We start from the raw sequence: 288358 nt of genomic DNA, 5'->3' as shown, positions 1-288358 counted from the left end.
GTTAAAGTTTGATTCTGTTTTCATGTTTAAAGATCATTAAAAACAACTTTTGTTTAAGTGACCATTTGTCGGGGCGAAAATCTATTGCTGCTGGGTTTTGGGGTCCTTTGGGCTTGCAACAACACAAAACATGGGTATCAGTCACTCTCCCTTGGTCATGCATGTGCACAGTCACAATTGCATCTCTTGGGCTCTCTTACATGGTCACATGATGAAGTCTTGCTACTTCACTCCGAACTAGCCCACCTGGAGAACAATGCATCATATGCCAGGTTGCTGTTCATTGACCTGCTCAGCGTTTAATATGATTATTCCCCAGAGGCTGCTGGAGAAACTCCTTGATGGGACTCAACACCCCTCTCTGTTACTGGATCGTGGGTTTCCTAATGGAAAGACCATAGTCTGTCGGGTCAATACCAGAATGTTGAGCACCATCACACTGAGCATTGGCACACCTCAAGACTGTGTGCTCAGCCCACTCCTGTTCACGCTACTGACCCACGATTGCATCGCCAGATCCAGCTCCAACAGTGTCATCAAGTTTGCAGATGACACAATAGTCGTCAGTCTCAAGAGCAACAATGATGATGAGTCACACTACAGAGAAGAGGTGGAAAATCTCGTGAAATGATGCAAGAGGAACAACCTGAGTCTCAATGTGGACAAGACAAAGGAGATGATCATGGACTTCAGGAGGTCCAAGAATGACCATCCTCCACAACACATCAACGACTTTGTAGTAGAGAGAGTGGAGAGGTCAAAGATCCTTGGAGTTCACTTAATTAGTGATTTATTGTGGACACTCAACTTCTCACTTGTCGCAACAGCGACTGCACTTCCTAAAAAGACTGAAGCGGGCAAGGCTACAGATCACCATTCTGCCAACTATCTATAGGTGCTATATCAAGAGTGTCCTGGTTGGGTGCATCACAGTGTGGTACGGTTGCTGCAGAGAAATGGATCAGAGATCAATCCACTAGGATCATAAGAGTGGCAGAGTGGTTCACAGGAGTATCTTTCCTTCCCCCATTGACGTGATCTATCCTGATCGTTGTCGGAAGAAGGAGCACAAAATCTTTGAGGACCCCTTCCTATCTGCACACAGCATCTTTCAGCGGCTCCAATTGGAGAAGAGATGCAGGAATATCAGAGCCAGCACCACCAGGCTGAGGAACAGCTTCTTCCCACGGGCAGTGAGAATTCTGAGCAACCAAAAGAACAATTCACACTGACCATCTGAGGCTCTCCTATGTACATAGCAATATTTATTTGTTTGTACAGATGAAATATTTGTCCTGCATATGTATTATTTGTCTGTATGTGTGTTGTGTCTGTGTATTTTGCGCCAAGGACTAGAGAACGCTGTTTTGTCAGGTTATACTTATACAATCAGATGACAATAGACTTGACATGTCCACATAAACTTTCTTGGTTGTGAGGCATTCTTTGCTTATCTCCGGGTTACAAACACTTTTTATTCGATACCCTTTAATTGGCTTAATGAGATCACTGACTGAAATCTCCATTTTCTTGAGTCCTTTTTCACTCATTTCAAATAAAATACTTGCTAATTTACCAGTCCAGATGAATAGTTGCAAACTAATTGTTCATTCATTTTCTCTCTTCTGGTCCCTCCAGATGTGTAGTCCATTGTATATCACTGCCTTTTTAAATCTAATATGTAGATTAACAAAGTTTTCTGGAACCCTGCCAGTTGCACATCCTATCAATGCTCCCTTTACTAAACTGATTCATCTATTGTGAATGTTCTTAGAATCTTATCCTGTAGTTATTTGGTTGGTAACTTCCCATAAAGATGCCAGAGTGATGTATATAATTCAATATCTGCACATTTCTACTTTAGGTTCAGAGAGCCTTGAGACAGAAATCTGAAATTGAACATCACCGCAATAAGATCAGACTCCGAGCTAAAAGAAAAGGACACTATGACTTCCCAATAATGGATGAAGTTGGTACCATTGACACAAAGGAACGGCGCAGAGTCTATCGTAGGGCACAGGTTCATATTGATAGAATCCTCGATCCCAGTGCTGATGGCTCATCTGCTCCTGTGGAACCGAGGAAAAGGTGAGCATAAAAGAACTCTGAATGTATTGTAAGTTCATCTTGAAAAGGAGCCTTTTCATTGTTAATAAATGCTTAAACAGACGAACGCCAATATAGTTACTATTTTAAAGTCTTCAGGTTTAGTAATGGGGAACACACTGTTGACCTGTACCTTATGCTAGCATTAAAATGGGACAAATTGGTTTCAGGTAACCGGGTAAGTTATCAATAAACAGAAAATTCTCATTGTGGGGTTCTTCAATAAAGCTATCTATAAAATCCATGAAAGAAAACTTTATGATTTACTTTCCATCTTTGTTCCACATTGGCAGATTAAGCATAGCCAAAAATATTGAAGTGATATGGATACCCAAAACTATCCACATGAAACCCTCTTTCTTTCCTGTACTCATCAATTGGCCAAACTCTCACCAAAGTTACGTTCAGCTCGCTAACTTACAGAGCCCTTCCTCTTCTCAAATTTACTCTTTCAGAATCTATTTATAGTCGAGTGAGAATCTTTATAATTTCCTGCTGAACATAAGGATCCATTAATTAACCTTCACATGGTTCATTCTCTTTGCACAAAAGAATGGCGTGATCCCAAATCGAGTTTTAAATGAGTCATTTGCTCTTATTCACTTAAGTTATCGTGGCAAAAGATCTCCACGGCAGAGACGAAGACATCAGGTGAATGGCAATATAATGGATGCCGAAAAGGATAGGCTGATAACCACAGACAGTGATGGGACCTACAAGAAGCCACCTGGAGTGAACAATGCAGCCTATGTTGTAAGCATGGATGAAACATAGTTATCTGCATCTTTTTTTCTGATGTCTTGTAGATAATTTTTCTCTCACTCTTATTAAATATATGAAATATTTCTAGATGAGTGGGCAAGGAAACTATTTTTGTTCCATCTTTTGCACCTTAAAATATTCCCCTTTGACAAGCTTTCTGATTGCTCCCCTATTTTCTTGTTTGCTGTTTAGTGATATGGAAGTAGACATTTTCCCACCAAGTCCATGCCAACCATCAAGCACCCATTTTCACCAATCTTACACAAGTCCTATTGTTCTCCTGCATTACCGCAAGTCCTTGCAGATTGTGGAACTCATCTAGGTATTAGGAACAGTTTTACAACAGCTAATCAATATCATGACTGATCCTGCAGCTCGTATACTTTCCTACCTGATCCCCATATCCCTCTGCAGTAAAACTCCAATAATCCATTATCCAGTAATTCAGTGATCTTCATTGTTGGGCATCTGCCTAAATGGATGATTTTCCCTCCACAGCCATGCTACTCTCTTTAAACTCACTAGGGTCCAATTCCCACACTCCATTCAAATCTCCTGGGCTCCAGTCCAATGCTCCTTTTAAATTCACTAGATTTAATTTTTTTCACTCTTTTAAACTCATCTGGTTCATTGAAAAAAAATACCATTCTATTCTGAGCATCTAAAAAGTATGAATTACGAATGTGAGAACATCAGCAGGAATAAAATCCAATAATCTTTTAACTGCCAGAATGACACCACCAAAGTCCCAAGGGTGTGTGATTATTTAAGTTATATTGTACTGCTTGTCCAAAAATCTATTAATCTTAATACCCATCCACAACCTTTGGGGGCAGTGAAAATTTTAGCCTTTTGATTTCTAATCAAAATCTAAACATCTGACCCCTTCTTTTGAGCCTTTTTACATTTTTTTTTTAATTTAGACACGCAGCCCAGTAACAAGTCCTTTCAGCCCATGAAGCCATGCTGCCCAAATGTAGCCAATTGACCTTGACCTATAACCCCCCCCCCCCGGGACGTTTTGGAGGATGGAAGGAAAATGGAGCTCCTGGAGGAAACCCACACCAACACAGGGAAAACGTGCAAATTCCTTACAGGCAGAGTGGGATTTGAACCCCCATCCTGATCACTGGTGCTGCCCTTTGCTGCATAGTTTGGATTCTCCAGGCTGAGAAAACTTTCTCTCAACCATTAGCCTCATAATCTTGTATGAATATATAAATCTTCAGTAAATATCAGTCAGTCCTCTTCATTCTCAATGTTCAGCTATCAGGAAACAGACCAATGAATATCTCCACAATACCTCTACTGTGGTATGGAAATTAAAATGACAAACAGAACTCCAAGTGAGATCCCACTAAAGACCAGAATAATTTTAGTTGTATGTTATTTTTATTCTGATTGCTTGGGGTAGGACCAAAACCCCACTTCCAAGTTGTGTGCTATATCTGGATACTTACTTTTTGAATCCCATGAACCGACACAACATTTACTCAGTTTTTTTCTCTATTCTGCTCCTCCTCCTTATTTGCTCACATCACATGGACTTTACTCCTCTGGTCCAGTCAATTAACCTGTCTATATCCCTTTACAGTATTCACTTTCCTACTTTCTGGACCACTTTAGGATGTTTTGGTTATTGTAGATGGGGTTCTTATGAAACATCAGAAAGCATCCAAGGATGCATCATGGGCCTTAACTTCAGTGTTATCATCTACTGGGGGCTTGTAGGTAAATTAAGATGGAAGCTCATGTCAAATCTCTCTGTCATTTTCTTGTGCCCATCACATTATCAAAAGATAAATGCACAGTTTTTTTTAATCAAATTTATATTTTGGAGAAACATTTTATTTAATATTTTATTGTTCTTTGCTGTCAAAGATGAGGTGGGTGGAGCTTATTTTGTTATTTGTTGCCTTAGTTTATCCAATCATTATTATACCTATTTGAATAGGATGTAAGATGACCACTTAAAGTGGATAATTTTTCCAACTATGTAATAGACTTTCTTGACTGCACAATCCTTGCTGGATCAAACTGTTGCTCAAGGAGGGAGGAATTGACTCAGTTATAAAGGATTTTAAAAACTGTCTAATTTTTAAGGAAACTAAATTACTGAATGAAATGTGGCCAGAATATTCTGGACCAACTTGCAGCAACTATCCCCTCTGTGGGAGTCCACCTCTGGTAATTTGCAAGCCTAAAGTTTGGGATTTATTGTTTTTCATTTTGCATCACCATTTGAATGCCTTCAATTTGGAGCTAGCAAAGAACTGGTCTGTCAATTCAAGCCTCACCTTGCTACTCTGTATCACAGTTCGTTGAAAGTAAATCACAAAAAAAAAGACACTGACCGTAAGCTTCTCCAGCATTTTGTATTTTTACCACAGCTTGTTGAAGCTTCAACTAGCCATGTAATTGGTCCAGCTTGCACATTTGTGAAGCAGTGAATTGAATCAAGTTCATTGATCAAGCCACCAATTAATTTTTCAACGTTATTTTTCTAAGATGGCACCCTTGATCATTCACAGAATTGTATAAGTTTTGATGCTGGGTTCTGAAAAGACTGTTTGAATAAAAGATCTAATGCTGGGTTGGAGTAAGAGGTTGGATTAACCATCCTTTCTCTCCTCCCCCCCCCCTCCCCCCCCTAACATTCCCAAAGAACAATTGACTTTCACATTATATCCTTTCATTGTCCCAACTCCAATTACCTAATTTTGATCTGGTTCTGTATTTTACAGTCGGACCCTGACCTGCCTCCGGAGCCTAGACCTCACTCTCCGAAATATACTCACCCTCCCCCTCCAGCTCCCCCACCGTATGTCCCACCACAGCCATCCATTGAAGAGGCGAGGCAGCAGATGTACTCTCTGCTGGATGATGCATTTGCTTTGGCAGCTCCAGGTAGTCCTGGAAAAGTCTTGTCAGCAGTGAGCCTTGGTCAGCCAGCCACCAGCACTCCTATCAGGGGAACCAAAGTTTCAGCTAACAACCACTGGACACCAGTGTATGAACAACCCCAGAGTCTCAGCAATCCATATGTCACGGTACGTAACCTGTAAATCATTGCACACGTGTTCAAACTTGTAAATGCTTTCATAATGCATGCAGTGTGCTGAAATCACACCAGTGACAAATTCATTTCTTCTCATCCAAAATTTTATTTTGACTTTACTAATTTTCATCCAAAATTTTGAAATATTAGAATGATGAAATGTAGCTAGCAATGATTAAGATGCCCTAATCTTAGGGAGATGACACTTAAGAATGTTTGGAGAAGTGTGGAACTGCCATATGATGGGTGCAGGAATGCGTACTCAATTGAAGTGAGATCCTGCTTAGAAGGATAGATTTCTGTTTAATTTTTCAAAGCAGGATTCAATCCAAATCACAGAACCATCAGTCCAGAATCTAAATACATCTTCCAATCCATAAGCCCATTAAAACTACAAATAGTCTGGTTTTTAAAGTCTCGAGACGGGCTTTTTCATTGCAGTGTTTCTTGATTGAGGTAATCCTCAGCATTTAGTTGCCCTCTGCTAGCCACTTGTACTTTTTCATTGATAGAACACATTACCATGCTGGTGTAAAAGAGCTTTTCCTTTTGGGTATTTATGCCTACTGCTCCACAAAAGAAATTTATTGATCAAAACTTTTGTGGCTTCTGTTAGACTTTTCCATGACTCCTAGAAGTGCTAAAATTTTAAAACTCTCTCTATCCATTGTTTTCAATGAATGGAGCCTCCGCCTCTTCATGCAGAGCCTATCTTGATGCCCATAAAACCATTCCCGACTAACTTTCTGTTGGTACTGATGTCTCGGAAAACAAGGTTGCAGATCCAAACCACTGCAGTTGTTGTTCTGTTCAGTTTCCCTGTGGTCATTCTATAAGAGCAGAGTGAAACATGCTAGGCTGCAGACGCTGTGATTGTAGTAAACACACTGAAATGCTGGAGGAACTCAGCTGGTCTTTCCAGCATCTATAGGAGACAAAGATATATTGCTGACGTTTCAGGCCTGAGCCCTTCTTCAGCCGAGTTCCTCCAGCATTTTACTCTATAAGAGCAGACAACAATTTGTTCCTGTGCATGAACCAACAATATTAAAAAGCTACTTGGAGCAGGCTTGGTTGACTTGTACTTTATTGGTCTCCATCAGATAATATTAAAATGATAATGGTGAAAAATCTGATGCTGGAATGGAAAGAAATGGAGAGGACTGATAAATAGTTAATTTCCATCCATCATTCATTAACTCTGTATGGTGTCATTACTTTTACCAGTTATCCTCATTTTCAAAAATTAGCTGCAGTATATATGAATGCTTTCAGTTGTTAAAATTCAGATCTGCCTTTTGGTCCATCAGAGATATGAAGACTCAGGATTGAATCAACCTTCAGCAGGCCACCTGCATTGGTAAGAAAATAACAAATGCACTTTCTCAGATAATAACAAGCAATGCGGAAGCGCACAAGTGAACTGATTTCATCTTTGGCTTTTGTTTTTTGGCTAAATAAAACTACATCCTTGAAGGAGAACAGTTGGAGAACATGGGTCTGGAAAGCTAGTTTACTATGAAAGGGAGAAAAACAAGCTGAGGATCTTCCAAGATACCTTAATTTTCCTGTTTCTTAATTTATTAAGAAATTAATTAAGTGATTAATGTTCTCCTATGTGGCAAATGATAAAGTAGAAGGTGACAGAAAATTTCAGCATGTTATTGCAGCATCAGAAGAAAGCAAATTTAATATTTCTTAAAGCTGAATGCAATTTATTATTTGTTATTTTCCTTTGGATGGTTCATTAGTGCTACTGTATGTTTCACAAAGACCATTAGAAGGAGCATTTCAAAAAGGTGTGTAGAACTTTTGTTCATCCATGAGGTTTTTCCTTTTATCATAATTGTGCACCCAGACTGTGCAAGCTTCTTGGGATGGAGGTGGTACTTTGGCTTGGTTATGAAGTGATCTTACAACAGCACAATAACAAGACATTTTGGCCCACGAGCCTGTGCCACCCAATTTACACTCACTTAACCTACCCCCCTCACCCCAGTACGTTTTGAACGGTGGGAGGAAACCAGATCCCCTGGAGAAAACCTATGCAGACATGGGGAGAATGTACAAACTCCTTACAGACAGTGCGGGATTCGAACCCCGGTCCCGATGCTGGCGTGGTAAAGGTGTTGCACTAACCACTATGCCAACCATGCCATCCAATTTTGAAACTGTTAACTGTAAGTTTACATTTAAGTTGTGTTAGTGGATGTTATGTATTTCCTTTCACCCCCTTCTAAAAATAATTTTAGGGTGGCACATTTGGCGTAGTGGATAGCGCAATGCGTTTACAGCGCCAGCGATTGGGACTGGATTGGGATTTGAATCCCATGCTGTCAGTAAGGAGTTTTTATGTTCTCCCCGTGACTGAGTGGGTTTTCCCCTGGGGCTCCGGTTTCCTCCCACTTCAAAATCATACCAGGAGTGTAGATTTAAGGGTATAAATTGAGTGGCACGGGCTCATGGGCCAAAATGACCTGTAACGGTGCTGTGTCTAAATTTAAATATGTAATACTAGCTGTGGGAGATTTCCTGCTGCTGGTATACAGACAGCATACATTGAGATCCCTCAAAAGCTTGTATTTATGTTAATGATCGAATTATGATATAAAGTTTAAGAGCCCAATTAAAACATATGCCATGCCTAAAGAGCATCATTCAGTCTCCTGTAACAAACGTGCTTACAGTCCCTTTGCTAGTAATGAGCGGCGTATATCTTTTAATCCCAGCAGTACTTTTATTTATTAAATATAAGCCTGTTTGCAACCTGAATCATATTTTTCATCCGGTGAGTCCCTGACTTGAGGCAATCCACGATTGCATGCTGGGAGAGCTGACAACTCATTCATCCAAAGAATTTAATCACACTATAAAACCTTTCAAGCTCATGAAAACAGCAGATACCCAAGTGGAATTTTCCAACTTTCGCTAAACAGTTCATGGTTTTGACCTCTGGTGTTTCCATTCCATGTTTAATGGCTCAGTGCATTGAAAGCTTCACTCAGCAAAAGAAGAATACTGTATTCTATTTCCATTCTTCCAACCTGAAACAAAATAACAAATGCTGAAAAATGTTTAAATGCTAAGTACCTTTTCCTAAAAACACAAAGGCAGCACATTTTAAATAATGCAATGTAATAATTTTCAAACTTTTGATTGCAAGATTAGAAAATACCTCTTCCGAAAGTCTCTGTTTTAATGTCCAAAAAGTAGCCCAATGATCAAAGTTAACAATTGAAGATGAAGAAGACCAACATGTTGCTGTGACCAAAAAAAAGTTACTCAGATTTTCTGTGTAGTGGCGTAAACAAGGACAGAATCTGCAACTGACTGCTTCAAAATATGCACAATATGGGGCCATTTCTAATTTGACACTTGAACATTTCATATGAATTTTGAATTCATGCAGTTTACACAGTGAAGTAAAATAACGTTGTATGTTTATGAGCTATCCACTTGAGTTGTCTAATTTACAAATCAGTGCAAATTATATAATATTTTAGTTCTGCCTCCCATTAGAATCCTGACCCTTTGCTTTATCAATAAAGCATTTGTGGTTTTGTAATGGAGAAAACTTTAACTCCTTTTCTATAATATTTTGCTTGTATGGTTACAAAATAAATGTTTCTAATTTCTTTCTTGTGATTGATCTAGCTCTGGATCTACGCGGCCAGTAGAAGAGATGAGACAAGAGCAATCCCAGCAGGAAATCCTCTATTCAAACAGACCCATGTATACTGAGGAATTTCAGATAAGACCTCCGGGAAACAATCCTGGTATGAATAGATAGTGTGTTGATGGTTTTATACTGATCCTAGTTGATCATATGGAATATTTAGGTCCCTATTTGCAGTTATAATTTCTGTTGTCTTTGCATCAATTAATGTGAACAGTTTGGATAAAAGTAATCCCTCAAATCTATATGCCTTAAAATTGCTCTCAAATCAAGATTGATATCCATTGCCCAATAGTTTCTGAGATCCCAATCAGATGGTAATTAGCATTTTATTTAGTTTAATTGTGCCTGGAAAAATAAAATAAAAATTGAAATAAAGTAATAATAAATATAGGAATCTAAATAACAATATCCCTTCATCATTATTGGAAATGATCTGGGTAATGCTCAGAATTAAAATGAAGTTGTATATACAACTATATCAAATTTTTTAACTTTAAGAAATCTTGTAATGTTTGGACCTTGCCTACATCTGGAGCTTGGAAGACTACAGATTTTAAATTACAAAAAGAACCTTGCACCATATGACTGTTCTTAATTACTAGTTTCTTCTTAATGAATAATTTACTTTTCAAACATTTTTTCATGACTTAGTTGCCCGGACTTTTATTTTTCTTGTGTCAGTCTTTGGTTTACCATGTTATGCTGGACCCAATTTAATGCAAAGCAGGAAGACTCATATCTGGACATGCTGGAGTCATTGTTTTTTTTTAAACTGCTTTTGAAGCCCAGCTATGAACCCAAAATTGATATGGTTGCCAAAATACGTTCATTCAGGAAGGTGCATCAGACGTGTGCCCACAGAGCTTTTTAGGCAGTGTAGGTGTTCACCCACCATGATTTAAATCAAAAGTTTTTTTTTTACACATTTTCTTCTGTACTATGCTTCTGTACTCTGTGGATTAGATGTTTGAGAGGTCTCTCCTTACTCCAAGACATTATGAACACCAAATGGTAAAAATAGATCTGGATGTTAGACTTGAATTATGGTGTGACACCTTTGATTTATGCTTGCAGAGTTGGTGTGCAATTATGTGGTCACAAACTACAAAACATGGAACCCATTGTGGCTTTAGTGCAAGTTCATGGAGTAGGGCTGCAGGATGAATATTCATAAGCTACGTGGGTATCTTAATACTGAGAGATTACCCAAGCGTTGCATTGGGATGATTCATTACGGGAAATAAGTATCCATATAATAATGGTCCTGAATGTTGTTAGTTTCATGACCCTTGGCAATGATGCATTGAGAAAATATCACAAATCCCCCTCCCCTCTGGTTTGGAGGTCTTGTCAGTGGGGGTAGAGATAGTTGACAAAAGCTTTGTAAACTAGTTTCCAATTATTCTCAGAATTTTATGGAAGGTAAAAAGCTATATTAATTGAGCAGTTTCTCAGATTTGCTGAAAGCATGCATTTGAATTTCCAGCCTGTTTCTCCTTTAATCTCTTGCCTCAGTATGCTTTTGGATACATCCAGTACCTCAATTAATGTAGCATAAGCCCAGTTAACATGATATACATACAGAAGATTTCCAATGATAACCAAAATCACATTTTTATTTTATAGTGCGAAGAGATGTGCAGCGCAGAAACCAAGTCTGCAACCCATCGCATCCATGCCTGCCTTTTTGCCCATCTTACACTAATACCATTTGCCTGCATTCATTTTGTGTCCTTTTATGTTACTGCCTATTTGAATCACTCTCAAAATGTCTCTTAAATGTCGTGATTGTTTCTGACTGCACCACTTCCTCTGACAGCGATTCTAATATCAGGTACATAAAAATAAGCTTCCCCCTTCAGAATCGAAATATATTGTCATGAACAAGTCATGAAATTCAGTGTTTTGCGGCAGCGTCACAGGGCAAACGTTCATATTATGAACCATCTTACAATAATAATATAAAAAATAAAAATAGTAGTGCACAAAAAGTAAGGAAATGTCTTTTGTTCATCATTCAGGAATCTGATGGCAGTGGGGAAGAAGCTGTACTTGTGCCGTCTTTAGGTCTCTGTACCTTTTCCCCCGATGGCAGCGGAATGAAGAGGGCCTGGCCTGGGTGGTGGGAATCTTTGAGGATAGAGGCTGCTTTTTTAAGACACTGCCTCAAGTAGATGTTCTTGATGGAGTGAAGTCTGGTGCCTGTGATGTCGCAGGACAAGATAACAACCCTCTGGAGTTTTTTTTTTGTCCTGAGAGTTGGCACCTCCATACCAGGCAGAATGCTCTCCTCGGTGACATACTGAATCTCCTCAGACACCTCACTAAGTATAGCTGCTGGCGAGCCTTCTTTATGATTGCATCAACATGGAGATTTCAGGACATATCCTCGGAGATGTTAGCACTCAGGAATTTGAAGTTCTTAACCCTCTCCACTACCAAGCCCTCGATGAGGACTGGATCATGTTCCCCTGACTTCCTCCTGAAGTCCACAGTAGTCTCCTTGGTTTTGTTGGCATTGCACGGAAGATTATTGTCATTACATCTTTAAATGAGCAGATCTATCTCCCTCCTGTACGCTTCCTCATTGCTGTTTATGATTCTGCCGACAACTGTGGTGTCATCAGAAAACTTGTAGATAGCTTTGGAATTGTGCCTGGTCACACAGTCATGGGTGTATAATGAGTAGATCAGTAGGCTAAGCACGCATCCTTAGGGTGTGCCTGTGTTGATGATCAGTGAGGAGGAAATGCTGTTTCCAATTCATAATGACTGTTATTCCAATGAGAAAGTCAAGGATCCATTTGCATTTGGGGGGAGGTTCAGAGGCCTAAAGTTTGTAGCTTCTTGACCAGCACTGAGGGAATAATGGTATTGAAGGCCATTAGTTTGATCAGATCCTTTCTTTTGCTGTTGAAACCAGTTCCCCACTCACACACCAATTTAAAACCTTAACTTGAGGACAAATCATATCCCTTTACATAACTATCTTGAAACTTACAGAATTATGGTCACAGTTTTTGAGTGTTCTTCCACTGACATTTATACCACCTGTCCAGTTTTGGTAAAAACAAAGTACTTACCCATCTCCAGCAGGACTTTCCGCTTATTATTTAAAAAAATTTACACACACAAACTTAATGAATAGTCTGAATCACAGGATTATTTTTGTTTGATCCATTGGAAGCAAAGCTACGAGAATTAGGTTCAACTTTATAATATAGAATCAAAAAGTTCTTTTCGTTAGACAATGAGGCTATGATGATTGTTCCCAAGTTCGGGTACAGCCATGAGATAAATGTTCGTCCATTTTATTTCGTACTTTGTTTTGTTTGCTGGCAGGCGCAATATTGGTGGAAGCACCTGGTATTATTTGGGAAGTTTATGAACTGCTTGAAGAACTTTGGGAGTTCAATTCTTCAGGGGATTTGGAATGTAGCAAATGTATGGATCTGCTTCTCGTTATATGCTGAAGTTATAATTACCTAATTAGTGTTGTTGCTACATTGTACTGGAATGAATTTGTAATGTGAATTTCCCCAACTGGTGTACTATACACACATCAGGATCCACAGTTTTTAGCATCCATAGAATCACCCATTAATCCCAACACAAATGTATTGCCAAAGGGTCAGTATTCGGGGTAGAAAGCAATTGTTAAAGGCAAATTCAGGGATGTTTCATTGTGGTTACAGTTAAATGCATTGGCTGTGTTCTCAATATACATGAAACAAAATTGCTGGAAATGTTCTTGCTTATCACGGTCCTTTTGGATCTTCAGGTGGAAGATCATGCACCATCTGTGGAGTGAAAACTGCTTCCTTCTTGTCGATCCGTATTTGTGGATTTCTGTACACCACATAGTCTAATACTTTTTCTGGAAATCTGTCTTTAAGGTTCTTAACTTTTTCCAAGTCCTGATAAAATGTGCCGATTATTCTGCTTAAAACATAACTTCCCTTTATCCAAGTAAGATGCCCTTTGAAACATCTAAGAGAAGCCAGGAAGCACCCCTTAGCAAATCCAAGTATTAATTTCTTAGAAATTAGTACATTAGTGAGTTCACTACAGAACCACCTGAAGAAAGTTATGTCAGAACAATCTTTTTAAAAAAGTATCAAAATATTTTGTTTCTGTGGAGGTGACCTTCTGTGAAACTGTAATAAATTGAATCCACGCAAGCTAGGATTGGATAAATATTTATAAGGCAAGCAGTTGATACCATCAATCCTTGAATCAGCAGTAACTTGACTTCGCTTGAAGCACTTCCTCTTGATTTTCAGTTAATGTATGAGAATTTCATGGGTGGTACAACAAGGTCACACCCCCACATTGCTGAACTCTCAACCTTTTCTGCATTTAATCATTTTATTTATTTTCTTGGGATGTGTTAACCATTTAACTATATTTAGTCTAAAGGAGTGAACTTTAGCCCTTTTGTTAAAATTTTACTTCAGAAAGTGGCCATTAGGATCAGCAAAATTTTACCTGTGTTTATGCACCACACAAACTCCCTTAAATCTCTTCATCTCATCCCATTGGGTTATCCTTCTAATGGTTTCATCTTTGTTCAGTTATCTAACATACCATTTAGCTTTGAGCTCCACTCACATGCTACCAAAAATTATGGAGAAACCACATGTTGCATCTCAACATATCACTGGAAGATTTAAGAACAAGATTAAAAACAAATTTAAAATAAGAGTAGACAGTTGGCCCCCTTGTGTCTGATCCTCCATGAAATAAGATTGTAGTTCTTTTTTTATTCACTCCACCCTTCAGTCCTTGCCTATATCCCTTGATACTTCAGTTTCTAAGTGTCTACTTCAACTCGATAGGGCGTTGAGCATTTTGTGGTAAATTAGATCAGCAGTGATCTTACTGAATGGTAAGAACGGAATTAAGGGGCAAAATAGATCTTTGTTTCTATTTCTTCTAGCTTTTCTCAAATACATTCAACAATGGCCTTGATTAGAGAATTCCAAACAATTATTGTCCTTCAGGTGAAAGCATTTCTCCACATCCCTGCCCTGCATGTTCAACCCTTTATTTTCAGACATGGTTCTTGCTGCCCCACTTAGAAGTTCATTCTAGGACAAGGAAAGGGGTCTGAACTTTCCCTAATGGTGGACAAAGCTCAAATATTTGGCCTACTGAGCCAAAGTTGTTAGTCTGTTGGCATTTTTAAGTAATAAATAAAACTTAATTTGGTTCCAATTTTATTTTTGCCACAGGAATTCATGTGTATCCAGTGTCTCAAAGTCGTGTAGATGGCAAAATAGGGTCACAACCCGGGCAGATACGTGTCGGAAGGCCTGGGCCACAAGGACACGTGGGCTGGACACCATATGGCACTGAGGATGGACTGTTGCCCACTGCTCACAGCAGAGAACCTGTAAGTCAGATATAGCATTGCATTTTGGAGTGTATTTTCTTTCAGAGAAGTTGGAACTGTCAAAGGTTTTGCAGTACAAAGCGTGGAAGACAGGAGGAGTGCTGCATTGGGGTCATGGAGGAAGCAATGGAAAGTATGGATTGTGAAGGTAGTGTTGCAGAGCTGGTGGGAGCAAATAGAAATAATCCTGAGGGAGTGTGAAGTAGGTGGAATTGCTACCGAACCAGTTAGATGGGGGAAGCACTGAGTTTATGCTCAAGTAATTATGTCAAGCAATATTATAGAGTGCAAATACAGATTGCACACTGTGTACTGAGGTATTTGACCTTACAATCACTAAACGTGTAGCTTCGAAGGTCAGAAGATGGTGTGAGTTCTGGAAATAATTTTGACGAGATTTTCACAATTGTCACTACTGATGGCACAGGAATACCAGTTGGACAAGAAACTGATGGAAGTAATCAGACAGCTGCAGGTTGTGATAGTAGGAGATTTTAACTTTCCATATATTGACTGTGACTCCCATACTGTAAAAGGGCTAGATGGCTTGGAGTTTGTCAAATATGTTAAGGAAAATTTTCTAAGTCATTATTTAGAGGTACCAACTAGAGAGAGTGCAATATTGGATCTCCTATTAGGGAACAAGGCTGGACAAATAACAGAAGTACGTGGAAGTAGGAGAACATTTTGGGTCCAATGATCATAATGCCATTCTTCTTTGGTTTGGCTTCGCGGATGAAGATTTATGGAGGGGGTAAAAAGTCCACGTCAGCTGCAGGCTCGTTTGTGGCTGACAAGTCCGATGTGGGACAGGCAGACACGATTGCAGCGGTTGCAGGGGAAAATTGGTTGGTTGGGGTTGGGTGTTGGGTTTTTCCTCCTTTGCCTTTTGTCAGTGAGGTAGGCTCTGCGGTCTTCTTCAAAGGAGGTTGCTGCCCGCCAAACTGTGAGGCGCCAAGATGCACGGTTTGAGGCGATATCAGCCCACTGGCGGTGGTCAATGCCATTAGTTTCAAGTTAAATATAGAGGAGGATAGTTGTGGGCCTCGGATTTAGATTCTAAATTGGAGAAAGGTCAATTTTGAGAAAATGAGAAAGGATCTAGAATGTGTTAATTGGGATGCGTTTTCCAGCAAGGACGTGTGAGGTAAGTGGAGGACCTTCAAAGGTGAAATTTGGAGTATACAGAGTTTGTCTGTTCCTGTTAGGATCAAAGGCAAGGTTAGAAGATTTAGGGAATCTTGGTTTTTGAGGGATATTGGGGATCTGGTTCGGAAGGTTTATAACAGGTATAGACAGCTTGGAGCAAATGAGGTACTAGAGAAGTATTGAAAAATGCAAGAAAGAAATCAAGAAGGCTAAAAGAAAACATGAGGTTGATTTAGCAGACAATGTGAAGGAAAATCCTAAATGTTTCTACAGGAATACTAAGAGCAAAAGGATAATAAGGGACAAAATTGGTCCCCTTGAACATCAGAGTGGTCGGCTTTGTATGGAGCCAAAAGAGATGGAAGAGATATTAAATGGTTATTTTTCATCAGTATTCACTCAGGAAAAGGGCACAGAGTTGTGGGAAGTAAGGAAAACAAGCAGTGAGGTCATGGAGCCTATACAGATTAAAGAGGAGGAAATACTTGCTGTCTTGTCAGCCCGAGGGCCTGACAAGATATTCATTCCGACCTTGAAGGAGGCTATTGTAAAAATTGCAGGGTTTTTGGCAGAAACATTTGAAATGTCCTTAGCCACTCGTGTGGTGCCAGAGGATTGGAAGGTAGCTCATGTTGTTCCGTTGTTTAATAAAGGCTCCAAAAGTAACCCTGGAAATTATAGGCAGGTGAGCCTGACATCAGTAGTAGGTAAATTGTTGGAAGGTGTTCTAAGAGATCAGATATACAATTATTTGGATAACCAGAGACTGGTTATTTATAGTCATTATGGTATGGTGCATGGTAGGTCGTGTTTAACTAATCCTATAGAGTTTTTCAAGGAGGTTACCAGGAATTGATGAAGGAAAGTCTGTGGATTTTGTCTACATGGACTTTAGTAAGGCCTTTGACAAGGTCCCACATAGGAGGTTAGTCAGGAAGGTTCTGTCACTAGGTATTCAGGATGAAGTAGTGAACTGGATTCGAAAATGGCTGGATGGGAGAACCAGAGAGTAGTGGTAGATGATTGCATCTCAGTTTGGAGGCCTGTGACTAGTGGTGTGCCTCAGGGATCGGTGCTGGGACCATTGTTGTTTGTCATCTATAACAATGGCCTGGATCATAATGTGGTAAATTAGATCAACAAGTTTGCAGATGACACTAGATTGGAGGTGTTGTGGACAGCGGAGAAGGTTTTTAAAATTTACAGAGGGATCTGGACCAGCTGGAAAAACGGGCTGAAAAATGGCAGATGGAATTTAATGCAGACAAGTAAGTGTGAGGTGTTGTATTTTGGAAGGACAAACCAAGAAAGGACATATACGGTAAATGGTAGAGCACTGTGGACTGTGGTAGAACAGAGGGATCTGGAAATACAGATACATAATTCCCTGAAAGTGGTGACACAGGTTGTAAAGAGCTTTTAGCACATTGGCCTTCATAAATCAAAGTAATGAGTACAGGTGTTGAGGTGTTATTTTAAATTTGTATAAGACATTGGTGAGGCCTAATTTGGAGAATTGTGTGCAGTTTTAGTCACCGAACTACAGGAAAGAGATCAGTAAGATAGAAAGAGTACAGAGAAAATTTACTAGGATATTGACTGGACTTCAGGAACTGAGTTACAGGAAAAGGTTAAACAGGTTAGGGCTTTATTCCCTGGAATGTAGTAGAATGAGGGGAGATTTGATCAAGATATTTAAAATTATGAGAGGGATAGAGTAAATGTAGATAGGCTTTTTCCACTGAGGCTAGGTGAGATATGATCCAGAGGACATGGGTTAAGGGTGAAATGGGATAAGTTTAGGGGGAACATGAAGGGGTACTTCTTCACACAGAGAGTGGTGGGAGTGTGGAATGAGCTCTCAGCTGATGTTGTGAATGCGGGCTCAATTTTAACATTTAAGAAGAATTTGGACAGGTACATGGAAGGGAGAGGTATGGGGGGCCATGGACTGGCTGCAGATCAGTGGGACTAGGTTAAAAAAATGGTTCAGCACAGACTAGAAGGGCCGAAGAGGCCTGTTTCTGTGCTGTACTGTTCTGTGGTTCTAAGAAAAAATGATATTGTAGGGGAGGGAAAACCAAGAAGTGATAAGGACGGTCAAATGATGTCAAAGAGACATATAGTTGGAAGAATGATATTGTTCAAAGTAATTACCTTAAAATTCAACAATTCCATGATGTTTCTGGGCTTCCAAGGCCCTGGGTATTGTACATTTTGTTCCACAGAGGGAGGGCCAGCAGCCAGCTGTAAACTCAGTTGAAGAGCTGGTGGAAGAAAGATTAATAGCTGTGCTGAGGTTGGAGCATACAGGAACACTTCAATGTGTTGAGGTAGCACAGTGGCATGAGATCATCTGGATTTGTGGTGAGGACCTTCAGTTCTTGTGCTGAGGTTGAGGATTAGTAGGGGCGGTGGCCAGGATTCTGCCTGTGCTGAAGTCAGAATGTGGAGTGGAGGGAACAGAAAATGCCTCTGATGAGGTTTATGGGTGGGTTTACATGAGGTGTGATGGGGGATTCAATGCCTCTGCTGAGATTGGAGGATGAAGTGATTAGGAATGGAGTTAGAACATGGTTACCAGAAGAATAAAAAACAAAACTTATTTTATCAGGCTTCAAATTCAGTATTGTGATTTATTGAATGAAATTGTTTATTGTCATGTGTACAAAACTACTGTAAAAACCTTCATTTTGCAAGCTGTCCAGGCAAGACAACTCATACACCAGGTCATGCAATAATAATAAAGAAATAATTTAGAGTGGTGTGGTTAGGACAGTGCTGTTACAACACCAGCGACCAGGGTTTGAATCTGACGCTATTTGTAAGGAGTCTGTAAATTTTCTCCATGTCTGTGTGGGTTTCCCCCGGGGGCTCCAGTTTCCTCTCACCCTTCAAAACGTGGGTTATAGGTCAATTGGGCATAATTTGGTAGCACGGGCTCATGGGCCAAAAAGACTTGTTACTGTGCTGTATTTCTAAATTTAACAATGAAAGGAGCGGTGATACCATACATCAAATAGTGTAAAGTATGGAGAAAACTACTGTTAAAAACAGTACAAAAGCCACCATCTTTTGACAGTAAAAAGATCCACTTCAGAGTCTGATAACAGCAGGAAAGCAACTGTATTTATACCTGGAAATTCATGTTTTTAAGTCTGATTCTTCTGCCTATTGAAAGAGGGGTGGAAAGTGTATAACAGGTGGGATGGATCCTTTAATATGTTGACATCTTTCCCAAGACAGCAGAAAGTATCAATAAAGTTGATGGAGGAGAGGTCAGTTTGGGGGATGGCTTGACTGCAATTTCTTGCAGTATTGCACAGAGCAGTTTTTGTGCCAAGCTGGTATCATCCACATCCAGAGACGATACTTTATACGAGCATCTGTAAGAGTTGATAAGAGACCTGAGGCACTTGGCAAATTTCCTCATTGTTCTAAGAAAGTTGAGTCTGCAACTTCTTGTTTGCAACATCGATATGATTGATCCACACCAGGTTATGGGTGATATTTACACCAAAGAACTTTAAGCTCTCCACCATCTGCACATCAGCACATTTGATTTAGTCAAGGACATGCTCCTCTCCATTTCCTGAGCTCAACAATCAGCTCCTTTTACTGTCAATTTTACTGACATTGAGGGAGAGGCTCTTCTCCTGATACAATGTCATTGGAAAGTCAATGCAGGTTTCTGGCAATCAGTGCAGGGTATTCCTGTGGCAGTTCCCATCAATAATACATATAGCATTTTGGATACTTGAAGGGGATGATCTAACTGGGCAAGCCACAGCAGTCAGGTGTCTGGCAGGGTGCCTGGCCTTGTGGCTTAGACGGGAAGGGAGTTAGAAAGGGAGAGCTGTAGTTAGGGGAGGTGATAAGAGGTTCTGAGTAAGGTAGGTGAGGTTTTAAATGAATACTTAGCTTCATTGTTCACAAGAGAGAGAGGAATCTTGGTTAATGTGAGGTCAATATAGAATAAGCTTATGTGCTTGAGCACGTTGAGGTGATGAAGCAGGAAGTGCTGCATCTTCTTAAAAACATTAGGAATGATAAATCCCCGTTACCAGACAAAATATTATCCCAGGTTGCTGTGGGAAGGGAGGGAAGAGATTGCTGGGGCATTGGCCACAGGCGAGGCACCAGAGGACTGGAGAAGGGCAAATGTGGTCCTGAGGCGGCCCATGGCCCACTCCACAGGTCGACACAGCAAACGATCATCAAACATGACAATCAGGTAGACAGCATGTGGGATGAGATGCCCGTTCCTGAGGCTGTAGCAATAGCGGTCGAATCAGCCAATCACAGCCAGCAGATCGCAGGGAGTCCAATCCGAGCCCACGCATCTGGGACAACCAACCAGCAGTAGGCCTCGCTCAAGCCACGCCCCGGTGGTGACATGACTAGCTGCCTATAAAAGACAGAACTGTAGACCAATAAAGTCAGTGTCGATTTCGCTCCCTTGGTGTGCGAGTCTTCTTCCTACCGTAAGCTATAACTAAAGTGACTCCACTACAGTGGTGACCCTAACTGGTCTTAACGGCACTTTGAACCCAGCAATGGAGGGACAGCCTGCAATCAATGCCATAGCGTTGAAGCTGTCGGGCTTCTGGATGTCACAACTACAGGTGTGGTTCCAGCAGGCCAAGCCGCAGTTCGCCATTTGCCAGATCTCCACAGACGACACGCGCTACTACCACAAGATCAGTGCCCTCGATCAAGACACCGCAGCCTGCATCATCGACTTCCTCCAGTCGCCTCTGGAGCAAGGGAAGTATGTGGCCATCAAGGAGCTATAAACCCATACTTTCGGGCTCTCAAAGCACAAGTATGCAGCCCGACTGCTGCACGTCGACGGTTTGGGGGATAGGGCCTCCTCCGCCCTCATGAGCAATATGCTTGCTTTCAATGATGGACACACCTCTTGCCTACTATTCCAGCAGATCTTTCTGGAGCAGCTGCCTGAAGACATCCGGCTGCTCATCGCAGAGGAAGACTTTTACAACCCCAGGAGGGTGGCTGCCCCAGCAGACGTGTTATGGGCAGTGAAGAGGGACTCCTGCATTTCACCCGAACAGGTGACAGCACCTCGTCAGCAACACCCTGCCAGGAAGCCCATCGACCGACCAATCACCTGATTGACGCACCCCATCAGTGAGCATTACTGTTTCTATCATTAACGGTGGGGTACCGACGCCCGTCAATGCTGCTCCCCCTGCATGTTCCAGGGAAACGCAAGGCTAGCCATCGTTGATGGCTATGACAAATGGCCAACTGCATAGCCTGCTACATATTCAAGACTCTGTGTCAGGCTGATGTTTCTTGGTAGACACTGGGGCACAGTACAGCGTCCTTCCCCGCCCAGTCTAGAAGGCCGCAGTGGCAAGATGGGGTGAGAGCTTCGACCACAAACGGCTCCAACATTCGGACATTTGGCACCTGTGCAATTCTCCTCCACTCTGGGGGCAGACAATTCACCTGGAAGTTTAGATGGTGGCCTTACAACCACTATTACTGGGTGCCGATTTCCTGAGAGCCAACTCACTACTGGTGGACATTAAGGGGCATTGGCTGGTACAAGCCCGGTCATTTCAGGCACTCTTGCTCAAGGGCACCGAACTTACTAACCCCCATCTACACTCAGTGAGTACCACTAACAACGAATTCACTCGAGTTTTAGTGGAGTTCCCCTCCATCACTATGCCCCATTTCAACTTGGCGGAACCCAAACACGGGATGAGACACCAAATTATTACAGAGGGCCCTCCCCTTCACACCAGGGCACGGTGTCTTCCCCCTGAGAAACACAACCTGGCTAGAGAAGAGTTTTAAAAGATGGAGGAACTCGGCATTATTCAGCGTTCCGAAAGCCCATGGGCAGCTGGAGGTTGGAGGCCGTGCGGAGACTACCGCTGCCTTAATGAAGCCACCATGCCCAACAGATATTCTGTGCCCCATATCCAGGACTTCACTACTAGTTTGCAAGGGGCACGGTTATTCTCTAAGGTGGACCTCATCAGGGGTTATCATGACATTCCCAAAACTTCTATCATAACCCCCTTTGGATTGTTCGAATTCCTCCACATGCTATTCGGTCTGAAAAATCTGGCTCTGACTTTCCAAAGGTTGATGGGCACTGTGGGCTTGGACCTGCACTTCGCTTTTGTCCATGTCGATGACATTTTAATAGCCAGCCATACCCGCACCGAGCACGCCACTCACTTAAGACTATTGTTCTCCAGGCTAAGTGAATTTGATTTAACTATCAAGCCAGCCAAGTGCCAATTTGACCAACAAACCATTGATTTCCTGGGCCATCGCATTGACCAACATGGAGCCAGGCCATTACCCACCAAAGTGAACACTATTCATTCCTTCCCTAGACCAACAACTGTGAAGGGATTGCAAGAGTTTGCAGGTATGGTCAATTTTTATCATTGTTTCATACCTACAGGGGCCCGCATTATGAGTTGCTATTTTCCCTCATGGCAGGGCCTAGTAAAGACATTCAGTGGATACAGGAGGCAACCAAGGCTTTCCAAGCAACCAAAGATGCCGTGGCCAAAGCCACCCTCCTTGTGTATCCTAGGACAGACACCCTGACCGCCCTCACAGTAGACCAGGTCACCAGAGCTCAAGTACAGTGCCTTTGATAGGGAGCTGTTAGCGTTATACCTGGCAATTTGGCATTTCCAATACTTCCTAGAGGGCAGGAAGTTCAGAATTTACACGGGTGTTTGAATCCCATGCTGTCTGTAAGGAGTTTGTACATTCTCCCCTTGTCAGCATGGATTTCCTCTGGGTGCTCCATTTTCCTTCCATCCTCCAAAATGTACCATGGATTGTAGGTCAGTTGGGTGTAATTGGGCAGCATGGGCTCGTGGACTGGAGAGGCCTGTTGTGGATGGAAAGAAAAAGTTTGAAAATCACTGTTTTAATCATATCTAATTGACTTGTTATGTACACGATTTCATAACTCCAAAGGAAATTGGACAATGGCAATTTTTCTCAAGTAAAATATTTCAGTAACAATTGGGTCTAGATTTTCAACCTTCCCTTCCCACTCACATCCCACCTTAAGTCATCCCTTACTCATCACAGAGCACCAATGCATAAGGAATACTTAAAGTGAGATGTAAGAGGAAAGAAAAAGGTTGAGAACCACTGATCTAAATTCTGGAACTTTCTATCCGGCAGAACTGTCAGAGTACCTTTTCACAACGAAAGATAATGACAGTTCAAAATTATGGCACCCAACCTCAGACCATAATGGGCAATAAATGTGGCACCCACGTCTCATAAATCAGAATCTTAATCATGCTGGTGTCAGAACATCATTCAAGAGGGTGAACCCTCTCAACGAGTCAGGCCCTGATGGTTGGATATTGAAAATCTTTGCCAATCAACTAGCTGGAGTGTACACAGACATTTTCAATCTCTCACTGCTTCAATTGGAGTTTTCCACCTCCTTCAAAACCTGCATCAATTAAAAACAGCAGGATGAGCTGCCTCAATGACTATCACCAACACTCACATCTACTGTAAAGAAATGCTTTGAGAGGTTGGTCATGGCCAGAATTAACTTGAACCTAAGCAAGAGCCTGGACTCACTGCAATTCACCTTCTGCCACAATCGCTCCACAGTAGATGCAATCTCACTGGCTCTCCCCTTCGCCATGGACCATCTGGACAATGGTAATACCTACTTCAGGCAGCTTTTCATTGAGTTCGCTCAGCATTCAGCACCATCATTCCCGCAGTACTGGTTAATAAGCGTCAAAACCTGGGCCCCCGTACCTCCCCCTACAACTGGATCCTTGACTTGCTTATCGGAAGACCATGGCAGAAAATTGAAAACATCTCCTCCTCACTGACAATCAACATCGGTTCACCTCAAAGATGTGTGCCTAACCCACTGCTCTACTCTCTCTACACCCATGAATGTGTGTGGCCAGACACAATTCAAATGCCATCTATATATTTGCCAATATCACCACGGTTGTTGGCAGAATCACAGATGCCAATGAGAAAGCATACAGGAGTGAAATAGATCTGCTAGTTGACTGGTGTCATACAACAACCTTGCACTTAACATCAGTAAAACAGAGGTTGTGGATTCAGGAAGAGGAAGTCAGGAGAACACAAAACAGGTCTCATTGAGGGGTCAGCAGTGGAGAGGGAAAGAAACTTCAGATTCCTGGGTGTCATCATCTCGGAAGACCTATCCTGGGTCCATCATGTCAATGCAATTATGAGGAAGTCAGGTGCTATATTTCCTTAGGAGTTTGAGGAGGTTTGGTATGTCACCAAACACTTGCAAATTTCTACAGGAGTACTGTAGAGAGCATTCTGACTGGTTGCCATTACTGATAGAATGTGCAGAACTGATCATGTCCAGCAATGAAGTGTTTCAAATCACATTGGGACTGCAAAGTATTTCCATTTTCCTGGAGGTTTGCCAGTGCTCACAGAATCCTTACCAGTCGAGTCTTATCCAATGTTTCTTCTAATTTTTTGTAGTGTGTGCAAAAATCTTAGGCTGTGCAATTATCTTTCCTGTGACAAAGTATGTGCGCACTCAATGCTTGTGCAAATGTAAACGTGAAAACTGTTTCAAGGTCATTTTGGCACTGCCTATCTCTTCATGGCTAATAAAACTGTAATGAAATACAAGTATGATTGCAATCAATGAAGTAACGTTTTTAGTTAAGATTTAGAGGGAACAGTAGTCTTGTCCAACAAGAGATAGTACTTTGGAATATAATCCAAGGAGGAAAAGCAGTTGGAATATGTGACAGTTGTAACAGTTTGTAAAAGTTGTGGATTTTTTGTAAGCTTGAGATGATTTTTACGGAACTGTCTACCTAATCACTTTTTTTTAAAAAAAAGGATGTTACTCCAATGTTTAGCATTTTACACATCTTCTCTTTTACAGCCAAGTACTCGAGGGCACCTGGAATATGTGTCTCCACTCTTCCAAATGCAGAGAACGTCCCTCCGTGATCCTTCAGCGCCGTCTTTGCACTTGGAGCATTGCAACGCTCACGAATCCAGAGAAGGTTTTCACTCCAGCTGCACTGAAGAGTTGGTGTCTGGCCAGTCCTCCACATCACTGATCAAAGCAATCCGCGAAGAGCTTCTCAGACTATCGCAAAAACAGTCACCATTTCAGAACCTCCACAGTTGATCTTAACAAGGAGGAGCTCTGCCCTATTTGCTTCCCATGGAAGCCACCTGGAAAAATCTGCAATTATGTTTCTGAAGAAGAGATACTAAATGGTAAAAAGTACCAGTGAAGTTTAAAAATGTTCAGCACAACTACCCATACATTTTGCTTTCAACTTGGTGCTTCCAAACAAAGCCTTCAGTTTACATCCTGTGAACTGAGACAGATGGGGATGGAAGTTGTCCAGCTCATTGCTGTAAAAACTTTGTGAATTTCATTCAAGAACATCACCAGCAAGCAAAAGGAAACATTCCATTTCTACCTTAGATGCTAACTTCTTTAACTTAGTTGCATCCCAGCACCACTTGCCGTCCCCATCCAAACAGGATTCTTGCAGCCCAACAAGCACTATTCTGTCTGAACTTCAATGATATGAGCACTGGGGGAAATAGAAGAGAATTGGAAAATGGAAAGGGACATGAGAGAGGGGCAGCGTCGAACAATGCAAAGAAAGGATGACGATGACACATGAAAAAAGGAAAAGCTTCAAAAGAAGGATGTGGAGTTGTGAACAGTTAGCCTTGGGTAGCTTTGTGATAGTCGTAAGTGTATAAAATGGGACTGATTTGGGCAAATGGGTCAATGAGGTTTTGATGATCAGGTTCTCCAGAGGAAAATTGCTTTTTAAATTGAAAGTTGAAGAGATGTAGTTTGGACACATTTTAATAAATTATCAGAATATGGGCAAAGATCAGCTGACATTGAAAATGGCCTGAAGCATGCAATAGTTTTTAAATGCTAAGGAAAATTATAATATGATACTGCATGCAAGGTATTTGGTTGGAGTGCATTTTATTGACAGAGTAAGACAGAAATTGTATTACACACTGCCTTTGGGGAAATTGCGCAGAAAACAACAGGTTTGTTTTACCTTTCAGAAGAAGAGAATTTCGTTGAATTTCATTTTAGGAGTCTTTAGAAATGGCACAACTGCATTGTTCTTAGATAAAATCAGCATTTTGTCCCATTTTGATACCACTACAAAAAAAAAGACTAAAAACTGAAGCATTGGTGATGTCTGTGACAAATGTAGAGCACCACTTGTCTTACTTGTTGTTATCAATGATCGTTTTCACCAGAAAAGAGAAAGAGGAAGTATACAAATTGGGTGAGTTAAAGACAGCATTTTGTGGATTCCAGCAGTCTTAAATTAATAATTTTCACTGGCTTTCCTTGAAAGCTGCAATTGACTTATTGAGATTTAACCATGTCAGGATTACGGATTTGCTTTGACTGCATACATCAGTTTCTGAGCTTTCTGAAGATGTTCCAGACTTCTGTCAGCATTTTGAAGATCAAATTCTGAAATTCATTCCATTTTCACATGGCCGTGCTCTTAAAATATATCGGTGCTGCAGGCCACAATATTGTGTTTTTTATCCTTTTAGTCAGTGTTCGGGTGGATTTGACTCATTTGTGGCCTTGTTGATGACCAGTATGAAAATGATGACAGTACATGAAATGGTAATAGTGGAATTAATAAGATTAATGCAAATCAACTGGATGAATTTAAATTATCGGTGGGCTTTCTGAGTTATCATTGATGATATCCTTTTCTTAGGTGATGTGAGTGATGACACACTCTTTTGTAACCAGTAAGTCCATTGCAACTGAATAACAGACAGGAAAAAAACCCCAGCTTTTTCATTTGTGCACAGAGTTCCATTAATGCACCTGTTTCACTTGTATGCTTTTTTTTAGAATAAGGTTTGGAATTTATTTGTGTTCTTGTTTTTTTTTATTTTTGTCTAAAGTGTTGGCAGGCCCAACAATGTTTTGAGTTGATGTTTTCTAGTTGTATTTATTTTGCATGTCTTTCTACTGATTGCTTTCCTGAAATGAAATATGGTGTACGTTACAATGTTTTTATCCTGCATGTTTCATACTGGTGTTAATTCAATGGAAATGTTTTATCTTGTTTATACTCTAAAATTCAATGTTACAGTGTCTTTGCAAAATCAAATACATTTATAAAGTATTCTTATTGGTCAAAGTTCCCATTTTAAGTACCAGTAACTACATGATAGATCATTGGAGATCACACAGTAAATTGTTCCAGCAACAACATAATAGGGAAAAAAAATCAAATAATGTCATATTAAGATAGAATAGAAAATCCAAATGCTTGACCAGTGTGTTCAAGTGAGCACTGTACTGAAACTGTACTCGTGAAAGATTAGCAAGGATTTTGTCACTATTTAATGATATGCCCATGTTGGTGAAAGCGTAATGATTTCCATAGTCCAATAGTTTAATGAGACATTTTAACAAAGGCTGTTGTGAGGGATCCAGGTCAGGAGCCATTTCTTGGTAAGTTGAAACCTTCAGCAGGTTGGGTAGGGGGAAAGAGAATTGGCAACACAGTTATGATTTGGTCTCAATTTTTCAAAAGCACCTCTTAAACAAGCATCTTAATGCATTTGTATTTTAATAAGCAATTATTTTGTGGACAGGTGTAATTATACACAGTGATCTAAATGACTGTTGCCCCGTCTACCAAGTATTTTATTAATTTTGAGATTTCTCAATGTAATTCCACACCTGCTTATAGATCTGATTACTGAATCGCATGGGCAGGCCAAAATTACCTTTAATTTGTCCATCAGCACCAAATGAATGCTTACTGTCAAAGCCAAGAGAATTCAGTTATAGCAGAGCTCCTCCTTGTTAAGATCAATGGAATCATTCTCTATGATCAGAAAATTTTCATGAAAATGCAAAGAATAATTTTAATACAGATTTCATTGAATAATCGATTATGTTACATGTAGCTTTTGGGTCTCTGTTGATAAATTTATGATCAGGGACCAGTGTGCAGTGATGTTTACTGTAATAGACCAGAATTTTCCAATTGTAAAACAGATTTTTGTTGCTTCCTCCCCCCCCCAACCAAATAAATGCATTGATCAAAGAAGGAGGGGACAATCCCTTGACACTCTGCTCTTAAGCATTTATGCAAATTAAAAACGTATAGATGTCAAGAGCGATCTTTCTTTCTGCCTGTCCCATCCTAGCTGATCTCAGCAATAAAAATATTAATCTCTGCTTCTGAGCTGGATGAACGTTCCGATTCTTACTGGCGATCCAGTGACACCTACTGGCAAAACACATATCAGGGCATGGAGTAAGAACCATTTGAATTTAACTATGATTCCTTCTGTGGTTGATTCATCTAACGACTGTCTGAAGCACTTACAGCATGATTGGGAAAGTTAAGTGCATCTGGGACTGTTCCGTTGTAAAAGAGAACGGTGACACTACCAGAGTTGCTGTTATGGTGCGAAATGAGGAGTGGAGATACAGTGCTGCTCAGCAGGGTCCTACCACCCATCCTAATGCAGCTTCCTGCAGGCTTTAAATGGCCAGTGGTGGGTTTTTTTAAAAATCCTGCAACCATAGGGTCTGTGCCCAGATGGGAGCACCTATGCTGAGCAGCATACCACGATGGGTTGCAGACTCCTGAGGCACAGGGCACCAGAAACTGGGAGAACCCCCCCCCCCCGCCAACCTCCCACCAATATTATAAAGGAGAAGCATAGGAGATGACCACAGCAACAGACCATCGAGGGGCTCAGCGACTGAAGGACCCTACAGGCTGTGGCATTTGGTGTCTTGTGGTTGAAGGACCCCCACTGGCTGTGGGCTACTGGAGATTGGCTTGTGGGAACCACAAGGATTCGAGACAATGCTGAGAGAAAGAAGGGCTCCCGAAGAGCCTCAGGCATTGATTGCTTTCTGATCATATCAGAGGTTTGGACCAGGAGCTCAACTTGCTAATGGATTAAACTAGAGTCTGTGTGGCGACAGAAGCTTTACAAGTGCTGGAGGCATATTCATGGACACTCAGTGTCTCTGAAGGAACTGTAGTTCTCTCTTTATTGTTAGGAGCTCTGGGAATGCTTATGGCTTTGTTTTCTGTATGGCAAAGTTGAAGTATATCATGTATATTATATTTTTAATATTACATTTAATTTAAAGGAACCTTTGAAAGTTCAGTGTGCTGAAGAGAAAAGGAACAAAAGTGAAGAAATTACAGTGGTAAATAGCAAGTGGCATTTACTCTCAGCAGATCCCCATTCATTCCATTGGCATTATGTGCAAGGGCACTTGATTGATTTTCATTGCACTGCTTAGATATAATTTCACATTGATTTAATAGGTGCCCAAATCTATAATCATAATGTTCCTAGTCTAATGATGCTGTGGTTTATATGACTACATTTGTGGTCAGCCTCTGAGTTTTTGTTTCACCCTACTACTTGATTCTACAATTGATGGATGGTAAATACAGGCAGATTCAGTATACAACCAAATTAGGGGAATGTATTGTGCAATATACCAGGTTTTCTGTTGCAGTTTGGTCTCTATTCCAGTTCCTCTATAAACATAGCTGCTGTAGAAGTGAGATTAATTTATCCTATTACTTGAACTTATAGAATTTCATATTTCTGTTGTTTCGTCTCAACAGAAAGGAATTTATGGCAAAGAAATAGGTCCAACTGGTTGTGGTGACGGTTCTTCTGCACTGTTCTTCTTCTCTTCAAAATCTTCTTCGACTAGTCCTGTTTACAGAACCGCCTATTGCTTTCTTTCTCATTTGCTTGTTTTTCATGAAGAGAGATTAATGCTCTTCACTTAAAACCTGTGTTAATTAGTTTCACAAAAATTTAGTTTCCCATTCCTCCTTGTTAATAATTCACAGAGATATTTGCTCTGCAGAGCTCAATTGTGTTGAATTAGAGGTGTAACCTCTCAGTTTTGATAGAGCATTGATGGCAATATCTCCCAGTAAAAATTCATCAGCATAATGTGTGAAAGCTGTGACTTGTAAGTAGGTGAAACACAAAACTAATGATAATGTCTGAGTCATTAAAATAAATAACATCTTCTGGCCCAAACTTCCATCACCATGCTGTTAAGAAACGAAATTACTAATGTTCCTGCTATCCTTTTAGTTGAAATTTCTCACCTAAGATTACTGAGCACACAGTGCAACTTCATAATGATAAAGTTTATTCAGTGTATTGAGAGATGTCACCAACTGTTAGAGCACAGAAGTCCATGGTGCATGCAAGTATGTTCATGGAACTATTCAGTCTTCTCTCTCACCCCCACTTCAATGTGCAAGCTGTTATTTGACAATTTATTTTCATTGGAGTCTGAAAGCAAAATCTTTTTAATTAGGTTTATGTTTTAAAGTATACTTTTAGGTTATATTCATGTTATTGTTTAACTTCCTGCTCAATGTTTTCCAAGACTAGTGAATCAGTTTTGTATAATGGTCAAATGCAGACTTCTGACTTTTGTACTTGATGCACCTGCCCCGATGTCATTGGACAAGAACAGGCCACCAGTCCCTTGAGTTTGCATCATGTTTTGAGTTCAAATCCAGCTCCAGAGGCCTGTGTGTAATTCATATGGTGTTGGAGGGGATAATGTTTTGACTTGGGGATCACTTTCATTTGAGTGGTAAAGCCAAGGTTCTGTGTTTGTGATTTAAGACGGTGAGAGCACAGGGCAAATCCATTATACTTGGGCTCCAATACTCTTCATGGGAAATTAATAATTGTATAAATTGTTGGTCCTTGAATGCAAGGTAATTGGGCATCTTGTTACTTTACCTGCATGTCTGAATCTGAACAATGACTGCATCTTTGTTTTGAGGGCTTCCTGAACCCCTGTGATGAGAGTAGAGGGGCAATTCCTGCACCGTATTCAGCTTTTGAATAGAACAAGAATCAGGAATGAGGAGGATGTCAGATGTGAAAGCCAATTAAAAAGTGAGGATACTCTTGTCCTCTCTCACCATAATACTCCATGTGGCAGATAAATTTATTCCTCCATTTTAAAAAAATGTATTGACTAATTAAAAAACTATCAACATAGATTTGTTAGGAGGATGTGTGAGTATATGACCAAAGCAAGTGGGAAAAAGCCATTTCAGCAGATAGGGGTCAATGCACCAAACCATGACAGCAGCACCCTTGTCTGCGGGTTTGATGGCGAGACTCGGATTGGTCCAGAGAGAGTGGAGGGCCAGGCATTCGATGTCAGGACTTGAAAGGAGAGAAATCAACCCTCCCACTGGCCATGACTCCAGAAATGATTGTGAAGAAATGGATAGGACATTTAAAAAAGGAGGCAAATAATGTATGGTTGATGTTGCTGGTTGGCATGGGAACTTAAATGTCATGTCTGGCAATGTTTGTGCATGTCTGCTGTCTGAACGGTGAGGTTTCTGATTTTTCTTCTTTGTGCAAATGACAAGGGATGGGAGTTAACTGAAACTGTTCAGCAATATCCAGTGGAAGCTTGGAGAGCATTGGTGCCATTTTAATTCATGAGCTGCAGAAGCCATGAGCCATGTGTAAAATCATGCCAGTGGTGGCTTCACTGAGTCTGAGGGGAGCAGGTTATAGCCCTGGACCTGTTCTACTATGTGCAATACTTTGGGCCCCATGAGCAGGAATTCCGGTGGAAAAGCCTTCAATGGCCCACTACACCCCACTTGGTTAAATTACCCTTCCATGCATTGGAGAAAGTCCAACCCTGTGATAACATAACAGGACCAAAAGATGCAGTAGGTCTTCTTTCCTGCACAGTACAAATCCCACAAAAGAAAACAAGCATACAAGACACGAGCTGGATCAACAGCAGCAAGACCAGAAAGCTCAAAGGAGCACTAAGGATAGGGACAATAAAGAGAAATATGACAATAAAAAGAAATATGACAATAAAGAGGTGACAGAAGCAAGAAGTGGAAATTGCTTATCAGATAATAAAATCTCCCTCCAGGGCAATGGGAGATATAGAAATGATATTTAACTTTAGAAGATGTTTTGTCAGTTCCAAACTCCAAGATCAATGTAATGTAGATCAATATAATCTGACAACCTTTATTAAGTTCTACTTCCAATGGATAGTCAGGCCACTTAATAACTGCAGTCAGCTCAACTAAAGGTTAAAGGAAGTCGTGGAGTGCCATCAGTTTTGTTCCTTTTTTCAAAGAGCTGCAGATTGCTGCTCTCCTCCTGTGCCTCCTGCCCGGTGATGTGCTTTTGTGTCCCAAGCCTCAGGCTGAGGTATATTTCTGTGGCTCATCAGGTCTTAGCTTTGCTACTTTATTCACACAGACAAGGATGAGGGTGAGGAACCAGAGACTCCAACCCACAGCCGCAGCAATCCAGCCGTATTCATCCATTCCAGTTTGACAGCACATTATTGTTTTTGCACAAAGATTCTTGCCATCCTGAAAATCTGTGGAGATATATAACTTTTATTTCAGTGAACTTCCTTTTAAAGTAGCCAAAACCATTTCATTTCAGCAAATTTCCTAAAAGGAGATTTTACAAAGACTCTCATAAACTTCTACAGATGTACCGAGGAGAGCATTCTGGCTGGTTGCATCACTGCCTGCTATGGAGGCACCAACTCTCAGGACAAGAATAAACTCCAGAGGGTTGTTAACTCGGCCTGCAACATAACATCACAGGCATCAGACTTCACTCCACTGAGGACATCTACATGAGGCGGTGTCTTAAAAAAGCAGCCTCTATCCTCAAAGACCCCCACCATCCAGGCCATGTCCTCTTCACTCTGCTGCCATTGGGGGAAAAGGTACAGGAGCCTAAAGACGGCACAAGTACAGCTTCTTCCCCACTGCCATCAGATTCCTGAATAATTCCTGCCTTTTCATGCACTATATTTGTTTATAGTAATGTTGTAAGATGGTTATAAAGTGAATGTTTGCACCATGACCCTGCTGCAAAACACTGAATTTCCTGACTTGTTCATGACTATAAATTCTAATTCTATAGCCTGAAAGTATGTGCAGGAGTTACAAACTTTGGGGAAATTATCAGCAGAAAGAATGAAATGAGGAGCCTGTGAAAACACCAAAGCATTTTGCATCTCTTACCTTACTTCATTGGTGTCCTTATTCTTAAACTCCCCTCATTTTATAGCTATTATCACTCCCTTCTTTGGCTTGGCTTCACGGATGAAGATTTATGGAGGGGTAAATGTCCACGTCAGCTGCAGGCTCGTTTGTGGCTGACAAGTCCGATGCGGGACAGGCAGACACGGTTGCAACGGTTGCAGGGGAAAATTGGTTGGTTGGGGTTGGGTGTTGGGTTTTTCCTCCTTTGTCTTTTGTCAGTGAGGTGGGCTCTGCGGTCTTCTTCAAAGGAGGTTGCTGCCCGCCAAACTGTGAGGCGCCAAGATGCACGGTTTGAGGCGAGATCAGCCCACTGGCGGTGGTCAATGTGGCAGGCACCAAGAGATTTCTTTAGGCAGTCCTTGTACCTCTTCTTTGGTGCACCTCTGACATGATGGCCAGTGGAGAGCTCGCCATATAACACGATCTTGGGGAGGCGATGGTCCTCCATTCTGGAGACGTGACCTACCCAGCACAGTTGGATCTTCAACATCGATGCTGTGGTCCTCTGCCATCTCGAGTACTTCGATGTTAGGGATAAAGTCGCTCCAATGAATGTTGAGGATGGAACGGAGACAACACTGGTGGAAGCGTTCTAGGAGCCGTAGGTGATGCCAGTAGAGGACCCATGATTCGGAGCCGAACAGGAGTGTGGGTATGACAACGGCTCTGTATACGCTTATCTTTGAGCGGTTTTTCAGTTGGTTGTTTTTCCAGACTCTTTTGTGTAGTCTTCCAAAGGCGCTATTTGCCTTGGCGAGTCTGTTGTTGATCCTTGCATCCGATGAAATGGTGCAGCCGAGATAGGTAAACTGGTTGACCCATAAACCCATCAACCATGATTTGCCTCACAATATTCCCTTTGTCCTTGCCTGTTCTCACAGCAGGTATCCAACCTGGTAGCATAACCTGATGTTGCCTGAAAGTTTATGCCATTTACAGTTTTTATTTTTAGCATCTGCAATATTTAATGTCCATTTCCTTGTTGGATTAATAAATTAACTCTGGAGTCATTCAACGTGCCTCAGGAACACCACTGAAAGGCCAGCTCTCTGCTTATGTAAAACTTAAGATGGCACTCATATGGCAGTAGTGATGTGCTGGAGTACTACCACTGTTGTTAGCAGGAACTTTAGGCTTGACCGCACTGGATTTGCAGTTCACATTTGGCTTGTGCGATAACCTGAACTTTAGATCATTAACAATGTTGTTTCAGGAGGAAAGCCAGGTAACAGAAGATATTTTGACTGAGGAAGCACAATACGCATTTGCCTGCTGTTCATTCTACAGGATAAGCGCCTTTTGGTAGCAGGAGGCATGTGGTACAATAGCTACAGAAAGTTCCAAGAACATGGTGTTTTAGGAGTGACTTTACAATGATACTATTATTAAAACTTGGCGGTGATTAAGTGGGTCAATAATGCTCGTGATGAATCATTTTAAAATCAGTAAATGTTGAGTTCATTTTTTTAAAAGTTTGTCATTTTGTAAAATGTATTGATTTATCACCCTCCCAAGATTGGCCTGCTTCTTGGGCAGGATCTTGTGCTGTTCCTCGTGTTCAACATTGTTCAGTCATCTGATGATGCAATGTTTCCAATGGGCAATTGAGTTCAAATACAATGCAGAAGATCAGGGACAGGGAAGGAGGCCGTGGCCTCTAGGGTTTAGGGACAAAGAAATTCAGAGGTCCCCTGGTTTTAGAAGCAGTATGACAGAAAGAGGCTTCATGTGAATTTTATCAAGAGGGGCCACATGGGACTGGTGCAGCAGGAGAACAGCCCCATTGAACAGGATTTGGAGACTCCATGATTAAGGGACAGCAGGAGAGATGTTGACCCCATGGATTACAGGCCAGTAGGGAAATAGGAGGCCAATGGGTTATGGAACAGGAAGGGAGATAAGGAGCCCCATGGGTTAAAGGACAGCAAGGATGTTAAAACTAGGTGTCATGGGGTAAAAGACAAAGAAGGAGGCCTGTGGATTTGGGGGCAGAAATAGTGGGATAGAACTCAAGGACTCAGAGCAGAATAGTATGCTGTGAGAATTGTGGCTGAGCAAGATATTTGCACTGGCATAGAATGAATCACCTCCATTGGCTCGGAGCCTGCACACTGCGACCTAACATCCAGCCTACTAGACACAAGGAGACCACAATCTGCTGATATTGGGCAACAGCAGGTGGGTGGACAAAGGATTTCGGACTTTGAGCTTTGTGTGGTCAGCCATGGTGGGAGCAGTAAACGGGGTGAGTGTTGTTGCGGTGATGGGGCCATTGGCCTTGGTCAGGATAAATGCAACTGACTGGCAGCAGGAGAATGAGGAAGGTCAGAATGGTGGAACAGGGGAATCAAGCAAAAGAAGAAAGAAAGCATGTAGGTGAATGAAAAGAGAGATGAGAGGCAGGGTACCAAGGGAGGCAGACAGTAGAGGGAGGATAGATTGAGGACTTGAGCAAGGAGAGGTCCAAGGAAGTAGTTCCAGGTGCACTTGTGTGTGCATGTCTGGTAGATGCCATGTATGTATGTCCACACATGTCTGCATGCAGAGCCTAACTTCGAATGGTCTTTGGCCTTGCTCTGTCAGGACCATGTGGTAGCTGGTTTGCAATGTTGACCAATATTAAAAGAACCCATGGACAGGTATCTTCCAGTCCACAGAAACAGAGTGGCAGCAAATGACCCCTGAAGGATTGCAAATAAGTTATACATAGTGCAGTTACTGTTGATGTTTAGTTAAAGGGAGGGCAAATTGTTTGATGTTTCAGTTTTGATGTGGATGACTGGCACTGTTGGATCTGATGTCTCATGGAAACTCCCTGCCTGCTTCTCTTTGATTTGGGTTTTTGGTGAATCACTGCATTTGAACCTTGACCAAAAGTGAAAGCCTTTGTAATTGTAATTACCTATCAAAAATCTTTATAACTTCATGGAAATAGCAAAGGTTATTCAGCCTTCGGCCAATATTGGGAATTGGATTATTATCCTGTTGTTTGTGGGATTTTCCTGTGATTAAGTTGGAAGTTGCATTTTCTACATTGCAATTGGTGAAGCGGAACTGAAATATTTATAACACGAGCCATTTCGCCTGTTGAATCCATGACACCTCTCAGCGGAGCAATTCCCCTTCACATCTGCAACCGTTCTCTCTTCAGTATCCATTTTAATTACCCCAGATTATTTTTTTCCCCATCATTAAGGGTTAACTGGCAGTAGCCATTTAACTTACCAGCACGTCTTTAAAATGTGGGAGGAAGCCATGTTGCCATGGGAGGAAATCTATGTAGTCACAGGGAAGACATGCAAACTCTGCCTGTGCAATGTCAGGATGGATTTCTGATCACTGCAACAATAAGGTAACAGCTCTAACTACTGCAGCCTTTTAGCTGTTAAATGATTTTCACTGAACAGTTGCAGCACAGAATGAGACCATTCCTCTGCTCTTTCCCTATATTTCCCTTTTAAAATATCTGCTGGCTGTCTGTTTCAGACTATAACAAGTGTCCAGATTTTAAAAAGAAATCCTTACTCCTACATGCCTAGCCCTTCTGCATTTTGCCCACACTTTAAATCACTGCTCTGCTGTCCTTGCATCCAGATTAATCGCAAAAGCTTTCTTCCATGTACAACTCTGCACTAACTTCATAACTGTATACTGAAATCATCTCTTGAGCAAAACAAAGATCCAATATAGCCCATGCTTTCACATGACATTGGGATATTTCAGTATTCTGTGGTGCATTTCAGTACATTATTAATCTAGTTGCTGAAATAGTTGTTCTCATCTTTTAAATTGTATTTTTCTTTAAGTGAGAAGTATATCATTTAATTGAATTTTTTGAGAAGAGCGGATGGAAAATCTTCCCTATGTAGGTTTAATAATGCAGTCAGAAATTTACTTGCAAAGAAAATGTTCACAATTTTATTTCTACATGCAGTAAATCTATTGATTAGTATTTTAAATCAATATATTCAGCCTCTAGACATACTCACATTGTTCACACCAGTCCATAGTATTTGACTTGCTTAAACTGTCAGGTGGGGCAGCAGCTTGTTCTGAGAAAGCAATAAGAATATTCAAGAAAGTAAAATGGCATCAGGAGTTCTTGCAGGTTGCATGACTCGATTCCTTACCTATTGCCCAAAGCAGGACCAATTGAGCAGGGGTTGTGAAACGACAGTTCAGTAAACTGAGATCCATGCTCTGAAGGAAATTGCTTCAGGTCTTTCTTTGGCCAGACCCTTTTTATTGTTCTGTGTTGAATAACATTCCATTTAAAAACCTAGGAGGAAAGAAACGTAATGTTCATTTTCCAGATTAGACACACCTCCACTCTGTCAAAGTAACCATTCCCTGTCCAACATTACATCAGAGTTAACAATGATTTGCAATCGAAGCAAGATGGCATAAATTGGGGAGTGAATTGAGATATTTCAGATTCATGGCACTGAAAGTCAAGTCGGGTGCCCTGTTGGAGTTTCTCATGTTCGATGATGCATTTCTATTTCTTTGACCCACAGAGAGAGATTAAGCAGTCTGGGCCCACACTCTCAAAAGTTTAGTAGAGCGAGAGGTGACTTCATTGAAACAAAACTCTCATGGGACTTGACAGGGAAGATGAGGGTTAGAATTTTAGATAGATGTTTAGAACAGCGGTCACAATCTTAACAGATAAAGTCAGACAGCCAGGATAACATTGTGAAGAAATGTTATTATCCCCAATCTCTATATTTCTCAGAGACCACATCTTTGGTTCCTCCCATGCCATATTAGTTCTCAACTAATAACTCATTCCTGTGACTAAAGAAGGAGATGCCTTAATTTAAATCTGCTGAGAGATAGTCATTGGCAATAAAATTATAAACAGTGGCTATTACAGCATCTTGCTTAATTGTTCTGCCAATGTCATCTACAGTGACGTACGTGCTTCCACAGAGGAGGAGTTAAGTACATAAAAAGGCCATTAGGTCTTAAGTTAGTAAACACTTCAATCCCATTCCCCTTTTATGGGTTCCCTGTTCTCCTTCAACTTATTCTACCTTTCACTTAGATTTTTGCCAACTAACCTACCAGCAGAATTTGGGGGATATAAGAAGAAACCAAACAGAAACCCAATGGCATTTTTACACACCAACTTCAGAATGATTCCAAAAAAAAAATCAGCATACTTACCTCCCGTGTGTCCTGATGTGGTCGTTTACACAGACACACTTTTACACAGCCTCCCGGTGTTGCGGAGTTTGTCAGAGGGGGGGAATGTCACGTTCATTAGGCCTGTTTCTTACGGAGTGGCTGCATTCATTTTGCACTGCAGCCACTTTGTAAAATGTGCAGGGGTCCCAGTGGAAAAGATTTACATAAAAAAATTAAATATTGAAATTTTTACACGGCCACCAGAGCAGAACATTTCCTGAAATGCTGCTCTTCAGCAGCTGTGTAAAAGTGCCTCGTGTGAAGTATATGCATACTCAACGTAGATGCCTGCTGGGGTCAAGATCAAACCCAGACCCATGGAGTTGTGAGGCAGCAACAGGAACTGTTTGATCTATTTTGAGACATTGTCTCGTGCAAGAATAGTACAATCTGCAAGTTCATACTTGCACTAATCCCTAGAAAGATTTGAGCTCTGGATGTGTTCAGTAAGTGGAAGGCATTCAAAGGCAAGTTTTTGAGAGTACAGAGTTTGTATGTTCCTGTCAGGATTAAAGGCAAGGTTAGCTGGCATAGGGAACCTTGGATTGTGAGGGATATTTGGATCTGGCTAAGAAGAAAAGAGAGGTATAGGCAATGAAGAACAAATTAGGTACTTGAGTATTTATAAAATGGAAGAAAAAAAAGAAAGAAATCAGGAAGGCTAGAAGAAGACATGAGGTTTTGGCAGGTAATGTGAAAGAAAATCCTAAGGTTTTCTATAGGTATATTAAGAGCAAAAGCATAGTAACGGACAAAATTGGTCCCCTTGAAGATTAGAGAGCAGCCGCGTATGAAGCCAGAAGAGATGGTTTTTTTTTTTGGCATCATTATTTACTCAGAAAATGGGAACAGTCTCGGAAAGTAATGAAAATAAGTAATGAGGTCATGGAAACTATACATATTAAAGAAGAGGAGGTGCTTGATGTCTTAAAGCAAATGAGGATGGGTAAATCCCCTGGGCCTTACAAGATATTCCCTCAGACCTGGCAAATTATATTTAAAATGTCCTTAGCCACGTGTGAGATGCCAGAAGATTGGAGGGCAGCTCATGTTGTTCCGCTGTTTAAAAGAGGCCCCTAAAGTAATTCAGGAAATTATAGGCTAGTGAGCCTGACATCAGTGGTAGGTGAATTATTGGAATGTGTTCCTAAGAGATATGATATACAATTAATTGGATAGCCAGGGATTGATTAAGGATAGTAATATATTTGTTCATGATAGGTCATGTTCAACCAATCTTAGTTTTTTGAGGAGGTTACGAGGAAAGTTGAAGGAAAGGCTGTGAATATTATCTATGTGGACATTAGTAACGCCTTTGACAAGGTCTTGTATGGCAGATTAACAGGAAGGCTAAGGAGCTCTGTATTCGTGGTAACCTGGATTTGACACTGGTTAGACAAGAGAAGGCAGAGAGTGGTAGAGGATGATTGCTTCTCACACTGGAGGCCTGTGACTGGTGGTGGGCCTCAGGGATCGGTGCTGGGACCATTGTTGTTTGTCATATATATCAATGATTTGGATGATAATATGGTAAATTGGACCAGCAAGTTTGCAGATGGCACTAATATTGGAGGCGTTGTGGACAGTGAGGAAGGCTTTCAAAACTTGGAGAGGGATCTGGACCATTTGGGAAGGACTAACCCAAGGTAGGACATTCACAGTAAATAATAGGGCAGTAAGGAGTGCGGTATCATTAAGACTGAAAGAGTGCAGAGAAGATTTAGTAGGATGTTGCCAGGACTTCAGGAACTGAGTTACAGGAAAAGCTTAAACAAGTTAGGACTTTATTCCCTGGAGTGTAGAAGAATGAGGGAGATTCAATAGAGGTTTACAAAATTATGAGAGGTATAGATACAGTCAATGTAAGCAGGCTTTTGTTCTGCTGAGGTCATGAGAGACAAACCAGAGGATATAGGTTGAAGGGGAACATTAAGTGGAATTCTTCACACACAGAGTGATGGGAGTGTGGATTAAGCTGCCAGGTGAATGTGGGCTCAATTTCCACGTTTAAAAATAATTTGTCTCGGAGGGCTGTCGTTTGGGTGCAGATGAGTGGCAGTTAGCAGAAAAATAGTTCAGCACAGACAAGAAGGGCCTGTTTTCTGCTGTGATGTTCTACAGGAGTGGCTGCATCCACTTTTCCCTTGGTGAGATGAAGTTCATCCCTGACTATTCTGTGACCCAAGCATTCTATTGATTTTGAAATCAGCCTGCATTTGTGCACTATGCCGTATGCTCAAAACGAAGTATTGAGGGGTTTTTCTCACCTCTCTGTCTGTTAAAGTGAGTCCAAGAGGAGAACACCATTCAAACAACACCCTACCCATTCAGTTCATCTCAAAATTTGGTTCATTACGCCCTGGAAAATTTGTGGAAGAGAAAAAACATCAAAAACCAGTTAATTGTGCTGAAAAATGTGTAACGATGGTTAAGTGTGACTTGGACTCTTCGTCGCACTCAGTTGGTTAGTTCTGGCATTTTCCTCAATCCTCTCCCACATTCTAAAGACGAGTCGAGTGTGGGCATGATCTCAGTTAGACAGTTCTCACGTGGGACTTTATTTTCTGTTAAAATATTGGTCCTTCGCATTGTATCAAACTGGCAGCCCTTCTCTTTCAGTTCAACTTTGCTGCATGTTTCCATGCACTGAACTGTCTGCAAAATGCAGCTGCGCAGCTGTCATTTTAAATCTGCCTCCACTCTGTAGATTATTAAATTCTGTCTATATTTCTTGTATCATCAGGGTACTTATGGTTATTAATAAAGCATCTTTTGTTTTCTGGAAGTAATTGGTGATTTTTATTTCCGGGAGCTTCTTATGCAATCTATCAGAATGTCCCCAGGAGGTGCTCCGGTCTTTACGAGATTAGATCCCAACCATGGAAGCAATGAGATCTTGCAGCCAAAACATCGATTCATAAGGTGCTGTGCCCCCCAATGATCACTGGATTGTAAACTTTTGTTTTTCTCTTCTGAATTCACCAATCAGTTCCTTGGTTTTGGTGACATTGAATATAAGGTTGGTGCACCATCCAGCCTTTTTCAATCTCTCTCCTGTACGCTGACTCATCTCCTTCCCTTATACAACCCACTACCATGGTATAATTGGCAAATTTGTAGATGGTGTTATTGTCGTACTGAACCACACGGTTGTAGATGCAAAGTGTGTAGAGCAGGAGGCTAAGAGCATAGCCCTATGATACTCTGGTACCGCTGGAAATTGTGGAGGAGATGTTCTTACCAATCTTCACTGATTGTGGTCTGGAGGTGAGGAAATCCAGGATCCAATTACTCTGTGGGGTGTTGAGTCCCAGGACTTTGCTGATCAGTTTCGAGGAGATGATGGTGTTAAATGTCAATTTAAAAAGCTTCCTGATGAATGCCTCTTTGCTATCAAGGGCTTTGTTTAGAGCTGGTGAGATGGGATTCGCCATAGACCTATTGTGACGATAGTTGAATTAGAACAGATCCAGGGAACAGATTGGCACAGATCTGGACCCTGGCTGTGCTTACACACCCTGCCTCCACTCTGGACTCTTACCCTATATACAGTGAAACCTCGTTAGAACGCGATTTGTTAATCTGCGGAACTGCTTATAACGCGGGTGTCTGTGGACCCCAAACATTGATTTTAAGATGCCAGGCGAACAGTGGCCAACAGCCACAAACTCAAAAATGGATTCTTGTGACTCATTTCCAAGTTGTGTCTGTTAATATGTGGAGTTTAAAGGTCTTATTATAGGGTTTGAGTCACAGTTTTCTGTTTCCCTGCTTCCTGAATCATGACATATACGCATCTGTTCCGCGACTCGGCTGTAACGCGGTATGAAATCTTGGACTCCAACTGCCGTATTCTAACAAAGTTTTACTGTACATGTGAATTGTCAATACCACATAAAAGTTGAACCCCCCCCCCCAATTTATGGCCAAAAAAAATTGGTATTTTCCATATATCACATGTAAAAGTCGATCTCCTCCCCCCCCCCCCCCCTATTTTTTGCCCTGGTTACCTGCCCATCTGAGCTCCTGATTTCTCCCACTAGTTGACATTCCAAACAGCTGAGTGAGTCAGATGCCAAACTACCAGAATTTTCAGGCAATTGGATGTCCATATGATCAGAGTTTTACTGCCATTGGAATTGAGTTATTCCCATTTGTAACTAGGCCACCCAGTTCCATTGTCCAAACAACCCTCTGTTCAGACTTAAAATTAAGAATGGGTATTTGGCCAAGGAAGAATTACAGTTTCAATTAAACAAGAAACAAATAATTTATCTCTTGGTTTTTAATCAATCAATGGGTGGAAGTAAATCATATGGCAATTCTTATCTTTATTAAATTCTTTCAATGCATTTTAGGAATTTTCCTCACGATCCATTCAGCAGCGCACACCTAGATTTTACTCCCTTCGTGAATTCTTCATGATCAAAATGACTATTGCTTAATGATTGTGTTGTGTAATGGGAAATTGCTGGGAATTCAGTGATTGCTGCACTCTGGAGATATTCAGAGTGCAATGTCAGTTGAGAGCAGACTTGCTGCCTCCCAACTCCAGCAACCTGAATTTGATCTTAACTTCCGGCATTTTCTGTGCAGAGCTTGTATGCTTGCTGTGTGATTGGAAGGGTTTTGTGCAGGTGTTTGGGTTTTCTCCCGCAGCATAGCGATATATGAGCTGGGAGATTAATTAGCCACTGTCAATGACCCCTCGGTAAAGAGATACAGGAGGATCAGAACAAGAAACATCAGATTGATGTGCTTCTTGGCGCCTCATAGTTCGGCGGGCAGCAACCTCCTTTGAAGAAGACCGCAGAGCCCACATCACTGACAAAAGACAAAGGAGGAAAAACCCAACACCCAACCCCAACCCACCAATTTTCCCTTGCAACCGCTGCAACCGTGTCTGCCTGTCCCGCATCAGACTTGTCAGTCACCAACGAGCCTGCAGCAGACGTGGACATTACCCCTCCATAAATCTTCATCCGCGAAGCCAAGCCAAAGAAGAGAACATCACTGGAGGGACGTCGAGCAGGCCGATGATGTCACAGGGCTGGACGTCCGCATCTTGGAGAGAGAGGCTTGGGACAAAGTGTGTAGGGTAAAATAAAACAGGCTACAAGTCCCACTCCAGGCTTAAGGTCATCTGAATCCAGGTGGAGCTTGGAGCCCCAGGCAGAAGGACAGGTGGTGGTGAAAGAATAAAACTGAAAGAGGTGAGCCAAGATGAAGGGTAGGCCTGAGCATGTAGAGGCTCCCCGATTGGGAGCGGCGGCACCTCCAACGGCGGCTTTCATGATAAAACCTCCAGAATCCTTAAACTTCCCAAAGCCACAGAAGTGGGAGAAGCAGATAAGAATATTCGATCGCTTCAGACTGGCAAGTAGTTGAGATAATTCCTCTGAAGCTAACTAATGCACTGGTATTCTGCATGGTGGGGGGTGGGGGGGGGCAAGACTGATGACGTGCTACGAGGCCTAGACTTAAAGGGAGTACAGCAGCAGCAGCACGATGCAGCACAGAGAGGATTCGATCATTATTTTGTGCCTAAGAAGAATGTAGTTTACGAAAAAGCGTGTCTGAACCCAACACGACAACTGAGAAGCAGCTTCTTCCCACAGGCTGAATGAAAATAAATAAAATGAGACAGCGGAATGAAAATAAATAAAATGAATGCAATAAAAAGACAAAGTAAGGAAGTGTCCGTGGTTCATGATTCATTCAGAAATCTGATAGCAGGGGGAAAAGGTGTCCTTGTGCCACTGAGTACTCGTCTTCACAGCTCCTGTCCCTTTTTTCCTAAAAGTAACAGAATGATCTCAACGGTGGAAGAGGGGACGAAGTTACTTTTAACTCAAAGGCTGCAACGAATCCATCAGCTCTGATCATTGCCATTGGAATTGGTTGATTTGTGAAGTATCGTGTGCTTCTTAAAGTGAAACATTAAGTACACGTTAAACAAATATTTGCACAGGCACCTTCGCTCGGTGGAAAACTTTCCAAGATTGGGCTCGTAAGCCACTCAAGAGTCCATAGGAACGAAGACCATCATCCTCGACCTTGAGGGATCGCCATGACAAGCAGAGTGATGAGATCATGACCTTGGTGGTGGAGGTCTTTGAGGATAGAGGCTGCTTTCTTAAGATTCCACCTCTTGTAGATGTCTTCGATAGAGTGAAGACTAGTGCTCATGAGTTAACAACCCTCTGGTTTTCAGCACAAGCATCTCCATACCAGGCAGTGATGCAAACAGACAGAAAGCTCTCCACAGTAAACGAAGTTTTCAAGTGTCTTCCACAACTCCTCACAGAGTATAGTCACTGGTGAGCCTTCTTTGTGATTGCATCAACATGGACAGAACCCTGGAGATGCTGACGCCCAGGAATTTGACCTTCTTGACCCTCACCACTGCTGAATCCCTCAATGAGGACTGGGGGCACGTTCCCCTGATTTCTTCCTGAAGTCCACAATAATCTTGGTTTTGCTAACGTTCAGTGCAAGGTTATTGGTGTGACATCACTCTACAAGCTGATCTATCTCCCTCCTCTATGCTTCCTTATTGCCATCTGTGATTTTTGCCTAAACAATAGATATTTAGGATAAGATTTCTGTAAATAGGTACTTGATAGTTGATGTGGTCTCACTGTGATGGAAGTCTTGTTTCCTTAGCTGTATCCTGGAGAGTCTAGGGTCATAGCTAAGAGTTTTGGGTAGTAAGAGCAGAGGCTAGCATTCAACTTGCCCAAGAAGATGGAGAATTGTGCTCTGTGGTATCTTCTGGAGAAGTGAAGATTTTATTTCCCTCTGGTTTAAGCTGGAGTAGAAAAGAATGATGGCTGCTTCCATTAAGCAACAGTATCAAGATGAGTCTGTCCTACCATTCTGATCTATAGCAATAACATGACGTTCAAGAGAATAGGGAAATAAGGCAACAAAAAATGTCAGAAGGTAGGTACACGTGATGATAAAGTTACAGCATCATCTGTATTCATCTGATATGTGTTCAAGACCTTGACTTGGAGACACCAGTTGGAATCCCAGCACATTGGCAGAGGAATTTGAATCCTAGTAATGAAAATTGTTGAGAAATTTTAACAAAGCTGCTCTCAGAGGTACTGAGCATGAATGTACTAAGTTGTCTCAAAGACCAATCTGATTCACTAATGTCTTCTATTTTCATCATTTTGACTGATGCTCCAGATCCCAGCAATGTGGTTTTTATTTTTATAATTTTTTTATTTTTCACTCTATAAACCATACTGACCAAAATACATACAGACATTTTTCTCTTGAATATATACAGTGTCATTTTCTCCCCTTTTTCCCGCCTCCCTTCCCTCCCTCCCTCACTCCCCTTCCCATTTATTCAAAGTTCAATCTATAAGGTACATTATACCCGTTAAACAATATAGTCTTCTCCTTCTGTCATTTTAGGGGGTGGAAGTCCATGGTAGGTTTTCTCTATCATATTTCATGTATGATTCCCATATTTGTTCAAATATTGTGATGTTATTTCTTAAATTATATGTTATTTTTTCTAATGGAATACATTTATTCATTTCTATGTACCATTGTTGTATTCTCAAGTTATCTTCTAATTTCCAGGTTGACATAATACATTTTTTTGATACAGCTAGGGCTATCATAATAAATCTTTTTTGTGCTCCATCCAAATCAAGTCCAAATTCTTTATTTCTTATATTACTTAGAAGGAAGATCTCTGGGTTTTTTGGTATATTTCTTTTTGTGATTTTATTCAATATCTGGTTTAGATTTTCCCAAAAATTTTTCACTTTCTCACATGTCCAAATTGCATGTATTGTTGTTCCTGTTTCCTTTTTACAGTGAAAACATCTGTCTGATACTGTTGGGTCCCATTTATTTAACTTTTGGGGTGTGATGTATAGCCTGCGTAACCAATTATATTGTATCATGCGTAACCTCATGTTCATTGTATTTCTCATAGTTCCGGAGCATAGCTTTTCCCATGTTTCATTCTTTATCTTTATGTTTAGATCTTGTTCCCATTTTTGTTTAGGTTTACAGTTTGTTTCCTCGTTCTCCTTTTCTTGCAGTTTGATGTACATGTTTGTTATAAATTTTTTAATTATTATTGTGTCTGTAATCACATATTCAAAATTGCTTCCTTCTGGTAACCTCAGACTGTTTCCCAATTTGTCCTTCAAGTAGGTTTTCAGTTGGTGGTATGCAAACCTTGTATCGTGAGTTATATTATATTTGTCCTTCATTTGTTCAAAAGATAATAATTTATTTCCCGAAAAACAATTTTCTATTCTTTTGATCCCTTTTCTCTCCCATTCTCTGAAGGAAAGATTATTTATTGTGAAAGGGATTAGTTGATTTTGTGTCAATATTAATTTTGGTAGTTGATAATTTATTTTATTCCTTTCTACGTGAATCTTCTTCCAAATGTTGAGCAGATGGTGCAATACTGGTGAATTCCTACGTTGCACCAATTTTTCATCCCACTTATAAAGTATATGTTCTGGTACCTTCTTCCCTATTTTATCTAGCTCTAATCTGGTCCAATCTGGTTTTTCCCTTGTTTGATACAAATCTGATAGGTATCTTAATTGTGCTGCTCTATAATAATTCTTAAAGTTTGGTAGTTGTAAGCCTCCTTGTTTGTACCATTCTGTTAATTTATCTAGTGCTATCCTCGGTTTCCCCCTTTTCCATAAGAATTTCCTGATTATTTTCTTTAGCTCCTTGAAGAATTTCTCTGTTAGGTGAATTGGTAATGATTGTAATAGGTATTGTATCCTTGGGAAGATGTTCATTTTAATACAGTTTATCCTTCCTATCAGTGTTAGTGGTAAGTCTTTCCAGTGCTCTAAGTCGTCTTGTAATTTTTTCATTTAATGGCTGATAATTTTGTTTATATAGATGGCCGAGATTATTATTTAGTTGTATACCTAGGTATCGAATTGCTTGTGTTTGCCATCTAAATGGTGATTCTTTCTTAAACTTTGTGAAATCTGCATTACTCATTGTCATTGCTTCACTTTTATTTGCGTTGATCTTGTACCCCAATACTTCTCCATATTCCTTCAATTTCTTATGTAATTCTTTTATTGATATTTCTGGTTCTGTTAAGTATATTATAATGTCATCTGCAAATAGACTGATTTTATATTCCTTCTCTTATTTTTATCCCTCATATTTTATTTTCTGTTCTTATCAGTTCTGCTAGTGGTTCTATAGCTAACACAAACAGTGAGGGAGATAGTGGACATCCCTGCCTTGTTGATCTGCTTAATTTAAATTGGTTTGATATATATCCATTTACTGTCACTTTCGCCAATGATCCCTTATATAATGCTTTAATCCAATTAATATATTTCTCTGGTAGGTTGAATTTTTGTAGTACTTTGAATAAATAATTCCATTCTACTCTGTCAAAGGCTTTCTCTGCATCTAAAGCAACCGCTACTATTGGAGTTTTGTTTCCTTGTACTGCATGGATTAAGTTAATGAATTTACAGATATTGTCCATTGTTCGTCTTTTTTTAATAAATCCAGTTTGGTCTAGTTTTACTATTTTTGGTACATAGTCAGCCAATCTGTTTGCTAATAGTTTAGCTATTATCTTATAATCTGTGTTAAGTAGAGATATTGGTCTATATGATGCTGGTGTTAGTGGATCTTTCCCCGTCTTTGGTATTACTGTAATTATTACTGTTTTGCATGAATCTGGTATGTTTTGTGTTTTTTCAATCTGGTTCATTACTTCCAGGAGAGGAGGAATTAATAAGTCTTTAAATGTTTTATAGAATTCTATTGGGAGTCCATCCTCTCCCGGTGTTTTATTGTTCAGTAGTTTTTTTTAATATCTCCTGTGTTTCTTCTATTTCAAATGGTTTTATTAATTTATTTTGCTCCTCTTTGTAATTTCGGTCGTTCAATTTTAGTTAGAAATCCATCTTCTTTCCCTTCGTTTTCAGTTTGATATAGTTGTTTTTCGAATTCCCTGAAGTTTTCGTTGATCTCCGTTGGGTTATATGTAATTTGTTTGTCCGTTTTCCTTGATGCCAATACCGTTCTTTTAGTTTGTTCTGTCTTAAGCTGCCACGCTAGTATTTTGTGCATTTTTTCTCCTAGCTCATAATATTTCTGTTTTGTGTTCATTATGTTCTTCTCCACCTTATATGTTTGTAGTTTCATATTTTATTTTCTTGTCTGTCAATTCTATTCTTTTAGTTGTATCTTCCTTTATTGCTAATTCTTTTTCCGTATTTGTTATTTCCCTTTCCAACTGTTCTATTTCTCGATTGTAGTCCTTCTTCATCTTAGCTACATAACTTATTATCTGTCCTCTGATGAACGCTTTCATTGTGTCCCATAGTATAAATTTATGTTTCACTGATTCCATATTTATTTCAAAATACATTTTAATTTGTTGCTTAATGAATTCTCTAAAACCCTGTCTTTTAAGAAACATGGAGTTTAATCTCCATCTATACATTCTTGGTGGGATGTCCTCTAGCTCTATTGCCAATAACAGGGGTGAGTGATTCGATAACAATCTAGCTTTATATTCCGTTTTCTTAACTCTTCCTTGAATGTGGGCTGATAACAGGAATAGGTCTATCCTTGAGTATGTTTTATGTCTACCTGAATAATATGAATATTCCTTTTCCTTTGGGTGTTGTTTCCTCCATATATCCAAAAGTTGCATTTCCTGCATCGATTTAATTATAGATTTGGTTACTTTGTTCTTTCTGTTAGTCTTTTTTCCAGTTTTATCCATGTTTAAGTCCAAATTAAGGTTAAAATCCCCTCCTATTAGTATATTCCCTTGTGTATCTGCGATCTTCAAAAAGATATCTTGCATAAATTTTTGATCTTCTTCATTAGGTGCGTATACATTGAGTAAATTCCAAAATTCTGAATATATCTGACATTTTATCATTACATACCTCCCTGCTGGATCTATTATTTCCTCCTCTATTTTGATTGGTACATTTTTATTGATTAATATAGCTACTCCTCAGGCTTTTGAATTATATGATGCTGCTGTTACATGTCCTATCCAATCTCTCTTTAATTTCTTGTGTTCCACTTCAGTTAGATGTGTTTCTTGCACGAATGCTATATCAATTTTTACTTTCTTCAGTAAATTTAACAGCTTCTTCCTTTTGATTTGATTATGTATTCCATTAATATTTAAAGTCATATAGTTCAACATGGCCATTTCATACTTTGTTTATCTTTCCTTTCCATTTCCTCATCACCACCTTCCCTTTCTTATCCATTTCTGCCTTCTTTTTTTGAACACATTGTAAGACAACATTTCTAAAACGTAAAATATTTCCACTATTCCCATATCTAAAATTCCTTTAACCCCAATAGTCCCTCCCCTCTCTGAGTTGCCCTTTGTCCCTTGACGGGCAACCATATCTTCCCTCTTCATTTGGATTTGCGAACCCGCTCGCAAGCGTCAACTGATTTCGCAGTGACTGTTATTCTTCCCCACCCAGCACCCCCCCAGAAAAGATTTTAATCTTCATATATAAAAAAGGTCACTCTCTTAATTCCTTCCTTACATACTTTCTTCCCTTTCTTTCTCTTCTTAGTTCTTACTTATACTTTATTCTTCTTTATATATAGTTTGTTGTCATTTTTGTTCGTGTTATATCTCTTCATCTCTCTGTCTGTTTTGTAGGTGTTCTGCAAATTTTCATGCTTTTTCCAGATCCGAGAACAGTTTGCTTTGCTGCCCCGGGATAACTATTTTAAGCACCGCTGGATATTTTAACATAAATTTATAACCTTTTTTCCATAGGGTCGTTTTTGCTGCGTTAAACTCCTTCCTCTTCTTTAGGAGTTCCAAACTTATGTCTGGATAGAAAAAAATTTTTTGACCTTTGTATTCCAGTGGTTTTTTTGTCTTCTCTTATTTTTTTCATTGCCTTCTCCAATATATTTTCTCTTGTCGTATATGTGGTTGAAGTTTAAAGAATCTCAACTCGGTTCAGGGGACTTTTCCACTAGTGGCATATCCATTGAATGAATGAAGACAATGGAAATTCTCACTTTGACTCCATGTGCCAAACAAAATCACAGATGTCAGCAGGATCGAAGGCATCTTAATTCCTGACTGCATTCCTCTTCCTGATCACAGCTAGAAATTAGGTCAGACTGTCCTCTGTCTCGGTGCAGGGTTGGAAACTGAATGGTGCTGGGCTCCATCTCAGAAATATTGATTGACCCTCATCTCATTTGTTGCTGAAACCTTGTCCACGAGTTTAAGTTTATTGTCATGTGTATGATTGGTATAGCAGTTAGCGCGATCCCGCGCTGCCTGTAAAGAACTTGTATGTTCTCCCGTGTCTGCGTGGGTTTTCCCCAGAGGCTACGGTTTCCTCCCACTGTTTGAAAGGCTCTGGGGATGTAGCTTAATTGGGGGCGGCATGGGCTCATGGCCAAAATGATCTGTTACCATGCTGTATGTCCAAATTTTAAACATTTTATATTTATCTTTAATGTATCAAGATGCCATGAAAAGCAATCCAGCTGGACATCTCATACATAGTACAGCAAGTAAGACAGTACAGAATTAGAGGGAGAGATCAGATGTTACTAAGTAAAGGCAACCCACTTCTACTCTTGTGAGGTTCATTCAGGAGCCTCAAGGAGCAGGAAGGAAACACCTTGAATCTTGTGCTGTGTTATCTCAGACATGTGAACCTGAAAGTAGCTGGGGGGCTAGTGGTGGTTACAGGTAAAGTTGTTGGCGGGAAGGGGTATATGTCTAATGGACTGAACTGCGCTCACAGCCTTGTAATTGTTACTGCAATTAATTAATCCAGTACCTCCCAACTGGCGATCCTCATTCCACCTTCTGTAAAATTGAGGTCGTTCTAAACCTCTGCTGCCCAGGTCTTAACGTATGCATCATCCTGTGCTGCTAACTTATGCTCATTCTCATACCTTCAAAGCTTTATCCTTCCTACCTCTGAAAAGTTCTCTATCTTTTTCAACCTTCCCTTGGTGCCCTCCCCTCCCAAAACCCCTGGATATCTTCCCATCCTTGTGTATATCACAGGTTAAATAAAATTCTGAAGACGACCAGCTTTTGTTGAGCAAGCAGATAAAAGCTGGAGGGGCTCAGGCAACATTCATGGAGAGAAAAGGCAGGTCTACCTTTAAGGTTGGGACCCCTTATCACAAGCCTGAAGTGGAAAGCAAATGTTGTTAGTGAGGTAGAAATGAGAATTGAGGGCAGCAGCGATAGTCAAGTTGGGAAGTAACGGGAATTACAGAAGGTGCTGAAATTTGAGTGGATATGAAGTAAACTAATGCACACAGTGAGAATAGAATGATTGAAGGGGCACTCTGTAAGGAGCACAAACGTGCTTTTACAGGTACATGATCCTTTAGGGGGTCAGTGTGTTCCAAATTTCGGATTTTTCTCGATTTCGGAAAGCGCACCCGAATTTTGCTGCCACCCCCTTCCAGTCGCCTGGCTGTCTCCCTCAACCACCAGTCCCTTGGCCGTCTGACCGCCTGCCCCAAGCACCAGCCACCCAGCCACCTCTCTCCCCACTTGCCGGATTTAGGAGCTTTCCGGATTTTAGATGTCCAGATAAACTATTGTATACCTGAATTAGCTTACAACTCACAGCCAGAATTTCCAATAGTCCAGGTAAATCTGAGGTAGGGCAGGAAAACAGGGTTTATATCAGGACTGACAGGGGCAGAGCCAAGGGGAGGAATCACCTGTATAATCTATTCATAGACAGTGAATTCCAGTTCACTGCATTCACCCCTTCCTTCAGAAAAGAACCTACGGGCGAAAACAGAGACCACCTTCAGAAACACAAAATTTTTACAATTATTTATAAGTTGAGCCTGTCTGGTGGCCTGGTCATTCTGGTCGAGCACCTTAGAACTGTTGGCCTTTGCTCTTCCAGAACTTCCAGTGCCTCCTGTGGTTCTTGGGTCGTGGGACTCAAAGGGGGACTTTGGGGTCCCGGATCCAATGGTAATTCCGTTGGAACCACATCATCCGGAGCCCTGCGTGGGGTATTTCGAGCTTCCAGACCTATTGTGGGTGTTGGGACCTCAGTTTCTGAAGGTGCTAGGTCTCTGATAGAGACCGTGTCCTCCCTGCCATCCGGGTGTGCCACATAGGCATTTGTATGCAGGAGGTGCACTTTTTCGACCAGCAAGTCTGTTTTGCTTCCCCTTACATGCTTTTTTAGCAGGCGTGGTCCTGGTGTCGTTAGCCATACTGGAAGAGTGATCCCTGATGTGGATTTCCTTGGGAATGCGAACATTAGTTTGTGAGGAGTTACATTGGTCGTGGTGCAGAGAAGCAATCTTATAGAGTGGATCATGGTGGGCAGAACTTCTTGCCAGCGCAAGTCTGGAAGGGCCAATTTTACAGCCTTCTGGACTAGTCATCCTGCTTGAGCCGATGCCTCTTGCGAGCAGGTACTGGTGTAGCTCTCCACTCATAAATGTTGAGCCCCAGTCACTATGAATATAGCTGGGTTACCCGAACATGGTGAAAATGGAGTGAAGGGCTCTGATGACTGTGGTGGTGGTGGTGACTGGACAGAGATAGCGAACGGAAAACGTGAGTACTCATCGATAACATTAAGAAAGGAAGGAAGGGGCCCTTTGAAATAGATGCTGAGTCGTTCGACAGGGAGGGAAGCTTTTATCAGGTCCACTTTGTTGGGGTAGCAGAAGTGCGGTTTGTACTCAGCGCAGACCTGGCATGACCCGGTCATCTCCCTGATGTCTTCATTAGAGAAGGGCAGGTTGGGTGCCTTGACGAATTAGGCCATATGGGTGATGCCCAGGTGGCAGAGCACCCCATGAAGTGACTGCAATTTCCTTGGAATAGGGCATCTGGAGGTTAATTGAGAATACCTGGTCTGCACACTATCTCAGTTATAGGTGGAGAGTTCGATCCTCCACCTCGCGATCTTGTCATTCTTTATTTTTCCCTTGTTTGTATTATTAAACATGAATGCTACAGATCACTGAACAGTGAGCAGAGTGAATTCCCTGCCAGCCAGGTAATGCCTCCAGTGCCTGATGGCCTCCACTATGACTTGAGCCTTCTTCTCCACAGATGGATTTCAGAGCTCATGGCCTTGCAGGATGTGGGAAAAGAAAGCTACCAGCCTGCCCACCTGATTAAGGGTCATGGCCAGAGCTATGTCGGAGGCATCACTCCACCTGGACTGGTGCGTTTTTGTTTACCGCATGCATGGTGGCTTTCGCAATGTAGCTACTGACATAGTTAAAAGCCACCTGGGCTTTGGCCGACAATTGGAAGAAGGTGGATTTTAAGAAGTGATAGACCTTGTCAGCATAATGAGGTACCCACTGGGCATAGTATGAGAAGAAGCCCAGACATCTCCTTAGCGCTTTCATGGTCTGTGGGATAGGGAGGTCTAAGATGGGGTGCATACACTTGGGGTCTGGGCCAACATTTTCCACCACATAACTTGGGATAGCTAGGTGTTTGATCCTGAACACACTTACTGGTATTGTACGTGAGGTTCAGGGATTTGGCTGTGTGGAGAAACATCTGGAGATTGGCATTGTGGTCCTCCAGGTTGTGTCCGCAAAGGTGACGTTGTCGAGATAGGAGAAGGTAGCCCTTGGTCCATACTTGTCTACCATTTTGTCCATCTGCCTCTGGAAGATCGAGACCCCATTCATAATACCCAAAGGGACCCCCAGAAACTGATAAAGCCATCCGTCTGCCTCGAATGGAGTGTAGGGATGGTCTTCAGAATGGATTGGTAACTGGTGATATGCAATTTTCAGGTTGATGGTTTAATAGACACAATACTGCACAATTTCATTCACCATGTCTGAGATTCGGGGGAGGGGATATGCATCCAGGAGTGTGAAGCAATTAATAGTTTGGCTACAGTCAATCAGATACAGGTATCTGCCTGGGCTTTTCTCCCCCTCTCACGACTACAACCTGGGCTCTCCTTGGCCTGATGATTTTTTTCCTTAAGCAGCCGCTGCGTTTCTGCTCGAATAAATTCCCCATCCCCTGCACTGTATCGCCTGCTCTTGGTGGCTATTGGTCCCTTCTCGGTTACACCTGTTTGAGCTATTTCGCTAGATCGAGGGTAGATCCTTCTTCCCCAATTCCAATAGTCGCTGCCTCACTCACTCCAGCTATGAGTGTATCTCAGATTTGGTGCTCTTCCCTCACCTTGGCTGAGACCACTTCATAGTGGGACTTTCTCATCAACGTCCATAGTTCCAGAACGTAGTCGTCCAGTGATTCACCCAGTTATTACCGATGTTGCAAGAGTCAGTGCCTCACCAGCACAACATTCTAGGGCATCGTAGTGGGCCTTTGTTGGCCGTCTCATACATCGCACAGTCCCTGATGACCGTGTATCCCTTGGAGCCAACTCGAGAGAGGAGAGCCGATCTCCGGAGGCCGTCGGAGTGGAAGACTTCTTGGGTGACCACTATATAGGACTGGAAGCACAACCAATAGGTGAATTCCTCCAGGGCCTCTGGGGTCACCTGGCTTCCATCCTGACTTCACAAGTAAGCTAATAAAATTATAACGTGATTGATAGTTCTCAGAGACTTGAGAGGAGTACAAAAGTGCTTTTATTAACTTACAACTAATGGCCGGTATCTGCAATAGTCCTTGGGTAAATCAGAGGTAAGGCGGGAAAACAGGGTTTATATCAGGACCGATGGGACAGAGCCCAGAGGAGGGGTTGGGTGTCCAATCTATTCATAGACAATAAATTCCAGTTCACTGCACATTGACTAAAGTATTAACATTTTTTGACCTGTGGAAATGAATGCCGTTCCTCCTGACTGCATTCAGCATTGATCCCAGTGAAGCATGATGAAGTGTCCTCCCCTTGCTCTATGGATCCATCTCAATGCTTCTCCCATCCTCTGCATTGGCATTAATTCTTCAAGCAGAGACAGTTTACCTCCTAAGAGTACACTAGCCTGCTGTGTGGGTTGGAAACTCGAAACCCAGATGTCACTACTGTGTATTCTCCTCCAAGTTGAAATAGGGGAACCTGACCACTGATAAAATTCACTTACTGTGGTGCGCTAAGGTAGCAGCAAACAAGCACAAAACTCGAAAGAATGTACCACAGGCTTTATTCCAGTAAAAGTCTGAACACCAGTTTATGCTTTGGTGGCTCCCCGTGTGACTGGCTCAGGAGGGGCCAACTCAGGACTATATTCAGGTCAGCTGATTGACAGCTGGCCAGGTGGAGTCAGCCCCTCAGGTGGTCTTCCTGCAGGTACAGAGATCGCCCCCTGCAGTAGGCTGGTGGTCATATCACCACATTTAAACATTCCCATCTCTACTTGGAAGTGACCTTCATATTAATATGTTTGGACCAATATTTTCAAGTAGAGTTTAAATCTCAAGGCCCTCAATATAAAGGGTGGAGAGTGAGGTTGGCACACTGCCACATTCATTAGTGTTGCTATCTTACTGTGGCAGCACCAAGTTCATGGTGTTATCTGTATGGTGTGTTCACATTTCCCCTGAGACAGCATAGATCAGGCATTCAGTTTCCCTCCCACATTCCAGAGATAGGGTGGAAACTAGAGTACCTGAAGTAGGTGGGTGAATCAGCCAATATAAATTACCCCTAGTGCTTGGCAAGTGGGAGTTGATGGATATATGAGAGAGAATAAATTATAGGGGTACAGGGGGACTGGGACTGAGACCAGATGTAGATTTACTGGGTCCAGTGGCCTCCAATGCCAGTGGTTCTCAACCTTTTTCTTTCCCCTCACATACCACTTTAAATAAGTTCTCTGTGATGAGTAAGGAATGGCTTAATTAACTTGTTATGTGAACGGTTTCATTATTTCAAAGGAAATGGACCAATGCCAATTTTTCTCAAGCAAAATATTTCAGTAACAATTGGGTCAAAAGCAGCGATTCTCAACCTTCCCTTCCCTCTCACATCCCACCTTAAGCAACCCCTTACTCATCACAGAGCACTGATGGCATAGGGGTTAATTAAGGTGGGATGTGAGTGGAAAGAAAAAGATTGAAAACCACTGTCCGATGTCATAAAAAGTACAATGGATAAAATGTTTGCATATAGATGGTGGAATATAGGGGTTTAGAAGGATTGACACTTCTCAAAGATGCATTCAAGAGGAAGCTGAAGACGAATGTAAGGGAGAAAGAAATGGCCACGGAGCAGAAATGCTCCTGAATAATCTCTTTCTAATCTGAAAATTATTTATGTTTAAATTAAATAAAGAAGTCTACAAAATGTCCATTTCCAACAAGCAGACAGAAATGGCCTGGATGTCGTGAATAATTCCTTTGAACAGGGGGTCTGAAATGCCGCAAGCTGGTGGCAAATTTATCATTCGGGTCGTTGCACAGTGCTGGAGGTGCGTAACCCTGGTCAGAAGACCTTCATTTAAATAGTTCTGACATGCACCCAAGTGAATAGAAAGCAGCTCGGTTCTCATAAGATACATTACTCTTCCAGAAATGCAGATGCTGACCCCGCTGTACTCACTGTTTTCGACTTGTAGCCTGGAACTCTGGCTTGGTGCCGTCAGATTTCTTCACAGTTGTTTTTCCATTCCTAATGGGAACGTCTTGTCTGCAAATTTCCCACATTGCAACACTGATTACATGGTTAAAGTAAGTAATTGGATGTTACTGGATATGAAATAATCCAACAGATTGTTAACTCAAAGTCTACCATATATGTTTAGGAATCTACATTGTTTAAAATTCCAAAAATAAAAATCTGAACTGAACATCACTGATCATTTTTCACAGCTCGTGCTCCCAGCAGCAATTCCCAGTTAGCTCTTGTACAATGTGGTTCACGTTGCAGGTGTAGTCTTAAACGGGCCTGGATTTTTATCCAGGATAGGCTTCTCTTGAAAGACTTGACGCCCATTGACTAGAATCATGATAAGCATGGATTTATTTTCAAAAGAAGGCTCCCTTGTTGGTCGGTTATCCCAGAGAGAGGGTTTCGAGACACCTCTCTGTGCACAGGATGGAGCAGTTAGCGCAATGCTGTTACAGCGCCAGCGATCGGGACCAGGATTCAAATCCTGCGCTGTCTGTAAAGAGTTTGTATGTTTTTCCCATGCTTGTGTTCCCCAGGGACTCTGCTTTCCTCCCACCATTTGAAATGTCAATTGGGTGGCACAGGCTAGTGGGCCAAAATAGCCTGTTACCATGCTGTATGTCTAATTTTAAATATATAAATTAAGTTGTACAGTTTATAAATTTTTGAGAATGGGATTTTGTTGACTGTAAATTTGTGGTTGGAGTTCTCTGCGTGACCTTGAATGCATTGATAAATCACTGGAGGAGACGCTGATCATTTCTTCCGCTGACGCATTCCATCTATTTCTGCAGTAACAATGCTAGTTGTTTATACCCTGGTGTTTGTCCAGTTCCAGCCCACTACCCCATCTCCTTGTGTTGATGCAGAGTGCGCTGGAAATTAAAAACAAATAATTAAATGCCAGAAGAACAAATAAATTACACAAACTCATTTTTATACCAATTCCTCAACATGTACTCCCATGTAATGCAGTTAGTCGTGCTTCAGATCAACCCAGCAGCAGGTTTTGCAAAGCAACATCCCACAATCAGACCAGTCAAGCTGTTTCTCGCAGCATGTGGTGGTGCGAGGTTTGACTGGGTTATCACGTATCCTGAAGACCAGCGCCTCCGGGTTCAAGAACAGTTTATTTCCAACTTCCTCTCAGTATTGGGCATGTGCGGTTTCCCCAACTTCTCACTCAGAATAAGCCGATGTATAATTTTCTTTCAACCCTTCTAGCTTCACACAACCCAAACTAAACTTATGATGTCCCAGTGCATATCTCCAGGCCTGTACAACCATTATCCCTCTATCCTACCATCAATAAAATCAGTGAGGATGAGATGAACAGACTATAAGAAAACATAGAGTCAAAGAACTATACAGGACAGAACAGGGCCTTCATCCCAACTTGTCCACACTGATCAGATTGGCATTCTGGGCTACTCCCACCGGCCTCCAATTGGTTCATATCCCTTTAAACTTTTCCTATCCATGTATCCACACAATTGTTCCTAGTATAGGGGATTTCAGGGGAATCAGTGAAGTTGGGAGTGGGTGTAGAACACATGAGAGACAGTTGGTTGCAGGGGAATAGTGAGGGATTGAGACTGATGAGTATGCTGAGAGATGAAAGGCCTACTGCAATGTACAATATAGAATATGGTAGTTGTAGTGCTGTCAATTGGACCCGACAGACCAGATCAAGATTAGTAGGCTTTAATCGCTATAAACTTACAGGCATATCTTACATGCTGTTGGTCCGATTGCTAGACAGTACTGAGGGAGGATATTGGGTAGCACTACCTTTATTAGGAATCCTGAAGGGGGAGGAGTTGCAGTATCAGGAGTGGGCCAACCAGTACAACACCTGTTATACAGTGTTCCACCACAGCAGTAGATGAACAACTTCTAACCATGTATATTTTGAGGGGAAAAGCTTGATAGAAGCAAGTTTGTGACTGAGTAAGCATTGGAGTAGGGAGGGTAAATGACAACTGTGATCCTCAGAAGGGTGTGGAAAATAGCAATATAGGCCCCCTCTGACGTTTGGAGAGTGGTCCAGGAAAAGATGATAAACAATGTAACAAATACCAAGTCCCAGCACGTGCTGCAGTCACGAAGCACCTCCCCATTAATGAAGTTCAACGTAGCTTTAGACGGAGCAGCAATGCACCGATTTCTGAGAACGTGCTAGTGGTCAGCTGTGTGCTGTAATCTTTGCCATGAGTGTCCTGGTGGAAGTTCTTGTACTGACTGCATCAGGGAACGTACTTTTGTATTACAATCCCTGTACTCTTTAATCTCATCACTCCTACCCTGAGGTCTCCCAACAAAGCATGGGAATGAGGAGAAATGTCCTCACAAGTCACAGTTGTCCTGGAGTAAATCAAGGTATTGTTTATGAATCGCCTGATGCTGTAAAGAGCAGCAGTGTGCCTTTCAGCCTGTTCCCTTACATAATGTTTGGTCAGTATCTGAACTTCATCCATCTATCCTGCTGCTACAATTAAAAAAAAAGAATGCTGGTAATATTCAGCAGGCCAGGCAGCAGCTGTGGAGAGAGACCATGACATTTTTGTAGAGTGCAGGGAGCCAGGACCTCTAGGGTTGCGATTTCAGGAGTGGTACCCATGCCGTGTGCTAGTGAGGCTAGAAATAGGAAGTTAATGCAGCTAAATAAGTGGCTAAAGGGATGGTGTGGGAGGGAGGGCTTTATGATTCCAGACAATTGGGCTCTGTTCCAGGGAAGGTGGGATCTGTTCTGATGAGACAGTTTGCACCTGAACTGGAGGAGGACTAACATCTTTGCGGGTAGGTTTGCTCGTGCTGCTCCAGGGGGTTTAGAGCAGATAAGTGGAGGAGGATAACGTTCATGCGAGGGCTGCATGTATCAAAAGTTTGTACATGATAGAAATGTTCTCAAGTATTTATTTCAATGAAAGGAGTATTGTTGGAAAGGCAGACAATCTTAGGGCATGGATTGGCACATGGGTTTACAACATTATTGCTATTAGTGAGTCTCATTTGCAGGAGGGGCAGGACTGGCAGCTCAATGTTCTGAGTTTCTGTTGTGATAGAAGGGGAGGGATGAAAGGAGGAGGAGTGGCATTGCTGGTGAGGGAAAATATCACAGGACAGCCCAGAGGGCTCGTCTACGGAGGCCATATGGGTGGTGCCAAAGAACAGGAAAGGTGTGATATAAACCACCCAATAGTCGAGAGAATTGGAGGAGCAAATCTGTAGAGAGATAGCAGACTGATGTAAGAAACAGAAAGTTGTGATAGTAGATTTTAACTTTCCACATATTGACATGTACTCCCATAGTTTAAAAGGGTTGGATGGCTTGGAATTGGTCAAATGTGTTCAGAAAAGTTTTCTAAGTCAATATTTTGAGGTACCAACAAGAGAGGATGCAGTACTTGATCTCCTTTTAGGGAACCAGACAGGACAAGTGACAGAAGTATGTGTAGGTGAACATTTTGGGTCCAGCGACCATAATCTCATTCATTTCAAGTTAATTATGAATCAGCTGAGATTTTAAATTCAAGAAAAGCCAATTTTGTGGAAATGAGAAAGGATCTGGGAAGAGTGGATTGGGATAAGTTGTTTTCAGGCAGGGATGTGTTCAGTAAGTGGAAGGTCTTCAAAGGGGAAATTTTGAGAGTGCAGAGTTTGCATGTTCCTGTCAGGATTAAAGGCAAAGTTAACAGGCACCGGGAGCCTTGGTTTTCACGGGATATTAGCAATCTGGATAAGAAGAAGAGAGAAATGTATAGCAGGTATCGGCAACAAAGAACAAATGAGGTACTAGAAGAGTATAGAAAATATAAGAAAATACTTAAGAAATAAATCAGGAAGGCAGAAAGAAGACATGAGGTTGCTTTGGCAGATATAGGGTGTGTGCCCTATATTGAGTAAAAGGATAATAAAGGACAAAAATGATCCCTTAGAACAGGGGTGTCAAACTCAAATTCACGGAGGGTCAAAATTAAAAACTTGGACTAAGTCGAGGGCCGAACTAAATATTTATTGAAAATTTTCAACAGCATCTGCATGTTTTCTCTTCTTTCAAAGTATGTAATGTTAATTTTTTTCTTATTAAAATATATGTTTAATAATAGTTTTGGATAAACTCTTTCCAGAAGCATTAACAAATGAGAAATAAAATATTCAATAAATAATATTTCTCTATAGAGGATTTGTCAAATGTTGCTAGTGTGCTGTCGAATAGTAAAATCTGAGGGCTATTGAGAATGTGGGAGAATAACATGATTCCTGAAACAATCAAATGGGTGACTGATTGTGGGCATGAATTTTAGCAGGGTTATTTGCCATGACCTTTTTCCATTGGTACAGATATCCTTTGATTTACACACTTTTCAAGTTTTATGCCTAATGAGCTTGTATCCAGGTGCAGGACCATTTTTAACCAGGAATATATTTATCACTGTGACATGAAACTATTGGAAGATCGTTTTATCCTGAGATTAAAGTTCATAATACTTACTCAGGCCTGTGTGCGGGAGGGCGGGGTTTGTGGGCGATTGGGTTGGACAACGACAGTGCGGGGGCATCGGCTCTCGCTGCAGGGTGGCATCTCGGCGGATCAGCGGCCCTGTCACCGTGAGTCGCGGATCGGCCTGCGGCAGGGAGGGGGAGTGGGCAACGGTCCTGGCGAGGTCAGGCCCGAGGCCTCCGGTTCCGGGCGCTGGGAAGCGGCCTTGGCTTCCCCTGACACCGGCCAGGCCCCAAAACCAGAGTCCACGGTGAGACCCTCCAACGTAAACAGAGGAGGTGGGGGCGATTAGCAGGCTGACGCCAATGCATTCTGGGATTTTTTGTATTACTGTGCATGCGCTATACTGGCGCGGCGGCCAGCGGGCCACCTCTAATACATTTTTAAAATGATCTTGCGGGCCAAATATAATTATATCGGCCCGCGGGCCAGAGTTTGACATGTGTGCCCTATGCCATCGGAACTCTGTAATTAGTAAGGGATTGCTTAAGGTGGGATGTGAGTGGGAAGGAAAGGGTGAGAATCACTGCTCTAGACCCAATTGTTACTGAAATATTTTGCTTGAGAAAAATTGTCATTGGCCCATTTCCTTTAGCGTTCTGAAACCGTGCACATGACGAGTCAATGAGGGATGATTAAAGCAGTGGTCTTCAAACTTTTTCTTCCCACCCACAGACCACCTTAAGCAATCCCTTACTAATCACAGAGCACCAATGGCACAGGGACGCGAGTGGAAAGGAAAAGGTTGAGAACTGTTGTATTGTGGTAACTCCACATCTAATTAGGTTAATTGTTAGGCAAGTGGTCAGAGAAGGACCCCACCCCCACCCCAAGAAAGGCTTAAATCACAGGAACAAAATAAGCTTCCGTCTTACACACAGTCCTGATGTGGAATGTGGGGTCGCAGCTCCACGTTCACCCGAGTTCAGGTGCTGTCTGTGTGGAGTTTGTACGCTCTCCCCTTGTCTTGGACCAACAGGTCGGTCGCCTGACGAAGGCACCCGAACCCCCCGTTGAAACGCCGGCGTCCGGGGCGGTGGAGGAATTGGCTGAGAAGAGCGCGTTGCTCCCACCCCCCTCCCATGGTTGGAGAGGGATTAAACTGCGATCTCACGGCGCCGGGCTCGTCTCCAACAAAAGGAGCGGGAGGCAGGGTCCGCCGCGCACGGAGCGAGGGGGAAGGCATCGGCAACGAGACGTTCGGTCCGGCGTCGCCGCTGAAGCGCAGACCCAGCGAGGATGGTCCCCAACTCCAGCCACGTCTGTGTGTCCGGGAGCCGGGTGGGCTGAGTGCGGTGCTCCGATCCCCGGGATTCGGGACTCTGAGATCCCTCCATACCTCCGGCGTCTTCATTTTCACCTTCAGTATGCATGCGCTATACTGGCGCGGCGGCCAGTGGGCCAACTCTAATATATATTTAATATGATCTTGCGGGCCAAATATAATTATATCGGCCCGCGGGCCAGAGTTTGACATGTGTGCCTTAGAAGAACAGAGTGGTCATCTATGTGTGGAGCCCCACAAGATGGGGGAGATCTTAAATAGTTTTTTTCCAACAGTATTTACTCAGGAAACTGGCAGAGTGTATAAGGAAGGAAGAGAAACAAGAAGTAGTGTCATGGAACATATAGAGATTAAAGAGGAGGAGGTTCTTGCTGCCTTTCAGCGAATAAAGGTAGGTAAATTCCACAGGCCTGGCATAATATCCCCTCAGACCTTGAGGGAAACTAGTTACAGGGGCCCTGGCAGAAATATTTAAAGTAGCTACAAGTGAGGTGCCGGAGGATTGGAGGGTAGCTCAAGTTGTTCCATTGTTTAAAAAAAGGCTCCAAACGTAAACCAGGAAATTACAGGCCAGTGACCCTAATGTCAGTAGTGGGTAAATTACTGGAGGGTGTTCTGAGAGATTGGATAAACAAGTATTTGGACAGTCAAAGGCTGATTAAAGATAGTCAGCACGGCTTTGTGCATGGTAGCTCATGTTTACTGAATCTTTTTGAGGAGGTTACCAAGAAAGTAGATGAAGGAAAGGCTGTGGATGTTGTCTACATGGACTTTGACAAGGTCCTACATAGGAGGTTAGTTCAGAAGGTTTAGACACTTGGTATCCATGGAGAGGTTGTAAACTGGATTTGAAATTGGATGAATGGGAGAAAACAAAGAGTAGTGGAGGATTATTGCTTCTCAGACTGGAAGCCTTTGACTAGTGGTGTGCCTCAGGGATGGGTGTTGGGACCATTGTTGTTTGTTGTCTATATCAATGATCTGGGAAATTTGATCAGCAGGTTTGCTGATGATACTAAGACTGGGGGCGTTGTGGACAGTGAGGAAGGCTTTCAAAGCTTGCGGAGGGCTCTGGACCAACTGGAAAAATGGGCCAGAAAATGGCAGGTGGAATTGAATGCAGACAAGTGTGAGATGTTGCATTTTGAAGGACAAACCAAGGTAGGACACACACACAGTAAATGGTAGGGCACTGAGGAGTGCAGAGGAACAAAGGGATCTAGGAATACAGATGCATAATTCGCTGAAAGTGGTGTCACAGGTAGGCAGGGTTGTGAAGAAAGCTTTTGGCATCTTGGCCTTCATAAATCAAAGTATTGAGTACAGGAGTTGAGATGCTATGGTGAGGCCAAATTTGGACTATTCTGTGTAGTTTTGGTTGCCAAACTACAGGCAGGATATCAGTAAGATAGAAAGAGTGCAGAGAAGATTTACTAGGAATGTTGCCGGGTCTTCGGGAGTTGAGTTACAAGGAAAGATTAAACAGAATTTTATCCTTGGAGCGTAGAAGAATGAGGGGAGATTTGATAGAGGTTTACAAAATTATGAGGAGTATGAACAGAAATGCGAGTCAGCTCTTTCCACAGATTAGGAGAGATAAATATGAGTGGATGTGGCCTCCTTACTCAGAGAGTGGTGGGAGTGTGGAACGAGCTGCCATCTGACATGGTAAATGTAGTGCTCATTCTTGAGTTGTAAGAATAAATTGGATAGTTACATGGATGGGAGAGGTCTGGAGGATTATGGACTGGGTGCAGGTCAGTGGGACTAGCAGAGTAAAATATCTCACAGACTACAAATGGCTGAATGGTCTGTTTTCTGTGCTGTATTGTTCTATGAGGCGCTCCATAAGCAGATAAGATTCCGTTCTCTTTCAGCTTCTGCTGTGCTACAGAAGGGTCAGTGAAGAAATTATTTGTGTTGGCAGAGTAATTTAAGATCCAATGGTTTTCGTCCTATTTAAATTTGTGCCGTGTCCACAACCAACTGAGTGAGATGAGCCCCAAGGAACTATAATATATTAAAACCTTTTCAGGTGTAAAGCAATCAGCATTGATCAACGTGCTTCTGGCAACTCAGCATCTGAGCTGTAAAACACAAGCATTTTTAAGAGAACTAGATTTGAAAATGTGCTAAAGTTAAATATCAATCACCCTCAAACTTTCAACGTGGAGATTCTAGGTATTAATTGCAGACCTGTTCTCATTACTTCCTGCTTCACTGCACCTCATGAAAATAGTATTGCAGGTTTACAGTTTTAACTAACAAAGTTAACACACTCACATAAATTCTGTTTTCAAAAAGGATTTAAAAATATAGAAAGGTGGATTGATACAGCATGGTCTTGGTGTCTCCAAGCAACCAATAAAGTTATTTATTTTGAATGTGTTGTAAATGTGGTGCAAGTTGTGATTCATGTTCCAGCAGCATCAATTTGTAAGAAATCCATTCCATAGTTGATAGCCTATATCATGATCAGATGGTTGTTGTTAATACCTTGACTTGGGGCTCAGGCCCGAGACATTGGTCATATATCTTTGGCTCCAAACGACACCGTAGGACCTGCTGTGTTTCTCCAGCACTTTAATGTATTACTAACAATCACAGCTTCTGCAGACTTTCTTGTTTCACCTCATGATCAGATAGCGACAGCTGGACAGAGTCTCCAAGAACATGGGAGGTCCTGCATGATACTCGGTACACCAGCTTAGGGCAGTGCACATAGCTTCAAAGCACAATGATAGAAAGTTAATGGCTTGAAACGCACTGAAGTTTTGCCGGCAGTCCAGTAGAGGACACCCGGCTCTTCGCAGCTCAACTCCACTCTGGCTTCTGCCTCTGCACGATGTAAGGCTGAAGTCAGAGACGAGGGGGTGCTACCAACCTGTTGCTCTGTGAGCCTGGGCAGAGCACAAAGGACCAGGGCTGAGAACCTGAATGCCTTCACACCCAGTTTTCAGCTTTACCTCTGATTGAGCTCAGTGACTGGGATTTTAAAAAATGAACGTAAGTGCTTTCCTTTTCTTTATTTTACTCAATGCTTTTAGTTTATATGTGTTCCTTAAATAGAGAGTCATTGTGGGATACAACACTGAAGCAGGCCTTACTGCCCACTGAGCCCACACTTTCATCAATCACCCATTTACCCAAATCCAACATTAATCCTGTTTTTTTTAACTACACCCGCATTCTCATTAACTACACCCCCCCCCCCACCCTCCCAGATCCTACCACCACACCACATACCACGAGCAACTTACTGTGGTCAAATAACTACCAACCCACACATTGAAGATGTGGGAGGAACCTCATGCTTACAGGGAGAACATGGAAGCTCCACACAGACAGTATCCCCATCAGGACTGAAAGCTGGGTCACTGGTGCTACGAGGCAGTGGTTCTACTAGTTGGGCCACTGCGCCACCACTTAAATTTTAAGTACACTACATAATTTATAAAATTATTTAATCATTTTAAACTGCTTTCAAATGTCTCTGATTATTAGAGGTTTTTGAAAAAGCCAATGGCCAAAATTGATTTGAATGGGTTTTGAGATCCCACTCACTACCCAGGGCATAGCTGGCACTGGTTGGCTGCACTGCTTAGTCGCATAGTCTCGAGCTAGTCTGCCCCATAAAGTGACAAAAGCCATACAAGGATGGAAACGTGATATTAAGCAGTGGACAGAAACAAGAAAAAAACAGCCCTATATATCAGTCTTAAATCTTTATCAAAGTTCTGAATACATCAAAATATATGAGATGTTAAGATTATGTAAAGGATCAGCGAGATCATGGACTGTGTGCGGCCTCTGTCGATCGTGGGGTCAACCATGAGTACTGCGCCTAAAGTGAAGCTGGACTGGCCTCCTCAGATCAAAAGCCAAGGCAGCATTGATATGGAGATCCATCTGTTGGCCCCCTCCGCCTACCCCTCTGCATGCCAATGACAGATCCACAGGAATGATGAAAGTTGATACAGTTTGGTGCCAGCAGCATCACGGAAGTTTCCGTACCAGTGCTGGGTACAGCAGTCAGCCACCTTCGGGACTCCGACTCCGGATTTTCCCTTGGGGTTTACTCCAAAGCCTTTCCCGTGAGAGGGTTTAGACACAAGGCAATGGAGGCTTGGAAATGGAGTTTTCCCTCTCCTCAATGAGTTACCATCCAAGGTTAATGAGCCCCATTTGCCCCAAGCAACTGGTTTCGAGACACCAGTGGCCCGCCTTTTCCTCTTCTCCTGTCGGTAAGAACAGCTCCGCTGGGCACAGGAATGATGCCACACGTGAAGGCCAGGAGTTGGACTCGGTTGTCAGAGGCAGTTTGAAGCGCACGCCATGAAGAGCATTTGTGTAACAGTGGGAGCTCATCCCCACCACCACCCTTCGGCTATAATGACCTTTAGAGCTAAATGCAGGCAAATAGGTCCATCGTTAAGTTAGGCGGAAGGGCCTGTTTCTATACTGTAGATTACAGTACTATACTGATTTAACTATGTTTTGTCTCCGCCGTGACTGCCAGATAAACCTGGTATTTTAGTTTTTGTTTAAGATTCTGGTATCATTAATTTTTCCTATTGTTGAAATAATTGCTAGCAGTGGACATTTTTTTTTACCTTGGTAGATGTCACAAAAGAACAAAGGAAACCTTCAGAATATTGGGCAACCACTTGGAAGGTGGTGATTAATAGATGTGTGAATATTAATACAAGCACAAAAGTCCAAGTTGACACTGCATTGAAGTACGGACATGGTACCACACTATTGGAGATCCCATTTATTTACTGAGACTTGGAGTGTCCCTCTCAGCTTGTTGTAAAATAATCCACAACACTCCCTGATGATGAGTAGGATGTTCAATGAATATTTATTCCCCAGCCAGCTACGCTATGTTTCAGGAGTATGTATTGATATCGGCCGCTGAGTTGCATCTTGCAGAAGTGATAACAATTCAAAAATACTTCATTGAGTGCAACACGCTTCAGTGGCTGCTGAGGTTGTGAAGGGCTCTCAGCAAATGTAAGTCTTTCTTGCCTTGAGATTGCTTTAAAGGGGGGTTGGTTATTGTGTGTGGTTACAAACTTCACAGGTAGGTGTGGCTGTTGATGTGAAAGCAAACTGGTCTGGCTGTGCAGTGACTGCTGTGGACCCATCTCTCTCACTCCCAACAGCACTGTGAACGATTTAGCGGTAGGCATCTCCAGCTGCTACTCCCTTCCCTCAGCCCACACATCAAACATTCCACATAGGATTTCTCGAAAGCCTTCAGATCTGTGGCTGCCTCATCTTCACTGGAGGTGAATTGGGGATCTTCTAAAGAACAGAAAAAGATTGTCCATTGCGTGAGTTAACATTTTTCTCTTGATTTTTAAAAAATTTGAAGCTCCTTCCGGCCCAAGAAAACTGTGCTGTCAATTACACATGTTAGGGGTTTCAGTTAACAGTTCTTTGAGTTTTTCAAACTTAGGTAAAATTATCATAAGTCTCTAAATGCTTTTTTTTATGGTAAAACCCCGCATTAGAGCCGTCTCAAGTACAAATAGAAGATGATTTTACCTTTTATGGTGACGACCTATAAGGCGGATCCTACGGTCCCTTTATGCAGAGCTGAGTTGGGAGCTGGCTTCCAGAGCTGAAGGACGCGGGGCGAGTGGTGCTGCAGTGCCGCCTGCCATCGTGACCTCAAACATACACGGCAAGAAGGGAAAGCGGCCGTTACTAAAAATGGTGATGGAAGAGCAGGTAAGAATGTTCGTTGGTGGAGATCTGTGCAAACAGTCTTAGGACTCGGGCAGATCTCCTGAACAACATAATAACCTCAACTAACCATATGGGTTTTTTAAAAATTCGCGCTCCTGGGTTGCGGGCTGATGGCGTCATCGCGACATCCCCTTTGAAGCCGCTATCAGTGGCATTCCTTTTATGGTCGACGTCACTCCACCTTTAAGTTTACCCCCCTCCCCCCCAAGGCAGATAGAAGCTGGAGCGTATTCCAGCAGTCCAGACGCAGCATGGTTTTAGAAAGGGAAAATCTTGTTTGACAAACTTGTTAGGATTCTTTGAGGATATAATGGGTGCGGTGGATAGAGGGGAACAGGTTGATGTTGTATATTTGGATTTCCAGAAAGCGTTTGATAAGGTGCCGCACAAGAGACTTAACAGTAAGTTACAGGAAAGTGGAGTCCGGGGAAATATATTGGCCTGGATTGAAAATTGGTTGTCTGACAGGAGGCAGAGAGTCGGGATAAATGGGAGTTTTTCAGGTTGGCAGAGAGTGGTAAATGTGGTGCTGCAGGGGTCAGTGTTAGGCCCACAACTGTTCATCATTTACATTGATGACTTGGAGGAGGGGACAAAATGTGGTGTAGCCAAGTTTGCGGATGACACCAAATTGAGTGGAAGAGCAAATTGTAATGAGGATGTGGAGAGTCTGCAGAGGGATATAGTTAAGCTGGATGAGTGGGCAAAGGTCTGGCAGATGGAGTACAATGTTAGTAAGTGTGAGGTTATCCACTTTGGCAAGAAAAAGAAAAGAGCTGAATATTATTTAAAGGGTGAAAATCTACAGCATGCTGTTGTGCAGAGGGACTTGGGAGTGCTTGTGCATGAATCGCAAAAAGTTAGGTTGGAGGTGCAGCAGGTTATTAAGAAGGCAAATGAAATGTTGGCCTTCATCGCTAGAGGAATTGAATTCAGGAGCAGGGAGGTAATGTTGCAACTGTATAAGGTACTGGTGAGACCTCACCTGGAGTACTGTGTCCAGTTCTGGTCTCCATATTTGAGGAAGGATATACTGGCTTTGGAGACGGTCCAGAGGAGGTTTACTAGGTTGATCCCTGGGATGAAGGGGTTGACTTATGATGAAAGATTAAATCATCTAGGATTGTATTCGCTCGAGTTCAGAAGAACGAGAGGAGATCTTATAGAAACATATAGGATTATGAAGGGTATGGATAGGATAGATGTAGGAAGGTTTTTTGAGCTGGCCGGGGAAACTAAAACGAGAGGACACAGTCTCAAGATTCGGGGGAGTAAATTTAGGACCGAGATGAGGAAAAATAGTTTTTCCCAGAGAGTAGTGAATGTTTGGAATTCTCTAACCAGGGAAGTGTTTGAGGCTGCCTCATTAAACATATTTAAAATTTGGTTAGATAAATTTTTACATGATAGAGGAATTAGGGGATATAGGGAGAAGGCAGGTAGGTGGAGTTAGGTCATAAATTGGATCAGCCATGATCGTATTGAATGGCGGAGCAGGCTCGATGGGCCATTTTTGGCCTTCTCCTGTTCCTACTTCCTATGTTCCTATCCATTTTGGACCTTTTATGGACCTAAGTGCAGCGATGGAAAGACAGAGAATCTCTGTCTTTACATTCACCTTTTTTTCTCAATAAAAGGGCCTTAAGTATTCAATGCCTAAGAGTTGGTTAAACTTTGCTTTCATAATATGTATGGCACTTCTATTGTTTCCATTTTGCACATTGAGAGAGGGTCCTGTTTCAGAAATAATGAGCTCATCTTGTATCTTCAAGCTAATTACATCTGAACGTAGCATGAGTGCAAAATGTATCACATCGGTGTGTCAGAGTCATGCAGGTTGTGGATGCCAGATGAAAGAATCTTGCATTAATGCCACTAATTACTTACAATATCAAGTAACCAAGAACTGAGAGTGTGCTGCATGTTGTATGTGTTCATGTTATAGCACAATTGTACATCTGGCCTGTCTGCGGTAGCCGGGAGTGATCTTGATTCAGCCACAACTTCCATCTAGCTCTGTGCAGACAATGGATTTGTTATCAGAAGTGGGTCCTGCTATAGTTGTCAGTAGGGGTAAAAAAACTATTTTGCATTCTGAATTTACAGCTAGTGAAATATAAATGATGGGAATTGAGAGAATGAAAATGGCACCAAATTGAGAATGAAGTCAACTCTTTACTCAGAGTGAAAGCCTTGTTATTGACAGAAAACAATTACCTTGGTGTATCAGAAAGCTCTAGAAGACTGTAAGTAATCCAAAACCGTATAGAGGCGTGGGAGTCCATTCTGCCAGCCCTTTGAAAGAGCTTCTGATTTGGCCCCATCCCCTGTTATTTTCCTGCAGGTTGCCAAATTCGACTTAACTATTGTTTTCAGAATTACTTTCAGATTAATAATTCACTGTGTGAAATAAGAATTCACGTCGTCTAGTGTTTGTTACCTTAAATCTAGATCTTCTAATTACCAATCAAGGAACAATTTCTCCTGACTTTATCAATGGGAAATCTCTGGGAAATCTCAGCTGAACCTTGTCCAAAATCTGAAGCCTTCACTCCTGGCTCTTGGTGCCTCTGCAGAACGTATGCTGAAGAGCAGCGGAACTGTCAACAATTGAACTTCGATAAAAACCGAAAAGGCTGGAAACACTCCGCAGACCAGAGCAGATCTGTGGAGGAGATGCAGAGTCAATGTTTCAGGTCCTTCGTCAGACCTGAAAAAGAGTCAAAAGAAGTTTGCAAAGCTTCAAGGGAAGGGTGGATCCCTCTGATAAGGGTAAATTTGAGATGACCATGGGGATACACTGTAAACAAGCTTATCTGGCCAGTGAGTGAATGGAAGCAGGTCGAGAATGAAAACAGAGATAAATTAACATAGAGAAAAGAATTTGGGAATTGTGTAATGGAGGGCAGCAATTTGTGCCTGGCAGCTCCAAGTGGGCCCAGTCCCATGTAGAGGGAAAAAGAAACAGGTTAAAATAGTTTTCAAGTTGAAATTAAGAGTTATTTTCTTAACACTGAAAACTGAAATTGTTACAAAATTTTATCCCAATTCACAAGGAGAAAAATGTTGGTTTTTAATGGTCAGGAATTGAACACCAACTCCAGCCAGAACAAATCACAAGTGATCTGGGTAGCACATTGCAGTTCTTGCAATGATTGTTCATAACCTTCCCAAATCCCTTCATGAAATTCAGAGACTGACTCAAGAGACCAGTAAATTGATCCAAAAGTGTTCTAATTTGCAGGTAAGATTTATTTCAATTGAAATTTCTTTTCAAATTTCAACTTTGATGCTCGTAGTTATGCGTCATTCAGTGTTTGGCTTACCTGCTCGTCATTAACTATTACATTTTGAAGGCAAAGTGGTGGTCCATTTCTGCACCTACCACCTGATTCTATGACTAGAGGCATGTTTCCCTCTTGTCCCCTCTTCACCTTCCACGGGGACCGCTCCCTCTGGGACTCCTTTGCCTACTTATCCCTCCTCACCATCGTCCCCTTGGGACCTACCCCTGTGACTGCAGAAGATGCTCCACTTGCAGGGGCGTACCTAAGGTACAGCACTTGCCCTGGACGCCACTTGAAAGGGGGGTGGTGGTACCACTGAGCAGTTTCTGCCCCCAGTGATCTCCTTCTCCACCCTGGGCCCCGCACCTCCCCCGATGACTAGGTGGCGCATTGAAGGAGGCGTGATTAGCGCCATAGACGGAGGGTCAATTCGCCTATACTGATTCCCGCCACCCCAAACCCAACATACAAAGAAAACACACCTCTTTCTTCTCTGCTTTATCCTTCTGTTCACTCTCAACTAATTAAAAGGCCAAAGCCAAATACAGCAGCGGTCACCAAGGCCAGCTGCAGCAGGACCTCCGCCACCATTTATTTTGATGCATGGAATTTAAAAGGTTGGACACCTCTGCCATAGGTGCTATTTTCTGTAGATATGCCCCTGTCCACTTGCATCCACACCTCCTCCCTCACCACCATTTGGGGCCCCAACAGACCTACCAAGTGAAGCAACATTTTACTGCAGAGGTCATCTACAGCATCCAGTACTCCTGTGGTGGTCTCCTCTACATCGGAGAGGTTGGACGCAGACTGGGAGATTGCTTTGTTGAGTCCCTCGGCTCTGCCTACTGCGTGGATCTCCCAGTGGCCACCCATTTCAATTCTCCATCCCGTTCTCTTGCTGACATGTCTGTCCATGGTCTCATGCACAGCCAGACTGAGACCAGCTGTGATTTGGAGGAACAGCACTTCATCTTCTGACTGGGTGCCCTCCATCTGGATGGCATTAATATCGAGTTCTCTGGCTCTTGTTAACCCCCTCCCCCAAATCTTCCCCCATCACCTTTCCCTATCTCTGACTCTCCATTCTGTCTCCTTTCGCACAAACAGGATAAATTCTTACCTCCTCCCTTATTGCATCCAATTAGTACCTTTTGTTGGTCTGGATTCATCCCCCATTGTTTGAATTCTGATACTTTCTGAGATTTTCTGCTTCTGGCTTTTTCTGCTTATTCCTTAAAGAAGGGCTCAGGCCTGAAACATCAGCAATATTTCCTTGTCTCTTATGAATGCTGAAAAGACCGACTGAGTTGCTCCAGCATTTGTGTTTTTTTTTAACTATAATCACAGCATCTGCAGCCTTTTCTGTTTCACTTTGAAACCTTCAAGTGCTTATTAATTTTCCCTCGATTGCTGCTTTTTTTAAACTATTACCTTCCACTGTTTTTAAACATTACTAGAAATATCCTTATAACCATATAACCACTTACAGCACAGAACAGGCCAGTTCTTGAACAAGAAAGTCACATTTCCCCTTATCTCAAATAAAACAGAAAGATTATCACAAATTCTTCACCCCCACTCTTCTTTGCAATCGGGGTTGGGGGGGAGGGGTGAATTCCTCTGAACTACAGGACTTATCGACACGAATTACACTAATTATTCTTTTCAGTACACCCTGTCAAGTGGTTTTACTCTACTACCTCAGCTTTTGGGGCAGCATGGTTGGTGTAGTGGTAAGCACAACGCTGTTATTAGCACCGGTGATGGGGACCGGGGTACGACTCCCACACTGTTTGTAAGGAGTTTGTACGTTCTGCCCATGTCTGCGTTGGTTTTCTCCGGGGGCTTTAGTTTCCTCCCACATTCAAAATGCAAGGGGGTGCAGGTTAATTTGGTTGTAAATTAAGCGGCACTGAAATGTCCTGTTACCATGCTGTATGCCTAAATTTTTAAAAAGTTAAAAATTCTGCTGATAGCTTTTAAGGGCCCTCTGATACAAATTTATCAATGAGTATTCTAGCTTTGCCCTGCAACTCGGGACATAAATTGCCCTTAGGTCAGCATGCAAGCCTGGATCCTAATCCATGAAAGCCTGGACCCTAATCCATGGAAGCCTGGACCCTAATCCATGGAAGCCTGGATCCTAATCCATGCAAGACTAGATCCTAATTCATGGAAGCCTGGACCCTAATCCATGCAAGCCTGGACCCTAATCCATGCAAGCCTGGACCCTAATCCATGCAAGCCTGGACCCTAATCCATGCAAGCCTGGACCCTAATCAATCACAATGAAGATCAGTGTCAATTAAGTTGTGTCATTGCCCAATTCTTTGGTCAATCATTATCGCTGCATTGATGTGCCTTGCCTCTGACAAACTTCCCATGGAAGGAGGGCTGATCTTCAGGACTAATTGAAAACTATTCATGCCATGGTAACTGCACCTGAATTTCAAGGGCCGTGCTACAGAATGCAGGTAACATTTGTGCTCAGAGGACAAGTTCCAAGTCACCATTCATGCTTTTGAAGGGATGGGACTTTCAGTCAACTGTCGCTTGACAAAGGCCATCAACCAACCTGCTCTCGTTGTTCAGCACTGCCCTCTAAAGATAATGTTTCACAGTCAGAACCTGGAAAACATGGATCATCCCATATCTAAGAGCTACCGGTCAACAAAGGCAGAAATCGATGATGAAACTCAGACAAAGCACCACCAAAGCCTTCAGTTAATTGAGGTAAATCGTGTTTGAAGATCAAAATCTCAGGCCAAACACAAAACTCAGAGTCTATCAGGCAGCATTGGTCTCCTTTATGCTTCGCTCGCCTGGTCTGCTTACAGCAGGCATCTCAAGTCACAAGAAAGATATGGTGCCTCTAGGCCAGGGGTGTCAAACTCAAATTCACGGAGGGCCAAAATTAAAAACTTGGACTAAGTCGAGGGCCGAACTAAATATTTATTGAAAATTTTCAACAACATCTGCATGTTTTCTCTTCTTTCAACATATGTAATGTTAAACTTTTTCTTATTAAAATAAATGTTTAATAATAGTTTGGGATAAACTCTTTCATTGTCATTGTCATTGGCCCATTTCCTTTAGATGTCTGAAACCGTGCACATGACGAGTCAATGAGGGATGATTAAAGCAGTGGTCTTCAAACTTTTTCTTTCCACCCACAGACCACCTTAAACAATCCCTTATTAATCACAGAGCACCAATGGCACAGGGACGCAGTGGAAAGAAAAAGGTTGAGAACTGTTGTATTGTGGTAACTCCACATCTGATTAGGTTAATTGTTAGGCAAGTGGTCAGAGAAGGACCCCCCCCCCACCCCAAGAAAGGCTTAAATCACAGGAACAAAATAAGCTTCCATCTCACTGCTCCCAATCTTACACACAGTCCTGATGTGGAATGTGGGGTCGCAGCTCCACGTTCACCCGAGTTCAGGTGCTGTCTGTGTGGAGTTTGTACGCTCTCCCCTTGTCTTGGACCAACAGGTCGGTTGCCTGACGAAGGCACCCAAACCCCCCGTTAAAACGCCGGCGTCCGGGGCGGTGGAGGAATTGGCTGAGAAGAGCGCATTGCTCCCACCCCCCTCCCATGGTTGGAGAGGGATTAAACTGTGATCTCACGGCGCCGGGCTCATCTCCAACAAAAGGAGCGGGAGGCAGGGTCCGCCACGCACGGATCGAGGGGGAGGCATTGCCAATGAGACGTTCGGTCCGGCGTCGCCGCTGAAGCGCAGACCCAGCGAGGATGGTCCCCAACTCCAGCCGCATCTGTGTGTCCGGGTGCCAGGCGGGCTTAGTGCGGCGCTCCGATCCCCGGGATTCGGGACTCTGAAATCCCTCCACACCTCCAGCGTCTTCATTTTCACCTTCAGTGTGCATGCGCTATACTGGCGCGGCGGCCAGCGCGCCAACTCTAATATATATTTAATATGATCTTGCGGGCCAAATATAATTATATCGCGGGCCAAATTTGGCCCGCGGGCCAGAGTTTGACATGTGTGCTCTAGGGTGTCCTCCAAATTTTCTGTAGGGATAAGCAAACCAACATAATTGTGGTCTCCCAATCCAGCATCTTGAGCACAGAGGCTGTAATTCCACTCAATCAGTTCCATTGGGCAGGTAACAGCACTGTCATGTCCAACTTCCGACTCACAAAGTAGATGCTCCTTTCCACACTCAGTCATGCAAAGAGGTTACCAAAGTGGACAGAGGAAAAGATTCAAAGATTTACCAACACCCCCTTGAAGTAACACCCTCACCGGCCCGTGATTGCTCAGAGTGGAGAAAAAAGATTTGGGATTGCACTGAAAACCCAAGACCTTGCTTCAGGAGCATGCAGAAACCCCACATGAAAGCAGAAGGGCGACACCTCCCAAACGACTTATTTACCAGCCCCCTCAGGAACCTCCTGGCCCATTTGTGAAAAGGGCTATATGCGGTTTTTACATTCATCTCATGAACTACCTTAAAATCCACAAAACTGGAGTCAAATCAAGTTATGAATGTGCTAGTTGCCTTTTACTTCCTATGGAGTCTGCGCGACCTGCTGAGTTTTTTCCGCACATTTGTCTCCAGCATCTGCAGACGTTCTTTCCACCCTCGGTGCCATGGAACTCCCCAAGGAGAAGATATCTTCCTGTTTAACCCTGGAGGTCCAATCTTGCCTCTTACGATCAGTTAAATGTTTAAATTCCAATAGAAGATGTGGGGTTCCCTTTTATGGCCACTGCCTCTTGTTCCTTTGAGAAGCAACCAGGTTCCTTGACCTATATCTTTCTTCCTCTAGGTGAATTTTAAGGATTGATGGTGAATGATCATACTGAGTACCGTTCATTTAGATGCAATGAGAAAATTGAGGATATGCTTCAGAAATTTGTTTGAAAATGTAAAATTATTGCAAGTATTTAGCTTCCCATAGTTTAAATTGTTTCCATTCTGAGCATCGCAAGAAAATGCATCTTATCCTGAATAGCATTATGAAAGGATAGTGGCATCTTCTTTCTAAAGCATTTTATTTTCACACCAGAGTGCAGCATTTTTTAAAAACTTGGCGAGAACTGAATCTATTCTGCTCTCTTCATAACGTAGCAGACCACAAGAGAGTCCATTAAGTTGGCAATTCACAAATCACTCTCGCTGACTGCCACATGTAACAGCATGCCTCTTAAATGTTCTGTTATTTTTCCTGAAAATTCTGCACCAAATACCTTCTCATTACTTTGTAAGCATACTCTATGAAGCACGATGGAAACCCCTCAGGTGCATTCCTGGGGTTAATAGCTGGAATTTTCCATACTGTACTTCCCAGGACACCTTCTCTCCAATCTCCAGAGATACAATCTGTTATGGTTGTAAACATATTTGATGTTTCCTGGACAGAATCCCAAACAAGGAGAGTGTTTGGAGTATAACCAAGAGTGGCACAGCTTCAGGCTATCTCTGCCTTCAGTCTGTCCTTCTGGCCAGTTCAATCAAACTAGACCCAGATGCAGGTAAAAGAGAGCATAATCTTTCACTGTGGAATGTTTCAGTGCACACTTGTTAGAAGCTACTTTGAACTGCTTTCACAAGGTTAAGTGTTTATAAGTGGGAGAGTCTAGGACCAGTGGGCACAGCCCACAGAATAAAAGGACGTCCCTTTAGAACAGATGAGAAATTTCTTCAGCCAAAGGGTGGTGAATCTATAGAATTTGTTGCCACAGACGGCTGTGGAGGTCAAGCCATTGGGAATATTTAAATAGGTTCTTGATTAAGATGGCTATCAAAGGTTTCAGTTTCAATAATGATAATGAGTTTACTGTCAAATACATTGTACAATATACAAATACACCAAAATTCTTACTTGTGGGAGATGAACAGAGGATGCAACAACACTATGGCCCGTCAAGTATATGCCAAAATATTATTCCGCCTCGTCCCATCGACCTTCACCCAGACCATAGCCCTCCCTCCCCACTTCATCTATGTATTCATGTACCCAGCTAAATTTCTCCTAAATAGTGAAATTGAAGCCCCACTTAATCCACACTTTCAGCACCCTCTGAATGAAGAAGTTCCCTCTGATATTCCCGTTAAACATTTCACCTTTCAACCTGAACCTGTCTCAACCTACCTCAGTGGAAAAAGCTGGTTTGCACTTACACTCTCTATGCCCTTAATAATTTTGTAAACTTCTATCAAATCTTCCCTCATTGTCCTATGCTCCAGGGATTAAAGTTCTAACCAATAAGACCATAAGACATAGGATCGGAAATAGGCTATTCAGCCCATCAAATCTGCCCCACCATTCAATCATGATCTGATCCATTTCCCCACTCAGCCGCACTGCTTGGCTTTCTCCCCATGACCTTTGAGGCCCTGGCTAATCAAGAACTTATCAATTTTTGCCTTATATACACCCAATGACTTGAGCTCCATGACTGATTGTGGCAACAAATTCCACAGATTTACATCCTCTGGCTAAAGATATTTCTCCTCCTCTCTGTTCTAAGGGGATACCCTTCAAATCTGAAGATGTGCCCACCTGTCCTAGACTCTTCCACCATGGGAAACAACTCTGACAACACCTTTCAACATTTAAAATGCTTTAATGAGATCTGCCCTCATTCTCCTAAATTTTTATGAGTACAGGCCAAGACATATCCAACATTCCTTATATGATAACCCTTACATTCCCAGAATCTACCTTTCCTTTTAACTCAACATCCTCGCAAATTCTCTCTGCACCCTTTCGATCTTTTTGATATCTTTCCGATAGGTGGGTCACCAAAACTGCACACAATTCTCCAAATTTTGCCCTCAATGTCATATATAATTTCAATATGACATCCCAACTCCTGTACTGAATTCTTTGATTTATATAGGACAAATGATCTCTTTTCAACCCTATTGACCTGTGTCGCCACATTCAAATAATTATGCATCTGTATTCCCAGATTCCTCTGTTGTTTAGCATGCCACAATTCCCTTTTTACCACACAAATGCCCTTCCAAAGCGCAACTTCACGTTTGTCTGCATTAAATTCCCCCTCCCATTTTGCAACCCGTTTTCTCAGCTTGTCCAGATCCTGCTGCAAGCTCTGAAAGCTTTCCTCATGGTCCACTACACCCCCAATCTTAGTGTCATCTTCATATTTACTGATCCAATTGATAACATTATTACCTGGATCGTTGATGACAACAACAATGGACCCAGCAGTGATCCATGTCACAAATCTCTAATCAGAAAGGCAATCATCTACTACCACCCTCTGAATTCTCCCACAAAGCCGATGTTTAATCCAATTTAGTACTTTATCCTGAATACTGAGTGATCAAACCTTCTTGACCAACCACCCATGCTTAACCTTGTCAAAGGCCTCACTAGAGTCCATGTAGATAACATCCACTGCCTTTCCTTCATCAACTTTCCTGGTAACCACATTGGGGAAAAAACTGATTAGTGAGACAAGGTACATAGCTTAAAAAAACTAAGGAAACAGCTACGGTAGTACAGTATGCTTCCAATTATCTGAAATGCTTGGGACCAGAACTTTTTCAGTTAAATCCATTTTTCGGATAACTGAATATTGGCTTTAAGCAGCCTAGTAACACCAACAGAATAGTTGTATCGGGTGTAGCCAATCACCTACACCTCCCCATCACCGATCCTGCCCAAGAGCCCGAGGTCCTTGCTCTTGCTACTGGCGCCAATCCCTGACACCACCCCACCACCGTCACCAGTGCTGCCCGATGCCTGAGATCCATGCTTCTGCCACTGGCGCCAATCCCTGACACCTCCCCACCACCGTTGCCAGTCCTGCCCAGGAGCCTGAGGTCCACACTCCTGCCACTGGCACCAATCCCTGACACCTCCCTACCACTGTCGCCAGTCCTGCCCGATGGCTGAGGTCCACGGTCCTGCCACTGGCTCCAATCCCTGACACCTCCCTACCACCATCGCCAATCCTGCCCGGGAGGCCACTCTCCTTCATGATGCTGGGACAGTGGCGAGCCAAGCAGCATTGTCGTCATGGGGGGGAGGGCTTTCACGGGCCATGCCTCCCCAAATGAGTTATTGTGCCCCCCCCACCCAGTCTGACACTGCCACCGCCACTCCCCTTGGTCCAATGTTGTCACCGCAACCACCCCTCCCACCAGTCCAACTCTGCCAAAATATCAGTACACCCCCCCCCACCCCACAATTACCCTTATGCCCTTCGATTAGATTATTCTGACGCTGACTCTGGAACCAAAGTCCAGTGGAGGATAAAGAAGAAATGGAAAGAAAGAGAGGAAGGAATTTCCTGAAACAAGGATAATCTCCCCATGCGCTGCCTGAGGCATTGACTTCTTCCAATCGCTCATTGATAGCTCAAAATTCCAGCCTGCTTCTCTAAGCCGGCATCCAGCCATTCAGCGTCTGTCTTCCCAGCTGGTTCTGAGCTCTGTTGTTACCAAAATGGCACCAACAGAGCATCAAGAGCTCCACATGGGCACATCGGGTGAATTTGTTTCAACGTGTGATATCATGTGGTCGCCAAAAGAAGTTTGGATAACAGACTTTTGGTCAACTGGTTTTCAGATAATTAGAAACATACTGTATACTTAATTAAATTAAAAAGAACAATAAATATAAAAAAGTAGATAATAAATATTCACAATTATCCTGGTGCAAAAAAAAGTGACTTGGAATAGCACTAACAGTCCTTCTGTGACATGATTAGTGTAATAAGGCGAGGTTCAAGATCCTGATACCCACCCATTAGATCAGTGGTTCTAAACCTTTTTCTTTCTGCTCGCATCCCACTTGAAGTATTCCCTATGCCATCGGTGCTCTGTGATTAGTAAGAGATTGCTTAAGGTGGGATGTGAGTGGGAAGGGAAGAATGAGAATCGCTGCTCTAGACCCAATTGGTACTGAAATATTTTGCTTGAGAAAAATTGTCATTGGCCCATTTCCTTTGGAGTTATGAAACCACGCACATAACGAGTCAATCAGGGACAATTAAAACAGTAGTTTTCAAACTTTTTCTTTCCACCCACATCCCACCTTAAGCAATCCCTTACTAATCACAGAGCACCTCTGGCACAGGGAATACTTCAAGTGGTATGTGAGCAGAAAGGTTCTTGAACCCAGAGGAGCTGGTTTGCAGACTTCTGCAGCTTCTGAAGGCAGCAGAGGAAAGAGGTTGTGACCAGGGTGATGATGTTAGCTACCCTTCAGGGAATGGCTATGATGGATATAGTAACCTGAATACGCCTGAGATGTTCTGATCTTGGAAGCTAAGCAGGCTCAGGCCTTGGAGGAGAGACCACCTGGGAACACCAGGTGCTGTAGGTTTCTGCAAGGGGCGCTGGACAAAGTGGCGACTCTCTGTCTGCCTCACGGTAGAAAGAAGTTAAAGAATTTCATGTATGTTAGATTCTAAATGTAGTATTACGTGATCATAATGGAAACTTTACCTTTACCTGGATGTGTGTTACCTTCTGGAGCCTTCCTAAGCAATTAGATTCCCAAACCAGTCTGTGATTCAGCCTGTCAGTGTCCTTTCCACATTGCACCCATAGCAGTTTGATGGAGTATTTAGCAACATGCCCAATCTCCTCAGGCAGTTTAGCAAGTTGAGGCATTGGTTTCCACAATGAGCTGACTCCAGTAGAGGGTTTCCTGAAATATGGATTCCTAGGAATTTGCAGGCTCTAACCCTCTCCACCCCTCTTCTATCAATGAAGAACATGTATAAGGACTCGTAGGTATGGGGAGAAGGCAGGAGAATGAGGCTGAGAGGAAAAATTCATCTGCCATGATTTGTATGGCGGAGCAGAGTCAATGGACTAAAGGTTTAATTTTGCTCGCTGGGACCTGCCACTATCTGTCTTTGTAAAACACGAAAGACGCTGTAATTGGAATAAAAACATGGAAGTTCTGGAGGAGCTCAGCAGGTCTTGCAATGCCCATGGGAGCAACAATATATGGAGGACGTTTCAGGCCTGAGCCCTTCTTCAAGGGTATGAATAAAAAAGCAGGAAGACACCTGAAAAAAGCTGGTGAGAAGTAAAGAAAAGCAGGGGAGGAGAACAGATAAAAGGTGTTAATGGGATATGATAGGAAGACAGGAGAGAGGAAAGGTGACAGGAGAGGAGGGTGCTAATGGAAACATTTCTGTTAGCCCTCCCCATCAATCCTTATGCCTCTGTGGTGCGCTGAGGTAGCAGCGAGCAAGCACAAACTCAAAAGACTGTACAACAGGCTTCATTCCAGTAAAAATCTAAACACCAGTTCATGTCTTGGTGGCTCCCCGTGTGACTGGCTCAGGAGTGGCCGGCTCAGGTTTATATTCAGGTCGACTGATTGACAACCAGCCAGGTGGAGTAAGCCCCTTAGGTGGTCTTCCTGCAGGTACAGAGATCGCCCCCCTGCAGTAGGCTGGTGGTCATATCACCACAGCCTCCTCTAGCTCTGTCTGTCTCTCTTTCTCTAGCTTTGAACTCATAGGACCAATCCCCATTCCCCCTCCCCCCCCACTGCCTTCCCCCAATCAATTCTCCCATGGGGAAACTGGTACAACTGAAGGCTGACGGTGACAAATGAGCAGGGAGTTGAGAAGGGGAAAGGGGAGTGTGAAAGCAGGATCTAGGAGGAGGGGAGGTAGAGAAGCTTGGTGGTTGGGGAAAAAGACAGGTGATGAGTGGAAGCATTGTACACAGGAAACACCGATGGACAAGGGAGAATTGCTTTGCAGAGGGGGAAATCCCAGTGGCAGTTTGGGTTTATTGGATCAATGGGTGGAGAAAATAGGTGGGAAAGATGGGTCTGTGTGAATTGGATAATGGTATGGGCCAGGGAGGTGGTATGAGAGGAGGGTGATGGAGAGTAGGTCCGGGATAAAGACAGTGTTGGTCAGAGAGAGAGCTGCAGAATGATTCAGTTAAGGATTGGTTGGGGATTAATCTGAAGCCAAGGATGAGCTAGGGGTGATAGGAAGTTGAGAGCTGAGAGATTTGGTGCAGCAATCAGGAGAGAAGAGGTGGGGAAGAAAAAGATCTGCACTTTTCAAATGCAGCTCAGAGAACTCTTCCTGACCAACAAAGAAATAATTACTTCTCTATTACCACAACAGAGAAATATATAGGCTCCAACAGTATCAGGTTTCTGAGGCAACAAAACCCTACTGGGGCATTGGAGCACAGATTACATATAACAAGTCTGATTGGGTGTATGCCGGAAAGTTTAATCACATGATAGATAAGCATGTGGTGCCTTGTCATGGGATATCAAGTCATGTGAGTTTGATCAGTATTATTACCATTATCTTTTTGTGAAGTCCTTGTGGTTGAATTCTCCTCTTGTGGTGGGAGGTGCGGTATCTGATTTGTTACGAGTGGTAATCATTTTGCCCATTGATGCGTTTTTTAAAAAATCATACTCCAGACATCCCTGCAGGCAGGATGTAATGCTCACAGCCAATGGCTTACTCCCTCTTTATTCTCCGTAGAGTCTAGTTTTGTCTAAAGATAAAGTGGTCTGACCTTGGGCTTTGCAAGTCAAAATTGGATTGTGCAGGCAAGTCTCATTTGTTTGTCATTTTTTTTGTCATTTGCTACTTGAGGACTAACAACTCACATTTTTAAGGGTATTCCTCTCCCCTTTCCACTGGTCTTCTTCAGAAGAATCTTTTGCTGTTGATGTTCTCCATTCTTCCAAAGAACATTTCTTTTTGTACCAGGCCTCCTGGCTCCATAATATTTATTGGCTCACCCTCTCTATGTCATTTGTAGCGATGACCTGCCGTTGCTGCTTCACCTTTGCAGGGAATTCTGGTCTCCAGACTTGCCCCATTGCCTGAGTCGCCCTCTACATTCATCAGCCTTGAACGTAGAAAGAGATTGAAGCATTCATTCATTGAAAGAAACCATAAAAATTGCTTTTTTGATATCTAAATACTATGTAAATTTTAATTTCATCTAATCATATTGCATTCCATTCTTGAAGGCATAACATTATTGGTAAAAAAATTACCAGATATTTTGGCATACAAGTCGACTGGCATATAAGTCAACCCCCATTTTTCAGCCTCATTTTAAGGGTCTTATGGTATATCCGGTGGATAAGTTGACCCCAGCTTTCAGGATGCCTCATTGACTGGCATACAAATCAACCCCTAAAGATCGCGTTGCCTGAGATGGGCATTGACTGCCATATATATTGACTCCAAAAGATCACACGGATTGATCTGCTGGCCATTGGCCGGAGATTATTGCAATCATGGAGGTTCCATCAGCACAGCACAACTCGCGAGCTTTAAATTGAATGTGATAGAAATGGCCAAGAAAGCCAACAACTGTGTTGCTGCAAGAAAATTTGATGTATATGAGAAGTTGTTAAGAGATTGGAGGAAGAAAGAAAAGACTTTAAGAAAAATACCAAAAAGGCAATGTTCGTTGAGAAAAGGAAGCACTCGTTGGCCAGAGTTGGAAAGTCATGTGGCAGAACGGGTACACGAACAGAGGCAAGATTGCTACGTAGTCACCGAAATAAAATAAGAGCATTTGCACTGCAGTGGGTCAAGTCACACCCAGACCTCAGTGATGATGTTGAGGCTACATTCGGCTGGTGCAATCGTTTCATGAACAGGAAAAATCTGGTATTATGACAAAAAACAAAGACTGCACAGAAACTTGATCTTGATCATAAACTTGTAAGTTTTCACCAGTTTATTTTGCGTAACTGGCAGAAACACCAGTTTGCACTGGCAAATATCAGAAACGTGGCTGAAACCCCCATGAATTCCAACATGACAAGCAATAGAACAGTGGAAAGGAAAGGTGTTAAAACTGTGCAAACCAGAAGTACAGGTCACGGAAGGACCAGGTTTACCGCGGTGTTATCGTCTGACGGGACCAATGGCAATCTTCAAATGAAAAATTAAACAAGATAAAATTCCCTGTGAGTAATTTTGTACATTTTCATGAAGATTGATAGATGAAAATGGTGTAAAACTATGGATAGACAATGCATGGAACAGGTGGTTTGCGCAAAGAATGGAGTTTGCTGGTCTGGGATATGTTTCGTAGCCATTTAACTGAGAAGACGAAAAAGATAATTAGCACTATATAATACTTACATGGCGATTATCCTGCGTGGGTTGACGTCTATATTGCCACCTCTCGATGTCTGCTTGAACAAGCATTTCAAAGACCATGTGCGTGAGGATTGGAATACGTGGATGTCGAGTGCAGTAAAGTCATTTACAAAAGGCGGGGCAATGTGTCCTGCATCACTTGATATGCTGTGTAACTTAATGTTCAAGGCATGGGACAAAGTTAAAGTAGAGTCTGTGATAAAATAGTTTAATAAGTGCAGTATCTCTTGTGCAATTTATGGCGAGGAAAATTATTTCTTGTGGGACACTGATGACGAAGCTGAAACTGCCTCATCAGATACAGACTGGGACCCATGTGATGACTGTTTAAACAGTAAGAGTATGGATGTGCTTGTTGCCATCTTTGCTTCAGAAGATGACAACGAGAGCGACTTTGAAGGGTCCTAATTGTGTTGTATTCAATAAAAATCTCAATGAAAATCTGTTGGAGTTGGGTTTTTTTATTTTTCAAGGGCCGACATAAACCGAATCTGCTTTTCATGGGTTGACTTATACGCTGGGTCAGCATGGATTGGGGTTTGAGCTAAATTTAAGGTCTCAAAAGTATATCCAGCATACAAGTCAATACCCACTTCTTTTTTGGAGAGATTTTTTTGTTTCATGATTCGACTTGTACGCTGAAATATACGGTAACTTAACTAATTTACATTAACCTTACACTCTTCAAATCTTCCTCAGTGAAACAACAGAAGGATGGCGTCACTGTTTCGAAGTGAGGAGATGTGTCTGACCCAACTTTTCCTGCAAGTGGAAGCTGCCTACTGTTGCATTTCTGAGCTGGGAGAACTTGGCTTCATGCAGTTTCGTGATGTGAGTGAAAATTAACAAAAGGTTTCTACTTCTTATAGGGGGTAGGGTTGGCTCACAAGGTGAGTATTTATTTTCTGTTTCAACTTCATGAGCTTCTCTTTTTTGAAATAAGACATGGATAACTGCATGGGAGGGGATTGGAAGGGTATGGGCCTACTCCAGCAAGTGGGATGAAAGCAAGGAACAGGTTGATTGGTATGGACGAGCTGGGCCTGTTGGCCTGTTTCCAAGGTGTGGGATTCTATTACTGGGCAGTCTTCTTGCCACTTTTCAGCCCATGTTTGACTGCTATTTGGATCTTGGTGCATTCAAGCATTATCTGTTTCATTTGCTGAGCCCATTGTTATTTCAAACCCAGTTCCAGTGCATGGCATCAGAATCCATGCCACAGTGTATTAGTGGGAAGGATTAGTGCCAGTAAAATTGGTAAAACTTCATTCCTGCTCTGATTTTGCAGGTGAAGCTGTAGCTTGTTAGCCTTTGTTTACTTCTCTCTGGCTGAGTTTTAGGTTTCACTGGGTACTACACTTTTACACAAGGTGGGAAGGTGTGATAAGAACTGCCTTGTTGAGGAGTGTCGGTGTGAGGGGGTGTGGGGGTCTGTATGTGGGGGGGGGGGAAGGGGATCTATTGGTGGGTCAGTGTGTGGTCTGTGTGGCTGGAGAGGGGGCTCTCTGTGGCCGAGGGTGGGGGGCCTCTCTGTGGCTGGGGATGGGGGGGGGTCGCTCTTTGGGTGTGTGCATGTGTCCTCCCAACAATGTGAATAGAAACGGTCTGTGCTGAGCTTGTTGTCCTTTGTGGTGCGGAGTAGTTTCTGAGGGAAAAGCTGCAGTGCTTGTGATGTTTAGCCATGGCGTTGAGCTCATTGAGCAGGAAATGAGCCATTTCATTCAGTGAACTTTCAGTTTTCTTCCAGTTTGTTATGATTTATTACTTTAGTTCTTCCTGGAATAGAATTTGTATCCCACCACAATTAATACAGTCAGATTAGGTGCAAGGATGGGCAGTGTGTAGTACAGTTCTTGTTGGGTCAGTGTAGGCAGGTTTCTCAGCTAATAAACAAATGTGCTCAAACCAGTGAGGGCCACTAAAAAGTAACTTGAAATCGGTTAACACTTTATTTCTACAAGGCCACAAATTCTGAATCTTAACTTGCAAAGACGAGTGTAGCTTGCATTCATTCCAAACGTTAGCCCCTTTTCCACTGGCATCCCAGTTAATTGGCTGTGCAATGTCCTGGGATAGGAGGCCGTTTGTGACCTTTCCACTGGGCCACCCTTAACTGGGACACTAATTGCTTTTCCACTGATCCTACCCATCCCCGAAGATTGGAGTGTTCTACCTTCAAATGGAAACGGGTGAGCTTCTGCTGTCCCTTTTCCCCTGGATTTATCAGCACGCCGGCATCAACAAATGCTGGGGATATGAGTACAGGTGCAGTACCTGTGCATTAGGTGCAGGTGGTTAATCCCTGGTGTGAAACAACGTCATTTGACACTGATGTTCGGACAGTGTTCCTTTTCCACTGGACTGTGTCCCAGTGGAAAAGGGAACTATAGATTAGCACAGACAATTGGTTGAACCTGGGATATTTCTTGGTGCCAAATACGCCATCGGGAGATTTCTCCAGGTGATATGTTGTGGTGCTTACACGCTTGATCAGCACTTTTAGTTTAAGTCTGTGTGATGTCAGGTGGTGATGGTCAGTACTTGGATCAAATGTAGAGTTCCAATGTCATCATGCTGTTGTAACAGATTCTGGAGACAAACAGCATTGCAACAGTTTTTTTCCCCCCCCCTCTCTCCACAGCTGAATGCAAGCGTCAATCTGTTCCAACGCAAGTTTGTAAATGAAGTTAGACGCTGTGAGGTGATGGAGAGAATTCTTCGTAAGTCTGCAAAAATGGTTTTGTGTTATTGTGAATTTGTGTTATTAGTCACATTGGCTAGATGAATCGTTTCAGGAATACTTGAATTTCTGCAATTGCTGAGAGAATTTCTCAAGAAGACATCAAATGGATTATAGGGGCTCTTTTGAAGGGAATTTAATATAAATGTATTGCCTAATGAATATTTTGCCTTTGCTCTTTAAAAAGGTGATGCCTTGCCTTTTAAACAGTGGCCCCTCAATCAAGATCCCCCCACAGGAAACATCCTCTCCACATCTGGCCCAAGACAATCTTTCAGGATCTTGCACGTTTCAATGGCCCCTTTTCACACTTCAAACTTCAGATATGAGTATAGCCTGTCCAATCCTTCCTCAGAACACATCCTACTCAACAAGTCTTTTCAAGACTGTTTCCTATGCATTTATTACTTTAAAAAAAATAGAATGGAGAATTAGGAGAATGTAAAATTCCAGTTATGGTCTCACCATGTAAATTGGGTATTTACCACCATTGGGTATAAAATAAACCACAACAGAGATTTGAGTCTTTGGAATTTGGAAACAGAAAGCTTTTGAGTAGCTTTAAGGCAGAAGTTAAATAAGTCAAGATGGGTGTAAGGTTTCTGAGGATAGATGGGAACGTGTAGCTGAGGTTACAATCTACTCAACTTTGATTTTATGATATAGCAGAGCAAACTCGTGGGATAGGAAGGCCTAATCCAGCTTTTAATTCTATGTTTGTATGGAAATTCCCCATTTGGAGAAGTGATTGCAGCTCTAGATTTTTCTCATAACCATAGAACCTAAACCAAATGAACTGTCACAGCATAATTCAAATATTCATAAAAAAGAACAGGGACAGATACAAACCAGTGAAATAACATTTAAATGTCAAATATCTATTTGTAAATGAAATGGTGAGACTACATTCCATGTGAATGGAGCAGCATTTGTATGGCTAAAAAAGGAGTGGTTAAATATGAAAACTGGATTATTACATGGTAAAACTGTCATGTGCTTATGGGAAAATATTTAAATGTAATAAGTCATCCTTGGGCCATATTGGCAGTAGCACTCAAGTTAAAACAGGGGTAGGCCACTGAGTTTCCCTGTAACTCCGTTCCTGAAGTCTGGTCAATATCCTAGTAAATCTTCTCTGCACTCTTTCTATCTTATCGATATCTTTCCTGTAGTTACATGACCAGAACTGCACATAATACTCCAAATTGGGCCTCACCAATGTCTTATACAACTTTACCATAATACCCCAAATCCTATACTCAATAAGGCAAAAGCTCTCTTTCCAGCCCTATATAACTCTGATGCCACTTTCAGGGAATTATGTATTTGTATTCCCATTTCCCTCAGTTCTACTTCACTTCTCACTGCCCTACCATTTACCATGAATGTCCTTTCTTGGTTTGTCCTTCCAAAATGCAACATCTCACTCTTGTCTGCATTAAATTCCATCTGCCATTTTTAGCCCATTTTTCCAGCTGGTCTAGATCCCTCTGCAAGCTTTGAAATCTTCTTCACTGCCTACAATACCTCCAATCTTAGTGTCATCTACAAACTTGCTGATCCAATTTACCACATTATCATTCAGATCATTGATATAGATGACAAACATCAATAGTCCAAGCACCAATCTCTGAGGCACACCACTAGTCACAGGCCTCCAGTCTGAGAAACAATCATCCACCACTACTCTCTGGCTTCTCCCTTCAAGCCATTGTCGAATCCAGTTCAATGACTTCACCATGAATACCTAGCATCTGAACCTTCCTGACTAACCTCATATGTGGGTCCTTGTCAAAGGATTACAAAAGCCAAGAAGACAATATCCACAACCTTTCCTTTATCAACTTTCCTGGTAGCCTATAATTTCCAGGATTACTTTTGGAGCCTTTTTTAAACTACCCTCCAATCCTCCAGCACCACACCTGAAGCTAAGGACATTTTAAATATTTCTGCCAAAGCCCCTGCAATTTCCATGATAGCTTCCCTCAAGATTCAAGGGAATATCTTGTCAGGCCCTGGGATTTATCCACCCTTACTTGCTTTAAGACAGCAAGCACCTCCTCCTCTTTAATCTGTATAGGTTCCATGACCTCAATGCTTGGTTTTCCTTAGTTCCTACAACTCTGTGCCCTTTTCCTGAGTGAATACTGATGAAAAAATAACATTTAAGATCTCTCCCATCTCTATTGGCTCCATACAAAGTTGACCACTCTGATCTTCAAGGGGACCAAATTTGTCCCTTGCTATCCTTTTGCTCTTAATATATCTGTAGAAACCTTTAGGCTATTCCTTCCCATTGTTTCCCAAAGCAACCTTGTGTCTTTCCTTTAACCTTCCTGATTTCATTCTTCAGGATTTTTCTTGCATTTTTTAAGCTCCTCAAGTATCTCATTTGCTCCATGTTGCCAGTACCTTTTATACACCTCTCTTCTTCCGAACTAGATACCCAATGTCCTTCGAAAACCACGATTCCCTATGACTTATAATGCCTTTAATCCTGCAACATACAAACTCTGTACTCTCAAAATTTCACCTTTGAAATTCCTCCACTTACCTCGCACATCCTTGCCTGAAAACAACTTTTCCGAATTCACACATTCTTGATTCTTTCTAATTTTCTCAAAATTTGCCTTTCTCCAATTTAGAATCCCAACCCGAGGCCCAGACCCATCCTCCTCCATAATTAACTTGAAACTAATGGCATTATGATCACTGGATGCACAATGTTTGCCAACACATACTTCTGTCACCTGTCCTGGCTCGTTCCCCAATAAGAGATCCAGTATTGCATCCTCTCTTGTTGTTACCTCTATATATTGATTTAGAAAACTTTCCTGAACACATTTGACAAACTCCAAGCCATCCAGCCCTTTTACAGTATGGGAGTTTCAGTCAATATGTGGAAAGTTAAAATCTCCTACTATCACAACCTTGTGTTTCTTGAAGCTGTCTGCTATCTCTCTACAGATTTGCTCCTCCAATTCTTGTTGTCTATTGGGCTGTCTGTAATACAACCCCATGAGTGTGGTTCATTCCTTTCCTGTTCCTCAGCTCCACCCATTTAGCCTCAGTAGATGAGCCTTCTGGTCTGTCCTGCCTGAGCACAGCTGTGATATTTTCCCTGACTAGCAATGCTACTCTTCCCCCTTTCATACCCCCTCTCCTATCACATCTAAAGCAACAGAAGCCTAGAGCATTGAGCTGCCAGTTCTGCCCCTCCTGCAACCAAGTTTCTCTAATGGCCACAATGTCATAATTCCACGTGCCATCCATGCTCTCAGCTCGTCTGCCTTCCCTACGATACTCCTTGCATTGAATTGATGCACCTGAGAACATTTCTACCTCGTACAACCCATTTACCTCTACTGGTGCATGCAATTTTAACATCATCTTTTCCCTCCTCCACTCCTCTATCTTCTCTGGCACTCTGGTTTACCTCCCCCTGCAAATCTATTTAAACCCACCAGAGCAGCACTAGCAAATCTTCCCGCAAGGATATTAATCCCCCTCCAGTTCAGATGCAAACCATCCTGTCGGAACAGGTCCCACGTTCCCTGGAAGAGACCCCAATGGTCCAGAAACCTGAAACCCTCCCTCCTGCCCCATGTCTTTAGCCACATGTTAAGCTGCATTGTCCTCCTATTTTTAACTTCACTAGCATGGGTAGACGTCCTTCAGCCTAGTTCCAAACTCCCTGAATTCTCTTTCCAGGACCTCCTCACCCTTCCTACCCATGTCATTGGTCCCTACATGCACAACGACATCTGGCTGCTCACCCCCCCCCACCCTCCTGAAAATGCCATGAGCTGGACCTGAGAAATCTCAGACCCTGGCACCAGGGAGACAACATAGCATCCAGGATGCTAGATCTCTTCCACAGAATCTCTTATCTGTCCTAACTATGGAATCCCCTATCACTGCAGCTCACCTCTTCTCCTCCCTTCCCTTCTTAGCCACAGGACCAGACTCTGTGCCAGAGATCTGATTGCCATGGCTTATCCCTGGTAGGTTGTCCCCCAACAGTATCAAAAATGGTATACTTGTTATTGAAGGGAATGGCCACAGGGGTGCCCTGCACTGCCTGCCTGTTCCCTTTCCCTCTCCTGACTGTCACCCATCTACCCTCCTCCAAGGTGTGATAGTGTCCCTGTAACTCCTGTCTATCACCCACCTCTACTTCCCAAATGATCCAGGGTTCATCCAAATCCAGCTCCAATTCCTTAACTCAGTTTGTCAGAAGCTGCAGCTGGATGCATTTCTCGCAGTCAAACTTGTCAGGGATACTGCTGGCTTCCCTGACGGCCCACATTCTGCAAGGGGAGTATTCCCCTGCCTTAGCTGCCATTCCCACTGTTTATGACTAGAGAAACAAAATGACGATATGTCAAACCTGTGCCTACGTGCTGAATCCTTTTTGTTCCTTGAAAAGGCTGTTCCTTTCTTACTTCAACTATTAATCCTAGCCTCTTACCTGTTCCAGTGCCACTGTCATGTCCCTTAGGGCACATTAATAGGAATCCAAATTTGCTGCAGAGCTTTATTGAATTCTTAAAGGTCAGGCGGCATTCGTGAAGAGTCAAACTGAGCATTCACAGTTGATGGTCATTCTAATGAAAGGTTATTAACCTGAAAACTTTAATAATTTTTATGTAGAGACTGCTAAACCACCTGAATGGTTTCAGGATTTTCTGTTTTATTTTCAAACCCCCCAGCACCCTGATCCAATATAATGAGTCTTATTTCTTCAACCTACTGTTGGATTTGCAGGATTTCTGGAGATTGAAATGGAAAGGGATGAGATTGTTGTTCAGGATGATGGTGAGATTCCACAGGCTCCTCTCCCAAAAGATATGATTGACCTAGAGGTAAGAAGGAGGACCATGTACATTTCATAACGTTAATGCACTCTACACCTGAGAGTTGCTGCCTTTTCTGAATGCCATATGTTGGAAGGGTTGGAAATTAAATAAATTGGATTCCCACCGAGTTCTCCATGTTTAGATCACAGATATAAATTACAAGTACAAGATGCAACCAAGGGTGCAAAATGGCTGGTAGAAGTGGATTTGTTGGTGGAGACTGTGGTCTTGTCAGGAATTGGGGAATCAATGAAGTTCAAGGGAATGCGTGTTTGTGTCGGTCTATGATCCATGCACTCTCATTGCGTGATATTTTTGCTCCTTCACATCGATGTGCCTGGTTCCATTTTCCATTATTGATGGAGTATTTCAGTCCAAGTCTTGGGTACATTTCTGTTTAGCAGCCAGTGTGATAGCAATCAGTTAAGGGGACCGAGATTTTTCTTGCATGTACCCTTTCCAGCTGCCTCACCACCACTTCCCCTCACTTTATTCTGAATTTGGGGTTTTTTGTCTCTCATAGAAGATGAAATAGCCAACATGGATCTGTTTTGACCAGAATTGTGCAGGACAGATGGTACAGATCAGTAGTTGTTTTCCCATCTGTAATGTTTATACATTTGTATTGAGTAATATTAGATGGGGTTTTAATCATACAGTCTAAAGGTCCAGCTCAACTACCAGACAGAAACATGTCAGCATCCCTCTCATTCGTTGTCCTGTAAATTCCACAAAATCTCCGGAGCCTACACAGCAGCTCCTTTGCTATCTGTTCTGTTTTGTGTGAAGCTGTTTCTCTGCTTCCAGGACTTGTTCATTGTAAAGATGGTTGTTAGTTCTATGAACTATTGAAATATATAATACATTTGTGCATGCCCTCGAGGAGAGGATGTGTCACTGGTCAGATGGTTGATCTCTCGTCATGATATTCCAGGCGGAAACTATTTGTTTCCCATCACATTCTATGCAGATCTTTCAGAATGAACTTGATGAGAAACAAAAAAAACAAGCTTAATTATTCAAACTTCAGGAAATGGAGTACACCTTCTGGGCCCTGTTGAAGTTAAACTCATAATAGGCCACCCCCAGGTAATGACAGGTTCAGTTTTTACAGGTACCTATAATTCTATTTTGTCTGTGTGGGATATGCAGCAAAAAAAACACTCATCAACTCCACAGTGTTGTGATGAATGGTATCAACAATGTGCAACTGTAAGAAATAACAATCTCCAAAAGTGGAGAGAGAGGAAATTAGCTTAGCCAGTCAAGGGAGCGAATGTATGAACAGGCTTCCAAAATTAATAATATTGTGGGAGTTTCATCAAATGTAGGTGTCCATAAGTAACCTTGTGATGGTCTATATTTTGCAACCAAAGTAATTTCTATATTTAAATATTTTGATAGAGTTTAATTGAAAATATGTATATAATAGGTTCCAAAAGAACCAAATACAATATATATTTGTATTATCATATTGTACATTAATGATAGTACATGAAATCATAATTAAACCTACAAGTATTTATTGCCCTGAAAAATAAAAAGAGAAAAAAAAAGACAAACTAAATGGGAGAAAAAAAAACTGTTGCTCAAACCCCTCTGACTGAACAAGGTTGAATAAATATTGTTAGCAGTCTTGGAATTGAACAGCGACCTCCAGAAGTCCAGCAAAGCCTACCAATCAACTGCATCCATGTACCTTAATTAGTCAAATTGCGGTAATAAAACCATAAATGGACCCCATGTCTTATCAAACATAACTTTTTTTTTCCTGATTTTACTTAATTTTCCTCAATGTCTAATATTCTCTCGACTCAAAAAGGACATGGTATTCTGTAACCACTGTAAGTGGGTAGGTGGAAAATCATCTTTCCATCTCAACAGGATTTTTCTTCAGGCCAGCAATGTAGAAAATGCTAACACTTATCTTTGATTTGAGGTTAAATTTATATTCTCATCCTTGGGGAAACCAAATAGTGCTTAACAGACTGGGTTCAAGATTGATCCTGAAGATATCAGAAAAAGTTTTAAAAATGTTTGTCCAAAATTTTCCTAATTTGGGACATGAGCAAAACATGTGTATCAAAGATGCTTCAAAAATTTTACATTTATCAGAGAATGGATTGATATCAGGATAAATTTGAGACGGTTTATATTTCGATAAGTGTACCACTTTAATTGAATCAAACTGCGTCCAGCACACAGAAAAGAATTATTGATAAGGCCTAAAATTGCGGACCAATCTTCCTCTCTGAGAAGGATAAATGAAGATCATTCTCCCATTCAGCTTTGAACTTCATTTAAGGAAATTATTTTTATATTCAATATTTTATAATATAAAGCAGATATATCTTTAGGTACAAAATGTAGTTCAAAAAGTTAATCTATAAAATTCAGATCAGGAAGACGTGAAAATTCTGTAAGTTTAGATTTAATAAAATGCCTAACTTGGTAATACCTTTAAAAAAAAATGTCCATTTGGTAAATTCTGCCATCAATTGTTCTAAAGATACAAAATTTTGTTGAATAAAAAGGTCTTTAAAGCTTTTAATTCCTAGCTGATTACATTCTTCATAACCTGCCTCTAAAATGGAGGACTGGAAAAGGTGAGCAGACAGAATCAGACGAGTGAACAAAAAATCCAAAGAAAATTCCTGATTTGAACAGAAATTCTTAGGAATAGAAAAGGAAGAATGAGCCTGAAACTTCCCACGTAGAAGTATTTTTAAAAGATTTCAACCCAGTTAGGACGGTTGTCTATTTTATCAAATTGTAACAACAAGAATATATTTCTTGTATTTATTGCCCAATAATGGAATAAAATTGGGTAATGACAAACCTCTGTCATTTCTTGTATTCCGAAGATAAATTTTATTTAATAGCGCTTTCATCCCTTGCCACGTATATATGACACAATAAATGATTCCAGTGCATCAAAACAAAAAAGATTTAGGGATAAATATTGGTAATGACTGAAATAAATATAAAAATTTTGGTAAGATATTCATTCTGACTGAATTAATATGACCATTCGTTTAAATGGTGACCATCCAGATAATATCTTAGTTTGATTAAATAAAGCTGCAAAATGTTATTTAAAGAGGTTTTTAATGACCACCATTATCATGATCACCATTGAGGGGTGGTGAAAATGTCATTTTGTTTTGTTCACTGTGCATATTTTCTTCATTCACCCAGGAAGAACATCTCAATTGTTGATTCCAACTGTTAAAGATGGAAGTCCACACTGCTCTGTTTGTAGATCTAAATGTTGATCACTCTTTGCTTTAAAAAACTTGAATGTAGAATGTCTCTTCTCTGTTTTGTCAATTCTGGTGACTAGAAGTCGATACTTTATTTGAGGAGCAATGCATTTGGATTGAATATGCACTGTCTGAATCTTGGCTGCTCTAACATGTACTCTCTTATTTGAATGAAACATTCAACATGCTGCAGACTTCTATTTTATTATATTCCTATAAGCTTATTTATCCCTCATCTGCAATCATTACAGCCTACCTATTTGGCACAGTTTGTGTAGGCAGCATGGTTCGTGGAGCGGTGAGCACAATACAGTTACTGCACCAGCTACTAGTGTTTGAATCCGGTGCTGACTCGAAGGAATTTGTATGTTGTCCGAGACTGTGTGGGTTTCCTATGGGTCCTCCACTTTCTTCCCACCCTTCAAAACGTACCGGGGTTGTTGATCAATTGAGTGTAATTAGGCAGCTTGGGCTCATGGGCCATACTATGCTGTATGTCTAAACCTTTTTCAAAAAATTTAATATTAGCTAGGCTCCAGTGTGCTTTTATGCCCTTGAATCATTTTCTATTCCAGCCTCTTTGTTTTCTCTATTCTCTTGCTTCCAATGAAGCCCATCTTTCCAATTTGGGAATGATTCCGGTTTTTCATCTCATCTCTCACTCCCTTATTTAATCCTTTTGATGAACATTCTTTCTTCCCTCAACCCCAGGGAGCATAAGTGAGAGCAGAGTAAATAATTCAACGGAAGATGTGTGGTTTTGATCTTGGAAATTTGAACTAATTTTATAGCATGTAGCTTTTGGTATTCCTGGGTGATAGTCATCCCGAAAATAGCATTTCATATGTGATGTTAAATCCAGGTGCCCAGAGGACTCCAAAACCCAGCAGCAATAGAAATTCACCAAGACAATGGTTACTTAAACAAAAGTTGTTTTTAATTTTCTTTAAACTTAATAACAAGATCAATCTTTAACTTATTACTATTAACTTAGCCTAACTTAACCCCTTTCTAATTTGAAGTGCACATGTATGTAATGTGTATATGTTCAGGAAAGTTCTTTGTTTCACAGTCCAGTCATTCACTTCTCACTTCTCCAAGTTCACTGGTATCAGGCAATTCTTATACTATGCCCAGAATTTAACATTTATGAATCTTCACCAGGCTCTGGTGCTTAAAGTTAAATGGTTACCACTCAGGAAGGTTCTTGTCAGTTTTCAGAGAGAAATTTGTTGCTCGTTGGACACACACAAACTGATTTCCCTCCAATCAGTCACTTCAGTGATTTACCGAAGAAACTTGCCCCATCATGGGTTTTCCAAATGATAACTTCTTCTTCCAGGTCAACATAGAGTTCCTCTTGTTTCCCTTATTTCAGGAGATACACTCTAGCCAGCCATTTTCTCTTGTAAGAACTACAACGGCTTTGAACAGGCTAAACTCAGAACTCACAGCCACCTTTAAAATGGGGTTTTTCAACAAGCTTGCCATGTTGCAGCCTCAACAGGTACTGTAGAACTTTCTCTCTCTCTCTCTCTCTCTCTCTCTCTCTCTCTCTCTCTCTCTCTCTCTCTCTCTCTCTCTCTCTGTGATAGTAGAATCCTGTATGTTTTTACCTCCCTCTGCTTGTAAGAACCAAAAACCTCTCCCAAGGCTCCAAACCCAATTTTTGAAAGATCTTATCAGTACTTCTGTTAGAAATAGAAGTACCTTTAAAGAAATTGCTCGAGACAAAAATTGAGAACAAAGAACATTTATTAAAGCAACAATGCAAAGTTGGGTGCTTCCCCTTACCCTGGGAATACACACATACACTGGGGCTCACCCAACTTTTATACAGTTGATTTCAGTATAGGAATACCCTCCCCCTTACATTCTTCTGCCTCCTGCTGGAGAGGTTTGGCATTAGGCAATCCTTCCTGCCTACGTGCAATTTCAGTATACTTGGAGGACCAGGGGGTATCCTGTCGGTGTCCCTTCATGTTATTGTCCTTATTCACACCTTCCTGATTCTCGGGGCTACAGTCTCTTGGTATGCAGAGTTGGCTCATCCTGTCTAGGGTTGGCTAATTTAATATGTATAAATCTGTGTAAGGTTAGCTAATTAGATATGTAGGACTTGGTACTTCTGTCCAGGGCTAGGAGACCCTTATCTGATCCAGACTACCTCAACTTCCTACATTCTATTGTTCCTTACCACTCCTTATCTTAGTCTTATGGTAGCTCTTGTCACAAAGAGTAGAAGATTCTTATGTTAATCGTGCTGACTCTGCTTTCCTGCATCCTAATCCCCAAGCTCATCCTGTTTGTACTGGTTACAGCCATTAACTGATGTATGAATTTTAGTTTCCTTCATGTTCATAATTTTAGATCAGTTTTCCCATCTCTCACACTTCTGAGCCTGGACTTTGTATTGCCCATACAGCATTCCTCATTCCTTCTGCAAAGTCAACTGGAGCCTCAATGTCCAGCTTCAGCAAAGCTCTTGCATTTTAAATGAGATGTCTTTTGTAAAATGTGTCTGTTAATGAAGTGACCTACACTAAACCCCCACAATCTATCTATTTTAAAGACATATTTATCCCTAACCATACTAATATAACCCGTAACACTATAAAAATCCCATGATAAGTGATGGTGACCTGGCCAAAACTTATCCCTCTCCGACGTAACTCGAGCCAGTCATCTGGTCTATACCACAATTGTGGGTAATTCTTGCATGACATTTGAAAGAGAATTGCATTTTTTTAGAAAATGCTTCAAGATATCTTGTAAAAGGCACTAAATAAATGTTTGCCTGTCCTTCATTAAAATTGGTTCATAGGCTCGACCTTTCCTACAATTTGAAGGCACAGGGCCTTTGAGCACCTGCAGATCTTTAGGGCAACTGCTTTCCAGATATATGACAAACATATAATGTCAGAATATAATGTTCATTTTGGGATGGTTGCTATCTATATTTCCCCAAGCACGGAATTTTCCCTGTATATGAGCTACCTGTTAAACTGTACTTTTGCCAAGACAATTCTCCTTGCTTCTATATATTTGTAACCATTTGCATTGCTGGTGCGTGCCTTGTCCCTATTCAATGATAGAAAGACTCGGGCTTCATCAATATCGTGTATATTTTTTAATGAGGTTTTCCCAATCCCTTGGCTTCATACAGCAATGATTTTATTTCACCTGACAATGCAGCTTGATTTTGCACTTCATCTTCAATCTTTGTAAGATCACTTCCGAAGACTGGTGTTAATTTTCTCAATTGGATCTTGGTCAATCCCAGAAAAGATCACCTCCATTCTGTCATCTTCTATGATCTTCTGCCTTCCATCGGCCTCCAGTGCTGGACTAGCCTATTTAAGTGAGCTGATTGTCAGAACTGTTTCTCCATTACACAGCACAGCACAAACAGACCAAACTTCTCTTAGAAACCCTCTTCCTCCACTAGTTTTAAAAGGAAATTGACTGAAGATTTAAATAAAACATTAAGGGATACAGGGAGAGAGAAGAACTGAGAGATGAGCCATAGTTCTAAACCTTCAAGATCAAAATTCAATTTGTCATTAATAAAAAGTGTCATATTATACAAAATTGCTTTTGCCTGCTGTAAGGCAGACAGGTTCGCCATTGGCAGAAATTGCCTGAAGTGTGTCTTACAGAGAGAGAAAAGAGAGGCCCCCCAGAGTCATTGAGTGTCCATGGATTTGCCTCCAGTCACACAGAGTCCAGTGCAAACCATCTGCAACCTGAGCTCCAGATTCGAACCTCTGATACCATCACTATAAAAATGATGGAACCTCTGAGCCACTTTTGAGCAGCAGTCCACAACCTGCTTTGAGACCCCTGACTGCAGTCTCCAGCAGCTTCCATGGGTTCCTCGGCTAGAGTCACCAGCAGCCTGCATGGTTCCTTCAGCCATGAAACCTCTCATCAATCCACACCATGGTCACCAATCCGTGGGTCATCTCCTCTATCCACCTTCCTCTGATGGGGAGGGGTGTTCCTGTTTTCTGGTGTCCTGTGCCAGTCCTCCACTTCCTTTGAGTATGCAACCCCTCGTGGCTGCTGCTGATATAGACACTACCATCTTTGGTCCAGACCCCACAGTCGTGGGATTTTAAATAAAACTATCATCAGTGTGATGTTTCTTTTGTTGTAATAAATAAACTTGGGGTTTTTTTAAAACAACTATATTTTATTAGCTATAGAACTCATTCATGACTGTGGAGATGCATCCATCTTGAATCTCTGAGCTGCAATAAACTGTCACTGGGTCCCTCTAGTGGTCAGGAGGACTACTAGCACTCTCATTGCAGTTAGCTCCTTTAATGGGCTGTTCAAAACCTTTACGGAGCTGACTGCAGTTGGACTGGGCTGATGGACTCCATAGAGCAACGCTGTATCTCTGCTCCCCATGGTTCATGCCACCAACAGAGCGGTCATTACAGTAAATCCGCCAGTGCTGCCATTATTTTTCCAATATCACGACTTTTTCCAACTTGTGTACGCACGGGGTGTTATGCATCAGATGCCAGTGTCTGGTTCAGAGGTAGAGCTTGTTGAAGGCATCTGATCTATTTTATATTTGGATGGGTTCTAACACTGCGGATAACAGTGCCTCATTTCATTTCAAAACCTTTTAATTAATCAGTTTAATGTACCCATATTTAAATTAAGATTTTAATTTTATCTTTAATTATTTAATTTAATAATTTTGAGTATTGTATCCAAGAACTGCTTCAAAAGCCTTTGACAATGGGGTTCTGCTTTGAGATATGACCTATGAAGGCTTATTTGCTGGTCCATCTTACCCCTCGGCTGGAGACCACAGAGGATCATTGGGCCACATCCAATATGATGATCACAGTAGCCTCAGTGAAGTCTTAGAACTGACTTGGAAGCAATGGCTTCCTGCCATGATACTTCTGCAATGCTTTGGGATGAAATATCTCCTTTGGATGCTTCACTTGTGTAAGTGACCATTAACTGGGAGTGTACTTTACCTTTCAACAGGTGGTTCTGGAAAAGCTGGAACACGATTTGAGGGAGGTGAACCAGAACCAGCAGACGCTCAAACAGAACTTTCTTGAACTCACTGAGCTCAAACATTTGTTGAAGAAAACGCAGGATTTCTTTGAGGTAATTGTAAGCAAATGTACGCTCTGGAATAGAAAGGATGGAAATGTTTTGTACTTATTAATCTTGGTCTGGATGATAGTAAGAAATCAAAGGATAAAATAATGTAAAAATTCTTGAAGTATCCACCCTCAGTGGTGTGAATGTACAGTGTGTCATCTGCAAGATACAGGGCCTCAACTTGCTGAATCATCTTCAAAAGCAGCTCTCACATTTGTGAACTTTGCCATTCAGAAGACAGTCTTATGCACATGCGTGCCTTCTTCGTTGCGCAGCATCCTGACTGCGCTTCCGTTGTCATGAGTCAAAATCTTGGAATTCGCAACCCAGTGGCACAAGGGAAACAGTGGATTGAGAGGGTATCTCACCATTGTCTTCTCAAGGGCAATTAGGGATGGCCAATGACAGGTGTCGTGAGCAGCGAGGAAGGCTTTCAAAGCTTGCAGAGGGATCTGGACTAACTGTAAAAATGGGCCAGAAAATGGCAGATGGAATTTAATGCAGACAATTGTGAGGTGTTGCATTTTGGAAGGACAAACCATGGTAGACAGAAACAGTAAATGGTAGGGCACTGAGGAGTACAGAGGAACAAGGGGATCTGGGAATGCAGATGCATAATTCCCTGAAAATGGCATCACAGGTAGACAGGGTTGTGAAGAAAGCTTTTGGCATCTTGGCCTTCAGAAATCAAAGGACTGAGTACAGGAGTTGGGATGTTATGGTGAGGTGGTATAAGGCATTGGTCAGGCCAAATTTGGAGTATTGTGTGCATTTCTGGTCGCCAAACTACAGGAAGGATATCAGTAAGATTGAAAGAGGGCAGAGATTTACTAGGATGTTGCTGGGTCTTCAGGAGTTGAGTTACAGGGAACGATTAAACAGATTAGGACTTTATTCTTCGAAGTGTAGATGAATGAGGGGAGATTTGATAGAGGTTTACAAAATTATGAGAGGTACAGACAGAGTAAATGCAAGTAGGCTCTTTCCATTTAGATGAGGAAAGGTAACTACAAGAGGACATGGCTTTAAGGTGAAAGGGGAAAGGTTTAGAGGGAATATTAGGGGAAATCTTTTCACTCAGAGTGGTGGGAGTGTTGGAATGAGCTGCCATCTGACGTGATAAATGTGGGCTCACACTTAAGTTTTAAGAATAAATTGGATAGATACATGGATGGGAGAGGTCTGGAAGGTTATGGAATGGGTGCAGGTCAGTGGGACTAGTAGTATGATTTTTTTGGCACAGACTAGAAGGGCCAAATGGTCTGCTTTTCTGTGTTGCAATGTTCTATGCATATCAAAATGAACTGGACCATCTAGAAAGGCAAATTACACCCAACCTTTATCTCTCTTCCATGACAATTGTCCTCTGAACCCCTTCTCTTTTTAAGAATAAGTTTTCCTCAGCTATTTCTAGTTAACTAAACTTTGATTACCCATCATAGTATCTTCCTTGATGATTTCTTGCTGTCTGTAACATTCCAGTCCCGTAAAGTACCCAGTGACATTTTCAAAGGTGCAACTAAATGCAGCTTATTTTTACCTCCTGATGTCTCACTACCAAATCACATGGAAGTCTTTCCCACTGTTGCCAATTAGTAAAACATCTCTTGAAACAAAATCTGGTATCAGTTTTCATTCTGTGTTCAATGCTTGAAAAATTGGCACAGTTAACTGATTATTTGAGAACATTGGTGATCCTTGTTAATTCCCGACAGGTACAGTCAGCAGGTGATTAATGATTCTGCCTGTTAAAGAACACCATCCATATTTCAGGTGCATTTGCAAGAGATACTTACAACAGCAGAAGCACAGATGCATACATTCAATAAATTCCAGAGAGGCAACAGAACAAAGACAAAGACTCCAATAGCTTATTGGTTAGAGCACTGATCTTGTAAACCAGGGTCCTGAGTTCGTTCCTCGCTGGGGCCTCATTTCTGTGAGGGGTGTTGGACAAAGTGGCGACTCTTTTTCTTCCTTTCGGTAGACAACGTTAAAGAATTTCATGTATGTTACATTCTAAATGTAGTATTACGTGACAATAGTGGAACCTTTATTTTTACATCTCACACTTGAAAGGAGATATCTTAACATTCAACTTTAATCCCCTATTCATTCCAGGGACCATCATAAGGTGCATTACATTGACCTGCATAAAATGTGAATAGAGGATTTTTTTTTGCAGACTGAAGCAAATTTAACTGAAGATTTCTTCAGTGAAGACACCATGCACCTATTGGAATTGCAGTCTGCAACTGCGGTGATTGCACCTGGCAGATTGGGGTAAGTGAATAGCTGTGATAGCTTGGTTGTTTTGTAATTTATCCCCTGGCAGTAGACCAGATCATTAAATAAATTTTGTGCTGTCACTTTGAAGTTGTGCACCTGTTATTATCATATGAAATCCAGCAACATTCAGCTCTGGAGTTTCTCGTTTCCATAATGGAATTTCCAGTTGCTTTTTTATGAAGTCAAGACATTTTCCAATAGGGATGGACCTTCTTAATGAAATGCAGACGATACAAGTGGCAAAGGTCCGAATTCAGACACCCCTTCAGATCAGCCTTCAGTACCATTATACCTTCAGTGCTGGTCAAGAAGCTACAAACTCTAGGTCTCTGTACCCCCTCTGCAACTGGATCCTTGACTTTCTCATTGGAAGACCATAGTCTCCTCCTCACTGATTATCAACACCCCATGGATGTATACTTAGCCCACTGCTCTGCTCATTATACACCCATGACTGTGTGGCCAGTCACAATTCCAATGCTATCTACAAATTTACCAATGACACAACAGTTGTTGGCAGAATCACAAATGGCAATGAAGAAACGTACAGAGGGAGATAGATCAGCTCTTTGAGTGGTGTCACAACAACAACCTTGAGCTCAACGCTAGCAAAACCAAAGAGATGATTGTGGAGTTCAGGAGGAAGTCACGGGTACACGACCCAATCCCCATCAAGGGCTCAGTAGTGGAGACAGTCAAGAACTTCAAATTCATGGGTGTCAACATCTCTGAGGATCTGTCCTGGAGCCTCCAGGTTGATGCAATCACAAAGAAAGTTCACCAGTGGCTATACCGAGGAGATTTTGTAGGTCTCCAAAGACCCTTGAAAGCATCTACAGGTGTACCATGGAGAGCATTCTGTCTGGTTCATCACTGTCTGGTATGGAGGCGCAAAATCTCAGGCCTGCAACATCACAGACCACTCCATTGAGGACGTCTGCATAAGGTGACATCTTAAAAAAGCAGCCTCTATCCTCAATGACCCCTACCACCCCAGGCCATGCCCTATTCATTCTGCTACCATCGGGGAAGAAGGTTCAGGAGCCTAAAGACGAGCACTCAGCGGCACAAGGACAGCTTCTTTCCCGCTGCCATCAGATTCCTGACTAATCAATGAACCAAAGACACTGCCTTACTTCTCGTGCACTAGTATTGTTTTATTAAATATATTTATTGTTGTAAGATGGTTATAATATGAATATTTTCACTGTGACGCTGTTGCAAACACTACATTTCATGACTTATTCATGACAGTAAATCCTGATTCTGATTTCATCTAGCAGGAATCCAGAGTTACCAACTCTGGTTGGACATTATGTTTTGACTATTACTTTTGTGACATTAACATTAAGTGATACATGAGGCGAGATCATGACACAATCCATTTCATCCCCCTATTTAACACTGTAAATAAAAAGGGCAATATTACAGTTGTTTCTCGATATGTTACCTCCGAACATCTTGCCTGGTTGGTCTTCCCGCTGACACCATAGGTTTGGAGATGGTGACTGCTGATCCCCTCTTCTTGCCTGACTCTGGAGTGAGTGCTGGCCTCAGCCACTGGAGAATGCTTCCCTGTTTCTTTTCCTTCCCTTCTCACACGGATTGAAATTGTCTAAACCAACTCCATTTCAGTGGTTTTGTAACACGCATTGCATGTAATCTAGCCATGTCAAATCAAGTTTATTTGATTACACAAGTACAACCTGACAAAACAGTGTTCTCTGATTCTCAGAGCAAAACATGCAGGCACACAACCAGATGTAACACACCTGCAGACAAAAAATACATATGCAGGACAAGTCTTCATACATGTATATCAATAAATAATGTTCATGAATAAGAGTCTCAGATGGTTAGTGTGACCAGTTCCTTTGGTTGTTCAGCATTCTCACCAGCATTGGTGCCGGGGGGGTGGGGTGGGGGGGGGTGGGCATTCTCCAACCAAGGTCTTTTGCCCGCCCCCAACCACACATGGTGACGCACCCTCCCGCAGGCCAAGCCTTTAGCACAAAACTTTTTTCATTAAAATATGTTTTAACATTAAAATTTACCTGTTCTCTAAATGAATTTAAATGAAATAAACAGAAATATGAAAGGAAGAATACTTGCGTTTGAGTCGTCAGAAGGGAAGTTGCATTGTAATGCGTGCAACATGCCTGTGATGTCATACCACGGCGCCAAATTTAACGGGCAGTGGAAGTGCGTCAGAGGCAGGTAGACACCACCAGCACCCCCACCCCACAGCTGAGGAAGTTTTAGAGCTGAAGAGTGCACCCCCACGCAGTTACCCAAGGCCCCCCACTAACACTCACTCTGGCACCGACCCTAATTCTCACTGCCCATGGGAAGAAGCAGTTCCTCAGCCTAGTGGTGCTGGTTCTGATACTCCTGTCTCTCTTTCCCAACGGGAGCAGCTGAAAGATGCTGTGTGCAGGGTGGAAGGGGTCCTCAATGATTTTGCGTGCCCTCTTCAGACAACGATCCCAATAGATCATGTCAATAGAGGGGAGGGACATTCCAGAGATCCTCTCTCATGGTCCTGTGGATTGACCTTTGATCCATTTCTCTGCAGCAACTGAACCACATTGTGATGCAGTCAGCCAGAACATTCTTGTTAGAGCTCCTGTACAAGGTTGACATAATGGTGGCTGGTAGCATTGCCCGCTTCAGTCTTCTCGTAAAATGTAATCGCTGTTGCCCCTTCCTGAGAGGTGAGAAGATGTCGCGTCCACGATAGGTCACTAGTTAAGTAGACTCCAAGGAACTTGATGCTCTTCACTCTCTCTACTACAGATGTGTGTTGTGTGTTGGAGGGTGGTCCTCCTGATCAAGGAACTCCTGAATTCCCCTGGCTCTATCATTCATGCTTACAATGTCCACAAACAGTTTAACTTCACCAGCCCTGAAACTGATTCTTACAGAAAGTTGTTTTAAGATGAAGGGTTCTGGACTTGAACATTTTAACATGCTGCTCATGACCTAATTTTCCAGTTTCAACTTGTGTCTCAGAACGATTTGATCTTGTCAGAAACTCTGTCCTCAAGACTCCTGCTTCCCATCAACAGATGGTTAGGCATTTCTATGTTGTACAGTGGTGTCAATCTGAGTCTGCCCTGATGAGATAAAGCTCTACACTTTAATCCTTGCTGCCCTTGGCAGACTGCTTGTTAGTGAATTTAACACTGCATCAAAGTAATCCCCACACTCAGCAGATCAAGTGTATTCATACTGGCAGATTATGACTTTTCCTTTATTTCACAGGTGATTTACAAGAAAAACCATTGGCCTGAGTATGAGGCTAGAGCCATGTGCCACAATCCTAAAAGCGCCCAGAGGGTGCGAGCTGCAGGATAAAACCTAAACCCTGTTCTCTCCTGGAGTCTCACTTAGCCCGAAGCCACCTGCTGTTCATCTGTCCTGATGTGCTTGAAAATTGAGCTGGTTACCAATCCATCCTTGGGTAGCATGACCAGGAGATTCTAACATCTGTTGCAAACGCAGGAACGTGCCAAGAGCCTGACAAGCGAGCAAAGCTTTGGAGGGCTGATGTGCACTGAAGCATGCAGAAGAGAAGTTCCAGGGATTCCTCTACCACTGAGGTTTCTGGCAAAAAGTCTCCAACACAGTACATTCACCCAGCAGCTGCAGATTTTCCTGCTCAACTCCATTACATCTGTCCCTCTTCTCATACGCATCTGAATTACTCAGCGATTCCACTATTTTCTGTGTTTGTCTCTGAATTCGAGGATCTGGGTTCCTTTGATTTTCAGGGGCAAATTTGATGTATGCAATGCTCTCATTCAAACTCTGGCCAATATTCTCACGGGCATTCTTTTTACACTGGATGTTCCAGGTTTATCGCTGGTGTGATTCGAAGGGAGAGGATGGCTGCCTTTGAACGCCTGCTCTGGAGAGCTTGCAGAGGGAACGTATACATGAAGCAGTCAGAGATGGAAGTTCCTTTGGAAGATCCAAGCACAGTAAGGAATTCTTGTGGATGTGTTTGAATAATCCTTTTGATCACAGCATAGAATTGGTTTTAATGAAAGCCTGGAAGGTTAGAAAGCTGGAATGACAGGAAATGTGATAACCTCTGATTATGTGGGCACAATTGTTAAAAATGCCATTGCCTCATTCTGTTGCTAACAACCTTTCTTCAGGACCTTAGTGCCTGGGATCATTGAATTGCTTCTGGCAATTTATTGGGGATGCCACAGTTCCCTTTGTGCACCCATGAATGAATGACATTTTCTATAATATGTTATCTATTAAACAATTCTAGAGATGCAAAAAAAATGTCAGTTTTGCAAATCGATCTTTGGACTTCCAATAGTGTTATGGTAAGGATAGTGCTGGCAGGTGCAATAGTCTGAGAGTGTTGAGAATAAAAAACTGTTCTTGCTTCATTGTGCAAAAGATGGGCTACATAGGATCAGAGCCAGATTCATAAAGCATGGAGAGCGTGGACATTCAAAGGTTGTTTCCCTGGTGAGAGAGTCTCGGATAAATTGGCATTGCTTGAGGATTGAAGGGCGTCCACTTAGAACAGATGTGGAGGAATTTCTTTAGCCAGAGGGAGGTAAATCTGTGGAATTTGTTGCCACAGATGGTTGTGGAGGCCAGGCCAAGGAGTGCATTTAAGGCAGAGATGACAGGTTCCTGATTAGCTAGGGTGTCAAAAGTTATGGAGAGAAGTCTTGGCAGTGGGGCTGAGTGGGAAAATGGATCAGCTCATGATTAAAAGGCGGGGCAGACTCGATGGGCCGAATAGCTTATTTTTTGCTCCTGGTCTTGTAGGGCAATCCAAATTCTAGGCCTAAATTCTTAACATAATCATTTGGACAGTTGTTGCAAAAGGGGAAAGGTTGTTTGGGGTGTTTGAAACATAGCTTAGAGGAAAGGTTGGATTGGTTGGGGTAGTTGTTTTTTTTTGTTGGAACAAGGAAAGCTGAGAGGGTACTGAATAACTGTTTTATTAATACTTAGTCTATTTAAGCCATGTAATTATGCACAGCCTAGATAGATTAATTAGAGATGATATCTTTCCCTTAGCTGAGGGGTCCAAAGGACTCAGTGGGAGATGAGGGAAATTGTTTTCACTAGAGGATGATGACAGTTCCTAGTTTGTGACCTAAAAGGCTGGCAGAAGCAGAAAACCTCATCACATCAGAACAGTATCTGCATGTCTACTACTAGAAGAATGGTGATCTAGCCATAGCTAGGATGATGCTGAGTTGCTTCATCCAACACAGATGAAATTAATTGATTGATCTCCTATGTGGTTAAAAATTCTGTAAAAGGAAGAGGAAGAAACGAAAAGTCAAGCGAGCAAAGGCATTGAAAGAATTGGAAAGTCTCTTTTGGAAACATGAACCAGGCTTTTCTCTTTCAAGTTCTAATTACTTTTGTAACGTTTAGCTTTGTTTCTGATTTTGTTTAAGATAGAGTTGCTAATTATAGTGCAGCTACTTGGTTTGTTTGTGGCTCTAGGTGTTTCCAGTCCCAGTGTGTGAGTGCTGGACAGTCCTGAGGGAATCCATATTGCAGGAGGCATCTTTCTTCAAATTAAAGATACCTTGGTAGAATTTGAATCAGGTGTTTTCCCACTCTCCTCAGCCAGCATGACCAAAAACAGGTCAAGTTGCAATACGGGGTGGCATTCAACCGTGGTTGGACTAAAAGGGATCAATTGCACAAGAGAAGAAGCTTCTTGATTTCTGGGCTCCTTCAACATGTTTGTTTTCCAGCTTGTGAAGGTGCAGAAGAACGTATTCATCATCTTCTTCCAAGGCGAGCAGCTGAGACACAAAGTGAAGAAGATCTGTGATGGGTGAGGTGATCATTTTTGTGCAATGAGCACGATGTCCCAACCTGCTCGGCAGGGTTTGGGAAAATCTCCCAGCATAGAGAGTCGCTAGCTCTTCAGATGATTCTTATTATTTTTCTTTATTCTGAAATTGGTTCAAAATGATCAATTGAAACCAAGGAGTTGGAATGAATATTTTGGGGTTTTTATAAAGGATCAATTATTATAAAACATTTTAGTCCAGCATGTTTAGAACTTTGCTGGATTGGCAGATTTTTTTTGGACAATCGGGTGCTATTCATTTAATACTCCCTATTATGCACTTTCACTTGTTTTATAAGTTGTTTGATTTTTCCAGTATAATGAACCAGAGCAAGGCTCTGCTGAGTTTCACAGGAGTGCAGTAAACAGACAGAAGACATTACAGCACTGCACTGGCTCTTCAATGCATGATGTTGTGCTGACCAATATAAACCTACCACAGTCACAACCATAACCATGTATTTTTCTTGCATCCATATGCCTGTCTGAGTCTCTTGAATGCCCCTATTATACCTGCCTCCACCACCACCCTAGGCAACATATTCCAGGCACCCATTACTCTGTCTCCCCTCCCCCCCACCTTCCCCCCCCCCAAAAAAATTGCCCCTAACATCTCCCCTGAACTTTCCTCCGTCACCTTATATAAATGTCCTCTGATACTTGCTACTATCAACCCGGGAAAAAAATGCTGGCTCTTCTAATCTTGTAGATCTCTATTAAGTCACCTTTCATCCTTGTTTGTTACAAAGAGAAAAGCAGTAGGATTGGCTCATAAAACATGTTTTCCAATCGAAGCAGCATCCTGGTAAATCTCCTTCACACCCTGCCCAAAGCTTCCACATCCTTCCTGTTTTGAGGTGCACACATATTTCAAGAAGCAGGTGAGCCCATATGAAATGGTGAACCATCTAATTTGTGAACTTTTGGGCAGTGGGTTCTTGGAGTTTTACTGTCTAAAAGATCAACAATTGTGCTGACGCCAGGAGCACTAAGTCTTGTACTAAATGTAGTCCCAAAAAGAAAAACGTATCATCCTCCACCACCAGTATAGTGTCTATAGATTTTGTATTGCTGCTTGCAAAGGTTATTTAGAGATAAAGCTATTTGAAGACATTTACTTTTGTTTATGGTAGTGTTTGTGGACAACAATGTGTCAGAAATCATTCTGCATCTTAAACATACCGATGGGCAATCAAGTTACTCCACGAGGATTCAAAAGGCTTTTATTAGCTTAGACATTAGCTGGGGCTCAGAGAGCATCTGGCCTGGATCTGAGCAGGAAGTGATCTGTGGTCAAGGTCTTGGGTTGGGACCTTTATTAGGGAATCTTCTAGGAGGGGTCAGAGGGAAGGAAGGGGTGATCCAGGCCAGTACATACAGTGGTGATACCAGCACACATACCTTTGCATTTATACTCTCATTTTTCAAAACGCTTAGACATTTGTACAAACTAACAACTTGCACAAAGTTTCTACAACAGATAACCATTTTTTATCAACTTGCATTTGTAAGTTCAACTAATTATACTTTCATTCAATCAATTGTTCTCTTTATTCCCTGAACTCCTAATTTCAGTTCTGAAATAGCTACCTGGGACCCTAGTAATCCCAGTACATCAGTTCTTTAAGTGCCCTTCATACACATTTGGTTTTGCATCCACCAGTATTTTTTTTAATGTGTGTATCTGAAAATATTTTGTATTCTAATTTTAAACAAAAGTTGTACATTATCAGCTACATAAAATTGGGTCACTCTGAGCATAAGAAAAAAAAGCTACTTACACTATGATTTTTTTATTATAACCAGGGCACAATATGAGAGCCTTGTAAGTCTCTGCTGTGGCTCCGTCCCAATCTAGGCCTGACTTTTCCAGTGCAAATCTGAAGGCCAGGACGTTGTTTGATGGGTAGGCATCTAAACATGCTGTTCCACCACATATGTATACCTCGAAGGCAAAATCCCTTTCCCTTGGCCTTTGGAAAAGATTTGTAGTATTCGTATAAGATAAGGACATTCTGCCCAGAGTATGGGTTGACCTTTGTGACATCTTGCTGCAGGGAAACTGCAGCATCTCTGAAATTGCAACTCTGACCATTTCAATAAATAGACCATGAGCCATTTTGGGATATACTGAGATCACAAAAACCATTTTATCAACGCTGGTTTGTTCTTCTGCACTCTCGTTCTGCTTCAACTTCCCCCTTCCCCTGAGCGTGTCTTCCAACATTTTCTCCCAAGCTCTTAAGATTTTAACTACAACTCTTCCTTCTGTTCAGTTTGCACTGCCAATATTTATTGTTACTTCAAGCATTTATGGCATTTCATTCCTGCCAGCTACTTATTGACTGCCACTCTTATGTTTTTAGTGGCACTAGCTATAATTAACATTTGCATTGTATCCTATTGATGATGAGTTTATTGTTGTTGTACACAAGAGTACAATGTTCACGTGCACACAATATTGAGTGAGGCTGTTTCTCGAAGCTAGGTTCCCAATCAGGTTTGAAGGTAAACCAGATGGCAGATGCTGGGATGTGGAACAAATAAAACACTGGAAGAACTTGACTAGTCAAGCAGCATGAGTGGAGCCAAGGGGTGCAAGTTGATATTTCTGGTTGAGACCTTGAATCAGGATTGAGGGGGAACAGGAATGATGAGCAGTATGCCTTGGGCAGCGGGGTGCACTCGGGGTTGATGAGTGGAGCCAGATAAGGAATTGGGTATGAGTAGATGGGACCAAGTGAAGGGGGCAGTATGGGAAAAGGCAAACAAGGAAAAACTAGGTGGACAAGTGAATATGTGGGAGGAGAGCATCGAGGGCTGAGGTTTACCTGAAATTGGAAAATGCAAAGTTCATACCCTTAGGTTGCAATGGGAATGTGACACTATTGTCCTATTTTTGTGTTGGTAGCAATGGAGAAAGCAGAGGTCAGACAGTTTGGTGTGGGAGTGGGAAGGAGTTTTAAAATGGCATCCAACTAGAAGCTCAAGATGACTGTTATGGACAGTGCAGTGCTCCAGCGTTCACCTAGTCAACACTTGATTTCTCTAACATAGAGTAGTTGACCTGATGGAGGAGATGCTGGTAAGTCTCCCCCTCACCTGAGGACAGTATTCATGGTGGCGAGTGAGGAGACGAAGGGACAAGTGTTATACCTATGGTTGCACGAAAGAGTGTCGCAGGGAAGTAGGGGTGAACAGACGGGGTGTCATGAGGAGAATGGAGATGTAGTTGACAATGGGATCACATTGAAGCTGGTGGAAATGATAAGCAGAGCCTGGTGGGGTGAAAGATGAGGATCAAGAGAATTTCTGGGAAGGGGTGTCTTGGACAGCAGAGGGTGCAGATAATGGAGGAGATGAATGTGAAGGCTCCATTGTCTATATAGGTGTCAGAGCACATTTCAAGGAGGAGGAGGGAATTTCACCCATTCCCCCTTCGTACTGCCATATGCTGGCCATCTTCCCTTTCAGTCCTGTTGCAAGGTCTCGTCCTGAAATGACAATATAAATCTTTCTCCTCCTCAGTTCCAGTCTGACTCATTGAGTTCATCTTTTTTTTGTTTAAACTGGCTATTTAAAATGAGGACGTGCAGCTCAGTAACAGGCTCTTCCTGCCCACAAGCCCGTGCCCCCCAGTTGTTAACCTGCTGAGTTTCTCCAGCATTGTGTTTTTACTTTTGATCTGAAACCCTGATATGTTTTGAATGGTGGGAGGGAACTGGAGCACCTGGAGGAAACCCAGGCAGACACGAGGAGAACATACAAACTCCTTACAGACAGTGTGGGATATGAATATTGGTCGCTATTGCTGTAACAATGTTGGACTAACCATTATACTAACTGTTCCACTTTTTCACCCGTACATTTTGGTGTTTGCAGTAAAATCTATACATTTTTAAGTGTTTGTGTAGCAACTTTGCCAATCTTAGAATGCACATACAAATAATTACTTTAAAGTTTCTGGTTTTAAATTCAGAACTGGAGATTGGGAGAGCCTTGAGCACAGTTTCTTGAAGAGTAAGTGGATAGAGATTGCAAAAGAGATTCCACTTGTTTGTACTTCAGCAGGTTTGTGGTGCTATACCACTAGCCGACTGCAGGGGGAAACCTGTGTACCTGCAGAAGAGCACTGGAGGACAAGGCAACACCTGGTCGTCTGTCAATCAGCCGACCTGAATGGACCAAGCCCCACCTGGTCGGCTGCCAATCACCATCCAGGATATAAGCTAGATCTGGCCCCTCGAGGTCAGTCTCAGAGCCAGCACAGCATTCTCACAGCCAGCTCTGTGGAAGTTTATGTGGAATAAAGCCTGTGGAACAGACTTTATGTTTTGTGTCTTGATAGCGCATCACAAGGTTTAACTGCAATCTTGTGTCGAATAAGAAGGACTGGAAAAATAAAATGTTTAGCAGCATGTGGTAAGCCATTGCTATGTTATGATTGGCTGGACATGCCGCCCGAGAGCGATCCTACCCATAGCCCCATTCCACTCTGCCTTGATCAGTCAATGAAGTTGACGGCTGTTTCAGTCTGAGGCGAATAAAGGCCTGATAGTTTCACAACTCCAGTCTCTTGTGATTATTGATGGTGCATCACAGCACCTTTTATTTATGGCACTTTGTGGTGAGGAAAGTGCAGTGTGAACAGCTTTTTAAAAATTTTACACAAACCTTATCTTAACCAATTGAAAATGTTGCTATTTAAAATCAGAATGTAGAATATGCTCATAAATAGACATTTAAAAAAAGAATGAAAATGCTTATTGTTAGCAAAGGGTTGAAGCTTGATTAATAATAGAGCTGTATCTTTTAATCAGTGGGCAATTGACCAGCGGCATTTTCATCCCGCAGTGATTGTGTTTCTCGAGGCTGGTGTTGAAGAACATCAGCTCCTGTCTGATTGCCGACATGGATACCTTCCAGTTCGCCTATTGTAGCAACAGGTCTACATCTCACTGGCTCTACACAAAGCCCTGGAACACCTACAAAGCAAAGACACATCAGAATGCTCTCTATCGACTACATTTTGCTATTCAACACCATCTTCCCCTGAAAACTGATCAGCAAACTCCAAGACCTGGGCTTCAATACCCCAGTGTATCCTGGATTTCCTCACATCAAGACCACAATCAATGAGGATTGGTAAGAATATCTCCTCCACAATCTCTATCAGCACCAGAGCACCACAGGGCTACATTCTTAGCCCCCTGATCTACTTGCTTTTCAGCTGTGACTGTGCTGCTCTGTACAGCAATAACACCATCTACAAATTTGATGATGATGCCACACCAGTGGGATGCATAAAAAGGGGCAATGAGTCAGCAAACAGGAGGGGATTGAAAACTTGGCTGAATGGTGTTATATATAACAACAACCTCATACAGAATGTCACCAAAACCAAGGAGCTGATTATTGGCGTCAAGAGAAGAAAACCAGAGATATATAATCCCGTGGTCATTGGGGGAATCAGAGGTGGAGAGGGTGAGCAAATTTAGATTCCTGATGGTCACTATTTTGGAGAACCTTTCCTGGACCCAGGAATTTGCAGATGATTGGTATGACATGGAAAACTTCTATAGAAGTATCATGGGAAGTGTGCTGACCAGCTGCATCCTGGCCTGATCTGAGGGCACCAATACCTCCGAGTGGAAAGCCCTGCAAAAGATAGTGGAAACGCCCAATACATCGCAGGCAAACACCCCTTCCCCCAACTATCAAGAACATCTACATAGAACGCTGCTGTCAGAGAGCATCAGCAATCGTCAAGGATCCACACCACCCAGCACGCGCTCTGTTCTCGCTGCTGCCATCAGGAAAGAGGTGCAGGTGCCATAAGACTCGCACCAGCAGATTCAGGAATGGTTGTTACCCCTGCACCTTCAGACTCCTCAACAACAATTGGAGACTTACTTAAGGACTCTACGCTGCACATTTTTATTATTGAATATTTATTTTCTGTTCGTGTCCACTGCTTTCTTGTTTACATTTCTCTTTTTTGTTTACACAATCTTGAGTTCTTTTATTTGCACTGCTAATAATTAGAATCCTGCCTGGCCTGCAGGAAAAGAATATCAAACTTGTATGCGATTTTATCTACGTACTCTGTCAATAAATCTGAACTTTGACTTTAAATTTTTTCTGAGCCACAGGTGGTCCTTTAGCTTGCTATAGATGGTCTGCAGTGAAGATAAATAAAACAAGGTTGGAAATTTGATGACAAAGCAAATTCTTACATTTTCCCACCAAAATAAGCCTGTCAGTGGTCCAGGAAATCACTTGACCTCACCATTTCTCCCCGGTCTTTTTTTTTTAAATGTTGGTCCGTAGATTTATTATCAGTGATCCAGGGTAAGCAAAAGAACACTGGGGTGATCCATATTGTGTTTCAAGGATACGACGCCTCATCCTGACAGAAAAATCCAAACAGAATTATTAAAATATTTTTTAACAGTAAAGGTGACCAAAGAACACCTTTGTAAAACCCATCTTGGACACTGGGAAGGAATTCTGCCATCCCTGCCCCCTTGACTCTGCCATAAGTAAGTTTTGTACTTGATTGGCATCTAAGGTGGCCCATCTCAATCAACTCGTGACTTGGGACGGTTAAAATAGAATCAGGGCAACTAAGGGTTGCCGGAAACAGCTCGGTACAGCTAACGTTATTAATTTCCATTCTGGTTTGTCTCAGGTTCCGTGCCACTGTCTACCCATGCCCTGAGTCTGCCAACGAACGGCGAGAGATGGCTGCTGGCGTGAAGACGCGCATTGAAGACTTGAATACTGTGAGTGACCTCCCAAAAGCCTAGCGATCGCTTCCTATTTCAGAGCTCTACATCGTGAATCTGGCTGGTGAGACCAAAGAGGGTGAAAACTTCAGTTCATTCCAGTCAAATTTGGGAATTTTGCAGAGATGATGGTGGTGGTATCTTATAAGTGCCTTCCGATAGTCTCAATCACTGCATCCTGTAAACCTCAGCCCGGGAACTTCCAGACAATTTTTTGAATCCCGCCCACATTGTAAATAGTGGGGAATTTTATCATCCAAGATAGGTGCTAAGATGAAAGGGGTGGTCTCTGATTGTAGCTCTCACCGTGATTCATTTATTGTTGTATAATGTGCTACACTGGGTGAGAACTTCATCAAAACAGAGAAGGCCATCCTTTTCTTTCTGGATCAAGAATGGCTCAGATCTTAACCTTGCCATGTGCTAACGAAACCTGGACACTGCAGCTGGATTGTGACTGGAGGTTCGAGTTCCCTTGCATCTGGAACGTAGTCATCTTAAAATGAACAGTTTGCTGTTGGTCCTAAAGATTTGCTCTGCACGCACGGGAAGTTTGGTGGTGAGGTGCAACCTTGAAGTGAGAGAGGTTGAGAAAAATTTAGAGTCTTTGACAAAATCTTGTTTGGCACAAGCCTTCACTGAAATTGGTTTCAGCTCCTTTTATGGACCTGCTAGTTAAAATTGTGACTTGCATGCCTTCACGTAAATAATTCCTTTTGTCTCATAAAAGCCACAAGAAAAAGTGCAGTGGGTTGATGGGCACCTCGATGCCTTCCAATACAACCAGCAGAAATTCATGGAAGTAAATCACCTTTCTCAAAGCTGGACTGAATTGGGGGGCACATCTGAGAATGGGGGAGGAGGGAGAGAACCACTTGCACTTTTTGAAGTGACTTTAAGCCTTCAGCAGAAATATTGCATTTAAGAACATTTTTAAAAACAAATCCCATCTTTGGCAAGTCAAATACATTTTGAGCTTTACCAGCTGATCAAATTTGAAGCTTGTACTTCTCTAAAAAAAAAATCCAGGAAATCACCTGACCACGGGGTGTAAGTCAACTGAGAAATCAAACCCACAGCCCTGCCTCTCAAAAATCCCACTCCATCCCCCACCCACTACCGTCCCTGTTCCTCATGAAAGCGTAATGACTTGGAGGAAATGCAGTGATGAAACACCGAAAAACGGGACCAGAACTGAATTTCTTTGCTGCCTTGGATTTGAGGAATTTTTTTAATGTTTTTAGAAATTCACATTTGTTTTTTTTTTGGGGGGTGTGGGGAGGCGTGCAATTTAAGGAAACGATACATGATGGGGTAGTGGTTAAGTTCCTGAACCAGTAATCCAGAGTGAACAAGCAGAAGTTGATCAGGGACTCGCCTTCCACCCAGATATGATGACTGATGGTTTCTCTCCATGGATGCTGCCTGACCTGCTGGTTCCCCTCAGTCAGTCATTGTTCATTTAAGTTTCCAACATCTGCAGTTTGTATTTTCACTGGATAAATGCAGCGCCAACCAGTCCATTTCCAGCCAAGCAGCCGTGGAATTTAAATTCTGTAAATAATATCCTGTTTCAAAAAGAAAACTCGAGTCTTTTTAATGACGACCACAAAGCGAATGGATTGTTGTAAAATCCTATCGTGTTCACAAAACTCTCTCAACAGAAATCTGCCATCTCTCTGCTTCTGGCTGTTTTGGAAATCCAGAACTATTCATTTGGTCGACTCTTAAATGTCCTTTGAAATGGGTCAGGGGTGGGCAATAAAAAAGCTATCTTTCTCATTCGCTTCCAGATCTGGAAAAAAAAGAATAAATAAAATGAAAATAGGTGTGGTGAGGCTTGATTGCGTGATTGATTGTGTTTGCGGAGGTTTGGTATGATGTTCGAAACCCTGGAAAATTTCGACAGATGTGTGGTGGAAAGTGTGCCGACCGGCTGCATCTGAGTCTGGTCTGGGGACACCACTAGCCCTCCCCACTATCGAGAGCATGTACATCAAATGCTGCCGTCGGAGAGCAGCAGCAATCATCAAGGATCCACACCACCCAGCACATGCTCTATTCTCGCTGCTGCCATCAGGAAAGAGGTATAGGTGCCACAAGGCTCGCGCCCACCAGGTTCAGGAACAGCTACTCCCCCTCCACCATCAGACTCAATGACAACAACGTCAATGAGAGATTAATTTAAGGACTCTCACTTGTGCTCTTCATTGATTTTTTAAAATTCTCTATGCATTGCAGTTTGTTTACATTTGTTATCTGTTTACCATTCTTTATTTGTTTGAATGTGTACTTTGTGTACACTTTTTTGCACCACCTGGCCCACAGTGAAAAGGATCTTAGGGTTGGATGTGATGTCATGTATGTACTCTGACAATAAATCTGAAATCTGAATGCTTTATTTTCTTGCATGGTATATTTTCCTTAAAGTAACCATTTGTTTTGTTGACTTAAAATTAAAAATGGGGCTCAATTTTTGTCAATTTTCTGAATTTCCTCCTTGATTCTTCAGGTACTTGAGCAGACAGAAAGCCACCGTCGCCGCGTTCTCCAGGAAGCAGCCAAGAACCTCCGGAACTGGCAGGTGAAGGTGAAGAAAATGAAGGCAATTTATCACACTCTGAACCTGTGCAACATTGACGTGACTCAACAGTGCCTGATTGCAGAGACCTGGTGCCCTGTGGCCGATATGGACAGGATCAAGAGGGCACTCAACCAGGGGAAGGTGAGCAGTGTGTCCAGGACAGGGAATATGCCTGATTGGTGAAGTGTTTGAACAATGTAATCTTCCAAGTGATAATTTGCTTAAATTGAGATGTGTTCATATTCAAGGAGGTAGTTAGGCATTATATTTTTCTCTAGTGAATGATGGAGTAAGTTCAGATAAGGTTATTGATGCAGCATATGATAAATTTGAGGAAGCAACTTGTTTAATTTGAGGTTGAAAGTTTTGTCATAAATCCATACACAATGAAAATCTTCCTGGAGCTTCATAGTCACATCAATATTTCTAGCATGTCATGACAACTCAGATGCCACAAAGATTTTTAAAAATGGATAATATAGAGAAAAGAAAGTTATAAATATACGTGTTGCTGGGAAGTGGTGCAAGATATGTCAGTAATAAAATGTCAGTCTTTGAGGGGTGTCATGGTTTGGGATGGGGAACTTCAGAGAACCTGATAGCTGTTGTGGGGAAAACATTAGAGATGCTGGACTTCAGGCTTTTGTGCCTTTCCTAGAGGGTGGAGTAATATGATGAGGGGTGTAAGGGTTTATCTTGAGCAGCTGCTCTTGAATATTTAATTGTTTCCCTTAAATCCATGTCCATCTCTCTCTACTCCCCTGCTTTCATCTCCCCAGTTGTGTTTCACATCTGTGCTACTTCAGAAATGATCCTGTTTGAAGTCACATTATTTTTTTTTTTGGTGATTCTGAATAATGTAGGATAATCCCCCTTTAGGGCTCCTGCTTCTGGGGAATGTGTGACGCATCCGCATGATCCTCTTGCATCATTCATGGCAAGCTCTGCTCTCTTTCTGAAGCCCCCACTATTGGTGCTGTCATTCTGATTAATCTTTCTTTAACATTTTAAAAATGGTGCATCCCTTTCACAGCTTGCACCCTCCTCTGTCTCTAAATTAAAAACCCAGAAGGTCTGGAGATGCTCAACAGGTTAGACGATGTCTGGGTAGAACAGTGGTTCTCAACCTTTTTCTTTCCACTCACATACCACTTTAAGTAATCCCTATGGCATAGGTGCTCTGTGATTAGTAAGGGATTGCTTAAGGTGGTATGTGGATGAAAAGAAAAAGGTTGAGAAAAGGTGTAGAGGGAACCCAAGTTAGATGTTTCATGGAAGTGTGGATGACTGTGGCACACTAATAATTTCTGTCTGCTGTTCAGAAAAAGACCTATTTATTCCTATCCTGTTTTCTGTCAACTAATTTTCAATCCATTGTGTTATGTTGTTCAAACTCCATGTGCCTTAATATTGCACAGTAACATAAGAGATCTTGCCCCTTACCAGATGCTTCTGAAATTTCAAGAACACCACATCTACTGGTTCTCCCTTGTGTATTCAAGCCCTAAAAAACCTCAAAAGGATTAGAATATAAAGTTTCCCTTTTGTAAACACAAGCTGACTGTCCAATCCCATTGATACTTTCCAAGGATACAGTTGTTGAATCCTTTATAATCGATTTCTAGCATTTTCCCAACGATGGTTCCCATCTAATTACCCAAATTTAGGACCTGAACTTGTAGACCTGTCTTATTTTCCTGCATAAATATTTTAAAACTAAGAGGTATGGTCCCAAAATGGTCTCCCCAAAGTCACTTCCCCTATCTTATTCCCCAAAAGGAAGTCCAGTGTTGTGCCCTCTCCAGTGGGGCCCTCAGTATATTTAATAAGCTTTCTTGGCTCACTGGAACTGTTGGGCAATTGCCAGTCTATTAGCCATGTTGCTGTGTGATACAACAACAGTAATTTGTCTTGTAAATCAACGTACTCATAGAATGGCAATGAAGAGGTAAAGGTGTGTGTGTGTGTTTCCTGCCGCTCCCCACCTCCCTTATTTTGGCACTTTTGACAAGAATGATATCACATCTTGAGCTGGCCACTGAATGAAGTTTTCTTTTCTCTCTCCACCCCTTGCCCACCAGGAGCGTAGTGGTTCCAGCGTTGATCCAATCATGACTGTTGTACAGACCCAAATGGCTCCACCCACCTTCAACAGAACCAATAAGTTCACAGCTGGATTTCAGAACATCGTGGATGCCTACGGGGTTGGGACATATCGAGAAATGAATCCTGGTGACTCTTGGTCAATTTTAATTAGCATGAATTGCATCATGTTCTTTAAATCAATGTGCAAAATTGCTTTGCTGCTCTCATTTAGTTGTTAAAGGGCTTACTATAAATTCCTTGGAATTACAATCATGAGAATCAAGTTAATAGCTATGAAGGATATTTCCTTTTCACAAATGTATTCAAGCATTGAATGGTGCCTTAGAGTGAGTGAGTCTTGCATTGCTGAGATTTGGTCTTTGCAGTGAGTTGCGCCGTTGCACATAATGCCCCGGAGAAGGCACTGAGATTAACACAAGCAGTCAAGAATCTTTAGTTCTTTATGGTGCCTCTGGCAATTAAATTACCTTGATGTGCTCAGCTACTCTGAGATGAATTGTGGGTAGAAAAGCGGCGTGTCCTTCCAGCAGTTGTAACTCCACCAGCCGCCAGAAATACTATCAAGACAGTGGATAGAATACAGAGATTTACAAGAAATGCACCAACTACAAGGGGTTTTGGTCAGATGGAAGTGACAGGTGACAGTATTGCTGCCATCTTGGAGGAACCGAGTTTCAGAGAGATGAGGGAGAGATTCCACATATCTTGTGGGCAAAGCAGTGATTAGAGGGAATGAGTTAAGAGAATTGGTGATGTTATCTGTACAGATGTTTTTTTTTGAATGGTCCACATGAAATGGTGCCAGAAGCTGATTCAATGGTAACATTCAATGTGGAATGGATATAATACGGTGAATCCTCGTTGGAACCTGATTCATTAATCCGCAGAATCGCTTATAGTGTGGGTGTCTGTGGACCCCAAACTGCTAAAGGGTGGGCTGATGACAATCAGCCAGCGACCCAACTCCCCGCGCCTGACAGGACAGCCTCCCTCCTCACTGCCTGACAGCCCCCCTCCCCACTGCCCCTGCCCCCCGGCGCAAGACTTCAGGGCAGGGACGTCCCACACCGGCAGCCCCTGCCCCGATGACCCGCACAGGCACTCCCGCACTCTGACATAAATGTATCTGCTCCGTGACTCGGCTGTAATGCAGTATGAAATCTTGGACCCCAACTACTTCGTTCTAACGAGGTTTTACTGTAGTTGAAAAAAGAACACTTTTCAAGGCTAAAAAAAAATCACTTTTTGCATTGGAAAATGATCCACTCACAATGTGTTTCACGGTCTTGACTGTGCAATTATCTTTTACTGTGTGTTTTGTGACCTCTTGTTATTACCCTGTAATGTGGAACAGTGTGTGATGTTTGTGTATTGGCTTTGTTTTGCAGCTCCATACACAATCATCACGTTTCCATTCCTTTTTGCTGTCATGTTTGGAGACTGTGGGCATGGAGCAGTTCTCCTGGGATTTGCGCTCATCATGATCATCAATGAGAAAAGCTTTGCCACCCAGAGAGGAGGCAATGAGGTAGGAAAAGGGCCTGTGTGTTTTAGAAACCAGGATTACCTCACTGGCCTCAAGTTCATTCCTAGTAGTGTGCAGAATGTCTCTAGATTTGAGTGCTGTGATCCCAGGGTGTTTACATTAAGATTGAAAAGTTATTTACAGAATTAAGGAACAGGCCTTTGAAATGATTTGTCCCTATTAAAATACACGGTGTCACAGAATATTGGAGCATAGAAGGTTGTTCAATTTGCTGTCTCCAAAGCACTTGATTCCAGTAATTTTCCCTTTTGTTTCAAATGTTATCGCTGTGACTCCTCTCATCCATCTTTTACACAGTTCTTTCACATTACAACCAACCTTTTTAAAAAAAAAATAACCTTCAGTTTCAAATCTGGAACCACATGGTTCTTCTTTATTTCTATTTACTCGAGCAACTGAGCAACTTGGTGTTCAAAATGTTATTCCATTAAATCATGATTTTTCAAGCATCAAATGTCCTCCTAACCTTGTCTGCCCTGTGGAGAAACATTTAAGATTTCAGAACCACCAAATCATGCAACTGAACTGTAATGGTGATAAATGCAATAGCAAAATCCTACAAAGGACAGAGTCACGTGGTCAAACGATCTGCTTTCTAGCTCATGGTGGTTGGGAGGAGTGACCTTCAGGGTGACACGCTCTCTGATTCATGTGACGAACCCCGTAATTTAAAGGAAAGTATGCACTTTCTATCTGCTTGTAGGACATGGCTAGGTTTAAGTATTAGTTCTCTGTACTTCCACAGTCATGCCCACTTTTTTTTCTTGACCAAACAAGTTAAAGCACAAGGTAGAGGGGGCTTTAGCTTTGAAACAAAGAAACCCACCAGGCAGGAAGTATCCATCTGAACATTGGCAACTGGAGGTAGACGAAGTGCACTGACAAGAAGCAACCAGGCTTTCCAAAGCCATATCTCAACCAAAACAAGATGGGAGGGCATTAAAAGGAGGAGACTAACCTGAAAGGACCTGTGGAATCAGGAGTCAGTATAGAACAAGCTTTATAATCAGAGCCACATATGATGTCATTCCCTCTCCCACAAACCATATCTGTGGTTGGGAGAGGACGTCTGCATAGTTCTTGCTACCCTCAAACACATTTTGGTTGGGTGCAATGTCACTCTCACCTAAGGCCTCTATACCTGGTGACACAATTCAAGGAAAAAATAACTTTGAATGCCTTGCCATCAAACACCCAGACACTCTCCCATGCCTAATACATTGCATTCAGGAGGGAATAAGTTACAGGACCCACTCCTCCTCACTCCAAGATGTAGGCCAACTGAACACAGCTAAAGACTGGAAATTGCTTGTAGACCTTGGCTAGTGACCCATCTTTCCACCGGAAATTGCCAGCACCAACCTGAGATCAGATCTGGCACTCTGGTCCAGCTCTCAGCAGATTGTCTTCATTATTGAGCTGAAGGTTCCTTGGGAGGCTACCATGGATGAGGTGCAGGAATGGAAGACACTATGTGATACTAATCTTTCTGCAGAAGAGAGAGGCTGGAAGGTGAGGGTGCACCCGTTTGAAGTCAACAGAGGATTTGTTGCGAAAGCCATGACCAAGCTTCTGAGGGAAGTCAGCATCACAGGGCAGGCCCTTAGAAAGACAATTAAATCCCTTTCCAACTCAGCTGAAATGAGCAGTCACTGGCTCTGGCTGAAAAGTGGGGGGGTGGGGGGGATCCTATCTGGGCTCCAAATGACTACTAGGAGAAATGGATATGGGACATGCACTCAGGTCTTATCAGCCAGTGGTGGGCTTACCTTGGCAGAGGGTGTCATATTTAAAAGGCCGAAACACATAATGATGCCAGGGATTATAACGGAAGGTGTGTCCGATACTGGATAATATTCTCTAGTGGTCATCCTCCATTATTGTAATTGGGACAACTGTCCATACTAACTCTGAGAGAGGATCAATCTAACCAATACTGAAATGTCAGGCATTGTAACATCTAATCCTATAAATCAACCTTAAACCAGCTGTCAGTTCTTTTAGCTGGGTCACCTGAGACTGCTCTCATAGACTTGGATCAATGGAGTGAAACTGAAGTTTTGAGACCTTTCTGACTGCTTAATGCATTTAAAATTGGTAGAATTTTGTAAGGGGAGACAGACTGTTTAAATGGCAAAAGACTGAAAGCGTTAAATATCAGTGGGTGATTTTGTATGAAAAGAGAACATTCAGTTACAACAAGCCTCTAAGAAAGGCAAATGATGTGGGAGCCTTTATTCAAATAGGGTTTGAATGCAAGAGACATTTTGCTCCATTTATATAAGGCCTTGTGAAGATGCACTAGGAATGTTTTGTGTCAACTAATTGCTTTCCATACTGAAGATGTACTTGTGACAGAGAGCACAGTGAGAGTGATTCCTGGGGATGAAGGAAAACATCATGTTCTCAAGCAGAGAAAAGTTGGATCTTGTCTCATTGAAACACGTCCTTGCAATACTTGTCAGATTTGCTTTCCCTGATCATTCTGTTTTGAACTTGGAATCTGCCTAAAAGTCAGGGGTCAGCCACACCGGTCGGACAAAGGTGAATTTAAATGTCTTCATCCATATTTACATTTTTTTTGGCATTTTCTCCCCAAGAAGAGGGCAGCCCTGTTGGCCTAGCGGTAAGTGCAACACTTTTACAGCTCCAGCGACCTGGGTTTGAATCCTACGCTGTCTGTAAAGAGTTTGTATGTTATCCCCGCGGCTGCGTGGTTTCCTCCGGATGCTCTGGTTTCCTCCCACCCTTCAAAATAGACCAGGGGTTGTAAGTCAATTGGGTGAACTGGATGGCATGGGCTCGTGGGCTGACAGGGCCTGTTACCATGCTGTATGTCTAAATTTAAATTTAAAGACTGGCGGCTTGCTCGCTGGTATCGGTTTTCACATACTGAAGCTTATGGGGGGCGGGGGGGGAAATACTTATATTTTTCAGATCTGGAATACTTTCTTCAGTGGACGTTATCTTATCTTGCTGATGAGCATATTCTCCATTTACACTGGATTCATCTACAATGATTGCTTCTCAAAGTCCTTCAACATATTTGGATCCTCGTGGCATGTCCAAGGGATGTTTCGTAATGCATCGTGGAAGTAAGTTTCTCAGGAAACTTCAAATTAGAGATGCCCAGAATGCTTGTTCAAAATTGAGTCCAATTCAATCCTTATCATTTTTCTTCCCTTAATATAGAATTGGGCATCGAACAAATATAAGACCTTACTTTTAGTGTGTGTTCACTTTATACAAGATCCAGCAAGGAATCTTTTATTCAAGATTCAATTTATTGTTATAGTAATAAAACAGTGTCCTATCAGATGAAATTCCCTTTGTGCCTGCTGTAAGGCAGACAGATTCAGAGAAAGAGAAGCAAGAGAGTCCCCCCAGAGTCACTGAGTGTCCATAGATTGGCCTCCAGTGCTTCTGCAGCCACTCAGAGTTCAGTCCAAACTATTAGCCACCAGAGCTCCAGATCCGAACATCCGACACAGTCAGGGACCCTTCAGTGCCCTCGGCACCTTGTTGCATCCCAGTTCCGATACCTGGTACCCCTCCAGCCAGTTCGATCCAGTGTCCAGCAGCCCTCAGCCCGGCGTGAGTCTCCTGATGGCAATCTCTAGCAGCCTGCAGCTTCTGTGGGTACCTTGCCTCGAGTCGCCAGCAGCCCGCCACAGAGCCCCCTCACTGATCCACCTCCATGGTCACAGTCCCGTGGGTCATCTCTTCCACTTCTCCCTCTGACGGGGGGGGGTGGTGGTCTTCCCATTTTCTGGTGCCCTGCTCCAGTCCTCCACTTCCCTGGAGTCTGCATCCCCTTTTGGCTGCAGATGATTAATAGGTGTTGCCATCTTGGGCACGGGGCCTGAGGACACGGGAACTCAAAACCACCGCCGGCTCCCTCCGTTCAAAACCTGTGCAGAGCTAACAGCAATCGACTGGGTGGCTGGACCCCACAGGAGTGTTGCATCTCCACTCCCCTGCTTCCTGTGGGTCTGCACCAGCGGCAGTGCTGTCATCTTCTCTTCGACATGCCCTATCAAAGAAATAATTGGAAATGTAGTCCAAGAAGTTTAAGTAGCTAAGTTGTATATTATAGTGGCATGCTGCCACCGCAATTGGGCTGGCACTCCAGGCGACGAGCACAACCAAGAGCCAGCAGACCACACAGCGGCACTGGCCCCGGCAAGCGAACCAGTGCTTCAACGACTAAGGCAGCGTAGGGTCCAGCATCCCCAACATGGCGCTGGCCCCTGCTGCTCAAACAACAGTTAGGGACAGCGCGCGGGGAAGAAGGCATTGTCATGTAAGATTGTACCCGCCGCGGGAAACCTGCTATTGTTATGTGGGCGGTGGCGTCAGGAAATGGGGGAAAATGGTGGGAACACAAACAGTATAAAAGTTGGGCTTCAGCCCCAATAAACTAGAACTATACCTAACTACACTCATGTGTGTGTTTACTTCAAGTAGGATGCGGCTACCATATTATAAATCATAAATGTTTGTTTTTTCTTTCATCACCTAACCATGTGCCTTTTACTCTGTTTGCTACTACTTCATACAGAACCTGTCAGACATCACTAGATGCCGTTGCTGCATTCCTCACTGCTTACTTCCAAAGACACAGACATCAATCTGTTGAGAATACAAAATAACATGTCACTACTTTCATTCTTGAACTAAAAATAGAGTTGCGTGTTTTGCTTTGGTTTTCAAGGGAATTTTTCCATCTGTATCATTAATTAGGATGGAACTGTGGAAAATGTTGTTTGATGCAGCTTCTCCAAGGTCTATGTGGAATTTCCACTAAAGACAAATAGAAGAAATTCCATGGAGGTCTAGGCTCATTCTTTTGTTCTTGCTCACTTAATGAATATGATTTTAAAGAGTATGGTTCTGTACATCATACCAACTGATCAAATGTTCCCCTGGTGATGATAAAATATCTGAAGTCTCAGATATTAAAAACACAGAATATTCAGAAGAATTGATTGGTCTAAATGTGCTACTTGTTAAGAATCTCGGAACTGAAGCTTGGATTCTTCTACATGATGTTCCTGCTTAGTGTCCCCTGCTTCACTGTTCCTCACTAGAGGCCCACCCTCTCATCTGACTCCCTTGATGCCCACATTTCATCATTCTACCCTTGAAGGTATTTGGGGACTTGGCACCCACATTCCTGTAGATAGTTCCAAAAATTTAATAAACCCCGAAATGAAGCAATTTCTCCTTTACTCAATCCTAAGCACGTATGTATGGATGAATTGAGAGCAGAAATAGATCACTCAGGTCTCCCCTACCACTTTCATTTCTATCTGCATGTGATATCCTTTCACCTCATTCATTTTCTGTCTTTCTATTCATAGACTATGCCTTCACTATCCTTTGAAAATGAGTTCCTATGAGAAAAGAATTCATCTTGTGCCTGGCAAGGATGCATAACTCTTCTGGCCTGAGCCCTTTGTCCCAAAATATTGGTTGTATATCTTTTCCTCCTATGGATGCTGATACCTGCTAAGTCTATCCAGCACTTCTATGTACAATAACTGAGTCTGCAGACTTTCTTGTTTCTCACCTAATAAATCGTGGATGAATACTTATTTTTAAGCATTGATTCCTGGTTCCATAAGATAAAACAAGACCTCTACATCCATCCCGCCAAGACCCCTCAAGGTTGTATGTTTCCATCGAGTCTCCTCAACTCCTGTAGAAATGAGCTTAAGACTAACAAATGTTTCCTCGAATGACAATCTCTCCATTCTGGTAATCCATTTAGTAGTGTGATGAAAGCAAGACCTCCCTAATTTTGTATTCAGTTCAAGGAACAAAAAGTGGCAAGCTTATTTCCATTCTTCTACCAGGTGATTAGATTCTTCTTCTGAATTATTTCATCTTCAATTCTTTCAACTTCCTGGAATAATCGCTGAACAGAAAATGGATGCAGGAAGCCCTCTCATACACAGTGCTTTCATTTAAAATGGGTTGCGACTGAAGAGCAAGGTCCCAGTTCCATTAACCTGGAGGTTGGGCCGGTACACAAACATATTCAAGCTCTCCCCACCTTTCACTTCCCCATCTGACCCATGTTTGGACAATTTAACTTTGAGTTTAAATACTACTGTGTCCTTGCCCCCTCCTGGTCTTGGTGTCACCTTTTCAATCCCTAAACCCAACCTGAATATCTATTCCTACCTATTCTGACCTAATCACTTCAGTGCATTAGCTCACATTTAGGGATCCCTTCCTTTAACCGCTCCACCTCCTTGTACTTCTTTGATTCTATTTAAAACCTGTCTTTGTAACTCTCCAATTTTTTGTTTTCTGCTTGCACAAAGAATATGAAATACTAAAATTTAATGCAATATGAGCATCAATTCAGACTCTTTAAGATTTTTTCCAGGTAATTGATGACCCATTATTTGTTTGACATGGGTTGTTTTTTTTCACTTTAGCTCATTGAACACGCAGTAACTCCCTGGACTTTTGTATTTTTGTGCAGTCATGCAGTCCTCGAAAATAATCTGTTACTGCAGTTGGATCCTGCTGTGGCTGGAGTATTCTCAGGAAACCCGTACCCATTTGGCATTGACCCGGTGAGCTATGTTCTAACATCCCCCTCCAACCTTCCCACTTGAATCACAAAATTGTTTTCTGTACCTATTTCTGATAAGTTACTAAGTTGACTTGAGAACCAATGTTGGTGAAGTGCTAATGCTGTCCATGTTCATGCAGTGGGAATCAAAATGCCTAAAAGCTCAAGTTCCGGTTAATCGGCAGACCATGGCAGTCTATTGTTCAACAAATACAATCTGTATATGCACATAAATTCTTACTTGCTGCACCCAAACGTGCACTTTAAAAACAAATCTCCAATAGTATGCACTCCAATACAGAGAGAGAAAATAAATATAAAAATGTTACGAGTACAATGTATGAGTATAGGGTTGGCGTAGCGGGTAGTGCCACACCTTTACAGCACCACCAATTGGTACTGGGGTTGAATCTCACGCCGTCTGTAAGGAGTTTGTACGTTCTCCACCTGTCTGTGTGGGTTTTCCCCGGGGGCTCCAGTTTCCTCCCACCATTCGAAACCTACAAGGGGTTGTAGGTTAATTGGGTGAAATTGGACGGCATGGGCTTGTAGGCCGAAATGGCCTGTTACCGTGCTGTATGTCTAAACTTACAAAAGAAAATGTATAGATGCACTGAAATTCTTCAGACACACAGGTACGTGAGGTACACCAACCTTCCTTCCTTCCTTTGGCTTGGCTTCGCGGACGAAGATTTATGGAGGGGGTAAAAAGTCCACGTCAGCTGCAGGCTCGTTTGTGGCTGACCAGTCCGATGCGGGACAGGCAGACACGATTGCAGCGGTTGCAAGGGAAAATTGGTTGGTTGGGGTTGGGTGTTGGGTTTTTCCTCCTTTGCCTTTTGTCAGTGAGGTGGGCTCTGCGGTCTTCTTCAAAGGAGGCTGCTGCCCGCCAAACTGTGAGGCGCCAAGATGCACGGTTTGAGGCGTTATCAGCCCACTGGCGGTGGTCAATGTGGCAGGCACCAAGAGATTTCTTTAGGCAGTCCTTGTACCTTTTCTTTGGTGCACCTCTGTCACGGTGGCCAGTGGAGAGCTCGCCATATAATACGATCTTGGGAAGGCGATGGTCCTCCATTCTGGAGACGTGACCCATCCAGCGCAGCTGGATCTTCAGCAGCGTGGACTCGATGCTGTCGACCTCTGCCATCTCGAGTACCTCGACGTTAGGGGTGTGAGCGCTCCAATGGATGTTGAGGATGGAGCGGAGACAACGCTGGTGGAAGCGTTCTAGGAGCCGTAGGTGGTGCCGGTAGAGGACCCATGATTCGGAGCCGAACAGGAGTGTGGGTATGACAACGGCTCTGTATACGCTTATCTTTGTGAGGTTTTTCAGTTGGTTGTTTTTCCAGACTCTTTTGTGTAGTCAAATTAGATAACCACATTTTGCCAAGACACAAGTGGATATAGAGAGAAAAAGATGGAAGGAAACATTTTCAGTGAACAAAGCAACCCAATGCCTCTACTTCCTTACAAGTTTGGCATGTCTCTCTTTACAACTTCTACAAGTACACTATTGAAAGTATCTTAACTGGTTGCATCACAGCAGGATATGGGAGCTGCTCCATCCAAGATTGAAAGAAGCTACAGAAGGTGGTGAATGCAACTCAGAATATCAGGCAAACCTTCTACTCCATCTGCATCTTCTTCCCACTTCTCCCTAACTCTCCACCATATCCCCCGCCCCCACCCCACTCCACTTGGGGAGAAGGTTCAAAAGTGTGCAATTGTGCCCCAACAGGTTTAAAGACAGTTTCTTCCCCACGGCCATCAGGTTTCTGAATGAGCTCATGAAAGTGACTTCATGTGCCCTTACTATGTACTAATTGATCTTTTCACTGGAATGAACAATCTGGAACATGTTCTTCCATTTTGTACTGCCTGTATGCACTGCGTTGGGTGGGTCACGTCTCCAGAATGGAGGACCATCGCCTTCCCAAGATCGTGTTCTATGGCGAGCTCTCCACTGGCCACCGAGACAGAATGTGCACCAAAGAAGAGGTACAAGGACTGCTTAAAGAAATCTCTTGGTGCCTGCCACATTGACCACCGCCAGTGGGCTGATCTCGCCTCCAACCGTGCATCTTGGCGCCTCACAGTTCGGCGGGCAGCAACCTCCTTTGAAGAAGACCGCAGAGCCCACCTCACTGACAAAAGACAAAGGAGGAAAAACCCAACACCCAACCCCAACCCACCAATTTTCCCTTGCAACCGCTCCTGCCTATCCCGCATCGGACTTGTCAGTCACCAACGAGCCTGCAGCAGACGTGGACCTACCCCTCCGTAAATCTTCGTCTGCGAAGCCAAGCCAAAGATGCACATTAATTTGCTGGAACTGCTTGCAAGAACCAGCCCTTCCCCCTTTACCAATAACCAGCCCTTCCCCCTTTACGTGACAATAACCTTGAACTTGGGTGCAATACAGGTGAGGCTGGTTTTGATTGTCAGGAAATTTGTACTTCTGTCAGTGGATAAAACCTAGCACAACCGCCCTTTAATTTGCAAAGGAAATTACTGCCACAGATATTTATTCACATTTTTGAGTACTTCATTAGCCTTCTAACTAACTGTGATGCTCTTTGTTGCTTCAAAGATTTGGAACATTGCTTCAAACAAGCTAACTTTCCTCAACTCCTACAAGATGAAGATGTCGGTCATCCTTGGTGTCACACACATGGTTTTTGGTGTCATCATCAGCCTCTTCAATCACATGTAGGTATATGCAATTGGTTCAAAGCTTACTTCAGGGTGTCCCAAAACTCATTGTGACCAATGAAATGGTTCTAGGGAAAGATGACAAACTGCTAGCTGATGATGGGTACATTGTCTGGTTTGATATTTGTTAAAGAATAGCTACTGGCCAGACTGATATGTTTTTCTTCCAATCGGCGTCAGTTGCTTGGTGGATTTACTGCTTTTCTTGTTTAATACCAGGTTCAGATAGAACCATTGCAGGAATGTAGCTGTCCTCAGTACTGCACTAGACTTCAGTAGTCTAGGCTCTGGAACATGGTTGGAACGGACAACTTTCAAGAATGTCAGTCTGCCATTGCATCAAATGTATGGAGCAAACTCCACAGTCAGGAGAAGGGCTGAAAACTTCCTTGTTTTTTTTTAATTCAGGAGAAAGACCTTTTTCCTTTCAAAGCTGGTGACCAAAATGATTAGGATGGGAAAAAAAACAAGGAGGCCAGTGTGGAGGACTGTGTGGGTAACCTTCATTATCATGCAGCTTTCACTTCAGTGGGTTAGAGAGAAGAGATTTAAAAAAAATGGCTCTTCCTGTGAATAGGTTGCAGACAATTAATCGTTTCACTGCCTCAGCATTCTTCTCCCAGACACTTGCGTCAGAGAGTTTGCAGGGCAGGCCAACGGTGACATAGAACCCTTTGGAGAGTGCAATGAATGTGACCCGCCTCTAAGCCCAACAGCTCAATGTTACAGGCCACAAGTGAAATAACAGGAAAGTCAGCCCCTTGATGCTGTAACCACTGTCTGTGTGAGTTTTAATTTTTTTTTAAATTTAAACATGTAGCCTGGTAACAGACCCTTCTGGCCCACCAGCCCATGCTGCCCAAATACACCAAACCTGTACATTTGTTTTTGGAGGGTGGGAGAACTGGCTGGAGCACCTGGAGTAAACCCACATGGTCATGGGCAGAACATACAATCTCCTTACACACTGCACCAGATTTGAACATGGGTCACTGTAATAGCCTTGTGCTAATTGCCGTCGTGGGCAATTTCCTGAGTTGACAATGGATGCTTCACATTTGGATAAATTCCACATTCTCATGAAAGCAATTGGCTAAAATGCCAATATTTTGTAGTTGCTTGACTGGGCATTTGTACCTCTCCACTGTGAAGCTTTCTGATCTTAAAACAGAACAGCAGGTTAGGTGCATCTGTGAAGAGAAAAACAGGAGATGAAATTTCAGGTTGATATCCTCACTGAATGGTTACCAAGCTGAAAGCAGCTTTTATCTTGAAATGCTCCTGCAGTTTTAAACAACATTGGTCTTGCTTCATGTTTCCAGCACTTACATTGTTATCTGCTTCTTCTCCTTCATCTCTTATCCTCCAGTCAGATCAGCTGTGATTAACCAGCCTTCACTCCCCTCAGCCACTATTTGTACCATTGTCTCTGTTGGTCCCCACCCCATCAGACATTGCACTTGCTCACTTTTCCATTTCCCTTCTCTGCATCTCAAAATATCTAAATTTTATCAATTCTGATGAAGGGTAGCTAGCTTTCCTCCCCAAACGCTTCAAGAGCTGCTGAATATTTCCAGCATTTGCCAATGCACTGTATCTGTTTCAAATCTCAAGTATCTATTGTGTTTTGCATCTCTGCAGCAACTCATCTCTGTCTCCCTCTAGTGATCAGGAGGATCACTAGCACTCTCATTACATCCCCATTCCTTGAGATGTTTAATCTAATAACATGACACATTAATAAAAGTATTCATTTCAATTTATGTTCAACACAAACGTAAATACAAACATCAGCAGCACAAGCTTTTTAAGTGTGCAGTTCTTTTTCTTTTAGAGATTCAGTCTGTCGGGTGCTTTCATAACATGTGAGGATCTTCTCAACATAGGAGCTTGTGTCGGCTCTGCTGGTCCATGACTGTCTAGCACTAGTGGTGTACAGGCTCCATTTGTCTGTTCGTGTAGTATCTCTTGTGTTTTCAGCAGGCTCTTTCAATTCCTCCTCAGTATTTGACCCTCCTCTGGTCTGACAGTGGAGGATCTTGGATTTATTTCCTGCAGAACAATGGCAACAAACATAGAATGCCCCTCATCCTCACCTCCTCATCCAACACATCATCTGCCGGAAGTTCCGGCACTTACTATAGGATCCTACTACAAGACACATTTTTCCTTCTCCTCCCTCCCTTGGCTTTCTGCAAGGAAAAATCCATGATTCCCTCATGTACTCTGTCTCCCAAATTTGTGTGCCCAAATTCCCTCCTTCCCTTGTGGCCACAGGAGGTGCAACACTTGTCCCCACACCACCTCCCTCACCATGGTCCGGGGCCCCAAACAGGCCTTTGAAGTATTTACTGAATCCAGTACTCCCTTTGTGGCATTCTCTATACCAGAAAGACCAATGGTAGATTAGGAGATTGCTTCACTGAGCATCGCCTCTCTGTCTGCAACCACAGCGACCTCCAGAAGCCAACTATTTCAATTCTAAGTCACACTCCTAGACCCACATGTCTGTCCATGGCCTTTTGCACTATCCCACCCTGACCACCTGCAGATTGGCAGAACAACACCTTACCTGTGCATCTCCAGCAAGATGGTATTAATATTAATTTCTCTGCTTTCTGCTAACTTGCTCACATTGTTTTTCCCCTCCCTCTTTCCTGTCTTTTCAGTTCTTCCCCTCCCTTTCCCCTTATCCACCCAACTACCCCTCCTCCCCCTCATTTGTTTCTGTCCCCACCCTCTCCTCATCCACTTATCATCTCCTGCCTTTGCCACCCTTACCCCAACCCTTTTATTAGGATGCCTGCTGGCATTCTATTATACCTTGATGAAGGGCACAAGCCCAAAACGTTGGGTATGTATTTCTACCTTTGCGACAGAAAGGACACTTTCAAATGCTGAGCTTCTCCAGCATTTTGTGTTTTTTACTTCAACCACAGTGTCTACAGATTTTCATGATTTATTTCTGATTACAGGAAGAGATTCAGTAACCCAGTTCACATGGAGATTCGCATCTGTCTCTGTGGAACTCTCATTGTGTGCTTCATGCTGCGTTGTTGGCCTGGATAACGCATCAGCTGACACAATAAGTTTCCTTGGTGTGTAAACCAATTCACAGTCATAATTTTGTAGCTTCTTCATCAGTCATTGGATTCTCACCGACATTTCACTGAGATTTTTTTTGAGTATCACTATTTGTGGTCTGTCTCTACATTGAAAGTTGGTAGACCATACACATAACTCAAATTCACAGACCAGATCTAGATATTCTTTCTCGATTGGTGCATTTTGACATTAGATGTTGTCATTGTCCTTCACCGGCCTCCAATCTTCTCCCACAGCCTGAAGTAGTACAGACCTATTCCATCTTTTGAAGCATCCATAGATATTTTTGTCCTTCTGGATGTATCAAAGAATGTCTAAAGCACTGGTTCTATGGTTAAAATAGTCTTCAGTTGTCCCCATTCTTCCTCGTGTTTTGCGTCTCTGCAGCAACCCATCTCTGTACACTTGAATTCCCATTTATCCTGTAATGACTTCCTTAACTACATTGTTTTGGAAGACAGAATTGGTGTGAATTTACTAATGAAATTGATCATTCCCAACATTTTCAGTACGACTTTTTTGTTAGTGGGTTTGGGTATCGCTAAAATTGCTTTCACCTTGCTCTTGTCTCTCACAGTACCTCCATCACTTTCTTATCAATAATTCCAAAGACAATTTGATCATGGATCGTTGATTCTTGCAGCTGTCTGAAATTCTTACATTTAATTTTGTCTGTTAAAAAAAGCTCTCTCCCTGCAGCTGTATGCATGAATAAAACACTCACCTCTCAAATGTTTCATTTTTTTTTGGTGAACAGTGCTCATCAAACATCTTGACTATTTTGTTGAACTTGCCCTGGTCAGCTGCCTTGGCAAAAACAATTGTGTTGAAATCCTCTAGTGCTTGAGGTCCTGTCATGGTAAGTAGCAGTGCAATCTTCCATGCATCAGGTTTGCTATCAAGTCCAATGGCTTGCAGGTACAGCATAAATTATTGTTTGAACAATCTCCACTTGACATTTTCCAGTCCAATTTACAGAGTCAGGAGCTTTTAGAGTGTCAGGAGCTTTTACACTCTCCATGTTTTCTGCTGCTATTGACGGATTCTCACTCTGCACTCTCCTCTTGTTTCTTCCACTCCTGGTACCATCCACACTCCTGGTACCATGTGATGTTTCTTTTATTGTAATAAAAAACTTTGGTTCTTTAATAACAACTATAATTTATTAGCTTTAGAGCTCACAACCTCTTAGAGGCATCCATTTTGAATCTACTCCTAGCTGCAGCAACTCATCTCTGACTCCCTCTAGGGTCAGGATTATCACTAGCACTCTATCATTACAGGTGCTGGTGTTAGTGAACTAGTTTAGAGTACTATACAGATGCTAGTCTTGGATTGTAGAAGGATACAAGAGGAACAGTAAAGTGGTCTTTTATACCTGTTTAGCTCCGCAGATACTTCTTCACCCACTTGGAGACATTGCGGTCTCCATCTAGTCTGGTGAGGGGGAGTATAGAAGAGGAACAGTTGCATGATAAAATCTTTGTCCAAATGAATGTAATCAGTGGATATTTGGCAACCTTACTGAAGTGTTTCTGGACATCAAGTAGTTGCAGACTTTTAATTAGAACCACTGAATGATTGGTAAACCATCAGCACACTGCAAAACACTAAAACATTAAGTTGCCATTGTAAGTTTTAGATAATGAATAGTTTTCACTTGGTTTGAGATACAACACAGAAGCAGAACCTTTGGGCCATTAAGACCACTCCACCTACCAAGTGCCCATTTTTGCACTATCTCTACCAAAATCCATAAACTTTTCATTGTCCCTCCCACCAATATTCTGCTCCTCCCGAAAACACTGGAGACAAGTTACAGGAACAGTAGACCTGGCCGTTTTAATAATTGGATTGGAAACTGAAACACCTGGAACAAATCCTCAAGACTACAGGGAGAGTATGTGAACTACACAGACCAGGCTGGCATTGAACCAGAGTTGCAAGAACAGTGAGGCAGAGCCCCTACTGCGCGGCCTTGCTCACTTTTATTTTTATGAGATGCCCCACTGGTTTTAAATGAACATTGCTAAGTATTTTGTAGAATTGGGGCCGTGCAAGCAGGTGGGGCATCGATGGTTTTGTTCTCCAAATCATCAATATGGCTCATTTTTATCCTCCTCTTGTAGCATATTACTGAGTATTGTGGGATTTATTGTGAATGTCTGCCAGAGATGATGCCACCTCAGATCTGAATGTTCAATCTTCTCGCACTCACTTGGATGCAGGTGATTCCAATGCACAATTTTGCATGAGACTAAGTGCTGCTCCCTGGTTGATGCAAAGCTGTTACCTGCTCATCCACAGGGCTGGCTTTGCTCTGCACTATTTGTCTGTTGCATTTGCCTATGTTACACATATCATTATACGTTAATAATATCTCATGTGCTCTCTAATGCTTTTATCCTCTGGGTATGAAAGAAACTATAGAAATGGTAGTTATTTCTTTGCACAAATTACTTGAGAGAGTGGATGCGTACCTTGCCTTTTTTTCATGGCCCAAATTGCCTATAATTCACGCCCTTCTATTTTTCCTTATTTTACAGCTACTTTAAGAACAAAGTCAACATCTTCCTTCAGTTCATACCAGAGATAATCTTCATATTGAGCTTATTCGGTTACTTGGTCTTCATGATTATTTTTAAGTGGTGTTTTTATCATGCCGAGAATTCGCAGTCTGCTCCTAGCATTTTAATCCACTTCATCAACATGTTTCTGTTTTCTTACAACGATCCTTCCAATATTCGTCTCTACAGCTATCAGGCAAGTTCCCTTATTTTTTTTTTAACTGATTTGTAACGCTGCCACAAAACAACAAATTATGTGACACGTTCATGATGATAAATTTTGATTCCGAGCTTTAAGTACTGGGGTGGGACGGGAAAGGCTAAGCTGGCATTCCTGCCTTGGATCACAATCTCGTGACTCCTGTAGCATGTAAATTGGCAGTTGGGTGAGGACTGTGGTCTGTTATCAGATCTCTGAGGCGGTCAACGGTCAGTTCGGGCACAGTGCCCACTGCTGATCTGAGAACCAGGTCTCCCCATCCCCAGTGGAAGAGACTAACAGGAAAACAAGTCTATCGGGTAAACAAGAAAACCCGCAGATGCTAGGTTCTTGTGCAATGCAGCAGTGCAGGAGACACTCACTGAATTATCGGTTTAATTTTTTACAGAAAGAGGTTCAGAGCTTCCTGGTGATCTTTGCACTCATTTCGGTTCCCTGGATGCTTGTCTTTAAGCCTTTTATTTTGCGATCGCATCACAAGAGATCTCAGCAAGTGGTAAGATAAATTTACAAACCATGCCACCAATCTCGAATCTAAAATGTACATCCAGAGTTGCTGTTATTGCATTTATTTTGATGCCAGAACTTGAAAGGGTTGGAAATTCAGTCTCTCTGGGCGGCAGAACCTTCAGATAACCCTCCAGCATTGATCTTTGGCTTTTAGTTCAATTAACTAATTTAAGGCAGTTGCCAACCTATTTCCAGAGAATTAATTAGCTACAGCACCCTACATTTATGGGAACATGTCTGTGCCTGTTATCATCATACCCTGTATTTCTGGAGATGGGTCTTTGTCTGTCAACCCTAATGTGACAATGACGGGCCTGTGACTATCAATTCTGTCCTTCCACAATGAACAATTTGTCCTAGCAAGCACTGCACCTAAGACTGACTTGAAGTATGGTTGTATTTTTTTTAACCACAAAATCTAGTGGCAGCATTGTCAGGTGATATCTTAGATAATGTGATTTGGGATTTTATTTCAGTTGGTGACTGCGCAAGAAAATATCTACGCTTCAGATGTAGCTGATGTGGACATCCTGCAGCCTCGGCAAAGGAACTCCACTGACCACGATGATGACCATGGGGATCAACATGGTGAAGAGGCAAGTCATCAAATTCAGTCTGACAGCTTAAAACCGGCTCTGTTCTATTAACTAGTTGTCAAGAGCAAGTACTTTCCATAGCCTTAACTCGAATATTAAGGGACGTACCTTTATGGAGTTGGGAAAAACGAATTTGTGGATAACTTCTAATAGCACATTTGTGGGCCTAAATGTGATCTGGTCCACGCTGGGATGCTCTCCTCTAGTGTTTGAACAATTGGAAATCAGCATTTTTGTGGGAACAAGGTTGGGAGGAAACACATATATGAAAAGACAATGGGCAGGAACAAGCTTGGATGGTGTGCAGAGTTGAGGATCAGAGCATTAACTATTGCCTGTCAACATAAACATGTACACAGGCATTTGCATACTTTCGGAGCTCTGCCCACTGATAACATAACAATTACAGCACGGAAACAGGCCATTAGGCCCTTCTAGTCCGCACCGAACCAAACACCCCTTTCTAGTCCCACCTCCCTGCACAATGCCCATAACCCTCCATCTTCTTCTCATCCATATACCTGTCCAACCTTTTCTTAAATAATACAATTGACTCCGTCGCCACTATTTCTCCCGGAAGATGATTCCACACAGCTACCATTCTCTGAGTAAAGAAGTTCCCCCTCATGTTACCTCTAAACCTCTGCCCCTTAATTCTTAACTTATGTCCTCTTGTTTTAATCTTTCCTCCTCTTAACGGAAATAGTCTATCCACATCCATTCTGTCTATCCCTTTCATAATCTTAAATACTTCTATCAAATCCCCTCTCAACCTTCTACGCTCCAAAGAATAAAGACCCAATCTGTCCAATCTCTCCCCATACTCCAGATGCTTAAACCCAAGCAACATTCTGGTAAACCTTCTCTGCACTCTCTCCACTCTGTTTATATCCTTCCTATAATTAGGCGACCAGAACTGCACACAGAACTCCAAATTAGGCCGCACCAACGTCTTATACAATCTCAACATCACCTCCCAACTCCTATATTCCATGCAATGATTGATAAAGGCCAGCATACTAAAAGCCTTCTTCACCACCCTATTCACGTGAGTTTCTACCTTCAGGGAACGATGTACCGTTACTCCTAAATCTTTCTGCTCTTCTGTATTCCTCAATGCTCTCCCATTTACCACATATGTCCTATTCTGATTCTTCTTACCAAAATGAAGCACCTCACACTTATCAGCATTAAATTCCATCTGCCATTTTTCAGCCCACTTTTCTAAGCAGCCCAAATCCCTCTGCAATCCTTGAAAACCTTCTTCATTATCCACTATTCCACCTATCTTAGTATCGTCTGCATATTTACTAATCCAATTCACCACCCCATCATCTAGATCATTAATGTATATAACGAACAACAATGGGCCCAATACAGATCCTTGAGGCACACCACTGGTCACCGGCCTCCAACCTGACAGACAATTATCCACTACCACTCTCTGGCCTCTCCCTTTCAGCCAATGTTCAATCCATTTGACTATCTTAAAATTTATACCTAAAGACTGCACCTTCCTAACTAACCTTCCATGTGGTACCTTATCGAAGGCCTTACTGAAGTCCATATAGACAACATCCACTGTGCTACCCTCATCCACATTCCTAGTCACCTCTTCAAAAAATTCAATCAGATTGGTCAAACATGACCTTCCTCCCACAAATCCATGCTGAGTGCTCCTGATCAGACCCTGTCTATCCAGATGTTTATAAGTACTATCTCTAAGATCATGATCATGATCTTTAATATGCTTTTCCTTCTCCATTTCCTTTATCCTGTGGAACTCTTGCTGGTTCATTGCAATTCCAATGTGAAGCGGACCACTAAACTCCTGTTGTTTTTTCCTGGTTCCAATCCATCGGGCACCTGGTCCTCAGCATAGACCTGGAATTGCCCTACCACAGTTGCTCCCTGCCTTAAACTGACTGGCTGGAATTACACGATAGGTGATGCATCAAAGGGATTTTTACAACAACTAAACTTGACTATCATCTCCCTTTGTATGATTTCAGTTTAACTTTGGTGATGTCTTTGTGCACCAAGCCATCCACACGATTGAATACTGTCTCGGTTGCATCTCAAACACTGCTTCCTATCTGCGACTTTGGGCTCTGAGTTTGGCTCATGCAGGTAAACAACCATTCTTGGCTGTCCTGGAAATGATTGGTGGATGGAATACTGGTAGCAATGAAGCAAAATGTTGAACTCTGAATGTGAAAGAAGTTGGGATACCAGAAAAGACTTCTGCATCATCAATAAAGTGCAAGAGATAAATGACCCTGTAGGATGGGAGAGAAATCGTGAAGAATCTCTCCCTGACTAACCTTTACATATTCTGTTTAATCAAAATGTGCGGTCTTTCACGACTTGTGGATCTAAATGGTGAGAGTTGCTGCTTTAATCTGCAGTCTGGCATTTTGTCTTTTGTATTCTATATAATATAAGCTTCAACTATTTAGATTTTTAATGTTATGAAATGTCCTTAGATGTATCACAGAATTATCAAATTGAAGCAATGTACTAGAAATATTCAGTAGGTCAGGCAGTATCTGGACTGGTTCTGAAGAAGGGTTTCCAACCTAGGTTACAGAGTATTGATATCAAATTTCTTTTTTTTTTGATTATCATCATCTTACGGGGGTGGGGGGAAGGGGTGTTAATTTTGAGAATTCTCTAGCCCAGAGGTTTGTTGAGGCAAGGTGACTGGAGAAATTTAAAGTAGACATTTTTAAATAATCCGGTTGAAGGGCATGGTAGATCAGCCATGATCATGTTGAAAGGCAAGGGGATTGATATCTTACCATCCTGTGATTGGTAGCTTTGTTAGTCTTGTCCTGATGGATTTAAACTACCGTAGATTTGCAGGAGGAGGGGAACCAATACGTTAGAGGAGTTAGTGAGGAGGATAAAGGTCCATATGAGGACTGCACGTATAGACAGAAATCAAAGGTTTAAATGTTCTCAGGTGTGTTCATTTTAATGCAAAGTGTGTCATTAGAAACGCTGACAGGCTTAGGGTATGGATTACGATATTATTGCTATTAGTGAGACTTGGTTCCAGGTTGCGCAGGACTGGCATCTTAATGATCTAGGGTTCAGTTGCTTCAGACGTGATACAGGGGGAGGGACGAAAGGGGGAGGAGTGGCATTGCCAGTCAGGGAAAATATCTCAGCTGTGCAAAGTCAGGACAGCCAGGAGGGTTTGCCTATAGAGGTCCTATGGGTGTAGTGGCGGAACAGGAAAGGTGTGACCCCACTGATTGGTTTGTATTATAGACTGCCCAATAATCAGAGAGAATTGGAAGAGCAAATCTGTGGCCAAAATGTTGGTTAGTTTGGTCATGTCTGAAAGGAGATGCAGAAAGGAGCATGGAGGACATTCAAAAGTATGGTCTAGACAGTTAAAAGGATAGGTATCAATAAAAGAGCAGTTAAACCAAGTCTGGAGCAGTAAAATCAGTGGATTGAATGTGTGAAAGATCGTGTGGCTAAAGTTGAGATTAAGGCATAGAGAGAGTTTTAGAAACCAGGATGAGAATTTTAAAATGGAGGTGTTTCTAAGTGTTGCTGTGATGTGAAGGTTGAGGGTAGAAAATGAGATGTCTTCTTTGAATCTTGTAGTGTAGGTAAGCATGGAAGTAACTGTGTGTTAGATAATGCTGGAGGAGAAAGGAAGCCGTCTTATTGTTGGCACAGACCTAATCACAAATGCATCTCTGGTCAGATGTGGTTAAAAGCTCCAGGTTCAACCATTGTTGCTGATGTACAAGATGAGGTTGGTTGGTAGCCTGGTTTATGGTGAGAATTCAAGATAATGATCTTTGCTTCTATCTATTGCATTAATACAGAGACTCAGAGCAAATGTACTGAATCCCATCCCCCCCCACTCTTAACACAAGTGGTCTCAGAATTACTAAACCTGCAGAGTACAACGAAAGAGAGCCAGGTGTAGTCAATTACAGATCAGGATTACTAACCAAGGATGATAAAACAAAAACCTTGGAACCTGAAATCCAAATCAGACAGCTCTGAATCTCAGTACTATATTCAGATGACACAAGTTTTACTGTAAAATGAACTCTTGTTTCTAGAGCTCTCCGAAGTTCTTTGGACCATGGTCCTACATATTGGTCTGAGCAGTGCTTCCTGGGGTGGTCTCATCGGTGTCTTCATAATTTTTGCAATTTTCGCCATCTTAACTGTTGCCATTCTACTGGTGATGGAAGGACTGTCTGCTTTTCTTCATGCTTTGCGTCTTCATTGGTAAGTAATTCAACGCACATCAGATGTGCGAAAGATTTTCAGTACAACCCTTTTCATTTTAGAATATTTTTATTGAGTTTAACATATAAATCCTACATATAAAGTCCTTTAATAAAACAAATAATAGGTCATGTCATATATATATATATATATCACAAATTAGTATAAATGTAAATCAAATAACCTATCCATATTTGTTTATTCCCTTAAAAATTAATTTTATTGTGTTTTACCATACAACTTTTATACATTGTAAGTCCATATAAATTAAATATAATACACATTTGGATGGTATCATATCATATAGAAATAATAACGAACTCTTATTCCAATCTAAACATCGAGTGAATCGTAAAAAAGGAAAAGAAAAAAAGGAGAAAAAAGGTTGATTATAAGGATCTAACCCCATCCACCAACCAAGGTTGAAAGTGGTTTTCAAGCAGGCTTGAAATCGAGCAATGGCCTCCAGGGATCTGACAAAACGAACCCATTTACTACATCCCTGCACCTTGATCATTCCAATTGTGAAAGTAAACTATAAATGGGCCGCCAAGTCTTATCGACAGAGATCTTAAACTTCCTAACATTATATCTGATTGTTTCCAAACTTCAAAAGAACATAATATTCAGTAACCATTGTCTCTGGGTGGGTGGAAAGTTCTCTTTCCATTTCAGTAATATTCCTCTTCTAGCCAGAAATGTAGAAAATGCTAAGACCTGTTTTTGGTTAGATGTTAAATATAGGTTAACATCACTGGAGAAGCCAAACATTGCAATCCACGGACATGGTTCTAGATCGATCCCAAAAATGGCCGAAAATGTTCTGAAAATAGCTGTTCAATAATCTGCTAAATTGGGACAAAATCAAAACATTTTTATCAAGGAGGCTTCAAATCTTTTACATTTGTCACACAATGAGTTGATATCTGGGTAGATCTGAGCGAGCTCAACTTTAGGAAAATGTACTCTATGTACCACTTTAAATTGAATCAACATATTTGTTTATTTAACTATATTTCTTAAAAATAATTCTGGATAGAAACCAGGTGAACTGCATTAGACACTTCCTTGTCTCAAATAAAGGATAAATTCTGTCTAATTTAATGATATGATCTGTGACAACCATAATTAAACCCATATTTCTTTAAAAAGAAAGAAAAAAAAACTAAAACTGTCTAATGTACCCCCTCCCTCTAATCAAGGTTACCTTGTAGAAAAGGATTTAAAGACATGGATCAAATAGTGACCTTCAGACACTAGACAGAGAATCACCAGAGCATCCAAACTTCTCAAATCTTCCAATTATGATCGTATTCTATGAATGGGCTCCACATCTTTTCAAATTAAAACTTTCTATCCTTAATGTTGTATCTAATTTTCTCCAAACTTAAATAGGGCATTACATCATGTAACCACTGTGTATGAGTAGGGGATGAATCATCTTTCCACTTCATTAAAATTGCTCATCTGCTATTGACATGATAAAAGTTAAAATTTTCTACTAGGATGCAGACAAAAGTATATCTGATTCACGAGAAAAATCAAGGAAGGACATTAAAGGGCATGGTTCTATTTTAATTTTTTAAATCATTGATAAAGTCTGGAAAATGTTTTCCCAAAATCTTCCAAAATTTGGGCTCTCCCAAAACATATAGATCAATTAAATTTCAAAATTTTTGCACTTCTCACATTATGGATCAACATCAGCATAAAAACAAGATAATTTGAGTTTGGGCATATGTGTTCTATGTTCCACCTTAAATTGTAATAAGCAGTGCCTTGCACAAAATGAGGAATCGTTAATCAATCTAAGAGTAGAGACCAATCTTCATTTGAAAATGTTATTTTCAAATCACATTCTTAATCCCAGCCATTGAGACTGATCTATTTATAACAACTGATTGGATTTATGATGACCTATTCTCTTCTGAATGTTGATATGTTTAACTTAGATTATTGACCCTCATCTCGTTCTCTGTTCCATGATGTAATCCAACAATAAATTCAGTTTAATGTTGTTTATTGATGTAAATACAATTTCAAATTGTGTTGCATTTGATCTTTGATAGAATATGATTTCTTCAGTTGTAGAAACATTATTAATTATTACAATTCTTTGAATTTACTTGATAACTTGAAATAGTTAAGATAGTTTGAGGTATTTCAAACATTTTCAAAATATGTTCTTACCGACCATCAAACAAGATTTTTTGCTTGATCCACAGTGACAAACTAATTGAACCCCAGCCCCCACATTCTCAAAAAAAACCCAGAAACTCTATAACCTTCATAGAATTGGTAAAGATTCTAAACAAGCAATTATGTAAATATACTAATTCAGAAACTATATCATTTTAGCCTCTACACATGATATTTATTCACTCTGAATGAACTGTAAGTTAAAAAAAATTAATCAAGAATATTAGAATTTGAGATTTGAGGAAAATCAGGAAGTTTGGACTGAACAAAATGCTTAACTTGTAAATATCTAAAAAAAATGTCTATTAGAAAGATTAAATATAGCTGATAATTGTTTTAGAGGCAGTTATCTCAAATAAAAAGATCTTTGTAACTATTAATACTTAATCTTTACCATTCTTTAAAACCTGTGTCCACACACAAAGGTTTTCTATAATGGGACAAGCAAAAGAAAAACTATTATAACCAAAAAAATTTCTAAATTGAGCCCATATTCTTAATCTATTTCTCATTATTGGATTGTGTCAATTTAAAGAAGGAAAAGGGGAAAAAGAAATCTAAAAAAGCCAACTTAGATGATTTATTTAGAAAACTTCAGTTCCATTTCTATCCAACAAGGATGATTCATTAATTAATCAAAATATAATAACAAAAGTAGATTAATCACCCAATAAATAAAAATCAAAAATTTGGAAGTGGTAATCACCCATTCCAAATAGTCTTTTAAAGATGGTGTTTATTTATACGTGGCTGTTTTCTTTGCCATCGGTATGAAGAAATAGCCGAATCTAATGAGTTAAAGAAGGATTTAAGAATGAGAATTGGTAAGGCTTGAAAAAGAGACAGAAATTTAGGTAAAATGTTCATAAATCGAATTGATACGTTCAATCATTATGTAATGGTGACCATCCCAATAATAGTACTTTGATTATGTAATACCAAAAAATGTTCTTTCAATAAATTTTTATAACTTTTCATAATTGTAAAATTCCTAAATATTGGAATTGGTCTTTCACTATTTTAAATGGAAAATTATGATACCTTAAAAGAAATCCTTTAGGGGGTAATAGTTCACTATGGTGTAACTTTAATTTATAACCCGAAAACTGGCTAAATTGGGCAAGCAAAGTTAATAATTTGGTATAGAAACCTCATGATTTGAAATAAAGAGCAATAGATCATACTTTATGCTCAACTGCACTTCTAGATATTCCTTTAAATTCTCTACCCTGTCAGAGAGCCACAGCTGGAGGCAGCAGCACCACATTAAAAAGTAAAGAACTTGAAGGGCATCCTTGCCGCGTCCCCCTACACAGGCTAAACATTTTCAATTGCTGCGAATTAGAATTAATTGAAGCCATAGGTCATGAATATAATAATTTATTCCATTTAATGAAATCTAGTACAACCCTTTTAATTAATTCCACGCAAATAAAAATTCCAAGGATAGCTTCTCTCAAATAATGCAAGCCCTTAAAACAATAATGAACTAATTCCTGAGTTTAAGATGATTTTCTAGCCTTGGATTGAATAATTGGCATTTTAATTTTAATAACTTATGAAAAGATCCTCTTTAAAAAATATTATTATTGAGTTTAACAAAAACCCTTTACACAAGGATAACTAATATCATAAATCATATCATTGTACATATCAATTGTAAATTAGAAGCATAATCAGGATTATTATGTAACGCATTTCATTCAGGACATCAAATTCTATAATTATAATAATTAAACAATTAATCATAACTTGTACTATGTCCAAAAATAATATTGAATACAAAAATTACACAAATAATACATGTAAAATTCCCTTGTATAAGATATTTTTTACTTCTCTGATGTGCTCTTATTGTTTTGTGATATGATCCTTAATCTGAATTTAAACCCCCCCCCCTCCCTTTACTTATTAGTTTTAATAATAAAAAGGGGAAAAAAATCCTTGCTAATCTACCCCCTCACTCTAAACAAGGTTATCTGTATTTATTGTAAATATGAAAAGATTCTCATGAATGTTACTGGGATTGGTGGGCTTGAATTATAAGGAGAGGTGGCATAGGCTGGGATGTTTCTCCCCGGAATCCAGGGAGCTGAGGGAGATCCCGTGGAAGTTTATAAAATCATGAGGGGCATCAATAAGGCGTGGGGAATCTAAAATTCGGTGGCATAGATTTAAGGTGAGAATGGACAAGATATAAAAGGGCCCTCAGATGGGCACAGTTTTGACATAGGGTAGTGGATGTATGGAATAATTTGCCAGAAGCATTGGTAGAGGTGGGTACAATGGTAATATTTAAGATATTTTGACCGGTTTGTGGATAAGAAAGGTTGCAAAAGAGATCTGAGACGAACACGGGTAAATAAGAGTAGTTCGGTTGACGTGGACAAATTGAGGCAAAAGGCCGGTTTCTGTCCTGTAGAACTCTATGTATCTGATTAACCTGGAATGCAGAAGAAATTGACCAAACCTGAAGAACATTCAATATGTACGTGCTCGACAGTTTATTACCTGCAATGAGTTGTGATTTCTGAAGTTATGTCAAATGATCAAATATTTTATCATCTTCTCTAGGGTGGAGTTTCAGAATAAGTTCTACAGTGGAGCTGGCCACAAGTTTAACCCATTCTCATTCAAATCCATTCTGGATGGAAATCCAGATGAATAAAGCAGCATACTATAATAAAATGTATCATTGTAAAGAACATTTCAGCTATGGATTCAAGAGATTATTAAGTTGCAAACAAATCACTCATGCATCTTGCTAATCAATGAACATATGTATTATTGATTTTGACAATTCTAGAAATTAATATTTGCAAGTATTAGAGAAGTAATATGCGGGTGAAATTGTAGATTTTGAAATTTAGTTGCGGAAAAGTTGTGTTGAACATAAGTTTGAATATGTCAATTATATTATGTATCTCTGTGTTCATCTACTTTTCAGCATATAATGTGACTTTTTCCATGGGGGGCAAACTAAAATGTATTTTAAAATTATTTTGCATTTCCTTCATTTTGGTAAGGTTTGTTGAGTGATGTACATGTATTAAAATCATGGCTGATAAAATTTTTCCTTTCATTCTCCTGCCATCTCCCTATAACCTTTGCCTTAACTAATCAATCTCTGCTTTAAAATTACCAATAATTTGGCCTCGACAAGTCTGTGGCAACATATTCTACAGATTCATCACCCTCTGGCTGAAGACATTCTCCTTCCCAATGCAAGGAGGGAGAAGAGAATACGGCTGAGATAGATGAGTCTTTTAATCTGTTGTCTGTTTTTCCGAGGCCGTGTGAAGTGTCGATGGGTAGAGGGAGGGTATTTGGGATGGTCTAAACTGTGTTTACAACTCTTCCATTTTTTGCAAACTTGGGCAGAAATTATCTCTTTAAAAAAAGAAATACCAGGAAATACAACCCAAAGTAATGTTCCAACTTTTTTCCAACCTTGGAAATGTGTATTGAAATGGAAAATTTCCACAGGGTTTTTTGGCCGGGAAATGGTGCAGTTGAGTTTGTGTATGATGAATGACATCAAGCTGTGCACCTCTGATACTGATAACAAGAAATGGGGAAGATGTGTTGAGTACCATTTCTGGAATCAGAGCTTCACAGTAGAGAAGATGCTCACTTTTATAATTCTGAACAAAAAAAAACAGTATTTGAATTTCTACGTCAACAATTCTTTCTCCATCATTGATGCTGCGTGACCAGGTGAGTCCACCAGAAACTTGTCTTGCCTTTTTAGGTTTGTACACATTCAATAGCAAGACATTAAAATTGCATGTAGTGTCTTATCACTTGTCAATGTGTTTCCATCGATCTCTCCCAAGATGAAGCCTCCCTTTCCAACACATCTGAAATGCAGTCCTCATTCAGGATCTCAATCTGAAATGTCAGTTACTTCTTCCACTTTCTCCACTTTACCACCCAGATCCCCAACACCCCCCACCCCCCACCCCACCATGCCAAGATGCTGACTTCCTCCAGCAAGTTCTTTTTTTTTTTTGCTCCATTTCCAGCATCTGGCATCTTTTGTGTCTCTGTTTCTGTTTAGAGTTGTATTGTGAGTCCCATGGTTCTGGTTTAGCTTGGATCTTGTCAGCTTTCGTCAGATATTATGATACATTTTTTTTGTTCCTCTCTCAGATGCTGGAAAATCTAATTTTCAATAATTCTTTCAAATCTCTACAGTGGGAAAAATGAAAATGGCCACTGTTCTCTGCCTATTAAATACATCAGTTAGTGCAACGCTGTAACCATTGGAACCGCTATGGAAGTGGCGAGAATAAAGCGAGGGCTAGGTGGTATGGATCCTTGAATATTGCTGCTGCTCTCTGACGGCAGCGTTCCCTATAGATGTTCTCATTGGTGGGGATGATGTCCTCGGTTGTGTAAACTCCCTTTTGCAGGACTTTGTGCTCAGGAGTGTTGATGTTTCCATGATGCAGCCAGTCAGCACACTTTCCACCACACCTCTATAGAAATCTGCCAGGGTTTCCGGTGTCGTACCAAACCCCTGCAAACTCCTGAGGAAGTAGAGGTGCTGGTGTGCTTTCTTCACGATGACAGGCACAAGTCTAACCATCTATCTTTAATATGCAATGTGTTAGAATTGCCAATATTTCAACTTGTGGTGATATGTAATTACACCACTAGGTCACCAGGGGTCATCCCAGTGACCTTGTATTTAAAGCAGTCCAGAGCCTCAGTCTAGCCTTCCAGGTTCATCTTGCAGAGAGGCAAGACCTCTTAGTGTACATATTAGTTTATTAAAGCTGTCTTATACTCGCACTGCTGGTGTGGTTATTGTCAGTTCACAACTATTTCATTCGACAATATGTTTAGCTGCACCAAAAACTGACTACAGGAGTGAGTCTAAGGGTGGATATCCTGTGGTGAATGATTCACCATTAATTAAAGCCTTCTGTTCATCAGAATCATGATGAAATATTTTCTTGTATTTGCATGAGTGCAGCTCCCAAAATATCGTTTTCAACTGTTAGAGTCCAGAGGACCCCAAAAAACCAGCAAGAATAGATATACACTACAATGCAGGGTTATTTAAACAAAAGTAGTTTTTAATTATATTTGAACAAGAAAACAAAATTAAACTTTAACTTATTACTTAACCTACTTACTTACCGGTAACCTACCTAACCCACTTAATCCCCCCTCTAATACTAAGTGCAGGTGTGTGTAATGTATATTTAAGATTAGAAAAGTTCTTTGGATCACAGTCTAATTTCATGGGTTGCAGGCATTTCTTGTACGGTGCACAGAAGTTAGCATTAACAAAGTTCACCAGGCTTTGGTATTTAACAGGCAACTGGTTACCACTCAAGAGGGTTCTAGCTTGTTTCCAGAGAGAGATTCCTTTTGTTCTAGGACATCTGAACCTGATTCCTTTCCAATCAGCCTTGCCGACGAAACTTCCCCCCTTTAGAGTTCTCCAGATGATCCTCTTTCTTTCAGGTCACCTTTCAGACAGCCAGTCTTCTCCTTTGACCAGACAGACTTGCAAAGTTTTTCAGCTTGCCCCTCTGGAACTGATTTCTGTGACTCTTTCTCTCTCACTTTCACAGCCTCCCTCTCTGAGAGCAAAACTGTTCTGCCCCTACCTGCAAAAGTTGCATGCTCTCCCAGGAAAGCTGTATGCTGATACTTTGTTGCTCTTGCAGAAAGCACTCTGCAAAAGTTTTGAAATGTGTGTGTGCAAGCTGCTCTAGCAATTCCTCCCAAGCCCCCTCAAAATATTCTGTAGAAAACAAAAACTCAATGGTATTTAGGATGAAGCAATGAATTTGGCTGGAACCTCATTACCATCATAAATATTCCTGTTCTGTAGCACTGGTTATTCAGAGGCTGCGATGTGTCCTATATACAAAATATGCTACATTTCTTTACTCAGGCAACTCTCAAACCAACCCCCCCCCCCCCCCCTCCTACTAAGGTGCATTGGAATACCAGCACCTGCACCTTCTACTCCAAACTAAAACCTTGCCTCTGTATTATATCAGTCTCCATCATTGCTGGGTCGAACTCCTATACATCACCACAGAGTATAACCTTTAATTATTTTAAATGTTATTTACAGCCAGAATCAGCTTGGCTGATTCTGGCCACTTAAACCCCCTGCACCCCAATTACACCCAAATTAACCTGTATGTTTTTGGTGGGGGGGGGGGGGGTGGGATGAAACTGGAGTGCCTGGAAGAAACCCACAGGAGAACATGCAAACTCCTTACAGATGGTGCCAGATTCAAGCCCAGGTCACTGGCGCTGTAATAGTGTTGTGCTAACCTTCAGCAGAGGGCATGGAGGTTTAGCAAAGCAGTTAACAAACATCTTCGCAAATAGGAATGGGCAATAAAGGCTGGTTTGGCCAATGACATCCACATCCTGAAATGTTAATGTTAAACAAAATTAATAGTAATGATTTCAAATGACTTGACAAGTTGTCATACGAATATTGGCCATCACATCTATATATTCAAGACCAAAAAATTTGTGATAAATATTGCCAAAACATGGTCCCCTTTACGGCTTGTAACTGTTGAACTGCATTATTTGATACCTATTTGCATGTTGTTTGGAATACAAGACTCAGAATTAAATGAAGTTGCTGCTGGGCTCCCCTTTCTGCAGCCTTCAGGGAAAATAATTCTATTCTCTTCTCACAGATAAAATGCTCCATCCCACGCAACATCCTGATGAATCTCCTCCGCCCCCTCTCCAGTGTAATCGCATTCTTTCCATAGTGGTGGCCAGAACTCCCGTTTTGTGCCACAATCTTCCCGTTCTTCTATTCTGTCAGGCTCTAACTATCCCTTTGCCTTTTTAACTACCTTATTTTAATGTTATCTTTATTTTAACATTGCAGCACAGTAAAAAGGCCCTCTGTTCCACAAAACTCGTGCTGACCATTTCACCTACCAACCCTGCACATTTTGGAGGGTGGGAGGAAACCAGAGCACCTGAAGAAAACCTATGCTAGTAATGGAGAGAACGGACAGAGATGGATTAAATCTGGGTCACTGGCATTGTAAAAGTGTTGCACCAACCACTACACTAACTGTGTTTTTCTACCGTGGTTAGTGCTTTTCAGGATCCTTCGACGTGAATAAACAGACCCCCTCCGTTCTTCAATAATTGAGATTCAATGTACATACATATCCTGGCCTCAAAATACACCATATGTTTTCAGGATTAAATTTCACTGCCATTTCTCCATCTAACCAGCTCGTCACTAATATTCAATAACCATCAATTTTCATGCCATCTGTCAATTTACTGATCAAGTCCCTTTCATTCACATCTAAATTGTCCATGTCTGTGACAAAACAGGGTCATGGCACCGATCCCTGTGGGGCATTACTGGTCGCACAATACCAATCACAAAACTAATCTTTGCCCATCACCTTCCACCTCCCACACCAAACTAATTTTGGATCTAATTTGCCAATTGGCCCAGGATTTCATGGCTTTTTTACCTTTTGGATTAGTTTCACTTGCCAAATGCTGTACTGAAGGCCATGTGGTCCACATCAATCACACTATCCTCATAAACACATTTGGTCATCTCTTTTTTAAAAAAATGTGATTAGTCGAACAGAATTTCCATTTAACAAAGCCAAGACTTATTTAATTTATACATCTCCAAGTGCAGAATAATCCTGTTTTCACAATTGTTTTCTGATAATTTCTCTACCTCTGATGTTAGATTTATTGACCTGTAAATGGATGCTGTTTTGATGATACGGGTGTTGTACTTCAATTCATCTGGCACCTTCCAAGGCCAGCAAAGATGTGGATATTTTTGTCAGAGCCCCAGCAGCATCCTCACTTGCCTCCTGTAGCAGTCAGACTTTCCAGATTTCAAATTTATTGTCAGAGCACATACATGACATCAGATACAACCCTGAGATTCTTTTTCCTGTGGATGATGCAGAATTACCACTTATTGGTAATGCAGAAAAATACTGTTCACAGCGTATACAAATAAAGAACTGTAAAAAGATAATGAATGGAAACAAACTGTGCAATACAGAGAGAATAAAAAGATCAATAAAGTGCACAGTTAAGAGCCTTTAAAAGAGTTTGTGATTGAGTTTGTTGTAGAGGAATCTGATGGTGGAGGGGTAGCAGCTGTTCTGGAACCTGGGGGTGTCAGTCTTGTGGCCCCTACACCTCTTTCCTGATTGTAGGAGCGAGAATAGAGTGTGTGCTGGGTGGTGTGGATCCTTGATGTTTGCTGCTGCTCTCCGACAGCAGTGTTCCCTGTACCTGTTCACAATAGCAGTCTAGGATAAAGCCCTGGAAAATGATCTACTTTCAAGCTCACCAAGACATTTGATACTTCATCCTTTTCTGCAGTAATTTTAAATTTAAATTTAGCCATACAGCACGGTAACAGCCCATTTCGGCCCACGAGTCTGTGCAGCCTAATTTACCCCCAATTTATGCCCAATTAACCTATTCCGCCCCTCCCCCACCCTCTTGAACCAGTGCAATTTGAATGGTGGGAGCCCGTGGTGAAAACCCATGCAGTTATGGGGATAATATACAAACTGCTTACAGACAATGCAGAATTCGAACCCCAGGCTGATCGCTGGCACTGTAAAGGTGTCGTGCTAACCGCTACACCAACAATGCTGACCCAATGTAATTTGTTCCAGAAAACTGCCACCCTCCCTCCTTGAACTCTCCAATTACAACGTAATGTACATTGAAGATAATTGTTTGAATGGTGGCATAAGATATCATCTTACTTCTTAGTAATCCACTTTTAAAGATGTGTGCAAATGCTTTTTGTTTACACAATCCATATTAGCAGTAAATCCTCTGGAAGATGATGGGTGTAGGACATGGTATTCTGCAGAGGACCACTTGGCTTCTCAAGCCTGCTTCACCTGCTCCAGGGCTTGTCTCCTCTTTTGTGCCAGTTTGCTACGGGCTCAAGCTCCTGATCTTGTCTTTCATCTTTTCACCTATCCCTTTTAATACCCCCTTCTCAATCTGCACCCCCAGTGATCCAGCGCCTCCAACCCCCTGGGATAGAGGATACACCACCTTCTGCAAGAGTTGTTCCTGCTCATCTCAGTTTTTTAAACAACTGCTCCCTGATCTGGTAACTTGAGATTTTCCCATGTCTGGTAAAATTCACCTTAAGGATCGTATTTCTTTCAATTAGATCATCTATCATTCATTTGAATTCTGAAGAATATAGTTTTATTTTCTTAGCCACTAGGGCAATCTTCTCATCCCAGGAATTAGCTTGGCAAATCTCTTTTAGACAGCTTTCAATGACATTATATTCTTCCTTAAACAAGTTCACACAAGAAAAAGGAACAGAAGCAGGCCATTTAGCCCATTAAGGAGTCAAAAACTGTACATTTTTTAGAAGCAATGTGGTTTCTAAAGGGAGTATGAGAGAAAAGGTTCAGGGCAACTATGGCCTTGTGAAGGAAGGATAAAAGATTAGATCCTTAAAGTTTAGAGGCAGGCAGAGTTTGGGAAAATAATAAATCTGGGGGAGATTGTAAAGGTAGTGGGGAAAGTGATGTTGAGCAGCTCGGGGGGGAAAACAAGCCAATTTGAATTAGTGAGGGTGGGCATGTTAGATATACTCTTGATTGTCATGGAGTGGGTTGCTTCTGTTAACATTTTGCAAATTTGAGTTCACAGAAATTGGCAATAATAAAAATGAAGTGTGGATTTGATTGTAGATGTGAGAATCATTTAAATAAAGCAGGATTTTAGACCAGAACAGGGGAATGGAGAAAGAAGGTTAATCAGCACTGAAGAGATTTGAGGGATGAAGGGTGTTACTTCTGTGGATAGACCGGAGCTGCTGGCATCAGAATCAGGATAATAACCCAGCTCAGAAACAAGCACTTTGAAATATTTTATGTAGTTCTAACTACAGGAATTATGTCAATAAGATTGAAAGAGTGCAGAGAAGATTTACTAGAATGTTGTCAGGTCATCAGGGTTACAGGGAAAGATGGGACAGGTTAGAACTTTATTCCTTGGAGTGAAGAAGAGTGAGGGGTTTACAAGACTATGAGAGGTACAGACAGAGTGGATGTGAATACGCTGTTTCCACAAATTGGGAGAGATAAATATGAGAGATCAGAGTTTTAAGCTGTAGGGGGAAGAGGTTTAGGGGGAACATTGGGGGAGTTTTTCACTCAGAGGATGGTGGGAGTGTGGAATGAGCTGCCAATGCGGTCTCAATCATGCGTTTTAAGTGTAAATTGGATAGGTATATGGATGTGGTTGGCACAGACTAGAGGGGCCGAATGGCGTGTTTTCTGTGCTGTAGCATTCTACGGTTCTAAGTAGAATTCATTATTCCATTATAGATGGATTGACCAAATGGCCTTGTGCGCTGTTGTAGTATAGGTGAGAAATTATCACTGCCCTGGGACCCCTCCATCCCTCCATCCACTGCTCTCTAACAACACTCCCTACAGAACCACCAAGCACCCAGCAAACTAATGGCTTTCTTCCTAATCCTTCCAAACATAAGTAGCTCTTGGCATGTAACATTATATTTAGAATGTAATATACCTGAAATTCTTTAACTTCTGTCTACCGTAAGGCAGATGGAGAGTCACCACTTTGTCCAGCGCCCCTCACAGAAACCTACAGCACCTGGGCAGTCTCCCCTCCAAGTACTGGCCAAGCCTGAGTCTGCTTAGCTTCTGAGGTCAGACAATCTCAGGTGTATTCAGGCTATTAGACCTCTGAGATAAATTATCCCAGATCTTTAATGGGAAGTAAGAAAGAAAAATATATTTCACATCTATTTTACTAATAAAGAACAATCGCTAGGGAAACTGACAAGTAAATTTTTAAAATGCTATATAAATGTTGAAAAATTGAATCTACTATATTACCCACTCCTTCAATAACCACAAAAATATTTAAAAGGAAATTAAAAAAAAGGAAAAAGAGGAAACCAGTTGCAATACATGAGAATGTGGGATTAAAGTCTAGCCTTTGAAAAAGGGCTGGTACAGACAAGATGGGTCAAATGGCCTGTGCTGAAAGATGTTTTGATTTAGTCCAGCACTTTGAAGGGTAAGTCTCTATCTTTGTCACATACGTTGACTTTTAATTTGTCGGACATTCACATTTGGAGATAGGAAGACTTTTAAGTAACTATTAACCTGAGAAAGATACTGCTCTCAATCTTAATTACAAATTGGAAATATTTTAGCAAATTAAATGAATGAAGATTGATTACTTTTTATCACCAAGTGTTGTGAGTGGGATTTATTCACAGACAGGGCTGAGGGCTTGTATTTTCTACACACCAGTCCGTCCCAATTCCCATCACATTATAAGAATGACATTAAGTCAAATGATATTATTTTCAACGTGTGCCTTCCCTATTCTGGAGATCGCATTCAGTGACGCTGGCCTGCAGTGTGTCTACCCCTTTAAGAAATTACAAGCAGCCATTGAAATCGTCTGGCAGGTGTAACCTGTTTGCCAGGTATACCGTGGAAAAGAAAAGAGAACATTTGCTATCCAAAGTGGTTGTAACTAAATCGCCACAACTTGCCCGCCTCTCACTTACTCTTTATCTTGCTTGATAGAACAAATCAGCTATATCACCTGTGTTGAAGTAACCAAAAGGTAGGTTTACAATTTGAATGACTTGGTGTTGGAAACGGGTTGAGAGAGAGGGAGAGAGAGAGGGAGAGGAGAGGGGGAGAGAAAGATTGATTGATTCTTTTTTATTATTACCAGATTGAAGGAGGAAAACAAACAAAAGAGATTTCCCTATGCTTTCGTTGACAGAATGTGGAAAGGATCTGAGGGGAATTTTTTTGTTATGTTTTTGTCTGTTTAGCAACTTCCTCTTAAAAAATTTAAGCTTGGCATGCAGCCATTAAATAGCAATACTGTGGATTAGGGTAGGGTAGTGTTTAAAAAAAAGGGTTGAATGGTCAGTGGAGATTCAGTGGGCTGAAGTGCCTGTTTCTGTGTTAGAAAGGAGTGATATGGTCAGCGTAGCGCGCTGTTACAGCTCCAACGCCCGGGGTTGGAATCCACCGGTGTCGGTCAGGAGTTTGTACACATTCCCCATGTCTGCATAGGTTTTCTCCAAGGGTTCTGGTTTTCTCCCACCCTTCAAGACATACTGGGGTTGTAGATCAATTGAGGCACGGGCTCGAGGGGGTGAAAGGGCCTGCTGCTGTCCTGTTTGTCTAAATGGAAGTGAAAAGCAGAAGAAAGGTCAGAACAAGGTGTCTGAGAGGAGGAGGAGGAGACAGGAGGAAGACTCATCAGAGGGAAGGGATGGAAATGCCAAGAACTCCTTTCCAGAGTAAAAGGTGTGGAGAAGAGCTTGACATCTCATTGAGATGCTTGAGGTTGGGTTTCAACCGCAAACATTGACTTTACTTTCCTCCGTGAAATGCTACTTAACCCACTATTTCTCCAGCACTCTGCTTTTTGCTCCTGCTTCCCATTCTGTGACACTATGACATGTAACCACAGAAAAGGTGTGAAGGAAATGTAACCCAAGACCTTATCCACACGGAAATCCTTGTCTTAGGTAGATATCTCTGAGGAGAAACATCGGCCCATTCTCGGTTTCACCACAGTCATCCCATTGAGATCTGTGACCTGAAATATATTCTAATGGTTTTCCATGGACTATTTCATCCGTGGAGGTCAGGTTTATGTTTCATCCTCAAGGTTCTAGCCTCCGCTGCTTATTTCTGCCACTCTCATAGATTTCTATGCACTGCTGCTTTGGAGAGTCCCTGTTGTGTCTGGAATAGTATCAGGTTTGGTGGGTTCACAGAGATGCAAGTTTGGACATAAGTAGTACAATAAGAGATAACTTCATTGTATACACAGGAATTAAACAGGGGAAGATGTCAAACAATACTTAATCAATGATCACGCAGTCATGAAGCATATGGCCAAAGGCTTTAATATCTGGAAACCTCTAGCATACAACTACATGCTTCTGGCCTGGACCCAAGACCTTTATTGGGAAACTACGGGGAGGAGTTACCAGGTTGGAGGTGGGTCGGCCTGTGCAGCCCAGTGAGGTTCCTCACCTCCATTACCATGTTCCACCACAATCACTCCTTCCTTTCTGGATTAAGTCCTGTGGGGTGAAGTGGCACATTGTCCATTGTCATTATCTCTGGACATGCAGGCTATACCAGATTCCACCGGTCTGGTGGTTTTATCTGCCGCTGCGATCGCCGCAGTACTGGTGATGTGTCTTTGTCGGCTCCTACAGTGCGGCAACCCATCTGGCGGGCTAAATGTCCGGGGATGCTGAGCTGTGGCAGTGTGAACTGGTTCCGGGGGGGGGGTGGGGGATATCAGTTTCGCTGGGAGTTGCAGAGGTGTTGGGGTGAGGGGCCTGAGGGGTCATTGTGGTGGATGTAAGAGATCATTTACCTGGCTGATACCTGGAGCTGGCTGGTTGCTGATGAGGGCTTCTGGGTGCACCTCCCTTGCCGGGACCCCTGTTCGAAGATGGACACCGTGTCTTCCCGTCCATCCTGGTACTGTATGTGGGGGTACATGGGGTTAGCATACAAGAGGTGCACCTCTTCAACCAGCAGGTCTGCCTTGTGGGTCCTACTATGTCTGTGGAGAAGCACTGGGCCAGGGGACATCAGCCAGACCAGCAGTGTGATTCCCAAAGTTGACCTCCTAGGGAAGGAGAGTAAGTTCCTCATATGGGGTGGTGTTCATGGCCGTAGAGTAAGGACCTGGAGACACGCAGTGCTTCCAGAAGGACCTCTTTCCACTGGAAGACAGGCATTCCTTTTGACTTGACGGCCAAGAGGATTGCCTTCAGGTCATGCCGTTCTCCCTTTCCACCTGTCTGTTCATGCGGAGGTTGTAACTGGTGGTCCTGCTTGTGGCTATGCCCTTGGACAGGAAATACTGACGCAACTCCTCACTCATGAATGAGGACCCCCGGTCACTGTGAATGTAACTGGGGTATCCAAACAAAGTGAAAATGTTGTGGAGGGCTTTAATAACCATGGATGTGGTCATGTCTGGGCAAGGGATTTCAAATGGGAAGCAGGAACACTCGTCCACAATATTCAGGAAGTATATGTTCTGATTCATGGATGGGAGGGGGCCCTTGAAGTCTACACTGAGATGTTCAAAGAGGCAAGTAACCTTGATCAGATGAGCTCTCTCCAGCCAGCAGAAGTGTGGCTTGCACTCCACGCAGACCGAGCATTTACGGGTCAGCTCCCTGATCTCCTCCACTGAATAGGGGAGGTTGTGGGCCTTCACGAACTGGAAGAGCCTGGTGAACCCGGGGTGGCAGAGGCTATCATGGAGGGCTTGGAAGTGATCTTCTTCTGCTCTGGTGCAGGTTCCCCTGTACAGGGGATCAGGTGGCTCATTGAGCTTCCCCAGTCGATAGAAGATCTCATAATTGTAGGTGAACAGCTCAGTTCTCCACCTCATGATCTTGTCATTTTTGATTTTCCCCACTGTTTATTGTTAAACATAAAAGCAACGGCTCTCTGGTTTGTTAGCAAAGTGAAGGGTCTGCCAGCCAAATAGTGCCTCCAGTGATGCACCGATTCCATTATAGCCTTGTGCCTCCTTCTCAATGGCCAAGTGCCTGAGTTCAGGGGTTTTGGGAACAGAATGCCACAGGCCTGCCTGCTTGGGTTAGTGTATCAGTCAGGACAAAGTCAGAGGCATCGTTCTCTACTTGGAAAGGGATGGATTCATCAATGGCATGCATGCTACCTTGGCAATCTCCCTTTTAATGCCCTCAAATGCCTCGTGGCTGTTTTTACCAGGGGGTGAGCTTTGTCCATGTAGTTGGGGTCCACTGGACATAGTGCGAGAAGAACCCCAGGCACTTTTTAAAGTCTTGGAGTTCTGGGGTTGTGGGAGTTCCAGCAGGGGGCGCATGCACTTGAGGTCAGGGGCAATGACACCATGCTCCACCGTATACCCCAGTATTGCCAACCGTGTGGTACTGAATGCACATTTTTTCTGATTGCATGTTAAGTGGTGGCCAGAAACTTTTGCAGCTTCTCATCGTGTTCCTCTTGGGTAAGGCCACAGCTGGTGACATTATCCAGTTAGGGATATTTAGTTTTTAATTTATTGTCAACCACCACGTGGTCCATTTCCCTTCAGAACACGGGCACTCCATTTGTGAGGCCGAATGGGACCCGCAGAAAGTGATAGAGGTGGCCTTGAATGCCATGTATGGATGGTCCTTGGGACAAATCTGGTGGTACACCGACTTAAGATCAATGGTGGAAAAGACCTGGAATGGGGAGATCTCATTCACCATGTTGGCCATGCGGGGGTGGGGGTAGGCGGCCAATAAAGTGAACCTATTGATGGTCTGGCTATAATCGATGATCCCCACTTTTAACTACCATCATCTGTGCCCTCCAGGGACTGTTACTGGGTTCTATGATGCCCTCCACTAGTAGCCACCCCACTTTGGCTTTTGTAAACTACCTATCCCTGGGGTTGTATCACCTGCTTTTTGTGTGACAGGTTTGCAGTCAAGGGTGAGGTTCCGGAATAGGGGAGTGCAGAGGGATCTAGAGGGTGGCCAGCCATCAGGTCGGTTGCCCTTGACACCATTCCCATGTGTGATTGGCCACATTGGGAAACGGGGACGGGTCCTCTAGCAATTGGTTATTTCTGACCATGAATGGGGGGTGAGATCCATCAAACTTTATCAGCACACTCTTAACCTGACACTGGAAATCTAGCCTTGGTATGACTGGTGCGCAGAGGTGGGGCATTTCTAGCAGCTTGAAGTTTTGGTACTTCATGCCTCTAACAGTTAGGTTCACGGTGCAGCACCCGTAGATTTCCGTGAAGTGGGACTTGGACACTAATGCTACCTTGCACTTGGCAGGGGACACTGGCATGGCACATCGCTGGACTGTGGCTGGGTGTATAAAGCTCTCCATATTCTGACTGTATCAAATGGGCATCCCGCGTTGTGACCATTTACCTCGGTGTCCAGTTGGTGTAGCGTGTTCTGATCTACCATGATGAAGGCCAGTGTCAACTTGTTGACGGAGTCGCTGCTGCTGTAATGATGGGATGGCTGCCTCCAAGATGGCTGCCCAGGAGATCTCGAAGATGGCCGCCCCCATGGTTGCACGCAGAGGAGTTCAGAAGGGAAGCTGGACGTGATGCCATCCCGTGTCGTCAGTCTCCTGCGAGATTCGGTTCTCGGCTACCGGAAGTGACTCCAGAAAAAGGTTAAACCAAAATGGTGACACGTGGCTCACAAGCGGTGCTGCTGGAATGGGTTTTAGAGTGGCATACCTTAGCATAGTGCCCTTTCCTCTGGCAGTTTGAACAGGTTGCGCTACGGGCCAGCAATATTTTCTTGGGTGTTGGGCTCAGTCGTAATAATTGCACTTTGTGTGCTCAGCGGCTGCAACGACAGTCAGGGTCCCTGAGTCCTAAGATGGCGGTCCCCGTGCACCCCATCTGACAGCCACATGTTTTGCTGAGTTGGCCTCCGTGTCCTTTTGGGCTCTTTCTAATGATTGAGCCAGCTGTATGACTTCCTGAAGGGTCTGGCCGCCCTTCTCCAGGAGTCGCTCACGGATGTGGTTGGAACAGACCTGGTCACTAACCTGACATGAATGAGTTCTTCTTGGTAGGCAGTGGCAGTTACATCCGCAGGTTCATTCCAGCTCTCTCATGGCCCTCGCAAAATCATCGACAGACTCCCCAGGGCCCAGATGGTGAGTGCTCAGTAAATACTGGGCCTAAGTCGAATTTATGGGGGCCCCATATCGCTGTCACAGGAGTGCCATCGCGTCATCGAAGTTCTCAAAGTCCTGTATCATTTGGTCAACTCGGTGGCCCACTGATGCAAAAAAACAGATCATATTTATCATCGTAGCTCCTCAAGAAGGCCTTCAGACAATGTACCGCATATCGAATTTAACAGAGGCCTTTGGTTCCTTGGGATTGGTTTCCAGCTTCTCCACTTGTATCACCTTGTCCATGGCAAAGTAATCAGGATATTAAATTGTAGCTCGATCAATGACCACGAAGCACATGGCTAAAGGCTTTAGAGTCCTGAAACCTCCAGCGTACAACGACATGCTTCTGGTCCGGATTCAAGGCTGGAATTGAGGGAAGAAACTAGGGCTCTCAAGCTTTACTGGGAAACTATGGGGAGGAGTTACCAGGTCGGAGGTGGGCCAGCCTGAGCAGTCCAATGAGGTCCCCCACCTGCATTACAATCACTCTCACTAATTAATAGGTATACAGGCATTCCCATTCCCATTCCCTTAGATCTCAGGCATCCACTGAACTCATTCCATCCTTGACCAAATTCCGTACATATGACTGAAAAAAATTCAGAGATGCATGGGTGCCTGACTCAAGGGTGATAATGTCACCCGAGTAGATGATAGGAATGAGGAAAAACCCATCCCCTTCTGATGCATGATTTGGAATTGAAAATGAAGGTAATCAACCAATCCCGCACTGTCTGTAAGGAGTTTGCATGTTTGCAGGTTGGGCTCCGATACAGGTGACCACCTATCTTCTACATGATATGAGACAAAAACTGTACACAGTGTAAGCAGGCACACCGTGTGCAAGGGTCCTTGATAGCAGTCACTGCTCACCCCTACCACACTCTCCCACCACATGTACACACCTCACAGACAGGAACTTCCAAACGCATTCCCGATTCCCTGTACCTTTGGGTGGTGCAGCTCCCTTCTTGCAAAAGAACAAAAGAATAATTCAATATGAAAATAAGAGAGTGTTTGTACCAGAGAAACTTTCCTGGGAACCTTGCATTAGAAGATATTTCACAGAACTTTTATAAGCAGTTGTTGGATTACATGTAACACTACCTCAGTGAACATCAAAGGAAGATGTGCAGACCCCTTCTCAGGTCTTGCTTTCCCTCTTTGGTTTGCAGAATGGTATGGCATGCTGTATCACTTCATCTGAGTCGTTAAAGTCTTTAAACAAAAGTTAACATTTGTAATAATCTGACAACTCTACTCCTTTTTTCTGATCTTTACTATCTCTATCCGTGGATATTTTATTCAACAACCTTGTCAAAATTTGTGTGGCATCTTATCAGAAGTGTTTGAAAAATCCAGATACATTTGAGCCTTATCAATCTCATGAGGTGCCTATTCAAAGAGTCGCTTGAATTTATCAAACTCGATCCCCATTTTATAATATCAAGATGCTTCTCCCTAAATCAGTATTCCTGCCAAGTTTGGGTTCTTCAGAGTCACTGAGCTCCAAACCTCATCACATGAACTAAAGGCTACACTCAAGGGATGACCTGGGAATAACTGCCCTTGATGTCAAGGCAGCATTTGATCGAGTATGACATCTAGGAGCCCTGTCTAAATTGCAGTCAATGGGTAGCAGAGGAAGCTTTCTGCTGGCTGGAATCATACATTATACTTGTGTGTATGACAATAGACACTCATATTCGTACGCTTGACTGTGTATACGCTTGACTGTGTATATGCTTGACTGTGTATACGCTTGACTGTGTATGATTGTGTTTGTATATAGAAATAACCAGAACTTTAGCAGTTTGATCCAATAAAGTCAAATGCAGAAACAGGTTCTTCAGCCCACAGTTTCAACCTTTTTCTTTCCACTCACTTACCACCTTAAATATTCCCTATACCATCGATGCTCAGTGATTAGTAAGTGGGATGAGGGTGAGAAGAAAAAGTTTGAAAACCACTGTTTTCAAACCGTGATGTGCCCGGTTTCAGAACTCCAAAGGAAATGGGTCAATGACCATTTTCCTCAAGCAAAATATTTCAGTAACATTAGGTCTGGAGCAGTGATTCCCACTCACTCACACATCATCTTAAGCAATCCCTTACTAATCACAGAGCACTGATGTCATAGGGATTACTTAAAGAGTTATGTGAGTGGAAAGAAAAAGGTTGAGAACTGCTCATTATCAACCACCCATTTACTCTAATCTAGATTAATCCCATTCTTGTTTTACACTCTCCCCACATTTTCATTATATTCCTCAAGATTCTCTTTACTTTGAGGGAAAGTTAACTGCAAAAAAATTAAGTCTGCCTAAAATTTGTCTATGAGAATGAGAAAAGGGTCAAAGTGGAAAGCTAACAAAGGTCTAATTCAACTGGGTTGTTCGAATCATGTTCTAAACCCAATCTGCGCATGAAAAATGACGTCCATGTAATTGATGGTGCAATTGGGATAATCTGGGAAGTCTGTTAAGACATATTGGAATTTCTGTCCTTGTCTAATTGGAAAGTGTTCAGTACTGTTGTTTGGAGGGAGAAAAATTACTTCCATTTTGATAGTACTTTAATCAGGGAGCTGAATGCGTGAGCTGCCTCCTGGACTGGAAAGGTGCCCTGCAGTATGATTCAGCAATTTGAAATTAAATGAATGGACACAAAACTGCCAGTTAATATACAAAAGTGCTGGAGAAATTCAGCAGGTTCCACAGGCAAAGATTTCAGGCCTGAGCCCTCCTTCAAAGTATGAGCAAAATGCAGGTAGGCACCTGATTGAACAGAGAGGGTGAGGAGGGAATAAAGGTCAGAGGAGGAGCGCAGGTCAACAGTTGAGAGGTGGACATGGATAGGAAGGCAGGAAAGACAAGCTGAAAATTGATCGGAGGATCATGGTAGCTCAGTGAATGCAGAGCTGGAGGGAAGGAGAGAAAGAGCAAAAGCGAGGGGTGGGGAGCTGGAGAAATAATGATAGAGAGTAGGAAAGACAGGGGCGGGGGGGCCCGACAGAAACTGGGGAAGACCATTTAATGCCATCGGGTTGGAGGGTACCCAGACAAAATGTAAAGTGTTGACCATGGGCAGACATGTCGGTGTGGAAATAGGGTGGAGTTTCCACTGGGAGGTTCCCACTACTGCAGCAGAGAGAGCAAAGGTACTCAATGAAGCGATCTCCCAGTCTGTATCCAATCTCTCCAAGGTAGAGGTGGGCACAACAGGAGCACTGGATGCAGTAGACGACTCCTGCAGATTTATTTGGAAGGACTGTTTGAGGGCCCAAATGGTGGTGAGGGAGGACGTGTGGGTGCAATTGTAGAGTTTCCTGCAGTCACAGGGGTAGGTGCCAAGGAGGTGATTGGCAGGAAGGGAGGAAGGGACAAGAGAGTTAAGGATAGAGTGGTCCTTGCAGAAGGCAGAGAGGGGAAGATGTGTCAGGTGGTGGGATCACATTGTAGGTGGTGGAAATTATGATGAAGGATGATATGTTGGATGTGAAGCCTAGGGGATAGTAGGTGAACAAGGGGAATACTGTCTTTGTACTGTATCTGGGGGTGGAGAGGAGGGTACCAGGGCACGTGTGTGGAAATTGGAGGATATGCAGGTCAGGGCTGAGTTGATGGTCGTAGAGGAGAAGCAACGATTTTTGAGTAAGGAGGCATTTTGGATGATCCTGCATGGAAGGCCTCATCCTGGGAGCAGATGTGATGGAGATGGAGGAATAGAATCCTTGTAGGAGACAGGGGGAAAAGAGGTGTAATCGAGGTAACTGTTGGAGTCGGTGGGTTTGTAGAAAATGTCTGCCGAAAGTTTGTTTCCTAAGATGGAGAGAAATTGAGAAAGGGGAAAATGTTGCTGGAGGTGGACCAAGTGAATTTGAGGTCTGGGTGGAAGTTGGCAGCAGAGTGATAAAGTTGATGAGCTCATCATGGGTGCATGAGGTAGTGGCTAATGAAGTGGAGGAGAAGTTGAAGAGCCTTAACTGTGTAGGCTTGTAGCATGGATTATGCCACATAGCCAACAAAAAGTCAGATGGCAGGCATAGCTGGGGCCCTTGATGGTACCCTTTGATTTGGAGAAATTGGGATGAATCAAAGGAGAGGTTATTGAGGGTGAGGACAAGTTCTGTCAGCCTCAAGAGGATGGTGGTGGAGGGGGACTTGTTGGCTCTGTTGGCAAGGAAGAAAGGAAGGGCTTTTTGGCCTTTGGTGTGGGGGCTGGAGTTGTAGATGACTGGATGTCCATGGTGAAGAAAACTTTTCAAAAATTTTTAAATTTAGACATACAGTACAGTAACAGCCCATTTTGGCCCATGAGTCTGCGCTGCCCAATTTGGACCAAATTAACCCCCCCCCCCCCCCCCACCACCCAATACATTTTGAAGGGTAGGAGGAAACCGGAGCCCCAGGGAAAACTCGTTCAGACACAGGAAGAACGTACCAAACTTCTGTCTCAGTTGCTGCCACTGTAAAGGCGTTGTTCAATGGCAACTGTGCTGCCCTAAGGCAGATGAGTTCAGGGAACCGAAAGTTGTTGAAGTGATGAAGGGCATGCAAAGTATCACTCATGAAGGTGGGGAGGGACTAGACCAAGGGTCAACAGAACTGAGGTAAGCAGATACCAGTTTGGTGGGACAGGAGCATGTGGAAACAATGGGTCTACTGGGACAATTTGGTTTGTGGATCTTATGGATGTAGAAGCAGGCAGTATAGGGTTGGGAAATAATAAGGTTGGAGGCCGTAGAAGGGAGATGAATGGTGACATCAGAGATGATGCGTGAGATGGCAGCTTGATTTTTTTTTGTTGGGGTCCTGTTTTAGGGCAAAGAAAGGTGTCTGAGAGCTGTTGATTGGTTTCATCAAGGAAGAGGTCAATGCACTAGACCACAACAGCACCACCCTTGTAAGAGGGTTTGATAGTGAGGTTTAGATTTGTGTGGAGAGAGTGGAGGGGAAGAAGCCTGAGATTAGAATCAATGAAGGGAGAGGTGGTCAAGATAGTTGATGTCTTGGTGACAGTTGGAAATTTAATGATCCAGTGTAGGCTGGAGACCAGATGAGGTGTCCAAGAGGAGGGAGAAGGTTCATCATGAGAAGGAGTGTGGAGAAGCCTGATGGAAGAAGTAGGGAGGGAGATGGTGACCATAGCAGAAGACTTCAGAATTAAGACATGTGCAGAACTCATTGAGGTGTTGGGCAAGGGGAACAAATCTGATGCCTCTCTGAGAACAGAATGTTTTGGCTCTGAGAGAAGAAGGTATGACGGAATGGTGGAGACTAGGCAGCGGGGGGGTGTTAGAGTGGAGGCCTGTGGGGTAGAGGGTATTGGGGGAGGAGGATGGGGTGGATCAACAGGTAGAGGGTTGTGGGAATTCAAGGGAGAAAGTGAAGGGTGGGGAAAGTCCAGTGTGAAAGGTGAAGGAGTGGGGAGGTCAAAGGGGAGAGGAGAGTTGGGGAGGTCATAGTTCCAGTGCAGACATAGGCCTTCTCAAGGAAGGAAGAGATGAACTTATTGCAGCTATTGTTTGGAGTATTGTGTGTGGTTCTGGTCACCATGCTAGAGGAGTGGAATGATTAAGTGAGAGATGGTGCAGAAAAGACCTGCAGGAGTGTTGCCTGGAATGGAGGGCTTGAGTTCTCAGGAAAGGCCGGATGGTCGGGGACTGTTTTCCGTGAAGGAAAATTTTATAAAATTATGGTATAGTCACACACTTTTTCCCTGCGTAGGTTGGTCTGAAACTAAAGGACAGGCTTAAGATGAAAAGTTTAAGATGATATGAAGGGCAGGTTTTTCACACAGAGGGTGGTGGGTGTGTGGAATGAGCTGCTAGAATGGTAGAAGCAAGTACAATTACCATGTTTAAAATTGGAGAGGAAAGATTTGGAGGGATGTGGACCAAATACTGCAAAAGGGATGGGATTGGTCAGCAAAGACAAGATGGGCCCAGGGGCCTGTTTCCATGCTGCAGGACTCTTTGAATCTCTAATCTGATCACGTGAATATATTGCACGTAAACATTGCATGTAGAGAGTTTCTTGATGTTTTTAAAGTAATCAGCCGACTTCAATGTTCCACTACCCTGGAACAAGGCCAAATATTTGTGTCAACATGCTGATGAGCCCATCTTCATGAAAGAAAATAGCATGAAACTGTGATTTTTTTTTTGGTGTCACAGCCACAGTAATTCTCCTCTAATGGGATATACCTAAACTGATCCTGAGCACGTGGCCACATCTATGGGCAATAAATCTACCAATAAATGAAAAGGGGCATCTGAGAAAATCAGAGGGCCAAAAGCAGAAGACTCTGGAGCTCAATGCTGTGAGATGAGAGAAAGTAAACAATTTAATCTGTTCCAGTGCACAGAATTGAAGCAAATCAATGCCTGGGTCTAAGGAGAGCAAATTCACTGGAGAAAAGGCCTTTGAAACACAAAGGGAAATCTTGTTCTTGAGAAAGGCTTGAGAAAAACTGCCATAAACAAAACAAAAAGCATTTTGGCCCCTGTTGAGTTATTTTACGTATTTTTTGTTAAAAATCATATAGCCAAATGAAACCGTTCAATTATAGATAGGTTCACATCTTATAAACTAACCAAATTAGGTGAATCGAAGCAAAGTATGTACAATTATTTACACATTATATTATTATCAATCACAGACTTGTACTCAAAAACACACATCATGTAAGCGCGTAAGAATAATTTATGCCTATAACTTGGACTGAGACTATTGTGATTTAAGAGGGGCAAGGCTGATTTTTGATTCCAATCCCATGAGCATCTGTAAATGCTATTGTCAGCAAAAATAACCAACTGTCCAACAGTTTTCCAAGTCACCTTCAGATACATTATATTTGGTTGTGAATAGACAATCCTCTGCCTCAGTGTACTCTGCATTTCATTATTAGGGACAGGTTGTTGTAGTGTTGCCTCAGATGTTCACTCTTCCCTCCTTCTTTACACTGCCTATCCTCTCTTCTGCCTTCTTCCCTCCTCCATGACACCCTACCCCGTCCCATTTCTCATCCCACTGTCTGAAATGCCACAAATCCTTCCCACCTCTATTTTCCTTTCCTTCCTTGCATTGCCCACAAGCCTATTCAATCCCTTCGACCTACTTCCTCCAGTCTCCCTCCTTTGCCCACTGCTAAACTATTGATCTAGAGATGTAGTCAAATCCCAGCTCAATGACTGAGAATGTACATATCAAGTTGGAAGTTGGAAGTTTGAGCAAAGAAGCTGGATTTTGTAACAGTGACCATGGCGCAGCTGTAAAAACCAGTCTTGATATCTGAAATCCGCCGAGGAACAGAGTCTGTATATAATATTAGATTGTAACCACCCTCGGACAATAAATACTGGCCTTGCCACCAGTGCTCACAACCCCCTGCCAAAAATTGGGCCATAGAGCTGTACAGTCTGCACTCTGGCAACATGTGGCCATCGACGGTGGTGAATTAAACAGCCAGCCAGAGGAAGAGGCTTCAAGAATGTTCCCATCCTCCGCAATGGAAGGGCCCAGCAAGTGAGTGTGACAAACAAGGCTGAAATACTCACAAGCATGTTTAGTCAGAAATTTTGCGTGGCTTCCTCCTGAGACACATGGTGTCATGGAAACCAGTCTCTAGGTAATTTTATTTGTTCCGCATTACATCATTAAGTAGCTAAGGCTCGAGAGCCAGCAACCATCCCAACCATCCCAACCATCCCAACCATCCCAACCATCCCAACCATCCCAACCATCCCAACCATCCCAACCATCCCAACCATAGTGCTGAAACTTCAAAGCTTGTTGAGCTAAGCTGATCCAGTACAGTTGCAACAGTTGGAAATTAGCCAACTCTACGGAAAATTGCACACAAAACAGCAGAGAAATCTAATCCGGCTTCTTTACGCCCAATCAATCTTCTCTTAACCATCAGTTAATGAGGGAAACCATCATTGGTAGTGCTTACAAATCACACTTTCTCACCTCCTCGTTGATGTCCAGAAGAGATTTGGCCAGCATTATTAGGCTTCATCACAACTAATTCTGGAAGAAGTGAGTGAATAGCATCCAGGCAGCACCTCAAAATGTGGAAACAATTAGCCCTGGTAAAACTGAAGTCAAAGGGCATCAAGGAAAAAGTGTTTCAATGGCTAGAATCACACCAAAGGAAGATGGTGGTGGTTGTTAGAGGTCAATCATCTCAGCCCCACTGCAAGAGAAATGTTCTCGTCCCAACCATCAGCTCTGTCATCAATGATTTCCCTCCTGTTGTATCAAAGTTGGAGTATTTGTTGATGATTGGACAATTTAGAACTCCTCCACTGATAACACAGCCCCCAGCCTGGATGCGCCACGTCCTAATCAACAATCAGGTATGGACTGAAAAGCATCAAGTGATATTCATGCCACACAATCGATGAACAATTGCTAACTCTAATGAGAGAAAACCTAACTACCTATCCTTTACATTCCATGGCTTTTCCATTGCTGCGCAATGTCCCAGTCAGCTGGACTTTGTCACACCACCTATCCTTCATGGAAATGATTTTCCAGACAAAATCCTTTGACCACTAGGCCATCAGGCAGTTGTCACCATGGAACGTCCTGCAGACACTGAGGAACAAGGATCTGATAGACACAGTGGGGTCATTCCCTGATGAAAGTGTCCAGGTCTTCTGCTGGAAGGCCACGAACAAGCACCAAGACTTGGCCTGGCTGGCGGAGAGGAGCCCTCCTGATCCAATCCTTCCTTTGCAACAACATCCACAACACAAATTGTCCCTGCAATGACTGCAGTGGAGTGAAGACAATTACCCACCCGCTTTGCAGTATGCAGATTCACTAAGGGTGCATAGAGCAGAATGTAAGGGTGCTTGTCACTGTTCTTCCCCAGCAGCAGCATGACATAGGACTCTCTGATTTATGACTGTTCACAGGGACGCACACAGAGTCAGGCATCCAGAACTGCCGGAAGATCATCAAATCAGTGAAAGATGCACTTTGGTCTGCCCAAAAACGTGTTGATCTTGCAGTATGCAGCAATGATGGTGATGTGGGGAAGGATCACAGTCGTCCTTCTGTTATCAGGCATTGAGGGGCTGAGACTGTGAGGAAGTCTCTCAAGCAACAGAGGAAAGAGTAATGGCGAAGTACCACAGTGGAGGCAATGGTGTAAATAGAGAGAGTATGTAAGATGGAAATGCGTTGACATGATAGGTGCGAAGAGACTTTGAACAATTTTCTTTTTGTAAATAATTTATTGTGAATGAAGTCTAATTTTGGTTAAAAAAAAATCCAGGACAAACCTGACAGGTACATGGAAACACCACCATCCATGGGTTCCCCCATGACTTTCCAAGTCTCACAGCATCCTGACTTGGAGACCTCTTGCTGGTCCTTCATTGTCACCGTGTCCTTTACCTGGAATTCCCTTCCCAACAGCACAGTGGGAGCATCTTCACCAGATGAATAACAGTAGCTCAGGAAGGCAGCAAAATGTCTTCTCAAGGGCAGTTGGGGATGGGCCAATAAATGCTGACCTTCCTAATGATGCCCAGATTCCAAATAAATAACCAACCTGTTGCCACTGTTGGGTCAATGTCCTGCGATGATCTGAAAGTGCTGTTGGCATACCTTCACCACAGGAAATATACTGGTTTAAGACCATTACAGCCTTCTCAAAGACAGTAAGGGATGATTTCAGGTTTTAGATTTATTGTCAGTGTACATACATGACATAACATAAACCCTCAGATTCTTTTTCCTGCGGGCAAGGCAGAATGACCACTTATAGGTAGGGTCAAAAAAACTGTACTCATGTAAACAAACAAAGAGATGTAAACTAACTGACTGTGCAATCAGAGAGAAAAAAAGTCAATGAAGTGCAAATGTTAAGAGTCCTCCAGATAATACAAAGGTTGGAGGAGTTGTGGATGGAGCTGAAGGTTGTCAGAGGATATAGACAGGATGCAGAGTTGGGCAGAGAAATGGTTGATGGAGTTCAATATGGATAAGTGCGAGGTGATGCATTTTGGAAGGGCAAACCAGAAGGCTGAGTATCGGGTTAATGGTTGGTTACTTTGGAGTGGGGGCTCCAAATACATATATCCCTCAAGGTCACAACACAGGTTGATAGGTTAGTTAAGAGGGCCTAAGGGACGTTGGGCTTCATTCATAGGGGGATTGAGTTCAAGAATCGAGAGGTCACGTTGCAACTCCTCAAATCTCTGGTGAACCCACACCAGTATTGTGTTCATTTCCGGTCACCTTATTATAGGAAGGATGTGGAAGCTATGAGAGGAGATTTTCCAGGATATTTCCTGGATTGGGAAACAAGTCTCATGGGGCAAGATTAGCAGAGCTGGGAATTTTCTCTTTGGATGTAGAAGGATGAGAGGAGACTTAATAGAGGTCAACAAGATTATGAGGCAAAGATAGAGAGGACAACCAGCACCTGTTTCCCAGGGCAGGAATAGAAAACTCCAAAGGACATGTGTACAAAGTGAAGAGAAGGAAGTTTGGGAGAAACATCAGGGATAATTTTATTACATAATGAGTTGTCCTGGAATGCCTTGCCAGGATTGGTGGTGAAGGCTGAAGCATTAGGGACATTTAAGAGGCTTTTAGACAGGCTCATGGATGAAAAATAGAGGGTTATGGGATAGAAAGGGTTTAGTTTTTTTTTAAAGAAATATATGGGTCAGCACAACATCGAGGGTTGAAGGGCCTGTACTGTGCTGTAGTGTGCTATGTTCTATTTTCTATGTTCTATGTCCTTAAATGAGTCCCTGATTGAGTTTGTTTTTGATTATTGTAATGGTGGAAAGGTAGCAGCTGTTCCTGAACCTGGTGGTGCAAGTCTTGGGGCACCTAGACCCATACTCCTGATGGTAGCAGTGAGAATAGAGTGTGAGCTGGGAGGTGTGGATCCTTGATGATTGCTGCTGCTCTCCAATGGCAGCATTCCCTGTAGATGTTCTTGATGGTGGGAAGGGTTTTGCTTGTGTTTTCCTGGACTGTGTCCACTGCGTTCTGCAGGGCATTATGCTCAGGGGTATTGGTGTCCCCATACCACACTGTGATGTAGCCAGTCAGCACATTTTCCACCACACATCTGTAGAAAGTTCCCAAGGTCTGCAATGTCATACTAAACCTCTGTAAACTCCAGAGGAAGTAGAGTCACTGAAGTACTTTCTTCACAATAACATTGGTGTATTGGGTCCAGGAAAGATCCTCTGAGACGGTGACTTCCAAGGACTTAAATTTGCTTGCTCATTCCACCTCTGATCCCCCAATGATCACTGGATTGTACACATCTGGTTTTCCCTTCATGAAGTCAACAATCAGCTGCTTGGTTTTGGTGACTTTGAGTGCAAGGTTGTTGTTAGTGTGCTATTCAGCCAAGTTTTCAATCTCCATCCGGTACGCTGACTCTTGCCCCTTTTTACACAACTCATTACCGTGGTATCGTCAGCGAATTTGTAGATGGTGTTGTTGTACCAAGCCACAAGTAGGTGCAAAGCGAGTAGAACAGGGAGCTAAGAACACAGCCCTGTGGTGCTCCGGTACTGATGGAGATTGTGGAGGAGATGTTCTGACCAATCCTCACTGATTGTGGTCCGGAGGTGAGGAAATCCAGAATTCAATTACACAGTGGGGTGTTGAATCTCAAGTCTTGGAGTTTGCTGATCAGTTTTGAGGGGATGATGGTGTTAAATGCCGAACTGCAGTCGATAAAGAGCATCCTGATGTGCGCACCTTTGCTGTCCAGGTGTTCCAGGGGTTTGTGTCGAGCCAGTGAATGACATCCACCATAGACTTGTTCTTATGATAGGTGAATAGGAATGAGCAATTCATTTGGATGTAGCCCTGAATCCTCTGCCAAAACTACAGGCTGAAAAATTCCAAGCATGGCAAATTTGAAGTTGGAATTCCTAGTCCAAAAGTGGTAAAAACAATGCAACAGTTGTGCAAGCTGGTGGCTTGATTCCAAAAAAAATATCTTTAAGTTATTAAATCTTTTATTTCCTCAAAAGCATTGCTCTGACTGTAAATTATTTTCAACAAACTTGAAGGTAGATTGTTGATTGAGGTTCAAAAGATATAATTACATCAGATGTAAGGGTGGATCAGTCTGTCTCCCCCAAGCCAACTTGTAGTTGTAGCTATTCAAAGGTTGTTACTATAGGAACACTTAAAATATTGTGACTCCACAGTTTGTTGGTTTGTAGTCCATGAGCTCTTATGGGGAAGAGACAATTAATGTAACATTTCAGAGAAAAATTTAAGCTGCACTTCACACACAACATTGCGAAGCAAACAGATAATTATTGTATATTTTGGTGTAGAAGGCGATCTTTAAATAAGATGGGTCCCCAATTTCAGCCTGAATTTCAGGGTTTTATCATATATTGGATGTATAAGATGACCGCATTCCCCCCCCCCCCCAAAAAAATGTGTGTGTTGACTGAGCAGGAGTCGTGTTGACTGAGCTGTTGGGCATGGCCGGAAGATGGGCGTTATCATGGAGCCTCCAGCAAAACAAAGAAATTATGAAGCAAGTTTTAAGTTAAAAGTCATTGAAATGGCCAAGCAAGTGGGCTGCTGAGAAGATGGTAAGAGAATGGAGAAAGAATGAAGATGCTTTCAGAAAAATACCAAAGACTCATCAGATTCAGACTGGGAACTGCATGATGACAGTGTAAACAGTGAGGCTTCAGATGTGCTTTGCCTCAGATCTTGAAGGATTTTAGATGGTTTTTGTTATAATAAAAATTTCTTTCTACTATACCGGTAGCTTAAAACTTTGTTGTAGGGTGGGTTCTGAGTGGGTTATGGAACCAATCGAGTTGTACATTGAGTAGAATTTTAAGGTCATGTTTTTGTATCCGGCCTATCAGACGACCCCTGTTTTTGGTGTGTTTTTTGGATGCTTCAAGGGTCGACTGATACGCTAAAATATATGGTATAAGATGAGCAGACACTGAATTGTCTTACAGGTCGGACAGCATCCTTAGAGAAAGAAAATGAGTTAACACCAGGGGCAACATGGTGGTTTATCTGGTACAAGTGCTGTCTCTCAGACTGTTCCCTATCAGATTTTTATTGTAATTCTTTTGAACAGAAGGCTGTGGAAGAACTTGCTTCTTTTCCTTTGAAATATGATATTGCACCAGTGTCTGTCAATCTTTCAGGTTCAAAGCCTTTATCAAGTCTGGCGTGAAACGTTGACTGACCATTTCTACCCATGGATGCTATCGGATCTATTGAGTTCCTCAATATTCTTTGTCTGCTCAAGCTTGCAGCACTGGCAGCTTTCGTCTTCCTTCATTATAAGTTGGATGTTTGTGGTGCTTGCTGTGCAGAAGAAATCTGGTAATTGTGTTTTTCCCCTGGTCCTAGCAAGCTCTCGCTAGTGCCAGGAATGGTGGCAGTGGCTTGTCAATCCTAATTCATTGAGATGGAAGAACAAGTATCCTTGGTTCAGTTGTAGGGCAACTCGTAGCTGGGTCATGACACCATAGTCATGACACAGACAAGGCCCCTCAACTCTTTCTCCACTATATTGATGACTACATCGGGGCTGCCTCATGCACCTGCGATGACCTCGCCATCTTCATTCACTTCGCTGCTGACTTCCACCCCAATCTCAAACCCACCTGGTCTATCTCTAGGCCATTTCAGGTGAACCGTCTGCCTTGAGGCTGTTGACTGAAAACTCAGTCTCACCTTTCAAAAGGATGCTCCAGTGTCCCATTCATATCCAGAGCCGCCTCATAGTGCCCTCCGGATCTGATGGAGGTGAGGCAGCTAATGCCGCAGTGCCAACTGTCATAAATATGCAGCCTAGCAATGGGCGTCTTCCCTAACCATAATTCCCCATGCTGGTGGAATTGCTCTGGGTTTCCCAGAACAGTTCCTGCTGTGTGGGGGATTATGGGTAGGGAAGACTGCCATTGCTATGCTGCGTTTTGAGCTGCAGAGAATGGCCATAAAGACTGAAGCGCCCAGTGAGCTGCCAGAGCAGCCAGCCGGGCTGTAACAACCTGCGCCGGCCGCCCCTGCCCTGACAGCCCCCGCAGACCTCCCCTGCCCTGATGGCTTCCTCTGCCCTGATGCCCCTTGCTGGCCACTCCTGGCCCGATGTCCCCCATCAGCTGCCCCTGCCCCAACGGCATCCCTGCCACGATGGCCCACACAGTCCTCCCCTGCCCTGACAACTGCTCCTGCCCCACTGACAGCCCCTGCACTGACGTCCCACACCAGCTGCCCCTGCCCCAATGGCCCCTGCTGACTTCTCCTCCACATTGGGGCAGAGGCTGTCAGGTGGTGGGGAGTTGGGTTGTGGGCTTATAGTGTCATTAGCCCACCCCTAAACTGCCTCTTAGTTCGGCTATACATTTAGGTGGACTCAGCAGAGCGCAGCACTCCGTCAATTATCCCTCCCCAAGGAGGATTGGCATTTACGCCTCGGAGGCGCTCTCGGCGCATTCAGGTAGGTAAGTATTTAGCTGCAAGGGGGTGTAATCTTTGTCTTTACACAAGGGTGTTTGGTCCACCTTAAAGGGCCTGACAACACTGTCCCTTTTCCTGATCTCTCTGGCTCCATCTTGGGAGACAAGTTTTCTGCCGACACATATTACAAACCCACTAACTTCAACAACGACCTTGACTACACTTCTTCTCACCCAGTCCCCTCCAAGACTCTATTCCTTTCCTACAATTTCTCAGTCTCTGCCGTAAATGTTCCCAAGATGAGTCTTCCAGTCCAGATCATCTGGAAAGTCTCTTCTTCCAAAAATTTGGCTACTCCTCCACCACCATCAACTCAGCCCTCATCTGCATTTCCTCCATTTCCTGTTCTTCTGCCCTGGCTCCCTCTGCCCCCAGATGTAACAAAAACAGGATTCCCCTTGTCCTTACCTACCTCCCCACCAGCCTCCACATCCAACACATTTTTGCCATCTACAACTTGATCTCACCACTAGACACATCTTGCCATCTCTGCCTTCTGTAAGGACCACTCTCTTAATGACTCCCTCATCCACTAATCCCTCCCCTCCCAATTGCCCACCCCTCACCTTCGCCTATGGACACAGTAAGTGCCACACATGGCCACAGCTCCTTCTTCACAACCATTTGGAGCCCCAAACACTCCTTTCAAGTAAAGCAACACTTCACTTGTGTATCCACTTTGAATTATCTATTGCATCCGGTGCTCCCTTTGTGGCTTTCTCTACATCGGAGAGACTGGATGCACATTTGGAGATCGCTTGGCTCTGTCTGCATTAGTGACAACCACTTCAATTCTGCGTCCCACTCCCATACTCTCTGTCCATGAGCTCGTGTACTATCCCACCCTGGCCACCTGTTAATTAGAGGAACAACACTTGATTTTTCCACCTGGGCATTCTCCAAATGGGATGGCATTAACATCGACTTCTCCGGTTTCTGCTGGCCTACTCTCCGTTCTCCCTCCCTTCCCTTTCCCTTTGTCTTCTTTCCCTCAGCTCTCCACCCCCTTCCCTCTCTGTTCCCAGAGCCATCCCTCCTCCCCTTACTTAACATAACATAACATAACAATTACAGCACGGAAACAGGCCATTAGGCCCTTCTAGTCCGCACCGAACCAAACACCCCTTTTTAGTCCCACCTCCCTGCACAATGCCCATAACCCTCCATCTTCTTCTCATCCATATACCTGTCCAACCTTTTCTTAAATAATACAATTGACTCCGCCGCCACTATTTCTCCCGGAAGATGATTCCACACAGCTACCACTCTCTGAGTAAAGAAGTTCCCCCTCATGTTACCTCTAAACCTCTGCCCCTTAATTCTTAACTCATGTCCTCTTGTTTTAATCTTTCCTCCTCTTAATGGAAATAGTCTATCCACATCCATTCTGTCTATCCCTTTCATAATCTTAAATACTTCTATCAAATCCCCTCTCAACCTTCTACGCTCCAAAGAATAAAGACCCAATCTGTCCAATCTCTCCCCATACTCCAGATGCTTAAACCCATTACCTCCTGCCTTTGTGATCGTGCTCCTCCCTCACCACTCCTCCCTCCCCCTACACCACTTATTTGTGCACCTGCTGACAATTTTTCATACCTTGATAAAGGGCTCAAGCCCAAAACATCAGTTATGTATCTTTACTACACAAAATACACAGTTTGTCCTGCGGAGTTTCCCCAGCATTGTGTTGTTACTGCAAACGTGATGACTGCAGACTTTTGTGCTTTACTACCACATCCACTCTCCAGTTCCTGGAATCAAAATGAAAACAAGCATCTAAAAGCATCTTAAGATTATCCAATTGTACCTTGCTATTGCCTCTAGTTGAAGTCAGGCATCAAGATTCTCAGCACTGCAGGAGATGCCAACAGTAAGTCAAAATGATACTGATATTGTAAAATTTAATTCAAAATAAAGTAAAAATTATGGTAATACTCTGCAGATCAGTTAACGATCTCATGATATTTAAAAGTCACTTGACTTGTTTGAGTTGCCAAGGCAGAAAAAACCTTGGACAAAGTAAATGCAATTGGTGTAAATGCGTACCATGGCTGGCACGGACTTGATGGGTTGAAGGGCCTGCATGACTGTGGTGTGTATCAGGGGGAATCCGAGAAGAACATGAAATATTGATTCAGAGTAGGTCATGTGGCTTCTGAAGTCTGATCCACCATTCATTTGAACATGGCCATCCTGTGTTTCGGCTATTCTTTCTGCCTGATTCCCATATCCTTTCCTTCTGTTGACTGCAGTCTTGGATATCAAACTCCAGGCATCTAACCTCTGGTCATAATCGATTGCAGCGTCTCTCAATCAGAAATGTCTCACTTTGCCCCTTTAGTTGTAGATTCAATGACAGAGGCCACAATCTCTCACCGTCTATCCATACAATCTCTTTGTATGTTCCATCTCAAGAGATTGCCTCCCGTTCTTTTAACCCAGTGCAAACATGACAATCTTACTCACTCTCTCTCCTTGAACACACACGCACCTTGATGAAGGGCTCCAGCCCGAAACGTTGGTGATGTATCTTCACCTTTGCCACATAAAGGCCCTGTTTGACCTGCTGAGTTTCTCCAGCATTTGTGTGTGTGTTTTTCTCTCTCCTAGGACGATGCCCTCATTCCAGGAACCAATTCCAGGAAATGATTGCAATGCCTCTAATATAATTATATGTTCCATTGGGTGAGGAAATCAAAATAAAACACAGAATTCTGGCTGTGATCTCACCCAAAGTACTGCAATCACATGTTTTTACTCCAACACCCTTGCAGTGAAGGTCACTGTAGAATTCACCTTATTGTTTCTGTTCAGCTACTTTCTTTGATCCATGAGCCAGTATACAATCCCACTTTGTGCCAACGTGGAACAATTTCTCGTTCTCTGTTCTCCCTGTAAACTTTATGTTCCACCAACTAACCTTGCATACTCATCCACCTTTCCGCAGACGTCAGCAGAACTTCACTGTCATCCCCATAGGGTGAGCCTCATGCTGTGGTTGACTGGAGCTGGCTTTTGCTGATTTTCATTGATCATGACCACACACGAGTGATGCTGTTGCCGTTCTCCAGATCTGACTCTCGGTGGCCTAGAGACATGGCACCCGGCCTAATGACAGCCGACTACCAGGTATAAAGCCGAGGTCCCGACTATTCTCTTATTCTCTCTCTCTCTCCCTCTCTCTCTCCAGGATCACTGTAAGCTCAGCTAGCGGCCAACTATATCTTTATGTGAGTGGAATAAAGCTGTGTTGCCCCAAACAGTATTGTGCTTGTGTTTTCCTTTGGTGCAGCCTGCCACACTGCCTTCTCACATTTCTTATATTTTCTTGCAGCATAGTAGATGGCCCTTTGGCCCCTCCAATCTGTGGTGCTCATTCTGTTCTCTATCGCATGCCCTGATTTTGATGGGCGCAATTTATGGTAGCCAATAATTCTACTAACCAAGGAATCTGACTGTACCCCTCTACTCTTCACTCTCTCAATGCCAGCCATTTTAAAAGATTAGGGTTTCTGCCCTCTGTTCCCTGCTCTGTTAGGTCAAGTTTTAGAACACTCTTCTGAAAGCTTTGAAGCAACTCCCAGCAGTGCTGGGAGATGATCACCACCCCTTTAAGAAGCGCAAGTATTGCTCTGTTCATTGTTCATCAGCATTCCCTGCAACTGCATCCAGGAGTGATAAACAGCTGGATGATGAAATAAAGATGTGCCCTCCATCACGCCAACTTCTGCAGCTTCACTGGCCCTCATAATCCCAGCTTGCATTTAGAGGCACTTTTAATCTTGCCCCCAACAGCTCCTAGCTCAGCACTCTGACCCTAACCTTCCACTTGGGTTCTCCTGGTGTACCTGAAGGTTGAGGGAGGGCTTGGTGAGCATATCCCAAAAAGATTTCTGTCTTATTGTTTTTGCTTGCATAATTTCATTTGGTTGGTAAGGCACCCCTGATTTAAAACCAAAATAAAATTCTTCCATTTCTAGTTCATGAAAAAGATATGACTTGGGAATATGCTGAAATGTAGAGGATGTGTTGGATCTGATTTCATGTTTACAGGAGGTGTCTGCACCAGTGTCAATATTTTACCTGAAGTCTCCATGAACTTGCCATTGTATGCAATGGAGAAGGAGTCGGCCACTCCCCCCCCCCCCCTCACCATTCTTCAATATGATGGTGGCTGATCCTTGACTATAGCACTACTGTCCTGCATTAAACCTCCATCCCTTCAATCCCTTAATATCTCAAAATGTCCGTCTTGAGCCTATGTGACCATCACACTAATCTTGAGTAGAGAATTCCAAAGGTTCATTCCTCTCCGGGTGAAGAAGTCACTTCTCAGCTCACCCTAACCCTAACCCTAACCCTAACCCTAACCCTAACCCTAACCCCTTATTCTGAGATGCCCAGCCACAGAGAGAACCATCGCTAACGAGTTTGTAGGAATTTTGTACATTTCTATGAGTCCACCTTTTCTTCTACTGAACTCTAGAGAGTCTAGACCCAGTCAAATTGATCTGCTCACAATAAAATCTTTTCAGGATTGTATCTGTAATTATTTTCAAAAGATCTGAGGTGTCAGGGTATTCATGGGGTCCTGGGCTAGGAGTGGTGTAATGAGAGTCTATTTTCATATACATAAGTACAATGCACACAACACTGAAATTCTTACTTGCTGCAGCCGTATGATGCACTAACTACAATAATATAGATTAAATTCCACAATTTCCCAAGACAGAAAAAGATAACAAATATAAGAAGGCAGATAGATAAATATTAACAACAACCAAAAAGTTACATTTTAATATTGCAGATGGAGGTCACAGAATAGTTTATGGTAAGGGTAGAAAGGAGAGGTTAAGATCCTGATAGCTGTTGGATAACAACTGTTCTTGATTGTAAAGGTTCTGTGATCCCTCTGGGAGTGTCACTAGAATGCCCTCCATAATGTTTGGGACAAAGACATTTTTTTTCATTTATTTGCCCCTGTGCTCCACAGTTTTAAATTTGTCATCAAAAAATTCACTTGTGATTAAAATGCACATTCCATATTTTAATAAATATTATTTATATACATGTTGGTTTGACAACACTTTTTATACATAGTTCCCCCATTTCAGGGCACCATAATGTTTGGGACATTTGGCTTCCCAGGTGTTTGTGAGTCCTCAGGCATGCTTACTTGTTTAATTGATGCAGGTATAAGAGAGCTAGGCTTGCTTTTAAGTTTTTGATCACTGTTGGAGTCTGTGGTTGTCATTTTTCAACATGAGGACCAGAGCTGTGCCAAAGAAAGTCAAAGAAGCCATTATGAGGCTGATAAACAAGAATAAAACAGTAAGAGACATCACCCAGACCCTTGGATTACCAAAATCAACTGTTCGGTACCTCATTAAGAAGAAAGAATGTACTGGTGAGCTCAGTAATTGCAGAGGGACTGATAGGCCAAGGAAGACCCTCCACTACTGCTGACAGAAGAATTCTCATCATAATGAAGAAAAATCTCCAAACACCTGTCTAACAGGTGAGAAACACTCTTCAGGAGGCAGTTGTGGATGTGCCAATGACGACTGTCCACAGAAGACTTCATGAACAGAAATACAGAGGCTACAATGCAAGATGAAAACCACTGCAAGGGCACAGAAACAGAATGGCCAGATTTGCCAAGAAGTATTTAAGAACCTGCAGAATTCTGGAAAAAGGTCTTGCGGACAGATGAGACCAAGATTAACCTATATCAGGGTGATGGCAAAAACAAAGTGTGGTAGGTGTGAAGGAACTGTCCAAGGTCCAAAGCATACCCCCTCATCTGTGAAACATGGTGGTGAGGGTATTGTGGACTGGGCATGTATGGTGCACTTATCTTCGTTGATGAAGTAACTGCTGATGGCAGTAACAAAATGAATTCTGAAGAGTCTAGAAATATCTCGTTTAAGTAAATGCCTCCAAACCCATTGGACGATGCTTCACCCTACAGTAAGACAATGATCCCAAACATACTGCTAAAGCAACAAAGGAGTTTTTCAAAGCTAAAAATTCTTGAATGGCCAAGTCAGTCACCCGATCTAAATCCAATGGAACATGCCTTCCACAGACTGAAGAGAAAATGTAAAGGGACAAACACCCGAAATAAGCAGGAGCTGAAGACGGCTGCCTCTGTATTTCTGTTCATGAAGTCTTCTGTGGACACTCGTCACTGGCACATCCACAGCTGCCTCCTGAAGAGTGTTTCTCACCTGTTAGACAGGTGTTTGGAGATTTTTCTTCATTATGATGAGAATTCTTCTGTCAGCAGCAGTGGAGGGTCTTCCTTGGCCTATCCGTCCCTTTGCGATTACCGAGCTCGCCAGTACATTCTTTCTTCTTAATGAGAAGATGCTCAGCACCTGCTGATGTCTATGAATCACAGATTTCAAGCAGGTCATTAGCCACTTTCAGGTGCTCGGATGCAGATAATGCACTGGCAGATGTGGCTGGGGGAGTGCAGCTGGGATGTTCAGGTGGCCGCAGAGAAGACGCCTTTCTGTAGTCCTGCCGGCTGAAGGAGAGCCATGTCCAAGTGAACGCGGCTCCTGTGGACTCTGGCTGTAGTCACGGCTTGTTTATGGAGCAAGTTGTGGCCGGCGTGGGACTACAGGGCTGGAGCGGCCGGTGCGGGACATCAGGGGCCCAAAGTACCACACTGGCCACCCCAGCCCTGTAGTCCTGCGCTGGAGGGCTGTCAGGCAGTGGGGAGGGTAGCTGACTGTCAACAGCCCGCCTGTTGCTAGGCACCTGAAAGCTCCTGGCCGATTTGCCTTTGTTGCTTTAAGGTACCTAGGGGGAGCACTCCAAGCCAGAGATTATACCTCCCTGAGGAGGGTTAGGTAAGTGCTCCTCGGGGCCTCCCAACAGCCATATTTGGGTATTTTAGGTGGCTTTACATTCGGGTATTCTGACCACCTGAAAGCATCTATTTCATGCAAGAGATGTGCAACAAAGTATTAAACATGACTACTTTAATACACATACCATTGCTATGTGCCAAATATAATGGTGCCCAGAAATGAGGGGACTATGTGTAAAAAGTGTTGTAATTTCTACATGGTCAAATGAAAATGTAGACAAATACCCTTGATCAAAACTTGGAATATTGCACTTTAATCACATGTGAATTGCTTGATTGCAAATAAAGGAAACAATGTGTCTTTGTCCCAATCATGACGGGGCGGGGAGAGGGTGGGGTGGGGGGGGGGGGAACACACTATTTTCAAGAGGTCTGAGCAGAGGCTCTATGTCCTACAGATGTCCTATGCCCATTTTGTTTGTGCGATGAGAGTTCACTGTGATAGTCTGTCCACACCATCAAGAAGAAAAATATACAGCATACAACACAGATTTATTAAATTCCGCTAGCGGGAGTGAGGAATATTAAGTTCAGGAAGACAATGTCACCTTAGTCAATATTGACCCTCAATCAAAGATCACAGTATTTAAGGCATCTTTAGGCAACATTCCTCTTAGAATTTGATAACCATGTCTCTTTGAATTCATTTGATGTATTGTTACAATTTCTTGTTAACACCAATCATTGTTCTCTCTTAAGAAATCAGCCACTCATGTACAATTCATATTTCATGTCTCAAAACAGTGGAAGCAATGTCTGGAAGGATTACTTCTAATACACCTTGAAGATCTGTGTTATGTGTACAGGAGGTTTTAAGTTTTAATTATCACATGCAAATCATCAGTCTGGTGATTCAATTAAATTCTTAAGATTAAGATTGAAAGAGAAAAGGAAACTCTATTGGCAACTTAACATGGATGTGTGAAACCTCTGCCCTTTGTCAAGCCTCTTATGGCTGTCAGTTGTAACATTAAAGGCCGCTGTCTTTTGCCTGGGAAAAAATTTATGAATGCGATCACCACTTCTGATAGGTTCGGTTTGATCGTTAAGCCATTAATGCTTCTGTCAACCTCTTTAACCATGTGCAATTTGAAGTGTCTTTAATGATCTAGTCTGGGGGGGTGAATCTGTGGTTCTGCTTCCCTGCAATCTGTACTAATAATCTTTAATAAAGACATGCTTTTTCTTAATATTTGTTGCTTCTGGATGACTCAAAAATAAAATCTTTTACATCACTACAGTACATAGATGTCTTGGCATTGTATCACTGTTTACTGGAATGTTTTAAGGGTACCCATTCTTACGATAGTTGCTGGATGTGAAATTATAAAGAGGAGATCCTTTGTAAAATGTAATTAATTTTCCAGATCTTTGGGATTGCATCAAAGTTTACAGGAGCTTGAAGGAACAGGTCAATGTTTGCAAAGGTTTCCAAATGGGTTTGTGAATGCTCCGAGACTATGTCAGCATTAAGAGGTGATTTATGGGAAAGTGTCAACATTTACAGATTTTCCTTGAATTGTCTGTAGTTAAGAAAGTTCAATTTTTTTGCAATTTTATTTTAAATATTAGTTACAACATGGTAGAGGCCGATTCCGGCCATTTAACCTGTGCCACCCAATTAAACCCAAATTAACCTACAAGGATGGAAGGAAACCAGAGCACACACAGTAAGCCAATGCAGGTCATGGGGAGAACGTACAAACTCCTTACAGACCCTTACAGGGTCACTGATGCTGGCACCATACATTAAGCTCAGGAGGATGCACTATTAAGAGGGAATAAAGTGGTCTGGGGGATAAACTCAGCAGTTGAGCAGCATCTGTAGGGAAAAAGGAATTGTCAAGATTTTGTGTGGAATTTCTCTCAAGCCTCTGCAATTCCTGGTGTCAATATAGATCGGGTTCACTTGTATGTATAGGACTCCCAGTGGAAATGTGAGTTGGTAGAGCATTATAAGAGTGTATCTGATTTACTGAGGTTTTATGTGTATATCCATATTTATAAAGGGCTCCGGGGAATGTGAACCAATTTGCAGGATGTGGTTTCCATTATTTGCAGCAATTCAAGGAATGTGGCAGGATTTACACAAAATATGTTCAGAACCAGAACTAAAGAGCTCTACAGCACAGAAAACAGGCCATTGAGGCCCTCTAGTCTGTGGTGACCATCATCTCCCTCGTCCCACTGACCTGCTCCCATTCCATAACCCTCCAGACCTCTCCCATCCATGTATTTATCCAATCTATTCTTAAACACATGATCGAGCCCACATTCACTTCATCAGATGGCAGCTCATTCCATACTCCCACCATTCTCTGAGTGAAGAACTTTCCCCTAATGTTCCTTCTAAATCTTTTCACTCTTCTTGTATTTATCTCCCCAATCTAAATGAAAAAAGTCTACTTGCATCCATTCTGTCTATACCTCTCATAATTTTGTGAACCTCTATCAAATCTCCTCTCATTCTTCTTCGCTCCAAGGAATTAAGTCCTAACCTGTTTAACCTTTCCCTATAACTCAACTCCTGAAGACCCGGAAACATCCTAGTAAATCTTCTCTGCCCTCTTTTTATCCTATTGATAGCTTTCCTGTAGTTAGATGACTCCAACTGCACACTATATTCCAAACTTGGACTTACCAATGTCTTAAACAACAACTTAATATCCCAATTCCTATACTCAATACTTTGATTTATAAAGCCTAAGATACCAAAAGCTTTCTTCACAACCCTGTCCACATGTGATGCCAACTTCAGGGAATAATGTATTTGTATTCCCAGATCTCTCTGTTCCTCTGCACCCCTCAGTGCCCTACAACTTACTATATATCTCCTTCCTTGGTTTGCCCTTCCAAAATGCATCACCTCACACTTGTCTGCATTAAACTCCATCTGCCATTTTTTGGTCCATTCTCCTAGCTGGGCCAGATCCCTCTGCAAGCTTTGAAAATTTTCCTCATTGTCCGCAACGTCTCCTATCTATGTGTATGTATTCTTGGAGGTGGCCAGTATTGATGGAAGCACATGTTATAGTGCAGCTATGATTCCCTGAGAGTGTTCCAATATTTGCAGAGACTCTGTGGAGACCAAGGAGTGAGTTGGGCAATGCAGAGACTGTGCCTGTTATTATGGGCATTACGGATGCGTATCCATTTTATGGGTGGGCTCATGCACATACCACACATCTTTCCAATGGTACAACATCACTTTAGAGTTAATAATTATTTTTGTAACTCTGTCACCTTTTTGTTTAAAAAAAATTAGGGTTTCCTGATATGTATCGCAACTAACATAGTTTCAGCATTTGCAAGGTGTCACTTGAAAAGCATGGAATAAGATTTAATGGGCTATATTTGAGACATTTCTTTTATTTACGGCTTATTTAACTTCACTTTCCCATTTGCTTTAGACCGTTCTGGACTTGGGCTAAGTAATGCTGAGCTGTCATCATTTGAGAGGAAGTACTAATTCTGTAATCAAGAAGCAAAATGAACTCCAACAAAGATCCTCTCATCAATTATATTCACCTGGAGGAGACTTGCACGATCCGACTGTCACAGAGCAAGAAACTCAAGAAAGGTACAGGTCCCTTGGTACAAGCTGTGCAGTGTGAGGTAGCTCCAGTTAGATCATTGGAACATGTGCCTTCCCTGCTCCAATTTAGTCAGTTGTGCCCCTCACACATGTGCACACCTGCACACTCACCTGCACAACACTCACACACACCAGCACAATGCCCACACACACCTGTACAACACCCACATTCACCGGCACAACATTCACACTCAACCACACACCCACACTCAACCACACCACACCCACACACTCCTGCACAAAACCCAGACACTGGCACAAAACCCATACACTCACCTGCACAACATCCACACTCACCTGCACAACACCCACACTTATTGCACAACACCCACACACTCACCTGTACAACACCCACACTCACATGTTCAACACCCACACTCACCTGTACAACACCCATAAGCTCACCTGTACAACACCCACAAACTCACCTGCACAACATGCTCTCATTTGTGCAACACCCACACACTCAACTGTACAACATCTTCAAACTCACCTGTACAACACTCACACTCACCAGAAAATGATGCTGGAGAAATAATGATGGGAGATAAGGAGATGGCAGAGAAACTAAATGAGAACTTTTCATCAGTCTTCACTGTGGAAGAGACTAGCAGCATTCCAGATGTCGAAAGGTATCAGGGAAGGGAAGTGAGAGCAGTTGCTATTTCAAGGGAGAAGGAACTCAGAAAGCTGAATGGTCTGAGGGTGGTTAAGTCACCCAGACCAGATGGATTGCATCCTTGTGTCCTGAAAGAAGTAGTGATAGAGATTGTGGAGGCTTTGGTAATGATCTTTCAGGAATCAATAGATTCTGGCATGGTCTCAGAGGACTGAAAAATTGCAAATGTCACCTTACTATTCAAGAAGGGGGAAGGCAGATGAAAGGAAATGATAGGCCAGTTAGCCTGACATCAGTGGTCAAGGGAGCAGACATTGCTGGAGTGGACTAAGTCAGAGAGGTAAGGCTTTGGCTCAACAGGCTTCAGTGAGAACAGGTAAGAAAGGGTCACCCTATTCGAGGAACATAAAGGATTCAGCAGGAAGGCACAGGTAAGGGCAGATTTTAGATATCATATAGTTTGTTCCTCTAGTCATAAACAGCTGTATCCCTGAAAACTTTATCTGCGAGAATGGCATCCAGCAGCAGCTCCTGAATTGGAACTGGAGCTGGATGAACTCTGGATCATTCAATAGGCAGAGGGGGTGATCGACAGGAGTTACAGGGACGCTACCACACCTAGAGGCAGGAGGAGGGTAGATGGGTGACAGTCAGGAGAGGGAAAGGGAGCAGGCAGGCAGTGCAGGGCATCCCTGTAGCTATCCCTCTCGATAACAAGTATACCATTTTGGATACGGTTTGGGGGGAAATAATCTACCTGGCACAAGCCATGGCGATCAGGTCTCTGGCACAGAGCCAGATTTTGTGGCTAAGAAGGGAAGGGAGGAGAAGAAGTGAGCTATAGTGATAGGGGATTCCATAGTTAGGGGGACGGATATGAGGTTCTGCGGAAGAGATTGAGTATCCTGAATAGTATGTTGCCTCCCTGGTACCAGATCGATTTCACAGCATTCTCAGGAGGGAGGGTGAATAGCCAAATGTCGTTGTTCATAATGTGGGTAGAAAGGAGGCCAAGCAAGGAGTGTTCAGGGAGTTAGGCACTAGGTTGAAGGTCAGGACCTCCGGGGTAGTGATCTCAGGATTGCTACCTGTGCTACGTGCTAGTGAGGTTAGAAATAGGAGGATAAAGCAGCTTAACATGTGGCTAAAGACAAGTGCAGGAGGAAGGACCAAGTTTCTGGATCATTGGGCTCTCTTCCAGGGAAGGTGGGTCCTGTTCCGATAGGACAATACGCATCTAAACTGGAGGGGAATGAATATCCTTGCAGGAAGGTTTGCTGGTGCTGCTCCGATGGGTTCAAACTAGATTTGGGCAGCACAGTTGGTGCAGCACTTAGCACAACACCTCTACAGCGCCAGCAATCAGGACAGGACCAGGGTTTGAGTCCTGCACTGTCTGTGAGGAAATTGTACGTTCTACCCATGTCTGCATTTTGCATCCTATTCAAGGTCAACCACTTCCACCCCCTCTTCCCCAAATATTGCCAACTTCGATTTTCAAAAACAGATGTTTTGTAGAAAAATTGAAAAGCACAAAACTTGAAACTGCTAAATTTATTTTAAATTGCAAGAATATGTAATACATCAACCTTTGATTATCTTTCTCAAATAGGAAAGAAAATATTTTGGTAAATAAATAATTTTGCTCTCGGTGGAATGCATACCTCGGCCAAGGGCAACACAACATTAAAACCTTTTACCTCACACACCTTTCCAGTGATGAAAATAGAGAACTTGCTCCCAGACGGGTTGGTTGAACTGATTAGCAAAGCAAGTTAACGGGAAGAAAAAAGAGGAAGGAAGGTAATGTTGTTAAAATGAAATGAAGAGAGTGGGAAAGGACTTGATTTGAGCAGACACTAGGTTGCCCAGCTTTTGGGCTGAATACTCCCTATCTTTGCTGTAACTTCAATGTAATTCATTAATACTGGAAGCGATGTACCGCTGAGCCTCGCTCCAGAACCCTGGATTACCTTTTGCACTGATAACAGATGCCATGTTACAAGTTAATAGAGAGTAGTTGAAACATCCACCCGGGGTTTAGCATTAAGCAGAAGCTCCAGGGAGGTGGGGTAGAAAGCAAGGAGGGGAGGGGAGGGGGAACAGGAACTGGGCAGGGGGACAGAGAAGTTGGAACTGGGCAGGGGAAGGATGGAGGAAAAGCGAGGGGGGGGTGAGGGAAGCAGAGACCTGGGAAGGTCAGACAGGACAGACCAGAAGGCTTGTCTTCTGAGGCTATATGGGTGGAGCTGAGAAACAGGAAAAGTATGACCACATTCATGGGGTTGTATTATAGATTGCCCAATAGTCAATGAGAATTGGAGGAGAAAATCTGTAGAGAGATAGCAGCAGCTGCAGGAAATATAAGTTTGTGATAGTAGGGGATTTTAATTTTCCACATATTGACTGGGACTCCCATACTTTAAAAAGGCTGGATGGGTTGAGTTTGTCATATGTGTTCAGGAAAGTTTTCTAAATCAATGTATAGAGGAACCAACTAGAGAGAATGTAATACTTGATCTCCTTTTAGGGAATGAGACAGGACAGCTGTATGTGTAGGGGAACATTTTGGGTCCAGTGATCATAATGCCATTAGTTTCAAGTTAGTTATGGGGAAAGATAAGTCTTGGCCTTGGGTTGAGATTCTAAATTGGAGAAAGGTTAATTTTTAGGAAATGAGAAAAGATTTAGAATGTGTGGATTGGGAGAAGTTGTTTTCAGGCAAGGATGTGCGAAGTAAGTGGAGAACTTTCAAAGGTTTAATTTTGAGAGTACAGAGTTTGTATGTTCCTGTCAGGATTAAAGGCAAGGTTAGAAGTCATAGGGAACCTTGGTATTTGAGGGGCATTTGCTATCTAGTTTGGAAGAAGAGAGCAAATGAAGTACTTGAGGAATTTAAAAAATGCAAGAAAAATTCTGAAGAATTACATCAGGAAGGTTAAAGAAAAGACATGAGGTTGCTTTGGGAAACAATGTGAAGGAATTTCGTAAGGGTTTCTATAGGTATATTAGGAGCAAAGGGATAACATGGTCCCCTTGAAGATCAGAGTGATCAACTTTGTAGGGAGCCAATAGAGATGGGGGAGATCTTAAATGTTATTTGTTCATCAGTATTCACTCGGGAAACAGGCACAGAGTTGTGGGAATTAAGGAAAACAAGCAGTGAGGTCATGGAACCTATACAGATTAAAGAGGAGGAGGTGCTTGATGTCTTAAAGCAAATAAGAATGGCCTGACAAGATATTCCCTCCGACCTTGAGGGAGGCTAGTGTAGAAATTGAAGGGGCTCTGGAAAGAAATATTTAAAATGTCCTTGGCCATGGGTGTGGTGGCAGAGGATTCAGGGGGAGCTCATGTGGAACAGTTGTTTAAAAAATGCTCCAAAAGTAACCCTGGAAATGATAGGCCAGTGAACTTGACATCAGTAGTAGATCAATTATTGGAAAGTGTTCTAAGAGATTGGATATTCAATTATTTGGATAACCAGGAAATGATTAGGGATAGTCAACATGGCTATGTGTGTGGTAGGTCATGTTTAACCAATCTTATAGTTTATTGAGGAAGTTACCAGGAAAGTTGATGAAGGAAAGGCTGTGATTGTTGTATACATAGATTTTAGTAAAGTCTTTGACAAGGTCCCACATGGGAGGTTAGTCAGGAAGATTCAGACACTAGGTATTCATGGTGAAGTAGTGGACTAGATTTAACAATGGCTGGATGGGAGAAGCAGAGGGTTGTGGTGGATGGTTGCTTCACAGACTGGAGGCCTGTGACCAGTGGTGGGTCTCAGGGATTGGTGCTGGAACCATTGTTGTTTGTCATCTATATCAATGATCTGGTTGCTAATGTGGTAAATTGGATCAGCAAGTTTATAGATGACACTAAGATTGGAGAAGGTGTGGACAGTGCAGGAGGTTTTCAAAGCTTGCAGTTTGTATCTGCTGGAGTTTGACAGAGTTAAACATCCTGATGAGCCTTGACAAGGTGATGTGGTGAGAAAATTTCCACATGCAGGAGAATATAGAATTATGGGGTAGCTATGGGATTGTACATTTGGGACAGAGATGAGGCACACTTGCTTTTTCTCATTCTTAGGTCTATGGGAGGGTGGGAGAAGCAGAATTTTTGACTCGTCATAGAAAAAAAAATTGGATAAACATGAGTAGGTATAAATGCAGGGCTGACTTTACATTCAAGTCAGCCATGATCTTATTATATGGTAGAGCTGGTAATCCTTCCTGCTCCATATGCATAAATGTGTTTCCTGGAAATACTCAGGCATCATCTGCTGGGAGAGAAACAATCTGATTAAATATTCATAAAGTGTCTACTTGAGCACGGCTTCATTGAATCGTTCGTGGACTTGTTTGTCCATCCAAACATTCCAAATTTCTGTGATAATTGTATTCATCTTTTGCTGATTGGATTCATAATTGTGCCCAATAAGTGTGAAAATTGAATCACTTGCCTTCAAAGAATCTAATATTCTTTCAAATCACATTAATTTATCGTGGGAGGTAGTCAATACCCAAGATGGTAGGAAACCATTGGTTGGGCAAAGTGCTGTCATAAATTTGATGTTAGCAGGCCACACTTTTATCAATTGGGGCAGAAATATAGAATTTCTTGTTTATTTTTGTGCATGCCGAGGTGCCGTGAGAAAGGTTTGTTTGGTGTCCTACCCAGCAAGTCTATCCATAGATAAATACAGCAGAACACTCCAGCCCGTGATGTTGGCCCGACCTATGTAACCCCACAAAAATCTAGTCATTCCCCACCTCACTCCCTAAACCCTCTATTTTTCAGGCAGACACGTGCCTATCTAAGAGTCTTTAGTAAGCTGCTAATGTATGAGCCACCACCACCCCTGGCAATGCATTCCAGGCATCCATCACTCTCTGAGTAAAAAAAACCTCACCTCTGCCATCTCCTCTAAACTTACCTCCACATTCTAAACCAGATGTCCCATGGCATGTGCTATTGCCACTCTAGGAAAAAGGTGCTGGCTGTTCACACTATCTAAACTCTATTATACACCTCTCATCCAAAGAGAAATGCCCGAACCCTTTACATAAAGACATTCTCCAATTCAGGAAATCTCCTCTGCACCCTCTCTGAAGCATCCACATCCTTTCTTCCTGTCCTCCCCGTAATATGTTTTGTAGGAGTTTGCGGTTATCTCTTTGGGGCAGGAAGGATCCACTGCACCAAATGGGACCAGCCTCCTGATTGATGTTGATGGCAGTGGTTTAGTTTCTTTGTCATCCAGCCCCAGCTTGGTACATTCAACAATCCATCTTGTCCCTGCTTGGATGAATAATTATTCCAATCATTTTTTTCTTCTTGTTGACCAAAGAAATGTTGCCAAGGATATTGCATCCTTACTTGGCATGGACTAACAACTAAGGCAAGGTAAGGGGAGAGCCATTTTGGGAGTGGAGTTGGGCATTTTATTGAATGGAGTTGGAAGGTGAATGAGTTCTGATGAGGAGCACCTGGTAAAATAATTGGAACAGAGGAGGGGAAAGAATGGGGAGTGCGATGGACCCCAGCACTATACCCCATTTGACTTCTCATCAATTCAAAAAGCCATCCCCATTCAACTCCACCGCTGGGGCTGAATGACAAAAGAAACTTCACCTGTGTCATCAATAGGAATTAAGCAAAAAAGTCACCAGATTCTGGGGTCAGGAGAAACTCTGCAGGGGGCACAGCATCCATAGTGACCAGTGTTTTGGGCCTGGGCCTTTCGTCAGGTATAACCAAAAGCCCAGTTGGCATACAGTTAGCGCAAGGCCTTTACAGCACCAGAGATTGGGACCGGACCGGGGTTCAAATCCCATCTGTCTGTAAGGAGTTTGTATGTTCTCCCCGTGTCTGCGTGGGTTTCCTCCGGGTGTTCCGGCTTCCTCCCACCCTTCAAAAAAAATCTACCAGGGGTGTAGGTTAATGGGGTGTAATTTGGGCGGCACGAACTCGTGGGGCCGAATTGCCCTGTTACAGTGCTATATGTCTAATTTAATAAATAGGCAGATGGATGAATAGATAAATAAATTAATAAATAAAAGTTATATCAACGAGATACTGGTCATATTTGGTTATGTTTAATGTTCCAGTACACCAATGAATACCAATTAGTTTAACACACATACCCATCACATATCAACCTGGTAAAAACCTCACCCTTTCATTATCCCATCAATTCTCCCACCCTTCCTCCTGACATGATCCCACGTAATTACACACCCATCCTCACACACTTTATCCCGTGAAACTCTTTTGCACCAGCTCCCGTGTAGCTTGGAAGCCCTATCAGCCTTCTGATGGACACCGTGACTCACGCCCCCCCCCAACCCCCTCACTCCCACCCCCCACTCACTCAGTACATCTAAAGGGCACCAGTTGGAACCTACTTTCCCCGCCCTCAGTAAAGGACACCTGGCTCACTTGCAGCATTTCTGTGTTGAGCAGTCTGCTTAGTCTCTCACACTGACTCAGACTCGAACTGGGGACAGGCTTGTGGCATGACAGCCTTTATGGGGAAGAAAGGAGAGGGGTCACGAGCCAGCCAGTGAGAGCAGGGTCAACCAGGAAAGGTCATGTACGCCACAGTTTCGTCCCGACAAAGGTGTAAAGTCACCTTCCAGTGGTTCTCTTCAACCGCTCAGGTAACCACCCCACCCACAGTCTCAGATACAGACAGCAGGTAATCTGCATGGCTCAAGGGGCAGAAGAAAACAGAGAGTGCTTTACCTGACAGCACCTGCAGCAATTAAATGGAGGCAGACAAGACCACACTCAGTTCCTCATATGTTTAAATAATGACTGTCCCAGCCACTTGTTCTGTTTCTTTCTGCATTCCTGCAGGCTCCAGTATTTCCTCTTGCAAGAGACAAAAGGATCTTTTTCCCATACCTCACCTGAATTCGGATTGCAACCTGATAGGATACAAAAAGTCAGACTTGGCTCTCTCACTCTCCCAGGCTTCTGGCATTCATACTCGATCTATTTTGCTATAGAAATGTGGTACAGCCCTTCCTCTAATTCTTTTTTTATCTTTGTTGCCCCTGGTTGTTGTCCTGACAGATAACCCATGGACTGAAGATTTTTTCCCTCCTAAAACACGGTGTATGGTGGCAGTTGGCAAGACTTTTTTTTAACTTGGAGAGGGCATAGTTCAACTGCCCCTGCAGTTGGTCTATTGGGAGGGAGAAACTCCACAGGAATCAGGAATCTCAGGCTGCTGAATGTGTACTGACAATAACCACACCAGCAGTGCGAATATAAGACAGCTTTAATAAACTAATATGTACACGAAGAGGTCTTGTCTCTCTGCAAGATAAACCTGGAAGGCTAGACTGTAGCTCTGGACTGCTTTATATATGAGGTCACTGGGATGACCCCTGGTGACCTAGAGGTGTAATTACATATCACCACATTCACCCCCCACTTAAAAAATTGTTATTTCCCCCCCTCCCCCCCCCCCCCCCCCCGGCCTCCTTCCCTTGTTTGTAAGTTCATAAGTCCAACATTTTTTGTGGCTTCCGTTGCCCTCTGGGTCTCCTCGGTATAGGGGTGGGGAGTGCGGTCTGCCTTTCGGCCTTTCTTGGTGGAGGTGTGGGAGAGGGAAGTACTGGTTGGTCATGTGGCCGTGTGGGCTGGGGATCCCCTTGTATTGGATTAGGTCCTGCCATCAAGTCTAGGGTGGTGATATTTTGTGGGGTGGGTGTACCCAGGGTCCTGATTTCTGGGGTGGGTGGTATAGTCCTCTGGGGTGACTCGATGGACGACTGTTCTAGTGACTGCTGCTGCGTTCCTTGTTGATCCGTAGACATCAGTGTTTCCTCCGCGTTGTTCGCACATCCGGCCGGCACGAGATCCCTGGTGGCCACCGAGTCTTCTCTTCCATCTGGGAATGTGACGAAGGCGTACTGAGGGTTTGCGTGCCTCAACTCCACTTGATCCACCAGCGGGTCTACTTTGTGGGGTTTGCGGTGCTTCCAGAGGAAAACAGGTCCTGGTGTTATCATCCATTTAGGCACCACTGCGCCCGTCGTGGCTTTTCTTGTGAAAGAAAAGATACGGTCATGTGGGGTCATGTTAGTGGCAGTACATAACAAAGAACGTATAGAGTGTCGGGCTTCTGGCAACACTTCTTGCCATCTAGTAACAGGCAAGTTTTTTTGCTTTTAAGGTCAAGAAGACCGTTTTCCAGATAGTGGCATTTTCCCTTTCGACTTGTCCATTCCCCCTGGGATTATAACTTGTAGTGCGGCTGGTAGCAGTCCCTCTCTTGTGCAGGTACTGCTGTACTTCTGCGCTCATGAATGCAGCACCCCTGTCTGTGTGTAAGTAGTTCAGGTACCCAAATATGCTGAAGATAAGTTGGAGGCATTTTATAACAGTGGCTGCTGATCCATCAGAACACGGGATTGCAAAGGGGAAACGGGAATATTCATCTATTACGTTTAGAAAATAGATATTTCTATTATTGGACAGGAGCAGGCCTTTAAAATTGAGGCTGAGGCACTCAGAAGGTTTGGTAGTTTTTATCAGGGTGGCTTTGTCTGGCCGGTAAAATTGCAGTTTGCATTTCGCACAGATGGGGCAGCTCTTGTTCACTGACCTCACCTCCTCTACCAAAAATGGGAGGTTTTGGGTTTTAATGAAGTGAAACAGTCTAGCAATCCCCGGGTGGCCCAGCTCATTTTGCAAGCTCTGCAACTGAGACCTATGGTTAAGGATGGCACAAGTGCCTCTGGACACCGCGTCCGGGGGCTCGTTGAGTCTCCCGGGGCGGTATAGAATGTCGTAATTAAATGTAGACAATTCTATCCGCCAGCGCAGGATTTTGTCATTCTTAATTCTCCCCTGTTCTGGTTATCGAACATAAAAGCCATAGACTGTTAGTCCGTGACGAGGGTGAAGTGTTTACACACTAGGTAATGTCACCAGTGCCTTACTGCTTCCACAATGGCTAGGGCCTCCTTCTCTACTGCTGAGTGTCTTACCTCTGACCCCTGCAGGGTTTGTGAGAAAAAGGCCACCGGTCGCCTGTCTTGGTTTAGGGTGGCTTCCAGAGCCACATCAGATGCATCCGTTTCTTCTTGTAATGGGATCGACTCATCTATGGACCGCATGGTAGCTTTAGTGATATGGTTCCTAATGTCCCTAAATGCTCTGGTGGCTGCTGGGCACAGTGGGAAAACTGAGGCTTTGATAAGTGGGCGGGCCCTGTTGTCGTAGTTGGGGACCCATTAGGCGTAGTAAGCGAACAGCCCCAAACACCTTTTTAGTGCTTTCAGCATGTGTGGCACTGGGAGGTCTAGGAGAGGGCGCATACGGGCTGGGTCTGGTCTGATTTCCCGCTCTGCAATCTGTAGCCCAGGATTGGTAACTTCCTGGTGCTAAAGACGCATTTGTCCCTGTTGTATGTTAGGTTCATTTCCTCGGCTGCCTGGAAGAAGTGTTTTAAATTCGTGTCATGATCCTCCTGAGTTTGTCACATTGTCAAAGTAGGGGAACACCACTTTCAGTTGGGACTAATCTACTATTTGGTCCATTTCTCTCTGAAACAGGGACATTCCATTGGTGAGACCAAAGGGCAGTCACAAAAATTGATACAGCCTGACGTCTACCTCAAATGCCGTGTAAATGCGATCGCTGTTTCTAATGGGCAGTTGGTGGTATGTTGCCTTCAGGTCTATGGTGGAGAAAACCTTATACTGCGCAATGTTGTTGACCATGTCTGCTAAGCGTGGCAGAGGATAGGCATCTAGTTGTGTAAATTTGTTGATTATCTGGCTGTAATCCACTACCATGCGTGGTTTTTCTCCTGACTTTACTACATCCACCTGGGCTCTCCAGGGGCTGGTGGTCTGCTCTATGATGCCCTCCTGTAGTAACTTGCAGACCTCTGTCCTAATGAAGTCTCTGTCCCTCGGGCTGTACCTCCTGCTCTTTGTGGCTATTGGTGTGCATTCTGGGGTCAGGTGTGTGAACAGCGGAGGGGGTTCTATGTTCAGGACAGACAGGCTGCAGTGTTGTTTCTTCGTAAGGCGAGGTGGGAGGGGGGGGGGTGAGGCCCGTTGTGCACTATTGTAATGCTTTCTAACTGGCACTGAAAATCTAACCCCAATAGTACCGGGGTACAGAGGTGAGGGAGTACTAGTAATTTGAACCCTTTGTATCTTGTGCCCTGGATTTCTAGAGTAACCCTGCAAAACTGTTTTACCGCAAGGCTGCTGGCTGCTAACAGGATCTGGTGCTCACTAGGGCATGTGGGGAGGGCAAGGCGGTTGTTGAACCCCTGGTCAATAAAACTTTCAGTGCTTCCACAATCGATTAAACAATTTACCCTCACATCATTAATTTTGATGCACACAGTGGCATCAGATAAATTGTGTGGACTCGCCTGATTCATGCAAGACTGCAAGTCTGGTGTGTCCTTCATGTCCTTCCATCCAATAGTACTCGGTGTCATATTCATCACCTGAAGACTGTGTCCTCTGCTCTGTAGCATTTGTCCAAGATGGCCGGCTGCACATGGCATTCTTCTTCTGTTTGTGGTGATATGTAATTACACAACTAGGTCACCAGGGGTCAACCTGATGACCTTGTATATAAAGCAGTCCAGAGCTACAGTCTAGCCTTCCAGGTTCGTCTTGCAGAGACAAGACCTCTTAGTGTACATATTAGTTTATTAAAGCTGTCTTATACTCGCACTCAGTTGGTTGTTTGTCCAGACTCTTTTGTGTAGTCTTCCAAAGGCGCTATTTGCCTTGGCGAGTCTGTTGTCTATCTCATTGTCGATCCTTGCATCTGATGAAATGGTCACAAAGATAAGCGTATACAGAGCCGTTGTCATACCCACACTCCTGTTCGGCTCCGAATCATGGGTCCTCTACCGGCACCACCTACGGCTCCTAGAACGCTTCCACCAGCGTTGTCTCCGCTCCATCCTCAACATCCATTGGAGCGCTTACATCCCTAACGTCGAAGTACTCGAGATGGCAGAGGTCGACAGCATCGAGTCCACGCTGCTGAAGATCCAGCTGCGCTGGATGGGTCACGTCTCCAGAATGGAGGACCATCGCCTTCCCAAGATCGTGTTATATGGCGAGCTCTCCACTGGCCACCGTGACAGAGGTTCACCAAAGAAAAGGTACAAGGACTGCCTAAAGAAATCTCTTGGTGCCTGCCACATTGACCACCGCCAGTGGGCTGATAACGCCTCAAACCGTGCATCTTGGCGCCTCACAGTTTGGCGGGCAGCAACCTCCTTTGAAGAAGACCGCAGAGCCCACCTCACTGACAAAAGGCAAAGGAGGAAAAACCCAACCCCCAACCCCAACCAACCAATTTTCCCCTGCAACCGCTGCAATCGTGTCTGCCTGTCCCGCATCGGACTTGTCAGCCACAAACGAGCCTGCAGCTGACGTGGACTTTTTACCCCCTCCATAAATCTTCGTCCGCGAAGCCAAGTCAAAGAAAGAAGAAAGATACTCGCACTGCTGGTGTGGTTATTGTCAGTACACTTCTCTTTGTCTGTGGAGAAAGAAGAGCTTTCCCGCCTCATTAGTATGAGAATCCTTGTTTTTCCTGGAGGATTGCCATACTGCAATCCACTGAAGAGGTACTAGACTTCTCCTCCAGGAAAAAACAAGGACTGGTTCGATAAAAACAACCAGGAAATCCAGGAGCTGCTGGCAAAGAAGCAATCTGCCCACCGAGCTCACCTTGCAAAGCTGTCCTGGCCAGAGAAGAAGCGAGCCTTCTGTCGTGCATGCAGCCATCTTCAGTGCAAACTCCGGGAGATCCAAAATGAATGGTGGACTAGCCTCGCCAAACGAACCCAGCTCAGTGCAGACATTGGTGACTTCAGGGGTTTTTACAAGGCTCTAAAGGCTGTGTACGGCCCCTCACCCCAAGTCCAAAGCCCGCTGCGCAGCTCAGACGGCAAAGTCCTCCTCAGCGACAAGATCTCCATCCTCAACCGATGATCAGAACACTTCCAATCTCTTTTCAGTGCCAACCGCTCAGTCCAAAAATCTGCCCTGCTCCAGCTCCCTCAACAGCCCTTAAGGCTAGAGCTGGATGAGGTCCTCATCCGGGAAGACACATATAAGGCAACTGAACAACTGAAAAGTGGCAAAGCAGCAGGTATGGATGGAATCCCCCCAGAGGTCTGGAAGGCTGGCGGCAAAACTCTGCATGCCAAACTGCATGCATTTTTCAAGCTCTGCTGGGACCAAGGAAAACTGCCTCAGGACCTTCGTGATGCCTTCATCACCCTGTACAAAAACAAAGGCGAGAAATCAGACTGCTCAAACTACAGGGGAATCACTCTGCTCTCTATTGCAGGCAAAATCTTCGCTAGGATTCTCCTAAATAGAATAATACCTAGTGTCGACGAGAATGTTCTCCCAGAATCACAGTGCGGCTTTCGCGCAAACAGAGGAACTACTGACATGGTCTTTGCCTTCAGACAGCTCCAAGAAAAGTGCAGAGAACAAAACAAAGGACTCTACATCACCTTTGTTGACCTCACCAAAGCCTTCGACACCGTGAGTAGGAAAAGGCTTTGGCAAATACTAGAGCGCCTTGGATGCCCCCCAAAGTTCCTCAACATGGTTATCCAACTGCACGAAAACCAACAAGGTCGGGTCAGATACAGCAATGAGCTCTCTGAACCCTTCTCCATTAACAATGGCGTGAAGCAAGGCTGCATTCTTGCACCAACCCTCTTTTCAATCTTCTTCAGCATGATGCTGAAACAAGCCATGAAAGACCTCAACAATGAAGACGCTGTTTACATCCGGTACCGCACAGATGGCCGTCTCTTCAATCTGAGGCGCCTGCAAGCTCACACCAAGACACAAGAGAAACTTGTCCATGAACTACTCTTTGCAGACGATGCCGCTTTAGTTGCCCATTCAGAGCCAGCTCTTCAGTGCTTGACGTCCTGTTTTGCAGAAACTGCCAAAATGTTTGGCCTGGAAGTCAGCCTGAAGAAAACTGAGGTCCTCCATCAGCCAGCTATCCACCATGACTACCAGCCCCCCACATCTCCATCGGGCACACAAAACTCAAAACAGTCAACCAGTTTACCTATCTTGGCTGCACCATTTCATCGGATGCAAGGATCGACAACGAGATAGACAACAGACTCGCCAAGGCAAATAGCGCCTTTGGAAAACTACACAAAAGAGTCTGGAAAAACAACCAACTGAAAAACCTCACAAAGATTAGTGTATACAGAGCCGTTGTCATACCCACACTCCTGTTCGGCTCCGAATCATGGGTCCTCTACCGGCATCACCTACGGCTCCTAGAACGCTTCCACCAGCGTTGTCTCCGCTCCATCCTCAACATTCATTGGAGCGACTTCATCACCAACATCGAAGTACTCGAGATGGCAGAGGCCGACAGCATCGAGTCCACGCTGCTGAAGATCCACTGCGCTGGGTAGGTCACGTCTCCAGAATGGAGGACCATCGACTTCCCAAGATCGTGTTATATGGCGAGCTCTCCACTGGCCACCAAGACAGAGGTGCACCAAAGAAGAGGTACAAGGACTGCTTAAAGAAATCTGTTGGTGCCTGCCACATTGAGCACTGCCAGTGGGCTGATGTCGCCTCCAACTGTGCATCTTGGCGCCTCACAGTTCGGCGGGCAGCAACCTCCTTTGAAGAAGACCGCAGAGCCCACCTCACTGATAAAAGACAAAGGAGGAAAAACCCAACACCCAACCCCAACCAACCAATTTTCCCCTGCAACCGCTGCAACCGTGTCTGCCTGTCCCGCATCGGACTTGTCAGCCACAAACGAGCCTGCAGCTGACGTGGACATTACCCCTCCATTAATCTTCGTCCGCGAAGCCAAGCCAAAGAAGAAGCATGAGAATAGGCCTTGGCTGTGGCCTTGGGGCTTCTGCAGACTTTTACATAATGCCCACGTTTTCCACAGTTGGAACAGACATTTTCTTTGGCATGGCAGGGGGCTCTGGGGGTCCTTTCTTTGTCCACAGAAAAAGCACTTGGGACCCTCAAGGTGTGCTGCTGCTGTGAATTCCTGTAAGGCAGCAAACTTTTCTTTTCGTGAGGCTAGAGAGTCCAGCAGTGTGACGTTTGTCCCAGCCCCAGGGACCTGTGAGTACTCCTCCAATTCTTTCCTGGTGCTTTCTAAAGCTTCTGCAATAGTCTCTGCCTCATCTAGCCCCACCATTCCTTTCTCCAGCAATTGATGTCTCGTCTCAGTGGATCGTATGACCGCAACAATTCTGTCCCTAATAAGGACCTCCGCATACTGCTGGGCTGATACTGCTTTAAAGTTGGAACCTCTCACCAGGTCTTTCAGAGAGAGTATAAAGTCTCTGGCAGACTCCCCTACTTGTTGTGACCTGGTCATGATTCTGTACCGGGAGTGGAGTTCGCTATGCGCTTTACTGTAAAGTGCCTCTGTAAAGTGCTCATTGCCTCTTGGTAGGACCTGGCGTCTTGTATAAGAGAGTAAGGGTGGTCTCCCAGCTGCACTAACAGCAACATTAATAGCTCTTTATCCGATGCCTCAGCACCCTCCACGTAATTCAGAAAGCATCTCTGCCAGCGGCTGAACTGCGTGCTGGCTCTGGGATTTCTGGGGTCAAGCTCCAGACTGTCTGGTCACAGCATATGGTTAAGCCGCAGTCTCTGGTCCCTTAGGTAATGTGAGGGAACCCCAGGGGTCGTTCCCAGTCTCCACGTGGTCTCTGGGTCTAGGTGTAGCAAGGGTGGCCCCTGGGATACTGGGAGCTGCTGGTAGAACCTCTGTGGGGCTTGTGTCTGCTGGAGGAGTAACCTGGGTGCTTGGGGCTGTTGGCTGAGTCTCTGGCTTTGGGATGTTTGCAGCAGGCTTAGGGGGGGATCCCAGTGGTAGCGTCAGATCTCCGTGGTACTGGGGAAACTGTTGCTGGGGGAGTGATGGCAGTGGTATCTGCTTCCCTGGTTCTGGAGTGGTTGGGAATTCTGCACATATGTGGCGATTGGGAGCACGACTTGTGGAGAACCTCCACCTGTGCTTGAAGTGGCCCCTTTCTGATCGACCAAGGTTTAGGGTTGGCAGCGCCTGTACTGGCAAACCCACGGGCAGGCAGGGCTCTTGGCCATTTCTTACCTGCCCTATCATACTTCTGCGGTTTTCCCTGCATTCCACCACGATTCCAGTACAGCGGTCCTTCGCTATCTCTGTCCTCGGATGCACTTGCGTGCTGGTCATCCCCGGATTCTATTCCTCAGGAAGAGTCTCCAGGTGATTGGGAACATGCATCAGAGCAGAAGCAGCTTCCATCCCAGTAGCTATGATATTAGTTTATTAAATTGTACTGACAATAACCACACCAGCAGTGCGAGTATACGACAGCTTTAATAAATAATATGTACACTAAGAGGGCTTCTCTCTCTGCAAGATGAACCTGGAAGGCTAGACTGTTGCTCTGGACTGCTTTATATACAAGGTCACTGGGATGACCCCTGGTGACCTTGTGGTGTAATTACATATCACCACAGAAGTAATGCATGGCTGGTGTGCAACTTTGAGGGTGATGTGATGCTCCCATGCTCCTGTTTTCCCTGTCCTCCGGTTGGTGGGGAGTGGGGTTACAAGTTTGAGGAGTGCTGACTTGTGTGAGTGGCCTCATTACATCATCCTGCAGCTGGGGGGAGGGGTGTGGGGTGCTTGATGTTGTCATACAGCCACGCAGCACAGAAGCAAGCCCCTCAGCCCACTGAATTTGCACTGAACCTTTGCTCCCATCCTACATTGTCTCCATTTTGTTTACCCAGTAACTACCTTCTCCCCTTCACATTGGAGACAGTTTACGGCAGCTAATTAACCTGGCAACCCCCATGTCTTTTGGATATTTTGTATTTCCATGAGCTGCACATTATACGTGGCATTGAGGGCTTACGTGGAAGATGATAGGGATAGAGGTGAGAAGTGAGAAGGTGGGTGAGGTTGGGAGCACAACAAGCAGGTGACGGGTGGATACAGATGGATACAGGTGGAGGGGGAAGTCAAGACATACGTATTGCCATCTGATTGCACAAGTACAACCTGACGAAGCAGCATTCTCCGGTCCTTGGTGCAAAGCATGTAGACACACAACCAGACGTAATACACATACAAACAAATAATACATATGCAGGATGAGTATTTGAGTGAGGAGCTGAGAGTAATTAATTTGATGAAGCTGATGATGTCACAAGCACAAAAAAATGAGGTCCAATGAAGTGCTTTGTGAACTTGGTCTGTGGCTTACAATCCAAGAGTTACTAATGATAAAACTGGTGCTCAGGAAGGTGTTAAGGTACACTAGTGGAAGGAGGATATTGAAAGTGGGCCAATTATCATATTTATGGATGCCTGCCTCGTGATTTTGCGCCATCATAGAACATTACAGCACGGAATCGGGCCCTTCAACTCTTCTAGACTGTGCTGAATTATTTTACTGCCTCATCGCATTGACCTGCATCTGGATCATAGCCCTCCATGCACCTCCCGTCCACATACCCATCCAAATTTTTCTTAATTGTCAAAATAGAACCATTTCAACTTCACTCTCTGCGCGAAGACATTTCCCTAATTTTCCCTTTAAACATTTCACCTTTCACCCTCGACCCATGTTCTCCAGTTCTTGTCTCACCTGACCTCAGTGGATAAAGCCTGCTTAGATAATACCCCTCATATTTATGTATACCTCTGTCCGCTCATCAGGATTGGGGAAGCTAAAGAAAGTTAGATTCAGAGGCAATTTTTTTTATTTTGCAAAGAAGTGGGATTGGCTGGGATTGCTCTCACTGAAGCTGAGATGTGACCTTTTTTTGACGTTAATTAAAATTACGAGGGACATTAGGGTGGATCACTACAGTTCTTTTTCAAGGGCAGGGAATCCGAAAACTAGACAGTGCGTCTTAAGATGAGAGAGGGAGATTTAAAGGGCATCTGAGGGGCACATTTTTCACAAAGTTCAAAAGTCAAAGTTCAAAGTTCATACACTCATGACATCACATGCAACACTGAGATTTATTTTTCCCTGTGGGCCAGATAGAATTTCTACTTATCAATAGCGTGAAAAAAGTGCACTTAAGAAATGAGAGAAATGTAAACAAGAAGGAAGTGCAAACAAATTGAAAATAAAATATTCAATGATAAATAATGTGAAAAGTAAGAGTCCATAAATGAGTCCCTGATTGAGTTTTTCGTTGACGAGCCTGATGGTGGAGGGGGAGCAGCTGTTCCTAAACCTGGAGGTGCGAGTCTTGTGGCACCTCTACCTCATTTCTGGTGACAGAGCATGTGCTGGGTGATTGCTGCTGCCCTCCGACAGTAACGTTCCCTATAGGTGTTCTTGATGGTGGGGAGAGGCTTTCCCTGTGATGTACTGGCCCATGTCTATTACCTTCTGCAGGGCTTTCTGCTCAGGGGTATTGGTGTCTCCAAAGCAGGCTGTGATAGGGACAGGATAATAGCATGTAAAGAGCACTTGGACAAGTACATGGAAAAGGAAAACAAATAGAGGGATGAAGGCCAAATGCAGGGAAATAGGCCTTGCATAGCTCCGCAGCTCAGTCAGCATGGGTGAGTCATACAGAGGGGCCTGTGTAATTCCATGACTGACTTCCTGATGGACTTAAAAGGCCATCTCTTCATCGTACTCTGGCGGAAGTGTCAAAAGGTGTGATACCTGCATGTACCACCATGTGGCAGCACAACCCCAGTTAGACAACTGGACATGCCCTGACAAAGCAGTTTGGAGGCAGCTCTGTGCAGTCCTTGAAATTTAATCCTGTTGGGGGACAAGTTAATTGGCCGATATTATCTCATGTCAATAAACTTTGATAATTATTGATGGAGAGGCCTGGTTATCCTCCTCTCCATCTCTCACGTGCACCGGTTAACAGGTGAAAACTAATAGAGAATTTGGTAATTTTCTTAAAATTAAAACAATTTCATTAAAAATTTTAGGGGATTTCTTCCCCCAAAATGGACTGCAATTGCACAAATTTTGCCTGAAAACACAGCAATGGCCCCTTCAAGTCTACCTGTTTCTCAGGGTACTTTTAACCACATAATCCCCTTCCCCCCCCACCCCCCCCCCCCCCACCCTTTGCCCATCAACTCTCCCTTCATTCCCTTGGACCCCGCTGCTACATGTTAGTAAGCCATGTGCATTTGAAAGTGGGAGGAAATTGCAGCATTTAGAGGTGACCCACAGGGACGTAGGGGGTGAGGTGGTAGTTAAAGGGAGGTCATGTGAACTCCACACAGACAGGTCTGGAAATCAGAATTAAACCTGAATCAGGGGAGATGTGAGACACTGGTCAAACTCGCCCTGATACAGCGCTGTTTCGTGGCGATTTATCACTTTATTCTTGGCCTGACAGATACTGGAGAGGCAGAACCGATTCACTGAAAAAAGATTCTTTGGTTGGGGTGACACATTTTTCATATCATTGGGAAGTGGCTAATGATTAAACCAGTGAAACAGGAAAGTCTGCAGGTGCTGCGACGGTAGCAAGGAAAATGGCGACGCTGTCAGAGCCGCTGTAACGGCAGCACTCCCGCTGGTGTGGACCCATGGGGAGCAAGGAGCAGAGATACAGTGCTCCCACGGGGTCCAACCGTCCAGTCCAACTGCCGTCAGCTCCGCACATGGCTTTAGGGTGAAAGGTTTATGGGGAACTTCTTCATTCAGAGAGTGGTTGGAGTGTGGAATGTAATGTAGGTTCACTCTTAAGTTTTAAGAATATATTGGTTAGATACATGGATGGAAGAGGTCTGGAGATCAGTACGATGAGCGGTTTGTGGATTCAGCACAGACTAGAAGGGCCAAATGGTCGTTTCAGATGCACAGGAGTGCTGCAGGGTCCTATGGTTCTATGGTTTGTACTTATCTCAGATGGTCAGTGTGAGCAATTCATTTGATCGTTCAGCGCTCTCACTGGCCGTGGGAAGAAGATGTTCCTCAGCTTCATGGTGCTGGCTCTGATACTCCTGGATCTGTCTAAAAGAATTTACAATTGTTCCCAATTTTACCACTTCCTCTGGTAGCTGGCTCCATATACCCGCCTTGCTTTGTATGAAGGAGGTACCACTCAGGTCCCATTTAAATCTATCCCATCTCACCTCAGGTCTAGGCGCTCAAATTTTAGATTCTCCTACTTGGGAAAAAGGTTATTACTACTGACCTTATCTGTGCCCTCATGGTTTTGATAAGGTCCCTCAGCCTCCTAAGGTCTTACCCTGCATATCCTATAACTCAAACCCAGCAGTCCTTGTACATTTTGCTGTGCTTCCAGAACAACAGCAGAGACATTTCCTTGGAAATTCTGCCTCAAATAATCCCCCTCTTCCTCTTCTCCCTCCGCACCTCTTCACTAGGCTCGAGGATGACTTGATTTCGCTCTGCTCCTGAAGTATGTGAGATGCCTATGTGTGATTTCTTATATTATGGGGTAGCCATTGTGCACTGGTGGTCTTCCTTGTGGTGGTTATTGGCAGGAGGATCCAAGACCACCAAAAGCACAAACTCAACTCCTTCATTCATTGAGACACTTGGTCATCCACATGCACACAAATCTGTACACACACACACACACACACACACACACACACACACACACACACACACACACACACACACACACACACACACACACACACACACACACACACACACAATGACAGCACCAGCGACCCAGGTTCGAATCTGCCGCTGTCTTTCACGAGTTTGTAAGTTCACCTGTGAGCTGTGTTGGTTTTCCCCAGATGCTATGGTTTCCCGCCTCCTTTCAAATTGTATGGGGTTGGTAAGTTAATTGACTCTAATTGGCCTAAGGCAGGTTTCATGGGCTGGAAGGCCCATGCATCATGTATCGATAAAAGTTAAATTAAATTGTCTACATCCTTTTCCTTGGCTTGCCTCCCTTTTAAACTTCTGAAACCCCCACCCACTTCTTCCTGTAAACACCTCCCTGACCTTCACACCCCCTCTCACCTCCCTCCCCTTTCATTTATCCCCTTCCCCCTATATTCCCCTGCCACAATGACTCACTGTAGAACCCTCCTTATCTGTACAAATATTCTTTTCCCTTGCCAGCTGGAGCATTTGTCTTCTGCGCCATTAACGATTCATGAACAATGAGTAATCTGTGATAAACATAAACAATTTTCTCTGGTTTGAGGGTTCAGTTAATTGACATTAGGAGCTTAAAGAACAGTCTTGGCAGAATAATTTATTCATCATACCTCAGTGCATAAATATCAACAATTTATCAGTTGTTCATAATGAGAGGATACAGACTGGTTTATATAAGTTTGTCTTGCACAAGTTCCCTGTTTGAATCATTATTATGCTCACCCACTCCCACTGAGTAAGAAGGCTTCCATTTCCATCATGTAACTAAAGGAAACTGAAGGCTGACCTCCCAGAGGTTTATAACATCACGAGGGGCATGGATAAAGTGAATGCACACATTCTATTTCCTGGGACAAATAGGTCTTGAATTAGGTTTGTGGTGAAAGGGGAGAGATTTAAGAGGGACCTTTCACTCAGTGGCTGGTCTGTATCTGAAACGAGCTGCCAGAGCAAACAATTATACAATTGCACATTCAGAAAGGACTTGGCTGAAACATGGAGGGGAACCGTGTGGAGCAAATGCAGGCAAATGGGACAAGCCCAGAGTACCAACTTGGTCAACATGGGTGAGATGGGCTGTTGCATGCTGCATGACTCCAGGAGTTCGCCTTGACCATGTTCTGTTCCATTCCAAATTCACTAAGTGACACCACTTTTCTTTTCCAGCTGAACAAAAAACGTACACAGTGGAGGAAGCCGTGGAAGCCATTGGGTTTGGTCGGTTTCATATTCTGCTCCTCTGCATCATGGGCAGCACGAATGTGAGTATTGAGTGGAATGGCCAACCAGAGTGGTGAGGACAGGCAATGCATGGACTGCCCTTGCTGGGGAACCCCCCTCCCCCCCCCCCCCCGCCTCTGTCAACACCCCAAAGAGCAGTGACAGAGAGGGCAGCTTCACATTTGTTCTAGGTCATTCTGAACTAATTGAAACTTTCAATCAGCTTTTTATCTCTGGCCTACAATAAGAAAATCAGGAGCCTTAACGATGAAAATGCTAAACTTACAATCAAACTGCATACACCCATGGGTGTAGAAGGCTTAATTAAAAAGACTTCTTCACCTCCTTTCCTTTTAACCAAATTCAAAGCTGATGGGGCTCCAACGTTTAATCCAATATCTTTGGCTATTATTGCACTGCATCTCAAGCATCAAGGTGGTAGTGTTCTCAAGGTGGGAAGGAACCTCCAGGATTAACGTTATATCCCACAGGCCCACAGAGCCAACCATTCAGGTGTTCGTGCCCCACACGAACCTCCTGCCATTAACCTATCTCAGCTCGATGTAAGTCCAACTGCAGCGTGGAAAGAGAGCCTTCAGCCCACCCAGTTTGTGCCAGCTATCACACACCCACCCACATGTTGCTTGATGCCATCTGATCTTCCTTTTCAATTGCAATCTTACACTCATTTGCTCTGTATGAATATTGGAGACAACCTGCAAGTCTGCTCGCAGAAAAACTTTCCTCACTGTCCAAGATATTTTGTGACAAATGAACTTAAACTTGATAAAGTTTTTAGAAAATCTTGTTATTGATTTTAATCAAGAACTTATACAAAAGGGTACAACTCACTAAAGACAGTAGGGACGGTTACATAAATTAAATAAGGCATTCCGTACATCACTAACATACATAAATTGTAAATCATATCCATAATTCATATTCTAAATAGTATAAACCTTTTTTTAGAAAAAAAATCTTTAATAATGCAAAAAAACAATGAAAGGAAAGAAGAAAATAGTAGTGGAGAGAAGCAGACCCTTTACCGAACCTCATTGCCAGATGGTAGTTATGATTGTATTAAAAGAAAAACAAACGTTAAAAAAAAGTAAAGAACTTGGAAAAGATACGAATCAGACAATTTAACTGCATTAGAGTAAAATTATAAAGTAAGATATTGAGTCATAGATGACCCCCATAGCATCTGGAATCTTATATCTGAACTTGAAAAGTTAAAAGCAGCAATCTGACCACATGTTCCCATCAGCTTCTCTGCTCACCAACACACCAGGGGCAGTATACAGTACTGTAGTCAATCTACTCACTGGGCATGTCCATGGGATGTGGGAGGAAACTGGAGCACCGGGGGGAAGTCCATGCAGTTGCATTGAGAGCGTGCAAACATCACACAGATGCTAGATATGACTGGTATTAAAAGAAAAACAAAGGTTAAAAAAAATGTGTTTATGTGTGAGAACTGTACCCAAGTTTGTGAGACTGCAGATGTACCAGCTGACCCACTGTTCATTTCCCTTCACATGGAGGTGTCAGTAAGGTGAAGCCCAGTGTGTCGGTGAGAAAGTGTCTGACGCAATCAGCACAGCAGTTTAAACTGGTGACGTTATCGATATGACTGTTAGCAGTTCACATTACGTTCACTCTGCCCTCAAGTATGTTATGGTTTCAGGGCGCATCTCCAAAGATGCGACACTCTTACACCGATGCCCAGCCTGATTTATGTGCTCAAATTCTCAACAGGAGTGTTGCACGCATACCTCGCCACCTGCTGCAAGAAAATAGGCACGGCCAAGGCAGCGATGGCCAGTGGTTGAAGTCAAGATTATTTAGTTGTTGTGGGTGACATCTGATACTAAAACATCAGCTGCATTTTCCTTAAAAGGCTATCTCACTCAACGAGATCCGACAGGCTGAGGAAGTTTTCTCCTGTGCAAACTAGAAGCAAGGTCTAATACTTCCAGTACACTAGATAAAAGAGGGGACCCTTCCACTTTTTGGATATCGGGATCCCTGCTGTTCACCAACCAATATTCAGAGGTGGAATCCTGCTCTCTAATCACCAGGCCAATCTGAAGTTGTATCTCGTCCCAAACTTCCTGACAGAGATGAGACTATTGCTTTGACCCCGTCATCACAATCAAGTGGGAAAATGTCACCAGATATCAGTGCAAACACTGCAGTCAATTTACACATTCATTCAAGGCTGAGACAGCATTTAATTATCCAGTTGGTGATTCCAGTATCCGTGCACCAGACCAGACTGGAGCCTATCCTCAACCTTCACTTCCAAGCCAGTGAACTGGGAACACGGACACTCAGCTAGAGGTTTAAACGTGTCTCTGCTTGCTCCTTCAGGTAGCTGAAGCCATGGAGATCATGCTGCTGGCCGTCATTTCCCCCATCATTCGCTGTGAGTGGCTCCTTGAGGAATGGCAGGTTGCCATGGTTACCACTGTGAGTTGATTCCACCGTTCAAGTCATGGTTATTGGGAGCAGATCACAGGAACTAATTGGAAACCTAAACCAATCCGAGTTTCATCTCTTCACCAAAACTTGCTGCCTCCGTAATTCTCAATCAGATGTCTGGATGGGAAAATATTGGCTGATGGGGAGGTTGTAGAACCTTTCTCAGAGGTACTAGAGGCTTGAGGAGTGTAAGAAGTACATCAAATTACGAGAAGAGGTCAGTGGTGAGTCTTTATCCCAGGGTGGAAAGGTCAGAGTGCAGAGGTGAGAGGGGAAGAGCTTAACAAGGATTTACAGACTGCCAGCGGAGGTGGTAAAAGCAGACGCAATAGCAATATCTAAAAGGCTTTAGACAGACACACCAACAGGTGGGGAGTTGAGGGATAGAGACCATGTGCAGTGATTGATCAACGGTGTGACTGTGGTGTTGTTCTATGTGTGTTCTGTGGAGTTCACCCCACCCTTTCATGCTTCACCTGCTTCGTCAAGGTTTTGCATCGTGTGCCTATCACTTTGCTCTTTCTTGCTGACTTACAACAGTTAATTCTTATCTTACATTTAAAAAAAGAGACCTTGCATTTGTACAGCATTGTCAGAATGTTTGAAAGTGTTTTATAATCCACTGGAAGCATTATCACCCCTGTATAGGCACAGAGGAAGCGGATTTACCTTCAGCTTCTGATATTTGGGTGGATGTTTGTTTGTGATTGCCAGCATTATATAAGGGTATTTGTCTCTGATGATACTCCATCTGCAGATTTGTTTTGACTGAAGACTAGTTAACTTAGCACTCCTACTAGGGATTAGCAGTGGGCATCTTAGCTGTTGACAAGGACACTTTGGAGAAAACTTTTCATGTTCAGTGTAAAAGGGTAACTCCAACAGTCCAGAGGTGTTGTCATGGTTATAAGGTCATTTTTCTGGGATAGCATCTGAAATCTTAATCCTATGGCTTAGAGATCGAGCATTAAAATCCACTGAACTAAACAGCTGCCAAGGTCAGGAATAATCCTGCCAATTGGTCACCAGGATAATATAGCAATATATAGTACCATAACGCCAGGTTGCCACTGGTAAGGGCTCAGAGGAGCGGGGAGTGAAGACATAGGTTTCTACTGCCCGGTTGTGATGCCGATGGATCTGTACATGCTTTAAATAGCTTGTTAAAGGGGTTGACAGCAATCTTTAGCATCTTGAAACTGCAGAGGTCCGTGCCCAAGCTTGGTGGAGGACCATGAGGGGTTGTGGACTCTGGGGAAGCAGCAAACTTGCACAGAGCACGTGATGAGAGATTACCCCCACTCGCCCCCTCCCCAACCTGCCAAGAGGAAAAGCCTGAGAGAGGCCCCTACAGGGAAGGAGACCACAGCAGCTGAAAGACCTACACAGGCTCCAGACTGCGTCTCATGGGTATCAGAACTTGAGGGGAGGCTGAGGCAAGAAGGGAGTCAACATCTGGATGCTACTGAGAGGGTGCAGAGGAGATTTAAACTGTCTCTTTGCACTGTACATCACAGAATATACGGCTCTAATCAAATTATTGGGATATCATTTCAGTGGTTCCACACTGCATCCCTACCAGGTTTATCCCTTCCTTTAGAAGATGCAGTGCCAAGAATCAACTTGCAGTGCTATAAGCATGTTCCAACCAGGCTTCTACACACAATAGATTATAATCATGTTCCAGCTAATGCACAAATGTGCTGGAGATACTCAGCAGGTCATGCAACATCCATAGGAAGAAGAGGGGATCCAATGCTCTGGGACTGGGCCTTTCGTCAGGTATCATCCCTGACAAAGGGCCCAGAACTGAAATATTAGTTCCCCTTCAGTTCCTGCAGATGCTGCGTGACCTGCTGAGTTTCTCCTGCACGTTTATGTATTGCACTCGACCCCTGCATCTACAGAATTTCTTGTTTAACTTTATGTTCCATTTAGCCTGACCACCATTTTTTAATAAGTTATACATGCAAATTTTTGGACCTCTTGGACCTCCAATATTCCCAGCCTATTACAGTAAAACATTGAATCTCTCTTTATTTCCTTCAAAATACATGAATCCATACTGACTTCCACTTCTGTACTTTGTTTATCATAATCTCTTTGTGGCACGATAATCTTTGTGTTCATTCAAAAAAAAAATTGGATGTATGTTTCCCAATGGAATTAACTAAGTCATTAATAACAATAATGACCAGCTGGAGCCCCTACATTGAGACATTACTTGTCAGTTCTTTCCATTTCAGGCACATACTCAGCACCACTTCATATCTTCTGTCACCTCTGGGTTTCCTCCAGGTGCTCCGTTTTCCTCCCACATTCCAAAGACTCACAGGGTTAGGAAGTTAATTGGTCACAAGGGTGTATTTGGGTGGCGTGGGCTTATGGGCCGGAGGGGCCTGTTATCATACTGTATCTCCAAAGTCAACATTAATATTACAGCTGGGTCAATCATTTGCCTCCAAATCTAGGAATTTTCACTTGCTAGCTGTCTCTAACATGGAATGAAAAGTCTGTACAAACAATCATGGCTTTATTCTCCTATCTTCTATAAATGCTTCATCAAGATGTAAATCAGGTTTGAAAGGACCTCTGGATTCGGATCTTTTTAATCTCTCTTTAAGTGCTCAGTCACTGCATTTTTGATTATTGGTTCCAATGACTTGCAGGAAATAATAGGCTAACGAACCTATAATTTGCTAATTATTCTTACTTACCCTTTAATAACATTGCTGGACAGTGAGAGCTTTGGAAGAACCTGGCAAAAGCTCCTGGAGTTTATTTCGTTATATCTTGTAATACTCCAGCGTTAGAAATTTTCACATTCTGCAGACATAAGATATTGCTGTATCATTAATTTTGGAGAAGGATTATTAATTTGGCATGATTAAGCAAACCTGAGGCCAGGGAAGAGTAATATGTGCCTTTCAATAAAAATCATTACAGATCGTGTTCCTTGGCTTCATGGTGTTTAGTGGAATTTGGGGTTTCTTTGCCGACAGATATGGGCGTTGGAAGGTGAGTTACATCATTTCTTTTCATGTGCAAAAATCATCTTATTTTCCCAATTGAATTCAGATGTTTTCTTAAGCAAATTAAACAAAAAAATCAAATGCTGAAAATCCAAAATAGAAACTCAGCAAGACAGGCAAAATCTTTGGAGAGAGAAATAATGTTTCACATCAAAGATCTTCCATCAGAATGGAATCATTGATCTGAATTTTTTTTAAATTTTAAATTTAGACATACAGCATGGTAGCAGACCAATTTACCCAGTACGCTTTGGACAGTGGGAGAAAACTGGAGGCCCCGGAGAAAACCCCATGCAGACACAGGGAGAATGTCCATGCCCCTTATGACAGCGCGGGATTCAAATCCCGGTCCAGTCCCGATCACTGGCGTTGCACTAACCACTACACCGACCGTGAAATATCTCCTGTTTCCTCTCTATTGACTCTGCCTTGACCTGTTGAGTGTTTCCAGAATTTTCAAAAGAAAAATAATGTTTTGTTTTTATGCCCCTTTAAGTTGGATTGGAATTTTGTATTTTTCCTTTGGGGGATAATTAGCTGCTCAACGTAGGGAGATTTGAATGCATCTGATTTTTGAGAATCATGGTAATCAAGCAGGCGAGAAGATTGCAGATCAAATAGAAGGAAATTGGGTGGAAATTATCACGGTCCTCCTGTCCAGTGACTGGCCGATATATATGCAATGAATACTTAGGTTGAATGAAGATGTGTTAGAAGTTATTGCAAAGGAACTGAGTTTAAAGTCAAGGAGGAATTCCTGAAATTTCATAGGGACTAAATAAGAACATATCTGTAAAGTTTTGGTTTCCCTACCAAGGGAAAGATAGACTAGTCTTCGAGACAAATGTTCAGTCAGTTGATCTTATTGAATATGCTCATGGTTCCCTGCAGTCTATCTTTCCTTAGGTAAGAAAACCAGACTGTACAGGTCCCACCAATGCCCTGTCTAACCTCCTTGATTTTATACTCTACACCAGAGGTTTCCAAACTGTCCCCCTAAACTCACATTCCACCTTAAGTAATCCCTATACCATCGGTGCTCTGTGATTGGTAAGAGATTGCTTAGGGTGATATGTGAGTGGGAAGGGAAAGTTGAGAATCACTGCTCTAGACCCAATTGTTGCTGAAATATTTTGCCTGATAAAAATGGTCATTGACCCATTTCCTTGGAGTTGTGAAACCACGCACATAACGAGTCCATTAGGTAGGATTAAAAGTTTTTCAAACTTTTTCTTTCCATTGACATCCCACCTTAAGCAATCCCTTCCTAATCACAGAGCACCAAATAGCATAGGGAATATTTAAGGTGGAATGTGAGTTTAGGGGTTAATTTGAAAACCACTACTCTACACCCTTTTATAGTCAGTAGGATCTCGGGTTGAGAGAGAAATTTTATTGAAGAAAAAGAATGGTCAACTTTTTGGGTTGGATCCCTTCACCAAGACTGTCTGGATGAAGGATTCAGACCTGAAATGTCCACTGTTCTTTTTCTCCCACTGGTGCTGTTTGATCTGCTGAGTTCTGTATTATGTGCTGTAATGTTTTATGTACTATGTTCCACATATAATTGTGACAAGCCAGGTTCAGTAATGTTGCCAGTTTTTGTTCATCAGTGATGTTGAGGCTCTTTTGAACATTCCTTTCTGTTCCAGATCCTTCTCATATCGACCATCTGGAGTTCCTATTACTCAGGGTTAACTTCATTTGCGCACACTTATGGTTGGTTTGTTTTCCTGCGTTCCATGGTCGGATGTGGAGTCTCTGGTCATTCACAAGGGTAGGGAACATTTTGTTTGTTAATATTTTCCCTTCTCTAACCAATTAGCTTATTACCTAAAAATTACAAGATTGGTTTGGAAGTTTGATTGATTTGTGGCTTGGATCAAGAAATTCTTCTGCACTTGGCCCAAGTGGGGGGCATCATGGAGGTTGTGTGCTGCAATTGGGCCTGGTGGACAGCCAGCACCTTTTTCTCTGGGTCACCAAGAAGACATCTATTTAAGGTGAGTGGAGGAAAGTTTAGGGGAAATGTCAGAGAGGTAGATTTGGTTTACAGAGCGATGCATGCTGGGAATGCATTGCCGGGGGTGGTGATGAAGGCTGATACAAGAAGGACAATCAAAAGATTCTTAGGATGGATGTAAGAAAAATAAGTGTAATAGGTGTGAGGTCAGGAAAAAAAAGATTGCTGTGGAGGTTTCCATAAGTCAGCACAGCATCATGGGTGGAGGGGCCTGTCGTGTGCTGTAATGTTCTATGTTCTAAAACAGGCCCTTTGGCTCACTCTATCCTGAATGACTCATCTTCCTGACCCACCTTTGTTTATCTTGTCTCTCTCACCTTTTTGTCTTTCATCTGTCAATCAACTGCCTGTGTCTTTTTTTTTGCATTTCAATCGATTTTTATTTTACACAACACGTTGTACACATTTACTGAGGCTGTCCACAACCATGACTGAATCTAGCTTTAAGCTGGAATTCTGTGGCTGTACCAGCACCAGCTTCAGCCTTCTTGTCTGCTCCAAGTGGAGTAGCCCGCCTGTAATTGTCTCTGTCAGATTCATGAAGACGAAGGCGATCCTCAGTTAGATCTTTAGGTCTTGGCCTTGCTATTTCAGGATGGGTCTGGCGACGCAAAGTAGCAGGAACAATTTCTGGAGGAAGATGAAGGTAATTATGCAGATACTGGATTCCCTCGTTAGTCAAGTACCAGTAGAAGTGCCACCAAGCAAACTGTTCCTTTACATAACCACGCGATTTCAAAGACTGCATGGCCTTCATTACGTGCAGGTTATGGACATTTATGTCTGCCAACTCTGGATGTTTTGGCACATGCACATCTTTTTCGGCTACCATTACACCCTCCTTGAAGAGAGGCTCATAGATAGCAATACGGTTCTTCTTGGGCATCAACATCTTGACTTCTTGTCATGGACCTGAAGCGGCCAAAAGCCTATTGCCTGTGTCCATCATGTTTCACCTCCACTTGGTTGACAACCCTACATGGGCCCCCAAACCCACCCCTCCCACTCTGTCCGCTTCACCCTTCATAACTTTGCAATTTCAGACCAAAACGTTGACCATTCTTTTTCTCCCAAAATTTCAGACCAAAACGTTGACCATTCTTTTTCTCCCAACAACCAGCTGAGCTCCTCCAACAGATCGTGTTTCCCGCTGGCCAAACAAGTTAGTGCCAATTATTAAGTATTTATTTACTCCAATCCCATTCTGTTATCCCCACATTTCCATCAGCTTCCTCCACATTACCACCAGTCTACTAGGGGCATTTACAGTGACCAGTTACCTATCAATCTTTGGAACATGGAGGAAACCAAAGCACCAGGGAGAAACAAATACCCAGTCACAGTGAGACCAAGAGAGCACCGTTGATCAGGATTAAACTCACATTGTGAGAGATGGAACCATTGGACCATATAACACTACAGCACAGATGGAAATTAAAGGTTAATTGGTGTATTTGGGCGGCATGGGCTCATGGGCCAGAGAGCTTGTTACTATGCTCTGTCTCTAGCAGATCTAGTCTGTGCTGAACTATTCTTATGCCTTGTCACATTAACCTGGACCTTAGCCCTCCATACCCTCCTATCCATGTATCCATCTAAATTGTTCCTAAATGTACAAATCAAGCCCGTATTCTCACCTTAGTTGGCAACTCTCACCACTCTCTGCATGAAGAAGTTCTTCTAATGCTCCTTTAAATATTTCACCTTTCACCCTTAACCCATATCATCTCATTCTTGTCTCATCCAACCTCAGTGGAAAAAAGCTTCCTTGCACTTATTCTATCATTACCCCTCATAGCTTTGCCTTCCTCTATCAAATCTCCCCTCATTCTCCAATGCCTCAAGGAATAAAGTCTCAACATCTTTAACGTAACTCAGTTCCTCAAGTGTCAGCGACATCCTCTCAGCACTCTTTCAGTCTTACTGCTATCCTTCCTGTAGTTAGCTGACCTGATGTCAGGCAGCAGTTCTTCTATTGGTACCACGTACTACTCCTTTGTGTTAAAGATCACCTTCGTCACCTTTTCCAGTCTCTTTTGTCCATACCTCTGCACTAAAGACCGGGGATCATGGTCTTACTTGAGAATGTGTGATGGACCACAACAAGGACTGTCTCAGATTTGCTTTTCACCAATTTAACCCGTATCATTGAGTTTTACTCCCACAATGAGATAATATTTGATACTGATTTTGCCAACTACTGTCTTTTGAGATTTACTTTTACTAAGCAGATGACTTCCCGCTCCATATATAATCCATTAATTGAAGCAAGCCTTTACTAGAATGGAAGTATTTATAATGTCATTTGCAACTCCTGTTTGAGTATTCAGTGGTCTTTTTTCGATTGGCCACAGCACTCATCAACTACCCAATTGTCAGAGGTGGGACAATGTAAATTAAACAATTTCCACATGATTCAAATTCTCTGCCTGAATCCATAAAGGTTCTGTTGCTTGTGGTTGTTTCTATGTCAGTGTTACTTGGTGATGCCAGTTTTATTTTCTTCTTCTCAGGTTTATACTCATGACTGAGTTCATGCCTTCTAAATACCGAGGGCGTATTTTGCCTCTAGGGCAGGTGAGAACCCGAGCTCGTGTGCTTTGAAAGGTCAGATCATAAACTGGTGACAATGTGTTGACTTGTATTAGAGAGATGGTTTGGAGCTTTTATCTCAAAATTGGCTGCAATTATATTTCTCAAATTTTCAACAGCTCCCAAAGAAAATATGAGGGTAATTTGAGTCATTGGCAGATATGTAAGATTTAAAGATAATCCCATGTTGTCCGATTTATATTATTGTCTTTACATTCAAATTTTCCCAAATTCCTTCTCTCTCTTGTGGATGAAGACTCCACAAAGCATTTGAGATTGAGATGAGACAGTCGGGGGTGGGGGGGGGGGGGGGGTGGGTGTGGGGGGGAGTCACCATCTTGATTTAATCCAGTGATCCCAGCATCAATTGTCATTGATAAACTGCAGTTAAAAAGCCTTCTACTTCTAATTCTAGTGTAGGATCCTCCATCAAAATCTTAACCCACCCTTGCTGTCTCTAGGTTTTGAAAGATCTGATCATTCTGCTTAAGTGAAGAAGGTGAATCACTTTATAATCTTTTCCTCCTTTTAATTAATTTTATCTCTTTTTCTTTACAGATCTTCTGGCTCACTGGATCCACAGCAGAGATCCTGCTGGCATATCTCATTGTTCCCACACTGGGCTGGCGATGGCTTGTGCGTATCTCCACCCTGCCAAGTATCATTCTGCTGGTGGTGTTTAAGGTGAGGCAAAGGAGGTCTTTCACTCTCTGAACCATAAGGCCATTTCATGTTGGGCCCTCTGCCTTGAGACCGGCTATGGAATGGATGGAAAAATGGGAACTTATCTTTCAGGCAGCAGCCCTCAAAAGCTGCTCCAGTGTCCCGTTCATATCCAGAGGCGCCTCGTAGTGTCCTCTGGATCCGACAGAGGTGGGGCAACTTAGCGCCACCTGTCATAAATATGTGGCAGAGCAATGGCCATAATTCCCCATACAGCTGAAGCCGCTCTATGGTTCCCAGAACAGTTCCAGCTGCATGGGGGATTATGAGTAGGGAAGATGGCCATTGCCCTGTCGCGTTTTGAACTGCAGAGAGTGGCCCCAAAGGCCAAAGCGGTGCAGTGTGGCTGTCCCAGCCTGTGCCAGCTGCCCCCTGGTGGCTCCCACTGCCCTGCCAGTCCCCGCTGCCACGACTGCCCCCACTGACAGCTCCCACTGTCCCAACTGTCCCTGCTGACAACTCCCGCTGTCCCGACTGCCCCGTGGGCTCCCCCGCCGCTCCTGACTTAGAGGGAGAGGGGTGAGTCGGGCTGATGGCATCATTATCCCTCGCCTAAGCAGCCGTTTGGCATGGCTGTACATTCAGATTGATCGGTGGAGGGCTGCGCCACGGAGATTATCCCTCTTGAAGAGGAGTTGGAATATGCAGCTCGGAGACCGCCTCCACACATTCAGAAAGGTAGTTGATTATACGTTTTGGCGGACTTTCTCCACTTTTACGTCTCAACTTTTGGGCGATCTGAAATAGTCTATTGTTTCAGCACCTAACAAAGCTTTTGATTTGCATGTGCTAATTAGATTATAGATTTGCCGTTGAAATTTACAGAAGAAATATGCAAACTTATCGCTTCTTGGCCTTTTGGCTGAGATCAAGTGAAGAAATATGCAAACTTGAAAAATGGAAAATAAACTCCCTTTGCTTCATGTTATTTTAGGTCATAGAATGAGCCATTTTAGCCATTGAATCAGTTTGGGCTCAAAACATTCCCATTAGTCCATTTCTTCTATCCTCCTCTCTCTCACAAGCCCACCATTTATAGGCCTCCTGATGCTCAAGGAGCATACAGGACATCTGACAGTGGCCAATCATCCTGCCTGCAAACTTTTGCAGATGGCTGGAAAAGAGAGCACATGACGGAGACCCACACAATCAGAGGGAGAAGGTGCAAACTCTGCACAAGCCAACACGCATGGTAAGGAACAAATATAAGTCAATGGTGCTGTGCAGCGCCATATACACGATCAATCTGAATGTACAGCCATGCCAAACGGCTGTTTAGGGGAGGTCTGCAGTCCGCAGGCAGCTGGGGGTTCCTACCTGCCACCCACAGAGAGGGATACAGACTTCATAAAATATTTTGATCCTCTATATTCCTTCCACCAGTTCTTCTCTCCTTTTTCTTTCCCTCATTCCCTGTTCAGGGTGGCATTTTTCTCAACCTCAGGTCAAGGTTCGCACTGAGAATTTTCATTCTCCACACTTCTCATCGATTCTAACACCTCTCTCCAACCTCTGTGGCTGTGTTGATAGGCTTGGTAGCATCTGAATTAGACGTGCGGCACTCCAGAGACTTTAACACCTCAGACCCTTCCAGTGCATTAGTGAAGAGGAAGGTTTCATTTTCTGAATGAACCTGATATCTCGGGTTAACGTGAAAGAGATGACGGCACTCCTTGGAATAGATCTGCAGCCAACAAGAAAATAGAGAATATGGTCATTGCATACTTTGTTGCTTGGGCTAATTTACTGCTTGCTTATTGGTCATTGGGTTTCTTGGATTTTAGCTAAAGCAATACTCCAAGACTACTTCTTTGAGCCAGGAAAGAAAAAGAGCACTAAATAAAGAATGAATCTGCATTGACTGGCTGATATTCACTGCCCCAAAATTGCTTGTAGCCTGTCACAAAGTACTATTTCTTCTACTGCCGTAGGCTGCTGTTTCCAGCATGCACCTCCCCCTATCCTCTCTCCCCCTAACCACTTGTCCTCACTGCCTCTTTGTTTCCACGTATAGTCCTTTGGAGCTCCCAGAGCTCTAGCGTCAGGGCTGTGTTTGATATGACCAATGACACTCAGAATCCGTGAACTCCTGAGCTTCCCTACCTCTGAACTAAGTCAACACTATAAGTTTTGGGGTGGTGATCAAATGGCACTGAAATTTGATCAGTTTGCATGCAAAAAAAATAAGGTCTACAGTTTTCCATCTAAAAAAAACGTGGGTGCCCCTTGACATAAAATACAGAAAATTAGGATCTCCTCAAACAAAATATCTGCCATCCCAAGAACCAATCAGACAAACATTCACTATATTCCTTCTCTCATAAATGAATCATTACCTGAGAAACTGTGTCACTATACCAAATAGCATCAGTAAGTATTAAGTGAACTAACTGTGGCAGGTTTTCTCTCACGAAATGTCATCACATGTAGCCTGGCCAGACAAAATTCACTGGGAAGCCATCGGTGATGTGTAACCTGTGCTGAGAGCATCACAGTGGGTCTTTTTCTTTTGCTTTGACTATCAGCTAACTCATCAGGGTGCAAGGAATGAAGACAGAGCTTCCAAATAGCATTCCATAGTATTGTTGTTTGGCAGCAGCTCTGTTCTTTGGTGTCTTTTAATTGTCGATTACACAATCTCAGCTGAAGCATAGATAAAGGCATTCATTTGAAAGGTGCGCAGGGACATGACTAGAAAACTTCAGCAAATGAAAGCCAACCTGCAAACGATCTTCCCTGGAAGGCATGTCCTTTGGATAGCATTGAAATTGCTGACATTTTTACTGTTCACTGAAAAATTTGGGATCATCAAAGCCATCTGAATTATGTCCAGTCCAAGGCGTGTGTTTGGCATCTGAGGGGGGGGAGTCACGTTTCCCTGGTGATTCTGCTGTAAATGTATTAGGATCGTTGGTAGTAACCATAGAGGAGTAGGGATGTAAATCAAATAAAGCAACCTGTACATTTGTTAGATGTATCCAATTGCTTATTAACAAAATCTGCTGTAAGCAAAACCACTTGCCAAACATTGCAGCATTTATCTTGCTGGTGATAAGGTACAAATGCTTTTGTGCAATGTACTCACCTAACTTTGAGTAGGAATGGTCATGGAGTAGAGGATCTGCAGTTCGCTGCAGTATGATAATTAAAGACACAAGATGAAGGACACAGAAATGTTCTCTGCGCAGGAGGTCACACTTGACCTCCAATGGATCCCTTCATGTGGATGCCATACACATCCTATCTTGCATTTGGTCTGCAATTGCTATTTCCACATTATTTTTATAATTAAACTTATTATATTGTGCATTTGTGGATCAACATTTTCTTAATCATTTCTTTTATCAGCTATGGCAATCCTCTGACATTGAGGATGACTTGGACTCCACTCTTGGTCTGTAGGTTTTTAGGTGGTTCATGAAACCAAGAGCATAAACTCTTCCATTGATTAGGCAGGGAAATGGCTGATGGGGCAGGCAGTTTGAGAGGCAGTGTGTTAGAAAGGCTTTGTGTGTGCTCCGTACGCATGGCTTCAAGATTCTCAATGCATTCCACTTTGAGTTGTCGTCGGCCCGGGGTTTTACCGAAAGAGAACGTCACATTTCTTCAGTGATGCTTAGAGTAACCTTAAATCCTCTCTTCTATTTGCCTGTTAATCTCATCCCACGATGGAGCTCAGAAGAGTGAGAATCTAGTGCTAGTCATAGGTGTAATACGTTCTGTACACCATAGAATGATACTGGGGCCTTAATGCTGGGAGAGGACACCAATTTTAGTTTGTTTATCCTTCTAATGAGTTTTGCAGAGACACCTATGCAGGTATTTTGCCAGTGTCCATGTTTCAGAGCAAACAGGAGTGCAGAGAATTTTGTGACCCCACCCCCTCACCCCCCCCCCACCCCTCAACTAAGGGTCCTGGTTTTCATATGCTCTTTCCTCAACTGATCAAAGGCTGTACTGTCTCATTGAAAATGGCAATAAATGTGATGACTACCTTGTGGTTCCTCGGATATGAGAAATGAGCCTCACCATAGAATCATAAATGTTTAAGTTTTGATATAAAGCATAGTAACAGGCCATTTTGCCCCACAAGTCTGTGCCGCGCAATCCACAACCTCCAAAATGTTTGGAATGGTGGGAGGAAACCAGAGCCCCCAGGGAAAACCCACAAAGACATGGGGAGACACGGGGAGACCGCGCGGGATCTGATCTCCAGTCCTGATTGCTGGTGCTGTCAAGGCGTTACACTAACCGCTACACCGACCGTGCTGCCCCAAGAAGAGGGTTATGCAACACAGAAAATGGGCATATCGATCAATTTGTCTGTGGGGACAGAGTTGACTTCATGAACTGGTCCCATTTGCCTGCATATGGACCATACCCCTCAAAACCTTTCCTCCTCATGAACCTGTCCAAAGGCCATTTAAACGTTGTAATTCTTCACCCCTCAACCATTTCTGGCAGCTCATTCCATATACCCACCACCGACTGTGCGGTGGTGGGTATATCATAGATTGACCATTTCCCATTAGTTCTAAAGCACACATGTCACATGCCCGCGGTATAATTATATTTGGCCCGCAAGATAATTTCAAAAATGTATTAGAGGTGGCCCGCCCTGCAGCGAGAGCCGATGCTGTTTTTTTGGTAATGTCACCCCCACCATCCTCCCCCTTCATTGCACATCCTTCCCCACCCCCTAACTATCCCCTCCCCCCTAAAACCACCACCCTTAAAAGATGGCCAGAATATTCTCAAAAAGGAATCCAGAATGGTAAAGTTCCACAAACTCTTCTGCTGGGAATCCTAACAACACCCGGGCATCAGATCCACGGGACGCGGAGGGAGCAAGAGTGTTGCAGGTTGACCGTGCAAACTTTGAGAACGGGAAAAACAAAATTGTAGCACGAGAAGTCTGTCGATGTCATCAGCCGGCAAGCCAGTTGGAAGGCTCCCCGCACAACCAGTCACTTCTCCCACCTGTCGAGCGGTGCGGCAGATGGGCGAGCGCCTGTGATTTCCTGTCGGCGCGACGGGCATGGCAGGCTGCGCACGGCCCCCGCTGTTCCACAAAGGCTGATCGGCAGCGCGCTGGGCCTGAGTGGGTGGGTAAGCAGGGGTGGGCAGAGAGTGTAGGTGAGGAGTAATGGGCAGGGGAAGTTATGGTGGTGCGAGGGGCAGTTAGAGGGAGGGATAAGTAGAAGGAGGGGTGGATAGGGAAGAGGTAAAAGGGGAGGGGCAGGGCGAGTAGGGGAGGGCTGATTAGAGGGTGAGAGACGGGTAGAAGGAGGAACAGGTTGAGGGGAGAGGCAGTAGAGGGACGTGTATAGGATGGGGTGGGTAGAGGCAGAGCGAGTGGAGTGAGGGGTGAGTAGAGGTTGGGTAAAGGACTGGTCAGGTAGAGGGATGGTGGGTCGAGGGTGAATAGAGGCCTAGAGCCTGAGGAGTGAGCAGGAAATGCTGCCTGATGCAGGCCAAAATGGACACAGCCTGTGAATGCTGACTACATCTCCACAGGGACCAAATAGGTTTCCCTCAGGTCAAGCAAAGGGTGAACTTGAGCTACCTACTCCTGACCTGTAACATTATCCTCCTAAAGTTATATCCTAAAGTTTAACATTACATATGTTGAAAGAAGAGAAAACATGCAGATGTTGTTGAAATTTTTCAATAAATATTTAGTTCGGCCCTTGACTTAGTCCAAGTTTTTAATTTTGGCCCTCCGTGAATTTGAGTTTGACACCCCTGTTCTAAAGATTAGCTCCATACCCATGGGATATTTGCTAGAAGAGAAATGAAACATTGCAATGAAGAAACAAAAATAGTATTGGACCATGACACAGCCACGTGGGACTCTGTCTCATGGAGAGTGGTTCAGTTGTGGACCCATTGATTTGCATGCAATTGTGGTGCAAGATGATGGAGATGAATTTCTGTGAGCAGTCAAGGTGTTTCACGGTGCTTCCTCGTTGATGGTGTTAAAGGCATTAACAAGGCTGCAGAAAGTTGGTGCTGCTCCCTTCACTTTTCTGTTGTCACCTAAGGGGGCTGGAATCCACATAATGATTTGGGCAGCAGCTCTGCCTTGCCTCTGCTTTCACACCATCCTCTTATCTGACACCCTGCGCTCACTGGACCTTTCCTCCCACTTGCTGTTACTTTCGAAGACACAACATTATCTAAACTGGATCATCTCCGAGGCTTCCTGTTTTGCCATAATTGTGCTCCAACATACCTCTGTATATTTTCACAGCTTTGGAACTTCGCTGACCCTGCCATGCAACCCACTCTCATTCAACTCTGCCTGTGCTTGATCCAGGCCATTTAGCAATTCTGTGAGGACCCTTGTCGGCATTTCACTACAACTGGAGCAGTTTCAGCCTCTCTGCCGGTATAAATTTTCCTCAGCCCAATCGCTTTCATCTCACTTTGTACTTCCTGCCCTTTTTGTGGACTCTTACAATGGTACCTGTTGTCCTGAAGTTTGCTATGTACTGGCTCTCTCATATCATTCACACGGATTTCAGACTCTTTCTCTGCTTGCCTCGGTAGTTTGTGAATAGTCCCATTGTCCTGAAAATGTTAAATCACTGTCAAAGTGATGTCTTGAACTGGCCCCTGGCCCAGAACGCCTTTCCCTCTGGGACACCTCACCCTGGTCTAATTCTCTGGCCAGCTTTTTACTTTGCTCTCTGTAATCAACACCACCTGCCCCTGTATCTCACTGCTATCATGATGTGCTTCCTGTTTCACCTGGTAACCCATGATGAAATGGACACAGGCCAAGAAGTTTACTGTCAGACACCAGAATATTTAACGCTGAGAATTTATGAATCTCAAAACATATCTTCAGTGTATTTATTTATGTCTCAAGATTGAACCCTTTGTTAATATTAATGCAAACTCACATCTGGAGATAAAAGACTCCCATTCACTGAGAGGGTGTTTCACCATTCCCCTTGCTTCTATCCCATGCAAGTGTCCAAAGTTTTGCTGGTTTTTTTTGTGTTGTATTTTGATGCCCTACCTGTCTAGCTTTCCTATTATGTAGCTCAGCTATCACATTCTCGAATGGATATACTCACACCAAAGATCATGCATGTTGGAGCTGGTACACCATTACCCGCGTTTCAGTTGCCATATCAGACTCTCCATGCTGTTGATTTCGTGACTTCGGATCAATGGGGCTGAGTAACAAAGGCTGAGATATCATGTATCCCATTCCAGGTGGCATAGTCATTGAAAATTCTCAGTGGAAGCCTGCAAACATTTATTTCAGTGCTGTGTTGGATTCTTGAAGCAGATGGTCATCTTTTTCATGGATGGAGACATAATTCGAGTTCAAGTTTATTTTCATCTGATTCTACACCTGATGAAACAGCATCTTTAACAATTGTAAAGGACAGGGACATGGCTTCCCTTATAGATCAATGTGAAAGTAATGAAAATCCTGCTGACAAAAATAAATCAAAAGCATCTAAACCAGAATTGAAGGAATTATTTTCATTAGAAATAGATGAAAATAGAATATTAGAAGACGCTGCAAAAGTGGTGAACACAGAAAATTGCACTGGTAGAATAATGGAGCATTTAGCTGCAAAACTGATGCAACTGCCTTCAGAGAACCAAATGTTGAAAAAGGACTTGGAAATAGTGGATAAGCATGAAAAAAGTAACCAGAAAAATTTTAACTTGGTACTTGGAAACTGATTTTCAGAAAAATGGGAATGATTCTTCAGTTTTGAAAGTGACCAAGAAAAAAGACCAAAGAGAAGTTGACAAGAATGGGGTTTAATTGTAGATTGAATTCACAAAGCCAGATAATGGAAGGAAAGAATAACTGCTGAAGAAATGAATGCAGTTATTGACGAAAGGGATTCAGCTTTCTCAAGATGCAAACAGTTGGAGGAGGAGATTCAACATTTGAAAAAGTCATTGGTTAAATAACATAAGGCAGCTGACGACAGAAAGCAATCAAGAAAGTACCTTGAAGGCCCAGCTAATAGATGCAGAAAGAAAGAGATGTTGCATTCCAGCAATGTAGAAGCAAGATGAAGAAATTCAGACATTTCGAGTTTACTACGGCAGGGCTGAAAGCAGAAGTACCAATACATCACTTGACCCTTTCACTCCAGGTCAAGTTACTAACTTCTCAGAAGCTAACAGAAGAATTACTTTCCTATTGAAAGAACTGAATGCCGAGAGAATGCACAGAATACTCTAAATTTGGCCTCACCAATGTCTTATTCAACTTTACCATAACATTCAATCTTCTATACTCAATACTTTGATTTATGAAGACCACCGTGACAAAAGCTTTCTTTACGAATCTCCCATTACTGAAAACATCTCAACATTTACATTTGTACCGTTTAGAATCTTAGATGTTTCAATTTCATTATTACCTGATTGTAAAGACACAACCTGATGAAACAATGTCTATCCAACCCTTTATGCATGCACAGGACATGAAGATCAAATGAATAATCAAAATAAATATATCTAAATATTTAGGGTGATTTGCAGTCTTTCGGCCTGTGGGAAGAAGCTATTCCCCAGCCTGGCAGTCCTGATTTTGATTCTCCTGAACTTTCTTCTTGATGGTAATGGGTTGAAGATACTGTGTGCTGGATGGAAGGGGTCTTCTATAAATCCCCTTTAGACAGCGCTCCAAATAAATGTCATCCATAGAGGAAAATGAGATCCCAGTGATCCTCTCGGCTGTTTTGATAATATTCTGTATAGACAGATGTCAGTCTGTTGCTTTGATGCAGCCATGCAGGACATTCTCAATTACATTCCTGTTAAATGTTGTCAAAATGGGAATCAGTAGCTTTGCCCTCCTTTTTAGGATGTGGAGGTGCTACTGGAACTTCCTGACTAATGAGGTGGCATTGTGAGTCCAGGATTTGTCATCCCTTGTATGCACACCAAGGAACTTTGTGATCGCCACTCTTTCGCCAATGTGTAGTAGAGAATGGGCAACCCTCGTTCTCCTGAAGACCTCAATCATCTCCTTTGTTTTGTCCACATTAAGACTCAGGTTGATGTTGTCACACTATTTTACAGGCCTTTCCACCTCCTCTCTGTAGGCAGCTCATCATTGTTTCTGATGAGGCCAATTACTGTTGCATGATCTGCAAATGTGATGATTCTGTCAGAGCTCAAGCTGTCAGTCCAGTCAGCAGTCACCAGCATGAACAAGTAGCAGGCTGAGCGCACAACCCTGAGGTGCGCCAGTGCTCAGCGTGATGGAGCTTGAGGTTTCGCTCCCAACCTGGACAGGCTATGGCCTTTCCATTAAGAAGTCCAGAATTCAGTTGCAGAGAAGAGTGTTGGGTCCCAGTGAGGGCAGTTTATCCTCTGAGCTATTAATGTGTTAAATGCTGAGCTGAAGTCAATGTCTGGCATATGAGGCATTGTGCTCTTGGTGGGTCACGATTGTTGGAGGGTCAAGGTAGGCAAATTGGAACAGGTTTAAGTCACTGGAAGGTGCACTTTGACGCGTTCCATCAACAGCTGCTCAAAGCACTTTGTGATCGTAGAGGTCAATGCCACTAGGTATTGGTCATTTAGTCGAATTACCCTCATGTCTTTGGGCACCAGGAGGATGGTGGCAGTCTTGAAACTTGCAGGCACAGTGAGACATTAAAGATGACCGTTATGACCCCCTCCGTCAGCTGGGATGCAGAATCTTTCAGCACCCGACCATGAACATTATTTGGACCTGCTGTTTCATGTGGGGTTCACATTGGATAGGATCTTCCTCACATCAGCCATGGCTATGCAGGTACCTGTTCTTCAGGAGGAGACAAGACCTTCTTTGATGTCACCTTGGTTTTCTCATCAAACTGTGCATAGAATGCATTCAACGTGTCAGGAAGGGACCTGCAGGGTTGACTGAAAGTCAGTTATTGTTTTTTTTTTAATTTTTTTATTTTTCACACTATAAACCATATTGACCAAGATACATAGACATTTTTTCTCTTGAATATATACAGTATCATTTTCTCCCCCATTTTCCCCCCTCCCTTTCCTCCCTCCCTCACCTCCCTTCCCATTTATTTGAAGTTCAATCTATAAGATACATTAAACCCGTTAAACAATGTTGTCGCTTAATAAAAATAAACAAGAAATTTTACTGAGTCAGTTCATTTCGTTGTCTTCCCCTTCTGTCGTTTTAGGTGGTGGAAGTCCATGGTAGGATTTCTCTATTGTATTTCATGTATGGCTCCCATATTTGTTCGAATATTATGATGTTATTTCTTAAATTTTCTGTTATTTTTTCTCATGGAATACATTTATTCATTTCTATGTACCATTGTTGTATTCTCGTTATCTTCTAATTTCCAAGTTGACATAATACATTTTTTTGCTACAGCTAGGGCTATCATAACAAATCTTTTTTGTGCTCCATCCAAATCGAGTCCAAATTCTTTATTTCTTATATTACTTAGGAGGAAGATCTCTGGGTTTTTTGGTATATTGTTTTTTTTATTTTATTTAATATCTGGTTTAGATCTTCCCAAAATTTTTCCACTTTCTCACATGTCCAAATTGCATGAATTGTTGTTCCCGTTTCCTTTTTACAGCGAAAACATCTGTCTGATACTGTTGGGTCCCATTTATTTAACTTTTGAGGTGTGATGTATAGCCTGTGTATCCAGTTATATTGTATTATATTGTATCATGCGTAACCTCGTGTTTATTGTATTTCTCATAGTTCCGGAGCATAGCTTCTCCCATGTTTCATTCTTTATCTTTATGTTTAGATCTTGTTCCCATTTTTGTTTAGGTTTACAGTTTGTTTCCTCGTTCTCCTTTTCTTGCAGTTTGATGTACATGTTTGTTATATTTTTTTTAATTATCATTGTGTCTGTGATCACATATTCAAAATTGCTTCCTTCTGGTAACTTCAGACTGTTTCCCAATTTGTCCTTCAAGTAGGTTTTCAGTTGGTGGTGTGCAAACCTTGTATCGTGAGTTATATTATATTTGTCCTTAATTTGTTCAAAAGATAATAATTTATTTCCCGAAAAACAATTTTCTATTCTTTTGATCCCTTTTCTTTCCCATTCTCTGAAGGAAAGGTTATCTATTGTGAAAGGGATTAGTTGATTTTGCGTCAATATTAGTTTTGGTAGTTGGTAATTTGTTTTATTCCTTTCTACGTGAATCTTCTTCCAAATGTTGAGCAGATGATGCAATACCAGTGAATTCCTACGTTGCACCAATTTTTCATCCCATTTATATAGTAGATGTTCAGGTATCTTCTCCCCTATTTTATCTAGTTCTAATCTGGTCCAATCTGGTTTTTCCCTTGTTTGATAAAAATCTGATAGGTATCTTAATTGTGCTGCTCTATAATAATTCTTAAAGTTTGGTAGTTGTAAGCCTCCTTGTTTGTACCATTCTGTTAATTTGTCTAGTGCTATCCTCAGTTTCCCCCCTTTCCATAAGAATTTCCTTATTATTTTCTTTAGCTCCTTGAAGAATTTCTCTTTTAGGTGAATTGGTAATGACTGAAATAGGTATTGTATCCTTGGGAAGATGTTCATTTTAATACAGTTTATCCTTCCTATCAGTGGTAAATCTTTCCAATGCTCTAAGTCATCTTGTAATTTTTTCATTAATGGATGATAATTTAGTTTATATAGATGGCCGAGATTTTTATTTAGTGGTATACCTAGGTATCGCATTCCTTGTGTTTGCCATCTAAATGGTGATTCTTTCTTAAACTTTGTGAAATCCGCATTATTCATTGGCATTGCTTCACTTTTATTTGCGTTGATCTTGTATCCCAATACTTCTCCATATTCCTTCAATTTCCTATGTAATTCTTTTATTGATATTTCTGGTTCTGTTAAGTATATTATAACAACATCTGCAAATAGACTGATTTTATATTCCTTCTCTTTTATTTTTATTCCTCATTTTATTTTCTGTTCTTATCAGTTCTGCTAGTGGTTCTATAGCTAACGCGAACAGTGAGGGAGATAGTGGACATCCCTGCCTTGTTGATCTGCTTAAGTTAAATTGTTTTGATATATATCCATTTACTGTCACTTTTGCCAATGGCCCCTTAAATAATGCTTTAATCCAATTAACATATTTCTCTGGTAGGCTGAATTTTTGTGGTACTTTGAATAAATAATTCCATTCTACTCTATCAAAGGCCTTCTCTGCGTCTAAAGCAACCGCTACTGTTGGAGTTTTATTTCCTTCTACTGCATGAATTAAGTTAATAAATTTACAGATATTGTCCGTTGTTTGTCTTTTTTTAATAAATCCAGTTTGGTCTAGATTTACTATTTTTGTACATAGTCAGCCAATCTGTTTGCTAATAGTTTAGCATGATCTTATAATCTATTTTAAGTAGAGATATTGGTCTATTCGATGCTGGTGCTAGTGGATCTTTCCCTGTCTTTGGTATTAGTGTAATTATTGCTGTTTTGCATGAATCTGGTATGTTTTGTGTTTTATCAATATAGTTGATTACTTCCAGGAGGGGAGGAATTAATAAGTCTTTAAATGTTTTATAGAATTCTATTGGGAGTCCATCCTCTCCTGGTGTTTTATTGTTTGGTAGTTTTTTTAATATCTCCTGTAATTCTTCTATTTCAAATGGTTTTATTAATTTATTTTGCTCCTCTGTTTATAATTTCGGTAGTTCAATTTTAGTTAGAAATTCATCTATTTTGTCTTCTTTTCCTTTGTTTTCAGTTTGATATAGTTGTTCGTAGAATTCCCTGAAGTTTTCATTGATCTCCGTCGGATTATATGTAATTTGTTTGTCCTTTTTCCTTGATGCCAATACCATTCTTTTAGTTTGTTCTGTCTTAAGCTGCCACACTAGAATTTTGTGCTTTTTTTCTCCTAACTCATAATATTTCTGTTTTGTCTTCATTATGTTCTTCTCCACCTTGTATGTTTGTAGTGTTTCATATTTTAATTTTTTGTCTGCCAATTCTCTTCTTTTAGTTGTATCTTCCTTTATTGCTAATTATTTTTCTGTATTTGTTATTTCCCTTTCCAACTGTTGTTTCCGATTGTAGTCCTTCTTCATCTTAGTTACATAACTTATTATTTGCCCTCTGATGAACGCTTTCATTGCGTCCCATAGTATAAACTTATCTTTCACTGATTCCGTATTTATTTCAAAGTACATTTTAATTTGTCGTTCAATGAATTCTCTAAAATCCTGTCTTTTAAGTAGCATGGAGTTTTATCTCCATCTATACATTCTTGGTGGGATGTCCTCTAGCTCTATTGCCAATAACAGGGGTGAGTGATCCGATAATAGTCTAGCTTTATATTCCGTTTTCCTAACTCTCCCTTGAATGTGGGCTGATAACAGGAATAAGTTTATCCTTGAGTATGTTTTGTGTCTACCCGAATAATATGAATATTCCTTTTCCTTTGGGTGTTGTTTCCTCCATATATCCAAAAGTTGCATTTCTTGCATCAATTTAATTATAAATTTGGTTACTTTGTTCTTTCTGTTGGTTTTTTTTTCCAGTTTTATCCATGTTTGAGTCCAAATTAAGGTTAAGATCCCCTCCTATTAGTATGTTACCTTGCGTATCTGCTATCTTCAAAAGATATCTTGCATAAATTTTTGATATTCTTCATTAGGTGAGTATACATTGAGTAAATTCCAAAATTCTGAATTTTTCTGACATTTTATCATTACATATCTCCCTGCTGGATCTATTATTTCCTCTTCTAATTTGATTGGTACATTTTTATTGATTAATATAGCTCCTCCTCTGGCTTTTGAATTATATGATGCTGCTGTTACATGTCCTATCCAATCTCTCTTTAATTTCTTGTGTTCCACTTCAGTTAGATGTGTTTCTTGTACGAATGCTATATCAATTTTTTCTTTTTTCAGTAAATTTAACAGTTTCTTCCTTTTGATTTGGTTATGTATTCCATTAATATTTAAAGTCATATAGTTCAACGTAGTCATTTCATACTTTGTTTATCTTTCCTTTCCGTTTCCTCATCGCCACCTTCCCTTCTTATCCATTTCTGCTTTCTTTTTTTGAACACATTATAAGACAACATTTCTAAAACATAAAATATTTCCACTATTCTCATATCTAAAATTCCTTTAACCCCAATAGCCCCTCCCATTTCTGAGTTGCCGTTTTCCCCTTGTCAGGCAACCACATCTCCCCTCTCCATTTGGATTTGCGAATCCGCTCACAAGCGTCAACTGATTTCGCAGTGACTGTTATTCTTCCCCACCCAGCCCCCCCAGAAAAGATTTTAATCTTCACATATAACAAAGGTCACTCTCTTAATTCCCTCCTTACTTCCTTTCTTCCCTTTCTTTCCCTTCTTAGTTCTTACTTATACTCTATTTTTATATATATATAGTTTGTTGTCATTTTTGTTCTCGTTACATGTCTTCATCTCTCTGTCTGTTTTGTAGTTGTTCTGCAAATTTTCGTGCTTCTTCCGGATCCGAGAATAGTTTGCTTTGCTGCCCCGGGATAACTATTTTAAGTACCGCTGGGTATTTTAACATAAATTTATAACCTTTTTTCCATAGGGTCGTTTTTGCTGCATTAAACTCCTTCCTCTTCTTTAGGAGTTCAAAACTTATATCTGGATAGAAAACATTTTTTTGACCCTTGTATTCCAGTGGTTTTTTGTCTTCTCTTATTTTTTTCATTGCCTTCTCCAATATATTTTCTCTTGTTGTTTATCTTAGGAATTTAACTAAAATGGATCTTGGTTTTTGTTGTGGTTGTGGTTTAGGGGCTAATGTTCTGTGTGCCCTTTCTATTTCCATTCCTTCCTGTAATTTTGGCATTCCTAGGACCCTGGGGATCCATTCTTTTATAAATTCTTTCATATTTTTTGCCTTCTTCATCTTCCTTAAGGCCCACTATCTTTATATTATTTCTTCTATTATAATTTTCCATTATATCCATCTTCTGAGCTAACAGCTCCTGTGTTTCTTTAACTTTTTTATCAGATTCTTCTTTCTTTTTTAAGTCATCTACTTCCATTTCTATGGCTGTTTCTCGTTCTTCCACCTTGTCTACTCTTTTTCCTATATCTGTCATGATCATCTCTAATCTATTCATGTTTTCTTCTGTATTTTTTATTCTTCTTTTTATTTCACTGAATTCTTGTGACTGCCGTTCTTTTACTGTTTCCATATATTCTTTAAAAAAACTATCCATGTACTTGCCCTTCCCTTCATCTTCCATTTCTCTGTGTAGAGTTTGATGTTCTCCCTCCTATTCTTCTGAGTCCACTCCAGGATCTGTGTCCTTTACCTCTGTCTCTTCTGGTTTTCTTGTTGGGTTATTTATTTTATTTTGTTGGGTATTTTTGTTCTTCTTATTTTTATTAAAAGTGTCGGTGTTGGTCTTATTCCTCTGGGTTGGTTATCTGTTGTTTCTTTGATTTCCTATTTTTATTCTCTTCCTTCTTGTTCCCGTTATTTTCTATGTTTTCCTGTTGAGAGTCTTGCTGTCCTGTTATACTTATGTTTCAGCTGTGGAAATTTACTCCTCAGCTGGTCCCCCCTCCCGTCGGTGTTGTTTTTATCTTGTGCATCGCGCATGCGCACTTGTTTGGCTCCGTGAGCCATCTTTGTAGTCCTGATTTCAGGGTTTCCACTGACCTCAGGGAGCGGGCTTCTCTCTCCACAGCGGGCTTCCTCGTTCCGGTAAGGCCTTCACCTTCCTCTTTTGATGTCCTTCCTTCTTCTTTTCTTCCTGTTGTTTTTGGTTTTTCTTTCTTTGCTGCCATTTTCTCCACATTTTCACTTTCAATTTGTTATGGTTTCTGTGTTAGTGACTTTGTTTTTTCTCTACCTTTTTTTTACTTTTCTGGAGAGGGCTGGTATTTTCTTACCGGTCACTACTCCATCACGTGACTTCCTCTCAAAGTCAGGTATTGTTTGAATACCCTGCTGCTTGTGCTCGTTTTACTGATGCATTCTCCGTGCATACCCACGTTTATCTTCCTGATGGCAGAGGAGAGTTCAGCCCTTCATTATTTTGAACTCCAAAGAATATATGAATGAATCTTCCGTACTGTGTTGGATTCCAGTTTCTAAGTAATATAAATTGCCTAGCATTCTTGTGAGTTCAAGGACATGTGTGGATGAGCATTAGGTATTAGCCATGGGCAATGGCAGGCAAATGTGGTGAATGAATAAGATATTCATCTGTTTTATCCAACATTCCCTACCCTTCAACAAATCAACCATGTTGAACTTTTTCCCCTTTTTCAGTGCATCCCAGAATCTGCACGTTACAGTGTTTCCGTAGGAAACACTCAAAATGCCAAGCAGACACTGGATTACATTGCAAAGATGAACCGCTCCTGCCTCCCTCAAGGCTCTTTGATTAAGACACAAATGGTAAGTCCTCTTTATAGTCGGTAATTTCCAGTGGTAGGAAAACTCATCATAATGACATAAATAAGAGATTTCATTAAGTTGAATGTATCAAATATTAGTCGATTTCTCACCCTTGGAGGAAAGATGCAAAACTGATTTTGTTCTGAAAATCTTTGTATCTCTGGTAGGTAATATAGAAAAAGAGATTAACTGGGAAACAGCAAATATAACTGAAGTTCAATACTAGAATATCAGGGAGCACAGATAACAATAACAGTGGTCAGATAAGAAGAGATTTTGCCCAAATAAAACTGATCCAGCAACTTGAAGATTTTCGATGGAGAATCTTCAAATAACAAGTGGATTTAGCACACATTACAATGTTCCTACCATTAAAAGAAAAAGGCGTGGACAAGTGTCAGCATTAGCTCTCCACTGTTCTGGCACAAAGTTTATATTATCTCAATGAGTCTGCAGCTATTGAAAACTGGGGAAAGACATGAAATGCTGGAGGAACCTCAGCAGGTCAGGTCATAGCCATGGAAGGCAAATATTTTGGCCCTAAACATTGACTCTTGCCTTCTCCAGATGCTGCCTGACCTGCTGAGTTCCACCAGCATTTTGTTTGTCGTCTCAGTGAGATAATCTCTCTTAATATGGCAGGCGTTTCTATCACTATTGAGTCACGTGGCCTTTCTTTGAAAGAAAAGAAGTAGAATTATCATTCTGACCGATGTTCATGCCTCTATTAAATCACCAAAACAGATTTTCTAACACACAGTCGCTACTCAAAAGTGCTTCTTTCTTTGAAAGTTACTTTGAAGTAAGTTATGGTTGTGAGAGGTTGCTATGCAGGGGTGGCCAACCCTTTAATTTTTAATTTAGACATACAGCACAGTAACAGGCCATTTCGCCCCACGAGTCTGTGCCGGCAAATTAACCTATACCCACGGTACGTACTTGTGGGCCGAAATGGCCTGTTATCGTGCTGTATGTCTAAATTTAAATTTAAAATTAAAAGGTTGGCCACCCCTGCTAGAGATTGCATTGCAGCAATTAAAATAACAGCAACTAACAGTGAGCTAAGCAACAGATTATGAGTCAAGTTGAAAGAGGTTGTCGAGGCGAGTGAAAATTTATTGGAAAGGAAGGATTTTCAAAGATTTCTAGAGAGGGAGATTAAGGCGCTCCTGCAACGTAATGCGATCACAGTAAATTGTAGAGATCTTCCAAAGCCTGAAGTTACCTCTGAATATACATTAAAGCTAGGATTGCAGAAAGATCTGGTACAGTATAGGTAAAAGCTGTATCAACTGACCATGACCAGATAATGTAGTTGTGTCTTATTTCTGGAAACAATAGCTTTTTCCAACAATTAACGTGGATTTCTTTTTTAACCATAGGCAAAGAGGGGAAGTATCTTTGACTTGATAGATTCTGAATACAGGCGGACAACACTGCAGTGCTGCTTTATATGGTAAATAATATACACCTGTAGATATCGAAGTAAAATGTAATTACACCATAGCCAACAGATTATAAATATTTTGTCCTCCCACAGCTCTCATTTTTAGATTTTGTTATGTTTCTCGTCTTTTCCAGTTACTTTCCCCGTTTTATGACCAAATGCAGGCAAATGGGACTAGCCCAATATGTCACCTTGGTCTGTATTGGACGTGGTGGGTTGGAGGGTGTGTTTCATGCTCTCTGACTCTAAATTTGAAATGTATGACTATTCCTGGGATGTAAATTCCACAGCCACTGGCGACCTTTCCTTCCCATCTGAGTCTGAACCTGGAAAATGAGCTGAACTGAATGTCATCATGGAAGAGATTGATTCTATACTTTACCCAAAATGACCTGGAGTTTTCCTGCAGAGTTCTTCAGCAGGAACCATGATCTGTAGGTGGGATTATTGAAATAATTATGCCAAAGGTTGAATCTACTCATTTAGCACAGTCTGGTAACCAACCCTAACTCTGTGAAATGCCATTAGCAACCTTCCCATCTACTGTGCTTGATATTGGGGAGTAAGGGATACTGTAGAGGACACAAAGAGATTGCAGAGTAATGGAGATAGGTTAAGTGAGTGGGTAAGAGTCTGGCAGATGCAATGTGATGTCGGTAAATGTAAGGTCATCCACATTGGAAGGAAAAATAGTAAATTGGATTGTGATTTAAATGATGCAAGATTGTAGCATGGTTTTGTGCAGAGACCTAGAAGTTCATGGACATGAATCGCAGGTGCAACAGGTAATCAAGAAGATTAGTGGAATGTTGGCCTACGTCGCTGAAGGGGTTGGATTTAAAAGCAGGGAGGTTCCTGCTGTAACTGTGCAGGGTCGTGGTGAGACCACACCTGATGTACTGGTGAGAGGGTACTTACTTGCAAAGGGATGTACTGGCAGAGGAGTTTCACCAGATTGATTCTAGATACAGTGAAAAGCGATAGTTGGGGTCCATAAAATCTCATCGCGATAAAAGCGGGGTTGCGCTAAATTGGGGTTTCACTGTACTTGCTTTATTCCTGAGGACCCCACTCTTGCTGGCAGCCTGAGGTCTCTGCTGCTGCCGGGAGCCCGATGCCCAAGTCCAATGTCTCATCGCGCTATATCCAAATTTGTGTTTTAAATCACGGCGCATAAAATCAGGGTTTCACTGTATTAGCATGAGGAGAGATTGAGCGGCCTGGGACAATACCCAGTGGAGTTTAGAAGGTCGAGGAGGTTTCTTATAGAGACATGCAAAATTATGAGAGGAATAAATAAGATAGAGCAGATAAATTGTTTCCTTTGGCAGGTGAGAACAGAACTATGGGACATAGCCTCAAGATTTGGGGGAGAGGATTAAAGACAGAGGAAATGCTTCTCCCAGAGAATTGTTAATCTGTGGAATTCTCTGTCCAATGACACTGTAATGGCAGACTCACTAAATAAATTTCAGATAGATTTTTGAAGGATAGTGGAATTAAGAGTTATGGGTAAGGCCAGATCTGCTACTATCTTGTTGAATGGCAGGGCAGATGCGACGGGCCAGATGGCCGACTCCTGCTACTATTTCTTATGCCCTTGACCTAATGACATAAGACCTTTGGTTTATGTAGGGAATGTTGGTTGACCCTTTTTATAGTTCAGCTCTGTGAAGTATTTTCTATCCAATGCGACATCACTAGGGCTCACTGTTATGATCAGCATTTGAGGAGCTGGAAAAGTTCATCTCACTGTCACAGACACTTAGAAAATTTAAGAATTTATCCTTTAAGTAATATGATGGTGAATCCTTTTCCATCTCCTATGATTTTAACCATTAGAAAACTGATAAAATGGGAGGTAGGTCCTGACTTTGAGTGCTGTCTGTGTGGAGGATGCTCATCCTTCCTGAGACCACATGGATTTCTCTTGGGTACTCTGGTTTCCTCCCAAATCCCAAAGATCTGTGGGTAGATTATTGGCATTTGTAAATTTCCCCTTGATATTAATGGGGTAAGAAAAATCAAGAAAAGGAGGAATGATGGGTACAGGGTACAGAGAAATAAAGAGAGGAGGAATGGAACATGGGAATGCCTTACTGGGAGTTGGGATGGGCCTAATGGACTGAATGGCCTTCTGTTCAACCCTACATATAGAATAGTATAGTAAAACTGAGAGGAAGAAGCAATTGGAGTGTTTGAATTCAGCATTAAGTCACGTGGAGAAAGAAATAAAGAGGGAGCAAGATTGAAATAGGTTAAAAAAAAGAAAATTTTTTTTTAATATCTGACATGCTTAAGATTTCAAGCAAGAACTCATTTTGGAGGGAAGAAGCCGCACGTTTGATTGCTCAGTTTCTGTGCAAGAAAGTTTGACTGGCAATTGTTAACAATGATCAAACGTTTACACTATTGGTTGAATAATCAGACATTTTTTTTGTAAAGAAACGAAACCAAGGTCAATAATTCGCTCACCCTATTCTTGACCCCTCAGTTTGAGGAAATCCTAAAATAGTTTGAACATTTATGGCAATGGGCCATATTAAAACACTATTATTCTCTTAACTTGGTTCCCATGTATCAGATCTGTGTTGAATGACTACTTTTGTTTTAAAGACTTGCTGAAATGAAATTCACTTGATAAAATAAGAAATAATTGAATCATTTGACCTATATGATTCTTTTAGGTTGGGAACAGCATTCGCTTATTATGGGCTAGTCCTAACTAGCTCCGAACTCTTGGAAAACAATCCAATCTGTGGTGACACTACGGGATCGAATGAGCCTAATTCATTAGAGATCTGCCACTGTAAAATGTTCAAAGATGCAGACTACCAGACCATGATTATCAGCACGTTAGGAGAATTTATGTGTAAGAATAAGATCTCTACTTTTCAACTGCTGTTTAAAAGTTCATTCAAAAGTTTGTTGCCTTCAGTGGTTGGTTTTTGCGATGTTGACCACCTGTTGCTGAATTTTGAGTTGAGCTACATACATTTTCAAAGCTGAAGGGCTAATCGATTTACCTGAGGTTTTCAACACCTAAATTACCACACTGGTGCAGTTTTAAACTGCTTTAACAGTTTTAACAAGGCAGAAATCCATGGACAGCAAGAAATAGAGGTAACATTTGGATGGGAACAAGCAAATGACAAATTTCCAGGTCCTAATGCACATCTGGAACTTTATTGCGAAAATGTTTAACTTCTCACGACTTCCGCATCTCAGGTTAAAGTTTCAGGAAACACGGTTTCCTTGCAAAGGAAGTTGCACTGAATCTGTGAATCCCCCATGTGTGTGTGTGCATGTGTGAGTGGATGTGTTTGCCCTTGTATGTGAATGTAAATGTTTGGATATGCAGGTGTGTTTCTAGTGTTTTTTTTTAGTATGCATGTGCTTCACTGTATATTTCAGTGTGTTCAAATGCGTTTAGCGAAAGGAGAGTTGGAAGCAGATTTCGTGGAAACAAAACTAAACTGAAGTGGAAAAATTCGACTTTTTTTGGAAAGAAATGAAAAGTGGGCTTAATTGAAATTCAGAGGTGAAATAGACAATGGGCTGAATGGCTTTTTGCGTAGAATATGGAGCAGAACAGCACAGGGTCCTTCAACCCTTGGTATCTGAACCGAACTTGATGCCCAAATTAAACCAAAACTCTAATGCTTTCAGATCCTTTATTCACTACATCTTCACGTTCTATCCAGATGCTTCTGTAATGTTACTACTTAATTACTTCCGCTATGACCCCTATCAACCTGTTCCAGGGATCTACCTCTCTCTGCATAAAAAAGCATATGTTCCCCACATCTCCTTTAAACTTTCTCCCTCTTCTAAAAGGCACATTTTTCTTATATGTGACATTTTTACCCTGGGAAAATGATTCTTTCTGTCTGCTCTATCAATTCCTGTCATCATCTTATAACCTTCTATTTGGCCTCCTATCAGCCTCCAGAGTTCCAGAGAAAACAATCACGTTTGTCCAACCTCTCCCCATGGCTCATACCCTCTAATCCAAGCAGCGTCCTGGTAAATATTCCGTTCCATTGCAAAGCCACCAAATCCTTCTTGTAATGGGACAACCACACTATATTCCAAGTCCCTCCTGAACAATGTTTTATATAGCTAAAATGCATCTTCCTTCCTCATATTCTCAGTGACCTGACTAATGAAGGCAAGCATGCCAAACACCTTCTTTACCACCCTATCTGCTACTCTCTACCCTGTTTTGTACTATCAGTTTGTCCTCTACCTTTGACCCTGGGCCATCGCATTCAGCAGATCCTTTGAAACAAAGGATGAGTAAAATCACCAGGCGTCCTTGCAAGTAACCCTAACATTTAGTTAGTCCAGACGTCACTGTGAAAGGATTATGTGATATGAAATAGATCATTTTGATATTAAGCACACAGGTACAGTATTTCAGTTCTAGCAACCTGCGTGGATGAACTAAATGGAAATGTGCCAGTAATATTCCAATTAATTAAAACAAAACTGTCCTTAGATTCAGAAAAACTTTACTGTTAATATAATTAACATGACTTTGTCCATTTGTTAATAATATTCTCACAGATGGTTACAAAACAAAGGAGGTCATTCAACCCATTCTCTTCATACTATCTATATAAAGAAGCAATCCAGCTGGTCCTGCTCACCCATTCTCTCCCCTTGGCAAAGCCTTTGCTTTTCCATAATTATTCATCTCCCATTGAACATTGCAATTCAATCTGTCTTCCTTTGTACCCCTAGCAGTAACACATCCAGCACAAAAGCATGTAAAAATATTTGTCTTCATTTCATTGTTGTTTTTTAATCTCTTTCTAATTCCCTGAGCTCTTGTCCTCTCTGCTAATAGCAAGCATTTCTCTTTATCCACTCCATCAGAATCCTTCATGGTTCTAAAAAGCATAGTTTAGCCCTCACGCAACATTATGCAGCGATCTTACATTTAGGTGGTAGGACACCAAACAGATAAAACTACAGCTCCTTGATTTTCTTCATTCCTCTAACCATGCAGGCTTATCTGTGCAATCATCTCAACTTGTGCAATACAGCATTCAAATCAATTCACATATTTGTATGTCAACGTCACAGCTGGCACTGCAGCACAGAATAAGATCTCGCTGGTTTTTCGGACTCCTTAACTGTTAAGTTAATTATCCTCCTTTCCCCCATCCTGTCCCCTATTTCCTCTCAAATCTTGAAAGAGTTTGTGATCCTTCTTGTCTATGAGATGCTGGGTGTAGTTTTTTTTAACTTGCCTTTCAAATGTAAGTTTAGAATCTGGCTTTGTGATCCATCAGCCTGGATATGGAACCCACCCAGTATTCATTGTCATGGCGATAATGGGTGGCTGCTTTGCAGTGTTAGTTTTATGCCCGACAGGTTGTAAACCTTGAACTCCACCTCTGCTATCCTTTCTCCATAAATATCTAACATGATATTATGTCCTCTATTTGTTGACTCTTGAACAGTATAAATATGACTTTCTCAAATTACCACAAAATATTATTCATTGTTTAGAGCACTCAAACACATCCCAGGGTGGGCAATGTGATGACAACCAGCAAACCAGTTCACATCTGGTGCTGTCTCCCCCTGACCTGCGATGGCGTCCTCTGGGTGCTCTGGTTTCTTCCAAAAACATGCAGGTTAGCTGGTGTATTTGGGTGGCATGGGCACATGAGCTCGAAGGGCCTGTTCCAGTGCGGTATCTCTAAATTTAAATTTAAATGATCTGATTAAGTTCCATTGTGGCATTCAGTGAAAGGCTGAGCCAAACAAGTTTGGAAGATTTAGCTAATCTCAACAGGCAGCATTTGAAGGAACATTCTCAACTACTCCTTGTTCAACTTTGAAACCTAATACTATATTGGCAAAACTGTCAACTCCAATTGAGCATTCCCAAACCACAATCTCTGAGGAAGAAATATCCTAATAACTGTTTTAAATCATTCTTCATGTTCTTCAGTTATGATCTTTGTTCACCTTATACCCTGCAACGAGTAGGAAAAGGAGCAGGCCGTTCAGCCCCTTGAGACTGCTACACCATTCAATAGGATTATAGGTGATCCGACATCCCACTTTTCTACCTTGCTCTGGTGAAATGAGTATGTGGATGAAGTGTTGAAAGCCATCTCATGGCCAAATTTCACTTGTACTTACTTTATATATGTAGAATCTATAAGCGTGGTACAAAATCCAAATTTTATTTGGATTTTCCTGACTGATCTTGTTTTGTTTCACAGAATCACAGGTGCATTGAACTGGATTATTCCAATTTTAATCTTATGACTGAATGGTTTACTTTTTCACAGTTGTTCCATTTAGTTCATTCATCATTGAAACCTTGGGAAGACGAAACAGTTTGGCAGCTACAATGGGAGCCTCCGGTATTTTCTTTCTCCTCCTCAACATCTGCAACAGCAGGTAGGATGGCTAATCGGGAATGCTGAAGGAGGAAGTTCTACAACATTCCTTATGGTAGAGGAGTAATTTTTTTTAAAGTATAATACAAGCTGTTGGTATTCAGCTTGTTAATAGATGTTGAAAAAAATCAAGTTCCCAGCCACAGATCCTTGTAAGTCGTGGAATGGATTGACCAGGTGGTTCAAAGGGCATGCAGATTGCTTTCCTTTGTTCACCAAGGGTTAGAGTACAAGGGTAGGGATGCTGCAACGCCATTTGGGCCACAAGCTGAGTATTGCATTCTGTTCTGAGCGCACTTTACAGGGAAGACATGATTGCACTGGAGAGAGTGCAGAGATTTATAGGAATGTTTCTAGGACTGGAAAGTTTTAGCTGTGAGGATAGATTGGATAAGATAGTGATTTTTTTTTGGAACAGAGAAATTGGATGGGAGACCAAATTGAGGTTTTTCAGTTATGAGGGCCCTGGACAGAGTAAGGAGGAAGGACTCACTTTATAGTGTGGGAATAAACTTAGTGCCATGGATTTAAAGCAATTGGTGAAGATTGAGGGAGATGAGAAAAACCTTTTTCTTCAGAGGCTAATGAAGGTCTGGAGATGCAGCACATTTAAACAGAACTTTAATGTATCCTTGAAAAGTCATGGTCTGCAAAGCCACAGAGCCAGAGCTGGACGGAGGAGGCAGTTTGGGTAGAGTTTCTTTTTTCTCTCGTTAAAAATATTTTTATTGATATTTTACAATAAAAATCCAAACAGTACAATTATGAAGGATGCTACAAAAATCAGAAAAGAGTTACAATAATGATGAGAGGTACAAGTTGCAAAGCACGCTCAAGATAATAAGATCGTACATAAGAAAAAAAAAAAGAAAGAAATTTCAAAACCCCTTCCCCTAAGCAAGGTTGAAGATTTAGCTTTCATAAATCCAGGTGGCACAGTCTTAGAGAGGGACAACACAATGCCAAAATTCCAGATTAACACCATCTCTTAAAGTTATGGTAGTTGTCCAAGAAGAAGCCCCATGTCATTTGAAATTTAATATTTGAGTTATTTACTGCATATCTAATTTTTTCCAAATCCAATAATATCACTTAGCCATTGTGTATGTGTAGGTGGAGTATTACCTTTCAATTTGATTAAAATTGCACGTCTGACCATCAATGAAGTAAAAGATAAAAGGTGGCATTAAAGTATTTTTATTGATTTTAATAAAGAAATTGTACAAAAAAAGTGAAATTCAATGAGTGATATGGATAGTTACACAAACTTAGTAAGGCATTCCCTATGAGAACATACATGAATTTTAAATCATATCCCTAATTCATATTCTAAATGACACAAAAAAGAGAGAGGAGAAAATAGTAAAGGAGAAAAACTCAAAACCCCTGCCTAACCATGTTTCCAGATGTTACATATGATTCTTCTCTTTGGCTTGGCTTCGCGGACGAAGATTTATGGAGGGGTAAATGTCCACGTCAGCTGCAGGCTCGTTTGTTGCTGACAAGTCTGATGCGGGACAGGCAGACACGGTTGCAGCGGTTGCAAGGGAAAATTGGTTGGTTGGGGTTGGGTGTTGGGTTTTTCCTCCTTTGTCTTTTGTCAGTGAGGTGGGCTCTGCGGTCTTCTTCCAAGGAGGTTGCTGCCCGCCGAACTCTGAGGTGCCAAGATGCATGGTTTGAGGCGATATCAGCCCACTGGCGGTGGTCAATGTGGCAGGCACCAAGAGATTTCTTTAGGCAGTCCTTGTACCTCTTCTTTGGTGCACCTCTGTCATGGTGGCCAGTGGAGAGCTCACCATATAACACAATCTTGGGAAGGCGATGGTCCTCCATTCTGGAGACGTGACCTACCCAGCACAGTTGGATCTTCAGCAGTGTGGATTCGATGCTGTTGGCCTCTGCCATCTCGAGTACTTTGATGTTGGCGATGAAGTCGCTCCAATGAATGTTGAGGATGGAGCGGAGACAATGCTGGTGGAAGTGTTCTAGGAGTGTAGGTGATGCCAGTAGAGGACCCTTGATTCAGAGCCGAACAGGAGTGTGGGTATGACAACAGCTCTGTATACGCTAATCTTTGTGAGGTTTTTCAATTGGTTGTTTTTCCAGACTCTTTTGTGTAGTCTTCCAAAGGCACTATTTGCCTTGGCGAGTCTGTTGTCTATCTCGTTGTTGATTATTGCATCCGATGAAATGGTGCAGCTGAGATAGGTAAACTGGTTGACCGTTTTGAGTTTTGTGTGCCCGATGGAGATGTGGGGGGGCTGATAGTCATGGTGGGGAGCTGGCTGATGGAGGACCTCAGTTTTCTTCAGGCTGACTTCCAGGCCAAACATTTTGGCAGTTTCCGCAAAACAGGACGTCAAGCGCTGAAGAGCTGGCTCTGAATGGGCAACTAAAGCGGCATCGTCTGCAAAGAGTAGTTCACGGACAAGTTTCTCTTGTGTCTTGGTGTGAGCTTGCAGGCGCCTCAGATTGAAGAAACTCCCATCCGTGCGATACCGGATATTAAAAGAAATGACCCGCGTAACTTCTGAAATCATATCTGAATTATTGACTGAATAATGAATATTTTCCATATTTAAACAGGACATCATGTCACTGATCATGAGCAGGTGGGGCATCGTCCTTTCATTTGAGTAAAATCACTCGCCTCGACAAAAGAGAGGCAAAAAAAATAGCGCGACTCTGAACCGGGGACAAAGAAGGACCATTCCCTTCCGTTGTGCCGAAGAGGGTTCGGTGCTAAATCTATATTGAAAATTTTTGACAAAGCATGGAAAACCTCTCTCCAGTATTTTTGACGATTAGGACCAGTCCAGGACATATGAATTAATGACACTTCACCACTCTTACACATATCAGAATAAAAAATAGACAAAATGTGTTCTATGAACCACTTTGAATTGTAATAGATGTTGTCGAGCACATAACAAAGAGCTATTAACCAACTTTAGAATTGTGTCCCAATCCATATCCGATGCAGTCAAATTTAACTAACAAAGCCTGATTTAAAGATAACAATTTCTCATAAATAATAGATAGTATACCTTTACGAGAAGGCATTAAACTAAAAAACTCATCTACAAAATTTGAAAATCAAAAAATTGTGATTCCAGGAAATGCTTGATTTGCAAATATTTTTTTTTTTTTTTCTTTGGATTGGCTTCGCGGACGAAGATTTATGGAGGGGGTAAAAAGTCCACGTCAGCTGCAGGCTCGTTTGTGGCTGACAAGTCCGATGCGGGACAGGCAGACACGATTGCAGCGGTTGCAAGGGAAAATTGGTTGGTTGGGGTTGGGTGTTGGGTTTTTCCTCCTTTGCCTTTTGTCAGTGAGGTGGGCTCTGCGGTCTTCTTCAAAGGAGGTTGCTGCCCGCCAAACTGTGAGGCGCCAAGATGCACGGTTTGAGGCGTTATCAGCCCACTGGCGGTGGTCAATGTGGCAGGCACCAAGAGATTTCTTTAGGCAGTCCTTGTACCTTTTCTTTGGTGCACCTCTGTCACGGTGGCCAGTGGAGAGCTCGCCATATAACACGATCTTGGGAAGGCGATGGTCCTCCATTTTGGAGACGTGACCCATCCAGCGCAGCTGGATCTTCAGCAGCATGGACTCGATGCTGTCGACCTCTGCCATCTCGAGTACTTCGACGTTAGGGGTGTAAGCGCTCCAATGGATGTTGAGGATGGAGCGGAGACAACGCTGGTGGAAGCGTTCTAGGAGCCGTAGGTGGTGCCGGTAGAGGACCCATGATTCGGAGCCGAACAGGAGTGTGGGTATGACAACGGCTCTGTATACGCTTATCTTTGTGAGGTTTTTCAGTTGGTTGTTTTTCCAGACTCTTTTGTGTAGTCTTCCAAAGGCGCTATTTGCCTTGGCGAGTCTGTTGTCTATCTCATTGTTGATTATTGCATCCGATGAAATGGTGCAGCCGAGATAGGTAAACTGGTTGACCGTTTTGAGTTTTGTGTGCCCGATGGAGATGTGGGGGGGCTGGTAGTCATGGTGGGGAGCTGGCTGATGGAGGACCTCAGTTTTCTTCAGGCTGACTTCCAGGCCAAACATTTTGGCAGTTTCTGCAAAACAGGACGTCAAGCACTGAAGAGCTGGCTCTGAATGGGCAACTAAAGCGGCATCATCTGCAAAGAGTAGTTCACGGACAAGTTTCTCTTGTGTCTTGGTGTGAGCTTGCAGGCGCCTCAGATTGAAGAGACTGCCATCCGTGCGGTACCGGATGTAAACAGCGTCTTCATTGTTGGGGTCTTTCATGGCTTGGTTCAGCATCATGCTGAAGAAGATTGAAAAGAGGGTTGGTGCGAGAACACAGCCTTGCTTCACGCCATTGTTAATGGAGAAGGGTTCAGAGAGCTCATTGCTGTATCTGACCCGACCTTGTTGGTTTTCGTGCAGTTGGATAATCATGTTGAGGAACTTTGGGGGACATCCGATGCGCTCTAGTATTTGCCAAAGCCCTTTCCTGCTCACGGTGTCGAAGAATTGAGATTTGGGCAGGTTAAATGTTGCAGAAAGCTGGTCAAATGATGCAAAATATCCATCAATGAACAGATAGATCTTAAAACTTTGAAATCCCTCACTATACCATCTCTGAAAAATAGCAACATTTAAAGAAGGTTGAAAAAAGAGATTAGATACAATAGGGCTCGAGAGAGAAAAATTATAAAATGCAAAATGTTTTCTAAACTGTGCCCAAATGCTCATAGAATATTTAATAATTGGATTATCTATTAGCCACGTTTAGTTGAAATATAGTAAACATTGAAAAAAATTAGATATCTCGTAAAGTTTTTTTTAAATGAGTTACAGGATATATAAAATAAATGTTTTATCCCACTTTGATAGAGTAAACTTAACCGTAAATGCAAAGTGTGTCAAATTCTTTTCCTTTCAATGAGTCCAAATTAAGTCAACTTACAATGACAATACTTTCTCTTTGAAAGCTTTAAAACAAATGAATGAACGTTTTAATATATTAAAATTCAATCATCGGTTCAAAGCAGTCATTAAACAGAAAAAAAGAGAGAATGTCATTCAGGAGATGGAGTGGGAAGGTTACGAATGAACTCCCATGCATCCTCCACTGTGCCATACCATTCTGTTGGGAAGAGATACAGAGACGTACTGAGAACAACAGTGAAGGCTTCCACACACACTGATATAATTCTGACATAATTTCCCTGTAGATGTCCCGCTGTTTCATAACTTCTAAAGGTTTTGCCTTGGTGTTACAGGGTACTGTTATGGCGGGCTTTACTGATCAACACTTCCTTCATTTGATAATCATGTGATCATATAACCAGTGAATGTGGTTTTTGCCATGAATTAGGTTTTGGCAATAATGAACGGTATGCTTTATCTGGTGGTGTTGGAAATAACTCATCTGCAACACAGTTGCCAACAAATGAGAGAAAAATTTAGTAAGCGCACCAGTCTCAGTATCTTCAGCCAAGCCTACAACGTGCAGGATCTGCCACCTACTTTGACCTTCCAAATCAATAATTCTCGTCGTTAGCCTCTCATTATCGTCTTCCAGGTGGTGGACCCAGTCATTCAATTTCTTTAAAGTAGAACTGCTAAGATCAAACACTCACCTTGTTCTGCTGTAGAAAGATAGGCCTATGCAAATTGATTTTCTAATGTAAAAAGGCTATCAACAATAGATTCTTTAATTTGTTCAAGTACATCATAGGAGCTCTCAGTAGTTGGATTTCTCAGTGGAATAGGCAGAGTTTCTTGTGTCTTTCTGGGTTTTTTTCCCACTTTTACCGATCTTTCCAGGTCATGTATCCATTTCAAATACAGAATATGCAATTCGGCACCACTTTGGAAGTTTTAAGAAAAATAAACAGGTATTCTGAAGGCATGGAGATGTGATAAGAATGTCTGCTCCATATCTCACCCTAACCAGAAGCCCTGGGTAGATTTTTGACCAGCACAGGAATGGCTGCAATGATTTTAAAAATGTCTTTCATTCAAGTGTTTAATTTGAAGAGCTGTTGAAACGTTCAAGTAAATGCACAAATGGCTTTACAGAAATCAGACTCAGTTAGTACTGCTTGAGGTTGTGGGTTGTGAAATGCCACGACCCTACTGTGGGAGAATGTCCCTTCCCAACATATGATGTTAATCAGGGTGAGGCATTGGCACCCTGAAATGTTATCACATCCCTTGATTATCCACAATACAGTACCCATTACTCTTAACCTTCAGTCAACAATATTCAAAAGAGCTACCTGACCTGAACATGCTGATTTTGCAGATTATGGATTAAGAATATTAGAATATCAATGGAGATGCTTTATTAATTCATATGTTTTAGACATGCCTTGAGAAATACTGGAATGAAATATTTCAAACTTTTTTCTGTACTTTTTAAAGTTAATTTTAAGCCTAAATCTTTAACTGCCTTGTTTGGTATTGTTGGCAGTACTCTTAACAGCATTTGATTCGCATGTATTAGCTTTTATTTCTCTTATGAGTAGGTGGGCAGTGTTACTCAGATGGAAGGTTGTTGCCCTGCCAACTCATGTCATGTTTAAGTTTAGAGAAGATGAGATATTCAATTTCTGATTTGAATTTAAATTTTCAAACACTGTGGGGACCTTTTATGAATGATTTTCAGGATCTCTGATTTGATATGAATGCAGAAGTGTTGACTAATAAGGTAAAATATTACTTTGAATAAGAATCTATTTTTTTCTCTCCTTCATTTTTGTAGTGGGTTTAAATCATTTTTTCTATAATAACATATTACTGTAATATAATTTGTTTAATTGAAAATGTGGGATACCTTGGATGATCTAAGTGAAATATTTTTTTTTAACTTTTAATAAGTATTCATACGTACTCTGTATTTTTCAATGTGGAACTTCAATTTCAATAAAAATATAGAAAAAGAAGACAGAAAATTAATATTAGAACAGAATCAGTAAAGCAGGAGAAGGCCATTTGCCCTCTCATGCCTCCGACACCATCCACTAAGACCATGTTTGATCAGCCCCAATTTCCTGCACTTGATCTTTCCCCCTGGGTTCCCTCACTAGCTCAGACTTGAGCATGTAATTGAATGAGACATTTGGTGCAGAACACCAGAGATCATCAAGCTGACGGCCTTGTTGGCACTCTCCATTAAATCGGAAAGATTTGCTCCACAGTTTGACTTCAAACGGGAAAATTCTCATCATTCCCCCTTTTTTTATTTATCCCTCAACCAATATTTCTGAAAGTGGTTTCATCAGAAAACAGGCGGTTATTTTTGTTACATTATAATGATGCCTTTACAACGAAAGTGTATAAAAGGTGGGAAATAGTTTTGGGATTTTGTGAGTCCAGAAGCAAGACTATCTAAATACATCTTTTTGTTTAAACTCTTAGGGCTTTGTTGACCACTTTGCTTTTTATTCTTCGAGCCCTTGTGAGTGCTAACTTCATCATCATCTACATCTACACTGCAGAGGTAGGTGGTATCTACTGCAAATGGAAATAGCGCACCTGAAGGAGGGAAGAAAACTCTGCTTCTGTCCTTTCTCAACAACAACATACAGGCCTCAAATGTAATTCTGCCATTGTACTTTATTACCATTTTTGGGGCTTGTTCTCCAGTTTGCCAGAAAGCTCCTGATGATGAAGTGAAGCTGGAGGGGCTGCATTGAAAGCAGCAATGGTTGCAACCTTGGAGTGGTTGAAAACCAATTTCTGTCATGAGGGATGGAGGCCCAGAGGTTGTGGTTCTGGCCTAGCAAGCTGGAAGCATTCATATCCAACTGTGGCCTATTCTGAAACTAAATGTTATATCTTTGTAAACCGGTGACCTGGAATCAAAAGCTGTTCCATGAAAATGGAATCTGCTCCTGCTGTTTAGTCAGACCAACGAGTGGCATTATTTCTCCTATTGAGGGTCAGATTTAATCCTTAGTTAGCAATAAAATGTTCCTCACTACATTTATGATTTCAGGGCATCGAGGAGAGCTCTTCTACATGCCTGACTTCATTGATTAGGGCATTGAATACAAGAGCTGGGTTGTTACTTTACAACACATTGACGAGACTGCATTAAGAATAAATGTGTGAAGTTCTGGTTGCCTAGCTATAGGAAGGATGTCATTAACCCGGAAAGGGTGCAGTAAAAATTCATGAGGAGTAAAAACACAAAATGTTGGAGAAACTCAGCTGTTCAAATAGTGACCTCTATGTAACAAAGGCAAAAATTCATAACCAACGTTTCAGGCTTGAGCCCTTCATGAAGGTATGGAAGAATGTTGGCAGGCATCCGAACGAAAAGATGGGGGGGATTGATGAATTTACCTTCAGATTGCAACACTGCAACATTTAATGATAAACAAGATGTGCTTCAGCCTGACCAAGGTCAGCAGAACTCCAGAGTGATGTGTTCAGCAGTTATTTATTGTTCTATTCAGGTAACATAATGGATCTCTTTCTCTCTGAATTTCTATCCCTGTCTCATTCTGTAGTTCTATCACTGTATCTCTAACCCTCTCTATCTCTCTTTCTGCCTCTGTATATCCATCTTTTTATTTCTGACTGACTGTCCTTCTATCTTATTCTTTGTATCCCTGTCTCTCTTTTTCTCTCCCCATACTTCTATCTCTTCATATTTATCTCTCTCTCTCTGTATCTCTGTTTCTTTTCAATCTCTCTATCTCTCTGTCCCCTCCTCTTTCTATCTCTAATTCTCTATGCCTCTCTCTCTGTTTTCATGTCTTGTACTCTACCTCTACCTCTGTCTTTCCCTCCATATGTATCTCTCTCTCTCTCTCCTCATCTCTTGCTCCATCTCTCTTTCTGCCTCTCTCTCTCTCTCTCATGCTCCTGCTCTCTCTTCCTCTCTCTCAGTCTACATTTCTGTGCACTTAACATTCAATTCTTGGTCTACAAGGTAAAGGAGAGTTTGGATTAATGAACTGAATGCAATCCTTGGGCAAGATTTCAACAGTTGTGTGTTCATCCTAATTAAGTTCTGCTTGCTGAACCTTCCTTTCCCTATTGGTCTAACAAGAGGTTGTTAGGTTGGGATGGGTACCACCTTGTTCTTAGTCAAGAATTTAATATTGGTGAAATAAGAGGAAACCATGTGACTTTGCGAGATGACTTTGTGGAACGTCACTATGTCATGCTGATGCAAAGCTTGAATTAAAACTTTGGGAGAAATTGAAGAGAGGGAGATTTTCAGAAGATAGAATTCCCATTTACTCCTGTAATAATGGCCTAATGCTACCACCTTCCTCACAGAAAGTTTGTGCCATCTGGCAGAGAATTGAGAATGTAAGAATCTGATCTTGTATTCACAGCAGAGATTGTCAAACGGGTCAGCACATTATAATTCTCCTTGTCTTTGTATTGATGCTTGATGGGGAGTAAATGCAATAGCCCAGACTGGGATGGAGACAATTCATGGTTGGTAGCTGTTCTGCTGGTGGGGAATGGACTCTGTGATATGGAGATATGAACATCTTCACATCTGGGCCTAAATTCATAACTTGTCCCAGAGTCTCATCCACTGGCCCGCTTAGGCTAAACAGCAGTTCAACAACATGGATGCAGGTTCAAGGGGAAACTCACAGATTTGCAGTCATAATTGGGCAAATCAAAAGAAGCATCAAGGCCTGAAATGATTTATATATTCGTTAGGGTTTGGTCTCTCTTCATAAAATATTAGAACATTGATATATGGGCAAAAGCATTATTTTTTATGGGCCCCTGAAAATTCTTTATTAAACATTCTTCCAGTGCTTCTTGTTATAAATGTCCATTATTTCAGATGATGTGAAGCAAAGAAATGAGAAAGGGGCAGCAAGGTTAGCCTAGTGGTTAGTTAGCACAATGACTTTACAGCAGCAGTGATCGGGACTGGATTGGGGTTCGAATCCTGTAAGGAGTTTATACGTTCTTCCTGTGTCTGCATGGTTTTGCCCGGGGACTCCAGTTTCCTCCCACCATTCAAAATGGACCAGGGGTGTAGGTTAATGGAATGTAAATTGGGCGGCACAGTCTCGTGGGCCAAAATGGCCGGTTATCGTGCTGTATGTCTAAAATTTAAACCATCGGCTATAGCATTCCACATCACTCAGTTACAGTAGTGTTTAAGGAATATCCACAGCAAGGAACCATAGAACCATAGAACATGACAGCATAGAAACAGACTTTTTAGTCTGTGCTGAACTATATTCTGAAATAAAATTCTTTATAATCCCCTTTCGAATCAGAGTCTCCAATTCGCTTCATTTCGGTAAAGTCATTGACGGACCTAATTTGTCCCTTAAATAAGACCTCAGTTGAAGATAGCAGAGAAAGGAATTATTTAATAAACCATACGTATTTTTAATGGATCGAATGACATAAGTTGCCCTTACACATAATAGTCCTCAATACACCTGATCCCTTTCTGTGACCAGGTGTCCAGGATCTTGTTATCCAATATTGATGGTATTAATCTATTTTGATTCAGGGTGTTTTTGGTGATAACACCACCTTAATTCCAATCTGCTGATTTATTTTATACCAAGCATTAATTACATGTTTTAATAGTGGGGCTTCTCTTATTCCCAAAACCAATTTATTTATTTTATAAATAAAATCACCTGCTATCCTCTCGCTCACCTTGTTCAACTCAATTTGTACCCAACCTGGTCTATCTATCACCTCAAGGAGAGAGGTGATAAACCTCTACGGGCCTGCCCAATAATAGTTTTTTTTAAATCTGGGAGCCGTAATCCTTCCAGGGCATAATCCCATGTTAATTTCTCTGTAACTCAGTTGTTTAAGACCTGGCAACATCCACTCTTCACTCTTTCAATCTTATTGATATCCTTCCTGTAGTTAGGCGAAGAAAACAGCAGACAATTCTTCACATTTGGCTTCACCAATGTTTTACACAACTTCACTATCCCAACTCCAATACTCATTACTTTGATTTATAACCAATGTGCCTATCTTTACGGCCCTATCTATGCAACCCTCCTCTTTTTTACAACCCTATTTATCATTACTAAACCAGAAAAATATCAAAGAAAGTCTTCTTACTGTTTAATTGAGTCATATGGCTTGTAGTAAATATTAATAGGTTGATAGCAAAGTGCAAGATCACATGAGACTATTAAGTATAAAAACAATTTGAAGGTTATCCAAGCATTGTAGAGTGATGAAGAAGGTGCTTCATAGATATAGGGTGAGACCATTTAATCTCTTGTTCTGCCATTTAATCAGATTACGGCTGTGTCTTGTCTCACATCAATTTTCCTAGTTGTACACCCCTGCATCCTTTGATCACCTGTGAAGCTATCAACCTGTAACTCTAACATAACATAACAATTACAGCACGGAACCCTTGGAGTGGAGAATTCCAGATTTCTGCGGTCCTTTCCATGCTTGGGTAACACGCCAGAATGACTTTTGGATGAGGGATGAAACCAGAGCACAATTATGGGGAGAAGATGCAAATTCTACATTATCAAGGTCAGGATTAAGATTGAATCTGTGAGACAGGCACACTAACTACTGTAAATCCTTCCACCTGGTACATGGCAATCCTATTTACAGCATTAAAGTTGCTTTAATTCCATTCAAGCTGGACTAATCCCAAATGACAACCTAAAAAAAACCACCTGCATAATGATAGAGGGATTATGGCTGCCTTCTCCTCTCTTAAACTGACTGGATGGAGTTCATCAATGTACAGAAAACTCCACTGACTGTTGCTTCTTTCTGCATTCTAGGTCTATCCCACAATCATGCGCTCCTTGGGATTGGGCTCCTGCAGTTCAATGGCTCGTATTGGAGCAATGATTGCACCCTTTATAGCACAGGTGAGCTCTGTGTATTTCTGTTTTAAACCTCTAGGAAGATCCATGACAAACCACTGGATCTTAATCAGTCCTGACTTTCTCAGTTAATTTGATCGACTGATTTTTATGTGGAATCATATTGAGGTTCTTCTTTACTGGGATTGCTTGGTAATTTTCATTATTTAAATCGACAACAGTTGCTAATCAGAAAAATAAAGCTTCCTGCAGAATTTTATGAGTTCCAATGCGCTGGATGATTCTGATATGAGGCAGCGTCATTTCAGAACATACTCTGCTTTTGTACCTTCACAAAATCACAAGGGAAGCTCTATTTTTCTATGTGAGTTATGAATGCCAAGTGCAAAGAACAAATCCACTCCTGTCTTTACTAATCAAATGAAGCACCAGTAAATATAGGTCACTGAGAACTGAATAAACAAGAGTTACAGATAGAAATGTGAGAAATACCAGCTCAATCTATTGATAGTCCATCTCAGCAGAAGAGTGGCACGGTTGGCAAAGCGATTGGCACAACACTGTTACAGCACCAGCAATCAGGACTGGGGTTCGAATCCCCGTGTCTGCATGGGTTTACTCCGGGGGGATCCGGTTTTCTCCCACATTCAAAACGTACCAGGGCTTGTAGGTCAATTGGGTAGAAAAGGAATAAAAAGGCAAGGAAATATTTGACTTACACAATGTTTTTGAAGAGCACATGGCAGATTTATTTCTTAAACTTGATCACTGAAGGTGGCACAGAGGCAACCCTTTGGCCTACAGAGTCCAAGCTAACCATCAACTACCCATTTACACTAATCCTACATTTGCGGAAACTGCCAAAATGTTTGGCCTGGAAGTCAGCCTGAAGAAAACTGAGGTCCTCCATCAGCCAGCTCCCCACCATGACCACCAGCCACCCCACATCTCCATCGGGCACACAGAACTCAAAACGGTCAACCAGTTTACCTACCTTGGCTGCACCATTTCATCTGATGCAAGGATCAACAAAGAGATAGACAACAGACTCGCCAAGGCAAATAGCGCCTTTGGAAGACTACACAAAAGAGTCTGGAAAAACAACCACCTGAAGAAACACACAAAGATCAGTGTGTACAGAGCCGTTGTCATACCCACGCTCCTGTTTGGCTCTGAATCATGGGTCCTCTACTGGCATCACCTACGGCTCCTAGAACGCTTCCATCAGCGCTGTCTCCGCTCCATCCTCAACATTCATTGGAGTGACTTCATCACCAACATCGAAGTACTCGAGCTGGCAGAGTCTGCAAGCATCGAATCCATGCTGCTGAAGACCCAACTGCGCTGGGTGGGTCACGTCACCAAGATGGAGGACCATCGCCTTCCCAAGATCGTGTTATATGGCAAGCCACCGAGACAGAGGTGCACCAAAGAAGAGGTACAAGGACTGCTTAAAGAAATCTCTTGGTGCCTGCCACATTGAGCACTGCCAGTGGGCTGATGTTGCCTCCAACCGTACATCTTGGCGCCTCACAGTTCGGCGGGCAGCAACCTCTTTTGAAGAAGACTGCAGAGCCCACCTCACTGACAAAAGACAAAGGAGGAAAAACCCAACACCCAACCCCAACCAACCAATTTTCCCTTTCAACCGCTGCAACCATGCCTGCCTGTCCCGCATCGGACTTGTCAGTTACCAACGAGCCTGCAGCAGATGTGGACATACCCCTCCATAAATCTTCGTCCGCGAAGCCAAGCCAAAGAAGAAAAAAGAAGATATTCATTTCATGAACTACCCTCCAGTCGAATCCCTAATATTTCCCACAATATACTCTCCCAAACCATCTTCATTTCTGAAGACCTCAGGTCCATCGTCCATGACTCTTTCTCCACATGCTTATGTCTGCATTTCTGACTTACAGTGCAAGTTTTGACTGATTGATGAATTGGACAAAAGTTCTTTTTCCTGACAAAGCCCTTTTCCGTGTGCATAAGACCTTAAATGGTAAATGTTAAAGTCTGGGAGTCTCCTTTGATAATACAAGGCCCACCCTACCCTTAATCCACAGGGGAGAAGAACAGAGTTGATGTTTCAACTCAAGGACCCTTCATCAGAACCAATTGACATTCAAGTTCAAGTTTATTACCATCTGATTGGATAAGTACAACCTGACAAAACAGCATTCTCCAGTCCTTGGTGTAAAAGCCTACATACAGACATAACACTCATTCAAATTATACATTTGCAGCATATACAAACACATATATATATATCTATCTGTCTCTGCATAAAAATAAATAAATATTGTTCAATAAATAGTAGAGTCTTGGAGGGATTGTATGAGCAGTTCATCAGTCATTCACCATTCTCACTGCCCGTGAGAAGAAGCTGTTCCTCAGCCTGGCTCTAATACTCTTGTATCTCTTTCCCCATGGGAGTAGCTGGAAAATGTTGCTTGCAGAGGTCCTCAATGATTTTGTGAGCCTTCTTCAGACTGTGGTCCCGGAAGATCATGTTGCTGGAGGGGAGGGAGAACGCAATGATCCTCTCTGCTTCTCGCATGGTAGATTGAAGGCCAGGACGCTCAGGGTAGAATTGGCAGGATGGTGGCCGGTAGCCTTGCCTCCCTCAGTCTTCTCAGGAACTGCACCTTACTGACAAATGAGGAGATATTGTGAGGCCAGGAAAGGTAACTTGTTAAGTGGGCACTGAGGAACTTGGGGCTCTCTACTCCCTCCACTACCAAGCTATTAATGTGTAGTGGAGGGTAATCAACCCTGATCCTCCTAAAGTCCACAATCATCCCCTTTGTCTTGTCCACATTGAGAAACGGGTTGTTATTATTGCACCATTTCACAAGATTTTCCACCTCTTCTCTATAGTGCAACTCATTGTTGTTGCTGACGAGGCCAAATACTGTTATGTTATCGGTAAACTTGATGCCTCAGTTGGAGTTGTATCTGGCATTGGACTCAGATCAGTGGCATGAACAGGAGTGGAGTCAGCACACAGCCCTGAGATATGCTACTCAGTGTGACGGTGTTCGACGTTCTGTTGCTGACCCAGACAAACTGTGGTCTTTCCATTAGGAAGTTTAGAATCCAGTTACAGGGAGGGGGGGTTGAATCCCAGTGAGGACAACTTCTCCACCAGCTTCTTGGAAATTATTGTATTAAACGCTGAGCTAGTCAATGAACAACAGCCTGACTTATGAGGCATCGTTATCCAGGTGGGTCAGGATGGAATGGTGGACAAAGTTATAGCATTTTCAGTGGATTGAAATGGACCCAGTGTCTCTATCATCATAAAGCATGAAGCATTTCATTCTAGTGGAGGTCTGTGCCACTGGGCGGCAGTCATGGTAGCTTGTTACTGGTACCCTCTTTGGTACCAGTGGCGTTTTGAAACCCACGGGGACAATGGACTGCTTTAGAAACTTGTTGAATATATCCTTCAGAACCTGACTGGGTATATTATCTGGTCCCACTGCATGTGTGGGTTCACCTTGGATAGGGTCCTCATCACCTCGGCTGTGCCTACGCAGGGGGTCTGTTCATCAGGGGGGCACACAGATAACAGTGCATAGAAGATGGTCAGTCTGTCTGGAAAGAACCAAAGAATTGTTGAAACCAAAGAATGCTTCCAAAGTGTCCCAGTTGAAGAGCTCATTTAAAACCAAATCATTATTTAATTCTGAAATTAAATCATACATTTGGATGGAAGCATTCTAGATTCATGTCTGTGAAGGGCTTTGGATATTGTGAGCAAGGAGGTTTAAGTTAATTGAATTTGTGAAGTCATTCACAGCTTCAATGCAGGATTATTTCCGTTCTCAATACAGAACAATATGAGGGGAGTGGATACAATTTCTGCCAGCTACCTGCTGAGTGTTTTGCATATTGGTCACAATGACAAAAATATTTCACTGGAATGTTATCTTTTCTTTGGCTTGGCTTCGCGGACGAAGATTTATGGAGGGGGTAAAAAGTCCACGTCAGCTGCAGGCTCGTTTGTGGCTGACCAGTCCGATGTGGGACAGGCAGACACGATTGCAGCGGTTGCAAGGGAAAATTGGTTGGTTGGGGTTGGGTGTTGGGTTTTTCCTCCTTTGCCTTTTGTCAGTGAGGTGGGCTCTGCGGTCTTCTTCAAAGGAGGCTGCTGCCCGCCAAACTGTGAGGCGCCAAGATGCACGGTTTGAGGCGTTATCAGCCCACTGGCGGTGGTCAATGTGGCAGGCACCAAGAGATTTCTTTAGGCAGTCCTTGTACCTTTTCTTTGGTGCACCTCTGTCACGGTGGCCAGTGGAGAGCTCGCCATATAATACGATCTTGGGAAGGCGATGGTCCTCCATTCTGGAGACGTGACCCATCCAGCGCAGCTGGATCTTCAGCAGCGTGGACTCGATGCTGTCGACCTCTGCCATCTCGAGTACCTCGACGTTAGGGGTGTGAGCGCTCCAATGGATGTTGAGGATGGAGCGGAGACAACGCTGGTGGAAGCGTTCTAGGAGCCGTAGGTGGTGCCGGTAGAGGACCCATGATTCGGAGCCGAACAGGAGTGTGGGTATGACAACGGCTCTGTATACGCTTATCTTTGTGAGGTTTTTCAGTTGGTTGTTTTTCCAGACTCTTTTGTGTAGTCTTCCAAAGGCGCTATTTGCCTTGGCGAGTCTGTTGTCTATCTCATTGTCGATCCTTGCATCTGATGAAATGGTGCAGCCGAGATAGGTAAACTGGTTGACCGTTTTGAGTTTTGTGTGCCCGATGGAGATGTGGGGGGGCTGGTAGTCATGGTGGGGAGCTGGCTGATGGAGGACCTCAGTTTTCTTCAGGCTGACTTCCAGGCCAAACATTTTGGCAGTTTCCGCAAAGCAGGACGTCAAGCGCTGAAGAGCTGGCTCTGAATGGGCAACTAAAGCGGCATCATCTGCAAAGAGTAGTTCACGGACAAGTTTCTCTTGTGTCTTGGTGTGAGCTTGCAGGCGCCTCAGATTGAAGAGATTGCCATCCGTGCGGTACCGGATGTAAACAGCGTCTTCATTGTTGGGGTCTTTCATGGCTTGGTTCAGCATCATGCTGAAGAAGATTGAAAAGAGGGTTGGTGCGAGAACACAGCCTTGCTTCACGCCATTGTTAATGGAGAAGGGTTCAGAGAGCTCATTGCTGTATCTGACCCGACCTCCATCCTCAACCGATGGTCAGAACACTTCCAATCTCTTTTCAGTACCAACCGCTCAGTCCAAGATTCCGCCCTGCTCCAGCTCCCTCAACAGCCCCTAAGGCTAGAGCTGGATGAGGTTCCCACCCTGGATGAGACATATAAGGCAATCGAACAACTGAAAAGTGGCAAAGCAGCAGGTATGGATGGAATCCCCCCAGAAGTCTGGAAGGCTGGCGGCAAAACTCTGCATGCCAAACTGCATGAGTTTTTCAAGCTTTGTTGGGACCAAGGTAAACTGCCTCAGGATCTTCGTGATGCCACCATCATCACCCTGTACAAAAACAAAGGCGAGAAATCAGACTGCTCAAACTACAGGGGAATCACGTTGCTCTCCATTGCAGGCAAAATCTTCGCTAGGATTCTACTAAATAGAATAATACCTAGTGTCGCTGAGAATATTCTCCCAGAATCACAGTGCGGCTTTCGCGCTAACAGAGGAACCACTGACATGGTCTTTGCCCTCAGACAGCTCCAAGAAAAGTGTAGAGAACAAAACAAAGGACTCTACATCACCTTTGTTGACCTCACCAAAGCCTTCGACACCGTGAGCAGGAAAGGGCTTTGGCAAATACTAGAGCGCATCGGATGTCCCCCAAAGTTCCTCAACATGGAATGTTATAAGAGCGGGAAAAAGACCATTCAGCCCTGTGTGCCTGCAAGATCATTGCTTATCTTTTACCTCAGCATCTTTTTCTTGTACTGATACCATCTTTTCTTAATTTGTTTAATTTCTAAATATCTCTCCAGGTAGAGAAATTCCAGAGCTTCACTGTCCTCTGGGTGAAGACATTTCTCCTCATTTCTGTCTTGAATGACTGACTCCTTATTTTGACACAGTGACCTCCAAGTCATCCCTACCAAAAAAAGCATTATCCCAATAAATACCCTGACAGGGCACGTAAAAATTTTGTACATTTCAATGAGATCATCCCTTGTAATTCCAAACCCACATCCCTTGAATCGATCTGGTGAACTTTGCTACATATTCATTGTTACTTCGAGGTAACAGACGTGCTCAGTATTCCGAAGTTGGCTTCACTCAAGCTCGATATAATTCCTCTCACAATACCATGCCATTTAGCCACAAGAGGCTGCCTAAGGGAATCCGGAGGGAAACAACAGCAGGAACTGAGCAGGTCAGGCAGCAGCCACACAAAGAAATGGTCGATATTTCAGGGGCAGATCCTGCATCAGGACTGAGAGTGGAAAAGGGGAGAAAGACTGTATAAAATGGGACTTCAGCCCCATTAATGTGAACTCTGGTTCCTCTCCTGGTCAGTGGTCAGTTCCTTAATCTTACTGATGTGGAAAGAGAGGCTGTTATCTTGCCACTAGAATTTTGGAGGTATTTGAAAGATGAGTACAGGTGCACAATTCTTTATCCGGACATCTAAAACTGGAAAGCTCCAAAATCCGGCAAGTGGGGAGAGAGGCGGCAGTGCGAGTCGGATGGGTGAGAGACCGGCAACGTGAGTCAGGTGGCCGAGAGACCGATAGAGCGAGTCGGGCGGGCAAGGGACCGGCAGCGCGAGTCAGACGGGTGAAGGGGAAGATCGGCAGCGCGAGTCAGGAGGGTGAGGGGGAGAGACCGGCAGCGTGAGTCTGGCAGGTGAGGGGGGTTGGGGGGAGACGGCAGGGCGACTAGAAAGGGGTGGGGGTGGATACCGCAGCACAATTCAGGTGGGCTTAAATCTGGCTTTCCAAAATCTGGAAAAATCCGAAATTCGGAACACGCTGACCCCCAAGGGTTCCGGATAAAGGATCATGTACCTGTATTACCATAATTTAACGAATTAGGGTGTTTGGATGAACCCGAGCATTTGGTTTCCAAATGTCGTCTTTTGTTTCCTAAGTATACAAGTTAATCTTGTTTAGAGAGAGGGGTTTGATTAATGGGGGGGGGGGGAAAGGAGGTTCTTTTTTTCCCTTTTTGTTTTCTTTTAAGATATTTTGTAAAAGAGGTTTGATTGAGAGGAGTGCACACAATTTACACTATGTAAGGAATATTTGAGAAGTACAAGTTATCTGTCTTTTATATTTTCATCTATGTATTGGATTAATATGTGTCTCTTTTTTTGTGAAATACAATAAAGATATTTTAAAAAGAAAGATGAATGCCACCATCATATACAACATTGACTCTGGTTCTGACAAGAAGTCTGGAGTAACTCCGCTTCTCTTCTTTCCAAATATTCCCTGACTTGCTGAATGTTTCCAGCATTTTCTGCTTTTATTTCCTATTTCCAGAATTTTATTAAATTAATTGATTACCTTCCATCACCCTTGGTGTCTTTTTAATGCTGACCTTGTGAACTGATTAGTGCAATCTCTCTCACGTGTAATGTTTTGTCCATTCAGGTCCTACTAACCTCGTGGCCCATTGTTGCCCTCTGCCTCTTCAGTGCTGTGTGCATTACCTGTTCTATTTTGGCCTTCACCCTTCCAATTGAGACCAAAGGACGGGAAATGCAGGTGAGATTCTGATCAAGCTATACCCAAAAAGGCCCTTGGTGAAGAGTGATTAGAACCTGGCATCCACAATGGGCCAGAATTTGACAAATGCAATGATAAAGGAGAGCCGCAGTGATGGAGAAATTTGCAGAGCCTTTGGAAGAATTTAAACACAAGAATAGGAAAACCAGAGCAGGCCCGTCAGGACAGTGTGTACCAGCAACATCCCATTGACATAGAATAGATTTTAGTTCTCCAATCTGTTTACAAAGCCATTAATGGACTAACCCCCTCCTACATCACTGATCGTCCTAACACCCTACTCCACTTCAATGCCCCTCAGATCAACCAATTTAGGACACTTGGTTTTTATGTGCTCCAATCACAAATTCAGGGGAGATTGTGCCTTCATTATTGCAGCTCCCAAACTGTAGAACAACATTCCTCCACCACCCACACCCCCATCAAATCAGCCCCTTCCTTTAATTCTTAAATCCAAGCAGAAGTTGTATTTTTATTCACAAATATTTGGAAGTGTTGGTTTCCATGTTGTATGTACAATTCTGAACCTCAGGAACTTATTTTATACTGCACTTTAAATAGATGCTTAAGTTAAAATGTAATTTATGATCTGTACAGCACTTTGGTCAATGTGAGTTGTCTTAAATGTGCTATATAAATAAACTAAACATTACATTTTATTCTCCCCACATTCTCATAAACTCAGTCACTAGGGAAAACTTACTATGGCCCGTTAACATATCAACCCATACACCTTTGGGCGGGAACCAGAGGAAACCCACACAGGCCAAGGGAGAATATATAAACTCCACACGGGCAGCATCCAGAATTGAACCCAGTGGTTCTACTAGCTGCACACTGCACCACACATTGGTACAAAATAGGTTTCTGGCAGCTGAGCTATGGATGAGATAAGTTTACAATGATGCGGAAGCGTTACAATACCTAAAGTTTAAAGGGACTAAAGGAGAGATGTGAATTCAGCCATAGATGAAGTAAGGCTGGTGATTTTGCATTTTTGCATTAAAATAGAGTCACTTTCCTTTATTTTATAGGAGATCAAACCAGTTCCTAATGGACTTTGAATGCAATCCTGGAGCGAATGTTTGTTGGAGCAGAGGAAAACAAATCTTTAATCTGGGCACTTTTTGGGACACCTACACTAGTGTGAGTCATTTGCTGGACTGTATGATTGGCATGGTATGCACGAACACAGGATCGACTGCAAGTACATCTCATTGTCTCACCATCTTCAAGTGTCCTTTTTCATCAGTGGTCTTTGACAATGGCGCATTGAAAGAGATGCAATCTGGGGGATACGTACTCTATTGTCTGTGCTCAGGAGTTCATTCCACACCACAAGATATGGAATAAAGTAAAAATAAAGAAGAGAAACTGAGAAACAAAATTATTTCCAATTCCTAGAAGTGACGCCTCAACAGTCGTTGGATGAGCTCTAAAACATTCTTCTAACACAGAGAGAGTAATCAAACTTCTGCTTCTAGACATGGTCTTGCTGCCTTTATACTTTTATAAGAATTGCTGTTAACTTTTAATTTATTCAACACATAATGTGGGCCAGTCCTCTGGTGAAAAGTTCTTTCTATCTGTCTTCATCCCTTCTCTTGAAGACTGTGTCATAATCTTCACCTTCCATCCTCCTTTACTATTGAAAATTGTGTCCCTTATTAAATCTCGATACCTTGTGCATGTCACCCTTCCTGCTTCATGTCGTATTGAAATCAATAATGGATTGTCTTTTTTTCCACAAGTGCTCAAGACTGCAACTTCCTTACTTCACGGAGTATTTGCTTCTTCTTAGAAGCTACTGACTTATAAAATATGGATTCATTGCCCAAATTGATTACATTCTTCTGTCCTATGCTTGTATGGTCTAATTACTGCTTCTATGAAGGGATGAGTTCTTAGCCCTGAGATGCTCCAGAGTGATTTTAAAACAGAATTATTGTCACTTTAACTACTCCAATATTCTAAAGCTGCATGTTCCAGCTCAGACACTCAATGTGTCCAAGTCGATGATTTGCAAGCGATGCCTGAATTTGTTGCAAAAAGGCCAATCTGTAGTTGGGTTGAGGATTTTCCTGGGTTCTATCATTCAGAAGTTCGACATCTCTTGCAAGAAAATCTCATGCCCACATAAGAACAAAGGGAAAGAAAGCAGGGTTAGGCTATTCAACCTTTCAAGTCAGTTCTGCCATTCATCAAGGGCACAGCTGATCTTCCACATCAGCTCCATTTTCTTGCACTGATCCCCATATCCCTTAATTTGTTAACGTAAAGAAATCTATCATTCCCCATTTAAATGACTGTGTGAGGAAATTTCTCCTCAAATCAATCCTAAATGGCTTACCCCTTATCTTAAGATTGTGGCCCATTGCTCTAGACTTCTCAGCCAGGGGAAACATTTCTCATTTTGTCAAGCCGGATAAGAACTTTGTAAGTTAGAATAAGATCTCTCAGTCTTCTAAATTCCAAAGGAAATAAAATTCCTCCATTCAATCTTCCTGCATATTGCAAACCTCTTATCTTGAATTTCTGGTCAGTCAAATGAACTAACAGAAATATTGCAATGTGTAGGCCCACATTCTCTGTAATGAGAGGCCCAGTCGGGGAATTATTCTTTAAAGTCGGAATGTCAACATCTGTTAATGAGAGTGCAGCAGGAAAATGGGCCTTCCGTTTAACATCCACGCTGACCAAGTTGGGACGTTAAACTAGATCCATTCTCTGAATTTTGTCCATTTCCTTTCCATCTTTCTGGTCGAACATTGTGATTGTACCTCCTTCCTCTGGCAGTTTGTTCCAGAAAAGGTTGCTCCTCAAGTCCTTCTTAAATCTCTCTCCTCTCACCTTAAACAATGTATGCCCCTTCTGTAAACTTCTACTCTGGGAAAGACTGTGGCCATTCACTTTAGCCATGACCTTTATGATTTTATAAATCTCCATAAAGTTACCTTCAGCCTTCTATGCTCGAAAAAATAAATACCCAGCCTATTCACCCTTTCTCTATAACTCAAACCTCCCAGTCCCAGCAATATCTGAGGGCATATTGTTTGCATCCTTTCCAACTGATTGATATCCTTGCTTATCCCTGCCAATCAGAACTGCCACAGCACCCCAGGTTTGATCCAAGTGGAGCCCTGTACAACTACAGGGTCCCAACCTTTGTACAGAAATCTGTCCAGTGAAAACAAGGATGCCAAGTACCTTCTGTACCAATGCAAAAATAAAATAAACCCCAGTGAGTTTTGGAAAACATGGGTCCAAATTCATTCATTCCTCCCAAAAATGGTGCATTCATCAGATGACAATATATTTGTGCACTTCACTCCAAGAAAGTGCAAGTTAAAGTCAGGATTTATTTTAATTTAGGAATGATTATCATATCCTCCATTTTGTAGGAATTTTAGTATTGGTTAATATCAGTTTACAATAAACTTTTGATAATGCTTACAAATATTAAATCGATTTTATGATAATGAAATTTAAATGCATTAAAATCGTTTTCAGTTGCCAACTTGCAGCTGAATTTATTGTGAATTGTTTTTGAGAATTTCATTTCTTATTAGCTTCAAGCCCATCATCTATCTTTTACCATTTATAAATTTCCATCTATAATGCGTATTTATTCCCAGCACATGTAGCATATGAGCTCCATCAACTCACCACACCACTATTACCTAACAGTTCCATTAACTTCTCTTTCCTCATTGCACTGAAACTATTTCTTTTCCTGCTACTTATTCCTTTCTAGAGACAAAGAATCCCACTGCAGAGAAACAGGCTCTTTTTTGTCCCATGCTGAGTACTAATATATGAATCCCATTTACTGCCACCAGCTGCATAATCTTCTAAGCTTTGGCCATTCAAATGTTAATCGAGATAGATTCTTAAATGTGAGAATCTCAAGGCTTTTTTGTGGTGCAAGGCTGCATTAAAGCCAGCTCAACGAATAAAAAAGGTGGATTTACCTTTCTAATAGAGAAAGGCAATAGGCTAATCCAGCATTGCTTTCATACTGAGCAGCGTTGGGAGCTGACCTACGGAGTTGAGGGAGGCAGGGCAAGTGATGCAGTAACATCACTCATCGCCGTGACATCAAACGTGCACGCCAAGAAGGGAAAGTGACCTATACCCGAAATCACAACCAAAGAGTAGGTAAGAACGCTGGTGGAGATCTGTACAAGCAGTCTTAGAACTCAGGTAAATCTCCTGTGCAACGTAATTAGCTATATAACTGTACAATGTGCACATACGGGATTTAAAAAATCGCGTTCCTGAGTCGTGGTCTGACGACATCACCATGATGTCGTCAGCCCGCCCCCGCCGCAGGCGCTTTCAGCAGCGTTAACTTCATGGAGGAGACGGAGAGAGTTGCTCCACCTCTGAGTGTACCCCTCTAGGTGGATCGGAGTTTGCCTGCTGAATCCGCCCTCGACTCTTTCAAGAAGGTAAGTGAAGTGTTGTAAAGGGGGAGAATGTCTGCCTTTAACATTCACTTTTTTTCCCCACTTTAAAGAGGCCTCTGTCTCTACCACTCTCTCTCAAGCAAAGTGTTACAGGTTACAAGCACCCTCTGGGTGAAAAGAAATTCTCCTCACATCTTCTCTAAATCTCCTATTCATAACCTCAAGCCCATGCCCTCTGGTCTTTGACAGCAGGTGCAGTTGTAAAATGTTACTCATTATCTATTCGACCTGTGCCTTTCACAATATTGGATATATCAGTCAGGTCCTCCTAAGCTTTCTTTACTCCAAGGAAAACAACTGCCTCTCCTCAAGAATGAATCGTTTCTGTATCCTCTCTAATGCAATCACATTCTTCTTGTAATGTGGTTACTTGACTGGAGGACGAAACTTAAGCTGGTGGCGGGAGTGAATTCAAACTCTCCTTTCAACAGTGCAAAGGTAACATTCTGTTGATTTGAAAAATTGTCCTTCTCATTCCACACTAGTTCTGTAGTAAGTTATCATAAATCAAAGTCTGGAGTTAATGTCAAAACTTTTTGTTTTGGGAACAAAAAAGTACTGGGTCATGTCATCAGGGTTAAACTTTTCTTCTATATTTAATGACATATAAGGCACCCCCCATTTAGCAGGGAATATTAAGAAATTTTTAGTGTACTTATGGGCAGGCATTTAATATTATTGAAATATGTAGCAATAGTATGTAATGCAGAAACAAAAAACTTGGACATGCCACTAGGACAACAGGAAAAATCTTTTTAATGGCTTGGTTCAGCATCATGCTGAAGAAGATTGAAAAGAGGGTTGGTGCGAGAACACAGCCTTGCTTCACGCCATTGTTAATGGAGAAGGGTTCAGAGAGCTCATTGCTGTATCTGACCCGACCTTGTTGGTTTTCGTGCAGTTGGATAATCATGTTGAGGAACTTTGGGGGACATCCGATGCGCTCTAGTATTTGCCAAAGCCCTTTCCTGCTCACGGTGTCGAAGGCTTTGGTGAGGTCAACAAAGGTGATGTAGAGTCCTTTGTTTTGTTCTCTGCACTTTTCTTGGAGCTGTCTGAGGGCAAAGACCATGTCAGTGGTTCCTCTGTTTGCGCGAAAGCCGCACTGTGATTCTGGGAGAATATTCTCAGCGACACTAGGTATTATTCTATTTAGTAGAATCCTAGCGAAGATTTTGCCTGCAATGGAGAGCAACGTGATTCCCCTGTAGTTTGAGCAGTCTGATTTCTCGCCTTTGTTTTTGTACAGGGTGATGATGGTGGCATCACGAAGATCCTGAGGCAGTTTACCTTGGTCCCAACAAAGCTTGAAAAACTCATGCAGTTTGGCATGCAGAGTTTTGCCGCCAGCCTTCCAGACTTCTGGGGGGATTCCATCCATACCTGCTGCTTTGCCACTTTTCAGTTGTTCGATTGCCTTATATGTCTCATCCAGGGTGGGAACCTCATCCAGCTCTAGCCTTAGGGGCTGTTGAGGGAGCTGGAGCAGGGCGGAATCTTGGACTGAGCGGTTGGTACTGAAAAGAGATTGGAAGTGTTCTGACCATCGGTTGAGGATGGAGATCTTGTCGCTGAGGAGGACTTTGCCGTCTGAGCTGCGCAGCGGGCTTTGGACTTGGGGTGAGGGGCCGTACACAGCCTTTAGAGCCTCGTAGAAACCCCTGAAGTCGCCAATGTCCGCGCTGAGCTGTGTTCGTTTGGCGAGGCTAGTCCACCACTCATTTTGGATCTCCCGGAGTTTGCGCTGAAGATGGCTGCATGCGCGACGGAAGGCTTGTTTCTTCTCTGGACAGGACGGCTTTGTAAGGTGAGCCTGGTGGGCAGCTCGCTTCTTTGCCAGCAGCTCCTGGATTTCCTGGCTGTTTTCGTCAAACCAGTCCTTGTTTTTCCTGGAGGAGAAGCCCAGTACCTCTTCAGTGGATTGCAGTATGGTAGCCTTCAACTGATCCCAGAGGGTTTCAGGGGACGGGTCCGTGAGGCGGGTTGCAACGTCGAGCTTTGCTTTGAGGTTTGCCTGGAAGTTTCCTCTCGCTTCGTCTGACTGCAGTTTTCCAACATTGAACCTCTTTCTGGGGGCTTTATTGTTCCTGGGTTTTGGCTTGAAGTGAAGGTTGAGCTTGCAGCGAACCAGCCGGTGGTCAGTGTGGCATTCCGCGCTAGGCATGACCCTGGTGTGGAGCACATCTTGTTTGTCACTTTCTCGCACCAGGATGTAGTCCAGGAGGTGCCAGTGTTTGGATCGGGGATGCATCCAGGTGGTCTTAAGGCTGTCCCTCTGCTGAAAAAGGGTGTTTGTAATGACAAGCCGCTGTTCTGCGCAGAGCTCCAACAGGAGGCGCCCATTGTCGTTGCACTTGCCGACGCCATGCTTGCCCAGGATTCCTGGCCAGGTTTCTGAGTCTTTGCCGACACGAGCGTTGAAGTCGCCCAGGATGACAACCTTGTCGGCTGTAGGGGTACGTTGGATGAGGTTGCGCAGGTCGGTGTAGAACTTGTTCTTTTCTGCTGGTTCCGCCTGGAGGGTTGGAGCATTAGTACTGCTGTAATTTACAAATGAAAGCAAAATCAGCTTAGTTGCAACAGAAAACATTTTATAAAAACAAACAAACTGCCGCTGTCAGTCCCCGCACTGGTCCTGCAGCCTTGCTCTCTACTGGCGACCCACTGACCCTCTCTCTCCTGGCAGCCCATTGTTGGTCCCCACACTGGTCCCACTGCCCCACTTTCTCTGGGGGTGGGAGGAACAAGCAGGGTGGTGGGATCAGTGTGGGGGTTGGTGGCGGGCTGTCAGGGTGGGGGCAGAGGGGGGGTGGGATCATTGTGAAGACTGGTGGCAGGCTATTGGGGGAGCGTGGCAGTGGGATCAATGCGGGGACTGGTGACGGGCTGTCGGGGCGGGCGGGGCAGCAGGACCAGTGTGGGGACCAACAGTGGCCGCCAGGAGAGTCTCCTGACAGCCTGCCACCAGTCCCCACACTGATCCCACCGTGCACTCCTGCCAATAGCCCCCCAACGATAGACGGCGGTGATGATAGTGAGTCATGCAGCGACGATAATCACTATTATCACCCTAATTTCACTTCACACATAAGATCCGGGTGTTATTTTTGAGCCATTTTTTTGGGAAAACACCATAATTCTTTAAAAATCTTTTTCAAGTTCTGGAGGAATAGACTCTGCGAATTGACTGGTTTTGCATGGGTGACAATTCTTTTGCTGGTCTCCAGAGTCCAAGTTAAAGTTTATTGTCACGTGTACCAAGGTTCAATGAGAAAGCTTGTTTTGTGAGCAGTCCAGCTCGGTAACCCATATATGGTACATAAATTAAAGCACATTAGAGAGTACAGAATCACAGACTGATATAACTTAGATCAGGGCAAAGGTAACATTGTTTTACTAGTGTGAGGTTATTTTGGAAGTCTGATTTTTCTTTCTTTCTTTGGCTTGGCTTTGCGGACGAAGATTTATGGAGGGGTAAATGTCCACGTCAGCTGCAGGCTCGTTTGTGGCTGACAAGTCCAATGCGGGACAGGCAGACACGGTTGCAGCGGTTGCAGGGGAAAATTGGTTGGTTGGGGTTGGGTGTTGGGTTTTTCCTCCTTTGTCTTTTGTCAGTGAGGTGGGCTCTGCGGTCTTCTTCCAAGGAGATTGCTGCCCGCCGAACTGTGAGGCGCCAAGATGCACGGTTTGAGGCGATATCAGCCCACTGGCGGTGGTCAATGTGGCAGGCACAAAGAGATTTCTTTCGGCAGTCCTTGTACCTCTTCTTTGGTGCACCTCTGACACGATGGCCAGTGGAGAAATCGCCATATAACACAATCTTGGGAAGGCGATGGTCCTCCATTCCGGCTCCGAATCACGGGTCCTCTACCGGCATCACCTACGGCTCCTAGAACGCTTCCACCAGCGTTGTCTCCGCTCCATCCTCAACATTCATTGGAGCGACTTCATCCCTAACATCGAAGTACTCGAGATGGCAGAGGCCGACAGCATCGAATCCACGCTGTTGAAGATCCAACTGCGCTGGGTAAGTCACGTCTCCAGAATGGAGGACCATCGCCTTCCCAAGATCGTGTTATATGGAAGTCTGATAATGATGGGAGAAAAACCTGTCCTTGAATCTGGCAGTGCCTAATCTGGAGTTTCTAGGGAAAGGATTTTAAAGGGAATATAGTAGTGATGGTTGGGATCATTCAAAATGATGTATCAGTCAGGAAACTGACTGTGGAAATTTAAAAACATGGCAGATGCAGGAAATTTGAAACAAAATCAGAAATAGTTAAAAACACTCAGCAGGTTGGGCAACATCTGTGGAGAGGCCAGGGTTCTTTCATTAGCACTGGGAATAGAGTGAAACTAATCTGTGAATGCTTCAAGCATTTTCTATTTTCATAGCTGCAAGTGAAATACAGGTAAACAAATGTCCATGGGAACTTCCAGTGGCTCAGGCGTTATCATGCAAAAAGGCAAACTTTCCTGTTTTGGTCAGTAAGTGGAGGAGAATTTAAAGATTACACCAAAATTAAAACTCTGATGAAGGCCACCAACCTGAAACATTAACTCTGCTTCTCTTTCTATGGGAACCCATTAATTTGATGGGTTCTTCCAAGCTCTTTATCTCATTTCCAACATCTACAATATATGTGGTCATTAGTTTTGACATGAACTAATAGTAAAAATAGAAAAACTATGAACTGTAGAGATACAAAGATATTTGGTCTCCAAGTACAATATTTTTTAGATTAAATTTAAACATACAGCACGGTAACAGGCCATTTCAGCCCACGAGTTTGTGCCTCCCAATTTACACCCAATTAACTTACACTCCCAGTACATTTTGAAAGGTACAAATCTCAAAGGTGCAAATAACAATCAAAAATATTAATGAAATACTGGCCTATAAGAGGGATTTAAAACACTTTGATCATCAGTTTCATTGACCTTTGGTCAGATCAAACTTGGAAAATGACTATAAGTCACAGATGTTGCATTGGAGAATGTATAGAACTATGTTACCAGATTTATACCAAGCATACAACCTAACTGAGGTAATTTAATGATGGAAATGTCTTGTAAACCTGATTCATCAGTCTTTTCCTGTGATCTTTTGATGTAAAAATCTTGTTTTCTTGCTTTCCTTGTTTGCTCCTGCCCTGAGCAGGGTTGACAATCAAAGATGTTGGTCAATATAGTGCCCAAGTACGATTATTTGGTAGTATAGTGGTACAGCTACTGCTGTTTCATAATGTCACATACCTGGTTTCCAAAATTTTATAAGAAATTATACCATTGGAATCTTTGAAGGATGGAGATAAATAGTTGAATATTTGTCACAAATTATTTTGCCACAATTAAATATAGAAGAGAAGACTAAATTAACAAATCCTTTCACGGTTACAGAAATACATGATATATTGATGTCTTTACCAAACAATAAGGCTCCAGGGGAAAATGGTTTCTCTCTGGAGTTTTATAAAGAATTTAAAGGGCTTTTGATTCCTATATTTATGGGATTCTTAGACCAAATGGAAGATCTTTGTGATTTACCAGAGTCATTTAAAACTGCATTAATAACAGTTATGCCAAAAAAAGGGAAGGACCCTTTGCTTCCAACTTCATATAGGCCAATTTCATTTTTGAATACAAATTAAAAAATTTTGTCTAAAGTAATAGCTAATAGATTTGCTAAATGTTTACCTAAATTGATCAATATGGACTATTTTATCAAAAATAGATCAGCTAATAATATTGTTAGATTTTTAAGTTTGTTAATATGGCACAGAAAAGAAAAATACCATCAGTAGCTTTGGCTTTAGATGCAGAAAAAGTATTTGACAGATTAGAATGGGACTATTTATTTAAAGTATTGAAGGATTTTGAAATTTCAATAAATTTTATAAACTGGATAAGAGCATTATATAATTGCCCAAAGGCTAGAGTAATTACAAATAAACAAATAATATCAGTCTTCTTTATTGGAAAGATCACAGAACCTTTAGCAGAGGTGATTAGAAGAGATAATGAGATTGAGTGTTTTAAGATAAATAATAAAGAACATAAAAGTAGCCTTTTTGCAGATGATGTAATATTATATCTCACAAACCATGGAAGTTCATTAGAAAAAAGTAAATGTTTGACTGGCTGAGTATGGGTTAATAGCAGGTTATAAGGTAAATATTGATAAAAGTGAAGTAATGTCAATGATTAAGATAGATTACATTCAAGTTAAGAAAATGACAAAATTTAAATGGCAGAACGAGGCGGTTAAATATCTAGCAATTAATATTGTTAAGAATTTAAACAATCTATTCAAATTAAATTATATACCTCTACTGAAGAAAATTAAAGACTTAACAAGATGGAAAGATTTGACAATTTCTTTAATAGGAAGGATAAATTGTGTGAAGATAAATATTTTTCCCAGAATACAATACTTATTTCAATCATTACCAATTTTTGTACCAATAATGTTTATTCAGGATTTAAATAAAAGTGTAAGAAGATTTATTTGGCAAGACAAAATGCCCAGGATGGCATTGGAAAAATTAGCATGGAAATATGATCAGGTGAGACTACAAGTGCCGAATTTAAAAAAATTACTTTAAAGCAGCTCAACCTAGATTTTTGTCCTCTTGTAACCAGACTGATGAAAAGACAGACAGCGTGGGTACAAATTGAAATGAGTAAAATAGGAGAAGATAATTCTGAGCATATTTTGTATAAATGGCATGAAGAACTATCGAAAGGGCAAATAGATACACCAATTCTGAAGCATATACTCAAAGTATGGAATGGGAATGAAGAATTATCAATTGGCTAGAATGTTATTAAAGCAAAATCCTTTGATTCCCTTTACAGTTATTAATGCTTATTTTGACATTCGGTATAATTGTGGAATAAAAACGATAAAGGATTTTTTTGGATTCTGTTTTTTTGACTTTTGACCAATTGAAAGATAAGTATAATATTCTTATTATCAACTTAAATCATATTCAAAAAGAATAGGGACAAATTTTAAATTAGCAGATCAAAGTCAATTTGAATATTCAATAACGGATATGCTTATTGAAAGATTATATATATATATATATATATATATATATATATATATTTATATATATAAAATTGCAATAAACTATGCATAAATAGGATTTTTTTGAAATCTAAATTGAGATGGGAAAGAGGTTTAAATACACAAATTAAAGAAGTATCGTCAAAATTATGTCATGAAAGTGTAACTAATACAATTATTGTCAGATACCAAATAGTACAATTTAGTTTTTTTACTTCAATTATATTATACTCCATACAAATTACATGGAATTAATTCAAATTGTTCTGATAAATGTTTTAGATGTAATAAAGAAGTAGGAACTTTTCTCCATGCAGTTTGGCAATGTGAAAAAGTAGGACATTTTTAGGAAGATACAAGTATCTTATTGGGACGAGTTATGAAAGTGCAAGTTTTGAAAGATCCCAAAATATTTCTATTAGAGATATCTTTGATTTGAAGTTAGATATTTATCAGAAGTTTTTAACTGTAGTCATAGCAAAGAAATGTATCACCATAATGTGGAAATTAGACAATAATGTGGGGTTGAATAAATGGCAAAAAGAACCTACTAAATTGTATATCTTAGAGAAAATAACCTATAATTTATGGAATCAACCAGAAAAATTTGATAAGATTTGTAAACCTTATATGGATTTTATTGCTGTGACTTCATCTACTCTGTCTGCCATTCCTGCTCCAACTCACCTTAGTTAATTCAAGGTTCAAGATCACTATGTAAATCTGAAATAGAATCAATGAAGGATATATGATTATCATGCAGCTTTCTTTTCTTTTCTTCTATCTTTCCCACTTTTCTGGGGAGCGAGGGGGAGGGTAGGGGGAAAATATGAAAAGATGTATTCTTTTTACATTGTGGTTTTTCATTATCCTTTATGATATGGATAAATACTGTACTTGTATTGATGCAAATGAAAAATAAAATTTACAGAAAAAAGATAACTAGTTTCCATTTTGACCTGATGTGCTGTGTGTGTGGAGTTTGCAGATCCTCCTAGATGTGAGAAAGACTTGCACATTGATATTGTAATTTATCCTTGGCATTTATGAATGCCTGTAGTAGTACCAAAGTTGGGCAAGGAGTGGTTGAGAATATGGGGAGAAAAAAATGGATTAATGTTGAATGAGTTAAGTGGGTGGTTGATGGGTGGTTGATGGTCGATAACCCACTCTTTGAGCTGAAGGGCCTGTTTCTATGCCATTTTTTTCTGTGACTCTATTACTGAACACAATCACTCACTTATCCAAGTGAAATCAGATGGCATTCTTCCTATGGCTGGGACCCTTACCCATTGCAGAGGCATCCCTATCAGGCACTTGTTTGCGATCAGTGTCTACTAATCAAGTTCAACTTCATTATTGTCTGACCGTACATAATTAACTAAATGAAACAGCATTTCTCCTGATTACAGTGCACACATATACAATACCCAGAACATAATAATCACACATATTGTGTGTGTGTGTGTGTGTGTGTGTGTGTGTGTGTAGAAAAAGTTTGGGAAATCACTGTTTTAATCGTCGCTAATTGACTTGTTATGTGCGCAATTTCAGAGCTCCGAAGGAAATGGGTCAATGACCATTTTTCTCAAGCAAAATATTTCAGTAACAATTGGGTCTAGAGCAGTGGTTCTCAACCTTCCCTTCCCACCCACTTTAAGCAATCCCTTACTAATCACAGAGCACCAATGGCATCGGGATTACTTAAGGTTGTGTGTGAGTTGAAAGAAAAAGTTTGAAAGCCACTGGTCTAGAATAAGTAGAATTGCATGAAATTACCTCTGCCTGCTGTAAGGAAGACAAGGAGTTGCTATTAGTGTGACCCAGTTCCCCTTAGAGTAAGAGTGAAAGAGAACCAAAAGAGAACCCCTTTAGAGTCATTAAGTGTCCGTGGATTCGAGTCCAGTGCTCCCACAGCCTCTGCAGATGCAGAGACTCCTGTTTGGTTCCTCAGCAACCCAAGCTCCAGATCCAACCCTCTGACGTGATCAGGCCCAAGGTCCAAGGCCCTTTGGGAGCCCATCTTGCCCTCAGCATCCTCTAGAATCCCAACGCTGATACCTGGTTTCCATGAGCCAGTATCCAGCAGCCCACAGTTCATGTAAATCCCCTGACTGCGACTCACCCGCAGCCTGTGTGAGTGCCTCATCCGCTGAGTCCTTCACTGCTCCGCAACTGTGGCCACCATCCTATAGGGTCGTGTCCTCTGCCTTTCCTTCTCGATGGGGTGTTCTCCTTATTTCTGGTGCTCTGCATCCCTCAGATTCTGGAACCCCTCATGGCCGCTGCTGAGCACAGACCTAGGACAATTTGACACCCATATTTTGGCATTGGACATTTTGGCCCTCATAATTTGGCGCCCACAATTTTGCACTGGACATTTTGGCACCCACAGTTTGAAGCTGGTCATTTTGTCGCTGGGCATTTTGGCCCGCCGCCCTTCTCATTGTCTGCTGGCCAACTCCATCCCACTAATTGCACTGTGACAGCATGCAACTGGTGGGGCTGTCACAGGGCTTCCGGTGGGGCTGTCAGCGCGTGGCTGGCAGGGCTGTCACAGGGTGGCCAGCGGGGCTGTCAGTGCATGGTCAGAGGGGGCATCAGTGGACGACTGGCAAGGCTATCAACACGTAGCCCACAAAGCTGTCACAGGGCATCCTGTGGGGTTGTCAGTGCATGACCGGTGGGGCTGTCACAGGACAGCCGGTGGACCTGTCAGCGCACAGCTGACAGTTCAGAGACCTTTTGGAATTTATTGCTATACTTATTAAATAATCACTTATTATTACAAATAAAATAATCTAACCCTCCCCTGACAAATGTTTCTGAAATGCCGCAACACCGGGCGTGGCCAGGCCAGCGCCAAAATATGGGCGCTAAAATATCTGAAGAGCTATGAAAGGTTTTTTTTGCCAAAATGTCACGTGCCAAAATGTCCAATACTGCTTGGACACAGACCCTGCAGTTTCAGGATTTTAAAATAAAACCTGCCGGCTCTTTTAACAGTCTGTTTAAAGTTGGTGCTGATCCATTGACATTAGGACTGGTCATTTGAACACTTTGGAGTAGCGCGGTGTCTCTGGTTTCCACTCATCTGGGTCCACACCAGTAGCAGCTCTGCCATGACAGCCGCTCTGGCAGCACCTCCATTTTTATTTATCTTGGTCAATTATTCTCCTGAATACCAACCAAAGCTTCATGAACTTTGGAGATAAATTAACTGAAAAATTATGGGATGCAATAATTGCCCTGAGTATAGGGGGGTTAGCAAAATAACTACAAAGTAAACTTGATGAATGAGCCTACTTTTCTAAAATTCAATTGGCTAAATTTTTTACTCCAATGTTTCTTCGCAATGTGACAGGTGCAGGTCTGAAGAGGTTACTCTGTACCACATGTTCTGGTCTTGCACTTCTCTTTCCCTTTTCTGGGAATTTATAAGATTATTCAAATTTTTTTGTACCTTATCTTTTGTCCTTACTGTAAATTTGAGACCAAATCCCTTAATTGACTTAAATTGAACAGTCTATCAATCCCATGTAATCTCCTTTTCTTCCCTTATTGCTAGATGGGAAGATGTTGTCCCTCCTACTCAAACTCAATGACTATCCGATACATGGCACGTTTAACTTTGGAAAAATTAATGAGATGCTCTACCAATGTAACAGGTTTGAATTTTTTAAATTTATAGGATGCTTTTATCAACTACTTTCATAATTTATAAGATTATTCAGATATTGTTTTGTGATTTTAGTCCTCTCTATCTGGTAGTAAATTATGTGCAATGGCCAACAACTTCAGAGGGAAGGGGGTGGATTTTGTAGAATAGTGATTTTTTTTGGTCATTTTCAATTAGCCATTTTATATTTGTTTAGGTGCATTGTATACTTTCTTGTCTTTCTTTTAGTCTGTTTGAAGTAAAAGTGTCTTTGATATTACCAGATACTGGATCCATTATAATATCCATTTGTTCCTCCATAAATTCTACCATGCTTATAAAAGTAACTCCTCGCTCACATCTTTTCCGATATTCATTAATGAAAACGCTCCATAATTCTCTCAACCTAGTTTAAGTTACTTTGTTTACATATAAAAGCTTATTTCTACATGTAATTGTTACACCTGTATATTCCTTTTTATGTGCTTACTCTGTTTAATGACTTTTACTTGTTTATCGCTATTGAAAACTAAAAAATATTTAAAAAGTAAACTTGATGAACAAGAGAGTCTGCCAAATGCTGGGGTCAGCTGTGGCGGCACACTCTTTCATGGTGAACCAGCCCCGTTTGTACCACCATGTGGCGGGGCAGCCATGAGAAGAAGGTGCCATTGGGGGATCTCCTTACCTCGTGGTTCCAGCCTCAGGCAGCTGTAATGACGTCACCACTCACGCGGTGGCCGACCTCATACTGTCCTTAAAGGGCCGCATGTGGGATTTGAATAAAACAGTCATTGAGAGCATCCAAGGTGCTGGCTGTGAGTTTCTTTGCTGTAGTTCCCGCTACATTGGTGACCCTGATGAGCCCAGATGCTTTTCTTCCAACATGGATCCAGCCAAGATCAACGTCATCACTGTGAAAATGCCCCCCTTCTGGATCCATCGCCCATGTACATGGTTCGGGCAGGCGAAGGCGTAGTTTCACCTCAGGAACATCTCCACAGATGCCACGATGTTTTACCATGACATGAGCATGCTAGACAAGGAGACGGCAGCCAGGATGGACGATCTCATCCACAACCCACCAGCTGAGGGTAAATACCCTTCCCTCAAAAATTTATTTCTGAGCACCTTCGGTCTCTCCCCACAACAACATGCCTCCTGGACAGGCTGGGAGACCGAATGCCATCGGCCCTCACGGATGAGATGCTAGCGCTGGAGGAAGATCACAAGCCTTGTTTCTTGTTCCGCCAGATCTTCCTGGAGCAGATGCCCAAGGACATTCAGCTCCTGCCGATGGACGAAGACTTTAGTGACCCACGGTGAGTCGTGGCCCAAGGGGACATCCTCTGACGCACCAAGAGAGAAAACAAAGCTGCCCTCAGCCAGGACACCCGTCCAGGAGCCAGCTGGTCACAGCCCCCCCAAGCACAAGCCAGAGGAACACCACCCCACTTGGTGCTTCTATTATTAACGCTGTGGGTGCACAACCTCCCAAGTACAAGCAACCCTGTACCTATCAGGGAAACGCCTCAGCCAGCTGCACAGCCTCCTTCACGTGACCGATAAGTCCACCGGCTGGCGTTTCCTTGTGGACACTGGAGCGGAACTGAGCATCTTGGCCCCAACCGCCCGCAAGACTCGCACCTGACCTCGTGGTCCCACCGTGCGAGCGCCAACGGTTCCACCATCAAAACCTTTGTCCCCTGCAGGACGCAGATCCAGATCGGGAAAGATAAATTCCACTGGAAGTTCATGCTGGCCTCAGTGGGTACCGTGCTCTTGGGGGCCAACTTCCTCGGGGCATATGGCCTGCTGATAGACATGAAGGGCAGAAGACTAGTTAACGCTCGCACGTTCCACTCAGTCTGCTTCAATGCCATGAACACCTGCAAGCCCAAAATAGCCGCCATCACCACCCCAGGGATGAGCATTCCAGCATACTCAATGCGTTCCTTTCCATCCTGCAGCCGCGGTTCGCCACCGCCTTGCCCCAGCATGGGGTTTACCACCATATCTCTACGCAAGGCCCACCGCTGCACGCCAAGGCTCAATTAATTCTGCTTGAGAAGTTGCAGTTAGCCAAGGAGGAGTTCTCTCGCTTGCAGGAGTTGGGTATCGTCCGCCACTCTGACAGCCCCTTGGCATCACCTCTTCACATGGTACCCAAATCTTCCAGAGGCTGGTGATCCTGCGGGGATTATGGACGCCTGAATGATACCACTACACTGGACAGGTACCCAATCCCTCACATCCAACACTTTACAGCCAACCTCCACGGAGCCCAGATCTTCTCGAAAGTCATTCTGGTTCGGGGCTATCCTCAAATCCCAGTCCACCCTGAGGACATCGGTAAGACAGCGATCATCACCCCGTTCAGCCTGTTCGAATTCTTGCGCATGCCCTTCAGACTTAGAAACATGGCACTGACTTTCCAGCGCCTCATGGAAGCAGTGGGCAGGGACCTGACATCCTGATCGCCAGTCGCGACCACGAGGAGCACAAGGTCCATTTCCGCAACCTGTTTGCCCGCCTTGCAGAATTCGGCCTCACAGTCAACGTGGCCAAGTGCCAGTTTGGCAAGCAGACGCTACAGTTCCTGGGACACACCATCTCAGCAGCAGGAGCCGTCTCGGCACCCGAAAAAGTCGCGGCCGTAAGGCAGTTCCCCAAACCCACCACCTTCAAGGGCCTGCAAGAATTTGTAAGTATGGTACACTTTTATCATCATTTCATCCCCGGCACAGCCCATATCATGCAGCCACTGTTCTCACTGATCGCCTCTAAGAACAAAGTCCTGGTTTGGTCTGAAGAGGCAGAGGGCGCTTTCGTGGCCACAAAGGACGCATTGGCCAGCACCATCTTATTAGTTCTCCCATGCCCGAAGGCACACACCGCACTCTCAGTATACGCCTCAGCCATGGCCATTGGTGGCGTACTTGAGCAGTGGTTCAACTGACAGTGGCGCCCACTGGCCTTCTTTAGCAGGCACCTTCGACCGCTGGAGCTCAAGTACAGCACCTTCCACCGGGAGCTCCTGGCGCTATACCTAGCCATCCAGCATTTCTGGTACTTCCTGGAGGGCAGGCCATTCACTGCATTCACTAACCACAAGCCTCTCACGCAGACCCTCGTGATGGCCAAGGATCTGTTGTCAGCCCGCCAGCAATGCCATCTCTCCTATGTGTCGGAGTTCACTACCGACATTTGGCACAGGGCAGGTAGAGACAACGGCGTGGCGGACGCACTTTCCCGACCGGCAATCAACATCCTTGCCCCCGGCCTCAACTACACCCAGCTGGTGCAGGTGCAGAGGGAAGATGTGGAAACGCAAGCCCTCTGTACCTCCATTTCAGGGCTCCGCCTCCAGGACATATGGTAACCAAACAGCCGAGACACGCTACTCTGTGACGTCTCCACCGGGTCACCCCACCTGGTAGTCCCGCTGCAGTGGAGATCGTGGGTCTTCAACATGGTCACCGATCTAGCATACCCCTCAGTGAAGGTATCGGTGCATATGGTGGCAGTGCGGTTCGTGTGGCACGGGCTCAAGAAGGAGGTAGCTGAGATGGCAAGGAGCTGCACTCAGTGTAAGGCCTTCAAGGTCTATCGGCATACGCAGGCCCCATTTCAGCAGTTCGACCCAGCAGTCAAAAGGTTCCAACACATACATGCTGACATCGTGGGCCCCCTGCCGGTGTCCAGGGAGGCGCGCTACCTGCTTATGGTGGTCGACTGGACCACGAGATGGCTGGAAGCCATTCCCATCAAGGAGGCGTGCACCAGGAGCTTGGTCGTCCACTTGATCACCAGGTTCGGAGTTCCGGCGCACATCACCAGCAACAGGGGCACCCAGTTCATCTCCACCCTCTGGACTCAATTGGCAAACCTACTGGGGGTTAAACTCCACCACACCACGGCTTATCACCCACAAGCAAATGGCCTGATGGAGAGATTTCACCGCCACCTAAAGTCAGCCCTCATGGCTCGCCTCACAGGTCCCAGCTGGGCAGATAAACTACCCTGCGTCCTCCTCGGCATCAGAACAGCACCCAAGGAGGATCTACAGGCATCATCTGCAGAGCTGGTGTATGGCGCGCCATTCTCATTGCCTGGTGAGTTCTTCGGCCCAGAATTTGTCTCTACCACCGAGCCTATTGACGGACCTATGCAGCAAGCTTGCCTCACTAGCCCTCCTGCCTCCTACTCATCACAGCGCCCAACCAGCCAGTCTTCCCAAAGAGCTGGACTCATGGAATTCATTTTCTTTCAAAATCCTCCAGCCGTCCGGCAAAACTTTTACCTTAGACATTGGGGGGAAAAATGAACTGTTCACAGTAGACTGCCTAAAGGTAGCACACTTGGACCTCTCATGACCAGTTCAAACGGCTAAGCCCAAGCGCCGAAGCCGACCGCCCAAGCGGCGGGAAATGTAAGCTGGTTCTGGGGGGGGGGGTGTATATGGCAGTGCACTCTCTCGTGCCTACCAGCCCCATTTGTACCACCGCGTGGCAGGGCAGCCATGAGAAGAAGGCGCTGGCGGGGGTCCTCCTTATCCCATGGTTCCAGCCCAGCACACGCCTTAGGCAGCCAAAATGACATCACGGCTCACGCGGTGGCTGAGCTCACGCTGCCCTTAAAGGGACGCACAAGGGATTTGAATAAAAGTTGTTAAGAGCATCCAAGATGGTTGCTGTGAGTTTCTTTGCTGTAGCTCCCGCTATAACACAAACGTTCTGGAGAAACTCAGCCGGTCATGCAGCAACCTTGGCAAATAAATGATAATCAACGTTTCAGGCCTGCGCCCATGTGCCAAAGAAAACTTCTTATTTTATTCATATGGTAATGAGTTCTACCTTGAACAATGGGCACTGAACACATCCTAATGTGTTCCAGATAATCTGCAGTAATTTAAGTGTGATCCGTGGCTCCGTTTTAATTTTATTAATTGTTAAAATGAGTGCATTTCAGCCTAGTCTACTAAAGTTGCTGTAATATCCTTGAATCAGAACACTGTTATTCAAACACCCCCCAGTAGATCAAGATAGTAAAAATAAAAATTATAATAGTGGAGGCATTAGTGTGGCACCCGAGTGCTGTCACGGTACAGCTCCAGTCACTCAGGTGATGACTCTGAACTTAAGTTTCCTCTCCATCCCAATTACATGATTGTCAGTTGGTTAATTAGCTTCTAATATATGTGACAGGCAGGAATATCAGATGGGAATCAAGGGGGAATAGATTACTGTTCATGGAGGATTTTAACATGCAAGTAGATTGGGTAAACCAGGTTGCGACTGGATCTCAAGAGAGAAATTTTGTTGAAAGCCTACGAGATAGCTTTTTAGAGCCGCTTATTGATGAACCCACTCGGGGATTGGCTCTACTGGATTTGGTGATTAGAGAGATTGAAGTAAAGGAACCATTTGAGAGCAGTGATCACAGTTATAGTGATTGAATGCTACCACCAGGTGGAGTCGGGCACGGAGTGTGTAGCATCTGGGGATATTGTTGCATCTTTAGTAGATTTAAGATAGATGCTTTCCCATGAGGTCTGCATGTGTGTGCTCTGTTTTTAGTGCTGGTTGTTTAGTTAATAAATCTAGTTGTTTTAAAAAGAATCCAAGTTTCTTTATTGTAATAAAAGAAACATCACATGTTACCAGGAGTGGAAGAAACAGCCAAGTTCTGCTGTGCACAGGCATGAATGAAGAAAAAAAAACTTCAATGTGCATAGTGAGTAACAGTCGATATCAGCAGAGAAAATATGGAGAGTTTAAAAACTTCTGACACTGTAAATTGAACTTGAAATATCAACCACGAGGGGAGGATGTTTAAGCAAAGGTTTATGCTTTACCTGCAAGTGATAGGAATCGATAGCCACCTGGATACACGGAAGATTGCACTGCTACTTATTGTGGCAGGACTAAAAGCTCTAGAGTTTTTCAATACATTTGTTTTTGCCGAGGCAGAAGCAAATTTGACAAGGTTATCGAGATGTTTGATGAACACTGTTCACCAAAGAAAAATAATAATGTTTGTGAGGCATCTGTTTCATTAGCGGATGCAGGTGTAGGGAGAGAGCTTTGATACTTCTTTAACAGACTTAAAACTAAAAGCAAGAATGTGCAATTTTGGACCACTGCAAGATTCAATGATCCATGATCAAATTGTGTTTGGGATTTTTGATGAGAAAGTGAGAGCGAGGTTTTTGTGAGAGACAGAACTCATCTTGGCAAGAACTGTGAAGATGTGCTGCACCAGTGAATTAGCTTTGCAGCACACAAAAAGGTTCGGTGATAGTGTAAAGCCCAGTGAAAATGAAGGCATAGTCATAGCCACAGTCTCTAGACACACACACACACACACATACACACACACACACACACACACACACACACACACACACACACACACACACACACACACACACACACACACACACACACACACACACACACATACACAAAAGGAGATACAAGAACAATGCCCAGCTTATGGAAAAGTCTGTAATAAGTGCAAAGGGCAGAATCACTAAGGAGAGCAATGTTGTTCCAAAAGGGAAACTAAACAGAAGAAAAAGTGTACACACTATAGAAGACACTGTACATACTATAGTAGGAACTGCTCTCAGTGATACATTTTTTTGTGGGCATGGTGATCCAGGAAGTGAACAATGTCATGCAGGATTAATGGACTATGTAATTGCATACACATGGAACAAATATTCCTTTTAAGTTAGACACAGGGGCAAAGGTCAATTATATCTGTGAGCATGACATCAGGGCAATGAAGATAAAGCCATACATCCATGCAAATCTGTACTGCTCAAAGCCTACAATGGACAGAGCATCATTACAAAAGGTACATGTAAACTCAATGTTAAAGATAAAGAGCACCACCTCAGGTTCACAGTAGTCCCAGATGGACATTATTCACTGCTTAGTGACAAAGCATGTGAAAACTTAAGCCTAGTCAAGATGCTGTACCACATTAACAGTGACCATGCAGAGAAAAGCATAGAGGAAATGTGTGATCAATCTCCAGATATCTTCAAGGGATTTGGAGTTCTACATTCACCTATAAGATACAGTTAAAGGAAGATTCACAGTCAGTAGTGCAGCCCCGAGGCAGGTTCCAGCACCACTAAAAGAAAAGCTCAAGCAGGAACTCAACCGAATGATGGCACTAGGGGTCATAAAGAAAGTAGAGGAGCCCACAGAATGGGTGAATTCAATGGTGTGTGTCAAAAAGAAGAACGGTGATCTGCATGTGTGCATGGGCCCAAAGGTCTTGAATGACAATATAAAAAGGAACATTATCAGATTCCAAGAAGTAATGAAATTACAAGTGAGATGGCTGCTGTAAACTTTTTCACTAAATTGGATATATCCCAAGGCTTCTTAATGGCAAATAAACCTATGTGATGATAATACAAAATACTATACATCATTTTGCTGGTACTCCTGGCTGAGGATGCCTTTTGGGATTTCCTCAACTCCTGCAGTGTTCCACAGGACGATGGAGTAAACCATTGAAGGCATAAATGGGGTACGTGTGTTCATGGATGACATGATCCTATGGGGATCCACACAAGAACAACTCAATGAGAGGCTCATCAAAGTGTTACAGCGTGTCCATAAATATGAATTAAAGCTTAACAGGGAAAAATGTCAATTTGGAGTGAAGAAAATCACCTTTCTGGGAAATAAACTGTCAGAGGCAGGTGTAGAGCCAGACAAGAATGAGATGAAAGTAATTTTTGAGATGCCCAGATCCACTGACAAAAAAGGCATATTGAGAGTCCTGGGAATGATCAATTTCATTGGTAAATTCACATCTAACCTGTCTTCCAAAACAATGTACCTAAGGAAGTTGTTACAGGCTAAATGTGAATTCAAGTGGAAGAATGGGGACGACTGAAAACCAATCTAACTACAGAAACAGTACTTTTGACATTCTTTGACACATCCAGAAAGATGAAAATATTCACAGATGCTTTAAAAGATGGAATAGTAGAAGCTTCTTTAGAAAGGTAAGTTAGTCAGAGTCTCCTTGTAAAAAATAACATATGGGGATGGGGGGAAGGTTTGCAACTCCCAAATTTTAAATATTACTATTGGGTGACCCAGATGAAATTTGACACTTCCCTCTTTTATGGGTGGAAATTGAACTGCAAAATGTCAGAGAGAGAGTAGCAGAGAATTTTATATATATATATCTATATATATATATATATATAGATATATATGGAATATTAAATATATTTCTGGTGGAAAGTAAGCACCTTTAACAAAATCTATTTTGAATATTTAGTACAAATTGAATAATTTAATTCAGTGATTCTCAACCTTTCTCTTTCCACTCGCATATCACTTTAAGTAATCCCTATGCTATCAGTATTCTGTGATTAGTAAGGGATTGCTTAAGGTAGGATGTGAGTGGGAAGGAAGTTTGAGAATCATTGCTCTATAACCAATTGTTACTGAAATATTTTGCTTGAGAAAAAATGTCATTGGCCCATTTCCTTTGGAGTTCTGAAACTGTGCACATAACGAGTCAATGAGGGACGATTAAAACATTGGTTTTCAAACTTTTTCCTTCCACCCACATTCCACCTTAAGCAATCCCTTACTAATCACAGAGCACCTATGGCACAGGGAATACTTAAAGCAGTATATCAGTGGAAAGAAAAAGATTGAGAACCACTGCTCTACACCCATGACTGTGTGGCCAGGCACAATTCAATGCCACCTTCAAATTTGCTGATGACACTACAGTTGTCGGCAGAATCACAGAGAGTGTACAGGAGTGAGATAGATCAGCTTGTCAAGTGGTGTCACAATAACAACCTTGCACTCAACATTAGCAAAACTAAGGAACTGATTGTAGACTTCAGGAAGTGGAAACCAGGAGAAAACAAACCAGTTCTCATCGAGGGGTCAGCAAAGGTAAAAAAAAAAATCCTGTAAAGATCTATCCTGGGGGGTATAGCCAACAGCTATATTTCATTAGGGGTTTGGGGAGATTTGGTATGTCACCAAAAACTCTTGCAAATTTCTACAGTAGAGAGCATTCTGACTGGTTACATCTCTGTCTGGTATGGAGGTGCCAATGCACAAAGTTACAGAGTGTTGTGAACTCAGTCAGGCCATCATGGTCTTCACTTCATTAAGGACATCTACAAGAGGTGGTGTCTCAAGAAAGCAGCCTCCATCAAAGGACTCTCACCACCCAGGTCATGGCCTCTTTTCACTGCTATCATCAGGAAGGAAGAACAGGAGCCTGAACATGAACACCCAATGGCACAAAAACAGCTTCTTCCTCCCTGCCATCATATTTCTGAATGGACAATGAACCACAGATGCTACTTTTGTTTTTCCTTCTTTACTTTTAAAAATATTTTAATTGAAAATACAATAAAAAGTTGAACATTACAATTATAAAGGGTGCTACAAGATCAGAAAAAGTTACAATAATGATCATAAGCACAAGTTCCAAAGCACACTCAAGTAATTAAAATAGTACATAACAAAAGAGAAACTGAAAAGGAAAAGTAAATTTCAAAACCTCTTCCCCTAAGCAAGGTTGAAGATTAGCTTTCATAAAGTGGCACAGTCTTAGAGAGGGACAACACAATGCCAAGATTCCAGATTAACACCAGAGCATAAGGCTATGGTAGTTGTCCAAGAATGAGCCCTATACCAGCTGAAATTTAATATTTGAGTTATTGACCACAAATCTATTTTTTTTCCAAATTTAAACAAGACATAATATCCCTTAGCCATTGTGCATGTGTAGGTGGAGTATTACCTTTCCATTTAATCAAAATTGCACGTCTGCCCATCAATGAAATAAAAGATAGAATGCGACATTGAATTGAAGTTAGTAACACATCATCTTCTTGGAATGTTCCGAAAAGTGCAATTAAAGGGCTAGCTTCCAATTTTAAATTTAAAATCACCAATAAGGTTTGAAAGGCTTCCATCCAAAATGTTTATAGGCTAGGGCACATCTAAAGCAAGAGAAAAACTCTGAAATTTAAAAAAAGAATCTTCTAAATTGTGCCCATATTCTCAATCTGTGTTTAAAGTCCGGGTTGTCAATTCGTTTGTATAAAGAAGACCTAAGAGTTGCCAGCATGGAAATATTTTTATAAAATTTAGTTCAATTTGTACCCAAGTGTTGCAGTCAACTTGATTATCAAATTAACCATATAACCATATAACCACTTACAGCACAGAACAGGCCAGTTCGGC

General features: G+C 42.6%; 4 protein-coding genes across 12 annotated transcripts in view; 3 read left to right on the top strand and 1 right to left on the bottom strand.

Moving 5' to 3' along the window:
* The window catches only part of LOC138745821 (UPF0606 protein KIAA1549), a 350579-nt gene extending 322158 nt beyond the window's left edge, over window positions 1–28421 (top strand). For 3 of the 5 annotated variants that reach the window (XM_069903162.1, XM_069903161.1, XM_069903160.1), the window contains 7 exons: window positions 1865–2088; window positions 2715–2859; window positions 5613–5918; window positions 7237–7286; window positions 9581–9702; window positions 14840–15000; window positions 25082–28421. In XM_069903162.1, coding sequence (XP_069759263.1) covers window positions 1865–2088; window positions 2715–2859; window positions 5613–5918; window positions 7237–7286; window positions 9581–9702; window positions 14840–15000; window positions 25082–25333 — 1260 coding nt within the window. In that variant the 3' untranslated portion in view covers window positions 25334–28421. Of the gene's footprint in view, window positions 1–1864; window positions 2089–2714; window positions 2860–5612; window positions 5919–7236; window positions 7287–9580; window positions 9703–14839; window positions 15001–22388; window positions 22533–25081 lie in introns of those variants that run through there. The other 2 variants (XM_069903163.1, XM_069903164.1) reach the window with 2 other exon arrangements.
* Window positions 28422–68025: 39604 nt separating this feature from the next.
* On the top strand, window positions 68026–149797 carry LOC138745822 (V-type proton ATPase 116 kDa subunit a 4-like). Of its 5 annotated transcripts, XM_069903167.1 has the most exons (22): window positions 68026–68237; window positions 68501–68637; window positions 85777–85908; window positions 87719–87797; window positions 92585–92682; window positions 100953–101078; window positions 103261–103358; window positions 107221–107347; window positions 109115–109197; window positions 115907–116000; window positions 118516–118728; window positions 120669–120819; window positions 122082–122221; window positions 125177–125334; window positions 128736–128829; window positions 131419–131537; window positions 137192–137408; window positions 137821–137928; window positions 138419–138538; window positions 140551–140668; window positions 142630–142801; window positions 147575–149797. In XM_069903167.1, exons 3-22 carry the CDS (start codon window positions 85792–85794, stop codon window positions 147666–147668), a joined length of 2526 nt encoding a protein of 841 aa, XP_069759268.1. In that variant the 5' UTR covers window positions 68026–68237; window positions 68501–68637; window positions 85777–85791; the 3' UTR covers window positions 147669–149797. The 5 variants fall into 5 exon arrangements, with proteins under 5 accessions (XP_069759268.1, XP_069759267.1, XP_069759266.1 ...); XM_069903166.1 differs by lacking the exon at window positions 68501–68637 and having other exon boundaries at window positions 68027–68237; XM_069903165.1 differs by lacking the exons at window positions 68026–68237; window positions 68501–68637 and adding an exon at window positions 84700–84881.
* Window positions 149798–156487: 6690 nt separating this feature from the next.
* svopl (SVOP-like) lies at window positions 156488–264287 on the top strand. The gene is made up of 16 exons (XM_069902606.1): window positions 156488–156652; window positions 186582–186751; window positions 208228–208322; window positions 210655–210753; window positions 213712–213783; window positions 215450–215574; window positions 218334–218397; window positions 218971–219096; window positions 235397–235525; window positions 236908–236981; window positions 239660–239844; window positions 243287–243398; window positions 250787–250868; window positions 255145–255234; window positions 262766–262879; window positions 263935–264287. Exons 2-16 carry the CDS (start codon window positions 186661–186663, stop codon window positions 263962–263964), a joined length of 1488 nt encoding a protein of 495 aa, XP_069758707.1. The 5' UTR covers window positions 156488–156652; window positions 186582–186660; the 3' UTR covers window positions 263965–264287.
* On the bottom strand, window positions 216227–216712 carry LOC138745802 (small ribosomal subunit protein eS10-like). The gene has a single exon (XM_069903119.1). The coding sequence runs from the start codon at window positions 216710–216712 to the stop codon at window positions 216227–216229; it is 486 nt and encodes a 161-aa protein (XP_069759220.1).
* Window positions 264288–288358: the final 24071 nt, after the last annotated feature.

This window comes from Narcine bancroftii, chromosome 11 (assembly GCF_036971445.1).
Source record: "Narcine bancroftii isolate sNarBan1 chromosome 11, sNarBan1.hap1, whole genome shotgun sequence".
Taxonomy (NCBI): Eukaryota; Metazoa; Chordata; class Chondrichthyes; order Torpediniformes; family Narcinidae; genus Narcine; species Narcine bancroftii.
The sequence above is the reverse complement of the archived record's forward strand: the minus strand, read 5'-3'. Positions and strand labels throughout refer to the sequence as shown.

Coding starts and splice junctions, on each gene's coding strand:
- LOC138745802 (XM_069903119.1), bottom strand. CDS start 216,712: ATGTTGATGCCCAAGAAGAACCGTATTGCTATCTATGAGCCTCTCTTC.
- LOC138745822 (XM_069903167.1), top strand. CDS start 85,792: ATGGCGTCACTGTTTCGAAGTGAGGAGATGTGTCTGACCCAACTTTTC. Junction 116,001..118,515: donor GCATTGAAGACTTGAATACT/GTGAGTGACCTC, acceptor TTGATTCTTCAG/GTACTTGAGCAGACAGAAAG. Junction 142,802..147,574: donor CATGCTTTGCGTCTTCATTG/GTAAGTAATTCA, acceptor CATCTTCTCTAG/GGTGGAGTTTCAGAATAAGT.
- svopl (XM_069902606.1), top strand. CDS start 186,661: ATGAACTCCAACAAAGATCCTCTCATCAATTATATTCACCTGGAGGAG. Junction 215,575..218,333: donor GTCTCTGGTCATTCACAAGG/GTAGGGAACATT, acceptor TCTTCTTCTCAG/GTTTATACTCATGACTGAGT. Junction 255,235..262,765: donor TTGCACCCTTTATAGCACAG/GTGAGCTCTGTG, acceptor TTGTCCATTCAG/GTCCTACTAACCTCGTGGCC.